General features: G+C 44.4%; 2 protein-coding genes, 1 long non-coding RNA gene and 1 other non-coding gene across 9 annotated transcripts; 3 read left to right on the forward strand and 1 right to left on the reverse strand.

Moving 5' to 3' along the window:
* The first annotated feature begins 11,104 nt into the window (after positions 1–11,104).
* Positions 11,105–49,565, forward strand: USPL1 (ubiquitin specific peptidase like 1). 4 transcript variants are annotated; one of them, XM_012474126.2, is made up of 9 exons: positions 11,105–11,234; positions 14,584–14,751; positions 15,275–15,403; positions 23,564–24,203; positions 30,204–30,317; positions 32,074–32,203; positions 36,369–36,494; positions 42,443–42,600; positions 47,502–49,565. In XM_012474126.2, the coding sequence occupies exons 2-9, from the start codon at positions 14,653–14,655 to the stop codon at positions 49,379–49,381; spliced, it is 3,276 nt and encodes a 1,091-aa protein (XP_012329549.2). In that variant the 5' UTR covers positions 11,105–11,234; positions 14,584–14,652; the 3' UTR covers positions 49,382–49,565. The 4 variants fall into 4 exon arrangements, with proteins under 4 accessions (XP_012329549.2, XP_064217799.1, XP_064217800.1 ...); XM_064361729.1 differs by having other exon boundaries at positions 11,105–14,751; XM_064361730.1 differs by having other exon boundaries at positions 11,105–14,715.
* Positions 49,566–53,115: 3,550 nt separating this feature from the next.
* Positions 53,116–91,291, forward strand: LOC105732107 (uncharacterized). 2 transcript variants are annotated; one of them, XR_010337141.1, is made up of 3 exons: positions 53,116–53,359; positions 59,028–59,128; positions 91,163–91,291. It is a non-coding gene; the product is annotated as an uncharacterized LOC105732107 (long non-coding RNA). The 2 variants fall into 2 exon arrangements; XR_001110892.3 differs by lacking the exon at positions 91,163–91,291 and adding an exon at positions 75,842–76,058.
* Positions 60,533–60,606, reverse strand: TRNAN-GUU (transfer RNA asparagine (anticodon GUU)). The gene has a single exon. It is a non-coding gene; the product is annotated as a tRNA-Asn (tRNA).
* A 7,356-nt stretch (positions 91,292–98,647) lies between the features above and the next one.
* ALOX5AP (arachidonate 5-lipoxygenase activating protein) lies at positions 98,648–149,025 on the forward strand. 2 transcript variants are annotated; one of them, XM_012474143.2, is made up of 6 exons: positions 98,648–99,020; positions 118,973–119,097; positions 127,174–127,273; positions 134,417–134,487; positions 140,472–140,553; positions 148,543–149,025. In XM_012474143.2, exons 2-6 carry the CDS (start codon positions 119,028–119,030, stop codon positions 148,703–148,705), a joined length of 486 nt encoding a protein of 161 aa, XP_012329566.1. In that variant the 5' UTR covers positions 98,648–99,020; positions 118,973–119,027; the 3' UTR covers positions 148,706–149,025. The 2 variants fall into 2 exon arrangements, with proteins under 2 accessions (XP_012329566.1, XP_064217802.1); XM_064361732.1 differs by lacking the exon at positions 98,648–99,020 and having other exon boundaries at positions 118,954–119,097.
* The last annotated feature ends 139,333 nt before the right edge of the window (positions 149,026–288,358 follow it).

Genomic DNA, 288,358 nt, shown 5'->3' on the forward strand with positions numbered 1-288,358 from the left:
ATTTTATTGTTCATGACAAATTACATTTGGAAAGTAAAATGAATTTCCTAAAATTTCTTCCCCGATTAGCAAAATAGTGCCTCTTAACACTTGAGGGTGAAAGTTGATGTTAAATATGCCTACATGACTAGAAATTATGACATCCAAATGAGTTCACTGGGTCTGGTAATACTATGCTCTACACACTTATGTTTATGTAATAAACAGCTTACACCTGGATGAGAAAATTGATTATACAAATATTTGGGCTTCCACAACTGGTCATTCATCTATAAGCACTTAAAGTAATGTAAAATACAAACTGACCTAACAATGCTTATGGTTAGAATTCCAAGACCATTTAGGCATTGTCAGGCTATGTTAAAACATCTTCTGCCACAATCTTCAAGTTATTACCTTTTCTATTGTGTTGAATAGCTATAGAGGACAAATGAATTGTGCACTCCTGAATTCAATGACATTTCAAGTTTCCACACTTACACTGCAATATTTTTTGCTATTTTACAAAACCTAAGATTTAGCATATTTTAATAAATTATATTCTTAATCATTTTATTTCACTTATTGAACTTCTTTTAAGCTTTGGCATCAGAATTTTAATCAAAGCACTGCTACTTGCTTACCGTGATGCTTTTCAGCTCTTTTGGGCCTATGGACTATTTCAATGACCTTCATTAGCCATTGAGTCTACCTTATTCTAATTATTACCGCTGCAAAAATAAACTCTCACTTGAATAAATCAGTAGATGGAAATCAGACTTCATGATGCACCTTCCAGGGACCAGAAGTAAACTTTTAACTCATACTAAAATCAAAATTGTAGCTATTATCACTGATATGGTTTGGATTTGTATCCCCACCCAAATCTCAACTTGAATTGTCTTGAATTGTAATCCCCACATGTCAAAGGAGAAGCCTGGTGGGAAGGGACTGGATTATGGGGGCAGCCTTCCCCCTTGCTGTCCTTGTGACAGACTTCTCACAAGATATGATGGTTTAAAAGTGTGGCACTTCCTCCTTCTTGCTCTCTCTCTCCTGCTACCATGTAAGATGTGCCTTGCTTCCCCTTCACCTTCTGTCATGGTTGTTACTTCCAGAGGCCTCCCCAACCATGCAGAACTGTGAGTCAATTAAACCATTTTTCTTTGTAAATCACCCAGTCTCAGGTAGTTCTTTATGGCAGTGTGAAAACAGACTAATACAATCACCTTATGGTAAGTCTGTCTATAGATCACCTGAACTTTCAGACTATCTGGAAGAACGTGCAGAGTAGTCCTTGATCATAGCATGTAAATTACTGATTCAGAAACAGAACTAGACAGGAAGGGGCTAGTAGTAGAGAATCATCCTCTGGACATATTCTTACAGCCTAATTTCTAGCTACGAAATTTTATAATATATAAAATACAATTATTTCACAAAATTACCATTAAACAATTTTATTGGGATATTAGACATTATTGAATTACTTGTTTTGTGAGGTATAAAGTGAAACTAACATGTTATAAAATTGTGGTAGTCAGCCTCCAAGATGGCCTCCAATGAATCCTATCTCTTCGTATTCATACCCTTGTGTAGGTAGGTCTGTGTAACCCATAGAATACAGCACAGTAACAGCTCACTTCTGAGGTTAGGTTATAAAAGACACTGTGGTTTCTGCCTCTCTCTCTCAGACCACGTGTTCTTGGGGAAAAGCCAGGTGCCATGTTGTGAAGACACGCAAGCAGCCTTTAGATGACTGCAAACACGTAAGAGGCTCTGAACTGGAGCCACTCAGCTAAACCACTCCCAGATCCCTGACCATGTATGAAAAGACAAATGTCTGCTGTTTAAGCTGTTTGGGGAGTGATTTGTTACATAACAAAATATAACTAATATAATAATATATACTGATTTTAAGTTGTAACTTTATAACTTCTTATTTAGGTACTAAAAATCAGAGCATCCTGATACAAGGTATTAAAAAAATCTATTAATAAATACCATTGAGTACTGTTGAGGGCATGATGAAAACTCTTTCATTCTCTACGTAAAACTTCCTTACTGTAATATTCACCTCTATTCTCTTAACTCCTTTCTAGGATAGGAGGGGCTAACTGATCTGATAGCAAGTTTGGGAGAAAAAATTCTGAGGCTCAGCCAACTTCCTCTCTCCTTTCCATTTGGGATTTAGCTGACTGAAGAGGGTCATTTGTTTTGGCCTGCTCTGTCACACAGTAAATGTAGTGGGACAAGCTCTATTCTTATAATAGAAAAACTCGAATTTTAAATCTGCCTAATTCTGGAAAGCGGTACTTACCAGAACTCTAGAAGCTTGTTGCTGCAAATCTCAGCTACCTTTTTCAAACAACTTTTTCAGTAATTAAACTTACATTTCAATCTTCAGCTACCTTGATTTAACTGGATCCAAATAAATGCAGATAAAAAAGGTGGGGCGTTACTTATCAACCTCTAAACTAAGTTTAATTGTGTACCCTCATGGAGTTTATAGTTTAAAACACCTGAATGGTTTTAAATATAAACTATAAAAAACACACAATAAACAAATAGGTGAAAAACCATGACCACTGGTAAGCATAAGAAAATCTGAGGGAAAAAAACACATAGACGCCCAGGCCCCATGCCAAATTCATGGAATCATGCATGGGACCCAAGCAACTGCAGTTTTAACAAGTTCCCAATATACAGCTGACCCTTGAACAACACAGGTTTAAACTGCATGGGTCCACTTATAAATGGATTTTTTTTTCAATAAAAGTTACACTAGGTGTGCCTGCCTCTCCTCGCTCCCTTCCCAGAACAACCTGTCCTCTTTATTTCAGTAGTTTCAGGGGGTGCAGGTGGTTTTTGGCTACATGGGTAAGTTCTTTAGCGGTGATTTCTGAGATTTTAGTGCAACTGTCACCTAAGCAGTGTACACTATACCCGACATGTAGTCTTTTAAACCTCAGCCCCCTTTCAACCTTCCTCCTCAACCCGAATCCCCAAAGTCCATTGTATGATTCTTATGCCTCTGGGTTTTCATAGGTTAGCTCCCACTTTTAAGTGAGAACATACCATTTTTGGTTTCCCATTCCTAAGTTACTTCACTTAGAACAATGGCCTCCAGCTCCATCCAATTGCTGCAAAAGACATTATTCCATTTGTTTGTATGGCTGAATAGTACTCCACGGCGTACATAAACATTTTCTTTATCCACTCGGCTCCTCTTCTTCACTCTACTCAATGTGAAGGTGACAAGGATGAAGGTCTTTATGATGATCCACTTGCACTTAATGATTAGTAAATATATTTACTTTTCCTTATGATTTTCTTAGTTAACATTCTTTCTCTTACTTTATTGTAAGAATACAGTATATAACACATGACATATAAAATATGTGTTAATCAACAACATATGCTATCAGTAAGCTTCCAGTCATCAGTGGGCTATTAACAGCTAAGTTTTTTGGGCAGTCAAAAGTTGTATACAGATTTTCAACAGCATGGGGAAGAAGGAGGTGGTCTCTAACCCCTGTGTTGTTCAAGGGTCAATTCTAATAATACCCATTTAAGAATCCATGGTATATATGGTTAAGTGCAACAACTCTAGAAAAACAGCAGAGTGCTAGGGGCTGGCAAAGGAAAGAAAAAACAGAATTTAAAGCAATCTGTAAGGGACATGCAGGGTTTAGATGCGGTAGAAGGATGAGGGAAAACCAACATCTGCTGTGAGGGCATATTAACTGCCAGATACTGTTCTACATCTTACCTCATTCAAGAGAATTTCATTTCCTATATGGAAAAGCTAAAACTCAGAGGGTTAAATAATTTGCCTGAAGCCACAAAATTAAATGACAGAAGTGGGATCAGTGGATATTTTCATTTTATCAGTGAAAGTGAGCCTCAAGGAGGTTAAATATTTTCTATGAAGTAACAAAACCGGGATTAATATATGGCCAAGTTTAAATCAGATCTGTACATCTAATACCTACACTTAAAAAAAAAAATAAGAGTGGAAAGAAAAGGTCTATGTTGCTTAGCAAAACAGAGGCAGGAAAGCAAAAATAAAGTTGAAAAATCAGATTAGAGCACCAAAAACAATCCACCTTTTAACTTGTTATGTGGTCACAGAAGCATATATTAAAGACCAACAATGGCTTAAAAAATCTCTTTTTAAAAAATGAGTCTGTTTTCATTATTCAATAGTTTTTCTCTTAATTGATACATTTACCAAACAATTACTAGCTCCAATTAGCACTAAGTCACACTTCAATCATTAAATTGAACCTCAACTTAGCTGTCAACCAAGCCAAAACTGTCAAAGTGATTTTACAGTTATCTTCAACTGCAGAAGCATAATGTTTATGGCTGGAGTCATTTTATTTTTAACTAATATTTTGAAAAAGATTGCTTTATGACAATGCATTATTTAAGAGTCCTTTGTGGTCAATATTGCTATTTTAAGGACTTTTTAAAAAGTGAAGCTAAACATTTTTTCATCTCTATTCTCCATCTACAGGGACTTGTGTTCTATTTTTCTCTCAAGACCAAAGTAAAAATTCACCTTTGTGAGGGCCTTCCTATAATTAAAATTAATCATTTTTTCCTCCATAGCTTCTACAAAACATTGCTTGTACAACTTTATTTAGCACTTATTTCATTCTGCCTTGTATGAAAGCTATTTGTTTACAAATGTTTCTACTTCTCTTTAGGGATAAGGACTATGCATTATTCACCGCTGTATTCTCCTTGCATTTATGGCAGTGCCTTGCACATTCAATACAAGCTTTTCGGCCCTGTGCATCTCTTCATCTGGCTGTTCGTCTGTACACTTTAAAACATCCTTTATAAAAAAAACCAGTAAATGTAAAAAAAAAAAAAAGCCATTGATGAATAAGTTAATAGCTTTCTCAATAAGATAAACATATCAATTATGCATACATCTGAACTAACAAATATGAAGGAACTAGGCTGTTTAATATAGTCTGTTCTAAAAGTAGGTTTGGTCAGTCATGTAAATTGAAAATTGGGAGCCACCAAGATAATTCATCAACAAATATACACTATGTACTAGGCACTACATATACGATAGTAAACCAAACAGATGTAGTCCTTACTTTCATAGATCTCACAACCTAGTATGGAGCCAAAAACATGTGTGTTTACACATACACATATACATGTATGTTTATATGTATATATACACTCACATATATACACATGAATATACACATGCATATATATACACACACACATACATATACTATGTGAAAAAAAAAACAGGTGGTAAGGAAGAATTAGAGTCAGGGTAGAGGATAGAGGGCTCCTCAAATAGGGTGGACAAGCTTGACACAAGACACCTGCGCTAAGACTCCAAGGAGAAGAGTCAGTTACGTAAAGAGAAGGGGACTAGCATTGTCGGCAGGCAGCTAAAGTCCTAAAGGGGAGGGTCATGTGCTGCAATGCCAGCTTCAAGCAAATACAGTTACTACAGCATATCCTCCAACCTTCCATGTGAATACAGTTTACTAAAGCATATCCTCCAACTTTCTATTTTCATTTCTTTTTTTTTTTTTTTTTTGAGACAGTCTCACTCTGTTGCCCAAGATAGAGTGCAGTGGCATGATCTTGGCTCACTGCAACTTCCACCTCCTGGGTTCTGCCTCAGCCTCCCTAGTAGCTAGGACTACAGGCACACACCACCATGCCCGGCTAATTTTTGTATTTTTTTTTTTTAAGTAGAGATGGGGTTTCACTATGTTGGCCAGGGTGGTCTTGAACTCCTGACCTCATGATCTGCCCACCTCAGCCTTCCAAAGTGCTGGGATTACAGGCGTGAGTCACTGTATTTTCTCTTTTGCTATTGTTTCTACCACCACTTCTCCTTTTCTGGTGATAATTATTTTAAAATTCCTGGCTAAATTAAATGATGACATGAATCTGGGGAATGTAAGACTACCTATTTACAAATAATCCTAAATTCCTTCCAGTACTTATGACTGATCAATTCATCTTGAAGTGACAACGATATCCCAATTAGGAAAGAGTGTTTCGTTATATGCATTTAATTTTTTGATTTGGAGGCTTCCTGATTGCTAATCAGCATGTTGTATGATTGCTTCAACAAATACTTATAGAACATTATTTTGTCACTGGAAAAACATTCTGCTGCTTTCTTAACTTTAGGTTGCTCTAGAGTCTAGGAAGAGTGAATGTACCTAAAGCAGTTCCTAATTACTGGGCATTCTCAAATCTACTGCTAGATCTCATGTCCAGTTATGAAAATATACTGGAAAAAGCCCTGGATTAGAAAAGAGAGGATGTAGGTTTTAGTACCAGGTCAGCCATCTGGTTAACGCAAATTTGAGTAAATTGTTTACTTCTTTTTTTTTTTTTTTGACAGAGTCTCATCTCTGTGGCCCAGGCCGGAGTTCAGAGGCATGATCTTGTGTCACTGCAGTCTCACCTCCCAAGTTCAAGCCATTTTAGTGCCTCAGCCTCCTGAGTAGCTAGGATTGCAGGCATGTGCCACCATGCCCTCAAACTTCTAACCTCAAGTGATCTGCCCGCCTCAGCCTCCCAAAGTGCTGGGATTACAGGCTTGAGCCACCGTGCCTAGCCTTAGGCCTTGTTTTCTTACTGGTAAAGTGAGAATATCTAGAAGTTGCATGTTACACAAATTCAACCATACATGCTTGGCAAAAAATTTTAAAGGAAAATATCAGCTTAACAGTACTAATTGAGTACATGCCTTGGAATGAGCATGAGCTGGAAAGAACAAACTGTTGTTATATCAATCAGTTGCAGTTCTCATATGCCACTCATTGTAAATCCTGCTCAGTGGCATGATTTTAGTGTTTAAACATTTATTTGTTTGTTTGTTTAGGATAAAATCCCTACACATAATCTACTTGCTTCATCTATACATGCATATGCATACTATGGATATATGTATGCATACATGCATTCTCAAATGCAGAAACGGTCATTCAGGTGATGTGATTTATCTCATATGCTTACTTTAGAGTCAAATAGGTTGTTGACTCCGCAATACCATACTGGCATAACTTTATGCCATAAGTCAAAGTACAGGACCCAGCTGTGCCATTGGCTAGAGCACAAATATATTCACATATGTGGAGACTGATGTACGTAGAAAGTTATTCATTGCACAGTGCTCTTTAATAAAGATCTGAAAAAAAAAAAAAAAGTCTAAATGTTCAAAAGGATAGGGTTGATGAAATAATGGTACATTATAAAATGGAATATTATGCAGTCATAAAAATAAGGAAATACCTTACATAATAACAGAACAACTTTTAAGGCAAGTGAACAAAAAAGGTAATCAATATGCATGATATGTACTATTTATATAGAAGAAGGGAAGAAACATTATATATAGTTATTTATTTGCTCATATATGTGTAAAATTTTTCTGAAAAATATGCCAGAAACTGGTAGTGCTGGTTGCTTCCTAGGCAGAGAATGAGATGGCTGAGGAACAGATGTGGAAGAAGAAACTTGACAGAGTATCCTTTTATACCTTTTGAATTTTGAACCATGTGAATGAATGTGCTACCTACAAACAAAATGACAAGTTTAGATCAGGAAGACAGCAGTTTGAGATGAAATGGGATCGTATCCTTAGTAGGAAAAACTTTTTCAAATAGGTGGTACTCCTAACAGTAAATATCTGCACATGGAATGTTGAAACTGTAAGGAACTTTCCTTAAGAGATCCATCTGAGCCAGGCACGGTGGCTCATGCCTGTAATCCCAGCACTTTGAAAGGCCAAGGTGGGCAGATCAAGAGGTCAGGAGATCCAGACCACCCTGGCCAACATGGTAAAATCCTGTTGATACTAAAAATACAGAAATTAGCTGGGCATAGTGATGCGTGCCTGTAATCCCAGCTACTCGGGAGGCTGAGGCAGGAGAATCACTTGAACCCAGGAGGTGGAGGCTGCAGTGAGCCAAGACACGCCACCGCACTCCAGCCTGGCAACAGAGCTAGACTCCGTCTCCAAAAAAAAAAAAATAAGAGATTCATCTATTCCAAACTTCTCATTTTATAGATCTGTAAACTAAGATCTTAAAAACTCAGTGACTTACATAAGGTCACATAGCAGAAAAAATGGGATCAACTTTATTATCGTATCATCTTCTCATTTTCTACGGGCAAAACAGAGCCAAGTTTGGGCTACATTACAAGTTGTCATGTTTTATCTAAATTTTAGAGCCTAAAGTATAAACTAACCTTAAGCCCTCAAACTACTAACTTCTTGTTTGGATCACTATATGGCTACACTTACAAATAAGCTGTGCATACCTCTGTCATTGCATGTATACAATATGACAGATGCACGATATGACAGACACACAATATGATACATGTATTTTTTCTATCCTAATACATCTGAATTTACTGAAAGAACTAAAATATCTTAAGTTATTTTAATTTTTAAAAATATGCACGTGTGTTGCCAAAAACATTAATACAGGTTTACAATTTCTTAACTAAAACCCAAGGGTTGGATGTGTTTTAGAAATAAGAATTTCATACAGTTTTTAAATGTAACAAGGTATACAAACCATTATATAACACCCCACATACCAGGGGCCAAGGGCAGCACCCCCTAATCAAACATACTAATATAGTTTCAGCAAAACACATGGGATAGAGACTATATACAGTTTCTCAAAAGTTCAGGTCATATTTTGCTATCAAATGACTTTTGTTGCTAAGCTTAAGAAGTTTTAGGTTTTCAGCGCTTTCTGAATGTTAAATTGAGATGTGGGATTACAGACTGTATTCATAAGGGTGCTTCTAGAAAGTAAAATCAGTCACTTCAACTCTCATCTTTTCGATGAGACTAGAAAAAGAAATCATAGCAAGTAGCTTTTATATCCCAGGTTTGGGCCAAAGGCTTGTATACTGGTTAAGGGTGCAAGAGCTGACATCATGAGTGGCCAAAATTAGGGGAAAAAAAGAAAATCCTAATTGTACAGCACTGAACTATTAGAGTTGTTCGTTAGTTATTAATTTAATACAAGTGTCTTCCTTTAAATCATTTGAGTTTTTAACTGGAAATAGGTCAATAAAATTTCTGTCCCACATCGCTGATAAGGGGAGGGAGGCAATGAGCTTTAATCCCTCTGGAAGGTACTGCACTCTCTCTAGGACCAAGGTACGTAGACAAAAGCATTGCAAATATATAGAAATAAGCAGAAATGCATACAGTATTTTCAAGTTGGGACCGTTACTCTATACTATAAACGAAAGGGATTTTCTAGTCGATCTCTGCTGATCTCCCATATCGAAGTTCTTCCTTTATCTTAAAAGTCTTGTACTACCTTTTCCAAGGGGAAAAAGCTCTGGAGACAGAACAAATTAAAATCCCTTCCTTTCTCTTTACAACTCAAGCGCCACCTCCATTTTGTTACTAATAATTTTTTTCTAAAAAAAAAAAAAATTTACACTAAAAGACTAAAATTCAACTTGGCAGACAATGTTTTCGCAACAATGTTTTAAAAATATAATTCAGTTTGGTGATGTTGTTTTGCAGTTTACAATTTTAGCTACGTTTTAACTGAACCAATTGTTTTGTTCAATTTATAAAGTTCATATTTAGCAAGTTGTTTTTTTTTTTTTTTTTTTTTTTTTTACAAATAGTGTATTCCATTCTAAAAATGGAAATAGCAATGGTGAGCAAGAAAACCACCCTCTGAATTCTGGCTATTTTAGGAGGAAATACTACTTTCTCGAATTTTAATCACAATACATTAAAAAAAAAACTAGCTAGATCTTAAATACACAAATACATCAATAATCTGGTAAAACAACAGAAAAAGGTACACAAATTAACCAGCCTATTTTCGTCTGGAGAAAGCCCAACAAACTCTGTTGGATTCCTTGGCCATTTGCATTCAGAAGTACCAAAAACTAAAATCATTTTTACTAAAGAATTTCTTCTACAAGATACTTGTTTCCTCCACACCACCGTATCCAAATTATCAGCATTATTCCAGAACATAATCATTTAGTTTTAGACCACTAAAAACCCCACTGTACAAAATGCCAATTGTGGTTAGTCTGTAAAGAAATAGAAAGTACAAATTGTTATCCTAAGGCACAGAACCAATCGACCAAAAGGACTTCTGGAATATGCTGCCCCCAAGATTTAGAATGCACACGCAGAAATAGCACAAGCGGTCACGATGTCCCTTAAGCCACATGACCTTCCTACGAAAGCAGAGGCTTAAACTTATCAAATGAGAACTCCCCCTTTCTCTGAAGTTAAAACAAGGCAGGGCAGCTGGAATTAGTGCAGCAGGGACAGATCGGCTGCTGACTAGTCAGAACGGGTCGTGGAATGCAAAGTCCCTGTGCTTTCGCTGCTCCCCTTACCGTGAGAAGATCTGGGAGGGAGGAAAGGAGGAGAAACACCCCAGAATCCTGGCAGAAAAGCCCCTGGCTCGAAGGTGGGCTCTAGGGAGACAGGGAGGGGCAGCTCCGTGTGTGATGACCCTTTGTGAACATGCACTCTGTGGCAGCTTTGGCTCCACCGAGGCTTTGGGAGAACGGACTACGGATGCCCAGGGCGGCCGAGCTGTGAAGGCCGCGCTGGCGGAGAGCCTCCATGGCAGCCCCGCCGGCTTCGGAAGCCCTTCCCTCTCCCACCTCCGCGGGTCACGCCAGGGCCCGGCGGTTCCCGACCACGCTCGCGCGGACCAGGAAACAGTAGAGCGTAAACTGGTCTCTTTCTTAGCGTAATCCCTCCGCAGCGGGCCGCGCACTCGTTTTAATCACGCCCCACCCCCGGCCGCTGGCGCCACCTCCGCCACTCCAGCGCTTTCCAGCAGCTTCCAGAAACGTCGCCTCCCCAAACCCAGCCACTCACACATGGCGGGCTCAGCAGTCGCCGGCCCCGCCCCTACTTGTCGCCGCAGTCGCAAGTGCGTCTGCGGCCGCAGGGCAGGCAGCCACGCCTCTGCGGAGAGCGACCGGAAGTGCTCCCGTCTTCACTTCCTCCCCCACCACGCCCCAGTCCTTTCAGGCCCTGCGTGCAGCAGGAAGGGGGACTCTTTTGCCGCGGACTCAAGCCGGAAGCCGCCTTCCTAGTGGAGACGCGAGTGGGGGAGGGGCAGCTCGAGGGGAACGTGGGTTGAACGTTGCAACTAGGTGGTGTGGAGATCAAGCTGGAACAGGAGTTCCGAACGACCCGGTACGAAGAAGGGCAGTGCCCACGGCAGGTACAGGAAAAGAGGGAGAGGTTCCTTTCCGCTCTCGAAATAGGGAAAAGGGACAGGGCTGGGATGACCTATGGGGTAGTCGTAGCGCTGAAAGAATGGGCTGGGCTCGGACGGGGTTCAAGTGGGAAAGGTTGATGATTAAGGTACAGAGTTGGACTTACAGATCCGTTTGGGCGCAGAGAGGTGAACGCTGAAGAGAAACCAGAGTTTGTTTTCGTTTTCCAAGGAGCATGGAGATGAGCAGGGTTAACGGACTGTGCGCCTCCTTAGGCTTCTTAGATTGGGTCGACACTCACCTCTTTTGGTCCTGTTCGTCTCTAATTCAAGACAGTTGAGTTTGGTACCAGACAGGGCTCGGTGCAGAAAGCCGACCCTGTTCCTCGGCTTCCAGGTCGGTTTGGCTTCGCTTTTGACAGTTCACGTGCCGAGCCTACTGGCTCTCTGAGGGCAAGCTCAAATGGGTGGGTATAAGGTCCCCTCTTCTAACAGCTGTTTCCCTGAGTTTCTCCATTTTGCACACAGGAATGTGAATTAAGTTTAATTGCATACCTTTTGCGATTCCCAGGGCCAGCTTGACACGTTCATTGTGATGTAACTGGGTTCATGCTGGGCTAATAATTCACATTAAGGATTCAGGAGTATAAGTGGCTCATAAAAGTATGAAAAGGGGATGTTAGAAGAAAGATGCTGGAGGTGAAGTAGAGTTGAAGATAAAACTGGAAAGCTAGGTTGGTTTCACAGTACGAGTTTAGGTCATAGTACTCCCTTTAGGTTATATTGGGCTGTTTGGACTGACTTTGCTGTAATCAGGCTGGAGTTAATAAATAGAGAATTATAAGCTGATCATTGACAGGCTCAGACTTATCTTATAGGGGCATCATTTTGACAGTAATATGGATGGGAAAGAGGTGGGGATTTGAGACCTTTCCAAACAACTGTCCACAGAGTTTTGTGACTTACTGTGTGAAGAGGGAAATAAAGAATATGGAACAACTCAGACTTTATAGTCTGTGTGTTTGGAAGGATGGAGACGGCCACATTTAAGTGAGATATGGGAAGGAGGAGGAGATTGCTTTTGAATGGAGAAAGAGCAATTACTTGGGGTCAAATTAAGTTGTAAAATCCACCCCAGGATTTTGTATATAAGTCAAAGTGAATTGCATTTGGAAGAAGACCTGGTGAGCTCACCTCTGGTATTTTTTTTATGTCCCCCATATGGACAAATAAACCTCTGGTATTAAATGAATTTTCTTTTAGGGGATTCTATATATTCAGGATTTCAACCACCAACCTATCTGTTTTTCCCTTTGAAATGTTGGGTGATGGAATTCAGAGAGCAGATTTGGAAGCTCTTTATCTTTTATAATTGAGAGAGACAAAGAGAAAACCGTTTGACTCGAAAAAGTTTTCTAAGTTCCCTCAGGTAGATGGAAATTTTCATCAAAAACAGTTTATTCAAGGTACACAGCCTACTAGTTTCCCTTTTGAGGGTACCGCAGAATGATGCAAGTTGTACTGCTTTTTCTCTACGCAGAATGAAGTATAAAATTAGTACCAAATAGTAGGCTTAATTTAATTTTTCAGGTGCTAAGCTTTTTATGTGCTTTATATCATTTAATTCTTAGAAGAAACCAATTTTACAGGTAAGTTTCTGGACCAAGATCCGCAGGTACACAGCTTGCAAAGCAGGAACCATGGAAGTTTGACTCCTACCTAGTTCCCTGTTGTTGTTGTTGCTGTTGTTATTGTTGTTTTTGAGACGGAGTCTTGCTCTGTCACCCAGGCTGGAGTGCAATGGCATGATCTTTACTCACTGCAGTTTCCACCTTCTGGGTTCAAGCAATTCTCCTGCCTCAGCCTCCCAGGTAGCTGGGATTACAGGCGCCTGTCACCATGCCCTGCTAATTTTTTGCATTTTTAGTAGAGGTAAGGTCTCGAACACCTGACCGTGTGATCCACCCACCTCGGCCTCCCAAAGTGCTGGGATTACAGGTGGTCACACCTGCCCTCTAGTTCCCTTTTGTAAGTAAATTATAAATAGAACCAGCCAAAGATAGTAAGTTGTCTATGCCTAAAAACAAAGAATAAAGCACCAGTAGTTCTCACCAGAAGGGATGATTTTGCCTACCAGGGGACATTTGGCAAGTCGGGAAACATTTTTGGCTGTTGGATCTAGAGGGTCAAGGTCAGTGATGCTGCTAAACATCCTTCAGTGCATAGGACAGCCTTCACAGATAATTATTTGGTCAAAAATATCTGTCCTGCTGCAGCTGAGAAACCCTATCTTATGGTTATTTCTTCAGGAATAGGAAGTTAAGATTCACTGATACTGACTTTTTCAAAAAAGCAATTTTATTTTTGAAATTATTCCTTGGCTTGAAATGTTTGTGAAGTTTATATAGCTGAACCAAAATAGCATAATTAGTTTTTAAAGTGAATTGTGAGCCATCGATTCCCAGGAGATGGTTGTCATAGAATCATGGATTCTTGAATTTGGGAAAGACTTATGACTAGAATTATTTTACAACATTTCTGCTAAGTGGTAATTCGCCTCTTCCCTAAAGATCCTCTGTATTTGATTTCCCTATAATTGTAAGCCCACAATTAAACTGCTCTTAATTAATTTTTGCTTACACTGAGCTCCAGTGTCTCATAATTTTGACTATTAAATGTGGTTCTATGACATGGGACTACACTGAAAACAAGCTGGCCACATGTGTAGTGTAATTTGTACTAGGACAGTGTTTATATTTTTGTTTTGATAATAGCAAAATAAGTTAAATGTGGTGTAAATTAGATCATTTAAAATAATTTGTTAGCAGCTTTTAATAAGTAGTATAGTAGTATTTTTTCCAACTAGTGAAGTATTAACGTTCTTGGTAGTTGAAAACAATAGGAATGTATGGAATATATGGTTCATTGGTTCTTTTGTCCCTGTCAAATAATGGCACAATGGATCTGGGGTTTTTTAAGTACTTTCTCAATATGATGTTGACATATTTGTTTCAAATTGTACATAGACTCTAAAAAGTGAGGTTTTCAAATTGTGGTCAATATAGTTTGCTTTAAATAGTAGCTACCTCTACTACAAGTTTTATTTAATTTGTTCACAAATGAGTCTGCTATGAAAACTGGTCCTGTTGCCAGTCACTACCCTCTGTCCACAAACTTGCTAGGTTTATAAATACAGGTATCATTTTCACATCAGGATTATACTTTTAGAATATATTTATTCTAGGACATGTAGCCCTCAAAATCTACTTAACATATATGTCTTATAAAATAGCATGGTTCTTTTTTATAGTAAATAGAATTTTTATTTAATTGTCTATTAACTTTTTTTTTCCAGGGTTCATTGAAAAAAATCCTTAGTGATATTGACATGTTTCAAGTGACATAAATTAGCCAATGACTCGGAATGATGGATTCCCCGAAGATTGGAAATGGTTTGCCAGTGATTGGACCAGGGGCTGATATAGGGGTATCTTCACTCCACATGGTGGGGTATTTGGGAAAAGTTAGTGAACTTATTTTTTGCCTGAGTGCAAAGTTTTTTTTTCCTCTATTTTTGAGACTTAAATTCAGTTTTGATGTTACCAGTTAACTTCTAAAAAATTGTATCTTCCACGGAAATCTTACAGTAATGGCGAAAGATTATTTTAATGTGTTTTATCTCTCTGTCTTTTATTGATATATGAAAGTAGAAATAAAACATAGACCTTATGATTTACTGCTCTTTGAAAATATGGAACGTAAGTTCTCCCTGGCAGTTGATGTTACTTCTTTTCTTGCAAATAAAATTGATGCTGTTCTTAACACTTAAAATTAAATATTTAAAACTATAACATAATTCTTTTTGGAATAATAGCTGTATTTAAAGGCTTATATGCATTTCTTTTATTTGCCATGTTTAAAATATCTTGCCAGGATACTTACAATTGAAAATTATAATTTTTTCTGGTTACCTTTCCATTTAACTTTTAATATTTTGATATGTTCTAAGAATGTCTATGTTTTAATTTGCTTTATTTCTCTTTTAGAATTATGATTCAGCTAAAGTTCCATCAGATGGGTATTGCCCTGCTTGTAGAGAGAAGGGAATGTTAAAAGCCTTAAAGACTTACCGAATTAGTTTTCAAGAATCTATCTTTCTATGTGAGGATCTACAGGTAAAGTATTAATCTTTTATAGTATATAGTTTAGCCTTTTGCTTTTTTCTTGTTTTAAAATTTTACTCATTTTTTATTTTTTAGACTAGATTTTTAATATGTAATCTCAGTTTCTAAGCCTGTCTGGTATACAATTTGAAATGTATGTTATTTTTCCACCTACTTTTCCTTGATTGCATAAAGATGTTTGTTTTTATTGCCATTTGACTTGCGAGAGGAGAAAATACATTTCAAGATTTTTGTTTCTCTTTTTTTTTTTTTTTTACCTTGTGGAGGTCCTTGTTAGCCATTAGCATATAGTCGTTACTGTCATCTCTTTGGTTTGCCTTTGGAACTGATGGGAAAAGTTATGAATCTCTAATGTACCTGGAAGAGTGTTTTGGAAATTGGTTAGTCTAAAACCAGTATATATGCGCTGAACTAAATACAGCATAGAATCTTGTAAATTCTAAAAGATCCTTTTAGAAGCTCTAAATATCTTTTAGAATTATAGTAATTTGTACCCACTGGTACAACTTTTATATAGCAGCTCATTAAATTCTGTGATACTCTACATTTTATTGTATTTGACAGTTTATGAGACTGTCTTATACACATTTAATTCTCAAAACTTTGCAAGATTGGTATTCCTATTTTATGAATAAGAAAATAGATTGATTTCAGAGGGTTTAGGAATACAAGATCCTGTTACAGTGGCAGAGCTGTAGTTGGAATGCAGACTTCTAATTTCGAATCTGTTTATTCCAGCAAAAAACTAGCAGTTCATCAGAATCACCTGGAGTGCTTTTAATAAATTTGAGTATCAGCCCCAGATGCTGATTCAGTAGAGTTGGCCCAGAATTCTGTAACAGTTGAGGACGAGTCTGATGATCAGCCAGGTTTGGAAAATTCTAGACTAAATCACATGGTTGTTAATAGATACTTAGACTGGGTATAATTTGAAGTAAAGTAATCCCAGGCATGTCTACAAATATAAACAAATTTCTTTATGCATACATTCAATAATTTTTTTATGAGTGCCACCATTTGGCACTGTTCCAAATACAATGTTAGGATACAATAATAAAACAAAAATTTCTTGCCCTTAAGGAGGTGATGTTGTAGAGTGGGAAAGGCAACAAACAAGTTGTGTGTTTTTGTATCAGGTAGTAAAAAGTGCTGTGGAGAAAAATAAAGCCATAGGGACTGGAAGGCCAAAGTAGGGGGAGTTTGCAATTCTAAATAGGAGGGTAAGGGGAACACCTCATTGAGATTGGCACAGAAGCCTGTAAGAGGTGAAGAGCAGTCAGCCTTGTAGGCAGGGGGAGCTAGTTCAGGAAGGCCCTGAGAGAATGGAGGCTGCCTATCATGTTTGTGTTACTGCAATGGAACCAGCAGAGTGATAGAAGGTGACAGAAAAATAACAGGGGAGCTGGACTAAGTAGGGTCTTATAGGCCATTGTAAGCTTTCTGCCTTTTATTATGGGTGAAACAGGAGCCATGGCAGAGATGTTGGCAGAGGAGTGACATAAATTGACTTTGTTAAAAGCATTACTGTGTCTGTGCTGTTGAAAATAATATGTAATGGGCAAGACCTAAAGCAGGGAGATTAGTTATGGTATAATATGAATTACATTTGGTCCTTGTCTCTGGTTTCTGTCACAGAGCTAAAACTCTTGGAATTTCCTTAGTAAGAGTGTCTTGTTATTCATAATGAGCCTGTTTGCTAATGCCGGAGTTCATACTAATGTGGTGACATAGGATGGAGCCCTGGATAGCCTCAGATGGGGCAAGTAGCTGGAAAGAACACAAAATTAGAGAATTAATGGGTTAGAACTTTTAGCCCCACCCACAAGCCTCCAGGAAAGGAGTGGAGGGGCTGGAGACCAAGCTGTATAAAAATATCGAGATTTGGCTGGGCATGGTGGCTCTCGCTTGTAATCCCAGGATTTTGGGAGGCCGAGGCAGGCAGATCACCTGAGGTCAGGAGTTTGGGACCAGGCTGGCCAACATGGTGAAACCCCACCTCTACTAAAAATACAAAAGTTAACCAGGCGTGGTGGTGGGTGCCTGTAATCCCAGCTACTTGGAAGACTGAGACAGGAGCTCTGACACTGTCTCTAGGTAGATAGCATCAAATGGAATTGAATTATAGGATACCCATTTGGTGTCCTCTGGAGAATTGCTTGGTGTAGGGAACAACTTTGGTCATGAAAGTGTGCTGGGAGGATAGAATATGTGAAAATTGTCAGAATCAAAATAGAGTCACTTGTGTTTAAAAAAAGAAAAACATGAAAAATCCCCCAACTGGCCAGGCACAGTGGCTGACAACTGTAATCCCAGTACTTTGGGAGGCTGAGGCAGGAGGACTGCTTGATCCCAGGAATTAGAGACTAGCCGGTGCAACATAGTGCGACTCTGTCCCTACCAAAAAAAATTTTTTTAATTAGCTGGGCATGGTGATGTGCATCTGTAGTCGCAGCAATTTGGGAGGGGGACTATAGGCACACATCACCATGCCCAGGAGGTCCAGACTGCAGTGAGCTGTGATTGTGCCACTGTACTCCAGCCTGGATGACAGAGTGTGAGACCCTGTCTGTATTAAAAAAAGAAACAAGAAAAGAAAAGAAAAATAGAGCCAGGAAAGGCTATGAAGAGAGAGTTTTTGTGCATAAATACCAAAATATCTTAAAAGACTCTGCAAAAAACACAACCTTGCACAAAGGTCATCATGACTTACACAGAAAATACTTTTGCAAGGACATCTGCCTAGAAACTGCCTGGTCCACCCTTGGACTGGTGTCATCCTTATTATTGATGCTTGTAGCCAAGGATAATTATCTCAAAACGAGTATGTAATCCTTCTCATTTCCCTTTAAAAACCCTTTGTCTTCCCTTACCTCCCTGAACACACACAGTTTACTATGGCGTGTTTATTCCCATTGCAATACTTTATTCCTGAATAAATACCATTTGCTTTTTAAAAGCTTCTCTCTCTTTCCTTTTTTTTAGATTGATAAGTAGAAAGGGAAAAAAAGCTTTTTTCCCTTTGGACTAGTTGAAGGCAGTTACAGTATTCCAGGGAGAGGGTGGTGGCAGAGGTGTTGGGACATGGTTGAAGTTTATTTATATTTTGAAGGTAAAGCCAATAGGATTTGCTGAAAGATTGGGATATGGGATTGGAAAGAGGAATCAAGGATGATTCCAAGATTTTTGGCTTGAAAAATTAGAAGACTGGAATTGCCGATTACTAAGCTGGGAAGACTTGGAAGAGCAAGGTTTTGAGGGGAAGATTAGGAGGTCAGGGCCAGTCAGGCTTGAGGCTTGCATTTAACATCTGTGGGTAGGTGGAGTAAACAGTAGGATTTATGCAATGCATCAGGCATTAGAGTTTGAGATGAGAGATACAATTTTGGTAGAAATAAATTTTACTGAATCAGGCAAAAGTTACTGTTTTTCTTGTTTTGAACAAGACATAATATTTCAGTAGAGTTCTTCAACCAAGGACCATAAGAATAGAGAAGTCCTTGTCCTCAGGAGATAGATCTTGGCTATTAAAGTTAGATACACTACATGGATTTTTTTTTTGTTTTTGAAGTATTCTTTTTTAAGCGATAAGGCAAAAAATGTATAATCAAGAATTTTAAGTCTATACTTTGGAAATGTTAAAAAGGAACTTCAGTAATTTATTATTATTTTTTAAATTTCTATCTAGTCAGCAATGAGAGCCCAGTGTACTTTATGAAGTAGATTGGTTTACACCAGGGGTGAGCAGATTTTTTGTATGATGCATAAGCAAGGAATGATTTTTATGTTTTTTAAATGGTTAGAAAAATATCAAAAGAAAAATGCCAGAAAAAATCAAAAGAAGAATGCCCTTTCATAATACATGAAAATTAAATGAAACTCAAATTTCAGTGTTCATAAATAAAGTTTTACTGGAACATAGCCATGCTCAATCATTTATGTATTGTTCATGATTTCTTTTGCATACAACAACAGAGTTGGGTAGTTGTGGAAGACTGTAGCTCACAAAATCTAAATATTTATTATCTAGCCTTTTATCAGTAAACTCTGCTGATCCCTGCTCTATAAGACCCCTGAATCAAATTATTTCCAAAGAGTTTTCTTATGAAATTTGGAGTCTGCTGTGCTATAAATTGCAAAGAACCGTTTGGAAAACCCCTTTTCGTCAGGTATTTACATTAAAATGTTCTTTGATTTGTTAAAAAAACACTAATATTCAAGAATGGCCCAAAATTATACCAAATTGAAACTCTCAAGTGTATTTAAACAGTAGGAAGTTTTAACTTTTTTTTTTCTTGGAGTAGTCTGTCATTCATTGTTTACTTTGGAACATTTATTTAGGTTTTTTTTTAAAAAACCATGAAATTTGTAATAAAGTTTTTTAATCATTAGTGTTAAATAATCAAAAAAACCTTTTTTTTGTTTTCTTCATTTGTAAAATGAATACATTGTTATTATAATTTGTCTTTGGCCATACCTTGTTGATAATTACTTAGCCAAGTGTAAGAAGACATGATATGTTTTCCTTATTCCTATTTTACAAGAATAAGTACAGGAATTTACGTAAGCTGCTCCAAAACTCAGTGATAGAGACAGGATTAGGTTTTTTTCAGCATTGGATTTTAAATAATACTAGATGGTTGTGCTGGGCTAAAATACTAATGGTTTGGGTATATTTTTATGAATTTTTTAAAGACAGCTTAAAAGCTTTATTCTAGTTATAAAAATCATACATGTTTATTGTAAATAGAAAGGAGTCAGGTATAAAGAGATAGAGATCTTTAGAACACGTGGAAAGAGGCAACAAAATTTTAAAAAAGAAAAAGATAAAAATCTGAAATCATTAATTTATAAGAGGGAAAAATCAGAGCAAGGACCTCAAACTATATTCCAGATTGGCCCTATGGTGGGAGCACAGATGATATAAAGAAAAGTCAGTGAAGACACTTGCAAAGAGTGTGAGTGGAAACCACTAAGTTTTGCAGCCCCGGGGCCTCTTATGGTTTATTACTGTTTTTTGTTTTTTTAATGTACACTGCTTTGGAACCAAAGGTTTATTACTGTTTTGAATAAAGTAGAGGTGTAAGTATGATGTGTACACCATGATCTTGACTGCTTGAGATTCACCAAGGTTTTTTGTCTCAGGACTTTTTTTTTTCTCTTAAAAAAATTTGTTTTAATTTTAAAATTGTAAAAAAAATTTATCATCTTAACCATTTTTAAATATAAAGTTCAGGAGTATTAAGTACATTCACTTGTGCAACAGGTCTCTAGAACTTTTTTGCATCTTGCAAAACTGAAACTCTGTACTCATTAAACAACTACTTCCCATTTCCCTCTCCCCCAGCTTCTGTCAACCATTCTAGTTTCTGTTTCTGTTCTTTTCTTCTTTTTTTGTCTTTTGAGACAGTCTTGCTCTGTCGCCCAGGCTGGAGTGCAGTGGCACGATCTCGGTTCACTGCAATCTGCCTGAGGGTTCAAGCAATTCTGCTGCCTCAGCCTCCTGAGTAGCTGGAACTACAGGGGTGTCCCACCATTCCTAGCTAATTTTTATTTTGGTATTTTTAGCAGAAACGGGGTTTCACCATGCTGGCCAGGCTGGTCTCGAACTCCTGACCTTGTGATCCACCCGCCCCGGCCTCCCAAAGTGCTGGGATTACAGGCGTGAGCCACCGCACCCGGCCTCTAGTTTCTGTTTCTATGAATCTAAGTACCTCATATAAACAGAATCATACAGTATTTGCCTTTCTTGTGGCTGGCTTATTTCAGTTGGCATAATGTACTCAAGGTTCATTCATGTTGTAGCATGTGATAGGAGTTCCTTACTTTTTTTTTTTTGAAATCTTAATCTCCAGTTTATTTTTGTTTATTTTTTATTATACTTTCAGTTCTGGGATACATGTGTAGAATGTGCAGGTTTGTTACATAGGTATACATGTGCCATTGTGGTTTGCTACACCCATCAACCTGTCATCTACATTAGGTATTTCTCCTAATGCTATCCCTCCCCTAAGCCCCCACCCCACAACAGCCCCAGTGTGTGATATTCCCCTCCCTGTGTCCATGTATTCTCATTGTTCAACTCCCACTTATTAGTAAGAGCATGCAGTGTTTGGTTTTCTGTTCCCGGGCTTTTATCCATTCACCTATCTGCAGATGTTTGAGTTGCTTTCACTTATTGGGTATTGGGAATGATGCTGCAATGAACGTGGGTGTGCAGACATCTCTTCAAGATTCTGCTTTCAGTTTTTTCTGGATGTGTACCTATTTATGCTGCTTCGAATACGTAAATGCTATTTTTAAGGCATTCTCAGTTTTCTGACATATGGTAGGACTTAGGAAGTAATTTCAAAGCATAATGTTGGCAGGTTGTTAGCTGATGATGACTGCAGCTAGTTGGAAAGTCAGAAGAATCTAGAACTTGTCCATTTATGCTAAAGAATTTCATAATAAGTGCAGTATTATGAGTGTACTGTTCAATTGTGTAGAAAAGGCTCTCTGAGGGGATTTAGTGCATTTCAGTTACCTATTGGTGTGAAATGAATCACCTTAAAACTTAGTTGCTCAAATATTTGAATGGTGGCTGGCCATGGTAGCTCACATCTACAACTCCAGCATGTTGAGAGGCCAAGGCCGGCAGATTGCTTGAACCCAGGAGTTTGAGAGTAGCCTGGGTAACACGGTGAAACCTTGTCTCTATAGAAATACCGTGGCAGGTGCCTGTAGTCCCAGCTACTTGGGAGGCTAAGGTTGTAGGATCACTTGAGCCCAGGAGGCGGAGGTTGCAGTGAGCTGTGATTGTGCCACTACACTCCAGCCTGGATGACAGAGCCAGACTCTGTCTCAAAAAAAATTTTAATGGCTTCATTTATTATTTCACAAGATTATGTGAGTCGACAAGGGAATTCGTACACATCACACCATGTCAGCTGGGACAACTGAGACGTCCACATGGCTGGCAGTTGGTACTAGCTGCTGGCTGGCAGTTGAGCTCAAGTAGTCAGCCAAGGGTCTCAGTTGTTTCCCATGAGTTTCTCTCCATGATGCCAGCTGGGACCTGGGACTAAGAAGGGATGTTCCAGAAGAACAGCTTGTCTTCTTGAGCCAGTGCTTATCAGGCCTCTGTGTGTATCATGCGTGCTAATGTTCCAGCAAAGCTAATCATGTGGCCAAGCCAACTCTGTACAGTGCAGGGCCTGGATGCAGGAGGGCGTGAATTACCGAGAGGTGTGGTTCTCTAGTTCACAGGAGGGTCACCAAGATAGTAGTCTTCTATGCTTGTATAAAAGAAGGCATTAATTAGCTAATTTATTATTATCATTATTTTAGAGACTGGGTCTTGCTCTATTGCCCAGGCTGGAGCAATAGAGTGGGGCAATCATAGTTGATGGCAGCCTCCAACTCCTGGACTTAAGCAATCCTCCCACCTCAGCCTCCCAAGTAGCAGGAATACAGGAGTGTACTGCCATGCCCACCGGAAAAAGAAGGCAGGTTTTAAAAGCAAACCTTTAGTGTGAGGGTTCTTGAATTTGTTATTTAAAATATTCTGGTAGTTTTTAAACTTAGGAAAGATCTGGTAATTCTTTTAGTGATTTGTTTGCATTGTTGTTATTTGGCTGAAATTGTGTTAATGCACAGTAAGATTTGATGAAGTCATTAAAATTCAGCCAGTCAGACTTGGAACCCAATAAGGATGTAAAACAGCAGTGCTCTGAGATGCATATTCAGTTTCAAAATATAGGAAACCTAGAAATTGCTCCATGTATTTTTAATTTGAAAATGTGTAGTGCTATGTAGCATCTGTCCAAAAGAGTAACATTCAGTATAGAGTGTTTCTTTACATTGTTGAAAATTTTAAATTCACTTAATATTAGATTTTTATTAAAGCAAAAATATGTTTTCCTTATTAGCTTACCCCTGTGTAACTCAGATTAAACCCTTGGTTGTTCAGATTAACCTGAAAAAAATGATTCTTTTGGAGGCTACATTTTTGATTAAGTAGTTGTCTCTAATTTTTTCAAATTTATGTGTATAAATATAACCTATCTTGAAATTAATGCTAAAATTCCATATATATTTTTTAGATATGAAAATTATAATAAATGAAGTTACTTGAATTTCTGTGGTTTTTACCATTTTATTTTTACTTTCCAGTGCATTTATCCTTTGGGCTCTAAATCACTTAATAACCTAATTTCTCCTGATTCGGAAGAATGTCACACTCCACGTAAGTCTCGAAAAAGGAAGAACTTGGAAAGCAGCTATAAAGATTCACTTCTTTTAGTGAATTCCAAAAAGACTAGAAATTATATTGTTACTGATAATGAACAAATTTTGAACAGCAAACGTAATGGAGAAGTATATGATGAAACCTCATCAAACTTACCTGATAGTAGTGGTCAACAGAATCCGATTAGGACAGCTGATTCCTTGGAGCCGAATGAGATTTTGGAAGCTGATACTGTTGACGTGGCTACTACAAAAGATTCTGCTACAGGGGATGTCTCTAGAACTGGCGGACCTTCCCTTCAAAGCGAAGGATGTACATCTAAACTGGAAATGCCATTGAAAAGGAAACGTACATCATTTCCCCAGACTTTATGTGTCCAGTGGAAAAATGCTTATGCTCTCTGTTGGTTAGACTGTATCCTGTCAGCTTTGGTGCACTTGAAAGAGTTAAAGAACACCGTGACTGGACTGTGTTCGAAGGAGGAATCTGTATTCTGGCAATTGTTTACAAAATATAATCAAGCAAATAGACTTCTGTATACCAATCAATTGAGTGACGTTAAAGGTTGGTACTAAAATTTTATTTTTATTTACTTATTTATTTAGAGACAGAATCTCACTCTGTCACCTAGGCTGGAGTGCAGTGGTGTGATCACATCTCCTTGCAGCCTTGAACTTCCGCAGGCCAAGTGAGCCTCCCACCTCAGTCTCCTGGGTAGCTGGAACTACAGGCACACACCACCATACCCAGCTAAGATGGTAAGATGGGGCCTCACTGTCTTGCCCAGGCTGGACTCAATTTCCTGGGCTCAAGCCCCCTTCCTACCTCGACCTCCCAAAGTGCTGGAATTACAGGCATAAGCCACCATTGCAGCCTATTTGTCTTTAATTCTTAAAAATATTAATGTTTTGTCTCCCAGTATGTGGGAAAGATGTCATCCATTGCTTCTGTTTCTGGAGGCCTGGGAGCAAGGAGCCCAGGAACAGTATCACGAAGCTTGAGATAATACCAGTTACATTATCCTCACTGCCCAAAAGGCAGTCTTTTTCAAAACTGAAACTGTGGTTGTGTCTGTCTTAGCCTGTCAGGGTAATAGAAACTGTGGTTGTGTCTGTCTTAGCCTGTCAGGGTAATAATGGTTAGTTTTAAGTGTTTAAACTACTGAAAAGCAGATGAAGAAGTGAATAAAAATCATCCATAATCCCACAACCTCCTAAGAGCTCTTGTCACAATAAGGGATATCTTTTTCATTTTATTTTCTGTAAAGTAGGATACTTATGAACCCACCTCCCAACATACGGAGAATTAAAACACTCCCAATAACTTACATTTACCTATGTGTTCCTCCCATCCCATCCTCTACCTCCTCCCATAAGTAATCATTATCTGAAATGTGTTTTTTCATTCTATCTTTATTCTTAGTTTTTCTTACATGTGTATATCTAAACACTATATAGTAAGTAGTCCCCCCTTACCACAGTTTTACTTTTCTTGGTTTCATTTAACCCGAGGTCTAACAGTAGGTAATTATAGTACAGTAATATATTTTGAGAGAGGAAGAGACCACATTTACATAACTTTCATTACAGCATATTATTATAATTGTTCTATTTTATTATTAGTTGTTGTTAATTTTACTATGCCTGTATATAAAACTCGATCATAGGTATATAGATATAGGAAAAAAACATAATATGTAAAGTGTTTAGTTACCATCCAAGGTTTTAGGCATCCACTGGTCTTGGAAGTTATCCCTCTCAGATAATGGGTGATGGATAGTACTGAACCCTGTATATACTATGCTTTTCCCCATATATACATAATTATGGTCAAGTTTAATTCAGAGTAAATTGAATGCGGGCCAGGTGCAGTGACTCACACCTGTAATCCCAGCACTTTAGGAAGCTGAAGCAGGTGGATTTCCTGAGGTCAGGAGTTCAAGACCAGCCTGGCCAACATGGTGAAACCCCATCTCTACTAAAAAATACAAAAATTAACTGGGTGTGGTGGCACACGCCTATAGTCCCAGCTAGTTTGGAAGGCTGAGGCAGGAGAATTGCTTGAAACTGGGAGGTGGAGGTTGCATAATCATTTGAACCTGGGATCACGCCACTGCACTCCAGCCTGCCTGGGTGACAGAGTGAGACTCTATCTCAAAAAAAAAAAGTAAATTAAATGTGGCTCAACATGTTGCTGTCAGTTGGAACATTTGTTTCTGATCATGTTTTCCACCCACAAATTCAGTGCTTTTTCCATCTTAAAACTTATCAGGTACTGTGGCCATAACTTTAGCAGTTGAGATGCAACAGCAAAATTAGCACAAATTTCTTTTTCCTTCTTCACAGTTTCATGTATAAGAGATTTGTTCTTAGATCTCAGCAATCTCAGCATACGATTTTTTTCTTTTAAGTTGAGAACTTTGACTTTTCACTTAAAGAAGCATTTTACAGCTTCTCTTTGGCATATCTGAATTGTCAGCACCACTACTCTTGTGCTTTGGGGCCATTATTAAGTCACATAAGGGTTCCTTGAACACAAGCATTGCAATACCATGGCAATAGATCTCATCATCAAGATGGCTACTAAGTGAACTGTGGACGGGGAGTGTAGACAGCATGGATACACTGGATGAAGGGAAGAGTCACATTGCCAGTGGAACACAGCATGACTAAAAGAGTTCATGATGCTACTCAGAATGGCATGAAATTTAAAGCTGATAAATTGTTTCTGTAATTTTCCATTTAATATTTTCAGACCATGGTTAACTTCAGGTAACTGAAACCACAGGAAGCAAAACCACAGATGAGGAGGGACCACTGTATTGCCTAATTTAGTTTGTTTTGAACTTTAAACAAGGGGGTTGTACAGTAGGTCTTCTGGGACCTTTTTTTCTCTTTGTAAAAATTTATGAGGCTGTTTGTAGTTGTGGCTCATTGATTTTCATTGCTATATAATACTTCCATTTTGTAAATATAACAGTATATTTATCTACCTGTCAGTGGACAGTTTTTTCCATTATAAATGCTTCTGCTCTGACCTTTTGGGGAATAGTATAAGAGTTTCCCTTCTGTATACCAAAGGAATGGAAAATCATGGACTCAACTTCCTAGACTCAAGCACCCTTCCCTTCTCGGCCTCCCAAGGTGTTGGGATTACAGACATGAACCAGCATTGTACCCTGTGTGTCTTTAATTCTTAAAAATATTGATGTTGAGTTTTTGTCTCCCAGACTCTGGGTCCAAATTTACAAGGTAATGACAGTTGTTTTCCAAAGTGGTGTTACCAATTAATTCTCCCATTAACAGTATATGTAAGAGCTCTTCCTGATCCATATATTCTCCTTGGCTTATTTTCACACTTTGAGATTTTTGCTATTTGAGTGGTATAAAATGGTCTGTGATCTTGATTTGCCATTTTCACATTTTGAAGAGGTTGTCGGCTCTATGTGTATATATTGGTCATATTTATTCCCTCTTCTGTAAAATAGCTTTTTTTGTCTTAGCCCTATTTGTTCTGTTGTCACGTTTTAATCGATTTGTATGAGTTTGTTCCTTGTATCCTTGTTGCTAGAGTTATGTCAGATGTATTGCTGAATCTGCTCCCAATTTGCACCTTGTGTTTTTACTTTTTAAAAGCTATCTTGATTTATAGGGAAGTCTTTATCGTTCCATTTGGAGCTAGTAATGTGTGTGGCTTTTTAAAGAAATTACTGCTATTCTCAAGGTCAGAAAATCATTTACCTATATTTTCACAGAAAAGTTTCACAGTTTTGCTTTTGACATTGAAATTCCTCACTCAGTTGGAATTCATATTTATGATTTATGTATGGTATGGGGTAAGGATCCATCTTTTTTTCCATTTGCGTAGCCAATTTCTGTAGCTCCACTTTATTTTCTCAGTTGATCTACCATGCTACCAGCATATCAACATTTCATTTATGTGTGTAGCCATTCCTTAACTCTCAGTTTTTTTCTCTTGGTTACTTTGTCTAACTCAGCACCCATACTTCTTAAATTATTATGGCTTTTTAAGCCTTGCTACCTTGTAGGGCAAGAATCCTCACTTTTATTCAACTTCATTTGAAGTGTCTTGATACATCTTTTTTCTGATCTTCCTGGCATATATATTTTTTGGACAGATGTGACATAATACCAAGCTTTCTTCACTTGACATTGTAGGTATTTTCCTATTCATTAATGTACTAAGAATTGTGAGTTTGGTCATATAATCTTTTGTATGCATCTTATACATTGTTTCCCTATTGTTAATCATTCAGGCTGTTACTAGTTTTTGCTGTTACGAATTAACACCAGGATAAATATCCATTTGTCTTTTGAGGTTATTACCTACTAGAATCCTAGGAGAGATATTAAAATGTGAATATTAAAGGTCTTTGCTGAATATAGTTATCCAGAATGGTTGTGCCAATATATAACTCCATTTTCATTATGTAGAAAAAAATACCTCAGAGCTTTCTAACCACCTCTTTGGAACATTCAAGAAGTTATGGTTTTGTTAAGTAAGAAATATTTTGTTGCAATGTAGGTTTCTCTGAGACTGAATTTTTTTTAATGTCAGTTACAGTTTTTTGAAATTTTTAAAGTTCAGTTTCTCACAAGCATTTTTGCCTCTGACTCTTCTTCTATTTCTGCTTTCTCTAATTACAGAACCCCAGTGTTAAATAGGTTACAGTTCATTGTTTGTTACAGAAGAGCAGCAGTTCAATATTAGAATTAACTTTATGTTTGTATCTGTTACTAATTTTTTACAGAATAATTTCAGTTTTTATAATCTGGTTGTTAATTATATTTGTTTGAGCTGCATTACTTTGCAATGTAAGTTTTCTTTTTTGGCATGGTCAAATAACAAAAATTCTGGTTAATGCTTATTTCATATTACAGGAGAATCTAGATATTTTCATTAGGGAGACATATAAGCAGAGTGTGATCAGGCTGTATGAATTATTTATAAGAGATGTGAGTGAAAAGATCTGTTGGTAGCTTAAGAGTAAGTAGAGTCCGATGCATGTGGAATCTTTTCTTCAAAATAATTTTCTTATTAACTTGGATAGTTTCTTGTCACAGTAATTCCATTTTGAAGATGATTTTTACCATAAAGAAGTGATCAAAACATAGATATGTGCCCAAAGGTGTTTATCACAATAGTATTTATAATAGTGAAAAAAGAAACAAATGTCTAGCAATAGGAGAATGATTACTAAAGCAATGTTTCAGCTGAATATAGTGGCATGCGCCTGTAAGCCCCACTACTCAGGATGTTGAGGCTGCAAGATTGCTTGAGCCTAGGAGTTCATGACCGGCCCAGGCAACATAGTAAGACCCTGTCTCCAAACACGCATGCACATACACACATGTACACGTGTAAAAGTGCTGTTTCAGTCACTGTATAATAATAATAACTGGCCAGGTTTTTTTTTTTGTTTGTTTTGTTTTTTATTTGTTTGAGAGAGGATCTCACTTGCCCAGGCTGGAGTACAATAGCACGATCACGGCTCACTACAGTTTGGAGAACCCTAACCCTCCTGGGCTCAAACGATCCTCCTACCTCCTGAGTAGCTGGGACTGCAGGAGTATACCACCATACTCAGCTTTTTTTTTTTTTTTTTTTTTAAAGAGATGGGGTTTCACTGTGTTGCCCAGGCTGGTCAGTTTTCAATGAAGCAAATTTGTGTGGACAGAGCAGGATATGGAACTGAATAAACACTATGATGCCACTGAAGACCCCTTCATACCCCTCAAAAATGACACAGAAGGGAAATATACGAGATATTAGTTTGGGAAATAATTGGAACTTTATTAAGACCCCTTATAAATTTATCTGTCCCTGGCCGGGCATGGTGGCTCACATCTATAATCCCAGCACTTTGGGAGGCCGAGGCGGGCTGATCACCTGAGGTCAGGAGTTTGAGACTAGCCTGGCCAACATGGCGAAACCCCATCTCTACTAAAAATACAAAAATTAGCCAGGCGTGATGGTGGGCGACTCTGGTCCTAGCTACTCGGGAGGCTGAGGCAGGAGAATTGCTTGAAGCCAGGAGGTGGAGGTTGCAGTGAGTCAAGATCACGCCATTGCACTCCAGCCTGGGGGACAGAGCAAGACTCTGTCTCAAAAAAAAAATATATTATCTGTTCCTATGATCCAGCTAAGTTCAATAAAAGTTACACAGAATGCAATAAATGACTAGACATCATTTGTAGTATAAGTGATAATTGCACATAAAGAGGTAACTTCTTTAGCTATTTTATAGATAAACATATATCTGAAAGGTTAGTTATTTTGCTATGGCCTGTAATTATTTGGGCGAGAAACACTTTGATTGAGATTTTACCCATTCAGTAAGTACTAATGATATTGTGCTGATAACATACATTAAGGGAATATGTAGTGTAGTACAGAGAAATTATTAAGGAAATGTTGTGTTTTGCTTTTTGTCTCTTGTTTGCAAAACTTACTGACTCAGCTTTCATTCTTGGGAATGTCTCAGTTTTCAGTGGGAAGATATACATTGATGAGGTATTGACAATGTTCTCTGTATTTTCTTAGATGGAGATTGTAAAAAACCTACCTCAGAAATATTTGCAGAGATAGAGACCTGTCTGAATGAAGTTAGAGATGAAATTTTTGTTAGACTTCAGCCCCAGCTTAGATGCACATTAGGTAAGTAATTGGTGTAACTTACTTGTATTATACTCATCTACCATGTAGAAATATTCACATCATAAGGAAATATAATACCATTTTATTACCTTGGATGATCATATTCTTGGGAGAGAGAATCTGAGTAGTTTGACTTAGGAATCTACCACTGGGTGAGTTATTGTTGGGCAGAGCTGTTCCATATAAATATGTAGGCTAGTGTTTTGCCTCTTGAGGGTGGGTGCAGCTCTCAGAAAGAACCAGAATATTTTGGGGGCATATCGTTAGTACTTCTCTAGTACTTTTCCCCATAGACAAATCTAGCATTTTTAACCTCAATTGTGCATTAAAAAGCACCAACGGAATTTAAAAGTAAATGTCAATGCTAGGGGCATTTAAATTATAATCTCAGGGGTTGGGGCGGGGGGTGGGGGTGCTCAGGTAATCAGTAATTTTTAGAAACCCCACATTGACAATAGGTGTTATTGCTTAGGCAGTAACACCTACTGTCTGCCTTGTGGTCCTGCCAAGGTAACTGTTCCTGGCCATGTTCCAGGCAACTGTAGTTCCAGGCTCAGGGGAAAACTGGACCATGGAAGTGAGGCTCTGTCCAGGGTAAGGGAAGGTATGGAAGGATTCAGACTCTTGGGCCAAATCAGTAAGGCAGCATCTAAGCTCCTCTGAGAATAGGAAGGAGAGAAGCCAATTGGAGAAAGAATGTAAGAGAAGCATGTAGATTCTCCTCCTTAACTTACTTCCCAGTCTCAAAGTTGGAAGCCAGCATTCAGTGTTCAGTTTTTATTTTCAATGACAATGAAATTCAGATCTTCTTCAGTCAGAAAGTTGTTAAAGGAAAGGATTAGACTGAAAAGTTGAGAAGAGTGGTAGATGAAGAGTCCAAAGAGTCGAGGCTGGTCATTTAACCATTGTGTGGCCACGCCCTCCACAGGTGAAACAAGATGATCAGAATAGAAATGGCCAATTCTGACGTGTTTCTACAGTGTTTCACTGGTTACGTTTTTTTTTTAACATCTGCAGCAAACCATTTCCATATTTTTTTTTTTTTTTTTTTTTTAGTGAAGGGGTCTTGCTCTATCACCCAGGCTGGTATGCAGCGGCATGATCATAGCTAACTGCAGCCTCAAATTCCTGGGCTCAAATGAGCCTCCTGCCTTAGCCTCCTGAGTAGCTTAGACTACAGGTGTGTAGCACTGCTCCCAGCTAATTTATTTCATTTTATTTTTTGTAGAGACAGTGCCTCACTATACTGGTGAGGCTGGTCGTGAACATCATAGAAATTGATTTTAGGTTCCTAGAGGCTGGTAGCAATTGTCAGAGGTAGCACAAGCAATCCTCCTGCCTTGGCCTCCCAGTATGCTGGGATTACAAGGTATTAGCCACTACACCTCACCAATTTTTGTTTTAATATACTCTAAGGCTATTATAGCTCTGATGTGTTTTTTTTTTTTTTTCCTGAGAAAAGCTAGAAAGGTAGAAAATAATAGGGTCTTTTGTAGTTTTTCTGTCTTAAGACATCTTCGTAAATGTCTGCTAAGGAAAAGGAAAGAGATTGAGGTGGTAATTAAATCTTTAGGCTGGACATTTTCAGAAAAATGCTTTATGTACTTTCTCTCTCCCAACTCTGACTTACTCTGTCATACAGTATTAACACATACTCATGCAGTAAATATAGTAAGAAAAGACAATAGTTCACAAATCTGGTTTAATTTTTGCTGTTATTAATTATGAGCAGTAATTTTTCCTTTTCTTTTTGAAGGTGATATGGAAAGTCCTGTGTTTGCATTTCCCCTGCTCTTAAAACTAGAACCCCATATTGAAAAGCTCTTCCTATCTTCTTTTTCTTGGGACTTCAAATGTTCACAGTGTGGACACCAATATCAAAACAGGTTAGTTTCTTTTGTTTTTTAAAATGGGTTCTTGTAGTTTCTCCACCACTAAGGTTAAGAGAACAGTTTGAGCACCAGACACTGCAGTTTTCTTGCTTCTTTAAACTGGAATGATCGAAACCTCATGGTTTGTTAGACTGCCAGTAGAAGTTTTCTTAAGGAGTTCTTCAGTTGGAAATAGGGACCATGAGAGGATTGGTACACCTCCTTTTCTCCAGAGTCCTTGCTGAGTAAGAATACCTCTCAGAATGCCGTGAAACTGTAGACGTTTTGTTTATTCTATTAGAGAGGAGGGGTTTTGCTTGTTTACTTTAGGTTTCTAACATCATAGACACTGGTTTTAGGCCCTTGGAGGCTAGCAGCAGTTCTCAGAGGTAATGCAAGCTTCCCCATTTCTTCCCTTAGTCCTGTGAAAGACCAGCCACCTTCAGAAGCGTCCTACGCATGAGCTGAGCCATACTTTCTACTTTCCTAATGCCTCTCGGCAGTGTATTAGAAAGGCCATGATTGATGTACCTGTTACCTTCAGGCTTTACATAAGATGATAAGATATCCAAGATATCTCTTTATCTTGGAGATGCTTCTGATCCCATACATTTCAGATAAGAGATATTCAATCTATACCTACCACGCAAGGAGAGGAATAGGTTTTAGAAGAGGAGTCAGGGAAGCGAGGTATTACCAGAGGGATACCCTCACTTGGTCCATACCTAAGAAAATTGCTGGCTGGCAGTTAGGAAATGACCAAACTGGCTCTGTTGGTCATTTATTCGAATTATTACAATAGAAATATTTTCCACTTTTTTTTTTGAGATGGAGTCTCGCTTCCATCATGCAGGCTGGAGTGCAGTCGCGCGATCTCGGCTCACTGCAACCTCCACCTCCCAGGTTTAAGCTATTCTCCTTCCTCAGACCCCCAAGTAGCTGGGATTACAGGCTTGTACCACCACACCTGGCTAATTTTTTTAATTTTTAGTAGAGATGGAGTTTTGCCACGTTGACCAGCCTGGTGTCGAGCTCCTGACCTCAAGTGATCACCCGCCTCGGCCTCTCAAAGTACTAGGATTATAGGTGTGAGCTACCACACGGCCACACTTTTCTTTAACTTACCTGCTTAAGTTAGAAAACTTGAAGTCTCTCAAAGTTACTAAAGTAAAATGTGAGATAAAAATATTACATAGAAGGCCCTGCGTCGTGGCTCACACCTGTAATCCCAGCACTTTGGGAGGCTGCGGTTGGTGGATCACGAGGTCAGAATTTTGAGACCAGCCTGCCAACATGGTGAAACCCCCGTCTCTGTTAAAAATACAAAGATTAGCCAGGCATGGTGGTGGGCACCTGTAATCCCAGCTACTCAGGAGGCTGAGGCAGGAGAATCGCTTGAACCTCAGAGGCAGTGGTTGCAGTGAGCCAAGATTGCGCCACTGCACTCCAGCCTAGGCAACAAGAGTGAAACTCCATCTCAAATAAAATACATAATAAATATATATATATGTATATATTACTTAGGTACTCATTATCTAAATATGAAATCCTTTTTAGGAATTTAAGGAACAGTCAAGGAGAGTTCAGTCTGGGAGGATGCTTCAGGGAATGCAAGCAACAAAGTAATTTTGTGTTTTTTAACCAGATAACTCAGATCTACTAGAACAGGGTAAAGGAAGCCACAGAGTAGACACCGTGAGCAAAGCTAACCCTCCTGAGTTGAAAAAAATTATAGACAAGAAGTTATCATTGAAATTAACTGTTGGCAGACATATCCAAGGAATATCGCAAGGGTTTGGTCCCTTTATGAATTTTGAGATAGATGAATGGGGAGTTGGCAGCTGGTGGGCAACAGAGCGATACTGGCATGGTGGTGTTACAGGGAAATAGTTTCATTGTGTTAGAAGCCATGAAACAAAGATACATAATGGCTGCTCTGAGGAGAAATCCATGTCCCCTCTCCAAAGGGCCTGTTTTACTCTGATAAAATTGGGTCAGATACATTTTCATATTAAACTTTTTGTTAAGTAAACTTTTGTAACAGTCACCAAAACCCCACTAGAACAGGGTGAGAATTAACATTTTATTCATACCTAGGACTTAAATAATTTAGTGTAAACAAGTAAATATGAGAACACATCTGTTTCCAAGTCTTCTATCATTGATTTATATAAATTATCTGGTTTTCTCCTCACAGTAACTTAATGAGGAAGATCCTAGTGTCCTCATTTGGCACTTAGGAATATGACAGCTTGAAGGGGGTTAGATTGATTCCCAAGATGATACACTGTCAGTGGCAGAGTCAGGAAACACACTTAGGCTTTTCTGGCTTCTAAGACTTCCTTGCTCACTGTGGTATACTCCTTAATCACTACCTGGGTTTGAAATAACATAAATAAGCTTGTTTATTAAAATCAGCTTAATTGTAACTTTTCTAGAATCCATATTTTAGTTGTTTGACAGTTTTTAGTTGAGTATGTTCTGTGTGCCAGGAACTCAGGCACAGGAAATAGTCTCTATCCTTGCCAAATTCACTATTTAGGTAGTGAGGTAATACATGAACTGCTAAATAGAGGGCCAGTGACTTTGTAATTAATCTGATCTTTGGACTGCTTTACGTTAGCTTTGAATGCAAGATGATAAATGTGTTTTAGAGATGTATAGCACAAACTATGAGAGCTCAAGAGAAAGAAGCCACCAGCTGCTTTGGTATGCTTTTTTGTTTTTTAAAAACAACCTTCCTTTGTCCTAAAAATGAAAGTAGTTATGGAGGAAAGCTAAAATGAAGTGTTTTAATATGTCATAACTTAAGACTTATTTCCACTTAATCTAAAGGAGAACTATCCAGCAAATTCATTTGTTTTTATGAAGCTATTTTTAGTGCCAGTATAGGGTCTTTTTACTCAACTTGGAAAGTGTAACCTGGAGGCAGTTAAAAACACAGTCTTCAGAGGCAGATCTCAGGTCTGTTATTTATCACTGCACTCTATGTGTCACTTTCCCCATCTGTAAAATGGGATGAGAAGAGCACCTGCCTCTGAGAGTTGTTGAAAGATGAGTATCCAGTGCTGTGCTCTCCTTGCACATAGTAAGTGCTCAGAAACATCAGATGGCATACGGAGAATTAACACTTCCTTGCTGAGACAGTCTCCTTTTTATAAACTAAAAAATAGGAGCCTTTACTTAACAATTATCTTTGAAAATTTAAGAATTTAGCAGAAATACAGTCAGTGCATTTGTTGAGACCTTTATGTTGCTTTGCTTTTAAAATATTAACTTCCCGCACTTTGGAGGCCAAGGCAGGCGGATCACCTGAGGTCGGGAGTTCAAGACCAGCCTGACCAACATGGTGAAACCCTGTCTTAAAAAATAATAATAAATAAATAAATAAACAAAAACAACAACAAAAAAGTTAACTTCCAGAGTAGTGATCTAACAGATGGTGCTTTCTCACAGGATTTGTCAGTATTTGCGGTTATTTAGAAGAGAAACTTGTATTTCTTAAGTAATATGTAACTGCTCTTTTAATTAAAAACATTTTTATTAAAGTGGATATGGTTGAGGTTTAGTGTACATCTTTAAAGATCATTCTTTTAGATGGCTGTTGCTCTCAAGTATTCAGATGAAAGTGCAGATTTAGAACTTGTGTAACTTGCGAAAACAAAATTTGTTCACAATTAATGCCGTATATTTTTAAGGATTAAAAAAAGTTGTTATTCCTGATTATATTATTTGGAAACACCCTTTTTCATTTTTCGTTGTCTGTAACGGCTAGCCAGTTTAAGTTATTTGAGTAAGGGGTGAGCTTTTAATAAATTTGACAACCTTAGAATGGTGGCTTTTACTAGAGGCTATTTTGTCTCCCTCGGGACATTTGGCAACGTCTGTAGACATCTGCATGCTGTTATGGCGTCTGGTGAGTAGAGGCCAGGAATGATGCTTAACATCAGTGGTGTTGTTGAGGAACCCTGTCTTTTTCTCTTGCTTCATGTCATAGTTGAAAGCTATGGGTAATTAACGTGGAACATCTTCACAGAGCTTCTTTACTAGGGGTAGGGGAGAATATTGCCATAGGGGAAATAAGAAAGTATGAATTACCAAAAATTTAAATCAGACATTGATTTAAATTAATGTAAATGCATTTAACATTAATGAATTTATTATGTCATTTTTTTAATAGGTGTATGAAGAGTCTGATCACCTTTACAAATGTCATCCCTGAGTGGCACCCACTTAATGCTGCCCATTTTGGTCCATGTAACAATTGCAACAGTAAATCACAAATAAGAAAAATGATATTGGAAAAGTGAGTTAAAATTGTCTTACAATTTTTAGTATAAAATGAAGGTGGACTTACATTTTTCTTAATGTGTAGAATTGAAAATGGTGACAACAACCTACCTTTCTGAAATTTGAGTTAACATATATTTCTGAGTTGCCAGCTGCCTCACTCTATCTGGCCAGTCAGCCCACTGTCCCAGGTGAAGCCACTGAAGAGCCAACTTAGGCTGACTCTCTGGCCCTACTCTCCTGGTGTCTTTCCTTCTTTTTGCCTTTTTTCTTCTTTAAAGGTATCAGGCTTCAGTTTTTCTCTCCTCTGCCAAGTACCTGGAGTTTCTAGAATTCTGGAATTTCCTTAATCAGATTTTAAGAACTAAGATGATTCAAAGATGAGCCACAGGCTCATCTGTCTGAATTTCCATCTTCTCCTAAGCATGCTAATTCGTCGTCATCTTGTAAGCTATATGGTGCCCTTGAGCAGATGTGTTTTCATTCTATTTTGCCAGCTTTTCTGTTTGTCCTCAGTGGGAGGTTGGTCAGCATCACCTTTTCCAGTGTTACCAGAGCCCCATCTTTCTCAACTCACAGGTCACTTCCATCTCAGGCAGTTTGTCTCTCTCTCTCGTTAATGCACTCACACATGTACACATCCTCTTTACTCTTCATTGTCAGTCTAATTGTACATTAAGTAAATGTTTTGAGGTCTAATTTGATGTAATAAAGAACCAGGAACATTAACCTTTATGCCCTTGAATGTGCCAGAAACCCCTCAGAATCTTTCCTAAAGATTTATTCTATTGAAGTAATAAATTCTCAGTTCATCAGTGCTCACAAGCTTAAAGGAACAAAGGGCAGTAGTCCCCTGTCCTCTCCTCCAGGTATCTACTTTAAATCTTCAAACTAAGATTGTATTTACTTTGACATTTCAAATTGATGTGCTTATTCTACCGTAATGCAGTCTGTTCTTTTATAGCGGTTGAGACTGGGGCTCTCACACCAACACCTGGGCCTCATCTCGGTTTAGCCTTTCCCTGTTCTGCCAATGCAATTGCATATTTGGCTAAATCATTACTGGGTATTTGCATTGTTATTAACATACGTATGTTATTCCCTCTTCAGCCAAGTACTATACATAGTTAGGTTTCACTTACAATTCTTTATTTTCCTGGAATTGTTATTTGCCTTGTTTTCATTTGTTTCACTATGTACTGTGAGTTTTTGCCAAATATTTTAAACACTTATTAATACATTTCCAATACTCAGATGCTTCACAGTTTTTTACTCATTCCCCGCCCCTTTTTTTCCTGGGAACACTTTCCTGGCACTTTGCACTCTTTGCTGCAGTCTGTGCTGGTTCCTCTCTGGGCCTAGAGCATAGGGTGCGCTTTTTTATGTACACACTTTGAGTCACCATCCTAGTTTTTAGCCCAAGGCCTCATCCCCACATTCTACCACATCTGTGGCCGTAAATATCCACACTTTTAACGGTTCTCTGGGAGAAATAAGCTCTTCTTTGTCATCAGCACACGCATTCCACAGCACTTAGTCTTCACTTTGTCCATTCTGTTGGGTAAGGTGCCACCTCTCTGTTTGCTTTCTGTCCTCTAAATATTTATCGACTCCTTGTTTGCTTATTTCTCTTTCTTTGTCCTTTTGGACTCGCATCTTTTTTGCCCTTCACTATTATTTGATAGCATTTGTGTAGGAGGGCAAAATGGGAAGGAAGAAGAGGTGTCTGATCTGTCTGAAGATTACTGAAGTCTGTAATCTATCTTGGCTGCCATGTGTCAGTTTTGAGATGTAAGTGTTGATGATGAGGTGAGGAGAAAAGCAGCAGAACATGGGGTCTGCCATCCTGCCCTGGACCATGTACCTACTTTAGGCTGCTTGGTGTATATGATTTCATCTAGCTGTTCATACCTGCTTTTTCCTATGCCCCAGCAGTGAACATAGAGTTGTACCATTGTTTTGTTTAAACTGTTAATTGGTTGCACTGGAGCATATATATTTTTTAACTGTATGAATAAGTTGCTTACCTTAAAGATTCATGTGCTGATCTGGAAATGGATCCATTAGGTAAAACAGCCTTTTAATGGAAAATGTGTTTTGAGTTCCAGTGGGCTAATTTATGAGCAGAATTTATAATGTGGGCATTTCCTGTATTCTTCAAAAGTAAATTGAATTAAGTGTATGAAGTTTCACTTAAATTTTAAATAACAAAGTCTAAGTCCTTTGTGTTTTTATTATTTTGAAATTCGTATAACTTGATTTGTTTGTGTCTATGGAATTTAGAAACAAATTTAATATAGTTCTTAGGGATAACCTAAAAGTAATTGGGTTCATCATGTATCATATGTAATTAAGACATACAGCATTCTAAAAACTCATTAAGTTCTTTGGACACCTTGTCTCAACCCACATCTCTAATGTCTCCCCATTGGAAAAGAGTTCATAGATATTCAGGTGAATTATGCCTAGTGGACCCAAATATGCTATTTTTTTTTTTTTTTTTTTTTTAAGACAGAGTCTTGCTCTGTTGCCAGGCTGGAGTGCAGTGATGCAATCTCAGCTCACTGCAAACTCCACCAGCCAGGTTCAAGCGATTCTCCTGCCTCAGCCTCCTGAGTAGCTGGGACTAACAGGCACGCGCCACCATGCCCAGCTAATTTTTGTATTTTGGGTAGAGACAGGGTTTCACCATGTTGGCCAGGATGGTCTTGATCTCTTGACCTCATGATCTGCTCTCACTGGCCTCCCAAAGGTCTGGGATTACAGGCATGAGGCACTGCGCCCAGCCCAGATCTGCTACTTTTATTTAAGTAAGTTGTTTAGGAGTTACATACAGAGCATGGTGACATGGAGCACCAAGAACTTAGAATCCGATTTCATTTTACTTCATAAACTCTTGAAAGGTTACTGCCACAATCTCTTTGAGTGCAAGGCTATGAGTATGCTTTGTGGGACAGGGACACAAAATTTCTCTGCTATCTTTGGGTAGCAGAGGTTAACACAGTTCCCTTGTGCTTTCTTTCTCTCTTTTCTATTTTCTTTTCTTTTCCTAAGGGTAGATTTTTAAATAAGAGGAGATTAACCTCATGTTAGATTAATGCAAATAGGTCTTAGCTTGAAATCTCTTGTTCACTCTTGGTTCCAATTTGGTTAATTCCTTTCATCCAATTTTCCAGTGGTTGAGGGAGAACCTAACTTGGTCTCCTTAGCTCTGAGCATCATCCTTCACTGACACTTCAGGCATTGTGGGTAGGAAGAAGTCTGAGAATAAAACCTAGGGATAAAGTTCTACCCTCACCCGAGAGGCTGGAAATAAGACACACTGAATTGTAGGTAGGACACTAGAGTCTAGGGTAATCAAAGAGGAACAGAAAAAGGAAGGGGAAGCATATTATTTGATTGACTCCAAGATGCTACTATTTATAAGTTGCACCATTTTAAAAATATGCCATTAAGAAAGAAATGCTGGCCAGGCATGGTGGTTCACGCCTGTAGTCCCAGCATGTTCGGAGGCCAAGGCGGGCAAATTACCTGAGGCTAGGAGTTTGAGACCATTCTGGCCAACGTGGTAAAACTCCATCTCTACTAAAAATACAAAAATTAGCCTGGTGTGGTGGCACATGCCTGTAGTCCCAGCTACTCAGGAGGCTGATACATATGAGTATTGCTTGAACCGGGGAGGCAGAGGTTGCAGTGAGCCAAGATTGCACCACTGCACTCCAGCCTGGGCAGCAGAGCGAGACTGTCTCAGAAAAAAGGAAAGAAAAGAAAAGAAAAAGAAATGCTGCCTATTTAACTGTGTTCCATCAATGATAATGTGTATCCCAACTTCAGAGATGAGAGATGTTAACATACAGGAAAAAAATTGGAATTCATTTGGCATTTGGGACTTAAAAAGTTTCATAGTTATAGAAAGTAGTATGGAGGACATAGTGAGATTTTTGACATGGTAGTAAAACTCTATGTTATGGCTCTGTTCTACATCATTTCACTCCACATCAGGTCCTGGATAGCTTTGGTATACTGGTTGATCTGAAAGGCCAGTGTAATTAAGAGAATATTTTAAAACTTAACATATAATTGCTCCAATTGTTGTCTCTTTTTTTGATGGTTGAGAAAATCAAATTTCTATCTGAATCTCATAGCAGCCTTTGGAGGTTTCTGACAAGTCATTTCTTATTACCTAGGGGAATGTGCTTGTACTCAGCTGGCATCTGAGTATCTTCTACATCCAGGGAATTGGGCTGAGTGTGGATTTTGGTTTTGGCAGTTTTTACTTTTATTAATTTGCAAAAGAATAGAAGATTTGGAATGTACAAAAATCATAAAAATGTGTCAGGTGGTTTTACATGCATTATCACGTTAATATGTCTTAAAACATTTTCCATGTCTAAGCTCATGTAAAAGCAGGAAACTAGTGAGATTTCATAGTCTAGGGATCAAGAGATTTTTTAGTAACTAGCCTTAGAAAGTATATTGAAAGGTAGTATATAAGGTCAAGGAACTAAATATTAGTAATTAAAGAGTCGGGCTGGGTATTGGTGACTCATGCCTGTAATTCCAGCACTTTAGGAGGCCGAGGCATGTAAGGTCAGGAGTTTGAGACCAACCTAGCCAACGTGGTGAAACCCTGTCTCTACTAAAAATACAAAAATTAGCTGGGCATGGTGGCGTGCACCTGTAGTCCAGCTACTCTGGAGCCTGTGGTGGGAGAGTCTTGAACCCAGGAAGTAGAGATTACAGTAAGCTGAGATGGCACCACTGCACTCCAACCTGGGCAACAGAGCTAAGAGTCCATCTCAAATAATAAAAAAAGTCAGGTGCCTAAAGCCTACATATCCCACTGTGAGAATACATCTCAAGTTTTACTGTGGATCATTGATTCAGACATACAGTTCACATTTTAACCTGTCTGAAATGGAAATACATGAAATTGATGTCATGATATAGTTTAATTGCAGCATGTTTTCATACTGGCACATTTTATAATCAGTGAAATTTTAGGTTTGATGAAATAGGTACGATTTTTTAAAGTGGGAAAGAGTTTAGTGTTATAGACAGTTTGCAGGACTTGACTTATTATTTTGTAGGTACTTAAATTTTGAGGACTTGATTATTGTCTAACGAAATGATTGATAAAGATTAATTTATAAATTATCCCTTGTCAGTCTGAATAATCTGCAATTTGGACATTGATTCAAGTTCATTTGGGCTGAATAAATTTTGATAAAGTAAGTTTTGACAGCTGTTTAAATATTGGGAAAAGGGATATTCAACATTTTTCTTACATCCTGAGAGCTTTGTTAAATTTAGTTATTTGAGACCCATTGGGCTCTATTTTCTGGTTCAGCATGTTGCTGTAATGGTAAAATATATTTTTGAAATTATAGTTGTCTTGAAGTTAATAATAAATTGACCAATGTATTGTATTTTGTATCTACTTAGTTAACAAATTGCACTTTTCCTAAGTAGAACTTTTAATTTGACAGACCCCTCTGCTTCCTAAGATAACTGAAATAGGCCAAATTAATGCTTATTTTGAATATCTTAGGTTTGTTGCTTTCTTTCACATATTACCTACCCCACTTAGCAAAAGCAATTAATCTGAGCACTTGATGCCAAATTTTTTCTTTAGGTTTTACAAAGTAGCTGCCATGAGATCTTTAAGCCAAAGCTGCATTGCTGCTTACAGAGCAATTTTTGTTTAATGGTCTATGTTAGAGTCTTGCTGCATGATGACTTCCAACTGTCTGGGATGCCATTCTGAAAAGGGTTTAGTGTTACATACTTCTTAGAGAGAGTTCTCTATTTCTAATTAAGGCACACATCTGGAGGCCCTCTAGAACAATTCGTGCAGTTAGCCTTGAAAGTGTTATGTGTGGCTAGTTCACTTCAGACATCTTTTGTATAACCAGACACATGGCATTAAATTTGTTTAACTTCTTTTGCTTTTCTCTCCCACAGAGTATCTCCCATATTCATGTTGCACTTTGTAGAAGGCTTACCACAGAATGACTTGAAGCACTATGCATTTCATTTTGAAGGCTTTCTTTACCAAATAACTTGTGTAATTCAGTATCAAGCAAATAATCATTTTATAACATGGATTTTAGATGTTGATGGTAAGTGTTTAGAGGTTTCCTTTTAAGATAATTGGCATGAAAACTAAACTCTAGTGTGTGGGGACTTTCTGGTTTTTGTTTTTTTAAAAAAGGCAAACTTTGCCCTGACTCTTTCTCTCTGCATTCTCGCCTTTGCCTTCTACCCCTCCTTGCACCTATTAAAAATGGTGGTTTTAGTATCCTTCCTAATTTCTTTCTTTCCTTATATCATGTATTTTGGGTAAACACAGGTGCATGGGTGTATTTCTTTTTTAGACCAAGAATGAGATTACATACTACTATTTGCTTACAGTTTTTTTTCCTACTTAAAATCTTTGCTTTTATTTTTTAGACATATATTTCTAAGACTATTACACATTAGACTTATGTAGCCCTTCTGTCATTGTGAAATACATAGTTTGCTAACAGCTACTATCAAGATAAAGTCTTTATTTAAATAATTAAACTTCTTAATAGAAAACTAAGTAAGCACAGTTCATGGATTTGGGGAATTTTTGCCTTCTGTTCATCTGATGTAGTGTAATACTGAGTTTGTTTTTTTCATAATGTGCACTTTGTCTTAGACAAGGTAACTCAATCTCCTTAAAGGGTTGTATCAGGCCATTGATAAGGGCTCACTTCGATACAACCATTTTCTGTTATTTGGACACTCCTTCACACTTGCTATTTTATACCTCCTGGGGATGGTTTGAATGGATGACACAATACTGTATTATAAAAGTATTTTATAAACTGTAACTTATATTATAAATGTAATTATTACCTTAAGGTTTTACCCTCTTTCAGATTTGAGAGGAAGTAGTTTTTCACAATATGAACCAACTTATTTTAACTTTTTTTTGCATTTCAAAGATTGATCAATCCACTTCAAGTTCAGCATGGTTCCTAACGCTGACAGCATATAAGAATCATTAGGCTAGCTTCTAAACATTTCCAGGTTGTACCCTAGAACACTCTTGGTGATTAGGCCCAAATATCAATATTGGGTGTTTTTGGTATTGGTTTTTGGCCGGCCTTCCTTCCTTCCTTCCTTCCTTCCTTCCTTCCTTCCTTCCTTCCTTCCTTCCTTCCTGCCAGCCTGCCTCCCTCCTTCCTTCCTCTCTCCCTCCTTTACTTTTTCTCACTTTCTCTTTCTCTCTCTTTCTTTCCTTCTCTCCTTTTGTCTTTCTTTTTGAGACCAAGGTCTCACTATGTTGCCCAGGCTGTTGTCAAACTCCTGGGCTCAAATGACCTCCTGCCTCAGCCTCCTGACTAGCTGGGACTACAGGCACATGCTATGGCAACACTACTTTAAACGTTGTTTTAAAAGCTTCCCAGGTGATTCCAGAGTGGGTCATGTGGTAGAGAAGCACTGACACAGGCAAACAGAAGATACATAAAGTTTTCTATTTAATGAGAAATAGCAGGTTCAGGTAGTAGGTAAGGGTGTAGCCACATTAACCACATGCTTAATGAACAGTTTTGTTTTGTGTGTATGTGGGAGATTAGCAGATCTCTGACCATACTTTGTTTTCCCTTTTGAAACTTACCAGAATTCATGTCTATTATGTGACTTATGTTCTCGGTTTACTTTTTTTGTATCAGATCTTATATTTTAATAAATATTTTAATTTGGTCTTTAGCTTTTTCCTTTTGGGGAATGTGTAAGGAAAGGTCTCCTTTTCCTTTTTTAATCTTTGCATTCCTCAAGATTAGTTCTTTTTTTTTTTTTTTTTTTTTTTTTTTGAGACAGAGTCTCACTTGTTGCCCAAGCTGGGTGCAATGGCACAATCTCAGCTCACTGCAACCTCTGCCTCCCAGATTCAGGCGATTGTCCTGCCTCAGCCTCCCAAGTAGCTGGAATCACATGCCACCACACCAGGCTAATTTTTGTATTTTTAGTAGAGACGGGGTTTCACCATGTTGGTCAGGTTGGTCTCAAACTCCCGACCTCATGATCCGCCTGCCTCGGCCTCCCAAAGTATTGGGATTACAGGCATGAGCCACTGTGCCCGGCCTCAAGATTAGTTCTTTACAGGACGCCTTTGAAGCCTGGTGGCGAGTACTTTTTTTCTCTCATAATCTTAAGATATGGTCTTTCTCAGCATGAAAAACTGACTATGGTAGATGTGTCAAATGAGTTTTCTTTTTTTTGAGACAGAGTCTCACTGTGTTGCTAGGCTAGAGTACAGTGGAGTGATCTCAGCTCACCACAACCTCTGACTCCCTGGTTCAAGCGATTTTTCTGATTCAGCCTCCCATGTAGCTGGGATTACCGGTATGTGCCACCATGCCCAGCTAATTTTTGTTATCTTTAGTAGAAACGGGGTTCCACCATGTTGATCAAGATGGTCTCGACCTCCTGACCTCGTGATCTGCCTGCTTCGCCTCCCAAAGTGTTGGATTACGGGCGTGAGCCACAACACCTGGAAATCAAATGAGTTTTCTATGTGTGCTCTTAGAAATCTTTCTTCAAAAATGAATAGATGCACATGAACAAGGAAAAGAAACTGAGCACACTGTAAATATTTAAGATTAAGTGTCTCTAAACATGTTTTGCAACAAAAAATGATGACCACTATGTTGGTCACTTCTCTACTGCTAAAACAATGTTTTCTAAAATTAATATACTTCTTAGGAGAAATATAGTGCTTTGGGTGCTCACTATTATAATCCAAGGAATAGGAAATGTTTTGTAGTAAGTATGATGGTGTTTGACATCATGATTTATTAATTTATTACATTTGGTTTCGGGAGGCAGAGGCGGGAGGATAGCTTGAGGCCAGGAGTTCGAGACCTGCCTGGGCAATATAGCGAGACCCCGTTCTCCACAAAAAGGAAAAAAAAAAAAGACAAAAAAAGAAATAGAGTAAGCCACATATTTGCTGTGCCACAATTACCATGACATTATGCTTTTTGTATTGATTTTTCTGTTGCATAGATGTGTAGTTATTGATTATATAGTGGAATGTGGATTGTTCTGATAAATCTCTAATAAAAGTACAGATATTTGTTGATTATTTATTAAGAAAGGTTGTTACTCATCTAAGCCTGTGGTTAGCTTTTTTCAAATTATCATGTAGTAGTAAGTAAAATGTAGAGAAATATACCTTCCCTTGGCTAGGCACGGTGGCTCATGCCTGTAATCCCAGCACTCTGGGAGGCCGAGGTGGGCGGATCACCTGAAGTCAGGAGTTCAAGACCAGCCTAGCCAACATGGTGAAACCCAGTCTCTACTAAAAATACACAAATCAGCTGGGTGTGGTGGCACACACCTATAATCCCAGCTACTCGGGAGGCTGAGGCAGGAGATTCCTCCAACCTAGGGGGCGGAGGTGGCAGTGAACCACGATTGCGCCACTGCACTCCAGCCTGGGTGACAGAGTGAAATTCTGTCAGAAAAAGGAAAGAAAGAAAGATACCTTCCCTTAACCCCACACCACCTGTTAGCACCTAGCCACCTTTCTTTACTTCTCAGCTGTACTTTTTATACTTTTTTCTTGTAGTGGTAAAATATATATAACATAAAATTTACCATTGTAACATTTGTAAGTGTACAATTCATTGGCATTGAATACATTCACAATGCTGTGCAACCACCATCACCATCAGAACTTTTTCATCAAGCCAAACAGAAACTCTACTCATTGAACAATAACTCCGCATTCTCCCACCCCAAACCCCTGGTAACCACTATCCTACTTTCTGTCTCTGTGACTCTGTCTATTATAGATACCTTATAGAAGTGAAATCATACATTATTTGTCCTTTTGTGTCTGGCTTATTTCACTCAGCACATTTTCAAGATTCATTTGTGTTGTGGCACATCGCAGAATGTCATTCCTTTCTAAGGCTGAGTAGTAGTGTATGTGTTATCCATTTATCTCTGATGGACATTTGGCTATTGTGAATAATGCTGCTCTGAACATTGGTGGACAAGGAACTGAAAGTCCCTGCTTTTCGTTCTTTTTGGTGTATACCTACAAGTGGAATTGCTGGGTCTCAGTGGTAATTCTGTGTTTAACTTTTGGATGAACTGCCAGACCGTTTTCACAGCAGTTGTACCATTTCACATTCCCACTAGCATTACACAAGGATTCCAATTTCTCCACATTTTTGCCAACATTTGCTATTTTCTATTTTTTTAAATAATATCCATCCTAATGGGTGTCTTTTTTTTTTTTTTAAGGAATGGTTTAAACAGGTTACCTTCTCACTCTTCATTCATGCTTTAGTTGACTACATAAGGGCCCCTGTCACTACTGCACCACTGAAATTGTGAAGGCAAAAGTAACTGCCAGCGACCACACTGCTATAAGTAATGGACTTTTCCCAAGTTTTGTATTAATATTTCAGTATTTGGCAGTGCATCCTTCTTATTTTTCAACTCTTCTCTTGTCATCCATCATCTCATTCTCTCTTGACAAATGTGAAAATGCAAGGTCAGAAATAAAACAAGAATTCAAATGAATATTCATCCTTCAGGTAACAAGCTTCATTTATCATGAAAATTTATATATATGAAACTTCTGTTTTCTGATGTTATTGGATAAATTAGGTGATAACCAAATTCTAAATTCCAAAAGTTAAATATACTCTGTCTAAGGACTTTAACATGGCAGATGATGGTGACAAGGTCAAGACCATGTTGTTGTTGTTGTTGTTTTATTTTTTTTAAAGATGAGGTTTCACCATGATGGCCAGGCTGGTCTTGAACTCCTGACCTCAGGTGATCCACCCACCTTGGCCTCCCAAAGTGTTAGGATTACAGGCGTGAGCCACCACGCCCAGCCAAGACCATGTTTTAGAGTCTTCTCCTTTGGTGAGTATCCAATGATAGAACAGTTGAAAAGGCCAGAAGAAAGTTAACCTAGGGTGGTGATTTTTTCACATCTAACTTTCACTTCTTTTCCCTCCTCCAGGAAGTTGGCTGGAATGTGATGACTTAAAAGGCCCATGTTCTGAAAGGCACAAGAAATTTGAAGTGCCTGCTTCAGAGATACATATTGTTATTTGGGAAAGAAAAACATCCCAAGTGACAGATAAAGAAGGTGCCTGCCTTCCACTTAGAGAGATTAATGACCAACACACTGTCGGTAATGAGAAACCAGTATCTTCAATGTCCTGTTCTGTGGGTGATGCTGCCTCAGCTGAAACAGCCTCAGTAACTCACCCTAAAGATACATCAGTTGCCCATCATACTCTTTCACAGGACTCAGCTGTAACTCATGGAGATCACTTACTTTCAGGTTCAAAAGGTTTGGTTGACAATATTTTACCTTTGATACTTGAAGAAACTACCCAGAAAACAGCCTCAGTTTCACAGTTAAATTCTGAAGCTTTCCTGTTAGAAAATAAACTTGTAGCAGAAAATACAGGAATTCTCAAAACAAGTACTTTACAATCACAAGAATCACTAATGGCTTCTTCAGTATCAGCTCCATTGAAAGAAAAGCTTATCCAGGACCAATTTATGAGCATAAGTTTTCCATCTCAAGTTGTAAATACCAACATGCAGTCAGTACAGCTGAATACAGAAGGTACTGTAAATACTAAATTTGTGAATAACACTCATGCTACTGGTCTTATACAGGGAGTGAAGTCAGTAGAAATTGAGAGGGATGCTCAGTTAAAAGAGTTCCTTACACCAAAAACTGAACAATTAAAACCAGAACATGTCACATCTCAGGTATCTAATTTGAAGAAAAAAGAAACTACAGCAGATTCTCTAACCACATCTAAATCACTACAGAATCAGTCCCTGAAAGAAAATCAGAAGAAGCCATTTGTGGGCAGTTGGGTTAAAGGCTTAATAAGCAGAGGTGCTTCTTTTATGCCATTCTGTGTTTCAGCTCGTAATAGAAACACTATAACTGATTTACAACCTTCAGTTAAAGGGGTAAATAATTTTGGTGGCTTTAAAACTAAAGGTATAAATCAGAAGGCCAGCCATATATCCAAGAAAGCTCGTAGGAGTGTGACTAAGCCTCCTCCCATCAGTAAGCCACCACCAGTTCCTCCATCGCCTGATGGCACAGCTGCCCCCCTACATGCTCATGCTGCTTCAGAAGTTTTGGAAAAGTCTGGAAGCACCTCATGTAGTGCTCAACTCAACCACATTTCTCATGGAAATGGTGTTTCTTCATCAAACCATGAAGACTTGGTAGAAGTTCAGATTCATAAACTCCGTCTACAACTTCGCAAAAAACTGAAGGCACAAAAGAAGAAATTAGCTGCTCTAATGTCTTCCCCACAAAGTGGAACAGCTCCAAGTGAAAATCTAGAACAGGTGCCTCAGGGTGGGTCTCCAAATGATTGTGAATCAATAGAGGACTTGTTAAATGAGCTACCATATCAAATTGATATTGCCAGTGAGTCTGCATGCACCACTGTTCCTGGTGTTTCCCTGTATGATAGTCAAACTCATGAAGAAATTTTAGCAGAATTATTGTCTCCTACAACTGCTGTTTCAGCAGAGCTGTCAGAAAATGGGGAAGGTGACTTTAGGTATTTGGGAATGGGAGATAGTGATATCCCATCACCAGTACCGAGTGAATTAAATGATATTTCCCAGAACACACATCTGAGACAGGACCATAATTATTGTAGCCCCACCAAGAAAAATCCATGTGAAGTTCAGCCAGATTCTCTGATGAATAATACCTGCGTTAGAACATTAAACTTGGAGAGTCCCATGAAGAATGGTATTTTTGATGAGTTTTTTCCACCCTCATCATTAAATGCTTTAGCAAGTGACCCATTGGATCTACCTCATTTTGATGAATATCTGTTTGAATATTGAATAAATGCTTGTTAACTTTTCATATAATATTTATTATTAGAACTTACTATGTGTTCAGGTAGTGTTTATACACTGGACTTGTGTAATTACTTGTGTAATAACCATGAACAAAATGGAAGGGTTTACCTTTGGTTCTGCCCATGAAGCATGTAGTCTGTCACACAAATTAAAATCATCAAATATGTTCTTTTTGGTCTTATTTTGTTCTTGTAAGAGTCCGAGGATTTCACAGTGTTAAAGATGAAAAGTGGTGTCTAGTTTTTGGCAGTTTGTACAATTGAGTGCATTAAATTTTTAGATTTGAAATTTTGGTTATGTTAGTGTTACGGGTGATCTTTGGGGTGGGTGGTTTTCTTCTCCCAGATGCCTGTTGCTGGTGGTGCCCAAGTTCTTGTCCTGCATCCAGGTATGCAGACAAATGAAGGGTGAACAAGATGAAGTGGAGCTTTATTTAGGTTAGAACAGCTCAGAAGGAGACCCAAACAGGTTGTCCCTGTTCTGCTCTCAGCAGAGAAAAGGCCCCGGAGAGGGTGACTCCTCTCAGCAAAGAGGAGGCCCTGGAGAAGGTAGCTTCTCTTTGCAGGCAGGTCGTCCAGAGGTCTGCTGCTCTCAGGAAAGAGGAGGCCGTGGAGAGGATAGCTTCTCTCCATAGGCAGGTTCTGCTGTGTCTGTAGCTCTCTGAAGCTCTTAGCAGAGAGGGTAACTTCTCCCTTCTGTTGGTCATCCCTCCCTCTGGTCAGCTCTGGCTGAGACTGGGGCTTTTTATGGGCCTCGGAGGGGAGGAAGTGCATGCTGATTGGCCCATGGGTGGCCACAGACGGGCTTGTGGAAAAGACACCAGTTCCCACTCCTATAGGTGGGACTGGTAGCCTGTCCCCCAGCCTTCAGGCCCTCCCTGTTCATGCCTTCTAGGTTCCCCCCGCTTTGATCCGAAAACCTGTGCCAACAGCAGGGAGAAGCCAGGAAGTGGGGGCAGGCCCCCAAAAGTGCAGGGATGCCTGAGTCTGCAGCCAAGATGATAGCAGAGTGGCTGGATCACGTGCCACCATCATTAGTTCAAGAGTTTATACAAATTTACGTGGTATATGGTATATGAATGTATGACAGTTTTCCTTTGTGTGGCCTTATATTAAGAGCCTACACCTGTTTGTTACACCAGTAGAGTACTATGGCATGTAAACTTTCCCTATATCATTTATCACCTTTATATCTCCATACAGAGGATGGCAGGAAACCTTATTACTTGAACTTTAGTAATGTTAAGTGATCAATAAATCTGTAAATAAATCGGTAACAGAAGAAAGTTACCTATTTTTGTGATGATGTACAAAGTTTCATGTTATCACAAATTCTCTCTTCCCAGGACATTCACTTCTATAACCAAAGTGGGACACCATCTAACAGTTCTGTTTTGAGAGAGAATAATAACCCATGCTTATAAGGCTTGTTATATGTTGGTTGTTATATATGAGATAGATGTTATTTCATTTAGACTTCAACATTCCTGTGAGTGAGATACTTCCATCACACTTTACAGATAAGGAGACTGTACTGCTATTAAGTTGTAGAGCTGAGATTAAGTAGAGTGGCTACCATAGCAGTTGAGTGCTGAGCTTATCAATATATGTTCCACTTCTCAGGCTTCATTTAAAGTAGGATGCCCAAACAGCACCACTGCCGTGGAGATTTGAGTTAACAACACTGCTTACTGAGGTTTAAGGCTGGCAGCCAGTGTCCTTGAGGTAAAATTCTCTGCTAGGGACTCAGTACTTCATAATTTATTTGTCAAATGTACTCCTAAACTTCCGTTTGTTTATTTTCCCCTGACAAAAGTAGTGCATATTGTCAAGGAAAAACTGGGAAAATATAAAAAACAAAGATTTTTGACCATGCATTTTAATACTTAGTGATAATGACTACAAACATTTTCCTATTTTATGCATATAGACTTTAAATAAAAGTGAGATCCGGCTGGGTGCAGTGGCTCAAGCCTGTAATCCCAGGACTTTGGAAGGCCAAGGCAGGGGGATCACAAGTTTAGGAGTTCGAGACCAGCCTGGCTAACGTGGTGAAACCCTGCTTCTACTAAAAATACAATAATTAGCCAGGCATGGTGGTGAGAACCTGTAGTCCCAGCTACTTGGGAGGCTGAGGTAGGAGAATTGCTTGAACCCAGGAGGTGGAGATTGCAGTGAGCTGAGATCAGGGCACTGCACTCCAGCCTGGGCAACGGAGCGAGACACCATCTCGGAAAAAAAAAAAAAAAAAAAAAAAGTGAGATTCTATTGTATCTATTTTTATGTATAACCATTGTTTCACTAATCTTTTAAGAGTGAGGTGATTTGTACTGTCTTGCCATTGTCAGTTGTGCTGCAGCAGTTATCCTTGTTGACAAATTTTTGCAGGGATCCAAGTTTTGTTTTCCAGGAGTGGAGTTGGTTGGTCAAAGGATATGCACATTTAAAGTTTTTTGATGATTGCATGACTGACTTCCCTGGGCCCTCACCAACACTACATAGTAATTTGGGGAGGAACAGGGAGCCAGCCCTGGCTCCTCCATGATCACTGGTGAGCTTGAACATTTTCTATATTGTCTACTTGAGTTTTTTTGGTGGGCAGGAGAAGGGGTTAAGAATTGCCCATTCTGGCTGTGTGAGGTGGCTCACACCTATAATCCCAGCACTTTGGGAGGCCGAGGCTGGCAGATCACTTGAGGTCAGGAGTTCGAGACCAACCTAACCAACATAGAGAAACCCTGTCTCTACTAAGAATATATAATTAGCCATGTGTGGTGGTGGGCACCTATAATCCCAGCTACTCGGGAGGCTGAGGTAGGAGAATTGCTTGAACCTGGGAGGTGGAGCTTGCAGTAAGCCAAGATTGCACCATTACACTCCAGCTTGGGCAATAAGAGTGAAACTACGTGTTTAAAAAAAAAAGAATTACCCATTCTTCACTTGCACTAATTATCTTCTCAACAAATATTTCTAGATTGTTGCTGAAAGGACCAAGCACTGTTATAAGCCTGAGATAAGGCAGTACAATAGAAGGAAATCCTTGCTCCTTTTGAGTTTGCCTTCTCAACAGGAAACATATAATGTTAGGTAGTAATAGGAGATACATACAGTTGATTCACGGCATTTTTTTATTGCATTTTAGGTTTTGGGGTACATGTGAAGGACATGCAAGATTGTTGCATAGGTACACACATGGCAATGTGATTTGCTGCCTTCCTCCCCTTCACCTGTATCTGGCATTTCTCCCCATGCTCTCTCTCCCCAGATTCACGTCATTTTTAATAGTTATGGTCAATAAAGTTGTCATGAACACTGAATTAGCATAAACTGAAATATTGTTCCTGGGGAAATAGGTTCCTGCTAGCCTGTCATGACATTTTTGTCAAATAATCACTATATAACCTTTTTTGTTCCTGTTTAAAGACATGTTATTTGATCTTTAGAGTTGATTCTTTACATTAACATGGTCAGCAGCACTGTAACTCAGCCTGAACGAAGCTTATCTAATACAGGAGTTTCTCCATAAGGCACATCATAGCCTTCTGTTCTTAGAGGAACACTAGACTGCACTTGAGGACGTTGTAAACAGTGAAATCAACAAAAAGCACAAAAAAATGCTCCCCCCTCCCCGCCACCAAATATACTTGTTTACAGTGTGAACTCAAAGAGGAAGGTGCAGTATTGACTTGTTTGACCTCAGCTGGGAATGTGCATGCACGTCAGGTGACTCAAATTTTTCTCTGCTCTGTGCATGTCCACGAATGACCACAGGAAGCACTGAACACATTGATTTTGGAGGTTACAAATTAATTTTAGCAAGTGGGTGAATTCACAAATACAGAATCTGTGAGTAATGAGGATTGACTCTGTCATGTCAGGTGGCACTAAATACTATGGAGAAGAGGAGTGGATGAGAGGGAGAAGTATTTTAGACTAGGAAGACTTGGAAGGCTTCTTGGAGGTGGGTGACGTTTGTGAAGAGAATTCAATAGGCCTGTCGCGGTGGCTCACGCCTGTAATCCCAGCACTTTGGGAGGCCGAGGCGGGTGGATCACGAGGTGAAAAGATCGAGACCATCCTGGCCAGCATGGTGAAACCCCGTCTCTACTAAAAATGCAAAAAGTGGCCGGGTATGGTGGCACGTGCCTGTAGTCCCAGCTACTCGGGAGGCTGAGGCGGAGGGATCGCTTGGACCCGGGAGGCGGAGGTTGCAGTGAGCCGAGATTGCGCCACTGCACCCCAGCCTGGCGACAGAGCAAGACTCCGTCTCAAAAAAAAAAAAAAAAGAAAAGAAAAAGAAAAAAAGAAAAAGGAAAGAGAATTCAATAAAGTTAGGAAGTTTGCCATGTGATTTCCAGAAGAGCGTTCCAGGAGAGCAAAAGTCATGAAGAGTGAGTGCTAGGCATGTGTCTGGTCTGTTTGGGCTGCTGTAACAAAATGTCTTAGACTGGGTAAAATGTATAAATAATAGAAGTGTATTGCTTATAGTTCGGAAAGCTGGGAAGTTCAAGATCAAGGTATCAGCACATTCTGTCTGATGAAATCAGCTCTGCTTCATGGGTGGTTCCTCTCACTGCATCCTCACATGCGTTAAGAGGGGCATAGAGTCCTCAACCTAACCGTCTCCCCAGTGGCCCTATCTCTTAGTACTGTCGGATTGGGGATTTAGGCTTCAACACTAATTTTGGGGGGGACACACACATTGAGACCACAGCAGCATGACTGAGGACAGGGAGGAGGCCAGTGTGGTTGAGCAGAATGATAAGGAAAGGCGAGTTATAAGTAAAGAGGCTGGCAGACACCAGATCTCATATGGCTTTGTAGGCCACAGTGAGGACTTTGTCTAAGCTGAGAATAATAGAAAGCCTCGAAGGTTTCAGGCAAGAGGGTAAGGTGATCTGGTCTGGGTTTTAAAAGGATCAATGAAGTGGGGAGGCTGTCTACAGATGGTCTGAGTAGGAGTCCTAGTCTATTACAATCTCCTTGGAGTTTAGGGTGGTAACTGGAGGTATTCAAGAGTAGCTGGATTACTGTTGCATTTCAAAAGCAGAGCCAACACAATGTGTGCACTGGCTGTGTGAGGCAGAAGAGGAGTCAAAGATGAACTCCAGGTTTTATTGACTGAGCAAATGTGCTGTTTACTGAGATGGGTCAGACTTGGGAAGGAAAGAATTTAAAGGGGATAATTCCATTTGGAGTGTGTTAAGTGTGAGATTCCCATAGACTTCCAAGTGGAGATGATTTAGTAGGAAGATAGGTCCGCAACACTGGAGCTTAGCGGAGAGGCACACACTGGAGATACTCATTTGGAATTAGGAATGTGTGGATCATGATGTAGAATGGGATTATTTAGGGACTTAAAGCAGCTCCGGAGAACAAAATGGTGCCTTGATCTTGGACTTCCTGGTTTATAAAACTGTGAGCATTTTTTTTTTTTTTTTTTTTGGAGACAGAGTCTTGCTCTCTCACCCAGGCTGGAGTGCAGTGGCATGATCTCGGCTCACTGCAACCTCCATCTCCATGGCTCAAGCAATTCTTGTGCCTAAGCCTTCCGAGTGGCTGGGACTACAGGCATATGACACCATGCCAGACTAATTTTTGTATTTTTTGTAGAGACAGGGTTTTGCCATGTCGGCCAGTCTGGTTTCAAACTCCTGACCTCAAGTGATCTGCCCACCTTGGCCTCCCAAAGTGCTGGGATTATAGGCATGAGCCACCATGCCCAGCCTAAATTTCTAATATTTATAAATTATCCAGTCTAAGAGACTTTGTGATAGCAGCCCAAGCAAAGACAAAGGCCAGGCACACTTGCTCCTCCTGACCTTTGCTCTTCCTGCAATGTTCTTCTTTTAGTCACATGATTGCCTGCCTAGCTTCATTCAGTAGGAGTATGGTGCCCTGAAAATACAAGGAAGAATGCTTTTCTGTTTTTTTAAAGGAGGGGATGATAATCTGTCAGATGCTGCTAAAAAGGAGTAACAGGAGGACTGAGAATCGGCCACTGGCTCTGGCAATGGGGAAGTCCCTGCTACCTCCACATGAACGGTTTCACATGAACAAGTGTGAGTGGGCTCAAGAGAAGGGATGGTGAGAAAGTGGAGCTATGCACTCACTCTTTTTTTTTTTTTTTTTAAGACAGAGTCTGGCTCTATCGCCAGGCTGGAGTGCAGTGGCATGATCCTGGCTCACTGAAACTTCCGTTTTCCAGTTTCAAGCAATTCTCCTGCCTCAGCCTCCCGAGTGGCTGGAGCTACAGGCACGCACCACCACACCCAGCTAATTTTTTGTATTTTTAGTAGAGACGGGGTTTCACCATGTTGGCCAGGATGGTCTCGATCTCTTGACCTCGTGATCCACCTACCTTGGCCTCCCAAAGTGCTGGGATTATAGGCATGAGCCACCGCGCCCGGTACACCCACTCTTAAAACATTTTCTGGTGCCTTGTGGGGCAACGCGAGGTCAAGGTTTTTGTTACTATTCTGAAGATGGGAGAGGCTGACACACGGATGTTGTAGGTGAGAGAAGGGCACTTGTGGGAGCAAACTTCTCAGGGATGGGATCCAGTGTCTAAGAGGAGGTGGTGTGATCTTAAGAGCTAGAAAACCCATTTTAATACTAGGAAAGACAAAGTACGTAGGTTCAGATGCTAGGAGATTAGGTGATAAAAGAATGTGAAAGGTCTCTTCTGATTATTTCCTTGGGGAAATAAATAGATCATCAGCTGAGGGTGTGAGGGGAGGAGGAGTTGAACACAGAGGAAGACAGGTGTGAAATATGGGTCTCAGAGACTAGAGAGCTAATTGAATAGGGGCATGGAGTGGGCTTGCTAAGCTGTGGCAAGAGCCCATGGGGAGATTACAGTCATCAATTTAATAGAGACCAGCTAAGATGGTGGTTGATTTTTCTCCAGTCATATTTAACTGCTCAGGTACGGGACAGAGGGAGTAAGCGTGAAGTTAGTTTCAGCCAACGTAGAGGAATTGTCAGGCACATGGGACAAGGAGAAAGAGGAGAAAAGGAATTAAGGCTCCCTGCAAGGGTAACAATTGTAGGGATGGATAAGTAAAGGACACAAGAAGTGGCTGTATGCTGAGTGGTGGCACAGCTCAGTGGATTGGAGCAAGTTTCAAAGAATGGCAGAGAGGCACTCGTGGAGGAGGTAAGCTGGCTAGAAAGTGTGCTTGAATTTAAGCTTCCAGAGATAGCAAGGTTACAGGTGATGACAAAGTCTGAAGTATGACAAGGGAACTTTAGGGCCAGAGTTGGCAAGAATCCTTGAAAAATGAGGAGAAATAGGCACCAAGAGGCCCGTGGCACATGGATTGTCTCCGTGGAAGGCAAAGTCATCTAAATGGCAGCAGGGGCTGTAACAGAAAGAAATATATAGTGAGCCAGAGCAAAAATCCTCAAGGACAGGCAGAATGCCATGAAAACGGCAGATGACAGCCAAAGGAGCAGGGGCAGGAGTTCAGTCCAAAGTGCTTCAGAGGCACTGGAGGGTTGAGCAGGCAGGGGAGGGAGTGGCTGAAATGGCAACAGCTACTCGGGTGGCTGAGGCAGGAGAATCGCTTGAACCCGGGAGGCAGAGATTGCACTGATTGCACTCCAGCCTGGGAGGGAGGAGCGAAACTCCGTCTCAAAAACAAACAAACAAACAAAAATCTTCAGTTGTATATTGGCTCTTATTTATGGCAGATTTTCACCTATGTGATATTTATTACAGTGAATTCCAATGAACAGACCTATACTCAAGTATAAGTGAATATCTCATTCAATTAAGTATAAATAAACCATCATCATGCTCATATTCACACATATGATAATGCATTCAGTTTATTGCTAAGGTAATTCAGACTCTCCTTATTTCGAAGTGTGCATTTGATATACCTATTTGGGAATAACTAGTTTGTCATCTTTGACAGACAATAATTTTCATTGTTTTGTTTTTACTAAAAAAAAGTGGTGAAAAGGGGCTTCATTTCTATGAAAGGCATCTAAAACATGGCAATTTGCTGGGTGTCATTAAAGTAACTCACAAGGAAAACAAATGCAAATTGCTGTCTACTGATGGAGTAAATCTCCGCAGAAGTGACCCTGAAAGGATCAATATATTAAAGCCCTTCCCATCCGGGCATTCCAGATTGTAACAATAAAGCATTAAGTGTTAAAACCTAGAGGCAGCTTTTTTTTTGGCTCAAGTCCTTTATTATTAATTTTATAGACCTACTTTATTACTAAGCAAAAAAAAAAATCAAACTTGTTTCTCTTTGTGACTTGTCAATAGTGTAAACTATTCTGGTTTGTTATTTTTGTGTTACCTTAAAGTCTCCAGTTTAGTAATTTTTCTGTACCTAAACACTTCAGATTTGACATGCTTTGTGGCCTTTATCAGTAGTAAGAATGTAAATCCAGTAAATAAAGTAAAAGCCAGGTCTTCAAAACCTGGGGGCTGAGACTCTGCTTTAGAGGGCTTGTGACTCTCTTGGACTTTGTGAACAAAATCCCATCTGTGAATACGTTTATTTTAGGGATAGAGTCTTTAGGTTGTTATTTGGATTTTCACAGGGCTCCATCAACCTATAAGGTAGTCTCTTGGGAAGTCTGACTTCCATAAATGAAGTTTAACTCAAACCTAAAATGAAATTTAACTGAAAGACAAAAACCATTGGAAGATGCTTTCTTTTGCATTCAAAAAAAAAAAAACAAAAAAAAAAAACCCAAAGCAAAGGTTATTTCTGAAATTAAGTTCTAGTTTCAAGAGCAACTCCATGGTAGAGAATCAGCCACATGTAAGGTAAGCTAAGAGTTTGGACAATTTGTAATGTTTATTCCTAGGTTTCTTCAAAACTCTTTCAGATTTTGAATTCCTATTAGTAGAGTCAGCCAGGCTTTGCATATAGACATCACCATAGACACGGCCCTCCTGTTGTAGTTCCCAAGACTTGCCCAATTTTCCCTTGAATTGCACCCATGCTGCCTTCTCTAGACCCATTTGAGCCCAGAGCCTCATTGTACCTCCTTTGAAATACAATTTCCTCCTAACTAGTCTCCGATCTATTATTCCCCCTACACTGTTGCCACATCAATTACCTAAAATAGATCTTATTTTATCCTGAAACAGAAACCTCTAATAACTGACTCCCTTCTTTTACAGGGTAAAGTTAGCCGCATCCTAGGTATTCAAGGGCCCTCCAGGAGCTAAGAACATTTCCCCCGCAGCTTCCTGAAGTACACTTAACCTATGTACTGGTTATGTTCATTTCTTACCCCCACTCTAATTTTGTCTTGAATTTTCCCTGGCCTTAAATGCCTCTCACCTGCCTGTCCATTTCTCTCAGGGTTGTTTCAAATCCTCCATGATGACTCACAACCCCAGTCTAGGTTGGCCGCTTACTTCGTGGCCTGGGAACATGTTTCTGGGGCAGTCTTGCTGACACTCCATCAGATGCATTTTTATCTGACTGTCCACCTGTGAACCATACCCCGAGAAGGCAGGGAGCGCTTCTGCACTGAGCACGTGCTAGGGGACAGGTCTGTGCTGGAGGGGCAAGCACTGTGAATGAAGAAGTGGTCCCTACTCTCAAGGAGTTCATATCTCTGTGGAGGTGACAAGCAATTCAATGTTTCAGGGGGCTGTGGTGACTGCCTGGAAAAGAGGTGTCTACATCCGATTGAAGCAGCATCAGGGGAGTTTCCCTGAGAAGGTGACGCCTCAGCCAATGTCTCCCAGGTAAGTGGGGCGGAGGTGGACAAGGGCAGAGCAGGGAGAGGCATCTAGGTGGGGCATGGAAGGCTGCATAGGTCATTCAGGGAACCCTTTTTTTTTTTGAGATGGAGTCTTGCTCTGTTGCCCAGGCTGGAGTGCAGTGGCATGATCTCGGCTCACTGCAACCTCTGCCTCCTGGGAACGATTCTCCTGCCTCAGCCTCCTGAGTAGCTGGGACTACAGGTGTATGCCACCATGCCCACCTAATTTTTGTGTTTTTAGTAGAGATGGGGTTTCACGATGTTGGCCAGGCTGGTCTTCAACTCATGGCCTCATGATCCGCCTGCCTTGGCCTTCCAAAGTGCTGGGATTACAGGCGTGAGCCACCACGCCCAGCCTCTAAGAACATTTTTGAGAGCTACCTGTTCTGTTGTCTGGAATTCCATCATAAGTTCAACGTTGTGTCTCCTTCTCCAGGGCTACTAACTAAACAGCAGAGGGTATTGTGTTATCAACAATTATTTGATTGAAAACTATCTGCGAACATTTGCCAAGGCATTCATTCCCTTAAAGACAGCCTAGTGACTCTGTTAACTGTATTCCTTCTTCCAGGCCTCTAAGTTCTGTCAGAGGCAAGTAGATCCCAGAGACAAGGCGCCTACTGCATGACCTGAATCTTGGTAGAAATAAATTATATCATCATGTTATCATATTATCATCTGTTTTTCTATCTTTACTTAAATCTTATGTGATTATTCTACTTGAAAAATATGTGTCCTCTGTTAAACCAGAATTGAAAATATGTCATTCAAGAGCTGGTAACAGGAACCTGTACAATTTCCGCAGGAGTTTAATTTCAGGGTTAATTCTGTCCACAATCTAAGGTAAACATTAACGTTTTCCCTAGATTCAAGTCCGTTGTCCAAAAGCTGTAACAGAGCTTAACTGAACAGTTTCTCAAGATGGTAAGCTTCCATATGCTTTTAAATGACTCCTCTACACGTTTTCATCTGGAAGGCTGCTCATGCTTTTGGAAGGAAATAAGGCAATCTTAAATAACTACATTTGCTTTTCGGTGGTGCCAGATTTTTCTGAGACACCAATGGAATTTATAAATTCACCGGTCATTGGGCAATCGAGTTGCTGTTTTGCTATTACAATGCCTGCCGTTTGTGAGCATTGTTGGGAAGGTCTCCTGAAGCACACGTTCAAGTTTCCCTTGGTTAAGACGTAGGAACAGAATTGCCAAACCATGGCTTCCAGTGTAGATGCAGCCTCTCCCTTGGGCCCAGCCACGTTAGGCACTACACATTAAGAGGATATTGTCTGTCCCTGTCCTAAAAACGTGGTAGCGTCGTGCTCCTATTCGATTAAAAAGCTAATTATTGTAGTTTTAAAACGAACCGTCTCGGGAAAAGAAGCACTGGTCGTCCCTGGGTGGGCTCGAACCACCAACCTTTCGGTTAACAGCCGAACGCGCTAACCGATTGCGCCACAGAGACCCAGTTACTCAGGTCGCGCTGCGCTGTGTACAGATTTCCGCGGCGTCGGCGGCGGCTCTCGCCACCCTGGGCGTCGCCACCCCAGGCACGGGCGGAGGAGCCGCAAGGCGCGCGGAGGAGGCGGCGAAAGTGGCCGAGGTGCCCGGCGGCCTCCGGGGGCGGGGTGAGAGGGAGAGGCCCAGCCCCGGCGCGCGGGAGGGGGCGGGCGGGGCCGCGTGACCCCGGGCTTCTCTGGGGACGAAGAGCGCCCCTCGTGGCGGCAATGGCCAGTGGTCTGCAGCCGGCGGGGACTCGGAGTAGGAAAGATCCTTCCGGCAATGGCTGCGCGCCGCGCCTGCTCTGCGGCAGGGACCGTGCCGGCCGGGCGCGCCACCGGCAGCCGGGGACCCAGGGGAGAACCTGCCAACGGGAGCAGGTCGCACGGACAGAATACGGCACGCTTGGAGGGAAGAACCACGTGCGGTACAGGTTTAAAAGATGGAGAGTCACGTCCGCGTAGGCCCCAAACTTCAGGGGCCTAACCCTCTTTCTGGGTTGCTGCGATTGCCCCTTCTCCTTAGTTTTTTCTCTCATCCCCTCCCACACCATAAAATGCAACGAACACAGATAGGCAGTGTATCAGTGTATACTGTATGTATATCTGTGCTTCGTACATAAAACGAGTAAGATTTTTGCCACCTCTTAAGAACATTTCTGCATCCCTTTTTGGGGGATATGGCCTCCGTTGAGAATGGATGGTTTAGGGGACATCAAAAAAGACGGAGTGGCAATTAAGATAGCCTTTCCGTTTGAAATCGTCATTGAAGGCTTCTCCCTTTCCCTGACTTCCGCATTTTTTAAAACTTATTTTTATCTTATTATTTGATATGGAGTACCGCCCTGTAGCCCAAGCTGTAGTGCAATGGCGTGATCCCGGCTGACTGCAACCTCCGCCTGCCAGGTTCAAGTGATTCTCCTGCCTCAGCCTCCCAAGTAGCTGGGACTACAGGCACCCGCCACCACTCCCAGCTAATTTTTGTATTTTTAGTAGTGACTGGGTTTCACCATGTTGGTCAGGCTGGTCTCGAACTCCTGACCACATGATCCACCCGCCTTGACCTACCAAAGTGTTGGTATTACCGGCGTGAGCCACCATGCCTGGCCCGACTTCTAAATTTAAGCCGCTGAAATCTAGAAGGAGGGTAGGGGACTTTAGCATTGTCCTGCACTTTTAAGAAGATGAAACTGTCTCCTTGATAGCCCAGTCACAGGAGCTCATTCGGGTGTCTCCCGTCTTCTTACCTCACAGAGTGAGTGAATTCATTCTAGTTTTCCACGGTAAATCCAGTCCTCTGTGCCCCGATGTTCCTATTGCATTTGATCTGTGAAGGACTCTTCTTTTTCTTCTTCTCTTCCTTCTCCTCCTCTTCCTCCTCTCTCCATCTCTTCCTTCCCCCATTCTTCTATTTTCACTATTTTCACTATTTTTTTTTAAGGCACATAGTTTAGTGACACTAAGTACGTTCGCATTGTTTTTGTTTTTGTTTTGAAATGGAGTCTCGCTCTGTCTCCCAGGCTGGAGTGAGTGGCGTCTCGGCTCACTGCAACCTCTGCCTCCTGGGTTCAAGCGATTCTCCTGTCTCAGCCGCCCAGACTAGCTGGGACTACAGGTGCAAGCCACCACGCCCTGCTAATTTTTGTATTTTTAGTAGAAATGGGATTTCGCCATGTTGGCCAGGTTAGCCTCGAACTTCTCACCCCAGGTGATCCGCCCGCCTCGGCCTCCCAAAGGGCTGGAATTACAGGCCGTGAGCCACCGCGCCCTGCCATAAGTACACTCACATTGTTATGTAACTATCATCGCCTTCCATTTCCAGAACCTTTTCATCTCCAGAAACAGAAACTCCCTACCCACTAAACAGTAACTCACCATTCCTCTAGTTCCTGTAGTCAGAACAATCACCATTCTACTTTCCGTCCCTGTGAAGTTGACTGCTCTTAGAGACCTCATGTAAACTAAGATACATACAGTGTTTGCCCGTGGCTGGCTTATTTCACTTACCATATGTCTTCAAGGTCCATCCATGTTGTAGCATGTGTCAGGATTTCCTTCCTTGTTAAGGCTGAATAAACTGCATTGTATGCAGCAGGTACCGCATTTTGCTTTTTCATTCATCCCTCCATGAACCTTCGGTTGCTTCCACGGGCTGCTATGAACATGGGTGTACGAATAAGTGAGTTCCCACTTTTAATTATTTTGGTAATATACCCAGAGGTGGAATAGCTGGATCACATGGTTTTCCATTGGCTGCACCGTTTTACATTCCCTCCAACAATGTGCAAGAGTCCCTATTTCTCATCTTTTTGTTTTGTTTATAATAGGCATCCTAATGGGTATGAAGAATCATCTCATTGTGGTTTTGCTCTGCGTTTCTCTTAACGATTAGTGATATTGGGCATCTTTTCCAGACGCCAGTAATCTGGATTCTACGGCCTTTCCTTTACTCCCTCCCTCCCAGCAAGAGCCAGCTCTGCTTCAGCGAGGAGAAAACTGTGACTGATGGGGGGAAAAGGCCCAGGGAGCTTGCAGAGTGGGGCCTGTGCCATGCAAGGAGAGGAGAAGGCGGCGGGATCTTTGAGTAGGACTGGAGATCCTGGTTTCACAAGGTCCTTGCTTGTGTGCTGGGCAACTTTTGGAGCTAGTTATCTTTATCTTAGCTCTTAGGGATATTTATGCATGTGGTGCTTGTAAGCGGCCAATCCATGACAAAGGAATTGATGGCCTCTACCTTGGAAATATTGGAACAGATGATGCCGTCCAAATTGATAGTTTTAGAAGTTAACTTAAAATTATGCTAATTTAATGGAATTTTGGGTGCATTTTCAGTTCTTCTTAAGAACTGCTGGAATTTCTTATGTAAGTGTTTAGGTGATGATCTCTTTTTTGTGATTCCTTTTTTTTTTTTTTTTTGAGATGGAGTCTCACTCTGCCGCTGGGGCTGGAGTGCAGTGGTGCTATCTCGGCTCACTGCAATCTCCGCCTCTCTGGTTCAAGCTATTCTCCTGCCTCAGACTCCTGAGTAGCTGAGATTACAGACGCCCACCACTATGCCCAGCTGATTTTTTGTATTTTTATTAGAGACGGGGTTTCACCATGTTGATCAAGCTGGTCTCGAACTCCTGACCTCGTGATTCGCCCACCTTGGCCTCCCAAAGTGCGGCATGAGGCACTGCACTTGACCTTGTGATTTTTTTTTTAAACAACAACAACAAAACATTTCAAATATATAAGAAATAGACCTCGATTTTTCTGCACCTCCACAAAATTTCTATTTTGATTCCCTCTTCTTTTGCTACTCAGTCAATTCAAGATCCTGTTTGTGCCCTTCCCTGGAGTCGTTTCCAGTGCTAAGGCTTTGGTCCTTGAGTCGCATGTGCACACTCATGGCTGTAGAGGGAGTTTTGCTCCCAGTGAAGGTCTTGGTGGCTCTCCTATGCCTCCACTGAGAGAAAGGAATCTCGTGTGAAATTAACTTTGTTGTATCAGATATTCCGTAAAGCCATTTCTGGGACAGTCCCCTCTGTTTATCGGATCCCAATCTTCTCTGTCCTCATCAAACCCACCTTTATGCCTTCGTTTCTCCAGACTTCATGTCCAGACTGGAATGAGCAATTGGTTATAAGGTTTTAGAGGCATCTGTAGGACTAGATGAAAGGAAAAGAAGGAAATAACCTTTAAGCATGCTCTTGATTCTGTAAGTCCCATCTGAAAGTCTTAAGGATGTCTTTTCAGTCATACTTATTTGATAGCATTGTCTAATTTTCTCTATTAGCCCAAGCTCTGGGGTTTTTCTTCTTCCATATTCACGTGGGTGCAATGGTTTTCTGAAGGGAAGGTGGCATTACTAGTCCAATAACATTTAGGTAATCACAGGTACTTATCAAACTACAAAACAGGCATTCCAGGAACTGGGTGGTTCTGTCCGTAAAATTACACTCTCCTGTCCATGTTCCCACTAAAACGTAAGTTCTCTGAGGATGGAGGTTTTGACCTCTTTGCTCCTGCTGTAACCCCAACACTGCACCAGGGCCTGGCACATAGCAGTCATGCAGGGACTATGTGCTGAATCAATGAGCACATGAAAACCAGGACCGTGAAGTAAAATGGACAAAATAAAATGTGATAGAAAAGCTAAATTCCTAATACATAAGGAGCACTTATCAACTGTTACTTACTAAGTCTTTTACAATTCAACTAAAGACAACATGAAACAAATAAAAATGGGACAGGAACAGAAAATTCCTCCAAAGAAAAAAAATATATACATGGCACAGCTGTGGTGGAAAGCAGTATGGAGTTCTCAAAAATACTAAAATAGCACCATGATATAATCCAGCAATCTCACCCCTGGGTATATATCTAAAGGAAATGAAATCAGTATGTCAAAGAGATGTCTGCACGCTCATGTTTATTGCAGCGTCAGTCACAATAGCCAAGATATGGAATCAACCCATCAGCAAATTAAAGAATAAAGGAAATGTGACACATATACACAATGGAGTAGTATTCAGACTTAAAAAAGAAGAAAATCCTGTCATGTGCAACAACATGGATGAGCCTAGAGAACATACTCAATGAAATAAGCCAGGCATAGAAAGACAGAATCTGCATGCTCTCACTTATGTGTGGAATCTTAAAAAGTCAAATTAAAAAAAAAAAAGTCAAACAGAAAATGGAATGGTGGTTACCAGGGACTCTGGGAAGTAGTAGGGGTGGGGGCTGGAGGGGAGAAGTTGGTCAAAAGGTGCAAAGTTGCAGGTAGACAGGTGTGAGTTCTGGAAAGTCTATTGTAGAGCATGGTGACTGTCATCAAAACTGTATTGTGTACTTAAAAATTGCTCACCAAAAATGTTCTCACTAAAGAAATGATGATTGGATATGTTAACAGTTTGATTTAATCATTTTGATGTGTGTGTGTGTGTGTATGTGTGTGTGTACGTCAAAACATCGCATTATATACCATATACAATTAATATATACAATTTTTGTCAAAGAAACAAATGCACCTGACCAATATAATCATAACATTTTAGTCTCACTAGTAATAAAAATAAAAATAAAATGAAATAAATTCTCTTTTGCCAAATGGCAAAGGAAAAAAACAGGTAATACTAAAAGGCAGCCAGGGTGTAGTGAGAGGGCCACTCTCACACCGGACCGATGAGAATAAAATTGGAGAGCAATGAGGTAATATACATATTAAACGATGTGTATGCCTTCTTGTTTTAGAAATCCTATGTTAGAAATCCATCCTAAGAAAATAACCAGGGATATGATCAAAGTTTTAAATACAGCATCACAGTATTATCTATAATAGTTATAAGTAGGAAACAACCTGAATGTCCGTCAACAGGCAAAAATGATCCATAAATTGTGGCCTATTTGAGCTGGGCGTGGTGGCTCACACCTGTAATCCCAGCACTCTGGGAAGCTGAGGCAGGAGGATCCCTTGAGGCCAGGAGTTTAAAACCAGTCTGGGCAACATAGCAAGATCCAGTCTCTACAAAATATTTTTAAAAATTAGGCTGGGCGTGGTGGCTCATGCTTGTAATCCCAAGGAGACCGAGGTGGGTGGATCACGTGAGGTCAGGAGTTCAAAACCAGCCTGGCTTTTGTAACTCCATCTCTACAAAAAATACAAAAATTAGCCAGGGTAGGTGGTGCGTGCCTGTAGTCCTAGCAACTGGTGAGATTGAGGCCGGAGAGTCACTTGAACCCAGGAGATGGAGGTTGATGTGAGGCGGTATCGTGCCACTGCACTCCAGCCTGGGTGAGACTCTGTCTCAAAAAAAAAAAAATGTTGGATGTGGTGCTATATGCCTGTAGTCCCAGCTATTCCAGAGGCTGAAGTGGGAAGATCTCTTGAGCCCAGGAATTTAAGGCTGCAGTGAGCTATGGTTTTGTCCCTGCACTCCAGCCTGAGTGAGAGAGCAAGACCCTGTCTCTTAAAAAAAAGTGGTATATTTTAAAAATAGGATATATTACTTATATAGACATCAAAAACAATATATTCAAGGGATTTTAAAAACATAGGATCATGATAAAATGTGAAGTTCAAAGGTAAGATGGAGAATGGAGAACTGTGGGGAACTGTATAATCTGACAATTCGTAGTTGTATACTCCTTTCTGTGTGCTGGTGCTGTTAGAACACTTTGTACACATCACCTCATTTAAGCTCAGCATCCCTAGGTGGCAGACGCTATTATTATATCCCAGTTTTGTCTCACGTTGTATATTCGGTGTGAGCCCCAATATGGGATGTGTGTGTGCACATGTGCAATATTTGGAAAGTTCTCTCAAATATTATTAGTGGTTATCTCTGGGTGGTGATTTTTATTCCCTTTCCAGTATGCTCTCAAGCGTTTGCTGCAAGCAGTTCTTTGCTGGGGCCAGGGTTGAGAGGCAGCAGCAGTTTCCCTAAATTACAGATAGAGGGTGGTAGGTGGTTATGCTTGGCCAGATCACTGTCTAGGGGTAAAGGAGCGCCTGTGTGTAGGTAGGGACACTGGGGGCTTTGCTAAACACAGTGGAGCTGTCATACTGGTCTCTTCTCAACTCTTTCATTTGCCTGAGAAAAGGGTGTCTATGGACCATGCACACTCCTGTGGGGAATTTTACATGGTGTGAATCTTCAGTGATGAAGATGCGTTCATTTAAAAAGAATTGGCGTACTTGAGATTAGAGTTAACTTCTACCCTTTAAAACATTAAAGCAAAATCTCTTTGCACTGATTTTTTTTTTTCTTTTTACGAGTTGTTTTCATTTGAGTAGGATAACTCAACCTGCAGGAGAATATTAAGACTTTTTTTAATTAAAAAAAATATACTTTCGACCAGGCTCGACAGCTCACACCTGTAATCCCAGCACTTTAGGAGGCTGAGGCAGGCGGACCACCTGAGGTCAGGAGTTCGAGACCAGCCTGACCAACATAGAGAAACCCCGTCTCTACTAAAAATACAAAGTTAGCCAGGCATGGTGGCACATGCCTGTAATCCCAGGTACTCGGGAGGCTGAGGCAGGAGAATAGCTTGAACCCAGGAGGTGGAGGTTGTGGTGAGCTGAGATTGTGCCATTGTACTTCAGCCTGGATAACAAGAGCGAAACTCCATCTCAAAAACAAAACAAAACAAAGTGCACATTGTTTTGTTTTTGAGATATATATATACACACACACTTTCAAATACTTAATACATCTTGTGTTAAATGACAGCCAGCAGATATTGATTGAATTGGGCTGGATGCTTCAGGGATCTTCTCCCTTCCATTTAAGACTCTCCAAGAGGCCATTTCTGCCTGCAGGTCACTGTATTATTATTCTTTTTTTTTTGAGATGGAGTCTTGCTCTGTCCCCAGGCTGGAGTGCAGTGGCACAATCTTGGCTCACTGCAACCTCCACCTCCTGGGTTCAAGCAATTCTTCCACCTCAGCCTCCCGAGTAGCTAGGACCGCAGGTGCAGGCCACCACGCCTGGCTAATTTTTGTATTTTTAGTACAGATGGGGTTTCACCATGTTGGCCAGGATGGTCTCGATCTCTTGACCTACTGATTCACCCACCTCGGCCTCCCGAAGTGCTAGGATTACAGACGTGAGCCACTGCACCTGGCCATTGTATTTTTTTAAAATTTTTACTGATTTATTTATTTTTGACAGAGTCTTGCTCTATTGCCCAGGCTGGAGTGCAGTGGCACGATCTCAGCTCACTGCAACCTTCACCTCCTGGGCTTAAGCTATTCTCTTGCCTCAGCTTCCCGAGTTACTGGGATTATAGGTGCAGGCCACTACACTCTGTTAATTTTTGTATATTTAGTGGAGAGAGGGGTTCACCATGTTGGCCGGGCTGGTCTCAAACTCCCGGCCTTCAAATGATCCTTCCGCCTTGGCTTCCCAAAATGCTGGGATTACAGGCCTGAGTCACCCCACCCGGCCTACTTTATTAATCCATTTGGGGAGACAGGATATACATAAAAATGTTTCAAGGCAGTAAGTGCCATTGCATAGCACCGATGGTAAATGTTTCACAAATTTGAGTCAGGAACCATCACGGAACAGTCAGTGCAGAGGCATGGAATAAGCAGGTCTTGGGCTGACACTGGAGAGGATCTTTGTTTTTTTCCTTTTTCTTTTTTTAGAGTCAGGGTCTTGGTCTTTTACCCAGACTGGAGTACAGTAATGTCATCATAGCTCACTGCATCTTCAAACTCCTGGGCTCAAGCGATCCTCCTGCCTCAGCATTCCAATTAGCGGGGACCACAAGTGAGAGGATCCTTGAATGATGTCGAGAAGAAGGAATAGCAGCATGGATGTGTGGGCACAGGTGAAGGACGCAGCAAAAGCAGAGGATTACAAAGGGTGGAGGCTGATGTAAAGAAACCCAATCGGTGACACAGCATGGAGACTCTTGAATACCAGGCTGGAAACTGCATTAGGAACAGTATTGCTCATAATTGCAGAAAATTTTACATGGCCTAGATACTCATCAAAGGATGATGTATAAATAACTATGGCATATTTATACAATGTGTGGACAGGATGTACTGAACATTTTGAACAACAGAAAGACTTGATAATGGCAAGGTTTTGAGGAGGTTAATCAGGATGCAAGAAAAAAAAAGCAAATAAGGAATAAAGCTGATTGATGACAAACACTATCAAAAGGCACCCAGTAGAAAAGCTACTGATTACCTCCGGGGAGCTGGTGAGGGAGGCAGGGTGGGAGGATCCACCCCTGTGCATTCTGAGTGCACCTCCAGTGCGGCCCTCAGAAAGCAGGGGCTTCCAGGCTAGAACCGGATCTCAACATCCCTGTTAATTCCACCAATTCCACACCAAGTCCAATTTATGACTCACTTAATTTGCAATTTGGTTTTAAAAAGCAAATTTCAGGGATGCTAGCCTAGCACAGCTTATCTTAGACATTGTCCTCTACCGTATACAGAATGCCGCCTGTTCCTTTGGTACCCTAATCAAGAAACCCCATCGGATCTGCTCCTTCCTGCGGGGAAGCGAGTGCCACGAAGGCTTACTATCTCACACAGAGAGCTGGTCATTGGTCCAGCAGAACTTTAAAATGGAAAGTGAGGAAAGCCATGTGATTAACCACTGCCAGACTGTTTGGGTTACAAACAATAGTTTCTTAGGCATTGCCTGGGACATGCGATAATTTCTGTTACACAATTCGTGGTAGTTAAAATGGTGCATGATGAAAGCTATCTGATTTGGATTCATTATTAGGTGAGCCATCTAGTCTGCAATTTGATTCTACCATTTTCATTTCACAAATGTAAAAAAGGTTATTAATCTCTTACAAAGTTATACTGGGCAAATATGCAAAAGTCCAGATCACCTACCAGAGGCACTAATCCAGCTTCCTCTCTGGGCACCCTGTTGTTTTGGGCTGGGCAGTTTCCTGTGTAACCATCTAGGGCTACATAGGTCATTCCGCACACCTGGGCACTCTTCCTTGCTCCTAAATGGGACAATCACAAAGCGTCCTTCTGTTTCCAAACACTCTTTAAAGTAGCTGTTCTCAAAACATGGTCCAGCAACCCCTGATTATCCCTGAGACCTTTGAGGGGATCTTCAAGGTTAAAACCAATATCATAAAAAATGATGAGTTCGTGTCCTTTGTAGGGACATGGATGAACCTGGAAACCATCATTCTCAGCAAACTGACACAAGAACAGAAAATCAAACACCGCATGTTCTCACTCATAGGTGGGTGTTGAACAATGAGAACACATGGACACAGGGAGGGGAGCATCACACACTGAGGTCTGTAGGGGGGAACTACAGGAGGGATGGGGGGGATAGGGAGGTTGGGGAGGGATAACATTGGGAGAAATGCCAGATACAGGTGACCGGGGGATGGAGGCAGCAAACCGCATTGCCATGTATGTACCTATGCAACAATCCTGCATGATCTGTACATGTACCCCAGAACCTAAAGTACAATAAAATATATATATATATATATATATAAAACCAATGTCATAATAGTACTAAGATGTTATCTGCCTTTTTCCACTCTCACTTTCTCACACATGAACAGTGGCGTTTTCCAGGGGACAGTGTGTGATAACGAAACTAACTGCATGCAGAAGCAAACAGGAGAACCTAGTTTTTTCAATTAAACCAGACATCAAAGAGATTTGCAAAAATGTAAAACAATGCTATCCTCCTCACCGTATTTTTTTGTTTTAGAAAATAGTTATTTTTTCTAGAAATGTTTTTGAAGTTATCAGTAATAAGTTTATTAATATAATTTAAAAATGAAATATACATAAATATTTTTTAAAGTCCTCAGTTTTAATTTCTAATACAGTAAGTATCGATAGGTGTGCCTCACATGAATAAAAGCTCTTGGGAACCTCAGTACTTTTTAAGAGTTGCCAAGGGGTCCTGAGACCAAAAATATGAGAGCCACTGCCCTCGAAGGATAGCCCCAGCCCGGGTCAGGAACAGCTGGGACAGAACCTACCTGCTCCTAGTGGATTGCAATATGGTAGGATTTAACCTTCAAGGTTTCAACTCTTGGCAAGAGTCCAGGAGGGGCCATGGTTTGCCCTGAGCATTGCTCTCTGGTAACAGGAGCAAGTTCCTTAGGCTGGCGGGCCAAGCTAGCCTGAACTGGCCATGGACATCTTAGTGGGTTGCTTGTTCTAGTGTGGGTTTGCATTTTATGGGAAACATAATCTGCTATACGGCTCTTTTCATTTAGGGAAATCACAAGTTCTCAGAATGTTTGTCTCGCTTAGTTGGGGCCTCTATAATTAAATTATAAAACTGAGACAATGGTTAAGTAATACGAGATTTGATGGAAACCACAGAGGATTGAGGGTTTAATTTGAGTAAGGCGAAGGGGGAATGAGAGGAGTAGGTCTGGAGAAAAGAAAAAGATTGGATGAGGCTGGGCACAGTGGCTCACTCCTGTAATCGCAGTACTTTGGGAGGCCAAGATGGGCGGATCACTTGAGGCCAGGAATCCGAGACCAGCCTGGCTAACATGGTGAAACCCTGTCTCTACTAAAAATATAGGTTGGGCCACAGAGTGAGACTCTATCGATGGAGTCTTGCTCTGTCACCCAGGCTGGAGTGCAGTGGTGAGATCTTGGCTTACTACAATCTCTGCCTCTCAGGTTCAAGTGATTCTCCTGCCTCAGCCTCCTGAGTAGCTGGGATTACAGGCCTATGCCACCACGCCTGGCTAATTTTTATATTTTTAGTAGAGATGGGGTTTGACCATATTGGTCAGGCTGGTCTCAAATTTCTGACTTTGTGATCCACCTGCCTCAGCCTCCCAAAGTGCTGAGATTACAGGCCTGAGCCACCGCACCTGGCCAAGACTCTGTCTTTTAAAAAAGAGAGAGAGAGAGAGAGAGAAAGATTGGTTGAAACAACAGAGTGGGGAGGACGTGTGAGCTTGAGCTTGGTAGCTTGGTGGAGGTAGGGCTTTATTAGGGCCTTAGAGGGGTCCAATAAAGGTTCCCAATCATGGTAGTGACCTAGAGAAAGTAGCATTTTAACATCTTTCATTTCATAATAGACAGTCACAGTTTACAAGGCCCTTTCCGTACATTCCTTATGACATCCATACTACAGCCCAGAGGCAAGTTGTGTGCTCTCTCCTCTCACAGATTAAAAAACCCTCAGCCTCCAGAGGCCGGCGACCCGCTCAGGGTAATATAAAACTCAGGGATGAGAGAGTGGAGACTCCCAGCCCAATGCTTATCCCTCAGGGGCACGCTGCCTCTCAGGGTGCAGCATAAAACTTTGTATAAGAAATCAAGTTGCAGAAGTCAGTGGGATTCCCCAAATTATCACGTTGTAGATGGTGTATCCTGTGGGGCAGAGCAAGGGCTGCTGTTTCTTGGGCAAAACAATAAGGCCCACCCCCCAAAAAAGAAAGAATGCCAATGATGTGACTTTAACTATAATTACAGAATGTAGGACTCACCTCCCACTATTGTTACGGTCCAATATTCTCTCAGATAATGTTTGGGGCACTAGCTTACAGGCAACATCGCCCAGTGGTTAAGGTTATAGCTTTGCAGGCAGACTGACCGTGTTAAAATTCGATCACAGCACGTGCGAAGCCTGTGCACTTGGGCACGCTTCTTTACTTCTCCGCTTTAGTTTCCTCCTCTGTAAAACACGGATGATACTATAAATACGCCCAAGTCCTAGAGTTGTCATACAAATTGGAAAAGCTAGGCAAATACAACCCTCAGAAGAGAGCGTGGCATCCAGTCGGCACCACTAAGTGTTTGCTCTTAGTGTGCAGTGACTCTGAGTGCTTCTGTCTCCGGTTGTGTCTGACCAGGTGGCCCTGTCTCCTAGGAACTTACCAATCCTGTTGAGTCTTAATAAGCACGTCTTTGATGCCTACGGTGAGACTGACTTTCCAGGCCTCATTACTGGAGACACAATCATCCTATTTGCTTTTTTCCATTTGTTTTTAATAAAGTAGTACATGTGTATGGCACCAGATCAAACAGTACAGAGCAGGTTACAATGGAAGAGAACGGCCTCCCAGCTCTCTTGAAATCCCCAACTCAGAGACAACCATTTTTGCTTTTTTCTAACAGTTTCTTTCTACAGCCTTTTGTGGTTATCTTCCTAACTCTAGACTAAATATTCTTACCTCTGTTTATTCACTTAGAAACTTTAGATGTTACCTTTCAACTCCTCAGTGTGAAACTTTAGTTTATGGTACACCAGGCTATCACCCTCTTTCCAGGACTTACTGCTTATACTGGTGGTAGGTGGAGTTTTAAAATTCATCAGCACTCTCTTGTGATTCTCTGCATGTTCCAGTTTTATAGCAACTCCTACTTGTTGTAAGAGTGCAAGAGAACTGGGGGGCTCATAACTCAGCCTGCAGGACTTTCACTTAAAGCCTGGCCCTCAGGGTGATGTCACTCACCTCACTGTGCCTGGCTCAGGAGTTGAGTCCCTCGGTTGCCTGGTTGTATAGTTTGGATGTTTGTCCTCTCTAAATCTCATGTTGAAATGTGATCTCCAATGTTGGAGGTGGGGCCTGCTAGGAGGTGTTTGAGTCATTGGGGTGGGTCCCTCTTGAATGGCTCGGTGCCATCCCCATGGTAACAAGTAAGTTCTCAATCTGGCAGTTCACGCAAGAGCTGGTGTTTAAAGGAGCCTGGCACCTCCCACTCTTTCTCTCGCTCCTTCTCTTCCCTTCCTTTGTGACTAAAAGCTTCCTGAGGCCTCACCAGAAGCCGTGCAGATGCCGGTGCCATGCTTGGACCTCCTGTAGAATTGTGAGCCAAATAAACTCTTTCCTATAAATTACCCAGTTTCAGCTATTCCTTTATAGCAATGCAAAACAGACTCACATCTGGCAAGCCCCAATTGTCTGCTTCTAGGTAAGACGGGAGGAGTGGAGAGCTGGTGAGGGTTTCCACTGCGTCGTCTCTTTTCGGGCAAGCTGTCTCCACTGAGTAGGCTTCACATTCAGAGCTCTGGGTAAGGTGGGCAGGAAAAGGGTTGCAGGCTGACCAAAGAAGAAGGCTGAATCCTTCAGTGCCAACCTGTGAACCAGAGTCTTAGCTCTCTTTGAATATTCTGTTCAGTATCTTTGGGTTTTGTTTTATTTTGTCTAGGGGTAAATGCTGACTGCCTGCTCTCTGGACAGGAATGGGGAAGATGGTGCCAGCAGCATTGCTGTTCATATGCAGACGTTCATGCAATCACTCTCTTGTCAGCACGCTTCTTACTTCTACCCTGGGTTCAGTTGCTGACTCTGATCCCAGAAATCTTCTAGGGTTCTGTTAGGTAGATTGGCTTCTACCATTTTTATAACAACCACAGAAAATTCTAGACTGTTTTCTCTTCGGGATTCATTAGTCAACTTGCTTCTGTCTGTCTTGCATCTTCTAAATATTTATAGAGCTCTCTCTTTTGTTGGAGTGGCAGAAAATGCTAGTTGACCACCCAATATTCAAATTATCGTGCCTCCTTAGTAACAAAACAGAATACCGTTGGATGTGGTGGGTAAATAATGTACCCCAACTTTCCTTGCAGAGAGGGGTGGCCAATGAGATGGAAATGAAAGTCATTGGGAAAGAGTGCCAACATATTTCTTTAAGCAAGACAGACTGAAGCAAGTTGACTAATGAAGCCCAAAGCTAGCAGTTGTTTTTGTTTATCTTTGCCTCTTTCTTCCTGTGGGGACAAAGGGCAGTGATGTCTGGAGCTGCAGCAGCCATTTTGGCACAATGTCGGAAAAGCCGAGACTCAGAGACCTCAGCTCCAGCATTTTTTATTATTCCAAATATCTGCTCCTCTGCAGGAGGATGAGATGTTCCTGCTTGTTGCCTTGTGACTGTGGGAGGACTGTACTTCCCTGCCTTGTTGTCTCGTTTCACCACGTGCCCTGCTTTGGCCCATAAAACGTGAGTGGGAGAAGCTTGGTGAACCATTGCATGTCTCCACCAGCTTTTTCACCCTCTTCCCTTTGGCATTAGAAAGTCATGTCCAGGATGGAGCTGTTCCTTCAGCCTAGACTGGGATGAGAAGCCAGCTGGGGGAGTCCATAACATATAAAGCGAGTTAGAAATAAAACCTTGTTATTATAAGCTACAGATATTTTGAGTTTGGTTACCACAGTATTATCTAGTGGAAGTTGACTTATACAGTATGTAATAGGATAAATACATGTGTGTAACAGAATATTAAGTGTTCCTATTTCAGAGCTGAGGGGAAAAGGTTAAAAGTGCTCACACATTCTAAAAAGAGATTAGCTAAAACTGCTTCATTAACCACACTTTGGGGAAACCAGTTCTGAGAGTCTTCTCCGTTACTCTGACAGGTTGGACCCTCTGGGGAGCAGACCTCAACATGAAGTTATGAGTGCAAGAGGTGTGCTGGGAAGGGATGGTTGTAAAAGAATCCTGCAGTAGCACCAGGCTCATGTCTGTCCTGGGAGAGGAGGACTCTTACTGTCTACCACCGTCTCTCCTAAGTCTCCTTCTGATACAGGAGAGAGGCAGGGAAGTGCTGGGAAGGGAAGGTCATGGTCCCGGGCTAAGGCTCCACCCCCGGGGCCTGTGCCCTCGGACCTAGGCGAGGACAGGCACTCCTGCCTTCCTGCCTAAATGTTGCATTTCCCAAGACCACCCTGGCCTGCCACGCCCACATCTGCCTATTAAACTCCCCCACCTTTCCCAAACCCTAGCAGGCAGACACACATCGGTGGAAGAAGACAGGAGCGGCTGGACATTGAGAGGACACCGAGGGGAGCACACCAGCAAACCATCCACCAGCGGAACGAAGCGGAGTGTGGCCGGGGCAGTAGGAGGCAAGCCTGGGCCGCTGACTCCAAGGGAAAACCATCCCTTCTGGCTCTCCTCTCTGCCAGACCTTGGACTCATTCTCCAAGCCCACGTGTGATCCGATTCTTCCGGTACACCAAGGCAAGAGCCCGGGATACAGAAAGCCCTCTGTCATTGCAACAAGGCAGAGGGTCTAACTGAGCTGGTTAACACAAGCCGCCTGTGGACGGCAAGACTAAAAGCACACAGTAGCACACGCCCACTGGGGCTTCAGAAGCTGTAAACATCCATCCCTAGACGTCGCGGGGTTGGAGCCCCACGGCCTGCCCCTTTACTCCCCTAGAGGTTTAGCTGCGGGTCACTGGAGGAGCGAGCCACGCCCCCATCGCCCGCCCTGCAGGGGGACTAGGGAACTTTTCCCTTTTCGCTTCCACTAGGCTTGAGCTGGCACGGAAGCACCCTGTTCCCTTCTCACTGAGGGAGGAGAGGGGAAAAGCGGTAGAACTAACAGGCTAACAATGCTCCTCCGAAAATATATCCTCTTTTTGGATCCCTAGAGATAGGTGATCATGGCAGCCGCGGAGTGCACTCGGGTCTCCTTTCAAGAAAGAACTTGCTGCTCAGCGTTGAGGAATGCAGTTGGCCAACAGCCTCCCACTGCTCTGCCTTCAGCGTCTACCAGGGCATGTGAGCTGAGGTCATGTTCTTCCTGGGAGGTCCCCAGCAGAGGGATCACGTGGAAGCTCCACAAGCTCCACAGATGTGCCGGGAGAGAAATAGGCAGCATCTGGATGACATATCCTGCCATAATAGAGGGCATTTGCTAGCAGAGACGACAAACAGCAAGAGCCAAGTAAACAAACACACAAGCACAAAGCACTTTCTCCGGGTTCCCCTCATTGATCCTGTCCGGGTAGAAGTTGGAGAGGAATTAAAATAGGGTGAGGCAGGGTGGGGCTGTGGGGGCGTAGACTTCTTCCTTCCCCTGCAGGTCCTGCCCTCCCGGCCAGGCTTGAACTAGGGGAATGGGAAAAGCTGTGAAGTGAATGAGAATTAGGAGTTTTTATTTAGACTGGACTTGAATTTTTTATTTTTTATTTTTTTGAGATGAAGTCTTGCTCTGTCACCCAGGCTAGAGTCCAGTAGCACTATCTCAGCTCACTGCAGTCTCTACCTCCCAGGTTAAGCAATCCTCCTGTCTCAGTCTCCCGAGTAGCCAGGATTACAGGTACCTGCCACCACGCTCAGCTATTTTTTTTTTTTTTTTTTTTTTTTTGTATTTTTAGTAGAGACAGGGTGTCACCATGTTGGCCAGGCTGGTCTCGAACTCCTGACCTCAAGTGATCTTCCTGCCTCAGCCTCCCAAAGTGCTAGGATTACAGATGTGAGCCACCATGCCTGGCCTGGAGTTGAATTTTTAATTCCTACAAATGAACTGTAAGTTAATATTTAAAAATGACCAAAAAACTACAGGTTATGCTGATGTTTTGCCTCGGGGATAAGGAAAAGATATCTAGTTGAGTGGAGTTGAAAACAGAGTAGGGAGGGAAAAGCTCATTCCTTGCTCACACTTTTGAGTCCCACTATCTCAATAACCTGGTGCTATATATCACACACACACACACACACGGAGGAATACTGGAAGACTCCACATCAAGGTGATGAGGAAGGTGATCAGTGGGTGACAGGATTACAGATGTGTGTTTATTTATTTATATTATTTTTTTTTTAGAGACAGGGTATCTTTCTGTCATCCAGGCTGGAGTGCAGTGGTGTGGTCATGGCTCACTGCAGTCTTGCACTCCGGGGCTCAGACAATCCTCCTGCCTCAGTCTCCTGAGTAGCTGGGACTACGTGCATGTGCCAGCATGCCCAACTAATTTATTTTATTTTCTTTTTTATTTTTTGTTGAGATGGAGTCTCACTTTATTGCCTAAGCTGATCTTGAACTCCTGGTTTCAAGCAATCCTCCTACCTCAGCCTCTCAAAGTGCTGGGATTACAAGTGTGAGCCACTGCATTTGACCCTATTTTATATTTTTACAGTTTCAATAGCTTTAGGGGTACAAGTGGTTTTGGCTACATAGATGAATTGTATAGTGATGAAGTCTGGGCTTTTAGTGTACCCATCACCCAAATAGTGTACATTGTACCCAATTTTTCATTCCTCACCCCCACACTGTCCCCACTTCTGAGTCTCCTGATGTCCATTACACTACCCTGCCTTTGTGCACTTATAGCTTACCTCCCACTTAGAAGTGAGAACATGTGATAGTTAGTTTTCCCTTCCTGAATTACTTCACTTAGGTCAGCGGCCTCCGGTTCCATCTGAGTTGCTGCAAGTAACATAATTTCATTCTTTGGCTGAGTAGTATTCCATGACACCGCTTCCCCCCACCCCTAACCACCCCCCACCACACACACCCACACATATTCTTTATCCCCTCATCAGTTGATGGGTGCTTAGGTTTGTTCCATACCTTTGCAATTGTGAATTGTGCTCCAATAAACATACATGTGCAAGTGTCTTTTCTTCTCTCCTTTATTGTTTTCTTCCCTATGCATCCACATGTACTGAGGAAGAGTCTTTTTTATATAATTATTTCTTTTTCTTTGGGAAGATACCTAGTAGTTGGGTGCCTGGATCCAATGGTAGATCTAGTTTTAGTTCTTTGAGAAATCTCCATATTATCTCCATATTGTTTTCCATGGCGATTGTACTAATTTACATTCGCACCAACAATGCATGTGTTCCCTTTTCACTGCATCAGCACCAATAACGGTTGTTTTTTGACTTTTTAATAAAGGCCATTCTGGCTGGAATAAGGTGGTATCTCATTGTGGTTTTAACTTGTATTTCCCTGATGATTAGTAATGTTGAGCATTTAAAAAATGTTTGTTGGCCATTTGTATATCCTCTTTTAAAAATATCTGTTCAAGTCATTTGCCCACTTTTTTTTTTGAGACATAGTCCTGCTCTGTTGCCCAGGCTGGAGTGCAGTGGCGTGATCTCTGCTCACTGCAACCTCCACCTCCCAAATTCAAGCAATTCTCCTGCCTCAGTCTCCCGGGTAGCTGGAAGTACAGGCACATGCCACCACTCCTGCCTAATTTTTTTTTGTATTTTTAGTAGAGATGGGGCTTCACTGTGTTAGCCAGGATGGTCTTGATCTCCTGACCTTGTGATCCACCCACGTTGGCCTCCCAAAGTGCTGGGATTACAGGCGTGAGCCACCGCCCCCAGCCTATTTGCCTACTTTTTAATGAGATTTTTTTTTCTTGCTGACTTGTTTGCATTTCCTGCTGTCCTTTGTCATAGGTATAGTTTGAAAAATATTTTCTCCCATTCTGTAGGTTGTCTCTTTACTGCTGATTATTTCTTTTGCTATACAGAAGGTTTTTAGATTAATTAGGTCCCATTTACTTATTTCTGTTATTTTGTTGCATTTGTTTTTGGGGTGTTAGTCATAAATTCTTTACATAGGGCCATGTCCAGAATTTTTCCTAGGTTTTCTTCTAGAATTTTTATGGTTTTAATCAATCTTGAGTTAATTTTTGTATATGGCGATAGAAATCCAATTTCATTCTTTTACACTACATGTGCTATCCAATTTTCCCAGCACTATTTATTGAATAGGGTGTCCTTTCCCCAGTGTATGTTTTTGTCTGTTTGGTTGAAGATCAGTTGGTTGTAGGTATTTGGTTTTATTTCTGGGTTCCCTATTCTATTCTACTTTTATAACTGTTCCATGCTGTTTTGATTACAATAGCCTCATAGTGTAATTTGAAGTTGGGTAGTGTGATGCCTCCAGATTTTCTCTTTTTTGCTTGACTATTTGGAGTCTTTCTTGGTCTCATATGAATATTAGGATTGGTTTTGCTAATTGAGTGAAAAATGACATTGATATTTGATAAGAGTTCCGTTGAATCTGTAGATTGCTTTGGGTAGTATAATCATTCTTACAATATTGATTCTTCTTATCCATGATCATGATATGTCTTTCCGTTTGCTTGTGTCATCTATAATTTCTTTCATGAGTGTTTTGTAATTCGCCTTGTAGAGATTGCTTACCTCCTTGGTTAAGTATATTCCTAAGTGTTTTATTTTTATTTTTTCAGCTATTGTAAATGGGATTGAGTTCTTGATTTGATTCTCAGCTTGGCCATCACTGGTGTATAGCAGTGCTAGTGATTTGTGTACATTGATTTTGTTACCTGATGCTACTAAATTCTCTTATCAAAACTAGGAGTTTTTTTGAGGATTCCTCAGAATTTTCTAGGTATAAGATCATTTCATTGGTAGAGGTAGTTTGAGTTTCTCTTTTCCTGTTTGGATGCCCTTTATTTCTTGCTCTAGCCTGATTGCTCTGACTAGGGCTTCCAGTACCATGTTGAATAGAAATGGTGAAAAGTGGGCATCCTTAACTTGTTCCAATTCTTAGTGGGAAATGCTTTCAGCTTTTCCTCATTCATTGTGATGTTGGCTGTGAGTTTGTCATAGATGACTCTTACTATTTGGAGATATATTCACTTGATGCCTAGTTTGTTGAGGGATTTTTATCATAAAGGGATGCTGGATTTCATTGAATGCTTTTTCTGCGTCTATTAAAATTATTACATTTTTCATTTTTCATTCTGTTTATGTAGTGAATCACATTTATTGACTTATGCTTATGTGTTGCTTACATCTACTTTCTGATTTTACTATAATAAACATGTATAATTTTGTTATCAGAAAAGTAAACATAAAAGTGAGTTTTAATTTAAAACCTTGGGCCTAGGTCTTCCTGCTTCCCAAGCCCATTCTCTTCCTGATAGCTGGGACTTCCCTCCTCAAGCCCGCTCTGCAGGATAAAGGGATACAGTCCACACACCAGCTGCTGGTCTGGCCCACGGGACCCTCCATGGGCAATGTCTGAGCTTCTGCTACTGAGTTTTGCTCCACAGACTCCTGGCAAGGAAGGGATGGCCAACGTGGCTTGGATGTGGGTTGCTGATAATTGGTGATGTCTCATGACTGGTTCTGCCTGGAGGGTTTGCTGTAAGTCTCTGATAGGAGGAACATGGTCCTGCACAAGAACAGAACTTACCTGACACTGGAAAGGACACATCAAGAACAGATGATCAAAGTCTAGCTCAGGGAGAAATCTACTTTACAGCAGAATGAAGAGGATGATGCAGCTGAACTTAGACACAGCAGAAGGAAATTCACAGAAAAGGGAGACCGTGAAGGCACAGGCAAGGAAAGGGGCTGTGAGAGCATTAGTGGGGGCAGTCAGGGGCAGTGGTCAGGATGCTAGGATGCCAGAGTGAACAAGCACATCAGGATTAAGCACCATGAGGATCATTAAACTTCCTGTCATATGTCTCCAGGTGGTGCTCAAATATCCTAAACCAGATGACAGCATCCCTCCACCCTATGCTGTATAGGCACAGCTGCTCTCCTATAATCATTCCCACATAGCAATTTATCATTTTTATAGATTTTTCTTCATTTAATACACGTGTAAGTGTGTCTTTTATTTTTAAAAATTTGCATTCCTTTAATTGCTTTGTAGGGTGTGCATTTTTCTCTCTGTTGATTTACACTGCCAATAAACATGTAATCCTACCGTAAGCATGTTTTACTTCTGTAATCAACCAAAATAAAACATGACTATGAATTAGACATGTAGATAGGCACCAGGGTTGCAGACATGGCCCACGTTCTTGCGCTAACTTGCACTGTGCAGTAACTTGCACTGTGGTTGGTGGCATTGGATGGGTACATTAAAAAGATTAAAGCAATCTAAGGCAGCATTTATTAAATGTTGAGTAAGCGCTACAGAACACAAGTGCTGAGGGAATATCATGCAGGGAGAGATCGAGAGTAACACAGAGGAGAAGAATAGATGAATTTAGCACATTCATTTAAAAATTCACCCTTTGCATAGGGGGATGTGTCTTTCCTCGGGGAGAGTGGAGTTCTGATTGGCAGTTTGTTATCAGGGAGCTTGAAGAAGAGATCTTGGAGAGGAGAGGCAGAGAGAACAAATGAAGAAACTGTCAAAATGGAAGGAGTTGGGCTGGCTGAGCATACCTGAGGTAGCTTAGGTGGAGCCTACACTTTTACAAGTGTTTTCAACCGGCGTGTTTGGTCTGGGTTCTCTAGGAGGTACTGTAGGAGAATGAAGGCAGGGAGGAAGCTTCCAGCACCAAAATCCAAAGGGAGATGTATTGTACATGCATAGTATTGTTTTACTGTCTTTCCGTTTGGAGCATATCTTAAAAACTCCTTTCTCTGACAATGGTTCTAAAAGGGGGAAACGTCCTTTGCAACAGAATCATTCATTCTCTCATTCATCAACCAACGATTGTGTACTAAGTGTCAGACCTGATCTCCATCCTGCCTGGAATGACACTCGCTTCTCTTTTTTTTTTTTTTTTTTTGAGGCGTAGTTTCACACTTGTTGCCCAGTCTGGAGTGCAATGGCATGATCTCGGCTCACTACAACCTCTGCCTCCCAGGTTCAAGTGATTCTCCTGCCTCAGCCTCCTGAATAGCTGGAATTACATGTACCTGCAACTACACCTGGCTAATTTTTGTATTTTTTTTTTTTCAGTAAAGACAGAGTTTCACCGTGTTGGTCAGGCTGGCCTCGAACTCCCAACCTCAGGTGATCTGCCTATCTTGGCCTCCCAAAGTGCTGGGATTACAGGGATGAGCCACCGCACCCGGCAACACTTGCTTCTCTCTTGAGACAAGCATGATGATAAACTGTGACCAAAAAAAAGGGCAGTTTTGTAAACACCAGTCTGCCAGGCTTTCAGCAATTCTAAATTTCCTTTTGCAAGTCAGGCTAGGGTTAATGGCTCTTTCGTGCAGCGGCGGAGATGACAGGGCTCTCCCACAGTGCTGACCAGGCAGTTTGAAAGCCCTGCTTCCTGTCTCTGCATGGGCAAGTGTCCACTGGAAGCCACTGAGAGGAAGGAGGGAAACCTCAGAAACCGGCCCCAAAGTCACAGCGGCACTGGCGATCCTGCCTAGCTACTTCACCCTAGAAAGCCCAGGCAGAGGAGAGAAAGGTGAAGTGCTGAAAAGGAATAAATAGGAGGGGAATATGAAAAAGAACAAGAGCAAGAGGCAGGGAAGGGAAGGGAGGGGAGGGAGAGCACGAGAAAGAGCCAATGTCAGGGAGAAGAAAGGACCGCTGGTGGAACGGAGCTTCCAGGTATTGGGACACAGTCCTGTCTTGTTGCAAGAGAAGGAAAACCTGAAGGAGAACAGGAAGGAAAAAGAAAACAACAGGTCTGTCCGAGCGGGCAGCATCCACTTTCTCATTCTACAGATGAGGAAACGGAGGCACAGAGAGAAAGTGACTTGCCCAAGTGGGCAGATTCTTGAAAGGACCATCTGTACTCTCTCCCCTAACCATTCTTACCTCCTCTTTCCTCATGAGTCAGTCCTGAAGTTCCACACAGATGGGCCTGGGCAAGCATCAAACACCCTGGGGGCCTAGGTGTGGTTTGCTTTTAAATATCAGGTCAGGGAAAGGGAGATATTTAAGTTGTCAGCTCTAAGCTTGGTAATCCCCCTCAGAGCTATGCTGCAGTATCTGGGGTAGCAGTTGCATCTCTGGGCTAATACCCTGGAGAATGCAACACTGGTTGTCTGAGCTGGGGACAGAGTGACAGCATACTTGCATGCAGAGCCAGGGGCTCCGGCAGGTGTACAGGTAGGTGTTGAAATTCTCCACCAACCCGTCTCTTTGCCCCCAGCACCATGAAGATAGCCCTCATTGAAGATATGCAAGTCTGTTCTCCAAACTTTCTAACATTCTCATGTGAGCCTTAATAGATTCAGCTCAATTACTGCCTCCTCCAGGAAGTCCTCCTTGTCTGACCACCATGCTTGCTCACCCATAGTTTTAACTCTGTATATTTCTTTCTTTTTTTTGTCAGGGGGTGCTGGAGTATCACACTGTCGCCAGGTTGGAGTGCAATGGCGCCATCTTGGTTCACTGCGACCTCCGACTCCCTGGTTCAAGCCATTCTCCTGCCTCAGCCTCCCGAGTAGCTGAGATTACAGGCATGCGCCACCATGCCCGGCTAATTTTTATATTTTTAGTAGAGATGGGGTTTCACCATGTTGGCCAAGATGGTCTTGATTTCCTGACCTGGTGATCCGTCCACCCTGGCATCCCAAAGTGCTGAGATTACAGGTGTGAGCCACTGCACCCAGCCACTCTGTTTCTTTCTAATATGCTTTAGCTCACTCTGTCAGGAGTCAGCTTCCTTCTCCTAGACTAGGATTTGCCTGAGGCCAGGAGGACCAGTCTTGTTCATATCTGTACCCTGTAAACCTCTCAATGCCCAGACCTGTTCAATGCCTTGGAGTGTGGAACCAGCCAAAGGTAGAGAGAGGAAGGATTGGTGCCGGAAGTGGAAGGTTATTCTAATAATGGGTGTGGCAGAAAACACAATTATAGCTCAGGGAGTGGAGTGTCCAGGAGTGGGAGGAGAGGAACTGGGAGAAAGAGCAGGGAGTGAGAGTCAGAGCAAGCATGAAGAAAGGGGAAGAGTCGGGGATCCACCAAAGTGCATGCTCCCTTTTCAGCCCCGCCAGGACGTGCAGGGTGGCTGCTGTGGACGCGTCAAGGCTCAGCCTCAAACACGTCTTGTTCCTTGACTTTCGTCTCTCATTTGAAAGCTAGGTCATTTAAAAAGTACTTTTGTTTTCTTTCCACTGATACTCTGATTTCTGACATTTGCCAAAAAGAGGCCAAGACCCTGGCATACTGCCCTACCAAGATTAAAATAAATATTATCCATTGAAATTGTTATTTTTTCCTTAACAGTTATGTGTAGAATTAAAAAGTCTCATGATCGCTCTGGCTCTAACATCATTTTTGGCTCTTTTGAGATAAAATTTGCAATTTGATGCAAAAATAGCTGTGACGCATATGTGTCTGTATGTGTGGTAAGGAGGTTTTTTTTATCATCACATCTTCTTTTGCCCTGCCTTTCTGCCTTTCTGTCCTTTTCATTTGTGGGCTTATGGTGACCACAGCACAGATCTGGTGCCTAGGAGTTTCTTTTGTAGGATCAAACCGCTGGCTTCTCTTGGACCTGTGATAGGACCCTGGGCTAGCTTATTGGGAAAATGTTGCTGTAATCCCTGCCTAGACGTGCCCGTGACATAAGCTGCCATCTCCTCTTCCCTCGGCTTCACCCCCACCTAGAAACCTGAACGGACATTTTCCTTGACATTTCATAAAGTGTCAGTGATCCTCATTTAGCAAAACGTATCCCAGGGAAGTTTAAAAGTAAAAAAAGGCCATCACCTCTTCTTCTCAGGGACCTACAGAAAGTACGTGGTGTCTCAGCAGCCTGACACCATCCAGACCAGTAATCTGGCCCAAGCAGCTCTGCCATCCCACCTAGGAACAGAAGAAAAACTCACTGCAACCCCCTATGATTCCATCTCCAACCTGACCAACCAGCACTCCCCACTTCCCGAGCCCCTATTCACAAAATTATCTGTAAAAACTCTGATCCCCGAATGCTCGGGGGACTGATTTGAAAAATAATAAAACTCTCGGGCCGGGCGCGTTGGCTCACGCCTATAATCCCAGCACTTTGGGAGGCCGAGGCGGGTGGATCACGAGGTCAAGAGATCGAGACTATCCTGGTCAACATGGTGAAACCTCATCTCTACTAAAAATACAAAAATAAGCTGGGCATGGTGGCGCATGCCTGTAGTCCCAGCTACTCGGGAGGCTGAGGCAGGAGAATTGCTTGAACCCACGAGGCGGAGGTTGCGGTGAGCCGAGATCGCACCATTGCACTCCAGCCTGGGTAACAAGAGCGAAACTCCGTCTCGAACAAAGAAAAAATAATAATAAAACTCTCGTCTTCTGCACAGCTGACTGCATGAATTACTCCTTTTCCATTGCAATTCTCTTGTCTTGATAATTCGGTTCTGTCTAGGCAGTGGGCAAGGTGAACCCATTGGGCGGTTACAAACTCATCCTCTGTGGAAGAGCAGGAGTTCATGGAGAAATTGGTTTCAGATTAGAAAATTTTATTGTACGGTCAACTTGTCCCAGTGTCTGTCTGTGCAATGAAGGGCCTCCGCATGGTGGAGCGATTACTAGTTGAGGCTCTAGAGTCAGCTTGCCTAGGTTTCCATCCCAGCTCAGTCACTGATTATCTGTGTGTTCTTGAGCAAGCTCCTTAATCAACTGAGGCCTTACCCTTCTGTTTATAAAACGAAGAGAATAATGACCTTCACGAAAACCTCATCATAAGGTTGCTGTAAAGATGGATCAGATAATACATATGTAGAGTGCTTATAACAGTGCCTAGCACATAAAAATGCTCAAAAATATTAAGCGTTATTAATAATAAACTGACATATATTTCTTGAGCCGGTAGTGGGTAAATGGGTGTTCTCTTTATTAAGCTTTAAACTGTGCATAGATCATATACGTTCTTTTTATGCATATGATATATTGCACACGCATGAAATACATGCATTAAAAATAAATGAGCATTTATGAGATTTAGTTTAGCAGTCACATGTCCCAGGATTGCAAGCCAGCAATGAAGTAAAATATTCCAACCCCTTATCGGATCCATGTACCAAACAATGGAAGTACCCACAGGTTCTGATTCTTGGTTAAAAAATGTGATTATTATGGGAATAATACTGATTCCCAAGAATTAATATCTGAACGTGTTTCTTTTCTTTTCTGTATTCTTGGAAGATCAGCAGTCTCTAGATTCAACGGAATCACTAGGATTGAGCCACCGGTATTTGCCAGTCCTCTCCAGGATGGCCACCTGGTGGTGGGCACTAGGGCAGTCTCAGATGAGGACTGATTGACTTTTGAGTGAACTCACACTGCCAAAGTCCCTCCCTCACCTTGCAAACTTCAAAGCACAGCTTTCAAAGCACCCCTTTCTTTCTTGGCTCTCAATTCTCTGCCTAGAAAGAAGGAGGCATTGGCAAGGATATTTGTTTAGTTCTGAGCATCAGTCAATGGTACCCAGATCTTACTGAACAGAAAAGACACAGCTTTGTTTTTCTGATGCAGTTGGTAGTGCTTATTGCTTATTGCTCTCAGGGGCTTCTGCAGCAGCAGTAGGGCCCTTCCCCCACCCTGCCGCACGGAGGGGAGCATCCTCAGAGTCGTGGTTGGAATCTGCTGTTATGCTAGTCCTCGTCCTTGTGTTAGCTATTGCATTGCAGTGATAAGTGTACCTGTTTATCTTCTCCACTAGCCTCTAAGAAGCCAAGTTTCTTTCTTTTTTTTTTTTTCAAGATGGAGTTTCACTCTTGTTGCCCAGGCTGGAGTGCAGTGGTGCAATCTTGGCTCACCGCAACCTCCGCCTCCTGGGTTCAAGGGATTCTCCTGTCTCGGCCTCCCGAGTAGCTGGGATTATAGGCATGCGCCACCACGCTTGGCTAATTTTATATTTTTAGTAGAGATGGGTTTCTCCATGTTGGTCAGGCTGGTCTTGAACTCCCGACCTCAGGTGATCTGTCCACCTCGACCTCCCATAGTGCTGGGATTACAGGTGTGAGCCACCATGCCTGGCCGAAGTCAGGTTTCTTTAAGGAAAAAAATCTGATCTTGTTTATCTCGGAGTCCCCACAGTGACATTGCTCAGTGCTTGCTGAGTGTATGAATGAATAAACGGGAGCCATCACGGAAAAGTCAAAAGGAAAGTAGAAAGATTGGCTCATAAAATCTTCTAAGTAAGCAGTTTTTTCCTCTTACACTCCATTTCAAAATAGGTAAACTATTTTTAAAAATCCTATCAGGATATTCTGACGCACTGAATTGACAGAATAGAGATTTTTAAATGTGGTGTCATTTGGCCAGTCATTTGTGAGAATTTATAAATGTTTCAGTAGGTTGAAAACACTATAAAAGCAAGGACTGTGTTCATACCCAACAGCTCGCACTTAGTATGAACGCCAAATGAAACATTCTCTTCTCTTTCAAGAGTCAGTCCAACCAGTGACCCTGACAAGAAGGAAGGCACATTTAACTCAATTTAATGAACTCTTATAGAGTATCTCCTTCTCCAAGTGCTTTGCCAAGGATGGGGTAAAAACGTGAATAAGTCTTGGGTTCTGTCCTTCAGGAGTTTTCAATCTTTGGAGGCAGATACATTTGCACCCAACTATTATCCAAGGCAGGGTGTGGTGAGTACAATAATAGCAGTAAAAGCGCTAAGTGAGCCAGGGGAGGAGGAGCTCATTAAAGCTTACAGGGCCTGGGAGGCCTTTGGCAGAGTGAACTCCCGGGGGACAGCTAGGCTTCTGGCTGCTGGAATTGGGAGGAGGATCACTTTAAGCGGCTACAACTCTAGGTGCGCAGGACGAGAGGGTGAGGGCCAAGATGGGAAATGGTGGCAGCCATCCTCCACACTGGTGCCCACCCGCCCTTGCCTGGTATTCCCATTATTGTGTAGCGTCCCCAACATTGTATCAGGGCTGGTCTGTGTGACCAATTGCATATGGTAGGAATGATGGTGTGTGACTTCTAAGATGAGTTCATAGAAGATGTAGTCACTTCCTTACTGTCTTTTTTTGGGGGGCGCAGGGAGAACGGAATTTTGCCTTTGTTGCTCAGGCTGGAGTGCAATGGTGCCAGCTCTGCTCACTACAACCTCTGCCTCCCAGGTTCAAGTGATTCTCCTGCTTCAGCCTCCCAAGTAGCTGTGATTACAGGCGTGCACCACCACGCCTGGCTAATTTTGTATTTATAGTAGAGACAGGGTTTCTCACCATGTTGGCTAGGCTGGTTTCGAACTCCTGACCTCAGATGATCCACACGCCTCAGCCTCCCAAAGTGCCAGGATTGCAGGTATGAGCCGCCACGCCTGGCCCTTACTGTCTTTTGGATCAGCTGCTCTAGCGGAAGCCAGCTGCCTTGTCCTGAATACACAGGCAGCCTAGGGAGAGACCCACGTGGGAGAGGAACTCAGGTCTCCTGCAGCAGCCAGCGCCAGTGTGCTGTCCATGTGGACGAGCCATCTTGAGGGTGAATTTTCCAGCACTAGGTCAATCCTTCATGTGACTGCAGCCCCAGCCAACCTCTGGACTGAAACCCATGAGACACCTTGAGCCAAAAAGTCCAGCTAAGACCTTCCTGCATTTCTGACCCACAGAAATTGAGAAAAGAAATGTTTTGTTGCTTTAAGCCACTAACTTCTGGGGTAATTTGTTTGGCAGAACTAGATAACTGATACAGAAAAGCAGGCTGGTGGGACAGGGTGAGAAACACTGATTTTTAGGGGGGTGTACTTTGTTTACAGGCAGTGGGGCACTGTTTTTAGAAAGAGACAAAATTAAACACGATAATACTGGTGATGTGCATAATATGGGTTGTCAAGAGGAGTGACTGAGGCGGGGATAATTTAAGAGGCCTCTGTAGGAGTGTGGCAAGAGGCGATGAGGGAACTGAACTTGGTGGGAATGGGTGAGATCAGCGAGGCAGTCAACATGGGCAGCGAGTGTGAAGGATGATTCTTTGGTTTTGAGCTTAGGCACAGGGGAGAGCCAAGATCTCATTTATCCAAAGAGGAAACACAGAAGTGAGCCCCTGTTTGGGGACAAGGCCAAGTAGGAGGAAAAGAGTGGAGACGTCTATCTCCCCAGGGAGAGAGCCCAGTGGGCGGCAGGGCACTCGGCTCATTCATAGACTGGGCTGATTGAGAAACCCTTCCCTGGAGGGCAGGGCTGCTCCGTTTCACAGCCCATCTGCCTCACTGCCAAGTGTTCCTCAAGTGACAGTCTCTGGCATCAATATTTTTAGCACGTGGCCTTTCAGAGACTAAAGAGTGGCATCCATCTCCTGAGACTCCTTCTCCAGCTGACAGCTGGTGACCTGTGGAGGAGGTAGTTTCAGGGGGCGTGATGGGCGAGAGTCTGTTCCAATGCCAATCCATTGGAGGAGGCGAGAGTCAGACCTGGGTTTGATAGACAGCCGCCTTCCTCCCTTGTATCCAGCTGCGGAGACCTACCAACGTCAGTGCAGATCGGAAGCTAACACCCAGTTCATAAATCCCAAGTGGAAGGAAGCTTCTCATGGAATTGCCTTATATGACAGAACATAAGGCTGAAGGTGATACCTGGCCAGGTCATGTTAGAAAAGCACTGGAACATAAGCATCACTTCTATAGATCCTAGGATAGGCCTGAGCAAAAACTCTCTGGGATGCATAACATGCTTTGTTGCAGTCTGATAGAGGGAGTGAGATCCACTCCAAATGGAGTCTGATTTGGGACAAAGCAAGACAGTATGGAAGGAGACTTGAGAGAGGGGGACAGCTTCTCAAGTGGAGTCTGCAGTCCCTGGCCAGGCTGGGGCTGGAGAAGAGACATGACTGCAGTGGCAGAGTGGTGAGAATTTGCTGCAAGAATTTTTAAGTTGTGTGTTTTCATTTTTATGGTAATGTAAACTGAGAGAAGCATATTTTCTGCTATCCCAATGAGCCCCTTTTCTAGGAGGACTATCTTGCCACCTTATCCATGAACGTGTTTATAAATTATTTTGATGCCAGCTGGTAGTTTTTAAAAAGTGGTTGTGGACTCACACAAAAAAAGCTAAGATGGGTTTAGTACATAACAAAGCATTTGTGTCAAGTGAAGCCCAGGTGACATCTTAGCGCCCTGTGTGAGAGGCGGTGTCGCGGCAGTTCAAACAAGAATGCCACTGAAGCTGCCTAGCACGGCCAAGGCCACATTGGTGTTTGAGGGGAATTAGAGTTTAGCCAAAAAAATAGCACCTACCTCTCAGAACTAATGTGGTTACCTGGAATTTTGGGGTTTTGAAGCTTTGCATTTAATTTGCAGCTTACGACCTGGCAGAAAAGGCAGGTGAAATGCATATTCTGGAATGAGTTAGCTGGAGGAGAGGGCTGGGAAGGGGCTGAGCTGCACACGCTCAGTTCTTCTCCCAGGCTTATTGACTGGGTGAGTCAAGTCTTCTTTCAAAGAGGTAGAATGTGAGAGAGAGCAGGGAACAGAAACCAGAGTCTCTGTTAAATTTCTCGGTACATTTCTGTTGGAGAATGGAAGTTTCTCTGCTGAAGGAGACCTTGAGAGCCTAAGATAGAAATCACCCTTTTATCATGTGTTTTCTCCCAGAAACAGCATGGCCACTGTCCCTGCTAAGCTGGAATATGGTGAGCACAATTTCTCTTACTTTCTAAACCCACGCTTTTCTAGGAGATCTGTGGCTCCACCAAAAAAAAGGAGGGAGAAAGAAGCAGCACTACTTTGTGGAATACAATCGTCACCATTGGCACCATCAGCACCACCATCATCAAAAGCATTCACCTGGTGTCTGCCTTACAAGCTGCAGTAGGTATTTTTTTTTGTTTGTTTGTTTTTGAGACAGGGTTTTGTTCTTGTTGTACAGGTTGGAGTACAGTGGTGCGATCTCAGCTCACTGCAACCTCTGCCTCCTGGGTTCAAGCATTTCTCTGCCTCAACCTCCTGAGTAGCTGGGATTACAGGTGTGCGCCACCACGCCCAAATAATTTTTTCTATTTTTAGTAGAGACGGGGGTTTCACCATGTTGGTCCAGCTAGTCTCGAACTCCTGACCTCATGATCTGCCCGCCTTGGCCTTCCAAATTGCTGGGATTACAGGCGTGAGCCACTGACCCTGGCTGTGTGGTAGGTATTTGTAACAGTGTTTGGTTCCTTTCCCCCTCGGGATCTGCAGAAAAGCTGGAGAATGTTTTGGTATCAACACACAAGGTTCCTTGCTAATAATATGATGGCCCCATGAGTCTCTGTTGGCTGGTGTAGTTCAGGTGGACGCCTGCAGGATTTTGTTCTTGGAGGCTCAGTTCCGGTTGGGCCTGGGTATAAAAGGTTTGGGAGAACATCGGGAGCCAGATGACAAGACTATCTGATGGGTAGAATAATGGGTTCATCCAGAAGATCACCGGGATGGTTATTAAATAGTACAAAGGAGGAATTTACTGGTAGTATCAGTTTGCAAACAGAGAAGAGAAGGTCTCCAGTGTGGATTGAAAGTGCTCTCTCTTTGAAGGGGGGAAGGACAGGTTGGGCTTTATGCCTCACAGGGCTGGTACCATACATATTCAGCAGGTTTCGGGGGAAGCTATACATATTTATGAGATGAGCTGATGCCGGCATGATAGATAAACGTATATGTAACATACTTTTCATATTCAGGTGGGGGCTGGGTTTCAGCACTAAAATTGGTGGAATTTGGCTCTTTACATTAAAAGGTGAACTAGAGGACACAAAGACGGTTCGTGTACCCCCTCTATAAACTGGTTGAAACTGGCTTAAGCTCTGCAACTGCTTATCCAAAAAGAATGTTTGTAAGGCCAAGCCTCTGTCCAATCAGAGTTATAGTGGTCCAGGTTGTAAATCAGTTTATAGCTCCTTTTGTTAGAGAGTTCAGCTGTGGGAATTTAGAAATTTGCCATGCCTGCCAGGCCCTGAACCTTTGACCCATAGGCAACTTTATTTCCTTACCCTTAGAGTCAGTCTTAGTTGATACGGGGCATCTATTTGGGTATCTCAGATCCCACGGTCAAGAGGAAAGATCTTCCACAAGAGGGTCGTATGTGGCTGCAACAAAAACTGCTCTGAGCTAAATGCACTCAAAACCACTGCAGGACATCACTACTAGAAAGTAGGGCAGTGATAGCGATTCCCTTCCCATGCTGCCTGAAAATGCCTGATAGCTTACCCTCTCCCCACCCTCTCCCTGCCCTGAGGCCCCCTTGGAATAGGCACATGCAGTCCCATCTCCACCCAACACGGCTTGTCCTAGAGCCCAGTTTCTTCTGTAGTTTTCCCACCCACTTGCACCAGAAAATTTAATACCATCATGTGATTAATACAATTCATTCTACCATGCTTCTGAAGATTTAAGGACTTATAGATGGAGGGGGTCACATTGTATTCCACACTACCAACCTTCTGACGATTCTTTATTTCACCTTTATCTTTTTTTGTTTGTTTTTGAGACAGGGTCTCTCTCACCCAGGCTGCAGCGCAGCGGGGCAATCACAGCTCACTTGCAACCTCTGCCTTCTGTGCTCAAGCAATCCTCCCACCCCCGCCTCACAAGTAGCTGGGATCACAGGTGCACATCACCAAGCCTGGCTAATCTTTTGTAGTTTTGGTAGAGACAGGGTTTTACCATGTTGCCCAGGCTGGTCTTGAACTCCTGAGCTCAAGCAATCTGCCCGCCACAGCCTCCCAAAGTGCTGGAATTACACACGTGAGCCACTTCGCCCAGTCCCTTTCACCTTTGTCATCTTTGTCTTTAACTCTAGTGCTTCCTCCCCGAATCAGTTGGGATTGCATTTCGCTGCATTAACAGAGACCTGACTGCAGAAGCTTAACCAAATAGGGCAATTTTTTTAAGAGATATTGTTTACATCATGCAAATTGCACAAATTTTAAGTGCATAGTTCAATGAGTTTTGACAAATGTAGAATAACATAGGTATATAAAACCATTCCATCAAAAAAATATTATCACCATAGGAAATTATGTCCTGTCCCTTTCTTGTTAATCCCAGCTCCTCCCCGCAGACAACCGTGGTTCTGATTTCTCTTTCTATATGTTAGTTTTACCTGTTTCTATAATAGAACGTCATATAAATGGAATAATACAGAATGCAATCTTTGTATGAAGCTTCCGTTGGCTCAATGTAATGTTGATGAGATTCATCCATGTTATTGAACGTATCGGTAGTGTTTTCCTTTATATTTCCTAGTGTTCTATTGAATAAATATCCTACAATTTGTTTATCCATTTATTTGTTGGTGAACATTTGGACTGCTGGCAATTTTTGCCTATTATGTGTAAAACTGTTAAAAAACATTCATGTACAAGTCTTTCACATGTTTTTCTTTTTCTGGGGTAAATAACTACAAGTAGAATGTTGGATAATGAATAGCTACCCATCTAATATTATAAGAAACTGCACAACAGTTTTTCAAAGTGGTTGTCCTGTTTCACTCTCTCAATGGCAACATGTGTGTTCCAGCTACTCCACGTGCTCACAGGCATTTCCTGTTGCCAGTTTAAACATTTCGGCCATTCCAGTCGATGTGATATCTCTCTGGTTGTAATAATTGTACTTCTCTGATGACTAATTATGTAGAGCCCCTTTTCAAATGCTTGTCAGCCACTTCTATACTTTCCTCTCTGACATGTCCATTCAACTCTTTGTGCTGATTCTTTAAAAACATTGGGTTGTTTGTATATTTCTTGGTTTGTCTTTTGGTTTTCATTTATAGAAGTGCATATCTTTGGAATAAAAGCCCTTTGTCAGATAAATGTATTGTGAATAATTCTCTTCTAGTTGTGGTTTGCCTTTTCATGTTCTTAATGTCTTTTGATGAGTGGAAACGTTAACTTTCGAGTTAAGTTCAGTAGATCAACTTGGTTGTGGTTTCTTAATTTTTTTGACCCGGCGTCTCACTTGTTGTCCAGGCTGGGGTGTACTGGTGCAATCATGGCTTATTATAACCTCTGCCTCCTGGGCTCAAGGGATCCTCCTGCCTCAGCCTCTTAAGTAACTGGGACCACAGGTGTACACCACTACGCTTGGCTAATTTTTTTGTATTTTTGGTTTACACGGGATTTTGCCATGTTGCTCAGGCTCGTCTGGAGCTCCTGAGCTCAAGTGATTGATCCACCTCGGCCTACCCAAGTGCTGGGATTACAGGCCCGAGCCACTACGTCTGGCAGAGCAGATCGAGTTTTAATTTTACGGCCAGTAGAGGTCTATTTCAAGGCTCTCTGTTTTGTGCTCTCTCTCTATTTGTCTACCTTTATGCCAATTTTCTTCTCTTTTGATTCAGATAGGGTTATAATAATTATTATTTTTTCAGGGTAGATGGACCAGGACTGGTGAAGCTGTTCAAGGGAGTCATCAAGACCCTGGCTCCTTCCATCCTTCTATTCCATCTCCTCTGGTTTTGTGGATTTTGTTTCCCAGGTGGCAAGATGGTGCCTCCACCTTTGGTATCCTATTTTAGCTCCTTGCAGAAAGAAAGAAACAGGCTAATGGCCCTGATGAGTCTACCCGCTTTTAACAGGAGAAAACGTAAAAAACAAAAACAAAAACCATGAAACCCTTTCCAAGAGGCAACAACCAGAATTCCATTTATCTTTCATTGACCAGAACAGACGACACGGTCACTGGTGGTGATGAATATTTTTAAGGGGGCACATTCCAGAAGAACACAGTGCACTGATTGCATTAATGAACCCATTACTGTGCCAAGGGGTGGGGTTTTACCTATTAGCCTGGGCAAATTAGAACCCACTCTTGGAGCTGCGGGTGAGCCAATCCTACCTAAACAGTGTGGATGCTACAAGACGGATGAGTAGATTGATTCTATTCCACACCCTAACTCTCTCTAAGATGTATTATTAAAGTAGAAGAGGGACGACAGACGAAAACATGTAGAATATATTTTTATTGTCTTTTACTTCTTCAGCTCACTTTAGATCAGTGCTTCTCAGTCTGGCAAGGGGCATGCAGGACGGTGTGAGTTGTATCAGGGAAAATGACACAACCCCCCATCCACAATGCCACCCCCACTCCTGGGGACCTTCTTTAAGAGAGACTCACTATTACAGATGGAGTTGATACCATCTTAAGAGAGGCCGTATATTATTTGTTTTCTGTCTTGAAAAACTTGTGTATTGTGCTACTGCCAAAGAGAATAGAACTCTGACTGAGGTGTCGATGTTTATGTAACAGATTTCATATACTTTCTGTAGTTCTGCCATTTCTGACAGTTACAAATTTCATGTGTGTGTGAAGTTGGGGAGAATGTCCTCCTCCCTCTGCTCTCAGACCACACATTAGTACATCAAAATGCTGTGTTCTTTGTACGATTATGCGGCATGTGGTGATGTAGCCTCACAGTGAAAGGCTTTTCTTGGGCCACTAGAAATGTAACATTTCCTTCAATCAGATGGTGCCATTAAGGATTGCATTATGGCCGTCACATCCTGTGACAGCTCTAAACGTGCAGTATTAGAGACTAAGTGTAGCTCTGCAGGTACAGTTGCCAGGTTTCACAAATAAAAATGACATGCTGGTCGGGGCGGTGACTCACCCCTGTAATCCCAGCACTTTGGGAGGCCGAGGCGGGTGGATCACCTGAGATCAGGACCTTGAAACCAGCCTGGCCAACGTGGTGAAACCCCGTCTCTACTAAAAATACAAAAATTAGCCAGGCATCGTGGCAGGCAGCTGTAATCCCAGCTACACAGGAGGCTGAGGCAGGAGAATCAGTCACTTGAACCCGGGAAGTAGAGGTTGCAGTGAGCCGAGATCGTGCCATTGCACTCCAGCCTAGGTGACAGAGTGAGACTCTGTCTCAAAAAAAAAAAAATAATAATCTGAATTTGGGGCATACTGATACAAAAAAATCATTTATTGTTTGTCTGAAATTAAAATTTAAATTGGGGGCCCTGTATTTTACTGGGCAACCCATCTACAACATCAGCAACAGTCGCTTATTCAGTCCACTGATTAAATCTGCATAATTTGAATCTCTGAACAGTACGTATGTCCTTAATGCCTTAAATTAATCAATGTCTTAGACACTCAAAGCAGGAGGAAGCATTATGACAGATGTTTGGGCCCCAGAGATGTCCATGAACATAGCATAGAGCTCAGAGCCTTTTCTGTTATTTGCTTCATGACAGAGCAACGGACTGCAGCAGGTTGACTGATGTAAAAGTCTTACCATGTTTCACAGCAGGCCTTTGCTCAAGTTTCCAGTAAGGATATTGTATCATTTCTTGCCTGCAGTACTTGTAAAGCCATTTACACTGCCTGCTGTTGAGTTGTTTGTTTTGTCTTGAGTAGCACGTCATCCTTGTTTCTAGAAGACAGTGAGTTGAGTGACAGTAGCCAAGCAAGAGCATAGCAGCCTCAACCAAAATGATTTTCCATTTTGGTGGCATGAAGCGAAACACAAGCACCTTCTACCCAGGGGAGAATCAGTCTGAGCTGTGCCACCATATTGGGTGCTGTATTAGTTTTCTAGAGTTGCCGCAACTAAGTCTCGTAAGCTGGGAGGCTTCACATAGCAGACGTGTATTGTCTCATAGTTCTGGATGCTAGAAGTCTGGAATCAGGGCGTCAGCAGGGCTGTGTTCCTGCTGAAGGCTCCAGGGGAGAAGCTGCTCCATGGTTTTCTCTTAGCTTCTGGTGTCGCCAGCAATTCTCAGTGTCCCTTGGCTCTTGTCACGTGGCATTTTCCCAGTGTGCTTGTCTCTGTGTTTCTTCTCATAAGAACATCAGTTATAATGGGTTACAGGCCCACACAACTCCATTATGACCTCATCTTAACTAATTACATCTGCAGTGTCCCTGTTTGCAAATAATGTCACATTCTGAGGTTCCAGGAGTTAGAACATAGACATACCTTCTGGGGACAAAATTCAGGTGATAATAGTTTCAAAGACAGCCTAGTCCTGGAGTTTGTAAGGTGAGCCAGGACCAAGGTGCCAGGATTATCATTTTGTAAGGTCCAGGAACAAAGTGATGTTAACAGAAAGAGTATGTTTTGGTTTTTGTTGTCATTGCTGTTTGTTTGTTTTTGAGACAGAGTCTCACTCCATCACCCAGGCTGGAGTGCAGTGGTGCAATCTCGGCTCACTGCCACCGCCACCTCCCAGGTTCAAGCAATTCTCCTGCCTCAGCCTCCTAAGTAGCTAGGTTTACAGGCATGTGCCACCATGCCCGACTAATTTTTGTACTTTTTTTTTAGAGACTGGGTTTCACCATGTTGCCCAGGCTGGTCTTGAACTCCCGGCCTCAAGTGATCCACCTGCCTCGGCCTCCCCAAGTGCTGGGACTACAGGTGCAAACCACCACGTCCAGCCAGAAGGGATATGTTTCCTTCAAGTCTCACTAGACTGGTGCTTCTCTAGATAACAACAGAGGATGTCTGTTGCAGTTCTCATTGCTGGGGAGTCTGAACTGGAATAAAACACCCACTACCTCCATCAGGCTTGCACTAGAACCCAGCTCTAGCTGGAGAGAAAGAAGCCCACCCACACAGACACAGGACTGTAGGCAGGGAGCGTCCGGGGGTATTTGGGTCCTGGCTCTGATGTGCCTAAAGCCAACTTCTCTCTGGCCATGCTGGTGTGCATGAGCTCATTAATCTTCCTTTTTGCCATCCATTTTCTCCAATCCTGACTTAGCAAAGGCTGGGCAAAAGAGACTCTGTGTGAGTTTGAACAGAGCCTGAAATGCTGGATTTTCCAAGATATAAGAAGCAACATCTTCCGGGGCTGGGGGCTGGGTGAACTGGGAGTAGAGGAGGGAAGGATTAATTTCCCAAGGAGAGGAATGGGCCAGGACATCAGGCCCCGGGGACTTGGAAGAAGGGGTCGTGGGTAGGAGGTTAGGTCAAAGTGGAGTGACACAAAGGTCAGGAAAGAGGAAGTGTCCACACAGTCCTTCGACAGACTTGAGTCTACGGGACTTCTGCCCTGCATGGTACAAGGAAATGAGTAAGTGTGATAATGTTGTAACTTCTGGCCCTCTGACATTGCACTGCCCCAGTGTCACAGCTGGAAACCGTACCTGCTCCCATCCTTGTCTGGGGTGTGTTTGGTCTGGGGAGGGCTGGTGAGGCAAGAGGTACTCAGAAAAAGGACAGAAATTGCTTCCATTATCTGGGCATATAGAGGTGAAGGGGTCACAGCTCTGGCAAACAAGGGGCTGAAAGGGCCTGGGCTCCAGTGAGGGGTAGCTCTTCGTGGCCTGATTCCTGCACTCCGCCTCTGCCCCCTCATATGTCCTCTCACCTCCTGTTCCAGAGCTCTCTGAAAAGGAGGACCCTGCCACATCTGGACAACCCTGCAAGAACTCTGTAGAGCTGAATTCACTGTGAGTCGGGCGTTGTACAACTCAAGTCAACAGAAACAAAAACGCTCACATGTAACTGTAATGCTCCCTGGCGTACACGGAAGGCTCTGAAAACTTCTGAATTTGGGAAATCCTTAGGCACCTTGGGGCACGTTGGGAACATAAGCCATCAGTGCTGGTGTGTGTGTGTGTGTGTGTGTGTGTGTGTGTGTGTGTGTCTACTACCATGCCTCCAACAGATTTGACCTGGGCCCAGGGCCATGTTCAGTGGTTTATAAGAACCAAGGCTCCCAGAAGCAGTGTTGGGAAGCTAGAGTGGCCCCAGGATCTACATCAAGCTCTACCTGGTTCTGAACCAAATTTGTTCTAGAATTTTGTTCCATAAATCTGAATTCTGGGGTCAGACTCCTAGCAACCATTAGAGGAACTCTCTGCCTTGCATAAAGGAACTGTGATCTCTCTGAAAGAGTCCCCCTGGAGGTAACTCCTAGCCTTGGCTCTTTGGAGAACAGATGCTGAATAAGCATTAGGGGATGTGGTGGATGTGCTAACCTTCAAAGAAAAGGCCTGAGTGGAGTGCTCAGATTCACAGAAAGCTGAGAGCATCTCTCTGTGCCTTTGGAGGAAGAAGCTGGGTGATGCTTTCTACTCTCTCCTGAGAAAGGCACTTGGGCAGGAAAAAGCTGTATCTCCATCCTCACCGAGGGGATTTCCAAGTCCGAGGGTGAAGGACCAGGAGCAGGAGACCTGAAGTGTCGATGTGAGGTGTCATCCATTTGAGAGGGAACCAGAGGGATCCCATCATTGCTCAGAGCAGACGCTCCATTTTTGGAGACATCATTCCTTCTTCCCTGCTCTCCTTGCCTTCCCCTAGCTCCTGCTCAGGAGAGGTAGCCATTGGCGAGAGAACTTGGTGGAAGTGGGAGGTGGGAGCCGGAGTGTGAGGGGTTCATGGGCCAGGACCCAGCGCCTTATCTCCAGCCCGCTGATGGCTCTCTTGGATGCTTCAAAGGGGAGAAGAAGATCCCAGACGTGGGAAACATTGGTAGGCCGTTCTGCAGGGGCTTCTGCATCCTCTGAGAAGCCTACCAGTCTCCCCTAAGCTTGCACCGTCATACCCTGGGCACTTGTGAATGCCTTTACTTAGCTTACAGCCTCTGGTTCCTGTTAAGAAACTTAGGGCTTGCCACAGAGTTCATTTCCCTCTGTGGGCAACTCCATTCCTGCCACTTATCCTACTACTCACTGAAGCGTAGCACTGCGCTTCCCGCTTTGAGCTGTGTCAAGGTTCTAAGATCCATCCCTTGGCTTGGGAGGGGTCATCTCTGCGGCCAGGTCATTTCCTAATGGGTCCTGGGGCACCACAACACATAGGAGGCCTGTCCTCTCCCTGGAGTTTACTGCCTTGCTCCTTCTCGAGGTCACTATGTGACCTTGGACAGGTTGCTTGAGTGCCCTGGACATTCAGAGAACAATTGGGTCTTCCCGGCCTTGGGGTCTGGCAGCCCAGCTTTAAGAACCAGGCTTTAACTTGCCACGTAACTATGGCCAAGTTCCAGGGCTCTCCAAACTTTGCTGCGTCTGTAAAAAGGGCAATAATAATAATACCTGTTTTACTGGGTTTTGTCCATGTTAGATGAGACATTGGTACAAAGCACTTGGTACCGTGCCTGGCACATTTACTGCACTTAATGTATGTTAATTTTCTTCTTATTATAATGAACAGTACGGCTTTGGGAGTACAGTTCTGCCACATCGTAATGGCCAGAGTGAAGGTGGTGAGTGCCTCTGGGGCCCTGGGAGCCAAGGTTATCTGCATGCCCACTGTTGCTTGCTCCTCAGCCTGGCTGCCTGTATGTCCACACCATGCAGAGGCAGCAGGTAGTTTGAACCTTGGAGGCCCACAGGTGGAATGGGGACGCAGGGAATCACTTATGGGGAGGGAAGTGGACCAGGCCATTCCCAGGCGATGGGAAGTGGCCCCTTTCCCAGGAGATGTCCCCAGCTGCCTTTTCCATGGCTCCTCTTGAACCCCTGAGGAGGCCACATTAGTGCTGGGGAGGTCTTTCCCGCGAGGATGTGCTCAGATGCCTAGGCATTTTGAAAAGCCCTCCGTAGAGTTTCCTTTCGTAAGACATGAGTGTCCCCTTGGGCTTCTGGGTTTTTTTTTTTCAGGACCTTATTTTTAGGCAAGTGGCCCTTTGACCTCTAAGGTGGTCCCTTCCTAGCTACCGAATCCAGCATTCAAAGTGATTAAAAAAATACAGTCATAGTAAAATATCAGCACTTAATGGCCTGAAAAGAACATCACTGCAATGCTGAGTCTGGGCAAACATTTGCCTACTCCCGCCATTGAGCCCGGGCTCCAGAGCTGAGTTGCTGCAAGGGATCTAAGTAACTAGGGCTGTGGCAGACTGGTGATGATAGCCACAGCATGCTAAGGAAGAGCTCCCCAAGGACAAGGAGAATCCCACGCGGAGCTACTTGCTCCTTTGTCAGGCTTGTTTTTCTGTATTTCCCAACCTTCTTCTTTTTTTGAGACAGGATCTCACCCTGTTGCCCAGGCTGGAGTGCAATGGTGTGATCTTGGCTCATTGCAACCTCCGCCTCCTGGGTTCAGGCAATTCTCCTGCCTCAGCCTCCTGAGTAGCTGGGATTACAGGCACACGCCGCCGTGCCTGGCTAACTTTTTGTATCTTTAGTAGAGATGGGTTGTCACCATGTTGACCAGACTAGTCTGGAACTCCAGACCTCGTGATCTGCCCACCTCAGCCTCCGAAAGTGCTGGGATTACAGGCGTCAACCATCACACCTGGCCCCTCCCAATCTTCTTAAGCAACCTCTCAACCTCTATTGTTAGCCTGCGTTTTTCAATCACGAGCACAGCTTTACCTGGTCCCACGCTTTGATTGACTATACCTGCCAACATTGCAACAACAAGGAAAGGGACACCTGGCCTCTTACACTAAACGGTGTGCAGCCTGGGCATGAGGGTAATTAAAGCCTCCCTAGGGGATTTTAATATGCAACACAGTTTGGAAACCACTTATGTAAGTAAGACCTTGTTACTCAACATGTGCTCCAAGGAGCAGTTGCATCAGCTTATCAGAAATGCAGATCAGGCCACGCTTGGACCTGTAGATTCAGAATCTGCATTTTATCAGATCCCATGTTATTTGTATGAGCATTAGCATTTGACAAATGTTGTTTTAAGAGACTAAGGGGGTCCATCTACCTCGATTTGCAGCTCTGTGTTCCTTAGTCATTGTCTAAAGTATCAGCCCCGACCCCCGCCCCAGCGATGAGCCATCTTCCCTCGTACAGTCAGTCAGTGATGGCCTGTGAACCTTTAGCCAACTGGCAGTGGGAGGGGACACAGTCCCCAAAGCACTACCCTGACTTCTGACACCAACTACAAGTTCAAGGGGTTCCCCAACCCACCCTGAGCTGTGATAATTCGCTGGGAGATCTCACAGAACTCACCGAAAGTTGTGATCTCTTATAGGGAGGGAATACAGATTAAAATCATCAGCCAAGGAAGAAGCACACAGCACAGAGTCCAGGAAAGCTCCTGACACGGAGCTCCCACGGTCCTCTCTCGTGGAGTCACGGACAGCACCACTTCCCTGGCACTGATGTGTGACGACACACAGGGAGTGTTCCCCACCAGGGAAGCCTTGGTGTCCAGGGTCTTTGCTGTGGCTCTGTTACATGAGCACAGCTGACTGCCCACGTGGCTGTTCTGTTCCCAGACCCTCCACTGCTACGCATCACTCACAGTCCCTGCTCTAAATCACACACCATGACCCAATGTCCCCAGGCAAACGAAGACACCTCTGGCAGGCAAGACATTCCAAAGCCTTAGAGATCACCTCCCAGAAGCCGAGGGCAGAAGCCAGACCTCTTTTGGGTCTGCGTTAAATTCTTTATTACTGTTTTCAAAAAAACTCCCAAATTGAGTTTTTTCCCTTCACTTACAGCTACATAGCAACAATCATCAATACAGAAGACTTCTGTGAGCAAGGGTGTTGGGGGAGAACCCCAAGCAGTGGACACCAACTGGTGTCCTCCAATTTGATTCTGATGCTGTCTACTGGGAGACAGTGTCAGATCCTCAAGACTGAACCCTCCTTCTGCCAGTCGGAATGCTGGCCTCTGGAACTTTTAACCAATCCACTTCAAGTGAGGTTCCCACCACCTCCCTCTTTGGGTTTGATTGATTTGCTAGAGTGACTCACAGAACTCAGGGAAACACAGCTATCAGTTTATTGTGAAAGATATTTTAAAGGATAAAAATAGACAGGCAGATGAAGAGATGCATAGGACGAGGTCTGGAAAGGTCCCTAGCACAGGAGCTTCCATCCCTGTGGAGCTGGGGTGCGCCACCCTCTCAGTACATGAGTGAGTTCTCCTTCACTTGCCTGTCAGCCTCCACATGTTCAGCTCCCCAACCAGTCCTCTTGGGTTTGTATGGAAGCTTTAAGATGTCTGCATTCTTTCCCCAGGGTATAGGGCAAGACCTTCCCTGGGGAGAATCCTAAGACCCACAGTCAAAAAGTGGGGTGGGGGCAAGATTAGAGTCCTGCCTAGAGCGGCAAGTGTAAGGGGTAGGGGGAGTAGGTCAGAGAGACTCTGTTTTTGAGGCCTGCCTCTGAATTCTAACACACTCAACATCATAACGAAAAACTGTAGCGATGGCTATGGGAGTTTTGAGCCAGGAACTGTGGATGGAAACCTATTACAGATACGCATATATATGCATATCTATTATTATTATTATATATGCAAATATATCAACTACACACTGCCTTATTGCTCAGTTCTTCTCCCCATGTCTCTGACCCACCCTTGCCCCCTTCCTCCAGCCTTTTCTCCATTGCAAACCCATCCACTGTGCCCTTTGAAATGCTCACCCATGAACTGCAAACTCTCGTGCGGCTTCAGCCTCTTCTCTGAAAGTTCCTCTCACCTACTGATTTCTCTGGAACCTGCCATCCCGGCCAACTTCTCAAATAAGGCCATTTATTCTCTCCATTCCACAAAGCTCGGCATCAAAACATGGGGTTTACACTGGAAGCTGAGGTCCCATCAGGAGCTGGGATCAGGGTAGCCCTAGCTGCCCAATCGAGCTTCCAGACCTCCTATAAAACCCTGACCTTGGAGGTTATGACAGCCCTCTCCCACTATGCTCATGGCTGGCCACTGACCACCTGGACATTCCCTCCCCCAAGTTCATGGAGAACGTGGGTACATTTCTCACAATCTTCCCTTGATCCAAACTGCTGCCTTCATCTTGAGTGACAGCAGCATCTTTCGGATGTCTTGGCCTCCTAGCTTTATTTTTGTGTTCTGCCATCAAGTTGCCACTTCCGTTGCCATAGTGCCTGCTTCCAGAGATCTCATTTTCCTGTCAGTGCAGTGCAGGCTGTGGTGAAATCCCATGAGCTCAGGCATCATATTGACCAGGTCTGAGTCCTGTCTCAGTTGTCAGCTAGTTGTGCAATGGTGGGAAAGGGACTTACACTTTCCAAGCCTCAATTCACTCATCTATGGCATGGTGACAATAATGGAGGTTGATTTAAAGTTCTTCATAAGAATTAAGGGTTATAATAAATGTAAAGTGCTGTATCTGGTATACCTAGAAAACATGCCATAAAAGTTAGTAATTGTTGTTTATATGATGATGACTCTAGGCTAGGATTTCAGCTTCATTGCATGCACATGGTGTACTCACATAGTGTGACCTCTCTCTGTCTCAGTATCCTCATCTGAGGATGGGATAATTATACCTCTTCATAGGGATGTCATAAAGACTAAATAATGTGTTTAAGGCTGCTTGCATTTAGCTGCATTCAACCAATATTTCTGTATACTTCTCCTCATGTCTCTTTACTTTCTTGCTTATTATCTGCTCTAAGTATAGACTTCAGAGAGCTAAGCTTGTTAACAATCCTTCATAAAATGACCAGGCTGTTTAGGGCATTTCCAAGAGTCAATACTGTTTAGCAACTATTCTCTGTTTAATCTATTTTGATTGCCCAAGGTCATCTTTTGCTATGTAGGAGGTCGTTGGCTGCTTCTAGAGAAGTGAGACTATGGACGTGCTCCAGGTGAGAGAGGCGACGGGTCGGGATGTTTTGCTAAGAAACTCATGTCAGTTTGAATTCGTGAGTGTGATTCAAACACAGCCTAAGAAAAGTATGACTGTGGTTCAAATGCTCTGTTGCCTTTTTTTTTCCCAGATGATAATTTTTTTTTTTAATTGAGATTGCACACCAGGCTGGTGTGCAGTGGTATGACTTCGGCTCACTGCAACCTCCACCTCCTGAGTTCAAACAATTCTTCTGCCTCAGCCTCCTGAGTAGCTGGGACTACAGGCGCATGCCACCACACCCAGCTAATTTGTATATTTTTAGTAGAAATGGGGTTTCACCATGTTAGCCAGAGTGGTCTTGATCTCTTGACCTTGTGATCCACCAGCCTCGGCCTCCCAAAGTGCTGGGATTATAGGTGTGAACCACCGCCTCCAGCTTCCAGAGGATAATTTTTAAATGTGCTTTTGCATTTGGAAAGTGTGATTGGCATTTTTTTCTAATTTTCTAATACAATACGCTGTCGGATGCTATAGATTGCTTAAACCCTCTGGCCACCTAGAAAGATCTTTAAGTGGTTCTCAACAAGCTTCATACACAATGTAAATTGTATTATCATTCAGGATGTGTGAGAACATCTGTTTTTCTTCTAATGCAGTAAACATATAAGGGTCTCTTGGGATATCTTTTAAATAGACTTAATACAACATTCAGGAATGATAACAAAATATAATCACAGTCATAAGGGAATGTGAGCATTTCATATTAATAACATTAGAAGCTTATGTTTAATGCAGTGTTAAAAGTTGACAATTAAACAAGTAGGAGTCAGAAAATTCAATTAAAATTATCACAGTAATATGAATTAAGCCACATCCTGTGTTAGTTATGAAATCCATTTAATACCACAAACAACAATATTTTTAGCCAGTTTATTCAAAAGGAAAACAGGAACTAAACCACTTTCATGCAATATATGCTCTGTTAATGTGGTCAGGCTAATTTTGCTGGGGGAAGGAATGTAACTTTTGAATATTTGAATGCCTAGTCATTTAATCTGAGTATCCTATTTCCTTGCTTGTTGCAAAATTTCTGTCAATAAAAAGAAACAGAAAAAGAAACCTCTTCTTCCTATTCATGCTAAGAGAAAGGGTTGTCCATATCCTGAGAGCATTTTCTGGGAGCCACAAACACTTTTCTAATTTTTCTCCCCACTTCTCTGTGGGCACAGAGGCTCTTTGATTGAAAGGGCTGTAATTCAGTCCCAAGATGAGGTCTGGATACTGCATCCCTAAGCTAAATCTGGGGACCCCATGGCTACACACACGGGGGAAATGAAGCTTGTCATTCAGTTCTCCAGTCATTGCACAGGGTTCATGGACTCTTCATCGATTCCGCCCCATGCTCCTTCTCTCTGCTAGCCAAACACGTTTCTCTCTTCTCTATCAGGAGGCCATAGGACATGGGCATTCATTTTTAATACACATACATCTATATCAGATTAATTTTGCCATGTCTCAATCCAACTGCCAAATGGGTTGTTTGGGGGCTACGGTGTTTATCAAACATTTACTCAAGAATAGCCTAAATCAGCCAGGCACAGAGAGCTTCAGCTACATTCCCAAATACCGCAACCAAGTACTGTAAGAATGAGGATAGCCAAAGGGTCTTGAGAAGGACTTCTCAGGCAGTGGCCCCGACATTCATCTGGTTGTTTAAGTCAGAAATCTGGGCACTATTCTTGACTCGTCTTCCCTACCCCACAACCCTCGCTAAGCCTTGTAGCTACTGTTAAGTAAACAGACCCTTAATGCACAAACTTCTGAGGCCACGGCCACCCCTCTAGTCTAATCCACCGTCTCTTCTCCTCTGGAACAGACCTCACGAACAGACCCCAACTGCTCTCCCTGTCTCCCTGCTGGTCTCTCCAGTCTGTGCTCCACACTGTAGCCAGAGTGCTCTACAATGCAAACGCATTTGTGAGACGCCTCCTTTTAAAATCCTCAAGTGGCTTCTCTTTGCCCCCAGGATCGTTTCAAAACTCCTTAATGGAACCGGCAAGGCCCTTTGTGATGTGGTTCCCCAACCCCTCCCACATCATCTTTTCAATCAGATTTCCAGCTAAATGGAAATTTTTTCGGTTCCTCAACTTTATGGTGACTTTCTCTTGCTCAGGATCTTTGAACATATTGTTTCTTCTTCCCTTTTGTATTTGCCAAGACATCACTTCCTCTGGTAAGATTTCCCTGATATCCTCTATAAAAAAAGATTGAGATAGTTGACTACCCAATATGTTTCCCATTCATTCCAAGGTCTATTCAAGGCAGTAAAGTGCCTGGCGGACCGACTACATTCCTCATCTTTTCTGAAGCTAGCAATGGCCATGCAACAGCATTCTGGCCAATAAGAAAGAGTGGAAATTGAAGGATGGGGTTTCCAAGAAAGCTAGTTGAAGAAAGAACTGTTTTATTATGTTCATAGATTCTGTGTGTTGGGAATTCAAACAAAATACAGCTTGGAGATTTGTCTCTGCTTCACAATGTCTGGGGTATCACCTGAAAAGGCTCAATGTCTGGGGAATAGAATTATCTGGAGTCTTCATTCACATATCCAGGGAGTCAGATTTCTTACAAGTGGTTCAATACTACAAGACTAAACATTTCAACAGTACTGGACAGAAACACATGCCCCTTTGTGAATTAGACTCTGAGGACACATGGCATCATTTTAACCATGTAACCATCACCAAAAATAAAGATATGGGACATTTCCATCACCCCAAAAAGTCCCTCTCCAGTCAAAATCCAGCCCTAGCCCCAGCTCCAGGCAACCACTGACTGCTTTCTGATGCTGTAAATTATACTTACCTTTTCTAGTGTTTCACGCAAATGGAATCATTTTGTGTCTGTCTTCTTTTGCTCAGTGTAATGTTTTTGGGATTCATCTATGTTGTGTGCATCAGTACTTTGTTCTTTTTATTGCTGGATAATTCCATTGTAAGAATATATCACAATTTGTTTATCCATTTACTGCCTGATGGACATTTGGTTGTTTCCAGCTTTGAACGATTTTGAAATCTAAAAGGCTGCCAGTTTTGAATGAGACCCCAGAACAAAGATTGTTGGCTCTGCATACAAGTTCAGTCTGCTGTGCAAGCTGCTCTGCCACTCAGGCCTTAAGGCCCAACTGACATGATGGTGTTTAAAGTGGCTGCGGTGGAAAAGGGGGCTGTTTGGAGCCTTTGGCAGGCCTTTATAGGTGAACCCCAGTATAGCACGTAATGATTTGGAGCAAAGTTGTGTCATTCTCTGAAGATAACTATTCTCCTTTTGAAAAACATCTAGCTACTATCAATAACAAACACAAAACATGTCACCATGGGCCACCGTGTTGTCTATTGACCTGAGTTGTCCATCGTGAACAAGAGTCATGGGACCCAAGGCAGAAAGTTGGGTGCACATAGCAGTTTTCCATCATCAAATGGAATATGAGATTGGGCCCAAGTAGGTCCTGCAGGCATAAATAAGTTGCATGAGCAAGTAGTGCAGGCCCTTGGCCTGGCCAGTGCTGTTGCCAAGTTGACTGCTCACTCTCAGTCTGCATCTGTGGCTTCACGGGGAGTTTCCTGTGACTACTCGATGGAGGAAAAAGTAAATTGGAGCATAGTTTATAGTGCTGCTACTGCCCAAAGTGGCTAGCTGAAGTACTACTGCTCTACTCTTGGGTGCCCCTGAAGGACGGTGCCAAAGGAAAACCCTCTCAGTGGGCAGAACTTGGAGCAATACAAGTGGCTGTTCATTTGGCCTAGAAGAGAAGATGCCTATAAGTTACAGATTTACACAAAATCACAGACAGTGGTTAATGATTTAGCCTGATGATCAGGAGTTTCCAAGAGACATGATTGGAAAACTAGTGACGAGGAGTCCTGGGAAAGAGGTATACGGATAGAATTCTCTGAATACACACAAAATGTGGGAATATGTATCTTGTATGAATGTTAACCAAAGAGCAGCCACAGCAGAGGAGGATGTTAGTAATCAGCTGAATAAGACGATCCATTCTGATAGCATCAGCTAGTCTCTTTCCCCAGCCACTGTTGCCCAATGGGTTCACATACATCATGGCCATGGGGGCAGGGCTATATGGACAGAGCAACATGAATTTCCACTCATCAAGGCCAATTTGGCTCTGGCCATTGCTGAGTGCTCATCCTGCCAAGATAGAAATCTATGCCAATATGGCACCATTCCCTGGGCTAGAAAGCCAACTGGTGGAAGGTTGATTACATTGGACCATTTCCATCATGGAAGGGGCAGCGCTTTGTCTTCCCTGCAATAGACGTTTACTCTGGATATGGGTTTGCCTTCCCTAACTACGATGCTCCGGCAAACCCACCATCCATGGACTTAATTCTATTTGTTATAAAATTTCATCCACCATTGCTTCTGACCAAGGAAGTAATCTTATAGCAAAGGAAGTACAGATGTGAGCTTCTGATCATCGGCTTCACTGGCCCCACAGTGAAGCAGGTGGCCTGATTAGAACAATGGAATGGATTTTAAAGGCTCACTTATAGCACCAGCTGGGCAGCAACATCTTGCTGGCCTGGGGTTATGTCCTCCAGGATGCTTTAAGTCAGTGACCAATATATGATGCTATTTCTCCCACTGTCAGGATTCATGGGTCCAAGAATCACGGGGTAAAAATGGGAGTGGTTTTTCTCGCTATCACCCCTGGTGTTCCAGTAGTGAATTTTTCCTTCTCATTCCTGTAATTTTGGGCTCTGCTATTGCAGAAATCTTAGTTCCTATGGGGGGAATGCTTCCATTAAGGAGTACAATAGTGGCTCCACTAAACTGACAGCTGAGTTTACCATCTCCTCATGCCAGTGAACACACAAGCAAGGAAGGGGGTTCCTTTCCCACCTGGGGTGACTGATCCTAATTACCAAGGAGAAATTGGGCTGCCCCTTCACAATGACGGTGAGGAGTACGTACTCTGTGTCTGTGACTAATGTCAATGGAAAGTGACACTAACCTAGTACACAGAGGACTGATCATGATCCAGTCCCTTCAGGAATGAAGATTTGAGTCACCAGGCAAGGAAATTGGACTCGCTGAGGTGGGCATATTTCAAGGAGAATATTCTATCTACATCTATCTATATTCCATCTATATCCATCTGTATTCCTCTCAAGGGGAATATAGAATGAGCAATGGAAGGTAGTTATAAATATCAGTCAAAACCCACACAACCAGTTTGAGAAATAAAGATGGTAATAGCTTTGAATAGTTCTTTATCTTGACATAAATGTATCTGTGCATATATTAACCAGTTTATTTATTTATTATTATTTTTTGAGATGAGCTCTGCTATGTTGCCCAGGCTGGTCTTGAACTCCTGGGCTCAACTGATTCTACTGTTTAGTCCTCCAAGTATCTGGGACTACAGGCATGCACTACCACACCCAGCTAACCAGTGCTTTTTCTATTGCTCTATTCAATTTCTCTACTATACAACATAGTATGTGCTAATGGTAGTTAACTTTATATCTCACTATTTAAGTTATAAGATACGAAAAAGGGAATGTGACTTAGTCACAAGCAGAATTAATGTCACCCAAAGATGTACAAAGAGAAGAGGGTTAGTGCATTTTCTATTGGATGAGAGAAATTTCATTCATTAGGTGGAAGCATGATTTTACCATTTTTTTTTTTTTTTTTCCAATCTCACTCTGTGGCTCAGGCTGGAGTGCAGTGGTGTGATCTTGGCTCACTGCAACCTCTGCCTCCTGGGTTCAAGTGATTCTCCTGCTTCAGCTTCCAGAGTAGCTGGGAGGACAGGTGCACCAGGCTAAGTTTTGTAGTTTTAGCAGAGAAGGGGTTTCTCCATGTTGGCCAGGCTGGTCTTGAACTCCTGGCCTCAAGTGATCTGCCTACTTTGACCTCCCAAAATGCTGTGATTACAGGTGTGAGCCACTGTGCCCAATCACCATGGTCTTTTTGGAAGGCAGCTTCAGCATGGTTAAGAGGTGCATATGGATGCTAAGCTAACACCAGGTAAGCCCTGGTAGGTTTGTATTTTGTCAATGTGCCTACGCTGGCGCCATGTTTCCCCAAATTCACTTTCCTACATACCTCTGGATTAGCGTGGGCCACTGGAGACATTTTACATGAGATGAGGAAGGTGGGAGTGAAGGACCAGCATCTTTTTATGCTAAGCAGGTGAGCAAGAGCATGTGGCTCTGTCTCACATTGTTGGGAATCTGCCTATCATCTGGTTGGCTTCGGTCAGTGGCTGAGCTCACAGCTGTTCCAACTGGAAACTCCTTTAGTACAGCTGGAAACTCCTTTAGTACCTCTGACTGCTCTGTGATGAGGGCATCACATTCTTTTGCAGAAAGCTCCCAGAGTTGAAATTGTGGCTTCATGTTGTTGAGTGACAGATACGGATTCCAGCCCATCCTGTGGTTTCTTGCAAATTTCAGTGTCAGCTCAGTCTTGTGGATTTTGGGTTGTCCTTTCTTCTCACACTTCATGCCCTTCTTCCCTTCCTGAGTCTGCCCTTTAGAGTTTAGGATTCAGCACCAGCCACAGAAACAGCAACCTCCCTGTTAAGGGTTGAACTGTGTCTCCCTAAAAGGTAGGTTGAGGCCCTACCTGCCAGAACTTGAGAATGTAACCTTTTTTTGGGAATAGCATCATTGTAAATATAATTAATTAAGATGAGGGCATACTGGCTTAGGATGGGCTCCTAATTCAATACCGCTAGTGTCCTTATAAGACGGCCACAGGAAGACAGAGACGCGGGGGAAAACACTATGTGCGGATGGAGGTGGTGGTGGGGGCAGCCAAGGATTATAACCAGAAGCCAGGAAAAGGCAAGAAAGCATCCTCCCTTAGAGATTTTAGAGGGAGCATGGCCCTGCCGACGCCTTGATTTTGGACTTTATTCCCTAAAACTGTGAAACAATACACTTCGGCTGTTTTAAGCCAGTCAGTTTGTGCTACTTTGTTACAGAAACCACAGAAAACAAAAACACACTCAGACTGTTTAATTGGCTCCCATAACTGCATAAGGTCGAATCCCTATAATGAATCCCTTAAAAATGTATGTATATATATATTTAAAAATATAAAATATCTTCTAGTGGTTCTGCATCTCTGGTCAATCTCTGACTGATACAGGATATGTATTTTAATTTCTAATGATGAAATGCCTGGGTGAAATTTCTAGGACAGATGGGAAGTGTATGTTTAGCTTTTTAAGAAACTGCCAACTTGGGGGAATTGCTTGAGGCCAGGAGTTGAAACAGCCTGGGCAACATAGTGATACCCTGTCTCTACAAAATAAAAAATATTAGCAGTGTGTGGTGGTGTGTGTCTGTAGTCTCAGCTACTCAGGAGGCTGAGGTGGGAGATTCGCCTAAGCCCAGGACTTTGAAGTTATAATGAGCTATGATCACACCACTGCACTCTAGCCTGGGTGACAGAATGAAAGCTGGTCTCTAAAAAACAAACTAACTAACAAAAAAGAACCTGTCAAACTCTTCCCAACATGTTGCCATTTTTACCTTTACCATTTTACATTCTTACCAGCAATGAATGATAGTTCCAGTTGCTCCATACCCTTGCTAACCATGCCAATAGGTGTGTGGTGTTATCTCATTGTAGTTTTCATTTGTATTTCCCTAATGACTAATGAAGTTTAACATCTTTTCATGCTCTTACTGGCTATATGTAGAGCTTCTTTAGCAAAATATCTGCTGTTTTTTGAAGAGCAGTTTTACATTTTGATGAAGTCTAATTCATAGATTTTTTTTTCTTAGATGGCTCATGCTTTTTGTGTTATCTAAAAAATACTCACCTTCTTCATGGTCACAAAGACTTTCTCCTATGTTTTCTTTTGGAAGCTTTATATTTTTAGTTTTTGTGTTTGTGTTTAAGATCCATTTCTAGTTATATTCTGTGTGATTTTTTGGAAGGGTCAAGGTTCATTTTCTTTCCCATAAGAACATATAGTTGTTCTAGCACCCTTGTTAAAAAGACTTTCCTTTCCCCATTAAATTACTTTGTCAAAACTCAATTGAGCATATATGAATATCACAAATTTTAATCCTATTAGAACTGAATGTTCCCAAGGCAGGTCATGCCCATGACTGACCTCCTTTCCTTGGCCAGCCTACAAGGCAGATAAAGCCAAGTCTAGAGCAAAGAAATCCATGTCTAAACTTATTTATTTATTTATTTTTGAGATGGGTCTCTCTCTGTCACCCAGGCTGGAGTGCAGTGGCACCATCTGGCTCAGTGCAATCTCTGCTTCCTGGATTCAAGCGATTCTCATGCCTCAACCTCCTGAGTAGCTGGGATTGCAGGCGTGCACCAATATGCCCATCTAATTTTTGTATTTTTAGTAGAGACAAGGTTTTGCCATTTTGACCAGGTTGGTCTTGAACTCCTAACCTCAGGTGATCTGCCCCCCTCGGTCTCCCACAGTGTTGGGATTACAGGTGGGAGACACCTCACCCGGCCTTAACCTTTGTTTTCTTACACAACACACTGCATGATGTTTTCCATATGAATGGGTCATTTGCTTCATTTTCCTACAAACTCATAAGCAATACACTGTGTGGTGTTGAGTTTGTGATGGGAAAAGGAAGAGGTTTTGCGGATAAGACATTGGCTTCCTGCTGTCTGTCTGTGTGAATGGCTATGGATTTTGTCTTCTATTTGTTTGCTTTGCACTGATACGCTCAGCTTGCAACTTAAGATTCTAGAGAAAGACGGTCATATCTGTAAAGCACTCCAAGCATGTGTGGAGTTTAATCAATAGCATGTGAGGTTACAGCAATTCACTAACTTTGTTGTTTCATCTATAGAATGGCATGAGGATTCATCTCAATTTCATTCAATTCTGTTCAGAAGCATGAGCTAGCTGTTCATGGAAGGAAAGACCACCTGATTGTGGCCAGGGGAGGAGAAATGACACTTTAACCAGGTTGATTTGGTTCTCACAGACACCATTGGCATGTGACATCTGGAGCAGACCATGCCTGGTCTCTCTGTTCATATCACTTATCCTTTAGATCGATATCGGTCTGAATATTCTTTAAACTAACTGAAATGAAAAGGAACTGTTGTTTAACCATCCATAATTTGAGCCCGTAGGCCTGGGCTGTACCTCTACTCCCTGCCTGGCACTGACCCCACCTCCTGCCTCCTCTCCCTCACCACCAGTCAATCCTCATCCTAATGAACGCGGAGGGCAACCCTGAATGGGGAGTGGGGAGAAGAGATGTCATGAGATGCCAACGTGCACCCTGAGGTGAGGATGAAGGCCACGTGAATGTTGTAGCCTGACAACCGGGCAGAGTGGCCCCCTGTTGCCATGGCGATGGAGGCGTGTTGACGCGAAGTGTCTGCACAGCTCCTAGGATTTTTAACAGCAGCTGGGCAGAGCCTCGGTGTCCCTGAATTGCTGCCCCCCTGAGTCGCTGCTTGGCCCCAGCTGTCCTGATCTCTGTTGACAAATGGTTGTCCTTCACAGTCAAACTACTAACAGTACTCTAATTAATGAATGTGCTAATTATTCTTGCCTACTCCCTGCACATTTGTCTAACTAACCTGTCACGCACAGATCAGTGCAGCATATGCATAATTACGGAGGGCGCGGGGAGCAGGGGACGGGCGGGAGAGGGGTGGGCTCACAGCCCTTTTGATGTGGGATATTTCTTGTTAAATTACCTTTGTTAACGGTCAGATGTGGTGGGGATATGTTATTTCCCGTGAAGTGTATATGTCTTCCTTTCTTTCCTTTCTAAAAATCTCTCTTCTGGGCTGAGGAGCCATTGCTCAGAGCTTTAGCCTGTGAGGGGACTGCCAGGCACAAATGCGGAAGGACCAGGGAGCCCCAGGTTCTGAAGACAACTCCAGTGGCAGCACGTAGGGTGGTTTAAACCCCAGGCTTTAAAGTCAGACCGGCCTGGGCTTAAACCCTTGTCCTGCTCCTTGCTTTGTGGGTCTTTGCTTTGAACACTTTTTTTTTTTTTTTTTAAGACAGGCTCTCCCTCTGTTGCCCAGGCTGGAGTGCAGTGTGGAGATCATAGCTCACTGAAGCCTCCATCTCCCCAGCCTCAAGCGATCCTCCTGCCTTGGCCCCGAGTAGCTGGGACTACTGGTCTGTGTCACCAGGCCCGGCTGATTTATATTTTATAGAGACGGAGGTCTTGCTATGTTGCCCAGACTGGTCTCCAACTCCTGGACGCAAGCCATCCTCTAGACTCAGCTTCCCAAAGTGCTGGCGTGAGCCACCGCGCCAGGCCCTTCACCACATTTTCGACCCCTCTGAACCTCAGTTTCAATTTCTGGGCAATGGTAGGGGACTAATTTGTCCCTCAGAAGGTTGCACTGAGGAGCAAATGTGAGGCTCTGGGTACAGTGCCCAGCACAGACTAGGTCCCCTCTACACAGCCCTCTGGATGCGGGAATCCGGGCAGGCAGGGTGGGCCGCGCTCCCCTCCCAGGCTCTCCCGGCGCCCCTCGTCTTTTTGTTCTGTCTCAGCAGCTCTCTATTGAGATGAATGGCGTTTCCAGAGGCTTCACCTCTGATAAGTGTTCCTCTGCAGCTGCAGCCAGTATCTTAATGTGCGCGCTGTAATTTAATGGCCGTCTGGGCTATTAACACGCTCTCTCCGAGTGAAGGGGACTCGCTCCACCCCGGGGCCTCTGCACGTGGTGTGCGCGCCAGCTGGGGGTGACTCCAAGGAGCTCAGGGCGGGGTGCCCAGCACCTCTCGCCAGGCGCCTTTGGATCTTCTAAAGCGCCAATGACTGGACATTTCTCCCGTGTGTGGGGCCCCCGAAGGCGTGGGTCCCTGGGTCCCACGGAGCCTGGAAGGTTTCCAGTGGTGGTGGGAGCTGACCAAGTTGGTCCCTGTGGGTGCTGTTTTCCGTGTGCCGTCAGATTGGGACGAGTTTTAAAGACAGAAGCGTGTAGGACAGAGAAACTTCTTTACAAACTGAAAAATTTAATCTGTCCAATAAGTATTGGACAGTCGAAGTGCAGCAGTAAATTTACCTCTCCCTCCCTCCTCCCAGATTTTCTTTGTGGGATTAGTCCCCCTCTGCCATATGATAATCGTGAAAACCACCAGGGTCTTCCTTCTCCTGCCATCTGGTTGACTTCTCCAAGAGTGGACACCCGGCCAGCCTGGGCCAGTGAGGCAGTCGTGAGAGATGAGATGAGTGAAGTCAGTCTTTGACAGGTGATGGAAGCTGTAAAATATAGAACTCCGGAGTTGGTGAAGATGTCTCCAGAAAACAGGTCTGCAGAGAGAATACATTTGACATGCTAAGAGAAGCTGAGAGAGAGCAAGAGGAGAGATTAGAAGAAAGACAGAGACAGAGGTAGAGAGAAGGGGAAGAGAGAGAAAGGGACGAGAGAGAACAAAGAGGGAAGGGTGGGAGGGGGGCGGGGAGAGAGAATTCCATTTAAGAGTGCTACATTTAAGAGCGAGAGAGGCTGGGCCTGGTGGTTTGCGCTTGTAATCCCAGCACTTTGGGAGGCCAAGGTGTGCAGATCATGAAGTCAAGAGATCGAGACCATCCTGGTTAACATGGTGAAACCCCATCTCTACTAAAAAATTAGCTGGGCCTGGTGGCACGTGCCTGTGATCCCAGCTACTTGGGAGGCTGAGGTAGGAGAATTGCTTGAAACTGGAAGTCAGAGGTTGCAGCGAGTGGAGATTGTGCCACTGCACTCCAGCCTGGCAATAGAGCGAGACTCTGTCTCAAAAAAAAAAAGAGAGAGAGAAAACTCTCTAGCTCCAAGGCCTAACCACATCTCTGCTCTTTTCAACTTCGGTTGTCAAATTTTTAGACTCTGAGTGAATACATTCTCCTTTTTCCTAAGCTAGTTTGAGCTAAGTTTCTATGGCTTGCAACTGGACTGCTTTGGTAGGAGGACTGCCTTCATTTCTGGTGCATTGTCACTAAGATGTGGTAAATGTTAGAAAGGCTAATTCTTTATGGGGTTCGAACTCCCTGGCTACCAAAATCTAAACATCCCCTGAAACTTATCAAACTACTCTTGCAAGCGCTGAGCCCTAACCAATCTTGTAATAACTCTGTGGTAGTTAATTTTATGTCACACTGATTGAGCTAAAAAATGCCTAGGTAGCTGGTAAAATGTTATTTCTGGGTGTTTTGGTGAGGGTGTTTTTGAAAGAGATCAGCACTGGACTCAGTGGACTGAGTAAAGAAGATTCACCCTCACCAATGTGGTGGGTGTCATCAATCCACCGAGGGCCTGAATAGAACAAAAAGTGGGCAGAAGGCCAAATTCCCTCTTCTTCTTGAGCTGGACCATCCATCTTCTCCTGCCTTTAGACACTGGAGCCCCTGGTTCTCCAGCTTTTAGATTCAGACGGGGTCTTGCACTATTGCCCTCCTGGATTATCAGGCCTTTGAATGCAGACTGGTCTCCACCAACTGCTTCACTGAGTCCCCAGCTTGCAGATGGCAACCATGAAACTTCAGGGTCTCCATGATCATGTGAACCAATTTATTACAGATCTGCAGTATGTATGTATATATATGAGAAGATTTATTTATATACTGGTTCGGTTTCTCTGGAGAGCTTTAGCTAATATAAAGTGTACACTCTACAAAGCGCCCGAGGTACTCAGGGAGTACCGAAGTGTGTCATGACCAGCCAGACTGCCCTGGCTGCTGGCTTCCCCACATGTAACTCAGCACACTGCCTTCATCAGCCTTTCTCTTTCATTTGAACCGAGGACACTCAAGCTGGCCTCTGGCACTGTATTTATGAGGGCGCGAGCTCTTCCCCCACACTGACCTCTTCCATGCCGAGATGTAGCCCTCCCTGCTGCCAGCAGTTACAGCGGTCCATGTTCTCATTCAAAGTGAAGTTTTGATAAAAGCACCTCTTAACCAATGCCAAATAGCTGAGTCTGGGACAAAGATTGCAGATATTTTGCATTTTCCATGTGACCTCAGAGGGATTGCCATTCACACTGAGCTGAGCTGCAGAAGACCAGGCAGCCACCTCGCCTACCCAGCAGGTCCACTCTTACACTTTCTCAGAAAGCAGAGCCTCTCTACTCTGATTAAGTTGAAAAGAATTTCAAGGAAGGTGTTTCTGCAATTGCCTCAGAAACCCACTTGCAGTGTTTGACAATCCTTTGGAAATTTCCCTTAGGGATGATCTGTAACTCCATTTCTGCCTTTTACTAAATTCTTTGGTTTGAATTCTTTGGTTTAATTCATTAATTCCTTTTATTACTTTTCTCTGAAGAAATGGAGATATCAGCTGTCCCTTCCCACTGCCATTTAATTCTTCCTTCATTCAAACCTTATGCGGCTGCTATTGAGGGCCCTACTATGTGTTAAGTGTTCACTTTCCTTTTTCTTGGAATTCAAGGAAAGAAGGACAGTACTTGGGGCACAGATCTTTTGGTGTTCTATACATTTTTGTTAAAGTTTCATTTTACTTTTGTGTGTATGTGTGTGTGAGAGACAGAATCTTGCTCTGTTGCCCGGGCTGGAGTGCAGTGCCACGGTCATTGGCTCCCTGCAGCCTCAAAGTCCTGGGCCCAAGTGATCTTCCCACCCCAGCCACCCAAAGTGCTAGGATTACAGGCTTATGCCACTCTGTCTGCCTGGCCTGGAAGTTTTGGTTTTTCTTTCCCTTCTTTCTCTTTGCTGAAGTCAGAGATGATGGCAGCTTCCAGATTCTCTGGTGCCTGTGCTGGGTCCATGCTGGTCATGGTCTTGGGTCCGAGATTCATTCTGGAGGCTCTCAGGGAGGTTTCCCATGACAAGGAAGTGTGCTGGCTTTGTCTGCTCCTCTGCCAAGCCCTGCGTCTCCTGGTAGATCCCACTGAACCACAGCCAGGGCACTGTGGTGGCTAGTTTAAAAAAAAAAAAGAAGGAAGAATAGGCACTGTGTAATTGTGCTGGGAAGCTTCGGAAATTCTAATGATGAAAGAGTGCAGCCTCTCACTTCCCCTTCCTGTACAGGGCAGGTTGTGGAGCTGGAGCCAGAGCAGTCCTCTCCGGAGAGCCTGAAGCAAACATGGATCAAGAAACTGTAGGCAATGTTGTCCTGTTGGCCATTGTCACCCTCATCAGCGTGGTCCAGAACGGTAAGGAAAGCCCTTCACTCAGGGAAGAACAGAAAGGGAGATTTTGTTTGATGGTTGTTTGGAAGTCAGGCTTAAGCAATTGTGTCTGTGTGTGCCTGCACACACACTTGCACCTTATCTCTTTTTGCTTCTTTTTATTTGAATATGTAGGGCTGTGTATATTTCTGTGTAAATTTGGGGTTTTTCTCCTCTCGGTCTTTCACTTTCGCGGTGATGACTAGTCCCATTTTTAGAGCCAAGGCTGCAACTTGAAGGCTTTTGCTAAAACCCTTACCGAAGTGTCTATGATCAGCATTTTAACTACTAATTAATGTGGTCAGGCAAGGGGTGGAAGGCAAGCAGACTGGAAAGGGAACATGGTATACACTATTACTCAGACACTGGGCTTCTCTAACATCTGCAGTGCAATTGAAGTTACCAGTCATCTGCATACTAAAAAGAAAGTGATTTCGAAAGGCGTGTAGGAAAAATCATCTTACTATTTTTCCTCTATATTACTTTTTTTTTCTTTTGAAGAAACATGGTTTTTTTTGGTGATACCTTCTTCTTCTCTAGCAACATATAATTTTGGAAGCTTTTTAAATATACATTGCATACTTCAGAAAGAGAGAGAGAGAGAGAGGAAAATTGTCCTGTTTGGGGTTTGCATTTCCATTAATTCTGCTATCAGTTAAAAAAAAAAAAAAACAAGCAGGATATCTAGATGTGAAAAGGCAGGACTGTGTGAGCTGCCCCCCTAAAGTTCTGAGTTAGGACTGCCTCCGACCACTTTCGTAAGTATCTTCAGTGGCTTTGTGTGTTTTAGATTTATTAAGATAGTGAAAAAAGGAGAGTAATTACTAAGGGCAGCTGCTGTAGCTTTGTGGTGATTACTGAACATCGACACGCTGTTACACTTTGGAACTTCTAGTATTTAATCACTTTGGGATATTCTGCTATTTTCTCCCATCTGAAGTGTGGACAGATGCTGGCAATGTAGACTTCTGGGCAAGGCTCCCCATCGGCCTCCACACCAGAGAGGCCCAACTTTGCACATTCCAAGTATGTTTTCTATAAGAACTACACTTTGTGGCTTTCTGACCCAAACATTTTTATACTAAATTACACACAACAGAGTTATAGGTCAGAGAGGGAAGAAATGGCTTATTTAGGCCCCCATTTCCTTGAGCCTTTGTGATTTCACACAGGGCTCCCTTGGCCCTGTAAATTGACAACTATTCCTTTATTCAACCTGCATACATGTACAGAGACCCTGCTCTGGGCCAGACAGTATTCTGGGTACAGGGAGACAGAGCAGGAACAAAGCAGCTACAGTGATGAACAGGTCAGCCTGCAGCCACCCCTCCATCGCTGTGAAGGTAGCTGTATGGGTGGGCAGGTGGGCAGCACTTATTCAGCTCTGGGAGGACCTCCCCTCTGGCCCTTCTCCTGACCCCCCCCAATAAAGCTGACAGGCATCGGTGGACAACGGAGCTTGTGCCCCACCACCTGCCTGTGCAGTTGGGGCTGAACCCAGCTACGAAGTTGGAGTTCACTCTCTCCAACTCCCTCTTGATTCGGAGATGAGCTGGGGGAAGCTTCAGAGCTCTCTGTTTCGAGGACAGGGTCTCCTCACCTCTCCTAATGGAGGTGCACCAGGGAACTGCCCCTGCTCTGCCCACAGCTTTGTCCTGGCCTTTGCCATCGTGGTCTAGCAAACCCTGCTCAGACTGAGGTGGGTGGTGAGATTTCTAATTCTGTTTGATGCAGAGGATTAAGTCTTCTTCTCTGGGACAAGTGGGAGGTAAAGGTAAGATTAAAGATGGCCACATGTCTGAGTCCTGACAGCTACAATATGGAGATCTAGACTTTTCGGAGACCACAGGGCACAGTGGCCCACAAACAGAGTTCTAGGAAGTGATGGGTTTGCTGGGGGTTTCCTGGCTGGGGAGATACTAGCATGGACTAGCAGGGAGCTCATTTTTGGGGCTGGAGTGTTATGGCCTGCACGTCACTGCCTCTGTTTCTCCATTGTCACAGTTGCCCTCCTGGGAGCCAGTTGGGGCAATGTGTGGTCAGAGTGACTTTGCAGTTATCCTGCCCCTGCTCAGGAAGGGAGTTTCTGTGGACACTTTGAAACCACAGAAGGGCCCCTTGTATACCTCTCAATGGAGGGGGCAAAACATTCAAATGATTCAGGAGATAACACCACTATTTGTTTTTAACTGTAAATTTTTAGGCAATCACAAAGATCCAGATGTATGTTCAAACTTCTCTTTGCAATTCTGATTAACCTCAATGTTGCAACCATAGACCAACCTTACAGAGTTCAAAAAAATATGCAAAAACCCTGCCTTTCTTCTTCCTCATACCCCAAAATGCCATTCTGAACACTTCCTGTTAGTTAAAAAGATTTCCATGTTGTTACCAGGCACCATACACAGTCTGTGTCCAGGACAATGCAGCACAGTTCCACACGCGCCCGTGGCCCGGTTGGGCTCGGCATGCTCTCTACACGTTGAGAGTCTGATTTTCTGTGATTGGGCATAGCTGGCCCACCTGGTGCAATGTCTTCCTCCACCTTCCAAACGTTCTTTAGTCATCAGAATCTTCGAACTTGTAACCCTTTCCAAGTTGATCCAGCAGAAAGCAGATTTGGAAAAACAGAACACGTTTAAAATACATCGTTCTAAGAAACATTTAGTTCCAGAACTATCAAAGCCTGCTTCCCCAGAGAATACAGATGTTACTGAGCAAATGGGCTCGTCGGCCAATACTACGGCACTGACTTTTGAGAAAAGAAAGGCTTTATTGCAAAGCTGGCCAGCAAGGAGACAGGAGCTGGGCTCAAATCTGTCTCCCCAGTTTGGGGCTTAGGGCAAGTTTTAATTAGATAGAGGCATTTCTTGTGAGCAGCAGGCAGAGAGCCTCCAACTTTTCCTGCCTAGCTGCCAGCAGCTTGGACATGATGCAGACCTGGGAAGCACATACTGTATTTGGAAAAAGTGATTGGGAAGAAATGTGAGCTGAGGGGAGGGGCTCAGTGCCCCTGAGCTACGCTTAGTGACGGCAGAGGAAGGATGTCCTCCTGAAGGAGCGCAGTTCCGCGTGTGCTCCGGTTGTAAGGGAGCTGGCAGGCATTCGCAGTGTCCTCTTTCCCCCAGGAGAGGCAGCCTCCTCTAAGTTTTGGAGACATTATGGCCCTGCAGTCATAAGGGTTTGTGAGCACGGTGCTAAGGAGGGAAATGGAGCTGCTGTTACTACTATTTCCACCCCAACACACACACACTCACAAGAAACCTCACAAGCACCATATTGGAAGACTTTGCCATCCAACCTGGGGTTTGATAGGCTCAAGAAACAGAATCATAGACTCATGAAGTTCCCCCAAAGCCGGAATCTTCCTTGCAGTACCCACCCCGCCACCTGCTTCTTCCTGAACACGGCAGTGATCGGGAAACTCACAACCTTCCAAGCTTGCCTTTCCTATTGTTGCCTGGATTGAAAGCTTGCATTGTGTGAAGAATGGTGCTTCCTGCTGTGCTTGGTATTATCTCATGTAATCTTTGCACCATTTAATCCTTGCAGTCACCCACTCATGCCACTACCTTCGCGGAAACTGGAGATGTCACTGTAGGCTGACCTGTCCTTCACTGTGCCTGTTTTGTTCCCTGAATTATCCTCCTGCACCCAGGACACTGCTGGGTGCAAAGACAGGTCTCTATGAGTGTTTGCAAGTAGATAATGAAATATATACTATTCTTCTTCTTCTTATTGAGACAGACTTCCACTCTGTCCCCCAGGCTGGAGTTAAGTAGTGTGATCTCGGCTGACTGCAACTTCTGCCTCCTGGGCTCAAGTGATTCTCATGTTCCAGCCTCATGGGTAGCTGGGACTACAGGCATGTGCCACCACGTCCAGGTAATTTTTGTGTTTTTAGTAGAGACAGGGTTTTGCCATGTTGGTCAGGTTGGCCTTGAACTCCTGACCTCAAGTGATCCTCCTGCCTCAGCCTCCCAAAGTGCTGGGATTATAGGCATGAGCCCGGCCTAGAAATATATACTATTATTTATTCCTGTTTTACAGATAAGCAAAGTGAGTCATGGAGAATTTGGACCACTGGTTGAGAGTCTCAAGGTCAGGAGTCGTGAAGCTGGGATTAAAACTTAATCATCTGACTTTAGAGAGTAGACACTTGCACCTGGCATATTGCCTCCAATTCATTCAGTCAAGCACTCACTGTTCAAGAAGTTCTTATGTTGAGCTGAAACCTGCAGCCCTATGCCTTTTATCCAGCAGTCCTGGTACTGTTCCCTAAAATCCCTCAGACTGTGCCTGCTCTTTCTGTGTTTACAGTGTCAACTGTAGTGTCCCCTCTTCAGCCTATTGTTTCTGGAGTCCCTTGCCATTGGGTGACCTCTCCTCTTCCTGTGTTCTTTCTAAGAACACCTAGGCAGATAGGTGTCTTCTGTACAGGGAAGCCGTTCCTGAGATCCAGACACCAACTCTGTTAGAATAATCTATGTATGAGTTGTTTTTTTGAGAACTGTGTATCATTACTGACTCATATTAACTCTGGGGTTAACTAAAATCTCCAGATCTTTTTATGTCTGTTGAGAAACATATTTGACTTCCGAGGCCCCCAGTTTCCTTCACTGAGCAGTGGAGTGATTGATAACCTCACACGTGGTTGCTAAAGGTTTTGCACGAGATGACACAGTTAAAGTAGTTCGCAGTGCGCAGGTGCAGAAGGTCCCTCACAACGGTTTGCAGCCATCTCTCTATCTGTGACTTTGTCTCTCTCTTACACTGGTTTTGGCTTACTGTTAGCAGCTAGCTAAGATAGGTATGTTAATGGTCTTTGCACGCATTATTTCTGTAACATACTGGAGGATTACAAGAGGTTGGGGAGTGAGGGGGTGGTGAGGAGTAGACAAAGGCAGCCACCTCTTCCAAGTTTACCTTAGAAGGAAGGAGAGGTAGACCTTTGTGGAATGTTGGACTGAGGTGGGTTTGCTTCTGTTTTGTTTAAAGGGTAGGGAAGATCTGTGGGTGTTTCCAGGATAAAGAAAAGGAGAGAATATGATATTAAGGACTCTGAAAGTGGGAGAAGGAGCAACGAAATACAGACTGAAGACAGTGCATGGACAGGGTCAAGATCACAGGTAGAGAGCACAGCCTTAGAGAAAAGGGAGGGGCTTCGTTCTCCGAGCAAGGAGGGAAAGAAGAGAGGCAGATGCAGAGAAATACAGCCACATTGTGCTGCTGATTGCAGAAATAACCTTTTTTTTTTTTTTTGAGACAGAGTCTTGCTCTGTCACCCAGACTGGAGTGAAATGGCACCATCTCTGCTCACTGCAACCTCCACCTCCTGGGTTCAAGCAATTCTCCTGCCTCAGCCCCCCAAGTAGCTGGGATTACAGGTGTGCACCACCACACCTGACTGATTTTTTGTATTTTTTGTAGAGATGGGGTTTCACTGTGTTGGCCAGGCTGATCTAGAACTCCTGACCTCATGATTTGCCTGCCTTGGCCTCCCAAAGTGCTGGAATTACAGGCATGAGCCACCGCACCTGGCCACCTCTGACTTTTAATACAGTCATCCCTTGGTATCCTGGGGGGTTGGTTCCAGGATCTTCCTCAGATGCCAAAATTCATGGATGCTCAAGTCCCTGATATAAAATGGCATAATATTTGCATTTAACCTACACACATCCTCCATATACTTTAAATAATCTCTAGACTGCTTGTTTTGTCTTTTTTTTTTTTTGAAATGGAGTTTCACTCTTGTCGCCCAGGCTGGAGTGCAATGGTGCAATCTCAGCTCACTGCAACGTCCGCCTTCTGGGTTCAAGCAATTCTCCTGCCTCAGCCTCTCAAGTAGCTAGGATTACAGGCACCACCTCCCACCCCACCACACCTGACTAATTTTTGTATTTTTAGTAGAGAAGGGGTGTCACCATGTTGGCCAGGCTGGTCTTGAACTCCTGACCTCAGGTGATTCGCCTGCTTCCACCTCCCAAAGTGCTGGGATTACAGATGTGAGCCACAGGGTATGACATAGATTTCTTATAATACCTAATAGAATATAAATGCTATGTAAACAGTTGTTATACTATATAGTTAAAAAATAGTAACAAGAAAAAAATGTATACATGTTCAGTATAGACAAAATTTTTTTTTTAATGTTTTTGGTCAGTGGTTGGTTGACTTTAGGAATGCAGAGCCTGCAGATACAGAAGGTTGAATACATTAGCCCTGTTTATGTGTTCAGAGGTGGGGAGCACTGTATTGGGTTCTGGAAAGAAAATGATCAGCATTTTCTGTCATACTCTGGTAAGAACAGATCTTTTGAATGGACAAGCGTATTAAACCCTGTGCAGCTGGTGGAATCCTGCAGGGAGCTTCACGGTGACAGCAATAGGGGAAACACATCCCCATGTGCCCCATGGGTTTGAAGTTCCGGCTGCACTGCTCCCCAGCGGCGAGGTGACTCTGGGAAAGTCGCAGCGTTCCTGCCTACAGAGTGGGGACAATACTACCCATTGCACAAAGTGGGTGCAAAACTCAGTGACGGAATACGTGGCAAGTGCCCACCACGGTGCCTGGGATGAGGTGGGCCCTTCCTTTATGCAAGAGAGTCCTACAGATACATCCAAAGTGGCCACATTCCTACAGAAGGAGTGTTATTTGTGTCGAAAAGGAAAACACGAAAGGCTTTTATTCCTATACACAATTGAAAAGCACCCTTTTAATGTCTTTTTGAGGAGCCTAATACAAAATTGACGAGAAGGAACCCTGTGATTGGATCCCTGACCATCACATGTATCCCTTTTTTCACTCTTGAAAAGGAGTAAAGGAATAAAATAGAAGAGGAGAAGGGAGAGAGAGACCTTCACCCCCCATCATCCAATCTATAGTCAAATCCTCCAGACGGTGTCTCCTTGGCATCTCTGACGCCCCCGCAGCCACCACCCCAGTTGACTCCTATCATGTCCCCCGATCCTGGATCTGACCCTGCTACATGCCTGCTACACTAAAGACAGGGTGGCTTTCTGATGACGACATTCCTCTGCTTAAACCTGTCAGTAATTCCTTGTTGCTCTCAGACGGAACTAAGTTCTGAATTTCTTCACACGACTCTCAGCAAGGTCACACTTACTCTGCTCAGCCCCAGGGGCGAGTCTCAATGGTCACCTTCTTGAAGCCCTGGCTCAGTTACTACTTTCTCATTGAGGCTCATGGCGCCCACCGTCTTGCATGCATCAAACAGCCTCTTACCATGCCCTTCTTTGGCCCATAGCTGAGCACACAGTATCGTTTCTGTTTATGTACTTTGCTTACCGTGGATGATCTGTCTCCTCCTCTGCTGCCCTCGCCAGAGCATCAGTTTCTTGAACCAAGGCTCTTTGTCTGTTCTGTTCTTGGATGCAGGCTAAATGTCTGGCACATCGTGGCAAGTGGTCACGGTTACATGTCATTGAAAGAACGGTTCATCACCTCCCTCTTTGGCCTTGTCTGTGGTTCTACTGAATCACACTCCTTCCCCAGCGCCCTCCATTCCCTCTCGTTGGCTGGACATTCTGAACCACAGACAGTTTTTTCCCCTGGACCTTTGCATATTCCGTTCTACTAGAGTAGAGCGGCCCCTCTCCCTCTCTCTGCTTGGCTAATTTCTACGTGCTCTTCAGATTTTATCTTAGGTGTCGTTCCCCCTAGGAATCCTTCTGTGACCCGACATGGAATTAAGTTGCCTCCTTTGACCCTGAAAGTGCTGTGGACTCACTCAATCTCATCTTGGCATGACTGGCTTTGCCGTGCGGAACGTCTGCTTTCCTTGTTTGTCTATTCCTTTAGACTGGACGATCCTGGAAAGTGGGGGCCGTGCCTTGCTCGTGACTGCATTTCCAACACCAAACAGTGTTCAGTAGAGAGCAGCTGCTGAGTACATTTCTGCTAAATGACAGTTGATGGAGGACATTTAGGGCTGTCTGGAGGTCAAGTCAAGGAGGCATTTAACATTCTAGTAAAACAAGGAAGTAACAGGCTCCTGAACATGCCCGCGGTGAATCAAATGCAAACCTTTTCCCTTGGCAGGATTCTTTGCCCATAAGGTGGAGCACGAAAGCAGGACCCAGAATGGGAGGAGCTTCCAGAGGACGGGAACACTGGCCTTTGAGCGGGTCTACACTGCCAAGTGAGTCCAAATCCTGATTTTGCTAACAGGTGGGGGCATGGGCAGGGGGACCTCCTTCCAGGAGTGATGACCACCTTTAAGACCACATGTCTGTGTGAGCCAACTTTCTGAGCGTCAGGGAGGTGAGGAAGGTTGGACTTCACTGAAGAGGCTCTGTGGACACCCTTCGTCGTCTTAGTGAGTGCTAGCATTAAGAGAAAGGGAGTGGGGATGTGGGGCACGTTGGTGGAGGGAGGTGTGATCTCTGCAGTTTCAGAAAGATCTGAGACAGTCATTTGGTTAGAGAAGTTGACCTATTTCCTGTGGGGTTAGACCAGAGGTGCTACCCTGAACACCAGCCATGACTCACCAGTCTCCTTTAGAAGCCACACAGGCAGGACACGCTGGCGACAGCCTTCAACTCACCCGCCCCTCGCTTTCCTGCGGGTGGAAGTCTGGAGGTGACACCAGTGCATTTCTAACACAGGGCCTCCTTGAGCAACTAGAACAAGGACGGAAAGAATGGGGACATTTTGCAGGTGCTTTCCCCCTCTCTCATTCGTTTCTTTGAATAAAAAGTCTGTTTGAAAACGCCTGAGTGGCTCCTAAAGATGGGTGCAATCTAATTGGGATGCAAATCCAAATGAATGTTATTCAAATGTTCATCTCTCCTTTAGGCGGAGTGTATTTCAAGGCTCAGCCAGTGGCAGGCGTGTTGGGGACTGTGGACTACGGACTAGGGGCCTGCCACAGAGGAAGGCCTCATGCTAGGGAACTAAGGGAGGAGCTGGCCTTCAGTCCCCGCCCAGGGGCAACTTTGATGCCGCCAGAGATCCTTCCAAAGGAGGAGTCATGGTCACCCAAGAAAAATTCATTCAGAATGCCAAGAATGGCACAAACTCAGGACAAAGATTCGCACTGCAGGGTCAGAGTCCCTGGACCCATTGCTGGCACCATGGGAGCAGCTGGGAGGGAGGGTCCCCTTCAGGGGCACCATTGGTTTTTTGTGAATTAAACTGATTTCAAGGGATCTTGGTGAACAGACCTACATCACACTCACCGATATATTTTCTCTTCAGTCCTTCCCCTCATCTAGTTTTTTTTTTTCGAGACGGAGTCTCGCTCTGTTGCCCAGGTTGGAGTGAAGTGGCGTGATCTTGGCTTACTGCAACCTCCGCTTCCTGGGTTCAAGCAATTCTCCTGTCTCATCCTCCCTAGTAGCTGGGATTACAGGTACACACCACCGCGCCTGGCTAATTTGTATTTTTCACCGTAGAGACAGGGTTTCACCATGTTGGTCACGCTGGTCTCGAACTCCTGACCTTGTGATCTGCCCACTTCAACTTCCCAAAGTGCTGGGATGACAGGCGTGAGCCACTGTGCCTGGCCTTATCTAGGTACTCTTAATTTTTTCAGTGAGGGGTAGGCATGGGGAAATTGGAGGGGACAGCTCCTTCGTTGCAGTTTTTCATTGGCTGCTTTGTTCCCTCAGCTCCTAAATTGCTGGGCCACTCTTGAACACATTGGTACGGTTGTCACAGTCTGAGTGCCCGGCCCCTTGCCCTCTTTGGGCATTTTCCCTTTCAGATAGCCCCTGAGCGCTCACAGTGCTGCTTCTGCAGGCCACCTCCATCTCCCTCTTTCTCCATGTGCCCACCTGCTTTGGGCTCCACTCCCTTCTGCCAAGTCTTTCTGTCCAGGGGGATTGCAGCAGTCTGGGCTCAAGGAAATCTTTTGCTAAACTGATTACAGAAAAGTTTCTATTTTAACATCTAGGCCTTCCATGTATTAATTCTCAGAATCAATTTAAGATGTTTAAAGGTGATTTAAGACATTTTAAAACCATTTGAAGGAGAGTACAGAAATTACGTCGGTTGCCGTCAGCCTCTTTGCACCATTGGAGAGAGAGATACTAGAGCCCCACCTCGGACACATCCACATGCAAGAGGTGCAAAGAAGGTGTCTTTGATGAGGCAAGGTCAGAACTTCTCCCCAGATGCAATCCAAAGAAAGCATTCCTACTATACTATACCAGTTTGGAAAGAGAAACTTCTGCCCGGTGATTGCATTCTCATTGGTCACATTGTGTTCCTATGGGCTCCTCAGCTCAACCGATTTGGAGAAGTTACAGTGCAATTTCACCATATCTGGTTAGAAGATAAGTTTCCACTTTGCTGGCAATGAAGAAGAAATGGAGCAGGCCAGGCTGTGTAGTTTCTGCCACGTCCCTCCAGGATTGAGTAGCTCTGTTTCTAAGAAGCCATGGTGCTTAAACCTGGCCTTGCTAGTTGCCAGCCTCCAAATTGCGGAAGTGCCCTTCGGCTGGTGTCTGTGCTGTGTTGTTTGGGAAGGTGGTCTGGAAGTTCTGCAGCCATTGTGGGACTCCAGAGATAAAACGCATAAGAGGAGAGCGGAAGGCGATTGTTGCTACTTGGACATCCCCACTGTAGGTGTTGCAGCCCAGCTCTCAAAGCCCACGGGTCTGCAAACTCAGTCTCCATGAGAGGGGAGGAGAAGGATGACGGAGGGGAGAGACAGCTGTGGAGAGGTAGGAACTAAGCGGGCAGGGTGGAGTGTTTTCTTTAAGATAAAAATTATCTGGACATTGCTGTGGTTCTTTTACAAAGACCACTTCCTCCCTGGGCCAGCAACGTATCTGTGTGCCTTTCTGCGTTGTAAAAAGGGCCAGAGATCAATGCAGCAGGCAGCTACATGCTGCCAAAAGCCAGAGGCAGCTGGTCTGTCTGCCTGTGCCAGGAAACCACTAGGAACAGGGTTGTGTGTTATTCTAGGAGAAAGTCGTCCCTGCACTAACTTCTCCAGGGGCATCTGAGAGCAGCAAAAAGGGTTGCAAGATGACCCGTGAGTCTGCAGGAAGAAAAGAACATGCATTGAATCTTGCTATCTGAAAAGTAAGAAATGACGCTTTACTCATTTTTTATATATACATGGACAGTAGTTTGTGTATGTAGTTTATACGCGAATATACCTGTTATAAGGTTGCATACCCAAAACTTTTGGTTGATGGGATGTGGGATCATAAATGTTTAGTGACCATAGCTACCAAGGAAAAATGACATGAAGGATAAATGATACTGATGGGTTAAAAGGCTGGATGCATGTATTTTTAGCATGAAATATGACTGTTGACTGATACAGATAGCTTAAGATTCTGGGGTAGCTGATGAACAGATACCCCAGCCAGTGTGGCTCATCAGCTCAGACTTGGCCTTGATTAATGGGCTGTTCTTCCATCATTTCTCAATCATTTCTTCTTCCACCTGATTCTCAGGATAGAGCTGAGTCAGGGTTTGAGAGCTAAAAGGAATTGGACCTGGACTCTGTTCACGTGTATATTTTAATATTTATTTATTTATTTATTTATTTATTTGAGAGACAGAGTCACACTCTGTTGCCCAGGCTGGAGTGCAGTGGCACAATCTTGGCTCACTGCAATCTCCGCCTTCCAGGTTCAAGCGATTCTCCTGCCTCAGCCTCCCATGTAGCTGGGATTACAGGCACCCGTCACCATGCCTGGCTAATTTTTGTATTTTTAGTAGAGATAGGGTTTTGCCATGTTGGCCAGGCTGATCTCGAGCTCCTGATCTCAGGTGATCCACCACCTCAGCCTCCCCAAATGCTGGAATCATAGGTGTGAGCCACTGCACCAGGACTGTTCATGTGTATAAAACACAGTTTAATGCCCTATTCCCAGCCGATGAGCACGGCTAGAGCAGCCTTGGTCAAAGTTCGGTTTTTGGAGAAAACTCCTAGTTAGCTGACCTAAGGTTCCTCTTTGTGAGTGTGAAGTAAGCACAGGCTACACAGAGAAGAGTCTCTGAAGAGGTGTGATTTCCTAAATGGATTACAAATTCATGGACTTTTAACAGGTGTTACGGGGATAACAAGTTCTTTTTAGACAGACTTTTGAGGACGTTTAAAGGCACTCTGATTCTTGGTTTTCTAAGAGGAGAATGTGTTATTTAACTGCGGACACCCCCACCCCCCGCTTTTTACAAAGTGTATCAAAACATGTTTTGGGAATACCACCCTTACGTCGCTTCTCCCTACATCTCTCCATGTCTATTCTAGACTCACTGTCTTTCTTTTTTTTTTTTTTTTTTTTTTTTAATTGAGATGGAATCTCGCTCTATCACCCAGGCTGGAGTGCAGTGGCGTGATCTTGACTCACTGCAACCTCTGCCTCCCAGGCTCAAGCAATTCTCATGCCTCAGCCTCCCGAGTAGCTGGGATTACAGGCATATACCATCATGTCTGGATAACTTTTGTAACTTTAGTAGAGACAGGGTTTCACTATGTCGGCCAGGCTGGTCTGGAACTCCTGACTTCAGGTGATCTGCCCACCTCAGCCTCCCAAAGTGCTGGGATTACAGGCGTGGGCCACTGGTGCCCGGCCTAGGCTCACTTTCAAGTAGCATAGACTTGTAAAAGTATTTAAAGGTGAGAGGTCTACAATGATCCCGTTAATTAGTATTGCTACTATTATTAATAAACTGTTATTAATTATATTTACTTACTTTAAATTAATCCAAGCTAATCAACAGAACACTAAAGAGTTTCTAAGTTTTATTCCCAGAGGTGGAGAAAAATGAAAGGGAATATAGCAACGAGTTCTTTCCTCCATAAAAACATGAATAGTGCAGTGTGTCAAGTTGAACATAGCACAGCAAACTGCTGCAAGATCTGCTGGGGGATTACAGGCATGAGCCACTGTACCTGGCCAATATTAATAGGTTTTCAAGCAATAAGAGCACCAGATATTTTATCCTATCAGACACAGAATGTTATTCGACTAACCAAAAAAGGAATTTTTTTCTCTAATTCTCTTGAACCGGAAAATGAATCACATTTTGTCAGTCCTGAGGCTGCAATTTTGTGCCTCTAGTAATATATAAGAATAGATGTGTTGCCAGTGCCCAGTAGCTGCTGTAACTGTAACTTTGGGACCTGCTTCTTCACTAAGCACTTCACCCCAATGGTAAATTCGTAGGGGCCTCCTGCCCTTTGGAGCTCCTACTGTGTCCACTACATCAGTGGAAATTCTGGGATTCAGAGCCCTTTGCAAGCTCAGCAGGGGTCTGCTCCTTCTATCCTATTCCTGGTTTTTGATTGTGCCTGGATTCCAGGGTATGTTACACAGGTTTCTCATCTATTGCCTTCATAGACTTCTCCAGAAAAGGATCTTTTGACCATTAGAGGAGCATGAAGATTCCAGTGGCCAGGCACAGATAGCTTGATCTTTCTGGGTTCTCTGCAGGGTACAGATAAAGGACTGGCCATTTCTGAGTTTTCAGTGGTACCAGCTGAGGCATGAGACTCTAACAGTTTGCACAAGCTGTTTGAAATTGTGTCTTCGTTTTTACTTACATAAGCACATGAAACCAGTAGTGCTCACACGGCAGCATGCATACGGAGGGCTTGTTAAAGCAGACTTCTGGGCCCCAACCCAGAGTTTTTAATTCTGCTGGCCTGAGGTGGGCATGAACATTTGCGTTTCTAACAAGTTCTCAGTGCTGCTGCCACCACTGGTCCCGAGAGCACGCCTGGAGAACTGCCACCTTCGACCACTGACTGTGAGAGTTCACCTGGACCTCAGAATTATGATCTGTCTCTCAGTTTCACAGATAAGGAAACTAAGTCCAGAGAGATTGTTTTGCCAATGATGAACGACAGGTTAAAGTCAGGATGGAGACTTTAATCCTAATCAAGTGTCCTTTCCAACGTATTTATTTCCCTCTCTTTTTATGCCTCTCAAGTCTAGTTATGCTGTTTTTCACGGATGGGCATATTTATTGTCTTGATCTGGACTGCAAACTTCTCAGGAGGACACCTATGATTTAATTTAGTGTAGTTGAAGAGTTAACAGAAATGGCTTTGGAGACAGAGTGATAATGTTGTGAATCCTGGCTTTGCCACTCCCTAGATGGATGACCCTGGGCAAGTTATTCAGCTTCTGCAAGCCTCAGTTCCTTATTGGAAACGCGAGAGCAATTGTGGTAGGCAGAATAATGGCCCCCTCCGCAATCATGCCCACATTCTAATCCCAGGAACCTGTGAATATGTTATATTAGTTACATGGCAAGGGGAACTTTAGGCAGCTAACCAGTTGACCTTAAAATAAAGAGATTATCCTGGATGATCTGAGTAGGACCTGATGTAACCGCAAGGGTCTTTTTAATGTGGAATAAGGAGGCAGAAGAGTAGATGTCAGAGTGATTCAAAATAAGAAAAATTTGATGGGCCATCCCTGACTTTCGGGTTGGAAGGAGGTTCTGGGCCAAGGAATATAGGTGACCTCTAGAAGCTGGAGAAGGTAAGGAAATGGTTTCTCCCCTAGAAGATCCAGAAGGAGTACAACCCTGCTAATATTTTGACTTTATAGCCCATTGAGTTTTATTTTGGATTTCTGGCCTCCTGAACCTTAATAAAGGCATGTTGTTTTAAGCCACTCAAGTTTGTGGCCACTTGTTACAGCAGCAAGAGGAAACTCATACAATCGTCATGTGTACTCACAGAAATACGGTGAGTTAAAAAGAGAGGATGGGTGGAAAACACCCATGGGAGAGTGAGAACTCTCCAGGGAGTGAGGACTATGCCCAGCACACTGTGATCACCCTATCAGCAAGCTCACTTTCTGAGCACTAGCTTTTTTCAATTGATCTTGGCATCTTTAATGCTTGAAGATGACCTTTCTTTGCTCAGCCTGGCTTGCAGACCTGGTCTGATTTGTGTATCTGATAGAGAAGTTTCCTTAGTTGAACTCTCCTCCCCCACCATCCCCATGCCAAAGTGGCCACATCTTCTGTCTGCACTGCTCACTCTTTAATTCCAAGAAGCTCAGGGGCACCGCCAGGAACAGGAATGCTGCCAAAGCGAATACATCAAGAAACCAAGTCTCCCTGACGCGTCACCGTAGGAACAGAGTTAGTGGATTATGAACATGTGTTTGCTTTATACCATTGTTTGTTTCCCAGGTGGCAACTGGCTGCCCCATCTTATTGGGTAGATGCAAGTGGAATTATGAATGGGATTTATGCTTCAGGCACGACGGTGATTATTAACTTCAATGTTCGGGTAATTTTCAGACCACATTGCAGTAACCTGTTCTCTGATTGTTTTCCTCCTTGTTTATTTTTTCTGCAGCCAGAACTGTGTAGATGCGTACCCCACTTTCCTTGCTGTGCTCTGGACTGCGGGGCTACTCTGCAGCCAAGGTAACTCAGACTTCCCTTTGTTCGTTCTTCTTCTATAAAGTGCATCTCAAGGAGGTTCAAAGGGCAGGCTTTTTGTTGAGAGGACTTTGCCTGACCTCTGGCTCCCAGGCGTGAAGCCCTGGAGAGGTGAGAGCCCTCGGGAGGCTGTGTTTCAGGCGTACTCTGCGCCCATGCAGAGCGGGTGTGATAATGCATTGCTAATGCTTGCTCCCCGGTGACTGGTTGAGAGCTGCTGTGCTGACAAGGGTGGTTTAAGGCTAAATGTGACTCAGAATCCTTAAGCAGTGTTAGCTCAGATACAAGGGCATTATAAATGAGAGTGCCTGCAGGATCTATTCTGGGACTGCTGTCACTTGGCTCTTCTGCTAATAAGCTTTCAGTGTGGTGGCCCTCCTTCAGGCATGTTTCCACTAAGCCGTGGGCTGGATGCCACATCCCTGGCCTTCCCAGGGTTATCAGCAGCCCACAGTCTTGACTGGAGCAAGTTGGAAATACAGATCAACCTCCAGAGTTGATTTAACATTGAGTGGAAATCAGTCAGACTTTCTGATCCCCTTTCGGGGCCACGCCTGGCACTGTGCCTGGTGGTGGCTCGGCATGAACTGGCCAGCTTCTGTGGCCTGCAGGATACAGGCAGAAAGGCCACACTCAGTCCCATGATGAACTGTTTAAGTCTTATTATTGTCTCCCTGCTTTATAAAGTAGATAGAGTAGATCTTATTTCCCTTACTACCTTTCAGGATACTTTGATTCAGGGAGATGAAGTAACTTGCTTACAGCTACTCAGCTGGTGTATAACACAGGCAGAATCAGTGCCTGCGTCTTGTGGCTTAAAATTCTGGATTTTTCACAAATATCCTCCTACTTTGTTTATTTACATAATAAATATATATTGAAGAGCTACTATGTGCCAAGCCCTGTGCCTGGATATACAGTGATAAATAAAAGAGATGGTGGTGAAGCACAGGCCAGCTGGTAAGATGGACCACAGAAGTCAGTGAATGGAGACATTGCCAGGAGTGAGAAGGGCCGTGGGGGCAAAGAATTAAGTTGATGAGAGAGATCCAAGATGGCTGATGATTAGCAGCTCGGGCACGTACCTCCCAGTGAAAGCGCAGGGAACGAGAGGACGCCACACTTTCAGACGAATATTAGTTGCTCACGGACCAGGAGATTCCCAGTGGAGGAGCTCCACGGGTCGCCAGGGCGACTCTTGTGGCCGGCGTGGCGGTTTTGCTGGTGCCTTAGCATGCCAGTTCTTGGTGCAGAGTCCGGAGATTCCCGGGAAGAAAAGCACCATCAATCTTAACACTGCTGTTTTGGCCGGCTCAGTGGATTGCTCGGATTTCGGCGCAGGGAATCAACAAGTTGGACGTCAGAGACCCAGTTAGAAAGTCGGTAATTATAAAGACAACAGACGGACAAATATATAATGAAGGGAAGAAACCAGCGTAAAAAGGTAGAGAATACTCAAAATCAGAATGCCTCTCCCTCTACAGGGGATTGCAATTCCTCATCAGTAACGGAACAAGGCTTAATAGATTACACGTGTGTTCCAATAACAGAAGCAGGTTTCAAAACGTGGGTGATAAGAAACTTCTGTGAATTAAAAGAACTTGTTCTAACCCAATGCAAAGAAACTAAGAACCTTGACAAAAGGTTTGACGAAATGTTAACGAGAATGGACAATTTAGAGAAGAATATAAGTGAATTGATGGAGCTGAAAAACACAACACGAGAACTTCGCGAAGCATGCACAAGTTTAAACAGTCGAATTGATCAAGCAGAAGGAAGGATATCAGAAGTCGAGGACCAGCTCAGTGAAATGAAACGAGAAGACAAGATTGGAGAAAAAAGGATGAAAAGGAATGAGCAAAGTCTCCAGGAAATATGGGACTATGTGAAAAGACCTAATTTACGTTTGATAGGTGTACCTGAATGTGATGAAGAGAATGAATCCAAGTTGGAAAATACTCTTCAGGATATCATTCAGGAAAATTTTCCCAACCTGGCAAGGCAGGGTAATATTCAACTCCAGGTAATACAGAGAACACCACAAAGATATTCTTCAAGACCAACCCCAAGGCACATAATCTCCAGATTTATTAGGGTTGAAATGAAGGAGAAAATGCTAAGGGCAGCCAGAGAGAAAGGTCAGGTTACCCATAAAGGGAAACCTATCAGACTTACAGCAGATCTCTCAGCAGAAACCCTACAAGCCAGAAAAGAGTGGGGACCAATATTTAACATCCTTAAAGAAAAGAACTTTCAACCCAGAATTTCCTATCCAGCCAAACTAAGCTTTATGAGCGAAGGAAAAATTAAATCTTTTGCGAACAAACAAGTACTTAGAGAGTTCACCACCACCAGGCCTGCTTTACAAGAGCTTCTGAAAGAAGCACTATACATATAAAGGAACAACCAATATCAGCCTTTCCAAAAATATATCAAAAAGCAAAGAACTTTAACATAATAAAAAATTTACATCAACTAATGGGCAAAACAGCCAGCTAGCATCAAACGCCGGTATTAAACTTATATATATTTTAATTGGATAAAAAGCCAAAACCCATCGGTATGCTGCATCCGGGCCCATCTTACATGCAACAATACACAAAGACTCAGAGAGAAGGAGGAAGATTTACCAATCTAACAGAGAGTAAAAATAAACTAATAAACAAAAAGCAGGAGATGCAATTCTCGCCTCTGATAAAGTAGACTTTAAAGCAACAAAGATCAAAAGAGGCGAGGAATGACATTACATAATGGCAAAAGGATCAATGCAACAAGAAGAGCTAACGATTCTATAGATCAATGAGATAGAAAATTAACAAGGATATTCAGAACTTGAACTCAGACCCGGAACAAGTAAACTTAATAAACATTTATAGAACTCTCCACTTCAAATACACAAAACATACATTACCACCTCACACCTATTCCAAAGGTGACTATATAATTGGAAGTAAATCACTCCTCAGTAATCGCATAGCATTTCATAGGTTTAAATTAAATATTGGTTGGCTGTTTGTTTGTTATCTTCTTCCCTTATTCCTTCCTGACTACATCATTAAGTATAATTATCAGTATAAAAGAGGTTTTCAATACCCATTACTGAATTGCATTCTAGCCTGGGCAAGAAAGCAATACTCCCATTCTCTCTCCCTCTTTCTTTTCCTTCTCCCTCCTCCCCATTCTCTCTCTCTCTTTCTCTTCCTTTTTCCTCCTTCCTATTCTCTCTCTCTCTTTCTCTTTAAAAAAAAAAAAAAAAAAAAAGAATTAAGTTGAGTGATAGAGAGCAGAGGTGAGGCACGGCAGCAGAAACCACTCAAGGGACACCACGTGGCCTCCTTCTGTGCTTAGAAGCCTGTCAGTAAGCTCACCATGTATTTCCTGTTTTCTATCCTGAGTTAAATAGGAAACATGTCTTGCATTTACTTGAAAAATCAAGTCAAACTATACCCTTGCTAGGAGTTATGGTTCCTTTTATGTCTTAGATGATACTTGATCTAGATGAATGTGGACTTGCTCTAGCTAGATAAATACAAAGGGAGTTTGAAGATGTTTCGTAGCCCTGGAAATATGTATTTCCTGTCAAAACAAGCTTTGTCATTGCCAGCAGACAAAAGCATCAGTAAGCCTTGGTTGATAATAATTTCTTATGACTATAGTAGATTGTAGAACTTTTTTTTTTTTTTTTAGCAGATAATTCTAGTCCAAATCCCCCACTTTCTAGAGCAGGAGCTCAAGTCCCAGAGGAACAAGTGGCTTGCACAAACCTCAGAATTTTAAGCCTGGATTGTACCCTCTTGGTGTTCCCAGCAGCCCACTTCCCTGAAGGAGGCGCTCACCTTCCTTGCAGAGTGGTATGAGTGTGGTCATTTTCCACCCATAATCTCTGTTAGCTCATGTTCAGTTGAGTTAAGTTGAAAGAAAAATGGACCAGGAAGTTGGAGCAGAGTCATTCAGATGGTTCAACATAGGAAAAACTTTGTCTAAGGCAAATCATGACTGTGACAGTTTTGTGACTTTTAGAGAATAGGATGAAGCTCAAAGTTTCTCTTCTGCTTTGATTTTCTGATCTACCAGATAACAATAGTATTTTGGAAGGCGTTGTGGAGGAGTTGTGGAAAGAAATGGGTTTTGGGGAGTGGCTGATTGGAGGCAAATCCAAGGACGCTCATTGCTGGTGTATGACTCCAGGCTGTTACTCAGCTTTTCCAAGCCTCAGTTTCCTCACTGTAAAACAGGACCGTGGTCTAGCTAGTAGCATTCCTACAGTGAGTGAAATTATATGTATAAAGCTCCTGACACAGTGCTTGGCAGATATCAGACTGAGTCATGTAAAACTGCCAATATCTGGCTATTTATGACCTACAACAATAGCATTTCATATGATTCTGCCTAACAAGTGAAGCTCAATAAATGTTATTGTTGATAATGCTGGTGGTAGTGATAAAGTTTTGAAATCAGAAAGACCTGGTTTCGAATTCCACCCCTTTACTGGCCTGACTTACTTTCAATCATCTGACAAATATTATTTTGAAAACCCCTATGTGCCAAGCACTGTGGCAGGCTCAGAGATGATTAGGAAAAAGACAAACGTCCTCATGGACCTTTTGGCCTGAGCCTAAATTTCCTCATCTGTCAAATGATGACAGTAACACACTCCTTACCAGCCAGCTGGGAGGGTTGGAGACCCAAGTTCCCAAAACGCCAGGAGCACTGGGGCAGGTGAAGTGGAGTTTTTAAACTGCTTTTATATCTGTGACTCCAGATAACACTAGTTGCAGCAGAGTTAACACCCAGCTCCAAGCCTTCAGGACTTCATAGAGTCATCAGGGCACTGCTCCTGACAGTTTCCCAAAAGGCTAGAACGCAGGGAAATCTCCTTTCCTAGAGCTCTTTTCTAAACAGTAGCTATTGGTTCAGGAAAGGTTAAACATTGTCTTGCAGGGAGGCTCAGGGCTGAAGAGTGTGCTTTTAAGAGAACCAGCTTCAGAGCTGGGTTCCGGGTTTAAGTCCTACCCTCTGCCCCTCTTTACCAGCTGATAGCCTTATGCAAGCCTGGTTGACTGCCTGAACCCACGTTTCCACATCTGGAAATAGAAATGTGGGTACTAGTTATGTTGAAAGGATTCACGTTAGATGATGGATATGCAAATATCTTGTAAACTAGGGGTGTCCAATCTTTTGGCTTCCCCAGGCCACATTGGAAGAAGAGTTGTCTTGGACCGTACATAAAATATACTTACAGTAACAACAGCTGATGAGCTAAAGAAAAAAGTCACAAAAAATATCTCATAATATTTTGGTGGTTGTGGTGGTGGGTGGGTTTTGTTTTGGTTTGTTTTCTTCTCTTATTTTTTTATTTTTATTTTTTTGAGATGGAGTCTTGCTGTGTTGCCCAGGTTTGAGTGCAGGGGCGAGATCTTGACTTACTGAAACCTCCATCTCCTGGGTTCAAGAGATTCTCCTTCCTCAGCCTCCCGAGTAGCTGGGACTAGAGGCTCCCACCACCACGCCTGGCTAATTTTTGTATTTTTAGTAGAGAAGAGGTTTCACCACGTTGGTCAGGCTGGTCTCAAACTACTGACCTTGTGATCCACACTCCTCGACCTCCCAAAGTGCTGGGATTACAGGCGTGAGCCCTCACGCCCTGCCAAAATCTCATCACGTTTTTAAGAAAGTTTATGAATTTGTGTTGGGCTGCATTCAAAGCCGCCCTGGGCCATGTGTGACCCGAGAGCCGCAGGTTGGACAAGTTTGCTGTAAACAATGCCATGATGCCGGCCTCAGGTAATGTCAATATTAGGAAGGGTCTCAGTTTTCCTCTAGCTTTTAGACTCTTTTTCTGAAGTGCGTGTGTCCTCTGCTAGATTTTGTGACCAATGTTGATTCCCTAACGACTATGCTAAAATTGTGCTAACAGCATGTTTTGGTGGCTGCGAAACTGACACAAGTGTTTTCATTTCTCCACTTAGTTCCCGCTGCCTTTGCTGGACTGATGTACTTGTTTGTGAGGCAAAAGTACTTTGTCGGTTACCTAGGAGAGAGAACGCAGAGGTAGGTAACTGGGCCTACTAAAGAACTGTGGAGCGATTCCTGATTTTCGAGCAGGAAGAGTGATAATTCAAAACAATATTTGACTAGATTCATGGCTCTGTAGCATCCCCTTGGGTGGGAGTGAGAAGGCTGATGAGGACCCCTGATCCTTCTCTCCCTAAACTTTGAAGGCTCTGAAAATACAGCTGGGGGACTTTTCCAGTTCTCTTATTAAACAATTCTTCTGCATGGTGTTGACTTTTCAAAGCGTGCTTCAGTGCTGTTCGCTGCACGTGCCTTGCAACCCCACACCCTGCACTCCCACCCTGCAGAGTCTGGTGCTGGAATGATGTTTTATGTCTGGGCTCCCAGGCCTCCAGGGAGTGAAACGTCTCATTGTTTGTCTAGAGAAATGAAAACTAAAGCTTGCACCTTGTGGTAAGTTGTCCTGAGGAGCAGCGCTTCTAGGGACCAGCAGAAAGAATGTTGGGAAAATAAGATACAGAAAGATGCAGACATGATATGATGGCCGGGTGTGGTGGCTCACACCTGTAATCCCCGCACTTCGAGAAGCTGAGGTGGGTGGATCACCTGAAGTCAGGAGTTCAAGACCAGCCTGGCCAACATGGTGAAACCCATCTCTACTAAAAAATATACAAATAATTAACCAGGCATGGTGGCATGTCCTGTAATCCCAGGAGGCTGAGGAGGAGAATCACTTGAACTCAGGAGGCAGAGGTTTCAGTGAGCCAAGATTGTGCCATTGCACTCCAGCATGGACAACGTGAGCAAAACTCCGTTTCAAAAAAAAAAAGAAAAAGATGCAGGACGCAGACATGAGACTGTGAAACTGACGAGAGTCACCGTTGCATTGTTTATAGATGTTGCCAGACAGAAAGCCTCAAAGCAGCACAGTACCTTCCTGACACCTGGACTGGGAAATCTACATTTTAGTAAAATAAATGCTGACACAGAAGAAATGCTGGAGTTAGAGTATGCCATCAGTTCCTTAAAGATTGTAATTCCTAATGCACTAGTAGGGATCCGGGTGCCAGGAATGTGTTCTGCGAGGCTGCTGCCCCAGGTGCCGACCCCGGCCTTCCACACCATTTTCCTTCCTTCTCTCTGTTCACAGCTGCTCTGTCTTTCACAATAACACCCTTCTGTAGTGGCTAATGGGCTCTATGATTAGATAGCATCCTTTAGCAGTGACAAAGGCAGTGACATCCTGGGGAGGTCAGCGGGTGAAAGTGCTATATCTGGAAAACCTGAGAGCCTGTGAAGCTCAAGGACTTGACGGGGGTTAGACGGCGAGCCGGGCTACAGCTGGGAAAAGAGTGACTGTTCTTCCGGCAGGTCCTTCCCTGTGCCATCTCTTTCTTCATTCCTTTCTAGTGGCATTCTTATTTATCCTCTAAATCCACAATTCCATTATCTCTCCTATTCTTATCAACACTGCCCTAAATGATATTCTTTATTCTCTTTTGCCCTGGAAAACCTCTATCATGCCTTTCCCCGGGTGATTACCTCTTGTTAAGAATGGGGGTGGAATGTCTAGCAATGAAATAAGAGAGAGTCTTCTCTTCTGCCTGGCTCCCTGTGCAGCCCTATCTTATCCCCCCCTGCCCCCCGCAAAGTCCCAGGGATGTGGCTCAGTCACCGCTCCTCTCTTCATCTGTTACCACTTGCTTTAGATCCTACAGCTGCTTTAAATCCGAGACAATCTGCAGAGCATGACAAAATGTGTCTACCTACCCACATGTCCTTTTAACTTTAAAGGTTTTACTGATTCCTATTAGGGAACCAACAGGTGGCAAAAATAAACAATAAGGCCAGGCGTGGTGGCTCATGCCTGTAATCCCAGCACTTTGGGAGGCCGAGGCAGGCAGATCACCTGAGGTCAGGAGTTCGAGACCAGCCTGGCCAACATGGTGAAACTCCATATCTACTAAGAACACAAAAATTCGCCAGGCATGGTGGTGAATGCCTGTAATCCCAGCTATTTGAGAAGCTGAGGCAGAAGAATAGCTTGAACTCGGGAGGCAGAGGTTGCAGTGAGCTGAGATGGTGCCACTGCACTCTAGCCTGGAGGACAAGAGGAAGACTGTGTCTCGGAAAAAAAGAAGATTGATTTACAAGAAATCTTTAGAATAGTAGATTTCTTTGGACCTCATTGAAATATAAATGGCCTGACTTATGTCCCTCCCTGGTCTCCCTCTTTAGATGATAAGAAGAGGATCCTCCCAGCTCCATAACCCACCGTCTGCGTGGATTCTAGAACCCCTTCTCCTCTCCTGTCACTGTGATAGGCATTATTGATGAATCACGGTGCTCTTTCTTGCAGAGACCAAACCTGGCCTCAGAATCCTTCTTAACACAGGCACTGCTTAACACAACCTCTCTGAGCGACTGTCATCAGTAGAAATAATAGATGCTGTAAGAATTGTCTAAACCTAATCTAGACCAAAATATGCCCTGACATAGATGCAAGCCAGTGGGGCTCTATGGTTGGATGCAAGAAGATTTTCAATCCTGCTTCTAGAAGCTACTTGCTGAGATCCTCTTCGATTGGGCCTACCTCCTCCCCAGGTCCTCTTCCTGTTCCTGGGCTATTTCACACTTGGACTCCACAGACCTAATGCCCTTGGGACTGGCTTTAGTTCTTGACCTCATCAACCAAGGAGACATTGCTTGATGAGATCCTTCTCCTGGAATTTCTCTCTTGGACGCCAGATGATCCCTTGCCCCTTTCCAGAAGTTGCTTCAGCCCTGTCTGCTTCAGAAGTTCAGTGTCATCCTTGGTCCAGTGGGTAGGGAAGACATTCCATAATATATGCCCCAGTCTGAGCTTCTTCCTTCAGGCTTCAGGCTGCCCTGTGAGGATTTTGCAGCTTCCCTTTTTGTGCCCTCTAGAAGTTTTTGGCTCTATTTTCAGCCCTTCATCCTACTCTCTGACCCCTTCCTCTATCCTGTTTAGTTCACCTGTAGCAGTTACTACCCAGCAGTTAAGGATGAATCTTGGTTTTGTTTCTTTTTTCTTTTCCTTTCTTTCCTTTCTTTTCTTTTTCCTCTTCTCTTTTCCCCTCCCCTCCCTTCCCCTTCCCGTGCCTTACCTTACCTTACCTTACCTTACTGAGTCTCGCTCTGTTGCCCAGGCTGGAGTGCAGTGGCCTGATCTTGGCACCCTGCAACCTCCACCTCTTCCCAGGTTCAAGTGATTATTGTACCTCAGCCTCCTGAGTAGCTGAGATTACAGGCGTACACCACCACGTCGAGCTAATTGTTTGTATTTTTAGTAGAGATGGGGTTTCGATGTTGGCCAGGCTGGTCTTGAACCCTTGAACTCAAACAATCTGCCAGCCTTGGCCTCTCAAAGTGCTGGGATTATAGATATGAGCCACCCACAACACCCAGCCCGAATCTTGGTTTCTTCCCTGTTCATTTAAGCTATTACCTGGGCCCAAACTCAAGGGTACCGGGCACCATCTGGCAACTGACTCTTGGCCTTTTATCACCTACCTTCCCCAGTGGACACTGGGTTGCTCCCTCTTTCTGTCTCTCAGAGTCCTGGCCCCTGTTGGGGCTCCCACTGATCCTCTGGACAATTTGAAGTTCTCAGCTCAATGGTGAGTGGGCAGTGACTGCCAACTCTCAAGGCCACTCAGGTTACCCCACTCCTCCTTCTCCTTAGTTGCTCACTCACTCCTCATTCACTCAACATTCATTCAGTAGATATTTGCTACCTGCTCTGCGCCAGGTACCAGGTCAGTTGCTGAAGGAATAACAGTGAACACGACGGAGGCTTTGCCCCCAGGAGACCCAGGAACACATTGCAAGACCAACAAGACTCAACTTGCCGAAATAATCATAGACCTAGTTCTCAACAGGCAAGAAGACTGATTCCTCCTTGTCATTTCTCCTCCTCGCATCTATGTTTTAGAGTCTGTGGGTTCCTCCAAGTGTAGACTGTGGTGTTACTTTGCCAGAGTTTGAGAAGAAACATTCTCCTCTTGGAAAGCCAGGAAGCACAGATGGATATCAAGGCTGCTGTTTCTAAAAGCAAACCCCACCAGACAACAGTATTAGAATCATCTGTGGTGCTTATTAAAGATACAGATTCCCGGGCCCCATCCCAGACTTATGAATCGGAATCTCTGCCAGAGGAGGCCTGAGAATTTGCGTTTTCAGATGATTCTGCATTCTCAGATAACATGTTCTTCAGGTGGGCCTGAGAATTTGCGTTTTCAGATGATTCTGCATTCTCAGATAACACGTTCTTCAGGTGTTTCTTACTCACACTGGAGCTTGGGAATCGCTGAAGTCTGTTCACGTGTCTTTGAGAAATGATTCATTCATTTCAGAAATATTTGCAGAGGTCCTGATTTACTGGAGATTTGTGGGTGTGCAGGGGAGAAATATCTTGCCCTCACAAAGCTTACAATTTTTATTTCCTTTTAGAAGTCACCAGGTTTAAAGTGACACTTCCCTAAATTCTGAAAAGAACAGAATTTTAAAACCAGAAGGGACCATAATGTTTTCTGTTCCTACCGGGTATTTTGTGCACATTAAGAACCTGGGGTGGGAAGTGGGGGAGGGGTGGTGACTGGCTGGGGCCACAGAGAGCTGAGCTGGGGCTGGGACTCAGGGCGCTGGGTGCACGGGTGCCCCCATCTCCCACACTATGGCACCTCATCCTAGAAGCGGTCAGCACCTTTGAGATGGGAATTGTTTAGCAGGATGCTTTTGTGTTTTCACATAAGTTTTATATTGCCTGTGGAGGGCACAGTTGTTTTAAAACTAATAACCAAAGCCTGGTCTCTGAAGTCTGAAGGCATTCTTAGGAAGTCACTGCAGTGCAAAGCACAGGACTCCGGCCCCGCACAGGCAGGTCTGAACTCCTACGTTGCTTTTTGCTGGCTGGGGGACCTAAGGTAAATCGTGCACTTCTCCGCTCTGTTTGCCTAGGTGGAAGATAGGTTCACCCCCACAGAATGACTGTGAGAATTAAAGGAAGTCATGGGTATACATTACCCAGACCCAATGGATGCTTAATAATTTAATTCTGACCTTTTCACTCATTTAGAATTATGTATCAATTTTTAGAAACAATGAAAGATGAGTGAGTTGGTTGGTATATAAAAAAAAAATAGAAATCATGAAAGAGTTGTCTTGCTTGTTCAAGGGCTAATGCCCTGGTGCGCCCTGTCCAGGCCCCCAAGCTCTTCCTTCCCGGCTTACAGCATTTCAGGTTCTCCACAGCTTTGCCTGAGCCTGGGGCTTTGCCTGAGCCATCTCCAAACTTGAGAGACTTAAAGGTGCAGCTAATGGCGTGCCCAGCCTGGGGCCACATTCTCCCTGAGCCCTGCAGGCGAGGGAGCAGGAGGCTGAGCTCTTATCTTCCACACCCTGTGCATGGCCTGGGAAGAGTTAAAGCACCCTATTCCTATTCTGCGGGGGCCACGTGCCCCGAACCTTGGAAAAATCCTACCTGAATTTAACAGCACCATTATTTCATCAGGAGGCGCTGCCATTTCATTTTTCACTTTGGTTTTATCTTGAGAGTAAAACAGCTTCGCAAATCACTTTTTCTTGTTTCTGTAATGAGCATATGGTGGCCTCATCCTTGTGATAAATCTGAGCCACTACGATATTTGACTTTTCACAATTTAATTTATCTGAACCCTCTATTCTCTGGCTAAAAAATATCCCTTACTTGGACTTCTTTATTTTATTTTCACTTCCCTTACCAGTACTAGCAGGGGACTCTGTACTCATCTACCGGGGCTGCCATAGCAAAGTACTGCAGCCTGGGGGCTCAAACTACAGAATTTATTCTCTCACAGTCCCAGAGGCTGGAAGTTCAAGATCAAGGTATGGGCAGGGTTGGTTTCTCCTTCAGCCTCTCTCCTTGGTTTGTAGAGGGCTAGCTTCTCCCTGTGTCTTCACATCATCGTCCCACTGAGCGTATCTGTGTCCAAATGTCCTCTTCTTGTAAGACCCAGTCATACTGGATGAGGGTAAACCCATATGACTTCATTTTACCTTAATTATCTCTTTACACGCCCTGTCTCCAAATATAGCCTTTCTGAGGAACTGAAGGTTAGAAGTCAACATACGAGTTTTGGAAGGAACCCAGTTCAGCCCACAACACCCTCTTTTGGGATGTTTATTTCCCCCGTCAGCCTGACAGCTAACTTCACACTGCTGAGTGCCATTTCCTGCCATAATCAGAGAGAGCAGCATTTGGCATCCACAGGTTTAATATTAGAAATCTTATCAATTTGAAAGCCAACCCATATGCTCATAATGTTATTAGTAATTTTTCTTTTTCTTTTCTTCTTCTTCTTTTTTTTTTTTTTTTTTTTGAGATCCAGTCTCGCTCTGTCACCCAGGCTGGAGTGCAGTGGTGCGATCTCGGCTCACTGCAACCTCTGCCTCCTGGGTTCAAATGATTCTCCTGCCTCAGCCTCCTGAGTAGCTGGGATTACAAGCACCTGCCAACACACCTGGCTAATTTTTGTATTTTTAGTAGAGACAGGGTTTCACCATGTTGGCCAGGCTGCTTTCGAACTCCTGACCTCAGGTGAACTGCCCGCCTCAGCCTCCCAAAGTGCTGGGATTACAGGCGAGAGCCACTGCACCTGGCCAACTCATAATTTTTCTACAGCAGGAGTCTGAAAGTCACTCAGCCATTACATTCCTTGCTACTCAAAGTATGGTCCATGGACCGGCAGCATCAGTGCCCACTGAAAGCTTCTCAGAAATGGAAAATCTCAGGTCCCTCTGGAACCTAATGAATCAGAATCTGCATTTTAACAAGCTCCCTGTGGGACACACTCACATCTGAAAAGTGCTGCCAGATGACACCACCCCTATTCCTTGGCCAGCTTCATTCTCTCCCTGGTTTCCTGTTCACAGTCATGTTCGTGAGATAAGACATTCTAACTAGCTCCTTACGCTGGCTCATCTCGTTGTGCAGTCCTGATTGCCTAAAGGTGCCTTTCCGGGATCCTTACTAACAACTATCCTGAGTCATTTGGACTTTCCCAACCTGTTGGCACCACTCAGATGGGCCAGCCACTGCGGCAGTCAGAGGAGGGCTCTGCAGAGGGAGGGCAGAAGCAGGGTGGCCTCTGCATGCCATTAGGAGGTCACATCACTAGGGGATGCCTCCCCACCCCACCTATGATCTGCCGAAGCAGTTTGGGATTTAGTGCCTTGGCGGGAAGGATAGAATGTTAAAACATGCCTTGGCCGTGCAGGGTGGCTTACGCCTGTAATCCCAGCACTTTGGGAGGCTGAGGCGTAAGAATCACTGAGCCTGGAAGGTGGAGGTTGCAGTGAGCGGAGATTGCACCACTGCACTCCAGCTTGGGCTACAGAGTGAGACTCTGTCTCAAAAACAAACAACAACAAAAACGTCTCTCCCTCCATCCAAAAATGCAAGGGCCTGTCTCCTATTGCTGGGTGCCCAGCTCTCATGAATGTGAATGTGAATTATTCCAGGCAGCCTCAGGTGAATAGAATGAACCTTCAGATGCTGCACCTTTCAGATTCATCGGTTTTATCGGCTCATTTAAACTTCACTTCTGACACAGCCCTGCCTGACACACATGTCTATCCTTAGGCACAGCTGCAGAGAGGGTCTGAATGGTCCTAACACTCATTGAGAATGCCCGATGATCAACAGAATCTGCCACCTTCAGGCCGTCAAGGAGCTCTGGAGTTAAGGAAATCATGAGAGCACAGAGAGGCGGGTACAGCAGAGCCTCACGCTGATGGGTTTTGAGGTCTAGGCTCTCCTCGCTTGGGTTTGAAATAAGTTCAATGACTAATAATAGCTGAGACACGTCCATCCTTCATATGAAGTAAGTGGGCAAATGGAGCATTTGTTGAGTGCAAGGAGCTATAATTTAAACCCCATGTATCTAAAAGGGGTAACGTTTTTGTGTGTGTGAAATTGGTGTCATTTGTGCTGCACCTACAGTTTTCTTTTTCCTTCTCTTCCAGCACCCCTGGCTACATATTTGGGAAGCGCATCATACTCTTCCTGTTCCTCATGTCCCTCGCTGGCATATTCAACTATTACCTCATCTTCTTTTTCGGAAGTGACTTTGAAAACTACATAAAGACGATCACCACCACCATCTCCCCTCTACTTCTCATTCCCTAACTCTCTGCTGAATACGGGGCTGGTGTTCTCATCTAATCAATACCTACAAGTCATCATAACTCAACTCTTGAAACGATTCTGCTCCTCTTTAGGTGGCTGTAAATCTTTTGGCCATCTGGGCTTCACAGCTTGAGTTAACCTTGCTTTTCCGAGAACAAAATGATTTCACGTCAGCTCCGCCCCTTGAACGTGACTGTGGCCCCAGATTTGCTACGCCCATCCATTCTGTTTGTTTCTTCACTCACCCCGTTCTCTGAAGATGTTTTGTTACCAGATTTATGTTTTCTTAAAATAAAATGCAGAGATATGTTTTAAGCTGATGGTTGAGAGTTTTTAATTTTTTTAATGGCTTTTGGGGGATGTATCTTTATACCCACAAACAACTAATTTGTTTTCCTTAAACTATATGATAATATTAAAAATATACATCCTGGCCAGGTGTGGTGGCTCACACTTGTAATCCCAGCACTTTGGGAGGCTGAGGCGGGTAGATCACTTGAGGTCAGGAATTCAAGATCAGCCTGGCCAACATGGTGAAACCTTGTCTGTACTAAAAATACAAAAATTAGCCAGGTGTGGTGGTGGGCGCCTGTAATCCCAGCTACTTGGGAGGCTGAGGCAGGAGAACTGCTTGAACCTGAGAGGTGGAGGTTGCAGCGAGCCAAGATCATGCCACTGTACTCCAGCTTGGGCAACAGAGTGAGACTCCATCTCAAATTTTAAAAATGCACATCTGGCTTCTGAAAAAAATCCTTGAGGATTTTTGATGACATTCACCCCTCTTCACTCATGCATGTGGATTAGTTTGGCATCTTCCCATGCTAGCTTCATGCCCAGCACTTTCATGTTATACAGTTCCAAATGTTCTGTAATTCCCTGTGGGAGCCAAACATAAAGCCAGGCCCATCATAGGTGCCCCCAAATGTTGGTGAACCAATGAATAAGTGAATGAATGAGTTTATGAATCTCTGGCTGGCTGTATTTAATGATGTATGTGTGTTGAACCATTTCCCATAGTGTGGACAGATTTGTCCCATAGCGTGGACAGATTTGTCCCACAATATGGGCCTCTTCCCAAAGGCCCTACCTCCTCTTTTTTTTTTTTTTTTTGAGACGGAGTATTGCTCTGTCGCCAGGCTGGAGTGCAGTGGTGAGATCTTGGCTCACTGTAATCTCTGCCTCCTAGGTTCAGGCGATTCTCCTGCCTTAGCCTCCCGAGTAGCTGGGACTAAAGGCATGCGCCACCACGCCCAGCTAATTTTTTGTACTTTTAGTAGAGATGTGTTAGCCAGGATGGTCTCAATCTCTTGACATCATGATCTGCCTGCCTCAGCCTCCCAAAGTGCTGGGATTACAGGCATGAGCCACTGTGCCCAGCTCATGGCCCAACTTCTTAATGCCATCACACAGGGGATTCAACTTCAACATGTGAATTTTGGGAGAGTGCAAACACTCAGACCATAGCACCATCTCAGTAAATGTCCCACCGGTCACTCAGTTCATAGTGACGGTGATCCAGCTACTGTCATGCCAGATGCCACTTGGCAGAAAGAGCACAACTTAGAAGATGACAAGGTGTCATCAAGATTCCAGAACCCCCAATAGAGAAGCCAACTCTTATAGGGGAGCCATTCATCAGGATTGAACTCTCAATCGAGGTGGACAGCAATAGATGGGGCCCCGTTAGTCTCCAGCTGAGTATCATGGCGGTCACAATCCTAGGAAAGACATGAAGCCTCCCCCAGCTCTCCCCAGGTTGCCTGCCTGGGCAGCAGAGATGATGGAACGTAGAGCCTGGCGTGGTCTGAGGTCTGAATCCATGTGCCTCGTGTTGACGCTCAGGCAAGAGGGTCTCTCAATTCAAGGGAGAGGGCCTGAATGGGCTTTGCTTCTCAGGCCTGTCTGATGGGTCCAGGCTGAAGCCCCTCCTGGCTTGCGCTGCAAACCTCATCCAGCAGGAGCTCCTTGGTATCCAGCAGGGACTCCTTGACTGCTTCAGGAGAGTTGCTTCTGCTCTGAGCTCTCTCTAGAGAGCAGGTCTCTATTATCCAAGCTGGACTTTTCTTTTCTTCTTGGTGACAGGGAAGGCATGGCACGTTGCAGGATGGAAGTGGCCCCCAGGCCTCCTCATGCCTGGGCTTGGTTTGGAGCGGGGTCAGGTGATCAATAATTCTGATTTGCCTGGCACTGAGGGACTTCCTGTGATGTGGGTCTTTCAGTTTTTTAAAAATTATTTTTATTGATGCACATATTTGTAGGTATTTATGGGGTGCATGTGATATTTTGTTACATGTGTGGATTGCGTATTGACGAAGTCATAGTATTCAGAGTCTTCATCACCTTGCTCATTTAACATTTCTAGGTGTTGGGAACATTTCAAGGTCTTGGCTCCAGCTATTTTGAAATAGACAGTCTATTGTTGTTAGCTATAGTCACCCGACCCTGCAGTCAGACATTGGAACTTATTTGTACCATGTATTTGTATCCACTCACCAAACTCTCTCTGGGCTTTCAGTTTTGCAACTGGGATGATCCTGGAAAAACAGTCACCCCACGTGCGAGCTAGGTTATAATATGCCCAGGGGATACTGGGGACCTTTCAGCTTCCAGAGGTCATGCTATCCAAACTGACCATGGGGCTTCCGGAGGGTGGGGAGAGGAAATGATGCAATGGCCCATCAGAGGCACTGCTTGGTGGGGCCTGGGGCCACGTGTCTGAGGGATTAAGGGGAGAGGAGAGCAGCCTTCATAATTATGAAGAGGAGTCTCAGGTGCACAGCTCCTGATGAGGGGCCCCTCCTCCAATTGAAGGCAGCATTGTGTAATGCTCAAACTCCTTGTCTTCGGAGTCCCTGCTGTGTCCTACCCTCCATTCTGTGACTTCTCCCTAAGCCTCATTTTTGCATGTGTTACATGGGATAATAATAGTACCAAACTCATGGGGTTGTTGTAAGGAATAATGAGGTAAAGCAATTAAAAACGTTTAGCACAAAATAAGTGCTCAATAAAAGCCATTATTTTATTATACTAGTTTTCAATTCTTGCAGAGCAAATTTTTGCAAATGTAGGGACTCAAAACAATATAAATTTATTATCTGACAGTTTTTCTGGGTCAGAGGTCTTACCAGGCTGTAATCGGGGGCAACCAAAGCTGTGCTCTTAGCTGAGACTAAGGAGTCTTTCCCAAGCTCCCTGGTGTTGGCAGAATTCAGTTCTCTGCAGTTGGAAGACTAAAGCCTACAGTCTTCAGTTCCTGGAAGCCTTTTCTCCGGCACAGGTTTCTCTACAACATGGCCATTTATGTATTTTAGGCCAATAGGAGAGCATGATTAGCATGTGTGTGTGTTTTTTTTAAAGTGACCCTTAGACCCTTTTTTAAAGGCTTATCTGATTAGACCAGGCCCAAGTGGGGTTAAAGTCAACTGATTAGAGACCTTAATTACATCTGCAAAGTCCCTTTGTGTTTATCATATAACATAACTTAGTGAAAGGAGTGAAATCACATTCCCGTTCTGTCTGCACTCCAGGGGAGGGGATTCTGCAGGAGTGTGGGTCACGGGGGGTTTATTTTGGGATTCTGCCTACCTCACTGATCTTCCAGTCTCTGTGGAGTCAAAAGGAGCTGAATGGATGTGATGCTGAGGTTCCCGGGTAGACTGTGGGTGTGTGAGTGAATTCATACTTGTGACCACCTGGGAAGAAAGGAGGCTGTGGTTTCTTCCACCTCCTGGCAGGCAGAGAAATTTCTTAACCGTTTTCTTTTTTTTTTTTTTTTTTTTTGAGACAGGGTCTTGCTCTGTTACTCAGGCTGGAGTTCCGTGGCTTGAGCTCGGCTCACTGGCTCACTGCAGCCTCTGCTTCCTGGGTTCAAGCAATTCCTGTGCCTCAACTACCCAAGTAGCTGGGATTACAGACACACACCACCATGCCCAGCTAAGTTTTGTATTTTTAGGAGAGACAGGGTTTCATCATGTTGACCAGGCTGGTCTTGATCTCCTGCTCTCAAGTGATCCACCCACCTCAGCCTCCCAAAGTGCTGGGATTACAGGCATGAGCCACCGTTAACCATTTTTCTATCCCCTGTGGGAAAGAGCACAGTGAAAGAACAGATGAAACTGAGACACGTAAGAAAACTCCGCCCTCCTTTCCATTTAAACTAAAATAGGATTATTCACACTGAGAATATCCCTGGTTGCAAAGAGATAATCTGTACAACTGGGTTTTTACATTTATCCCCTACCCTGTACCTTCCTCCTCTGTCTTCCTCATAGTCAGCTCAGGCTGCTGTAACAAAACACCATAACTAGGTGGCTTTTAAACAACCAAACTTTACTTCTCACAGTTCTAGAGGCTGGGAATCCAAGATCAAGTTTCTGGCAGATTCAGTGTCTGGCAGATTCAGTGTCTGATGAGGGCCTGCTTTCCAGTTTATAGACGGTGCCTTATTGCTGCTGCCTTATGTGGTGGAAGGAGACAAGGAGCTCCCGGGACTTTTTTTTTTTTTTTTTAAATAAGGGCACTGTCTTCATCCATGTTGTGTTGCTAAAAGGAACATCTGAGTTTGAGCAATTTATTTTATTTTAAAAAGTGGCCAGGCACGGAGGCTCATGTCTGCAACCCTAATGCTTTAGGAGGCCAAAACAGCAGGAATGCTTGAGGCCAGGAGTTCAAGACCAGCCTAGGCAAGATAGTAAGACCCCATCTCTACTAAAATTTTTAAAAAATTAGCTGTGTACTGTGAAGTGTGCTTGTAGTCCCAGCTACTCGGGAGGCTGAGGTGGGAGAATCACTTGAGCCCAGGAGTTCAAGACTGCAGTGAGCTATGATACTCCAACCTGGGTAACAGAGCAAGACCTTATCTCTATTAAAAAAAAATTTTATGTGGCTCATTATTCTGGGTGACTGGAAAGTTCCAGATTGGGCATCTGCATCTGGTGACAGCCTCATGTCACTTCTAGGCATGGTGGAAGACAAAGGGGAGCTGGTGCGTGCAGAGATCATACGGTGAGGGCGGAAGCAAGAGAGAGAGGAGAGGTGCCGGGCTCTTTTCATCAAACAGCTCTGGGGAAACTAATAGACTGAGAACTCACTCACCCCGGAGGGAGGACATCAATCTATCCATGAGCGACCAGCCTCCAAGACCCAAACACCTCCAAGGAGACCCCACCTCCAACACTGCCACACTAGGGATTAACTTTCAATATGAGATTTAGAGGAGGCAAACTTACGAACTATCGCAGGCACTAATACCACTGATGAGGGCTTCACCTTCATGACCTAATCACTTCTCAAGGACCTTATCTCTTAATCAGATCACACTGGGGATTCGATTTCAACTTCAATTTTGGGAGGACACCAACATTCAGGCGATAGCACCATTTAACTCTCCCCATTGGTGGTCTCTCAGGCCCCAAACAAAGAAACCCTCCGTCATTCCCTTCCGTCCCCCCACCCACAGTCATCCCCAGGCTCCATCAGCTCCACCTTTAGCGGCCAACTCACCTCTGCCACATCTCACCATCTCTGCTGCTGTCCCTGTCACCTGGGCCCACCGTTCTCTCTCCTGGACAGTCTCCTTAGCCACCTCTGTCAGATTTTTTATTTTTTAATTTTTTTTTTGAGACAGGGTTCTGCTCTGTTGCCCAGGCTGGAGTGCAGTGGCATGATCACAGCTCACTGCAGCCTCGATCACCTGGGCTCAAGCCATCCTCCCATCTCAGCCTCCCCAGTAGCTGGGATTATAGGCATGCACCACCATACCTGGCTAATTTTTTTATTTATTGTACTTTAGGTTCTGGGGTACATGTGCAGATCACGCAGGATTGTTGCATATGTACACACATGGCAATGCAGTTTGCTGCCTCCATCCCCCTATCACCTACATCTGGCATTTCTCCCCATGTTATCTCTCCCAGACCTCCCCACCCACCTGCTGTCCCTCCCTTGGCCCCCTCAACAGACTCCAGTGTGTGATGCTCCCCTCCCTGTGTCCATGTGTTCTCATTGTTCAACACCTGCCTATGAGTGAGAACACGTGGTGTTTGATTTTCTGTTCTTGTGTCAGTTTGCTAAGAATGATGGTTTCCAGATTTATCCCTGTCCCTACAAAGTACACAAACTCATCATTTTTTGTGGCTGCATAGTATCCCATGGTGTATATGTGCCACATTTTCCTAGTCCAGTCTATTGTTGATGGACATTTGGGTTGGTTCCAGATCTTTGCTATTGTAAACAGTGCAGCTATGAACATACATGTGTATGTGTCTTTATAACAGAATGATTTATAATCCTTTGGATATATACCCAGTAATGGGATTGCTGGGTCAAATAGAATTTCTATTTCTAGGTCCTTGAGGAAATGCCACACTGTCTTCAACAATGGTTGAACTAATATACACTCCCACCAACAGTGTAAAAGTGTTCCTATTTCTCCACATCCTCTCCAGCATCTGTTGTCTCCAGATTTTGTAATGATCGCCATTCTAACTGGCATGAGGTGGTATCTCAATGTGGTTTTGATTTGCATTTCTCTAATGACCAGTGACGATGAGCATTTTTTCATATGTTTGTTGGCCTCATATATGTCATCTTCTGAACAGTGTCTGTTCATATCCTTTGCCCACTTTTGGATGGGTTTGTTTGTTTTTTTTTTCTTGTAAATCTGTTTTAGTTCTTTGTAGATTCTGGATATTAGCCTTTTGTCAGATGGGTAAGCTGCAAAAATTTTTTCCCATTCAGTTGGTTGCCAGTTCACTCTAATGATTGTTTCTTTTGCTGTACAGAAGCTCTGGAGTTTAATTAGATCCCATTTGTCTGTTTTGGCTTTTGTTGCCAATGCTTTTGGTGTTTTAGTCATGAAGTCCTTGCCTATGCCTATGTCCTGAATGATTTTGCCTAGGTTTTCTTCTAGGGTTTTTATGGTGTTAGGTCTTATGTTTAAGTCTTTAATCCATCTGGAGTTAATTTTAGTGTAAGGTGTCAGGAAGGGGTCCGGTTTCTGCTTTCTTCACATGGCTAGCCAGTTATCCAAACACCATTTATTAAACAGGGAATCCTTTCCCCATTGCTTGTTTTTGTCAGGTTTGTCAAAGATCAGATGGTTGTAGGTGTGTGGCATTGCCTCCGAGGCCTCTGTTCTGTTCCATTGGTCTATATCTCTGTTTTGGTACCAGTACCATGCTGTTTTGATTACTGTAGCCTTGTAGTATAGTTTGAAATCAGGTAGCGTGATGCCTCTGGCTTTATTCTTTTTGCTTAGGATTGTCTTGGCTATGCAGGCTCTCTTTATTTATTTATTTATTTTTAGTACAGATAAAGCTTCACTATGTTTCCCAGGCTGCACTGGAACTCCCAGACTCAAGTGATCCTCTGGCCTTGGCCTCCCAAAGTTCTGGGATTACAGGCATGAGCCACCATGCCCAGCCAATCAGATGTTAATTCTACATGTACTTGCTTAAAATCCTCTGGGGAATTCTCACTGCTCTTGGAATAAGCCCCACACACCTTGGTGTGGCTGTACAGGTGCTGTGTCATCAGATCTGTCCCTGCCCCTCTCTCCGAACTCCTCCTTTTGCTTGCTTTTTCACTCAGTTCCAGCCACACTGCCCTGGGAGCTGCTCCCACCACCAGGCTTCCTAATGGTCTCTCTCATGCAGTGGGGGCCTCTCCCTCCTTTTACTCAGTGTCTACCAGCACCCAGCTCCTCCAGAGCCCTCCCTGACCACCACGCCTACACCCAGGCCTTCCCTCTTCCACGTTCCCTCTTCAACCCCAGTCTCCTACCCATGTGTTACTTCTTCATATTTGCCACTACCTGAAATTGGATCATTTATTTATCACTTTACTTGTTCAGTCTGCCTCGTCCACTAGAACGTAAGCTTCCAAAGGGCAGGGACTTTGCCTATATTGTTAGGCTGAGCATACAATGACCACTCAAAAAATATCTGACGAACGTATGAAAGAACCAACCGGGTTATGTAATCGTGCCTACTTACCTACATGACCGTGTGGTGGGCCTTGCGGTGGGTGTGGTGATGATGACTATAGGTCTACAAGCAAATTTGGGACAGGGAGTCTAAGAAATGTTCTCAAATTTTAGTAAGCAAAGCATCCTCTACAAAACCTGTCTTAAAACATTTCAGTTCCTTAGTGCTATCCCCTGAGGTACGATTTGGTAGGTCAAGGATAGGGCCTGGAAATTTACATTCGTATTAAGATTTTCTTGATGCAGAATTTGTAGACCACCTTTTCAGAAGATTTTGCTCTATAGCTGTACCACCCATGCAGTAGTTCCTAGCCATCATGGCTCCAGAGTCCTTGAAGTGCAGCTCCTCTGAACTGAGATGTGCTGTAAATGTAAAATGCACTCTGGATTTTGAAGGGTTAATACAAAGAAAAAGGAATGCAAAATATCTCATTAATAATGATTTACACTGATTACATATTGAAATGGTAATCTTGTGGATATAGTGTATTAAATCAAATACATGGTTAGACTTAATTTCACATCTTTCTTTATACTTTTAATGTGGCTACTAGAAAAATTTAAATAACATATGCAGCTTACATTATACTTCTATTGAACAGAGCTGATCTATAAGTTTCATGGAAGCTGGCAAGTCTTCGCAGCTGAAATAAAGCCTGGATCTCATTCTAAGGGTTCATCTTTAGCTGTGATTTCTTGCAGAAGATATTGAAAAATGTGGCAATGAAAGTTACCACAAGCATCAAACCAGTCCTGCCTTAATCTGGAAAACAGTTATCTGAGGCTTGTTACCATATGATCGTGAGAGCGTTTCACCACGTATTTCTGATCACAGATGTGGCATATTATTAAAATATCACTTTTACAGTCACCCTAGAGGCTAAGGGTTATCTGAATATGGAGAAAGAAACAGCTTGTGGAGCTGTTGTATAAATGAAATTACTAGAAAGTAATGCACTCAATTGCATATTGGCTCGGGGGTTTATTCTTATTAAAATGTTTAGAGAGGAGTTTCCGTTCATTTCTGCAGAATTGCTCTTCAAATTAAAAATTTGGCTTGACACACTAATAGACCACAGTCCCAAGAGAAGTTTATCCTTTTATCTTCTTATCCTTGCTAAGCACTTAGATGCTGTGCTGACAGGTAGCACATATTGTCTGTATGAAGCTTATGCGTTAAAATTGACTGCGGTTCTGCAAGTCGGCACACTCTCGCTTGGCCTAAAAGAAATCAGGACAGGCTTTAAGAAAATCAGATGGGCCGGGCACGGTGGCTCACGCCTGTAATCCCAGCACTTTGGGAGGCCGAGGTGGGTGGATCATGAGGTCAAGAGATCGAGACCATCCTGGTCAACATGATGAAACTCCGTCTCTACTAAAAATACAAAAATTAGCTGGGCATGGTGGCGCGCGCCTGTAGTCCCAGCTACTCGGGGGGCTGAGGCAGGAGAATTGCTTGAACCCAGGAGGCAGAGGTTGCCATGAGCCGAGATCACGCCATTGCACTCCAGCCTGGGTAACAAGAGCGAAGTTCCATCTTAAAAAAAAAAAGAAAAGAAAAGAAATCAGATGGTTAACCTAAAGGAACACAACTCTGTCTCTCTTTTGACAATTTTTGTAAACGAATTTTAATGGAAATTTGCCTTAATTGTTGAAGAAGTTGCTGCTGAAACGGACTTGCTATTAATGGACCGGAACCCATTGCATAAACAGAATGAATATAAGCCTTCTCAGGATTCACACGTATAAAAAGCCATTCAGTCAGTCAACAAGAGGGCAAAAGAACAAACATTTTCTGCGTAATTACTTAGTTTAGTGCATATGCATTTGGGTTCTCAATGTCAGCACTATGGCAACCAGAACATGGCCACGACAACTGTCTGGAAATGTCTATTCTTACCAGGACCGAGCAGGCCATGCCCTGCTGATTATATAATCTCCCTCTCTCCTTGTTATGGTCTGAATGCTTGCATGCCTCAAAATTTCATGTGTTGAAATCCTAACCGCCAAGATGATGATATTAGGAGGTCATTGGCCTTTTAAGAGGTAATTAGGTCATGAAGGCAGCATCCTCATGAATGGGATTAGTGTCCTTATAAAATAGGCCCAAGGGAGATCATTCACTCTGTCCACCACGTGAGAACACAGCGAGAGGGCACCATCTATGCACCAGGAAATGGGCCTTTGCCAGACGATCTGTCAGTGCCTTGGCCTTGACTTCACAGCCTCTAGAACTGAGAGAAATAAATTTCTGTTGTTTATAATCCACCCAATTAATGGTATTTTGTTATAGCAACCTTAATGGACTAAAATACTCCCTAATTACATTTAACTTATCAGAGCACTGGGAACTAACGTACTAGAAGAATGCTGGCCAACGTAATTGACACCATAAGACTGGATGATTCTTGTAATTTCCAGCCTCAGAAAAAGGCTCGGGAGAGGAGTTGGGAAAGGAGGTGGGGTGTGTGTGTGTGTGTGTGTGTGTGTGTGTGTTGCAGTAGATACCTGTTGAGAGAGAAAGAGCTACAATAACATTCTGTGATTCAGCTGACACATCCTTTCCGCATCCCCTTCAATCACCTGGGTTAACGGGGACCTCGCTAATGCCTGAACCTCATCTCATTTTAACCTTTTGTCTCAAAGCCTCTCTTTTCCTGACTTCCCTGCCTTCGTTCTTCCCATATGGTGGGGTTGTTATTAAGACATTAAATGAGTGTGGACAGGCAGGGAAAGGAAGTGGGTTGCAGGGGAGTTGAACGTTGCTTGGGTACTTTTCTAGAACGTTCCACTTCACACCAGTGAAAGAGTCTCAATTTATATTATCAGGAAACAAAGCAAATGAAATGCTGAGCACAGGGCCCGGTCTTGATGAAATGCTGAAAGAAAAGAAAGGAAAAAGAAAGTAGCTGTTATTTTTACCCTTCCTCCCACCCCCATGTTTACTGCTCTTATTTCTCTTTTGTATTTATTGTTTTGTTGGAAGCACAGCATCAGAAAAGCTCCCAGTATTGAGAGATAACTCAGTGTTTAGTTCACTTAAACCTAAGAAAGGAGAAGAGAATGCTACTGTGAGGGCCAGGACACAAAGAGGAAAAATCAGACAAGAAATCAATATGAAATGAAAATGGGAAAGAGGCACTTTCAAGCAGTTGAGTGATACAGATTACAATGTTGAGAGCTGTTTGTGTCCAGAGCTGCGTGCTGCACCTGGTGGGATAAACACTGATGCAACAGAGGATCCTTGTTTCAAGGAGGCTACCTTTTATTTGGGGTAACACAATTGTTTTTGAAGGATGGCCAGTGGTTCAAGCAGACTAGCATGGCGGATGAGCAGAATGGACTCCAGGACCTCAGAGGAGGCAGTGACTGCTGCCAGAAATAGGGGCAGAAAGGAAGGACTTCACTGGGGCCCGGGAGAAAAGATCTGGGAGGGACTGAGAGAAGTGATGGGGAGTACAAGGGGGTGTCTGGGGGAAATGCACCCCATTGTGAGAGCTAGAGGGTCCACAAAACCATGGACTTAACTCAGCACATCTCTCTCACCCTGGAGATTTGGCCCGTCCAATCTAACTGGATGGCAATAATTTAAAATGTTTAGGTGTTATGAAAAACATGGATATAGTAGGTGATAGTCATGCAAAATGCATATGGCTTCTTGATATAAAACATAAGGCTTGAAAGCAGCATCTTCGGCTGTGCGCTGCAGCCACCCTCCCCTGTCACTGAGGGGCTTTGGTGGAAAGGGTTGGGAGCCTCTAGACTGCGAACAAAAGTAGGCACATAAGAACAGTTGGAGATAATAAGTAAACCATTCTGACAGGAGTGAAGGATTCTTGAAAGGAAGGTCCCTGAGTTAGGTTGTTGGAGGCTTTCAGTAGAGAGTTGTTGAACGGGGTGTGTGTGCATACAGTACATGTGTATGTGTGTCTGTGTGTGTGTGTGAGAGAGAGAGAGAGAGATGGACAGACAGAGAGAAAGATGACTTGTGCAAAACAGGGTTTTAACAGAAATAATTTGGCAGTTTCCTAGAGAATAGTTTGATGGTAAAAACCAGCCAGGCCAGAAACAGGAAACCAGCTGCAAACAATTGGTAGGGCCAATTTCAACGGTCTAAATGCATGATGGCACTTGGACAAAGATGGCGACTGACAGGATGGGAATTAAAATGGAAGGTGTAACGTTATGAATGAACAGTAAACAGGAAGCAGGATTGATCGGCAGGGAGAGGAGAGAGAGAATAAAAGAGAATGCTTGGTTTTGAGCCTGGGTGCTGAAGAGACTCACAGCACAAATAAGTCCCAATTGCACTCCTACCATACACCAGGCATATGGATGGGCGCTGGGCATCGGTGATGCTGAGAGAGACAAGGTCCTTGTCTTTGCAGAACGCTCACTGTGCTGGAGGACAGGAAGCACTCAGATAGGCAGCAGAAGCACCGGAGCAAAGTAGGTCACAGAAACCCAAGAGTGAACAGTTTCGATTTGTAGTTCTACATAAATCATCATGGAAAATGAAAGTCAGAGGACACTGGAAAGCCATTTAGAATAAGAAAGAAGAATACCTAAATGCATAATAATAACCATAACCATCCATTTGTTACTTTCTTACTGTATGCTGGGAAATGCACTGTGTGCTTTGTACACTGTATTAGTCAGGGTTCTTTGGAGAAACAGCACCAATAGAACTGATTGATTGCTTGATTAATTAGTTATGAGAATTGGCTCACACATGTATGGAGGCTGAGAATGCTCAAGATCTGCTGGCTGCAAGCTGGAGAACCGAGAAAGTGGTAGCGTCGATCTGTCTAAGTCTGAAGGCCTGAGAATCTGTGTGGGAGGGGACGGCGGCATAAGTACCAGATGGGGTTTGGAGGCCCAAGAACTGGGAGTGCTGATGTCCAAAGGCAAGAGAAGATGGACGTTCCCGATCACACAGAGACAGAGAGAACTTACCTTTTTTCTTCTTTTTTTTTCCTCAACGGATTGGAGGATGCCTGTCCACATTGGTGACGGCAGAGCATCTATACTCAGTCTATTGATTAAAATGCTGAAATCTGAAAACACCCTCATAAGCACATAAAGAAGCAATATTTTACCATCTGTTTGGGTATCCCTTAGCCCTGTCAGGTTGACCCATAAAATCAACCATCACATATACCTTATCTTATTTAATTCTCTAATAACCCAATTATGTAGGTAATATCAACTTCCTTGTTTTGCTGGTGAAGATATTTGCCCAAGGTCAAAGAGCTAGGAAGTAGCATGTCTGGGATCCAAATTTAGTCTATCTTATCTTATAGCTGTTGTGAGCTGACTTTAGCAAATAGTCGGCGCACAACTCTTTCATTCTTTTGGGTATATGATGGCACTGAGATGTTTAAATGAATGAGAGTTAGATATGTCCTTGACCTTCTATCAGGAAAGCAATTCTCAGAAGAAATTCTGCCAAATACAGATTGTTTTTGAAATAAACATTCCTTTAAAAAGCAGGCCCAGTCTGGGCGTGGTGGCTCATGCAGGTAATCACAGCACTTTGGGAGGCAGAGGTGGGCAGATCACAAGGTCAAGACATTGAGACCAGGCTGGCCAACATGGTGAAACCCCATCTCTACTAAAAAAAAAATACAAAAATTAGCTGGGTGTGGTGGCGCATGCCTGTAGTCCCAGCTATTCGGGATGCTGAGGCAGGAGAATCGCTTGAACCCAGGAGGCAGAGGTTATAGTGAGCAGAGATCACACCACTGCACTCCAGTCTGGTGACAGAGCAAGACTCTGTCTCAAAAAAAAAAAAGCCCAGGAAAGTTCATGAAACTATGAGCTTGATGCTTGATGGATTTTACCTCCTGATGCAAGTTCCCTTGAAGCAGAAGCAACAATATTCCAGAGGTAGGACTCTGATACCTCTGGAGTCAGCATTAGGCAACCAGAAATCCTCCTAACCAGTATCTGATGGCAGAACTGTCTGTGGATGGATCCCCAGTGCAAATCCTATGGGCAGAACCTTACTAGGTTCCTACTGCCCGTTCAGCACAGGTGCGGAGCACTCTGACAATATTTTATACAGTAACCCAGACTTAAAGACCTTGAATTTTACCATTCAGAGCCTATTTCTGGTATTCATCATACTGACTAGCAAGTCTCTTACATCACTAATCAAAATCCATCTGTGACGCTCTCTGTGATAATTTTCAAAGCCTCAAGTAATGAGTGAGATCTGAAGAGCTGAAGTCTTTCTGATGGAACACGAGCTGGCCACCCATGAGGTGAAGTTTCCATTACAGCAGCTTCCTGCCTCCAGAGTTGAGGCTCTACTAATCCAAACTCATGATTCAATTCTCAGTGTCCAACTATTTTAAAGTAAATTATGGACATTGTAAAGTAAATCTATACTTTTAATGGTTACTCCATAAAACCTGTAATAGAGATTGTCCCTTTTAATTGATACAGATAAACTCTAAAATACCATATTATTCTTTTTGACCAGGGAATCTTAAACTCATGGCACAAGCAGGAAAATAATGGCTCAGAATGACCAACCTTCATTATGGGCAAGGTATGCTGCCAAGCGTTTAGATACATCTGTTCATTTAATCTTCAAAACAAACCCATAAGCCGGGCACCACTATCTCATGCTCATTTTAAAGAGAAGGAAAGTGATCGTTTAGAGAGAGCAGGTAATTCACTACAGATCATATAGACAGGAACTGATAAATAAGGGATTGAGGTATGGACGTCAAGGGTGCAGAGGCTTGAAACCCTGAAATTACCCACACAATGGTGTATACATGGGAGTTTATGCTGTTCGTGTTGTTTTGGCTGGGTGGTTGTGTAAGATTCCTACAACTTCCATCAGATTCTTGAGCGCTTTCAGCATCACTGTCTAAATAGGTTCCGTCAGAATCCAGACGCCTTGCCTGACAGCTGCCTGTCATAAGTCATGCTTATAATGGGGGCCCAAAGCAGGACGTTTCATTTCCTCTTCTGCAGACAGACATATTGAACTGGGTCTTTCCATCGAAAAACATAGCAACATTGTCCTAAATTATGGAAAACATGTCAGGTAAGAAAAATCATGATAAATCAATTGATCCTGTGCATTTGTCATTTATTTTTCAATTTAGAACAGGGCCCAAAGAGAACGGGATGACTCCACACTGTGAAAAATAAAAGTAAAGGTCCTGTTCGTTTGTTTAAAAAACATAACTTTAAGGCATTTTCCTGATAACTCTCTTACAAGCCTTCAAGACTGGCAGGTGGTTTCTAACTCTATGGTCCTTTGCTATTTGAAAAAATAAACTACCCCCAGATTGTCAGCACCAAAGCAAAAATGACCCTGTTTCCTTTGTCTCTGGCATGGTTTTGACAGAAAAGATAACTGTATCTTACTGGTGCTAAAGCAATCTGACTTAAAAAAGAAGATAAGGTGAGTACAGAAAGTGGACATTTAAAAAAAATACTTTGCCCTTCTATCTTCCTTCTGAGGTATCTTGAGTGTGAATGGAATGGTTTTCTTTTTGTATTCTTGATACAAAGAGAGTAGTTATTCTCGGGTATAACTACAAAATATATTTTTCTCTTATCCCTTCTCTACTCAAGTGATACACATTTATCTTAAAAATTGCCTGAAATTTCTATAGGAAATGGTATCTAAATTTTGCAATATGTTGAAACATGTTTCACCTACACATGCCCAGAAATCCACCACTTTGGTGTCTGGCTCACACTTTAACAATTAGGCTAAAACAAGCAGGTGCCTGAGTGCCCTTTGAGACACATCTGCCCCTTATGTAAACAGTTCCTGTGAGTACCGAGGCTTTGCTCAATATAATGTGAGGATTTGGTTCTATTATGCAGAAATTCATGCAATTCCTACTATAATGTGTGGGTATGCAGAGTTGTGAAGTTTTTGGGGGGTAACTTTATCAGAACTGAGGGAGAAATCGGTGTGGAAATTGATTTTTCCAAAGCCTCGACATTTCAAATGCAAAACTTCTTTCACCTGGTTACTTCTGGGGAAATAACAGTTGGGAGCTAATGAATGGGAAGAGATATCAAGAAACACAAGCTCCATGTTGGTCTGCATTCTACTTCCAGTAGCAGTCCTGGTGGATGCTTAATCATGAAGCTGAGCGTCTTGGAAGAGCCTCCTTTTAGTGTCACGGGTTGCCAGTGTGCTACGGGGTCCCTTCCTTGGAGGTTGTCATGGTCATACACTGATTTATTCCCAACTGCTTGCCTGATCCCTGAATCCCCAGAACCCGTGTGTGAACTGCAGCAAAGTGAGGGAATTCAGGCCAGAGATCAGTTAACAGGCACCGTGGCATGAATTGCCCTCTCTTTCTTCAAACACCTAGTGCATTTACGCTCCGTACTATGACTGCCCGTCTTTATTTCTTTTCTAGTCCCCCCAACAAAACTGCAAACTCCGTGAGAGGACGGAGTTTGTCTTGCATTTCTCTTGTATATTTTTGGCAACAAGGAGAGTGCTGTGTATAGATGAACAATGAATATCAATGGATTAACACCTTCTTTTGATGTTGCAGAAGCTTCTGTGGATGATGCATTTTCCGCCCCCAGTAGACAGAAAGCTTTATGAAGATAGGAGCTAGGTATTAATCACTTCTGCATCTTGCATGACATTTTGTTTCATGTATTGCGCAGAGTAGATGTTTAGTGATTGTCTCTAAAGAAACTGGATTACCTCCTGGACAGACTGAATTATCCTTGGCGATAATTCAATGGATTATCTATGAGTGGACCAAGTTCTGTGATAGCCTCACTAGAACAATTTATAATATTAGAAGACGGGGATAGTGTGGTATTTAGATCTTCTTTTTGGCATGGGAGAAGAATTACCCAGCATAGTTTGATGACTTGCTCATCTCTGGAACACTTTCTTCACTTGGCTTCTTGCTATGCCATCCTCTGGTGCTAACCCCTTCCTGGTATGAGGTTAGTCCCACTAAAACTCATGGTGGAATGTGATCCCTCATGTGGCGATGTTGGGAAGTGGCTGGTGAAAGGCGTGTGGGGCATGGGATGGCTCCCTCATGAGTATCTTGGTGCCATTCACTTGTTCACTCTGTAACGAATGAGTTCTCACTCTCAGAAAATGTCATGAGTTTTCATGAGAATCGGGTGCTAAAAAGTGAGGACAGACACTCTTGCGTTCCGTCACACGTTTGCTTCTCTTTTGACCTTCTGCCACGCTGTGACACAGCATGAAAGTCCTCACCAGAAACTGAGCCGGTGCTGGCACCAAGCTTCTTGTGCTTTCCAGCCTATAGAACTGTGAGCTAAACACGCCCCTTTTCTTTACAAGTTATCCAGCCTCCGGTATTCTGTTACAGCGACACAAAAGAGACTAAGGCAGAAAATTGGTACCAAGGAGTAGGAAGTTGCTATGCAGATATCTGAAAATGTGGAAGTGGCTTTGCAACTGGGTCAGGGGCAGAGGCTGGAAGAGTTTGAAGGGGCAGCTGGAAAAAGACTGTATTGCCATGAATGAAGCATCAGGAATGATTCTGGCAAGGGCTCAGAAAAAGACAAAAAGATGAAGGAAAGTTTGGAAATTCTTAGAGATTTGTTAAGAGGTGGTAGCCAGAATGCTAATGGAAATATGGATAGTAAAGGTCACTCTTATGATAACCCTTAGACGGAAATGAGGAACTTGTTGGGAGCTGGAGTAAAAGTCATCCTTCTTACGCCATAGCAAAAAACTTGGCTACACTGAGTCCATGCCCTAGGGCTCTGTGGAAAGCAAACTTAAGAGGAATAGCAAATCTGGTGGAAGAAATTTCTAAGCGGCAAAGTGCACGGGCTGCTGAGTGCTTGCTTCTAACTGCTTATAGTGAATTACTGGAAAAAGAGAAACAGAGCAGAAAAATTTGGAAAATTCACAGCCTGGCCATCTGGTAGAAAATGAAAGAGCCCAAGGGTAAGGTGAGGCAGAGAATCTCCTTGCTAGAGAGATTAGCGTGGATAAACGGAAGCCAGGTGCTAAAAGAACAATGGGAAAAAGTGGGAATAAAGGTCCCCAAGACATTTCAGAGATCTTTAAGGTCAGCTCTCCCATCACAGACTCAGAGGTCTAAGTCTAGGAGGACAGGTTTGTTTAGGGGAACAAACCCAGGATGCCACGTCTCTGTGCTGCCTGGGGACACTGCTCCCCCATCCTGGCTGCTGCAGCCTTGGCTCCAGTGGCCCTAGATTTGACTCATGCCACTGCACTGCAGAGTGCAAGCCCTGAGCCTTAGCAGCTTCCATATGGTACTAATTCTGTAGACACACAGTAGGCAAGAGCAGAGGAGGCGTGGCAGCTTCCACTTAGATTTCAGAGGATGTATTGGAAAGCCTGGGAGCCCAGGCAGAAAACTGACACGGGGCAGAGCCACCACAGGGAGTCCCTACCAAGGCTGGTGGAGTCACAGAGGTAGGGCTGCCCTTAAGACTCCAGAATTGTAGAGCTGCTAGCAGCATGTAGTGCCTGCCTGGGAAAGCTACAGGTGCCTGACTTCAATCCCTGGAGCAGCCACGTGGGCTCTGCCCAGCAGAACCAAGGAGACGGGGCTGCTCAGGGTCTTGGACGCCTACCCCTTGCACCAGTGTGCCCAAGAGGCAGCACCTGGAGCTGTAAGATTTAATGTTTGGTCTACTGGCCTTTGAACTTGTGTGGGACCTGTCATTCTTTCAGTTTGGCGAATTTTTCCCTTTTGGAATGAGAATGTTTATCTTGGAAGTAAAAAATCTTGCTTTTGTTTTTACAGGCTCTCAGTTGGAAGGAGCTCACCTTGAGTCTTAGATGAGACTTCGGACTTTGGACATTTGAGTTGATGCTGGAACAAGTTAAGACTTTCGGAGACTATTAGAAAGGGATGATTGTATTTTACAGTGTGAGGGGGACTTGAGTTTTGTGTTGAAATCTCACGTGGAAATTTGATCTCCACCGTGGCTGTGTTGGGAGGTGGGGTCTGGTGGGAGGTGTTTGGGTCGTGGGGGTGGATCCCTCATGAATGGTTTGGTACTGTTCTCAATGTAGTGATCGAATTCCCACTCTTGGATTCGTTCTCTTGGGAATAGATTGTTTCCCTTGAGGGTGGGTTGTTACAAAGTGAGGACACCTCTAAGTTTTGCCCCTTTCCTTTGACTTTCCACTATTTTGTGAGGAGCAGATGTTGGTGCCATGCTTCTTGAACCTCCCAGCCTGTGGATCCATAAGCTAAATCAACCTCTTTTTAAAATAAATCTATAAACAGAATACCCAGCTTCAGGAATTCTGTTATGACCCTCTAACCTCCTGATAATTACGGAGAGCTCAGGCTTGCTGCACATCTCCAGACACCTGGGTGATCTTCTTCACGTTTGATAATTTCTTTCTTTCTTTTTCTTTTTTTTTTTTTTGAGACAGAGTCTCACTTTGTCGCCAGGTGCCACGCTGGAGTGCAGTGGCGCGATCTTGGCTCACTGCAACCTCCGCCTTCCGGGTTCAAGCAATTCTCCTGCCTCAGCCTCCTGAGTAGCTGAGACTACAGGTGCACGCCACCACCCCCAGCTAATTTTTGTATTTTTTAGCAGAGATGGGATTTCACCATGTTGGCCAGGATGGTCTTGCTCTCTTGACCTAGTGCTCCACCTGCCTCGGCCTCCCAAAGTGCTGGGATTACAGGTGTGAGCCACCACACTCGGTCTCATTTGATAATTTCTAAAATTTGTCTCCTCCAAAGAAGATCCCTTTTTTAACCTCCCAACTAAAATACCACATTGCCCTCATCCCTACTTTATGTGTCCAAACAGTACCTCTGATTCTTCATCCACACCATCCCTTTCTCCCTTAGTGGGCCCATCTCAGTGAACGGTCACTCTGTTCCAATTGCTCAGGGTGAAACCCTGGTTGGCAGTGACTCCTATTCTCTCACACTGCACATTCCATTCTTAGCAAATCCTGTCAGTTTTACCTTCAAAAAGTATTTTTAAGACCATTCTTAGCACCCCCACTGCCCCAGCACCATTCTAGCTTCCACCATCACTGCAGCATGAACTCCATGAGGGCAGAGGGCTTTGTTTTGCTCATTGCTGTGTCCTCAGCTCTCAGCACACAGTAGGTGCTCAGTTGCTATTTAGGGAGTAACCTCTCGCCTACGTTGCTGCAGTAATCCCCTAGCTCGGGGTTTCTTGGCCTGGGCACAATTGACATTTGGGGCCAGATAATCCTTCATTGCGGTGGGCTGTCCTGTGCATGCTAAGCTGTTCAGCAGCGTCACTGGGCTCTCCTCACTACATGCCAGGAGCCTCCTCCACTCCTGAGTTGCAACAACCAAAAATGTCCCCAGACATTGACAAATGTCCACTAAGGGGCAGAACCAGGGCCATAGCTGATCTACTTTCCACACTCATGCTCGCACTGTCTCTGCCCTGTTGTGGAGCAAGGCTCTACACATGTAAGTCAATCTGTGCCTCGTCATCGACACAGAGTAAACTCCTTACAGTGTCACAAGGATGTCTCTGGCTTCTGGGTGGGACCAGGACTGCAGACAGGCAAGCATAAAAATAAAGCTGCCTGGCTGGGCACCGTGGCTCACAGCTGTAATCCCAGAGCTTTGGGAGGCCGAGGCAGGTGGATCACTTGAGATCAAGAGTTCGAGACTGGCCTGGCCAACATGGTGAAACCCCATCTCTACTAAAAATATAAAAATCAGCTGGGTGTGCTGGGGGGCATCTGTAATCTCAGCTCCTGGGGAGATTGAGGCAGGAGAATCTTGTGAACCTAGGAAGTGGAGGTTGCAGTGAGCCGAGATTGTGCCACTGCACTCCAGCCTGGGTGACAAGACCGAAACTCCATCTCAAAAAAAAAAAAAAAAATAGGGCCGCTAGTGGGAGACAATGACAAGTAACCCCGTGAGAATGGGGGTGATTGTAGCAGAGATTCTGCCACAATGTGCGGGTTGGGTACAGCTCTCTCAGTCTCATTATGAATGTGGGCGTCACAGCACCAGCCGGGGTGAGGGGCCGGGTGACCAGCCTGTCCTCCCAACCCAGCAAGGGGTTGGCTAATCCCTTTAGCATCCTTGCCTTTTTCCTCATATGAAGGTTTTTGTATAAATTCGTGATGTGATTAGTGCGGGAGGAAAAGGTGAGGCGAGATCCCCTTAACTTCTAGAATTTCCTCCTATGACTCCTAGAACCATCAAGAAAATAAGCAAAAATCGTGTTGAATCTGAAGAAAAAAGAGCAGAGTCTGTACAAAGCCTGACCGAGCATCCGTGCTGACCACCACTGTGTGTCAGCTTTTTGACAGTGATAGGAACTGCATGTGAATGATGTTTGTTTTAAGACTCTTGAACAAAAGCACAGAGTTTTTTTCTAGGGTGAGAAAAGAAAGGTCCCCTGTGCTCCCATTCTGTAACTCCTATTATGAATAAAATGGTGTGTTTCACATTTAATAAATCATTGCTGGGTTGGATGGATTTCATGTTTGTATCCAGTGGACTGAAGGTCAGAGGTATATTTTTGTTTTTGTTTTTTTTTCTGCTCTTATTTATACCTCTACTTCCATGCTTAGTACACTTCCCATGATGCAGGAAAGAGGCCAGATGAAGCGGCTAGTGGTCTCCTGCCTCCTGGACATTCAGAAGAGGCAAACTGTCCCTGCCAGGAGGACTTGAGTCCCTGAAACAGCGGCCTTTAGCCAGCCCATGCTGCTGTCTCCCCCTTTCGTCCATACACGGTCGATTGCTGGACAGCCTGGCTTAGGGTTGTCAGATCAAACACGAGACACCCAGTTAATCTGAATTTCACGTACAAGATAAGTAATTTTTTAGTATAAAAATGTCCTCGATATTGCATGGGTAGATGCTTGCGTTTATCTGAAATTTGAGTTTAACTGAGCACCCTGTATTTTTATTTGCTAAGATGACAATGATGCCCTGGCTGGGGGTAGGGGAGAGGCATTCCCAGCAGCAGGGGCCACTTACACCACACGTTTGCTGTCTCCCAGGCCTGCCCATGTCTGGTCTCCTGCTCTTCTCTAGCAAGTGGGGTTTACCGACACATAGCAAGAGGGGGTTGTCACTGGAGTGAGCAGCCCTCTCTCCTTGCCTACTCTTTTAGTGTTTCAACGAGACTCCCATGTCCATGTTAGGACATTCTCTCCTTCCCCTGCCTTAGAGTAGAAGCCATCCAGACAGCCACCATCCACCTCCCTGTCTACCCATCTACCCACCCACCCATTCATCCACTCACCCATCTATCCACTCACCCATCCATCCACCCACCCATCCATCCACCCACTCATCCTTCCACTCACCCATCCATCCATATACCCATCCATCCATCCATCCATCCATCCATCCATCCATCCATCCATTATCCATCCATCCATCCATCCATATTCACAGAACACCTTTCAAGTACCAGACACCATGCAGCAAATCCATAATCTCCCTGAGAACATGTCATATGAAAGATTCTGTCTTGGAGCTGATTTCTTGGAAGCCCTCCAGACCACAGGAAGCATCTGTCATGATGAACAGAGGAGCTCTGATCCAGCATCTCTGGATCAGCCCAACATTAGCCAAGATACCTCACATTCCATCAGTTGCCCAGCAACCAGGCTGACCTCTGAAATGTGGTACAGGGAAGCTGAAGCTGGACAGAACAGTCCTCACGTATCAGTTAGGGAAGGCTAATTGTGGAAACAAGTGCACCTCAACAACATGTATAATCACAGTGGCAGTTTCCTCTTGTTCAGATCACAGTCCTGGCAGAGGAAGAGGTTGGTGGGGCAGTCCTCCTCAGCACAGCCACCCACAGACTCAGACTGGTGGAGGTTCTGCTGTCTTCGTCAGGTCACTTCCAAGGTCACCCCAGGGTCATCACCAGAAGAAGATAAGAGCTTGGTGGCATGCATGGGGGACTTTGAAGGACAGGACCGGAAGTGGTGTGCATCCCTTCGTCACTGGCTGTGCTGCATTGGCTGGCCACATGGCCACTACTAGCTGCAAGGAAGATCAGACAGTGCAGGCTCAGGAAGAAGGTAGGGATGTGGATTTGTTTAACTTCTCTGAGCTTCAGTTTCCTCATCTGTGAAATACCCCAATGATTGCCTCTCCAAACCAACTGGTAAAATCTCTGCCCGAACCCACTCCTGGCAAGTCTGACAAAGTCCGCAAGTGTCCCTTTCCCAGAATCGGATCTTCCCTCGAACCCGGCACACACTCTCAGGATAAAGGAAAGCGGATTCCTCTTCCATTTTCCCATCTGGCCTGCTTCTTGGTTCTTGCCCTTCTCACACTGGCTGCTGAGAACAAAGCCACTTCCTTTCCTGGATGTAGTTCATTTACTGGCTGGTCGCTTTCCAACTTGGGTGCATTTCTCCATGAAAGCAACTGTAAGCAGGGTGGCTTCATCCCCCAGAAGTAAGTCCAGCCCCCATCTTGTGGCCCCAGGCACCCTCAAGGATGGGCTGGAGGGAGGTGCTGGCCCCTGGGCAGTTCCCACAGCAGCCTGTGAGCAGGCTCCAGCAGCAGGGAGTAAAGGCGGAGCTCAGGGGCCCCAGCGAAGGGTGCTCTGTGAGTGGCTGGTTCCCATGGCAGCTGAGCGGCAGCCTCTACAACAGCTAGGAACCCAGTCGCCCCAGCTAGAAGCTGTCAGGAAACTCAACATCTGGAAGCCTGGAGTCACCTGTGGGTGCAGCCTGGAGCTGAACATCTTTCAAGCTGGGATATTTCCATTACCAGCATGCCTTAAATAGCTCTATTTCCATTTTCTCAAAACAAACATTTCTTGAGCATCTGCATGCCAAACTCTGTCGTGGCTACTGGGACTTCGGCAATAACAGTCACTGGCCCTCTCCCGGCAGGGCTCCCAGCCTAGACTGTGAGCTAAGCGCGCATCTACGACACAGAGCGAGAAAGCCTACCTCACCCCGACAGGGAAGCGGTGAGCAGGAAGGCTGTGAGTGGGTGGTCCAGCAGCCACCGTGGGGACCAGGACAATGATGATGAGTAGGGAGTGAGGGTAGGGGGAGGTTTGGGCCAGGCAGTGGCCACAGCACATGCAGAGGCATAGGAGAAACTGCAAAACACTTTTGTGGTGGGGCGATCACCCTAAGGACTTCAGGTTATGTTTTGGGGGAGGTGGGCCCCGAAGCCTCAGAGAGAAGCATTGGAGGAATACAAGTCCAAAGGAGCTGTGAATATTTTTTAAAAATTTAGCTAGCTTTAAATTTCTTGGATTCAAAAAAAAAAAAAGAAGAAAAACTCAGGACGATTTCTCTCATACTTGACAAACCCAGCCCACTAGCAAGTCCTGTCTACACAGTGCAAAAGATCAGGGCTGTGCTCTGGCCTGGAGGCTAAAGCTGGGATCCGCTGAAAAGGGGGGATCTCGATATTTATTCTCAAAGTGTACGACAAAGGACAGTCCCTTCTTCACCCCCTTGTACTGTCCATCCTTCCCTGGGGCAGGAATCCCCGTCCTACAGCTGTCCTGGTCTACAAGGTGTGTTCTTCCTCCTTCCTCCATGCAGCCTGGCACCCACATTTTAAGCCTCAGGCCTGCCTTAACGTCCAGGTGTCCCTGTTCCCGTGAGGAGTGACATGCTGCTCTTGTTTTAACACTGGGAGTCTCATGTCCTGGGGCAAAACCTCAGGACACAGAGGAAAGACTCAGCCTGGAATCACAGGCTGCCAGGACGCTGAGTAACAGGGCAAACCGGGAAGACAAGGTCAGCTTTGGAACCAGGCCTGCCCAGCCAAAGCTTGATTTCTCTACTAGGCTGTGGCACCTTGATGTTAACTTACATTTTTTGAGCCTCTTCTTTACCTGTTGCAGGGGACAAGGAACGGCTATCTCATGGGATTGTAAATAATGTATGTTGAACACTTTCACATAGGAAGTGCTCGATAAATGATAGTTATTACTTTCTAGGGAAGGGGCTTCCAACTGTTGCAATGTCATGTAATAAAAGCTGTATCAAGTTTTACATCGAATGCCAAGGGTCCAGAGGAGGAGCATATATCTGCCTTGGGTGACCAGGGAGGCCTGACGTTGCCACTAATTGCTTACAACACTCCCAGGTGTGCCTCTCACACATCCACTTGGACTGTATTGATAATTGGAGAAAAGGAGGTACGGGACAGAAAATTCTGAGCAGCAGGAGAATTTGGGCATTGACGTTAACAGAGACACCCAGTCTGGGGAAAGTACACCTCATCTCTGAACTCCAGTGCAGTTCATGTGGGGGAAGAACCTGTAGGTGGGGGATTCTGAAACCTGCAAGAGTGCTGCAGCAGAAAGCTGGGTTTCCCAGTAGGAGGGTACAGGCATTCTAGAATTCCCAGAAAGTTCTGGAACATTCTAGTCTATTCTGGAATGCACTCCCTGTGGGTGAAGCCAGAAGGTAGAAAGAAATGCACAGGAATTCTGTTTGTGACGACGGGATTAGGGCCGCTGACCTGTTTGTGAGGTGCCCCTCTGAGGAGGACCATAGCAGCTTTGGAATTAAGTCTGGAGAGATCTATCCCTCTAAGGAGACCAGGACTTCAGACAGTGGAGCAAACTTCCTCTAAGAGAGCAGCCAGGCCTCATCTCTACTGCGATGCTTTGCTGGAAAGTCTGAGGAATATTAAATGTGGAAAATCAATACCTTCTTCTCATCCCCCTCTGTAGCTGATGTCTCCCTTGGGTGCGCTGAAGCTGTGGAAGGTGCATTTCTTTCTTGTTCAGGAATCGCAGCTCCTTGATGCCCTAGTTGCGTCAAGGCCCCCAAGAAGCAAGCCCTGCACTGAGAGCATTCCCATTTGACAGTGATGAGCAGAGGTGTGATGAGCAGGTGTCCTCCGCTCAAGAACACTCCATCCCTCAGTAGTGATGCCTGTGATAATGGTGCTGGGGGACACAGCTGGAAAATACAGTTGTGCATTCAGGGAGCAGCTGGGTCTGGTGCCATTGTCACATCTACCAACTCAACATGGTGGAGAATTAAATAGCAGTCACATTTCCCTTCCCAGAGGCATGTGAGGAGGCAGCTTGTCAACAAGGGTAGGTCTGAGTCTGCTGTCCCCTGGAGAGTAGAACAAATGTTCTGTCTTCATTTCTCAATTGTAGTCATAAATATGCTTTTCTTGTCAACCAAGAACCTGAAATGTGCCCTCTGATGATTACCGGCAGAATTGACACTCCAGAGCATGGGAGCCAGGCCCACACTCTGAATATGGTGTGGGTGGCCATGGAGCCATTTTCTAGCCCCCATCTTCACAAGCAGCTGATATCATCACCTGGGCCACATGTGCCCTCTTTCACTACCGCTCTATGCTTTGGGAACTGCCAGTTAGTGACAAGGACCTGCCAGCATTCAAAATCTGAGCTCCTTAAGGCTGAAATCTCCTTAGCAGCAGCATCTCATCAGTGCTTCATCTCGCCAACACGGCCCTGGCTGCAGGGGGAGAGTGGCCGTGCATGCTTTGTATATTTCTATGCACACTTCAAGGTCTTAGCAAATACAATAACCTCTTAAGTAGGACCTCAAAAATTCAGGCTCAAAAAGGTGTAGGCTTGTGTTACAATGAGGTGGATGGAATGACCAGGTAAATCTGCTGCAGAGGGCACCAATCTCCCTTATTTATACCCGTCTGATCTGACATTATTGTAGCTGTGTTATCACTGGGCTTTATTACATTTCAAAAAAAAAAAAAAAGATGTCATTTCTACCAAGTGCAAAAACAGCAAAGTGTATCTGCATTTTGCAGATGCAGTTAGTGTGGTGATGAGAGAGAGAGGAGATTTGGATGCAGGCAGGTCATGGTTTGAGCCAGGGAGGAGGCCCTGGGAAAAGCTCTGTCTGTTCAGATGCTCCGACCCCTCTACCATACCCCTTTTCCCTCATCCAACCGAAACATCCACGTACAGGGGACCAGGCTGACTGTGGTGCATATGTGTAGAGCCCTGGGGTCAGGTGGGCGGGGTGCCAAGCCTCCAAGTAGGGCGGGGAGCCCTTGGGAACTGTGCTGGATGCCCTCGCTCCCAAGGGCTGCTGGGGAGCCGGTAGGCTTCTGGATCTCATTAAGGCACAGCTGCCCCGCAGCCTGGACACCATATGCAGAGCATGAGCCTGGTTCCCTTCACTTGAGTGTGGACTCTGCTCATAATCATCAGAGGGCACATTCCAGGCTTGCAGTTTGAGAGAAAAGTGTATTTTTGTCCTCAGTTGAGGAGCCATTCTGTTCAAAGGATTTAAATGGTTTCCGAGGCTTAGCCCTGTTCCTCCTGTCTGCATCTGACCGTGCAGCTTTGATTTTCAAGGTAGGCCAGCAGGATTCTTGGAAGGAACACTCCACCCCCCAACCTCCATCTGAATCTGCCTGAGAGCTAACAAGTGCCAGTGTGGCCAGATGAATGTGTGCTGTGCTATTTGTGAGGGAGGTCCCCAGAGAGCCTTTGCGCTCTAGATCTTTATAGGAAACACCCAATAAATACTGGACTCAGGCTTCCCATTGTTTTAGTGCAGAGTCTAAATGCAGTCCTCTTCAGGCTGTCAAGGTACCTTTTACTTTCATGGAGAAATGCACCCAAGTTGGAAAGCGACCAGCCAATAAATGAACTACATCCAGGAAAGGAAGTGGCTTCGTTCTCAGCAGCCAGTGTGAGAAGGGCAAGGGAATGCAGCTTGCATTCCCACACGAAGTGTGGCTTCCCAGAACCTCAGCTTACTCCAAAAGAGCCGGCTGGGACCAGAGAGGGTTCTAGTTTGCTCTTTGTGTGCACAGCTGATTTCGCAAAGCGCTAACTCACTTTTCTCTATACATAAAGATGACACTGGGGACACCTGTCATCAGGAATGGGGGCATCAGCTGCGCCCAGCCAGACACACACTCACCCATGCAAGACTTTCAAAACCAGCTCACTAAGGCTTGGGAGGTACCCCCAGGGCAAAAGGGCAGCTTGTCATTGAGTGAAGTGAACGCCTTCCACATTTTTATAGGTTATAGCTAGCCTAGGCAGTAGTAACCAGCTATTTGATAACCAAGGGGGTGACCAGATTTCTTACTGGCCAGATAACCAGAAAACTAACGCTTCTGCATTACGTGGCTTCCTAAGAGAAATATGCCTTTTAGCTACAGGGAGGCTCTGTTGTTGCTGAAAACTGGAGGAGGCCCCTCCCCTCAACTGGCCATGGGCTTGACTGGCCTTGGGCTAGGCTGACTCACAGTCAGAGGGTAGCCTTTGTGGCTGAGCTCAGCAGAACTCAGTGGACACCCAGGGCCAGCGATAAACAAGTCAGGGCTACTCCTGGCGCTCAGGAATTTGGGGTCAATTAGGGATCAATGGTGCCAGAGGATTTTAAACAATTGCAACCAGCCAGGCAGGCTCAGGCTGTATCAACAGTGGAATGCAGAATGTGCAGATACAATTGTACTATCCCTAAATGAAATCAACATTCTATCCCTCGACAAGGCCTTTTTCTTAATAAGTCGGATTGCTCCTGGCCAAGCTTTAACCACTAGGGATGGCAATGACCGATGACCTAATTGATCACTTACCTTGGCTGAGGACATCAAAATCCTAGTCATTAGGGGACACATCTGTGAACTTCTGATGAACGATTGAATCAAACCTAATCTGATTTCACCCACACCTTGCATTTTTAAGGTGGAGATTTCCACGGTTCTTCAAGTGACAAGAATGTGAGGTCTATTTGATAACCAAGGGCATGAGAGGAGTTCTGCTGGCCAGATAACCAGAAAACTAAGGCTTCTGTATTACATAGCTTCAGCAGAGAAAATATGCATTTTAGCTCATCATTTCCTCTCATCATGTCTCGTTGTGCCTGCCTGGAACAATGTTAACTCTGGTTGATTTTTTAAAAATGTTTGTGGATACATACTAGGTGTATATTGGGTTATGTGAGATATTTTGACACAGGCATGCCATAACATAACAATCACAGCAGGGTACATACGGGATCCGTCACTGCAAGCATTTATCCTTTGTGTTTCGAACAATCCAATTATACTCTTTAAATTATTTTAAAACGTACAATTAAATTATTTTTTACTGTAGCCATCCTGTTGTGCTAGCAAATGCTGGGTCTTATTTATTCTTTCTCTGTACCCATGAAAGGTTGAATTTTTAACTGCAGGCATCGGTGACTGCTGAAGACTCAGCAGAGAGGGGAGTTTGACTCAAAGAGATGAAAAAAAAAAAAAGTGGGATGTTTTGATCATCAGGAATCAGAAGTAGCTGGAGGAAGGGACCTGGAAATCCAGGCCGGGCCACTCAGGAGAATGACAGAACGCTTTCAGGCCTCCATTCAGTACAAGCTGGTATGTGCACCCTTCACTTGGCTTCCTGGGTCAGAAGGAGTGCTTTGCGTCCTTCTACCTTCTTTGACAGAACTACCTTTGGTCCCCGTGCTCCAGCAATGTGGTCCAAATGGGGGTTGTCTTCCCTTTCTGTGTCTCCACTTCCCTGGCCACAGTCCCCTTGAGGGAGGACACAGACCTGAGATTTATTTGTGCTGCTGCTGGTGGGGAAGAAATGTTTCTTTTTTGGCGGTGTGCAGTGGCTCATGCCTGTAATCCCAACAATTTGGGAGGTCGAAGCGGGAGGATCACATGAGGTTAGGAATTCGAGACCAGACTGACCAACATGGCGAAACCCCCATCTCTACTAAATACAAAAAAATTAGCCAGACATGGTGGCACATGCCTGTAATCCCAGCTACTTGGGAGGCTGAGGCAGGAGAATTGCTTTTGTGCCATTGCACTCCAGCCTGAGCAACAAGAGCGAAAGAAACTCCATCTCGAAAGAAAGAAAGAGAAAGAAAGAAGAAAGAAAGAAAGACAGAAAAAGAAAGGAAAGAAAGAAAGCAAAAAGAAAGGAAGAAAGAAAACAAAAGAAATGTTCCTTTTTGGGGAAGAAAGAAGAATCTCAAAGCTGCCAGTGGTCAGACTGTGTGCCTGCTGGGAAAAAGGTTCAACAACCCTGTGATGAGAATGAAGCCAAAGTGCGGAGAGAAGCATATGGCAGACAGGCTGGAAAGTTCGGTCCAAACTTGAGTTCCTGCTCCAGTGGTTCCCAAGGCTAGCGTGCCCCCACCATCAGGAACCAATGAACCAATGCACTTGCTTCTTTTCTTGTTCAAGTTTATGCAGCATTTCTTGATATTACACTTGCTAACTATTTCTTAGCATTCTATATGTCACGTTACTATTATTTCTGCTGCACAGTTTTGGGTACATTTTGGCAGCTAGGTATTCATTCAGTTCAGCAGCTCTCCACACGTGGAGTTGGCTTGGGAAGCAAGCTGGGAAGACCAGAACTAAGGGTAGTCATAGACTTATGACTATAAGGCTTTGCTTCTTACCATCAGAATTACCATCACAGGGCTTTGCTTCTTACCATCAGAATTACCATCACAGGGCTTTGCTTCTTACCATCAGAATGACCATCACAGGGCTTTGCTTCTTACCATCAGAATGACCATCACAGGGCTTTGCTTCTTACCATCAGAATGACCATCACAGGGCTTTGCTTCTTACCATCAGAATGACCATCACAGGGCTTTGCTTCTTACCATCAGAATGACCATCACAGGGCTTTGCTTCTTACCATCAGAATGACCATCACAGGGCTTTGCTTCTTACCATCAGAATTCTGCACTGACTCATTTATAAACCAGGAGCAAAAGAAGTGTTATTTTGATTTGCACTTGTTGAAACGTTTATCATTTACCAGGAAAGGTTATAGGCAGTGAAGAAAGATTCAACCTGAGATGACTTCATACCTTTGTGACTACTGGGGTTTGTTGTCTTTTGAGGGTTTGGCAACCATTAACTTCCCATTCCAATCAAGAGTGGGCAAATAGGATTTACACCAGATCAAATATCCCTGTTCTTTCCTATCTATCTACAAACCAAAATTCGGTTCAACACATACGTAACGCCTGAGCATGCACCATGCTGGAGGCCTAAAGGCAGGTCCCGGTCTTACAGACAGACCCACTGGTATTTCTAGTTGATTTCATCCTATTATTCGAAAACCCTTCAGCAGACCCCACGAGTGCACCCAGAATACAGTTGTCATAGAAGTAGCTCTCGAGGCCCTATGTGATCTTCTGCACTGCCTGATCGCCCTCACCTCCCCTGGTGCCCAGCGGGACCTCTGTGTCCTCTCCGTTCCTACACTCTCGTCCTCTGTGAGCACAGGCACACACCCAGAAGCTTCTTTCCTCAGTCCCATCCCACCTATCTGTACCCTAGTCCCCCGTGAGGGTCACTCCAGTCCCTCTTTCTTAAAACCTTCCCCAAATCCAGCTTTTATTCATCCTTCTGGCAGAATTTCCATAACATTTGTTTTTGAACTCTCTCAGAAACACACTTCTGTGATTATTTTAAACTGTAACCTCACTGGGCACGATGTCTACTCCTGTAACCCCAACTCTTTGGAAGGCTGAAATGGGTGGATCGCTTGAAGCCAGGAGTTGGAGATCAGCCTGAGCAACAAAGCAAAACCCCATCTCTACAAAGAATAATAATAGATTAGCTGGTCTTGATGGTGTATGCCTATAGTCACAGCTATGTGGGAGGCTGAGGCAAGAGGATTACTTGAGCCCAGGACTCTGAGGTTGCAGTGAGTGAGTTAGGATTGAGCTGATTGTGTCACTACACTCCAGCCTGGGTGACAGAGTGGGGCCCTGCCCCTAAAATAAATAAATAAGATAAAATAAAATAAAATAAAATGTAAAACAACACTGTAGACTCATCATGTATCAGGTTGTTCCTATTCAGACTCCTCGAGCCTGGCAGTGGCCGTGTCATGTGTGGGGTGTCCCCCAGGTGGCAGGAAGGGCTGTTCAGGGAGGAGGGGGTGAATGCTGAGGATGGCAGGGGCAGAGAGGAAGGGAGGTGGCCTCCATCTCTGCTGTAATCAGCCTCCTGGGTTCTGTTTACTGCAGGCAGCACAGCCCCCTCATCCTGCATCACTCTACTTTCTTTTTTCTCTGCTGTCTTTCCATTCCCCTGGGTTTTAATAAATCAATACCTTGAGATATGGCAGAATCTATTTCCCCAGAAGGCATCTATGAGGCATCAGGACGTGGTTTAGCATCTGACCTCGTGGTGGAAGCCGAAGACATTCCCTGCAAACACCAGCCTCCTTCTTGGTCTCAAGGATCTCAATCTCTGAGCAACATTGCTGACAGGCACCAGGGTTTTAAACTGGTGATATCAACTCTCTTTTACCATAGTTAAAATGTGGGTGTTTTTCCCAACTCTGGCTTCATTCCCTAGTTCTGACACCGAGTAGCTGTAGAACTCTGAGCAGACCATTTAACCTCTCTGAGCCATTGTTTCTTGGTGGTGACAATAACAGTCTCTTCTCTGGCTGTTAACAGGATTGAAAGCTTCAGTGTATGTAAAGTTCCCAGCCTGGTGCCTGGAGCTTAACGGGCACACAAAAAAATGTGCCAACTGCCTGCACAGGGAAACTCTGCCCAAGGGAAGCTTTAATTACAGTTGCTTTCTCTTTCTCCCAATTCAAGAATTTGCTTCCAAGACAATTAACAGACCACAGAATTCTGCTACCTATCAGCCGCTAGTCGCCAACAGACTCCCAGTGTTGGCACAAACACCGTCTCTTGAAGCCGGGACACTTAGACAGGTGCCAGCTTGTGGCTCTATGGCTCCCGGTGCATCCGGATCTGTGACAGTTACACAAGACGTGTGCTTAAATATTTACCATGCTCAGAGCCACCCCAGCATGGTGGGGCGCAGAAGAAAATCCAAGAAGCAAGGCAGCTCTGGCATCATCCGCTCCTAGCTTGGTGGAGCATATGTCTTGATGGGAGGTATCATCAACAGACTGGGCGGCCTGTTGCTTTAAAAGACGAACAATAACGATCTCCGCTCAGACTCAGGAACAAATACCAGGCATATCAGATCGCTTGCCACACTTAGGCAATTAGAATGGTTCATTGATGCCATTCCCCTGAGGATCCAGGAACGTCCCTAAGTTCCCAGTGTGGGTGCACAGTGTGAAATGCTGGAGGAGGGGAGAAGGAACAGACATGTTTCAACACCAGCTATAGAGAGGGAAACTGGTTCAGAGAAGGTGAGTAATGGACCCAAGCTCACACAGCTGTGACCAGCAGGGCCAGAATTTGGCTCTAGCTGCTTGCCTCTAACAGCATGGGCATGGCCCAGCAGAAAGACTAACATAAGATGAACGTCCCAGCATCCTTCCAAAAGGCTCTCCAAGGAGACAGGTCCTGCCAAGGTGCTACAGTCTTCAAGATGCCCTGATCTCACTGGACGGCCAGAGGTTGGGAATTCTTTCCCATAAATTAGCCCTGATCCTGGTGCCCCCTGTACATTTATCCCACTGACAACCACTCAGGGAGGTTCCTCGCAGGGACGTGAACAGGACAAGGTCAGGCCCCAAGTGCCAAGCAGGTAGCCAAGGGAGACAGAGCCCCTGTCTAGGTACCTGAAACAGTACGGCGGGGTCAGTGGAGAGGCTGCTCCCACTTGGATCTTACGCAGGAGCAAGGAGGTAAGAACGGGGACCACACACACTAGATTCCAGAGTCAGGAAGGACTGAAACCTCTGACCTGCTGACCGGCTTCACCAGTAGGGGTGCCCCGGAGGTCCCAGGCAGCTGCTGGCAACATCCCCCTTGTGGAACCCAGGGTTCCTACACCTGAAAGGGGAGTCTTCTGGCACCACCCCCGGAGCCTGGGAGGGCTGCACTTGTTGGGGGCCCAGAGACAGGTGAAGAAACCCTTCAAGTCTCTTTCCTGGAGTGAAGACCGACCTCCCTCACTCCCCAGCATTAGAAATTCTGGTTCTGCAGGAGCTGCTGATGGTGGCTGTAGTGGGGGCAGACTCTACATTTCAAATGAGCTTCCGTTCCTGGTGGTCTTGGTGCAGGTCTGTCAGTGTATTTTGGAAAACTGCTGCTTTCCCGCCGACACAGCTTCCCTGGCTGTCTCAGGGCATTCTCTGGAAGATGAGGCTACACCGAAGTCAACAGGTGTCTTTGCTGGGCCACCACTGAGCCACCGAGGGTCTGTAAGGTCCCAGAGGAGGCCGTTCCTCGGACTCTGTGCAGGGAACCTTCTCTCTACTAGGAATACACCTGTCTCCTCTGCCCAAAGCCCAGTGCCTGGGCTTGCAAAGAGATGAACAGACTCAGGGTAGGATGGCTCCCAGCAGCTCTGTGGCCCCGAAGGGGTTAAGGGACTCCCTGGAGGCCTGAGTAATTTGAGCACTGGGAAAGCAGCGTCCTCTTTTTCCAGCTTTCCCATCCAGAGCACCCCAGGGCTGTGTGCCTGGCCTTGTGGGCGCCGTGACCCTGACCCTGGCTCTCCCTAAGGTGATCGCTCACCCTAGAAACACCCTAGAAAGTCACCCTAGAAGATTTGCTACACAGCAACAGTTTAGCAAATCTTCACGTGTTTGAAGGCACATCAGTCCCATGTGGGGCCTCAGGTCAGAGAACTGCCACAAACAGGCCCAATGAATTCATTAATTCTTCCCCAGCCTCTCGGTTTGGCTGCATGAGTTCATATATTCATTCAACACACAGCACGAAGCACCTACGGTGTTCGGATTTTGGGGGGATCTTTGGGTAGCTTCAGCTACGAGGACAAAGAAAACCGTCCCCTGAGAGACATACCTGGAGGATGAATCCGTGTGCGTCTGCACAGCATTTCTGAACGTTCTGAGAAGGAAAAAGAATAAACAAATGCGATTAAGAGATGCACAGTATTTCCCTTTAAAACAGGAGAAGTCTAACAGCTAAAGAGGAGAAACGCCTTTGCTGTCCCCCCACCCCCCCGCCCCGCCCCGCTCCCACTTCAATTTAGCCTCCTGATTGCGTTCTTGATCTTTCAGGGTTATAACCGCGATCTCAATGACTAATAGAAAACTCCATTAGGCTCCTTCTTTATGAAGAGAATTAATGACTTTGTAAATTTAGTGCTTCGTAAACATAGGAGGGGAAGCATGTCCCTCAGGCTTGATGATTCGCTGGCAGGGAGGGAGGCTGGAGAGGGAAGGAAACGTTTCCAGCCTGCTGAGAGGCCTCGTCACCCAAGCATTCTCTGCTGCTGCTTAGAAAGCCAGGCCCCACGAGGCTTGGGTGGTCCAAGATCCCGAAACAGAAGTCAACGCAAAGGCACGAGAGCCGGGAGCCAGGGAGAAAGAGATGTGTCTGCCAAGTTGAAAAGAAACACCAACTGGTGAAATTTTCAAATAGAAAGGCATATTTTAATTACAAATGTGTGTCCTCGGCAAGTCCAGCTTTTGTCCTGGATTAGAGAAATCTGTTGTTTAGACAGGCCAAACCCACAGATGAATTATTTTCTTTGTTCTTTTAAGCGTTTTAGGCCTGGCCGATGACATAAAATCTTTCATGGGGAAAACACCAAACTCTCAGGACACACATTCGGCAGGTGGCAGAGGGAGGGAAAGGCTATAGGACCGGGGTCTTGGGTTTCCTTGCTGGAATGAATGAAGCAAGTTATTTCTACTTGAAGGGGGGCGGGTTGGTGGAAGAGGAAAGGGAAGGGCCCATTTTATAGAATAATGGCATTTCCAGGGACTTCTGAAGAGAAATTTTGCTGGTCCACTGATGCTTTCTGCTTCAAAACTGCCCTTCTCCAGAGACCAGCCATGTCTGCTCAGCCCCTCTCTCCTTGAGAATACCACAGCAGCAGTTTAGCAAATCTTCAAAGACTGATGTCTTTGAAAGTATATCAGTCCCATTTGGGGGCTCAGGTAATAGAATTGCCATGAACAGACCCAATGAATTAATTAATTCCTCCCCAGCTTCTTGGTTTGGCTTCATTAATAAACGTATTCATTCAACAGATAGCACTGAGCACCTACTGTGCCTGGATTTTGGGAGGAATCTTTGAGTTTCAGAAATTTTGAGGCCGTTGAGAAGTCTCTTAATACTTGTAACAGCAAGAGCAGCCACATATATTACTTAAGGGATAGATGAGGAGCCTTCCTCCCCTCCTCCCTCCTCCCTCCTCCCCTCCTCCCTCCTCCCTCCTCCCCTCCTCCCTCCTCCCTCCTCCCTCCTCCCCTCCTCCCTCCTCCCTCCTCCCCTCCTCCCCTCATCCCTCCTCCCCTCCTCTTTTTCTCTCTTTCTCCCTTTCTTCTTTTCTTCCTTTCCTTCCTTCTTCCTTTCCTTTCTTTCGAGACAGGGTCTTGCTCTGTTGTCCAGGCTGGAGTTCAGTGGCACAATTTCGGCTCACTGCAACCTCCACCTTCCAGGCTCAAGCAATTCTCCTGACTCAACCTCTAGAGTAGCTGCAACTACAGGTGTGCACCACCATGCCTCGCTAATTTTTGTATTTTTGGTAGAGATGGGGTTTCGCCATGCTGGCCAAGCTAGTCTGGAACTCCTGAGCTCAAGTGATCAGCTCCTCTCAGCCCCGCAAAGTACTGGGATTACAGGCATGAGCCACCATGCCTGGTGATGGATGAATTTTTGACTGACTCTGCCATGACTTTCTCCTGTTCCTTGATAGGTTTTGAAAGCACCAGCCAGACTACTGAAATTCTATTGCTGGTTTGCAATACTCTTGATGGAAAAAAGTTTAAATTTGTACTCCCCTCCTTTTTTTTCAATCAGCTACCTAAGTTCTCTGAGAAATTAAAATATACTTTCTGAAATTAGAAAATCAAAAAAAGAAGGCTTTGTGTATTACATGCAAAAGAGAAAAGTCTAGAAGATACTAGTCAGAGGTGTCCAAGTCAAAGGTTAACCAAAATGAAAGGAAATAGGAAATGAGTAGTCCAGGAAAATGTCACCACTTGGAAGCCTGGCAGAGAATTTTAAAATCCTCTTTTCCTACAAAAGATTACAAGTAACAACCATTCATGAACCCTTTGACCCAATGCAAAGCCACACAGAGAATGTATCTGACACCTATTTTATTTTGTGTTCTGCTCTGTTCCAAAAAGGATTTAAGGTGGTCTTCAGAGGAGACATAAAATAAAAGTTAAATATGTACTAAAAGCCCGAGCAAAAAAGAAAGGAAAGAAAAGCGTGGCAACATACAGTGGAGTCGGGAACAAGGTGAGGAAAATTAAAAGTACACTGTGCAGGTTTACATGGTTCCTTCCTGGGGGCCATGAGTTTGGCTCTAGGAGTTAACTGGGAAAGGGAAACAGATGAATGTTTAACATAAAAGCAGATCCATTGCTTAGGAGACCACTATTTTTGGAATCCAGGAAAGGTAGGGCTTTCTCCTACAGGCCTTTCCCCACCATCTGTATAACGTACCAAGCCACAGCCTTAACAGCATAATAGCATCCTGTATCTGACGTGTCCTCCAGCAGTTCAGAATTTGGAACAATGGATCTGCTCGGGACTTCGGTTTCCTTTTTTCCTTGTTTTATAGTCTCTTCCCAAATACCTGATATCTGGGCATGTTCTTATTTGAGTCAGCTCTGCTGTGGTCCAGGTCTTTAAGACTCTGCCCTGCACACAGACAGTACAGAAATATCATCAGTGACCATGTTATTTATCCTCCACATTATAAACCATGTCCTCACAAGGGTGAGTGTTCAAGTGGTACTGATAAGAAAAGTTAGTAAGAGGCAAGGTCACCTTCGGCGTCTGGGGTAACAGACACCACATCTCTGAAAGCCCCAGCTTTCAGCCTGCCAGGCAGAGGGGCAGACTCCATCTGATATCAGAATATTTGAGAACCGGACAGGCACGGTTTCTCGTGCCTGTAATCCAGGCACTTGGGAAGGCCAAGGCTGGAGGATCACTTGAGGTCAGGTGTTCGAGACTGGCCTGGCCAACATGGCGAAACCCCGTCTCTACTAAATATACAAAAATTAGCCGGGCATGGGGGCACGCGCCTATAGTCCCAGCTACTTGGGAGGCTGAGGCAGGAGAATCGCTTGAATCCTGGAAGTGGAGGTTGAAGTGAGCCGAGACCATGCCACTGCACTCCAGCCTGGGTGACAGACTCCATCTTAAAAAAAAAAAAATTTGAGAACCGTTCCAGGACCCATCTACCGTTGACTAGTTGACTGTTGACTCTTGACTAATGCAGGCTTTAGGGGTGTCAATCCACACACAGTTAAAAAAATCTATGTACAACTTTTGACTCCCCGAAACTGATCTACTAACAGCCTACTGTTGACTGGAAGTCTTACTGTTAACATAAACAGTCGATTCACACATATTTTGCATGTTAATGTATTATATACTATATTCTTACAATAAAGTAAGCGAAAAGAAAATGTTATTAAGAAAATCATAAGGAAGAGAAAATATGTTTACTACTCATTAAGCGGACGTGGATCACCACCATAACGGTCTTCAGCCTTGTCTCTTCTTGAGTAGGCCGAGGAGGAGGAGGAGCTGGTCCCACTGTCTCGGGGTGGCAGAGGCAGAAGAAGGTCCACCTATAAGTGGACACACACGGTTCAAAACCGTGTTGTTCAAGGTCAACTGTACACGCCACGCAGACCAGAATGGGTGATTTGATATTTGTAGGGCAACAACTCAATATTCTACCCTTTAGATGTTTTCTCACTCAGGTCACATTTAATGTGTTTAATTGATGCTGTGTGGAAACTTCTTCACGTTAGAGGATAAATAAGCCATTCCCTTTGATAGGAGCCTGGGGCTTTCCCTGCGAGGATGGCACTTTGGGAACAGCCTTCTCATTAGAGGGCAATTAGTCGGGCTCCTGCACCCAGTGCCCTGCGCGGGGCTCCTGAGTAGGCAGGGCGGACACGCCATCTAGTGGCCGCTCTCAGGACGTCCACGAGCCTGCTCCTGCGGGCTCCTGCGCCCTGGGGTGGCGGGCACCGGTATGCTAGAGGTTAACCAAGAGGTTCCCTCCTTCCAGCCTGGATGAGCCTTCCTGCAAGGGTGACTGGAAAGGCGCCTGGGCTGGTGACGGTGCCAAGTGTAGGCGAGAAATCCGGCTGATCAAGAGGCTACTTGACCTCCCTGGCACAAGACTGAGTCCCTTCGCGGCAGAGACCCTCCCTACCGTAGACCCGACTCAGAACCTTGCCCCTTGCGATGTCTTTCTAATCCTAGGCCACATGGAAGCCCTGGGACACCCTTTCAGCCTGGTTCTCTCCTGTGGTGCTGGCGTGTTTCTCCTGTCTGATGGGGGTCAGCCGCGTCCAGCCTTGGCTACTGCAGGATTGCCTGGGCAACCCAGAGGAGTTGGGTGGGCGTGGAGGTCCTCCCTGGACGACCCTTCCTACCATTTCAACATCATTAGGAATTTAACAGGCTTTTGCAAGAAGGCCCGGGAACCCATCCCCCATTTATAGTAGGATTTCCAGGACAAAATGTATTCCACTCTCTAAACAACAAATAACACGTATACAACCCGTTCATAAGGTAAAGATTCTCTCCCTTCACCTAGCTTCTCCTGCCCAAGCATGGCCCTGTCCTTCTCTTCCCCAGGCCAAGTTCAGGACCTAGCAGCTGGGAAAGGGCATTTTCTCTCTTTCTTTCTTTCTTTAATTCTTTTCTTTCTTCTTTCTTTCTTTCTTTCTCTCTTTCTTTTTTCTTTCTTTCTTTCTTTCTTTTTCTTTCTTCTTTTCTTCTTGTGAGATGGAGTTTCACACTGTCTCCAGGCTGGAGTGCAGTGGTGCGATCTCGGCTTATTGCAGCCTCCAACTCACTGGTTCAAGCTATTCTCCTGCCTCAGCCTCCCGAGGAGCTGGGATTACAGGCACACACCACCACGTCCAGCTAATTTATATATTTTTAGTAGAGGCGGGGTTTCACCATGTTGGTCAAGATGGTCTCAATCTCCTGACTTCGTGATCCGCCCACCTCAGCCTCCCAAAGTACTGGGATTACAGGCATGAGCCACTGCTCCCGGCCTAGAAGAGGGCATTTTCTAAGTTAAGGATGGAAGAGTCCCAGCTTGGCTTAGATGGGGCCATGTATAGGATTCAGATTTGCCTTGGCAGGTCTGATGGACCTTGGTGAGGGTCCATCAGAGCTGTGCACAGCGGCTGCCCAGGGCTGTGCAACAGGCTCATGCTCCCCTTCCAGGAAGGACTCCAGGCCCAGCTACAGGGACCATGGCTGCTGATGGCCGCGCCCTCACAGCCCGTCAGACTAAGCCTCAGCTTTCAAAAAGGACAGTGCTCTCCTTGGGATAGCCCAGGCCCACATCAGGGCAAGGTGGTGGCCCAAAGGCCTGGCATTTCTGCCCACCACGGGATTCCTCTCCTGGGTGGTCTGTGCTCTAGAGCTCTCCGTGGAGCTGGCTCACGTCTCCCCTGGCCCCTCCATGGGAGTTACTCGGCCTCTGCACACATAACTCTATCTGGGAGCCTTTGCTGGAGGACCTAACCTAACAGGTTGGCTCATCCTATGGAAGACAGTGTCCCTGACGTTTTCAGGTCATGAACCTCTTTTGAGAGGATGCTGGTAACTCTGAGCATCTTCCCAGGATTTGCACATGCCTGGTGTTAGAGTGTAGGCCCCCCCAGGCCATCCCACCGGCCTTTGCAGGGAATAGGGCTCATTCTAGAACATCTAACTGAAGGAGGTGGGGAGGAGACAGAGTCAGGGAATGAGGATGATGGGGCTGGGGGATGATAACAGGGCTTCGGGTGCTGGAGAGGAGGGTTAATTCTCATTTCTGACCCACAGCGCAGCCTCCCATGGGTTCAGAGATCCTGTGGGAAAAACCAGAAGCCAATTCCCTTAAATGCTATGTCAGGCCCTGCAGGCAGGTGGCTGGCTATGGCCCCATATGGTTCCGGCACAATGAGGGTTTCAGAGAGCAGAGCCACCTCTGCCTGGAGAGTGCCAGTGGCATCAGCAGCAAGGGTGGTGCCCAGTCACCCATCTGGCAGAGGCTGGGTGGGCACCATCTCCTCTGGATAACTTGGTACCCACCCGGTCCTGGAAGAAAGGCCTCCCAGCACTTTTGCAAGAAGCAGATATCACTTAGCAATGTCCAGCTGGACAGGAAGAAGACACAGCCACTGGAAAGTGGCATCTGCTGACCTCCTCCAGAAAGACTCTCTTTCCAAAATAATTGGCAAGGGTTTCAGGGGTTAACAAAACAAGATTGTGCAGGAATGAGAAGTCATATTTAGGATGTATGACAGCAGACACACAGCACTTATATATATACCAGGGGTTGTTTTCAGCACTCACGTATATTAACTGATTTAATCCACACAGCCTCATGCGCTAGCTCCTATTATTATCTCATTTTACTCTCAAAGAAACTGATGCACAGAGAGGTTTCGCAACCTGCTAAAGTCACGTGGCTGAAAAGTGGCAGAGCTGGGATTTGAACCAGGCAGCAAGGCACAGGGTCTGTGCTCTTCATCTCCTTCTGTGCTGGCTCTATGCTTGCTAGTGGCCATGAACGTGGACCTTGGGATAGGAAGGCTCTGGGTTCATTCCCAACCCTCCTTCTTACTGGTTGTGTGATTTCAGGTAGGTTTCATCTCTCTCTTTGACTCAGTTTCCTCAACTGAGAGTAAAATAATAATAACCCTGCCTCATAAAGATGTGAGGCTTAAATAAGCTAATTATGTAAAGGGATTTTGCCAGCACACAGAAAAATGCTCAGTCTGACATTGAATATATATGAAATTTTTGGATCTGTGCCACCCACAGAACTGAGTAGCTTCTTTAAAGAAACTTCTGCTCCAGACTCCCAGGCCAGCCCAGGCCAGCCCAGCCACTGAAGGCACCCAGACAGGATCACTGTGTCCAGTCCAGCCCTGAGGCTCAGGAAGCCAGGCCAGAGCATTTCCCAGTGGATTCCTGGCTGGGCCCAGCCTGGGGCCTCTCAGTGCTCCTGGTAGCCTTGCACTTTCTATCTTCAAGGGAAGCTCGAGTGCTGGAAGCCTGCCGGCCCCTGCGCATTCCTACCAACGCCTGAATCAACGACGCCCTTGTTCTGCTTGGAGGCACTGGATGTGTGGGAGAAGGTTAAGGGCACACTGTCATCCTGCCAAGCTGTCTGGAAAGCCAGAGGGAGCATGAACAGCCGGGGAGCACCCACTCCTGCATAGGTACCGCCTGCTTCAGATCATCCAGATCCAGGGACTCGCACAGCGGCTTCGATGTGAGGAACACTGTGAGAGGATGCCCTTCTAGTGGGTTTCAAAGCACCTGATTAATTAATGTAATCAACACAAAGCTTTTCTACTACATGTTCCTTGTGTAAAGCCATGTACACTCACATTCAGAAATACTAAAGATCAGGTCTAGAAAAATATTCCTAAAGGCAGAAGGAAGAGAGAGTCTCAGTTATAAACACAGGGAAGGGTTGAAGAAGCGCAGTGGGTGAGGGAGAGCCCCTGTGGGTGAGAGAGGATGAGGGCACAGGTGGACATGGTTTTAAAACACAGTAGAGGCAAATCGGAAGCACAGTGTTATTTCACTTAACGATTTACCTTCCATCAGACAGGATCCCCAAATACTCAAAGGCATTCAATGGAGGTTTTTCTTTAATGATCTCAAATTTTTAACTTTTGCCAGGCGTGGTGACTCACGCCTGTTATCCCAGCACTTTGGGAGACTGAGGTGTGCGGATTACCTGAGGCCAGCAGTTCGAGACCACCCTGGCCAACATGGGGAAACCTTGCCTCTACCTAAAATACAAAAACCAGCTGGGCGTGGTGGCTCGTGCTTGTAATTCCAACTACTCGGGAGGCTGAGGCAGGAGAATCGCTTGAATCCGGGAGATGGAGGTTCCAGATCGCATCATTGCACTCCAGCCTGGGATGCAGAGGGAGACTCAATCTCAAAAAAAAAAAAATTTTTTTTTTAACTTTTACTTCTCATTTCAGAACTCATGCATCTTGTCTTCTGAATGTTTTTCTGTCATGGTACGGTATTAAGAGTTTGTCTTCAGAGTATGGTCTCATCATCCTAATCAACCTATAAACCACAGATTCCTCCATTCACATCTTAGCTGGAGGCATGGGTACTTTTAAGGACTAGAAACAGTCACGTTGTCCAGACTTCCTTTCCCTGTTGGCAGAATCAGAGCCTGAGTCATGTATGATCTCTCACGGGAGAACATGCCTTTGCACCATCAGTGGTTTTTTCCTCTCAAAAAATAAATTCGTATGCATATATTTTTTCTAACAAATGCTATTATAAATGCACCAGGAAAATTTATTTTCAAAAACTGCCCTGAAGCTAACACTTTAAAATTGTATTCTTTTTTGTTTCTACTCAATAAATATTAAGTGCGTATCATATGCCAGGCACTAGTCTAGTTGCTTTTCTGGACCTTTGATTTTAGAACAAGCACTTATTTTTTTCTTTTCCTGAGAGCTGAGGTCTCACTATGTTGTCCAGGCTGGACTTGAACTCCTGGGCTCAGGTGATGCTCCTGCCTCAGCCTCCCCAGAAGCTGGGACCACAGGTGCACACCTGTCTAGAACAAACATAGATTTTAAAGGAGCAAACCAGTTTCAGAGTGTTAAGGTGGAAAGTGGCTGCTTAGAGGAGTGGGGCTGGGGGGATTTCCAGAGACAGACTTACTGGGAAGGGCTTTTAGAGTAGATCAGAGTTGAGCCGCAAAAGCCCAAGCAGGGCCAGACACGTAAAGGTAGAGTAGTGAGTAGTTTAGGCAGCAGTACAGCAAGTGCAAAGGCACTGGGGTAGGGATACAATAAGTGAGCCCGAGGAATCGAGGGTGGCTGTGGCTGGGACAGAGTAAGGAAATACCATTTAAGAGATTAGCAGGCAAGGCAGGCGGGGCTCTGAGTGCCAGGGTGAGCTGAAAGGCTCATTGTAAATGCCTTGCAGAGATTTTAAAGGTTTTTAAGCTAGGAAGTAACTTGCTCTGGTTTGCAGTTTATAGAGCTCCTCTGCTGCCAAGGATTTGCGGAAAACGGAAAAGTGAGGAGGGGTGTAGCTGAAACAAGACTGCCCGTGAGTTGATAAGTATCAAAGCTGGGTATGTTTTGTGTATGCTTGAAATTTCTTATAATAAATGTTTCAAAAGAACTTTTTTTTTTTTTAAGACCGAGTCTTGCTCTATCGCCCAGGCTGGAGTGCAGTGGTGAGATCTTAGCTCACTACAATCTCTGCCTCCTGGGTTCAAGCAATTCTCCTACCTCAGCCTCCCAAGTAGGTGGGATTACAGGCACATGCCACCATGCCTGCCTGGCTTTTTTTTTTTTTTTTTTTTTTTTGTATTTTTAGTAGAGACAGGATTTCGCTGTGTTGGCCAGGCTGGTTTTGAACTCCTGACCAAGCGATCCTCCTTCCTCAGCCTCCCAAAATACTGAGATTACAGGTGTGATCCTCCATGCCCGGCTTCAAATGAACTCTATACTGCAAATAAACAAATGGAAACAGAACTGTTCAAACTGCACACAAACGGAATAAAATAACAGTCAAACACTCTCTTTGGCTTCTCTGTGGAGAACAGATCATGGAAGGATGGGTGGGAGGAGGACATTCAGCTGGAGGGATTTTGCAGTAGTTCAGGCAACAGGGAGCTTGGTCCGGGGGCCCCAGAGTCCATGAAGTAGGTCTGGGATGGTTTGGAGATGAAGCCAGTTGGACTTGCTGAGGGACTGGATGTTGGGGTGATGGAGCCGGGGGGTGGGAGAGGGGATTGGCACAAGTGATATCATCTCCAGATGTGCCTTTTGCTGCTAGATAGGACTGTCATCTACTGAACGGCATTAACTAGCTTGATTAGTTGGAGAAAAGATATTAATCATGGTTTTCATATTTTGATGCTTTGACATCTTGGGTGTCGAAGATGGAAATGTCACACGATGGGAGGCCCTTGAGTCAGCCCTCCAAGGACAACTGCATGACCTCAAACATTCATACTCAACTTGGCATGAGTGAGAAATAAACTTTCAGTGGCTTAATTTAAGCTTCTGAGGTGTGGGGGTTATAGGTTCCAGCAATTGGCCTATTCTGACTGATATAACTGTCTGCTCCAAGCGGGCAGAAATCTCATGGCTAATTAAAATAATAAGTAATGCCTAAATGATAGTTTAGCCAGTTAATGAGAAGCAAATTACTCCTTCTGCCCACTCTCTGATAAGGGTTGTTAATGAATATCAAAATGACCAGAAGACTGAGAACAAAAGGAGGGAGGAGAAAAGAAGAGCCTTGAAAAATGTGTATGCTGACCAGCAAGCCCTGAGAACACACTTAGCCAATCTACAGAGGGAGCTGAGGGTAAGAAAATGAAGTTTAACATAGTGAGCCCTGAATCGGTTATTCATTTTCTTTCTTTCTTCTTTTCTTTTTCTTTGAGACAGAGTCTTGCTCTGTCGCCCAGGCTGGAGTGCAGTGGCGTGATCGCCGTTCACTGCAACCTCTGACTCCTGGGTTCAAGTGATTCTTTTGCCTCAACCTCCCTAGTAGCTGGGATTACAGGCATGAGCCACCACGCCCATCTAATTTTTGTATTTTTCGTAGAGAAGGGATTTCACCACGTTGGCCAGTCTGGTCTCAAAACTCCCAACCTCAGGTGATCCACTCACCTCAGCCTCTCAAAGTGTTGGGATTACAGGCATGAGCCACTGCGCCCAGCCTCATTCATTCAATAAACATGTAGTGAACAACTACTGTGTTCCAGGCACTGTACTAGATGTGGGACATACTGTGGGAAATAAATTTTACCTGTCCTGAAAGAAATTATAACCCAGTTGTGAGAGAGAGAAAGACAAAAATGAATGAATAAAACAGGAAGTTTAACAACTGTAAGTGGATCAGGGGCTATCAAGTCAGACTAAGGCTTGAGATAGCACAACCAAGGGAGATTGACTTTAATGGGGAGCAGGGGACTAAAGGAAGAGAAAGTGCAGGCTGCAGGCAGAGGCAGGGTAGAGACTGGGACTGGGAGAGGGAGTGGAATGTGGAGAAGGGAGCATGAGGCATTCTGGGCAGCGGTACAGCATGTGCAAAGGCCCTGAGGCTCAAAGGCTGTACACATTTGAGCTGCTGATTAAAGACCAGAAGGACAGAAGGAGGAGAGGAGGGAAAGTAGCATGAAATTAGGTGGAGAAAAAGACAGAGGCGGATCACACAGGGCGGGGGGGCACAGTGAGAATGTTGATTTTTATTCTCACTTCAGCCTCCCTGCTTCCCGGCCTTTCTATTTAAAAGGACACATCTCTACCTTCTCCCAGAGGTTCTGGAAGTTTTACAGAGAGCTTCTTTCTAGCCTCGCCCTGAGTCTCTTTCCAATCATTTGCGCGAGGCTGAACAAAGCCCAGAGTTTCATTCCCTTCACCACCTCCGACTCCCAGCGGAGGAATGGGGAGGGAGGCTGGCCCCAGACACAGGACACAGCTTCCTGACCCTGCAGGCAGGACCCTGGCTTGTTGGTGAGTGGGCCTCCTCATTGCTGCTGGAGTTTTCCATCCTCGTTCCCCAACCAGCCAAGTCAGCAAGTTGCTGCCCGGAACCTTCACACCTTGTGCGTTTGGGATCTGAGCGGAAACACACGCACGCTGGTATCACCCTCACCGAGCCCTGGCATGAAGCCAGCATCGGCGGAGGGCGATCTACTGAGGAAAATGATGGAGTAATTCCTCAGGCACACTTCAGGCCTGGTGCCAGGTAACAAGCCCTGCCAGGGGCGACAGAGGCGGTACCATGGCATGTCGGGGCCTGCCCCAAGACACCAGCTGGCAGCAGCCACACTCTGTCTTTAGCAGCAATTGCAGCAGTCCAGCACTTTAGTTGTCACGCAAGACACGCTGATTCTGACAGGCCACCGTGGCCGGGTGACATGGGCAGATGTAGAGGGCACTGTCCCGCGGCACTTTTTTGAAAGCATGCCATTTTTCTTCCCTACCCAATTAACTTTCCAGAGACCCATCCCGAAAGACCGGATTCATCACTAGAACCAACAAGACGAGGATTTGTGGAGCTGGCTGCTGCACCACCGAGGCTCCTGGTGGGTCATTTGCGAGGCTTACCTGACCTCAGCAGAAATCCACAGCGCATGGCCCAGAGCTGTGCGAGCACCTGCAATTGAAGAATTCAAAGTCACCAGTCATGGGTCTAAATTGGCAGGCTTTCAAGAAAGTCCCACCAATCTTCAAGTATACGGCCGCCAAGGGCCACGTGAAATGTTTGTAGCTTTAATATACAGTTTCATTTGCCTGAATATCAGCTTGGGTGCAGATAATCAAAGAATGGCTCAGGGTGGAGAATTTAATATGAGAATTCAGCCAGGGCTGCCAAGCCATATATGTGCTAATGTTGCAATTTCAACCTTGGACTTAAGGTCAAGATTAATTTAGTGAAAAATACGATTTCACAATGTAACAGACGCCTTCTGAGTTGGAGAGCTGAGGAATTGAGGAGGCTGGATGAGGATGAGGCATAGGTGTGTAGAGCCCCCGTGGCAAAAGGGGCTCCATTGCCCCCTCAAATGTTAGTTAATATTTGGGCACATTTGAGAGTTAACAACATAGGGAGATTTTTCTTTAACTTTTTATTATGGAAAATCAAACATATGCTATATTAGAGAGAACAGTGTAGGAACTGGAAAACGTTTTCTCTCCAGGGTCAGATAGTAAATATTTTCGGCTTCCCAGGCTGTATGTTCCCTGCTTCAACTATACATCTCTACTGTCCCACAAAAGCAGCTATAGAGAGTATGTAAACGAATGAATAGTGATGTCTTCTAATAAAACTGTTTGTGGATGCTGACATCTGAATTTCACATAAATTTTACATGTTATTAATAGTCTTGTTTTTTACTGATTTTTTTTTTTACCATTTAAACATATAAAAAGCTTTTTAAATTCTCAATCCTTGCAAAACAGCTGGTGGGCTAGATTTGGCCTGCAGGTCAGTCTACCCAGCCCTGAAATAAGTAGACGGACCCCCTATCCCCAACAGCCTGTTTTGTTTGTTTGTTTTTTGAGATGGAGTCTTGCTCTGTCGCCAGGCTGGGGTGCAGTGGTGTGGTTTCAGCTCTTCCTCCCAGGTTCAAGCGATTCTCCTGCCTCAGCCTCCTGAGTAGCTGGGACTACAGGCACGCATCACCATGCCTGGCTAATTTTTGTATTTTTAGTAGAGGCGGGGTTCCACCATGTTGGTTGGGTTGGTCTCAAACCCATGACCTCGTGATTCACCCACCTCAGCCTCCCAAAGTGCTGGGATTACAGGCATGAGCCACTGCACTTGGCCAGCCACTGTGCCCGGCCACCCTGTTTCAACAAAAATCAGTTCATGGCCAATCTTGTTTCATCTATTCTCCTGTCCTCTTTTCCACTCCTTGAATTCTTTGAGGCAAACCCTCATCAACAAATTATTTCATTCATATTCATATTTCAGTACTTATCTCTAAAAGAGGATTCAAATTTTAAGCATAAAGCTACAATATCATGATTACTCTAAAAATATTAATAATTCCATAATATCATCAAATATCCAATCAGTATTCAGTTTTTCCAGTTGTCTTATAAATGCTTATTATTATGTGTTTTGGATTTTTCCCTCATTCTATTCATTTGTTTGAATCAAGATCTAAATAAGATCAGCATATTGCATATATATTGCAATTGCTTGATAGATCTTTTAAGCCTTGTTGTTGTTGTTGTTGTGGTTGCTGTTGAGACAAGGTCTCACTCCGTCCCTAAGACTGGAGTGCAGGGGCCAGGTCATGGAGACTGACCTCCTTGGGCTCAGGTGATCCTCCCACCTCAGCCTCCCAAGCAGCCTAGATTACAGGCGTGGACCACCATGCTTGGCTAAATTTGCGTTTTTTTGTAGAAATGGGATTTTGCCATGTTGCTTAGACTGGTTTTGAACTCCCAGGCTTAAGCTATGAGACTGTCTTGGTCTCCCAAAGCGCTGGGATTTCAGGCATGAGCCACCGTGTCCAGCTTCCTAAGTCTCTTTTAATCTTTGAGTTTCCTTTCCCACCTCCGCCTCTTTTGTACACATTATTTGTAGAAGAAATTGTGTGGTTTGTTCTGTAGGACTTCCTGGAGTCTGAGTTTTGCTGATTGCATCTCTGTGCTGTTATTGGATCTGTTGCTTTGTCCTCTGTGTTTTCTACAATACAACAGGATTTTCTGCCAGTTGGAAGTTAGAGCTAAATGTTTGATGACATTCAGGTCTTATTGTTGTCTTGTTTTTTGGTAAGATAACTTTACAGGTGGCATTGTGTTCTCCCATCAGAAAGCACACATGTGGCTGCTTCTCTTTTTCTGATGCTAGCAGCCATTAATAATTATTGCCTAAATTCATTACTTAAAAAAATTAATAGACTTATTTTTAAAGCAGTTTCAGATTTATAAAAAAGTGAGCAGACACACCTGTAATCCTAGCACTTTGGGAGGCCGAGGCTGGTGGATCACCTGAGGTCAGGAGTTCGAGACCAGCCTGACCAACAATGACAAAACCCCATCTCTATAAAAATAAATTAAATAAATAAAAATAATTTTTAAAAAAGTGAGCAGATAGTACAGTTTCAATATACCCCCTTTCATATGCAGTTTCATCTATAGTTAACATTTTGCATTAGTGTGGTACATTTGTTGCAGTTGATAAATGAATATTGATAACATTCCTATAACTAAAGTCCATAGTTTACATTAGGGTTCGCTGTTTTGTGCGGTTCTATAGGTTTTGACAAACGCATAGTGACATGTTTCTACTACAAAAGTATCATACGTAATAGTTTCACTGCCCTAAGAATCTCCTGTGCTCCACTTATCCTTGCACCCTAAACCCCTGGCAGCCATGGAACTTTTTACTACATCTGTAATTTTACATTTTGCAGAACGTCATATGGTTGAATCCTACTGTAAGCAGCCTTGTCAGATTTATTTCTTTCACTTAGCAATATGCGTTTACGATTCCTCCATGTCCTTTTGCATCTTGACAGCCCACAGTTCTTTTTAGCTTTGAAAAAGATTTCATTGTATGGATGTGCCACAGTGTATCAGTTCACTGAGTGAAGAACATCTTGGTTAGTTCCAGTTTTTGGCAACTATGAATAAAACCTCTATAAACATTTATATGCAGATTTCTATGTGGAAATAAGTTTTCAACTTAAAAAGGTAAATATTAAGGAGCATCATTGTTGGATTGTTTGATTAGAATACGTTTAGCTTTTTAGAAACCACCGAAGTATTTTTCAAAGTGGCTGTGCCATTTTGCATTCCTACCAGCAAAGAATAAGAATTTCTGCTATCCCACATCCTTGACCACCTTTGGTACTATCCGTTTTTTTGATTTTGGCCACTCTAATAGATTTATAATGATATGCCATTGTTGTTTTAATTTGCATTTACTTCACGACATAAGATATCAATGGAATGTCTTTTTATATGCTTATTTGCTATCTATGTGTTTTCTTTAGTGAGGTTCCTGTTTAGATGAAATTGAGTTTTTTCATTGTTGAGTTCTAAAACTTCTTTGTATATTTTAGATATAAGTTCTTTGTTAAATATGCGCTTGACAATATTTTCTCCCAGTCTGTAGCTTTGTCTGTTCATTCTCTTAATAGTGCATTTTACAGACCAGAAGTTTTTAATTTTAATAAAGTCCAACTTCCTAAATTTTCCTCTCATGGATTATACATTTGATTTTGTATTTAAAACATTATCACCCAATGCAAAGGGACCCATATTTTCTCTTGCATTATCTTCTAAGAGTTTTATAATTCTGCATTTTACAGTTTGGCCTATAATCCATTTTGAGTTAGCTTTTGTGGAAGGTGTAATGTCTGTATCTAGATTTGTTCTTTCACGTGTAGATGTCTAGTTGTTCCTGCAATATTTGTTGAAAAGCTTATCCTTTCTCCATTGAATTGCCTTCGTTTCCTTGTCAAAGATCAATTGACTATGTTTGTGTCACTCTATTTGTTCTGTTCCACTGATCTATTTATCTGTTCTCTCATCAATATCATACTGTCCTGATTACTGTAGCTTTCTGGTAAGTATTGAAGTCAGATAATGTCAGTCCTCTGACTATGTTCTTTTTCAATATTTCGTTGGCTTTTTTGGGTCTTTCACCTTTCCATAAAAACTTTAAAATTCAGCTTTTCAGTAGCCACAAAAAAACTTGTTGGAATTTTAATTGGGATTGTATTGACTTTATAGATGAAGCTTGGGAAAATTGGCATCTCAATAATATTGAGTTTCTTATCCATGAACATGGGATATCTCTCCATTTGTTTAGATCTTTGATTAATTTCAACAGAGTTTTAAGTTTTCCTCATATAGATTCTGTACATGTTTTATTTGATTTACATCTAAGTATTTCATTTTTTGGTGTTAATGTAAATGGTATTATATTTTTTAATTTAAAATTCCAATTGCTCATTGCTGGTTTAGATCCATTCACTTTTTAGGACTTGCATAATGGTGATACTTTAATTCTCTTCTTCCTTCTCCATGTATTAGCTGATATATTTTATTTAAAAATTCCTCTCATCAACTCTTTAGTTATCCAGAGATAGGGATCATTTAGGAAAGAAAGGAAAAATGCTTGATTATTTTCCTTGATTTACCAGTTCTTTGAAAGTATTGAACTGGTTCTTCAACATCTCCAAAGTTGACCAATAAGTTTGTCATTTTTTTAGTATCTTTATAAAAAAATTAGATACATTTCAATCTCTTGCATTTAGGATTTTGTTGGTGCTCAAACTGACCCTTTGGTGGTGGGAGCCTTTTCAATTGACATCTGACATGACTTTGATAGTTTCTTTATTTCCTTAAGTTCATGCTTGTCTTGTACATGTTCTTCTCCAGACCTGATACCAGCCATTTCTCTAAGGAGCTAACATTTCCTTTAGTAGGAAATGTTGTTCAGAAGCCACTGAGGTATACATTTCTGTATTTTTAGTGGTCAAAGATAAGAATTAAAATCCATCTTATTTGTTTAAGATAAATTATATCATGAGTTTACAGTGATAAGTCACTTTAGAAGTGCGGGGCAGTCTCATTAATTTTGTAAGTTTTTTTCTTTCTTTCATGCTGAAATTGCTTTATCCCATAATACACATATAACCAATGTTACTACCAACAATATCTTTACTAAAAACAGTTTAGATTTTAAAAACTTTTTGTCTAGTCTTCATCCTTAAAGTATATTCCTCAAGAAACATACAATGGAATAATAGAATAATTGTGTTTTAAATTTACCTGGCATAGTTCTGTCTGTGTGGTTATAGCATCCAGAAGATATGGAGCTAATTTTATTTGTTTCAATTGGTTTTGATTTTAGGAACTGCTTTTTTTTTTTTTTTTTTAATTTAGGCTTTTAAAAATGATTCACACATTTGTTACATACTTTTCATATTTTTGCCAGTTTATCTTTGGAATGAATTCCTGGAAGTGGGATTGCTGCTTCAAAGGGCAAATGTGTATGTAATCTTGCTGGATACTGCCAAATTTCCCTCTGCTGCAGTTGTACCATTTCACCTTTTACCGGCAGCGCCTGACGTCCCATTCTGAAGGTTTGTCCCTTATGTTTGTAGAGTGTGTTAGGGGCTCATTAAGAGTTTTCTTAAAACATATCTCACTTTATCCTGGCAACAGTCCTAGGAATTAGGTAATGTTCTCACCCTGACTTTATAGATAGAGAAATTGAGGGGCTCAAAAGACCTGACGTGTCCTGCACAGAATAGGAAACAAGCTGATTATAGCCTCACTTAGCCACAGAGGAGCCTTAGGCAAGACACAGAGTCCTGTGTCTTCCTCTGGCATGGCTCTCTGCTTTCCAGTTTTGTTTTCATTTTTCCAGCTGGATTTGCCTCTCCCACAGACTCTGAGATGGGGGATCCTTTGGCTATTTGATTCTTATTTAACACATGGCACTAGGCGGGAGGCATATGGCAGTGAGGATGATGTTTGCACAGTCCTGGCTGAGCTGATCTGGAGCGTGGTCTAGAGAGGGCTTCAGTACTTAGACGTTTGCAATGAGGTCTAGTGTCAGGGTCGGGGGTGGAGGTGCTGGGAAAACAACGGTGGGGGAAACTTGAAAGAGGAAGAGAGGTCAGAAGAGGTTTCCTGGAAGAAGTGACAGCTAAGCTGAGTCCTGAGTCCTGAAGGGTGAGTAAGATTTAGACACAACAAGAGGGAGGACAGGGGAAAAGAAGAACCTGGACAGAAACAGCCTCGACAATCAAGAGGCAAAAGATGGGGCATGGGGCGTTGAAGAAATTGAAGGAATCTCTGAAGGACGATCGATTTTACTCTGTGTGATTGTAGCAAACCGAACGAATTGCACGTGGGTTCCCTAGAAGTTCGACACCAGTCTCTGGGAGCACCAGCTTCCGGAAATCAAAACCTGTGATGTGATGATGAATCTTAGATCCTGCCGCTTCTTGTGCATGGGGTTATATGCCAGAATATCTCTGACATATGGCAGAAATGGCCTTTTCCTCACATCTTGTCATCTCCCAGCCTGGTGCAACACGCTGTGGACCAACATTTACAAGTGGCTGTTGCACCAGGAAATTCTGAATGCTTGCTTACCACATAAAAATATGCAGATTAGTGATTTGATTATTGGAAACTAAACTTAGGGCCTGTATCTGAAAAGAGAGAGGAAGAAAGAAATGCGCTCAAGAATCTGAATTTGCATTTGTTTACTACAACAAAAAGTGGGCTGATGAGTTCATGGACTGATAATTACACTGCACCTTGATCAACATGTTCTCAGGGCAACAACAGCAATAAATAAAGATCTTTGTCCTAAGATCCCGTATATATCCTGGGCCTGGCTGCTTGGGACTAATAAAATTAGTGAGCAAGATATATGAGCAGAGAGACCTGAGTGAGCATCTTTGATTTTGTATAAGTGAACCATGAAAAGAAAACTTCTGGGACCCATTCCGTCTTAATCTCATCAGGAACGGAGCCTGTCCCTCAGGGCTGTCTCAGCCTGACGGTGCCAATTGGTCCACAGAGGAGTGTGCGTAGTTAGACACATGCAAGCAGACTTGACTCAAAGTTTGTGATAAACGACTTTCTAAACAGTGAAACCCTGTGTTATTTGGTGGTCTGCCCTACCGAAGGCTTTTTCCTAAGGATTCTCATTGTACAGCAAAGCCTTTTTATTTTTAGCTGTTACGGTCATAGAGGGTTTGCACAGCAGTGAGTGGGTTTGGACCTGAAATGCAGGAGCTTGATTTGAACTTTTATGACTCACATCAGCTCCACGTTCCAGAATCATTTTCCAGGAAGCCGAGATTCATCCTGTTCTCTCCCTTGGCTCATCCTTCATGCCTAGGACATCGGCAACCATCTAGAGGGTGATGAATTCCAGGTTCATGTCTCCAGCCAGTGAATCTGCTCTGCATATCTCCAAAGGTCTACTCAGCCTCACCTCTCGGATAGTTCACCACATCCGCCCCTCCAGCCTGGCCCACTCCTGGTGAACGGCACGGCACTCATCAAGTTATGCAAGTCGGATGTGTTGGAGTCCTCATTGACGCACCCTCTCCCTCATCCTCAGAAATCGCTCCTCTCTCAAGTGCCTGTTTCACCTCCTCTGTAATTCTTGCTTCCAGCCCTTATTTCCAGCTGTTCCTGCACTCTGTTTCCTGGTGTCAGACCCAGCCTCTCGTGCCTAAGCTGGCTTCCTACCTGGTCCTCCTCTATACAATCTATTCACCTCAACACTTTTCTATTTGTAAATATGATTATGTCTTGTTAAAACCTATGAGTCCAAGTCTCCTTTAAGATAAAGACTGCATTCCTAAGGGTGCTCCCAAGGCTCCCCCAGGTCTCTGTCTGCATCTATCCTGGCTCCTCGTGCTCAGGTGCCCTTGTCCTCCAGCTCCTGTCCCCACCCCCCAGCCGCTCCCTGTGCCATCCCTGACCTCGCTCCTCCTTCCTGTCCCAGGCATCTTCTTCCTCTCTTGGTCACAGCTGCCCTGGCCCTCAGCCTAGGCCGGGTGTCTGGCCGCCTGCTCTTGGAGAGCGACTTCTTCCATGCTAACCCTCAGCCCCACTTGGGATTATTTATTTGTTGGTGTCATTACTCAGTCTTCTTGCATCTCCCTGACTAGACTGGGCCTTCATGTGACCAGGGGCTGTCTGGTTTTGCCACTGTTGTACTCCCAGTCACATCCACGGTGCCTGGCATGACATGCGTGCATAATATGTACTCAGTAAGTGAATAAACCAACTGCCTCACCTACAGAAAGAATCTTTGAAGTCTCTCCCAACTCATCAGAATAACCTAAAATAGTCAGCTTTGAAGGAAAAAGGAGTATTTATTTGATGCCACAAAGAATTCTAACAGAAAAGAATGCTCTGAATCTTCGAAGTCGCCTATTATAGGAAGGCGGGGTCTGCAGTGAATAGCTTGTCGAGTTAATGATCAGTTCGGTGTTTCTTTTCCTGTAGGATTATGACAAATGTAACGGGACTGTAGATGTGATTAGCCCTGGTGCTTTGGCCTTACATTTTACACTTACAAGTTTTCATGGAAGTAAATCTTGAGTCCTACAGCTGTCATCAAAGTGGATGCAGAAAGTGCAGTGACATCACAGCAATAATGATGTGGAGTATTTATGACAGAGCTTTTTGGTGTACGTGCTTGTAATGTATCTTCTGTTTAGTGTTACCAGAACGCCATCATCATTATTGGGCTGGTTTTTTGTTGAAATGATTTAGACAAAAATTTTAGGAGAGAATTAGGTGCCATCGAATGATAATCTGCCCTTAGCAGAGGATGATGAATAAATACATGAAGATTTGCTCCCTGTGATTCAGAACTAATACTGAACAAGTAATAAACTGGGTTTTCAATTATGCCTGCAGAAAATAAGTGCGTCCTCTGAGCCATTCAGACCTCTGAAACCAGTACCAAAACCATTCAGACTTCTGAAACCAAACTAGTTAATTTCCACACACCGTGATCACCTCAGGGAAAGCTCAGTCAAATTTTAGAAATATCACAAAGAAAGTGAACCCTGGTGTCCTGGATTAAACAAGAATCAAGATCACAGTGAGAAGAGAAGAAGCCTGTGTATGCTTTTGTGTGTGTGTGTGTGTGTGTGTGTATGCGTGTGTGTGTTGGCCAAGGAAGAATTTGCAGGTGTATTTTAAGCCTTCAGTTTGAGCGTATAACTTTCATTGACAATAATAGGAATTGAATATGTAGCCAAAGAGAGAAAATGCAAACCAGTCCCCAGGACAGAGTATAAATTAGATTTGTAAAAGAAAATGGAACTAGGTGAGTCTAAGAGGAGGAAGACATCTTGAAACATTAGGAAGCGTGTCTATTAAAGTCTAGAGGGAACTGAGAAATAGAGCATGGTGCACACGGACCCATAATCAACCTCTCAACCCTCTTAATGCTGACGGATGGAGCATTATTCTCTAAGCAGTTCATGTGACCAAAGAAATAAATAGGCTGTTCTTGACTGGTTTTGTTGGTTTATTTATTTTCATTTTTGAGACGGAGTCTTGCTGTGTTGAACAGGCTGGAGTGCAGTGGTGAGATCATGGCTCACTGCAGTCTTGACTTCCTGGGCTGAAGCAGTCCTCCTGCCTCAGCCTCCAGTATAGTTGGGACCACTCACTACCATACCTGGCTAATTTTTCAAATATTTTTGTAGAGTTCTAGTCTCACTACGTTGCGTAGGCTGGTTTTGAACTCATGACCTCAGGCAATCCTCTTGCCTTGGCCTCCCAAAGTGCTGGGATTCCAGGTGTGAAACATCAGACCCAGCCTGTTCCTAGTTTTTATACTTGGAACATCTTATATACAAATGGACTTTTTTACCTCCTTGAATCAGAGACACAAACTGAGCTAAATAAGGCAAGAGAGTACATTAGTTAATTCCAACTCACTAACAGCTTCAGCTTTTTAACATCTTAAATAAAGAGATAATCTCTCCCTTCATTTTCATTTATCAGGCAGTGCCCATTCCATAATGGTAAATTTTAATTCATTTTGGCCAAACTTTGATCATTTTGATTCATTTAGAAGGTCAAGGAAGTGGAGTGTGTAAGGTTGATTTCTTTCCCCAATAAATTCTCCAGGTTGTCTGTTAGAGGGATTTATGGACACCAGTCGTATCTACTTCTGTAGTTACTACATGCCTATACCTCTTATCCTGATTTTGGAGAGGGGACGTCTTTGACATAAATCTAAAAGAATAGCTCCCAAAGCAAGATGATTAAGAAAATCACTTGGGGAGCTTCAAAAATTGTAATACAGATTCTTGGATTTCATTCCATATTTACTGAATCAGTGATTCTAGTGGTGGGGCCAAGGAGAAAAGATCCCCAAGAGATTCTGATGCAGTCCCTCTGGGCCAGCAATTAGAACAAGACCCCAACTTCCCTCCCAAGGCAGTGGCCTGAAGGAAATCATGGCAAGTTCATGTTCTAGCATGTTAGAGGAAGGAAAATTAGACTTGTGAAGAAACTAAGTACCTCCAAGTCCGATTCAAATATTCAAATTCTTGTAAGTCACCAGAGGATATCAAGTTCTTTATCTGGGAGCAATTCAGGTCCAGCATGTAACTGGGTATGTAAGGCTTCAATTTTCCTTGAGTGGTTTCAGGTATCTGCTTCCCTGTAGGAACATTCTACTCTACCCACTCTGCTCTGCATCCCAAATCTAGGGAATCTTCGAAGGCTCAGCCAAAGATCACCTCTTCCATGAAAACAGCAATGACTACATGAGCTTTCTCTCCCTCTGAGAATCCCCTGGGCTAGTCAGAGGTGTATAAGTTAACACTTAATTGTTTTCTAATTGCTTCTGATCTGTTCTGTTCTCTCACCTTATTATAAGCAGCTCAAGGGTGGAGACCACGGTTCTCAGCGTCTTTAACCAGGCTGGTCGCCTGCCTGGCTCACCACTGTGGCCCCAGAGGCCTGGGCTGGCATGAAATTGGCTCTCCATGAATATTTGTTGAATTAATGAATTTACTGATGGAATGAGTGTTGGAACCTTCAGTCGGAAAATCATGGCCTGAAAACAAATCACCTCATAACATGCCCCATTCTATTCCATTCGACCAACATTGAATACATAGGTATGGGGGCTCCCCTGCGCTAGCCACTGACTGTCCTAGGTGACAGAGATAGAGCAAAAATGTCCTTGATTGGTGCACTTAATGTGAACTTGGAAGGGAGGGTAAATTAAAAGCTTTTGAAAATGTAATTGCTCTTCCAAGTCCCGGAAACTATGAAAAACAGGTGAGAGATCATTTCAATAGCAACCACAGCTCAGAAAACATAGGATGATAGTCCAGTGCCAGTAATTGAGTGTCGTAAGATTGCAGTTCCAAGTAGCCCAAAGTACAAGACAGAACCACAATGAGAACTGGTTTTCTTCCCTTCCAGAGCCTTCCTCACCACGTATTCAGACTGACAGAGGCCTCTACAAACTGGGCATTGTTGCTTGTTTTTACTCTGAGTGTATTTTACGTTGCGAGTTTAGCTCTTTGGTAGCATGAACTGGACAGGCATTGCCCACGGGCCCTTGGTGTGCTTTGACATTTTCCCACTTTATGACAGAATTCTAGAGTCAAGATGTGAAGACCTCACACTAAGCAAGTTGATTTGAAACCACTCAGACTTGGCGATTTGGACTAAAGAAATAATAATATTAGTTTTGCAGAAAAGAATTCTCCTTTTCTACTCACAGTGATTTTGGTTTTTAAAATGTGGTGGGTCCGTCTGTCCTTCCTCCTCCATATTTTACCTGCCGGCATTGTCTTTCTGTGCACAGGCCGAAGTCAGGAGTAGACATTTCAGCCTAACCCAGCACCACCCTTTTCCTCAGCTCATGGCTTCAGCTCTGGCTCCTGGTAATGACCTAAAGAACTGATTGCAGGGAGAAGCACCCCGCTGAGATTTCTACTGCCAAGTAATTAGGGCCAGAGAAGTTCCACAGACCATTAGTGTCACTTTGGGGAACAGGATTTTACAAACACCGTGGCAGGCACTTGCTGAAGTCCTGTGTCTTTCTAAGGAGGAATGAACCTCAGGAAAAGAGAGAAAAGAGGTGAGATGCAAATGAGAAACAGATGGAGAGAAACTAATCCAAAAAGGGATCTGGAGGAAAGGCAGAAAGAAACAGAGAGATCCTTAGGTTTGGGTAGTTTTCTGTTTACCAAAGGAGATGGCCAGTGTATTCATTTAGAGGATTAGGTTTTTGACCCTGTGTCTGTCCCTGAATAAAGGGGTGCCCGTCACAGAGGAAGGGAAGTTTTGCTAGGCAAATTGCTAACCACGTGACAACCCCAATTTGTTTCACATTGCTTTCCCTGGATTGGGAGCCCTTTAACGCGGTCCAGGAGTCCCTGGCATGCGACACCATGTAATGGAGGCTTCTGATGCTTCAGTCATCTCCAGCGGTCCAAGTCATTCTTCCTAGCAAAGGGCGGCTTGGTGAAGTTTCAGTAATTTTTTTGAGGCGTTAATAAAATGCATTCGGTGTCAACAAATGGTCTATCCTATGATGTAGGGGTGAGATGGGACTAAGAGATGCAGACAAATGATTTGTTTCCTGTTATCATGCTCTCTCTCTCTCTCTCTATATATATATATATACATGCACATATCACTTTTCTGGTTACCTTGAATAGAGGCATCACCGCAATGCACCAAGGCAAAGGTCAGAAGTGTCTCTGTGTAAAGGCCAGCGTGGATTTCTGACCACCTGTACCCCTGAGATTTTCAGATTTAATGTCATTAATATTTTCAATTAATGACATCAAATCAGATGATTTAATGACAAAACAAGTAATATTATATGACAAAACAAATAAGACTTCATTATTATACCTTTTTAAGACCTGAAGATGAAGCAAATCAGAAAAATAAAATGATAGTCTGTGCCGAGATTTTTGTTTTAGAAACTGGGTCATTCTCAGGGACCTCAGAAATCTTAGGCTAGGTACCTCCAGATTGGCTCTCTCTCTCTGTCTCTCTCTTGTCTATCTGACATCAACCAGCATCATCATCCTCTATCATCTCTGAATATCAAATCTACGTATCGTCGTCTATTTATTTGCGTATTTCCGTGTAATGTGTTTCCTCACAGTCAGCTGTCTCCCTGGGTTCTGGGAACTGTGCTTAACGTCCTTGCTTCTCGTGGCAGAGTCCGGCAGTGGTTTGTGACCCCTAACATTGTTCCTGGGGGAGCAGCCTTGCTCCCTGGTTTTAGACCTGAAAAGTCTGAAAGTTGAGGCCCAGCCAATCAACACCTCAGCGGGGGTTGTGCTAGAATTGCCTCCGTTTGATTTGTTCAATATAACTTGTCTCGGAATCAACCTGTTAGTTCCCCAGCTTGAAAACAATTCTACTTGCCAAGTTCCTGCTGGCAGGCTGTGCTCCCGCGCCTCACCAGTGGCAGCTGGTGATTCGCCTCCCGGGGTCAGGAGGTGGCTCTGTACCGGGTGAGACTCCGGGATCGCAAGAAGTCAGAGGTGGGGCCGGGCACTGCATGTGCCAATGGATTTATACTCCAGCTTCACCTCGGTGCTGCTACCGGTCTCCCAAGCGTTGACGCCCCCTCACCGTTACTGTAGAGCGGCCCTGTGGGCACTTTGTACCTGCTTCCCCAATTGAACCAGCTTTGAAACCATTTGTTGACATGACCGTCACCGACTAGACCATGGGGTCCCCAGGAGGGAGGCCGTGCCTGATTCATCCTTGTTTTTAACAACGAGTTTGACACTCAGGTCTTGACTGTGTAGCTTCTATTTAGTGTTTGTTGTGTGAAAAAAGTGAAGATATAAACGGAAGGAGAGGGGTGGGGTGATGGCATAGGACTTCACCCTGACAGTCATTACGTCTGGTTCTAAGATCTCCTCTTTCTGCTCCCACCTCTGACCATCTTCTATGGGGTACATTGAGCCTTCATGTCTTTTTCCTAATCCTTCTTAGTCCCAGAGAAGTGACAGGGCCAGGCGAGAGGACAAATGACCCACTCCTGTCTTTGTTAGGATGGGCTAGGTTATGTTGTGGTAACAAATAACTACCTAAATCTTAGCATCTAAAAGAGAAAAGCTGCCGGGCATGGGGGCTCATGCCTGCAATCCCAACACTCTGGGAGGCCAAGGCTGGCAGGTCACCTGAGGTCAGGAGTTCGAGACCAGCCTGGCCAACATGGCAAAACCCCATCTCTACTAAAAGTACAAAAAATTAGCCGGGCATGGAGGTCGGTGCCTATATTCCCAGCTACTCGGGAGGCTGAGGCTGGAGAATTGCTTGAACCTGGGAGGTGGAGGTTGCAGTGAGCTGAGATCACGCCTCTGCACTCCAGCCTGGTCGACAAGAGTGAAACTCTGTCTCCATAAAAAAAAAGAAAAGAAAAGAAAAGAAACAAGAGAAAAGAAAAAGAAAAGAAATAAGAAAAAAGAAAAGAAAAGAGCACTTAAAAATGTATTTGTTAATTAGATTGCTTACTGTAAATGTTTATCACAAACTGGCTGGTTCTCTGCTCCATGTCATTTTCTTTCTAGGGCCCCAGCGTTGGAGAAACTTTCATCTGAGTTGTTATTGATCGATAGCACAGAGGACAAAATACCGCAGTGAATCACTCTTGTTTCTGATACTCTCTCACAGAGGTGACGCCATCTCTGTTTACATTCCCATTGCCGAGACCAAGCTGCACAGTCACACATAATCTGTGAGCTAGAAAAAGCACCTGTGCCGTGTGCCTAGGAGGAGGAATGAAAATGTTTGGTGCAAGGCGTCAACAAGTACACAGCTCGAAAGATGAGATCTATCGGTCTATACCTAGGGCTAACTCTCTCTCTCTGTCTATTGAATGAGACTTTATTTTATTTATTTATTTATTTTTGAGTTGGAGTCTTGCTCTGTTGCTCAGGCTGGAGTGCAGTGGCGTGATCTCAGCTCGCCGCAACCTCCACCTCCCAGGTTCAAGCAATTCTCCTGCCTCAGCCTCCTGAGTAGTTGGGACTACAGGCAGTGCCACCACTCCCAGCTAATTTTTGCTATTTTTAGTAGAGACACAGCTTCACCATGTTAGCCAGGATGGTGTCAATCTCTTGACCTCACGATCCGCCCACCTCAGCCTCCCAAAGTGCTGGGATTGCAGGCGTGAGCCACCGCGCCCTGCCCCTCAGCCACGCTTTCCATTTTGCCGAATCCCATCTTACCACACTATCATCTGTCTATAGCTAATCTATCATTTGTCTATTTATTTCCTCACTGCAAGCTGTCTCCCCGGGTTCTGAGGAATTCTGCTAATGTCCTCACCTCCCAAGGCAGGGTCCAGCACAGGCTTGTGATACTTAACGCACCAATTAAGTGTTAGGTGGGGGCTTCTTTTCTCCAGGTTTACTATCCCCTTTAAGACCTCTTGCTACAAAAAACAAAAAACAACAACAAAAAAATTAACGCGACTGTCCAGGCGCGGTGGCTCACAGGGGAGAACCTGTCTCCGAGGGTCTCCCGGATTTGGAATCTTACCACTCGTTCTCTTTAGACTTACCTCGTAGGCTTCGGCCCTGACTTGATACCCCTGTCCCATTCCAAGGACAGCTCCAAGGGAGTGTCTTGGGGGACTTTAATCCTCTCCCTGATAATCTCCATCTGCTTTATTCCCCCACCCCCACCATTCCTCTCTAAATAAAATACCATCTAAGCTGTGTATCTGCTGAGAAGTCAACACTTTCAGACAGGCTTTCAAGACCCTCATTCCAACCAGGCTATCACTCTTAAGCCCCCTTCTGTAAGTAAATTGTGGGTCACATGTACACTGGGACTCGGTTACTCGACACTTTGGCCTGATGGTTCTGACAAAAAGCTGTGCTGTGACCCCATCCACCCGGCAAGGATAGGTCTGCAAAGGCCCAGGTCCCTGATAGACATAGCTGTGAAGGGTCTGTGGAAGCCTCTTGTCTTGTTGGAGAGGTCTCGAGAAGCAAACGTGATGAGACCACTCTTTCCTGCTAGGTGATGAGTTGAAGGGGGAGGAGAGCATATCTCTGAAAGCAGAGATTCTCAAAGTGAGATTCCTGAACCGGCAGCATGGTGGCCACCTGAGAACTTGTTGAACATACAGATTCTTGGGCCCATCTAGAGATCCTGAAAAAACTCGAGACCAGGGGCAGCCCTCTGTGCTTTAGGAGACTCTGATGCTGCCGGCGTCTGAGAACCACTGGCTTTGGCTTCAGGTGGTCTTTGGGCCTCCTGAACACACATGGGGCATCTGTTATAACTCACACTCTGAGGCCAACCTCAGACCTACTAGATCAGAACCTCCAAGATTCCCCCAGGAGTTTTTGCTTTAGTAAATGCCCCTGGGGACTTTATTGTCCCCTTGTAGAAAACACTGGTGAAAGAGACCAAGTGGTCCAGGGTCTGGAAGGGTGGGAGTTCTGGGTTTAGAAGGCTTAGGAAAGTCAGGGAGTTGCTCTAACTACAGGAGACCAAGAAAGAGAAAAATCTGGAAGTGTTGGACAACTGGCTAAATTAACGTAGTCAGCTTGTGATGATCCAGGTGGAGGACGTATAGGCCCTTTGACCACCTGGTTCCATTTAACCCAGTTAGGATAGCGACACTCCCACAGCTCTCCGGCCGCACAGTGGCACCGCTCTGACCTTTCCCTCTGCTCTTCCTGAGAGCTGCCTGCTGCTTCCTCCATGTGCTGGGGAGATGCCCCAAGGCTGCTGCGCTGCCTGCTCATCCTACCTCCAGCTCCACCCCAGCGGAGGTCCCCGTGGGACCCCTGTTGGATGGCTGCTGTCCTTCTCCTTGGCCACAGAGTTGGGAGGACATTGCTCTCCTCAGGTGCATAAAACAGGGCCTCACCACCCTTCCACAGAGCAGGGACCAGGCTGAGATTTCAATCAAGGCTCTAGGGAAGGTTCAGGGAACCGCGAAAGGAAGTGCAACTCCAGAATGCAATCCTTGCTTTTCAGCCCCAGACTCACCGAGCGTCTGCTACTGGGCAGGCCTCCTGCTTTCTTCTTCTTCTTCTTTTCCTCCTCCTCCTCCTTCTCCTCCTCCTTCTCCTCCTCCTTCTCCTCCTCCTCCCTCTCCTCCTCCTTCTCCTTCTTCTTCTAATTCTACCTTTTCTTCCTTCTTCTCCTCCTTCTCCTCTTCCTCCTCCTCCTTCTCCGTTTTATTCTTTTTTGATGGAGTTTCTGCTCTTGTTGCCCAGGCTGGAGTGCAATGCCAATGGCACGATCTTGGCTCACTGCAACCTCTCCCTCCCACGTTCAAGCAATCCTCCTGCCTCAGCCTCCCAAGTAGCTGTGATTACAGGTGCCCGCCACCATGCCTGGCTAATTTTTGTATTTTTATTAGAGATGGGTTTTCACCGGGTTGGCCAGGCTGGTCTCAAACTCCTGACTTTTTGATCTGCCCACCTCAGCTTCCCAAAGTGCTGGGATTACAGCGTGAGCCACCGCACCCGACCGCCTCCTGCTTTCTTCTAATCCTGCCTCCGTGACCATTGTAAATGTTCCCCAAACTTCTGTGCCACAGAAGTTTGCAGATTCTTGGGCCCATCTAGAGGTCCTGAAAAAACTCTGGGGCCAGGGGGAATCCCTCTGTGCTTTAGGAGACTCTGATGCTGCTGGCATCTGAGAATCACTGGCTTTGGCTTCAGGTGATCTTTGGGCCTCCTGCATAAACATGAGGCATCTGTTAACGACTCATGCTCTGAGGCCAACCTCAGACCTACTAGGTCAGAACCTCCAAGACTCCCCCAGGAGTTTTCACTTTAATAAACACCCCTGGGCCCAGAATCAGTGTCACAGTGGACCTCTGGCTTCTAGGAGGGTGCTCCCTTCACCCTCCAGGGGCTGGCTGCTTCTTGGCATGACTCACTGTGGGCAAGACAGTTCCTTTTAAAGGAAGATCCGCTTTCACCCTGGTCAGTTCAGGTCTCCTGGGAGGCAGATACCAGGGCAGGATGAGACATGCAGGAGAAATATGTGTGGAGCATGAAAGGGGCTTAGTCTTAGTCATTGGCTGGAAGCATCTTGGAGGAAGTGGGGCCTCGGCGCAAAGGCCGTGGAGGATCCAAAGTCTCGGCTGCAGGCTCTTCGGAAGGGGAGCTGAGTACCCTTCACAGGCCACCCCTTGTGCTGGGCTGATCTATTCTCCAAGCAGGTTTGGGGAATGCGGTTCCTGTGAGCCTTTCTTCTTAAGGGGAAACTTAGGAGAGGAGGTGAGTGGGAAGAGCTGCTACCTTTATCACTGCAGTTGGTCCTGCAATACCATGGCTAGTATTCATTACCCTTTTTCTTTACTCCGTAGTTTGAATTTCTCCCCTGGTATCACCTTGACAGGTCCTGGTGGTGTTCCTGGTGGTGTGGTCCATACCCTCATTCAGGAGGGTTTGAGCTCTTGGTGACTTTAGCCTTCTTAGACCAGGGATGTTGCAAGTGTTCATTCACAATGCAACTGAACAAGGGGACACCAAGAGACACCCCAGGAATCTCCTGGGTTCCACACATCTTCCTGCCTGCCTTCATGGAATACAAGCAGCCCCATTTTCCCCTGCTGATTCGGGTCCATCACCCTCGCCAAGATGGGGATTCCTCTTCTGCCCACGGGGTTGATGGACATGAGGTATCTAGTGCCCTGGTGGTAGCTGTAATGTATACTTCACTAGGGCCTTTACAATATCCCCTGGAATCCTCTTTGGAAACTGGGATCTCTAACCTGGCAGAGCCAGTAGTTGTAGGGACAGGAAACACAAAGTCTCCAAGTAGGTTACCAGGAATCATGGTGAGTGGGTTTCTATTTGCCATAACAAATTATTCTCACACATTTATTATCTCAGAGTTCTTTAAATTAGATACCAACATGGGCCTCACTGGGCTAAGATCAAGATGTTGACAGGGCTGCATACCCTCCTGGAGGCTCAAGGCAAGAATCTGTGTTTCGTTTCTGTTGTTTGTTTGTTTTGCATTTTGCAACTTCTAAAGGCTACCTGCATTCTTTGGCTCATGGCCTGCTTCCTCTGTCTTTAAAGCCAGCAGCCCTGCATCTCTCAGATCATTCTTGCACAGTCACCTCTGCCCGTGACCAAAGCCAGAAATGGATATCCAATTGTAAGGACCCATGTGATTAGATTGGGCCCACCCGGATAAGCCAGGATCATCTTCCCATCTCAGGACACTTAACCACATCTGCCAAATCCCTTGTGCTATTTCAGGTATCATTTCACAGCTTCCTGGATTTGGGGCCCAGACATCTTTGAGGAGCCCTTATCCTTCCTATCAGGGTGAGGCAGGTGAGAGGCTTCAGTAAACATCTTGTCATTTGAGGGAGGTGGTAGCTCTTACCACGGAAGGGTGAACCAGCTCTGTAAGCTCTGAGCATTCGGGGGGGCTGCAGCGCCCAAATCTTAGAGGACATCCACCCAGACACCCTCATCTCAAGTTTCAAGATCCCAGATTTTCTCAACAATGGCCCTGACCTTACAGAGCATTTACGTGTCTCTGGAGGCCTGTCCCAGCACTTTGGGAGGCCCAGGCAGGAGGATCACTTGAAGCCAAGAGTTTGAGACCAGCTGGGGCCACATAGCTAGACCCAATCTCTACAAAAGAGAAAAGAATTAGCTAGGTGTGGTGGCATGTAGTCTCAGCTATTCAAGAGGCTGAGACAGTAGGATTGCTTGAACCCAGAAATTAAAGGTCACAGTGAACCACTGTAATAATAATTGCAAAAATTGGAGTGTACCGCTGCACTCCAGCCTGAGCAACAGCCTACCTCTAATGGTCTTTTTGTAAACCATGAAAGAACCCCCTGGTTCTCACGCTTGGTCTTTGGTTGTTCACTGTCTTCCATGTCTCATCACCTGTCTGCAGGGTGCGAGAACAAGTGAGTAATCATCAGCCAATTCCCCTGTCCTTGCAGGCATTATTCCCTTGTCTATGCCAATGTCCAGCCCTGGCAAGGGTGTCCCTCCCTGCCTAGACATTTTCACAGGTTGCAGCCTAGGAAATCTTCAGCACTTGGGCTATCACTCTGAGTCTGGGACTGTCCAGTCCCCACTTTCCATTCCAGGAGGAGTTTGACTTGGCAGCTGGTCAGCAAGTGAGCCAGTCTTCAATATCATCTTATCATCACTTTCCTCACGCCACGCCTGGTACCCACTGTGAGTTCTCTGAGAGGTCAACGCCAGTGACATGAGAAAAACAAGAGATTTACTGGGGCAAATGCCGTGAATGAGAAAAAAAGGAGAGCAGGATCAGATTGGGAGAGATGTCAGACTGAGAAGCTGAACTGGCACCTGAGAAGGGAGAGCGGGAAGGAAAGATTAGACCAGAGGAGCCTCAGGCTGTAGCATGTTCTGAGAAAGTCTTGGCCAGGCCAGTTGGGTGACGGTGACCCAAGCAAAGTGCATCCATGGGAAGAACCTCGTACTGGGCAGCAATGGCCTGGCTCTGGGACCCCAGCTGTGCTCATCTTGTGCTGGGAGCAGCCCAGGGGAAGTGTGGCTTGCCATGAAGGCCATGGGGGTATCCAAAGGTGCAGCAGCTATAGGCTGCTAGTCATTCATGTTCCCTGCAGCAGACTCTCTCTTGAAGAGGGAGCCAAATGGTGCATTTTTATGGCCGCCACATACCCAGAGAGTTTTGGTCTGCAGCCTGTTAGCCCAAGAAGACATTTGCACAGCCGTGTCCTTTCCCAGCCACTGTCCCAGTCCTGGGTATTGAGCCATCAGTGTTTTCCTGTGGCACAGCAGCAGCCTCCCAGGCTCAGTGCAATTCTTTCTCAGCCTCTCCTCATCAAAAGCTCAGCTATGCTTAGGATCCACTCCCATGCGGAGATTTCTTGCTTCCCAATAAGTAACTGCATGGAAAGGTACTAGGAATCAATTTCAGTTTTTTATAGCTGGAAGATACATCGGAGAATTTTGTTTTAGTCCCTTCCCCAATTAGTTATGGCCCCAACAGGAAACAAATGGCATGCTCAATTAGGATAATTCGTGGAGGGCTTATTTACAAAGGTGTGGGCAGGATGCAGGAAGGCCACAATGGGTAGCACAGTGCTCTGGGTCAGTGACAGCTAAGTTCTCACCATCCCGAGGTCCTGGACGGGGCAGGAAGACAGAGTCACACATAGTAGACCATCTTGAGAAGAGCAGTGACCTCTGGAAACGGGACACAGAGTCTGAGGCAGCCGCCCTGGGAGGGAGCCTGAGGAGAAGGAGTCACCCTCATTCCATTTCCTCCCTGCATTGGCACCCCCAACCAGAGACCAGAGGGGAAGGAAGTCCCTGATGTGGGCCGGACAAGTGAGCTTCCCAGAGCCGAGAGCAGGTGCTGAGTGGACTGGCGGGGGAGGGGAACAAGAGCATACCCTCTAATCATAGAAGTGAGGTGCAGTCCAAGGTCACACAAATGGTTGAATAAAGGAGATGCGTGACAGTTGGTCTTTCATTCGTCTACTCAGCGAATGTATTTTCAAGTCAGCACAGTGTTAGGTGCTGGAAATACAAAGATGAACAAATAGTAACTTTGTTCCCTGCTGAGCATCCTGAGGCCTTAAGGACATTAAGCGACATAAGGTTTGGAAGCTGTGGCAGTTCTATTTTTCTTAATGGCGTGGTCTCCTATTGCTGATGTAGAATTGAGATATAAGCTACAGTTATTATTTTGAGTAAGAATCTGCTGTATCAATGATTGAGAGAGGCTGGGAGGGGTCTGCTCACCCGCTGAAGCCTGAATCCCATCATTTGGATTCAGAATTGGGTCACAAAGGATGAGAATTCCCTATGATAATGCACCCTCCAGCCCCTACCCCAGGATGGTTAAGTCCTTCCATCCTCAGCTCTCAATGCTGGCTGTTCTTGAGAAGCGCCAGGAGAGCCTTTAAGAATATAGATACAGGCAGGGTGGGGTGGGTCACGCCTGTAATTCCAGCACTTTGGGAGGCTGAGGCAGGAGGATACCTTGAGGCAAGGAGTTCAAGACCAGCCTGAGCAACACAGTAAGACCCTGTTTCTACAAAAGCATAAAGAAATTAGCTGGGCATGGTGGTGCATGCCTACAGTCCCAGCTACTTGGGAGGCTGAGGTGGGAGGATATCTTGAGCCTAGGAGTTCAAGGCTGCAGCAGTGAGCTATGATTGCGCTTCAACCTGGGTGACAGAGCAAGATCCAGTCACTAAACAAACAAAACAAAAACCAAAACACAGACACCTGGGCCCACTCCCAGAAATTCTGTTTAACTGGCCGGTGGGACCCAGCATGCCACATGTTTAGATTCTCATGTATAGCCAGGGCTGAGTGCCAGGGAACCACTATCTGAAACCTTCGCTGAGAGTCAGTTATGAGTGGAACTGGTGCCAGGGGTAGAGGCAGAGATTAGCACTGAGAGGGGAAACAGGGAGACCAAAGATCTTTACAGTTGTGCTCAGCGCAGGCCACACTGGGTTGGGGGACATTTGTGACTCTGCAGCAGGACTCACTATAATCCAGCTGGCATGGGTGGCAGGCTCAGGGAATCCTGCCTGTTGGAACAAAGATGATTTGGAGGCTGTACATAGTGGGCACACGTGGACTGCTTAGGAGTGAGCTGCCCTTGAGGGCAGGGGCCAGCTGGGGTGAGGTGAGGGAGGATTCTCTGGGTTCTGTCTTATTTACAATTTGGATATTTTATCCTTCAGGGATATTTTGCATTAATTTCAATTTGCATTAAAATATCATTTATAGTGATCACTGAGTTCTCCGGTGGTCCTTTTAATTTTTTTGCCAGAGCTGGTGAGACTCAGCTCACCTGGTCCCAGTCCTACTCTGGGGCAAGGGACGTGGCATTTACTGCAGTGCTGTCGGCTGCAGCTTATGATTACGGGAACAGGCTTCGTCTGCAATGGGACAGACTTGGATTTGAACCTCAGCCTCAACGGTGTGACCTTGGGCTCGTCACTCACCTCTCTGAGCCTCAGTTTCATTCACTATAATCTCTTGGGGCTAATAGAAATCCCTAGGCTAGGTGATAGGGCTGCCAGGGTGAAATTCACGAATCGGAGGTACCTGCAGTGCCGTGGCAGGACCTGCACAGAGTGGGCCACCAGAGTAAGTTTTGTCAAAGCTGCTGGGTGGCGATGCGTGGCACTGAGCCTGAGCAGGACATGCTTGTTATCCCCCTTCCCCCAGCCTCGCCCCCACCTCCCTGCGGGCCCGCCTCCCTGGCTCAGCAGCAGATGGTTCTGTGCCTCTTCTTTTCAGGTGGAGAGAGTCTGGGCAGCTTCAGGTTCTCCCTTTCATCTGCCAGCCCCCTGCCTCCTCCTGCCCTGACTGCCTCCCCAGGCTCCCAACACCATCGTCCGCCCCCGTGGCGTCCCTGTCCCCGCCGCTGCGCACAGAGGCCCCTTTGTCTCTGGCCCACACCTGACTGCGGCACAGCGAGGCGGTGACAGCATTGCTGGCGCGCAGCCAGGCACTTTCGGCAATAACAACATCAGTCATGCCTCTTCCAGAAAGGCCTCGTAAACCTGCAAGGGTCTGGGTGGCCCTGGGCGGGTGTTTTTCATTTCCTTTCCCTGTTGATTTTTAAATGCGGCTGCTTTTGGGGGCCAAATGGAGACGCCCTGGGCCAGCCTTGGGCCTACTCCCTGGTGCTCTGGCTGGAGGGGATCCTCACCACCTCAGCCCCTGCAGAGCTGAACACCGAGCCCTGTGAGCGCTAGCAATGAGGGCTTCAGACACACAGGCGAATCTCTGGGTTTCCCCTGGATGGTTAGGAGAATCCCTTGAGGCAGCTCCTTCCTTTCTTCCTTCCCAGAGCACCATGTTGCCCGTCACCCAGCACTTGCTACCCCCGAGGTGCTGGCCACTCCTTACTATGGGTTTTCTTTTCCTTTTCTTTCTTTCTTTTTTTTTTTTTTGAGACGGTGTTTAGCTTTTGTCACCCAGGCTGGAGTGCAATGGCATGATTTCTGCTCATTGCAAACTCCACCTCCCCGGTTCAAGCGATTCTCCTGCCTCAGCCTCCCGAGTAGTTGAGATTACAGGTGTGCACCACCATGCCCGGCTAATTTTGTATTTTTAGTTTCACCATGCTGGTCTCGAACTCCTGAACTCAAGTGATCCACGCGCTTTGCCTCCCAAAGTGCTGGGATTATGGGTTTTCTTAATCCTCCCCTGGAGACATCCAGATGGAGGTGGGGATATGACTGCTAAGGAGTGAAGCCACCTGCCCAGTGTGTCAGGACAAGGCAGCCCTGCACGCGGCGGCTTCCTTCTCCAGAAATGCTGGAGCACAAGGTGGAGTGGGAGGGCTGGCTTCGGGGAGGCTCTGGCACTGGAGCGTCCGCATTGCGAGGGCCTGGTGCTGAGAAGGCCTCCCTGTCAGTGGGGGCTCCTGCCATTGACGAGGCCCAGACACTGGGGAATCCCTGGCGGTTAGAAGCCAGGCTGTTGGTACAACTGAAACTCAGAGCAGACTGTGGTGGTCTTCAGGGCTGCCTACAAAGATCTGTGTGTTTCTCTCCCCCAGGCATGTGATAGGATTGCTTTTTCTCGTCTTCTTGAACACGGGCATTTTTTGAGTGGAAATGACTGTGCTGCTTTTGAGTGAGCATTTGAAGAGCCTGTGCTTTGCTTTGCAACATTTTTTCCCTCTGCCATGGTAACTGGCAATGTCCTACATAGTGGCCTCCCCCTCCCGTCCCCCCACCCTCATCCACCTGGGGCCTGGAGTGAGGACAATGAGCCGCTGACCCTGGGGGTGGTTTGCCCCTCGCTATAACCTGGCCCATCATGCCTGCTGCATTGACCGGCCCTCCCAGCTTGATGCAGGCCACGGGGACAGACCAGAAAATTACAGTTTCCTGACCCCTATAAACCTGCAGAGTTTTCTTGGTGAGCTGGGAGACTCTGTAGCAGGTCAGAGGAGCACCCTAAGTGCGTGGCACCCATGACTCATCATCTGCTCTGCCTTGCCAGTCTTTAAAAAGGTGGATGAAATATTATTTACACCATGAAGCCTTCTATAAATAGGGTGGACAGTCTTACCACGTAAAAACCCAGGACATACAGTTGAATTTGAATTTCAGATAGACGATGCTACACAATGTATAATTTTTTTTAGTATAAGCAATGTTTGTGACATACTAAAAATTATGCATTGTTTATCTGAAATTCAAATTCGACTGGGTGCCTTGTATTTTACCAGGCAGTCCTATCTATAAACCTTTCCTTCCTCTAAACCAATATAGCATTTTTAACTCTATTTATGACCTTCTGCTAGGGCCGTACTAATGGTGTCCCCATTTTATCTGTCCTGTTGGACTTTGGGCTTCTTGAGGCTGCATCCATAGATCTCAGATATCTGGCCCAACACCCAACCCTGACCCCTCACTTAGTACAGGCATTAACTCCATGAAAACGTTGGTTGTGATGTGGCAGAAGGCTTTTAGAGGTGCTCAAAAAGAAAACAAATGAAAGCACAAAGTATCAGACATTCGTATTTTTCTCCGTTTTGCTGCTTCCTTCCAAACAACAGCAGTCTAGCATTTTGCATCTTGCAGTGGTCATGGTCCTGGCAGCTGGAATGAGATCCTGACTTCTTTTATAGGTTGTTACCATCTTTTGCCAGCAGACTCTATGCTGGACACTCAGCTAATGCTTCCAGGGCCCCTGTGCCTCTCTGGGAAGGTGCTCTGCAAACTCTTGCATCCTGGCGGGTATGAGGTGCCGGGAGGCACTGTCCTGGAAAGGGAACATGTCACAGAGAGTCAGTGCGCCGGGCTTTCCTGTGCTCCAGCACATAGGTAGATGGACTCCTGTGGTTCTTCCACAGCATCAGTTCTACTAAGGAACCCTGGGAACAAAGCAGTAGGAGACTGCAATGGGAGCTCCTGGGGTGCGTGTTCTTGGATGTGGCACACGCCACGCTTTTGACCTCACAAGTCAGCGTTGGGAGCATCAAGGAAATGTCAACCTCCCGAGAGCAGATGTTCCTTACTCCTCACTGCGGAGACACTACTTAATGTTTATCTCACTTTCCCTTAGTCTGGGCTCAGAGTAAGGAAGTTTCTATTCATCCTCCAATCACAGAAGGCAGCACTGGGTTTTCCTCCCCACGATGTGCTAGGCGGCCGTGTTCTCCCTGAGGTCCTAGATTATTGGAGGAGGCAGAAACAACCCCAGTTTTCAGAACCTTAGGAAACTTCAGACGACTACTACTGCCAGTGGTAGACAAGGTACCTCTAACTCAACTCAAACGAGGAAACTTTCACAAACGTTTATGCAGCTGGTAAACTTCTCTGCATCGCAGTGTTTTCCGCAGATTCATCCCAGTCCAGCTTCTCTCCCGTCTCCATCACCACCTGCGTCTCAGAATAAGCAGAGAGAGCTATGATCACCAGAAGTGGACTTAACGGGCATGTGCTTAGTGTTTCTTTGTGGGGGTTTCTTATCTTCTAGTAGAGGCTTCAGGTATGAAACCTGCATTTAGTCCCCAAAAGGGACCCAAATGGGTCTGTTGGCTCCCAGTGTTCTTGACACTTAGGTCCACGTGAATGTCTTCTAGCAGCAACATCCACGCATCACGCCTGCACAAGGCAAGCTCGGGAGCACAAGGAACTTGCAAAGAGAACAGAAGGAAGGAAACTGAGCTTGGATTATCCACTTACGCACTAACTTCCCCTCTCTCTTCCTTTTTCTGGTACATGCCCTACACAATTGTGAAGGATAAAAAGCAGTGACAATGTCATGCTATCTCATGGAATTAGCACACAATCATATCCCACAAGAACCAAAGGGTTTATTTAAAGGACCCAAGTGAGTCTGGGGTGGTAGCCAATTCTCCTCCACACAAGGCTCAGGGGAAGGTGCTCACTGACTCACAGCACTACATACAGGGAGAGACGCTGGATCATAAGGTGCAACAGGCCAAGGATGGCGGCTGCTTTTAGTGTCCATGGTCTCCTCAGCCCTAACACAGTGCCGGGCATGCAGCACATGCCTGATGAATGAATGGGTGAGTGAATGCTGAAGAGATGAATGATGTGCACTTTACCTTATGCTCGTTTTCTTCCTTAGAGTCACCTTTCCCTGGCAGGGAACAGGAATGATTTTGGATGTTGAAAGTAGGATGCGAGTCTGGGAAAGGTATCAAGAACGGCCATGACCCAATTTAGCAACCCAGATCTCACCCTGACTCCTGCTCCGTTTCTTTTGAATTCTTATTTTCCTTTCTGCATCTGCAGATGTTCCTTTATCTCTGCCCATGGTCAACCCAAGTATAGGATAGACCCCCTTGGCTTCCTGCGGCACCTTCCCCGCCCACTCCCCATTACCACATATGTTAGGAATTTCTGTTGGAAATTGAAGGAAAAAGGCAAATTCGCCACATCCTGAGCTTTCCCTGCTCCTAAGTCTTTCTCAGCTTCTCCCACCCTCGACCCCTGTTCACCTGAAGCTGTGACCAGGATGAGCTTCTGGATCCTGGCCATGCTCTGCATCTTGACCTTGGTGATGATTCCATGTGCATTTGCTTTACAATTATTTTTAAAACTGAACATATATGACTTACTCTTCTATATGTGCAATGTGTCTTTAAAGAGAAGAAGGAAAGATTTCCTGTTCATTTCGCATGTGGTGTGGCTCAGCTGTCTCCTGTTTATTTCCTTCCACTTCCTTGGAGGCTTATCTGCTATTTCAAAGCAGTTTATCTAGGCATTTTGCTAAACATGGGCGGTCCTCCGGTCAAGAGGAATGTCTTAACATAAGATAAGATAAGATTGCAAAGTAGGATGAACACCACACAGTTTTGAGAACTGCTAGGGTCCAGTATGGCCAGAACGTAGGGTGTAAGGGGCAGGGCCAGATGAAGATGGCAAGGTTAAGTGGGCCTGCTCTGGAGGGCCTGGCAGCCCAGGCCAAGGCATGTGCACCTTATCTTAGAGGCAGAGGAGCCATGGATCTAAGGAGAGGTATGCACCATCAGATTGGATTAGAGGTTCCCAGAAGGTGAGTTTAGAGCCTGGGAGACCGGGTAGGAGGGAATATCATGAGTTCAGTCAGAAGAGTGGGCATGAGAAGGGGCGGTGTGGTGGAGAGGAAGGGGGACATAAGGTGTGCCTCAGGATAGACAGGACTCCCTGGCTGCTTAGATGTGACGTGGAAGGGAGAGGAGAGACTGAGATACTGTTGCATTTCTAGCTTGAGCAATGTGTGACTGTCCTGCTGCTCTCGGAGATGGAGCAGTGGGAGGAAGCAGGCCCTGGTGAGTGTCCACATGTGGAATGCAGAGCAAACAGAGGCCAAGGCAAATGACAGACAGAATTCTAGGTTTCAGGGGCCAACAGTCTACCCCTGTCTAGTTAAAAACAGTGACTAGCCAATCCCAACCCTTGGTCTCACGGCCAGGGTGAGCAAACTTCTTAGCTGTGAGCGTCACCATCTCAGGCAGGGACAAGAGTGGAAAGAAGGAAAGGAAGGGAAGAGAAAAGAAAGGGGATCAGGAGAGTAAAGGCAGAAGAGGCCAGGAATAGCAGGCGGAGCGGGAGAGGAAGCTAGGAGAGGGTGGATGTGAGGATGATGAGATGAAAGGCCAATGGCTGTGGTTTCTGTTTTAGTCCATTTTTATGCCACTATAAAGAAATCCCTGAGGCCGGGAGCAGGGTCAGAGGGCAGGTGCCACCCTCTTTTGAACAACTAGAACTCTTGTGAACTCAGAGTGTGAACTCACTCATTACTACACAGACACCTCCCACTGGGCCCCACCTCCTGCATTCAGGATTACATTGCAATGTGAGATTAGGAAAGGACAAACCATATCAGTTGCTACAGGGAACAACCCTTTCTTCAGAGTGTATGTGCATTCACTTATTCGCTCACTCTTTCATTCATTCAAGAAGAGCTGAAGTGACTATTAGGTGCAGGCTTTGTGCACAGGCTTAGTGAAAGTTCCCTGGTAAACAAATCTGAGGTGGTTCCTGCCCAGGTGAAATTTGCAATCTGGTAGGTGAGGCAAATAATGAACAAATAAAAACAGAATAAATGTGTAATTACAAAGTGTGGTAAGGACTGTGGAGGAAGAATGAAGAAGGCTAAGAGAGAATAACAAGGGGGACTTGCCAGGCACAATGGCACCTGCCTGTAGTCCCAGCTACTCCCGAGGCTGAAGTGGGAGGATCACTTGAGCCCAGGAGTTCTGGGCTGTAGTGCACTACGCTGATTGGGTGTCCGCACTAAGTTCGGCATCAATATGGTGAACTCCCAGGAGCAGCGGACCACCAGGTTGTCTAAGGAGTAGTGAACAGCCCAGGTCAGAAACAGAGCAGGTCAAAACTCTCGTGCTGATCAGTAGTGGGATCGGGCCTGTGAATAGCCACTGCACTCCAGCCTGGGCAACATAGCAAGACCCTGTCTCTAAAATAAATAACAAATAAATAAAAAATGAAAAAACAAGGGGGACTAGATTTAGGAATGTATCCATGGTTGCGTTTGCCTGCTGTTGTATGTGTGGTTGTGTGTGTGTTTGAGATTCTGTAAGGCAAGGTCAGGGAAAGCTTCTTTATGGAAGGATGAAAATCTGAAGGATGAAAAGCCAAGGTGTGCCCGTCAGAATAGGTAGTAACAACCAACCTCCAAGGCTCAGTGGCTTAACATAATAAAATCTTACTCTTCATTTACGTTAGTCAGCAGAGAAGCTGGGCAGCTCTTGAGAGCAGCTGCCTTCCAGATGTGGCTCAGTGCTCCAGGAGGCTCTGATCTTCCAGCACCTCTGTGTTAACGTGTCTTCCAACAGCATCAGAGCAGGGAACAGAGCATGGAGGAATGCACTCTGATGCCGAAATTCCTCTGCTGGGAAGTGACATGCATCCCATCCAATGACATCTCACTGGCCTCAGCAAATCCCATGTCATGCCTAATTTCAAGGGGACTTGAGCCTGAAAGGAGAGAGAGCCAGAAATCTTGGGCAGTGCTAGTAATGTCGACCACATGGGCCAAGCGTGGGGATGGGGCATTCTAGGCAGTAAAAGAGTTCAGGAAATGGGGGTTGGGGAGTGGCTGGAGTAGAGCGAGCAAAGGTAAAACAGTCAGTTATTATTATTATTATTATTTTGAGACCGAGTCTCGCTCTGTCTTGCCCAGGGTGGAGTGCAGTGGTGCTATCTCGGCACACTATAGCCTCTGCCTCCCAGGTTCAAGTGATTCTCCTGTCTCAGCCTCCCGAGTAGCTGGGACTATAGGTGTGTGCCACCACACCTGGCTATTTTTGTATTTTAAGTAGAAATGGTGTTTCACCACATTGGCCAGGCTGGTCATAAACTCCTGACCTCAGGTGATCCGCCCACCTCCGCCTCCCTGAGCCACTGCACCCGGCCAGAGCTGATTGAAGAGGTGTTCAGGGGTTAGATACTTAATATACAGGAAGGATTATGAATTCTATTCTAACTACAGCCTAAGGTTTAAACACAAGGGAGTCAGGGTGCATGATTTATAGTTTAAAAAGGTGGTTTGCGTTGTATGGAGAAAGAGATGAGGTGCCTATGGAAGCCATGAGGCTGGAAGTGATACTGGCTTGGGCCTGGAGCAGTAGCAATGGAAAGAAAAGTATAATTGAGACATATGTTGGTGGTAGAGTTGATAGGGTTGAGTGATGGATTGGAATGAGGAATAAGAAGGGTCAAGAATGATAGATAATTTTCTGGGTTAAGTAACTTGATGGTGATGCTGTGTATGGAGGCAGGGAGGAACAGAGAGAGTGTGTGTATGTGGTGTGTATATGATATGTATGTGGTATGTGTGTGTATGTGTATGTGGTGTGTGTGTATGTGGTGTGTATATATGTATGTGGTATGCATGTGGTGTGCGTGTGTATGTGTGTGGTATGTATGTGGTGTGTGTGTATGTGGTATGTATGTGGTATGTGTGTGTATGTGTATGTGGTGTGTATATATGTATGTGGTATGCATGTGGTGTGCGTGTGTATGTGTGTGTGGTATGTATGTGGTGTGTGTGTATGTGTACGTGGTGTGTGTGTATGTGGTATGTGTGTATGTGGTGTGTGTGTGTATGTGTATGTGGTATGTATGTGGTATGTGTGTGTGTGTATGTGTGTGTGTGTATGTGGTGTGTGTATGTGGTGTGTATATATGTATGTGGTGTGTATGTGGTGTGTGTGTATGTGTGTGGTATGTATGTGGTATGTGTGTGTATGTGTATGTGATGTGTGTGTATGTGGTGTGTGTGTATATGTATGTGGTATGTATGTGGTGTGTGTGTATGTGGTATGTATGTGGTGTGTGTATGTGTATGTGGTATGTATGTGGCATGTGTGTGTATGTGTATGTGGTGTGTGTGTGTATGTGTATGTGGTATGTATGTGGTGTGTGTGTATGTGTGTGTGGTATGTATGTGGTATGTGTGTGTATGTGTATGTGGTGTGTGTGTATGTGGTGTGTGTGTGTATGTGGTGTGTGTGTATGTGGTGTGTGTGTGTATGTGGTGTGTGTGTATATGTGGTATGTGTGTGTATGTGTATGTGGTATGTATGTGGTATGTGTGTGTATGTGTATGTGGTGTGTGTGTATGTGGTGTATATATGTATGTGGTATGTATGTGGTGTGCGTGTCTATGTGCATGTGGTATGTATGTGGTGTGTGTGTATGTGTATGTGGTGTATATATGTATGTGGTATGTATGTGGTGTGTGTGTATGTGTATGTGGTATGTATGTGGCATGTGTGTGTATGTGTATGTGGTGTGTGTATGTGGTGTATATATGTATGTGGTATGTATGTGGTGTGCGTGTCTATGTGTATGTGGTGTGTATACATGTATGTGGTATGTGTGGTGTGTGTGTATGTGTATGTGGTGTGTGTGTATGTGGTGTGTATATATGTATGTGGTATGTGTGGTGTGTGTGGTGTGTGTGTATGTGTGTGTGGTGTGTGTGTATGTGTATGTGGTGTGTATGTGGTGTGTGTGTATGTGTGTGTGGTGTGTGTGTATGTGTATGTGGTGTGTATGTGGTGTGTGTGTGTGTGTGTGTGTGTGTGCTGAGGGGGAGAGCTCTAGGGTTCAGTTTTGTACAGTGCAGTGAGAGACCCCTATGAAGCACCCCAGTGGGAATGTCAGGGGGCAGCTGAGTGTGATGCCTGACTCTTAGGGGTATTAACATTAGATGAACAAACGCCCCACTGTTGCACTGACAGAGAGGGAGACTCTAATGCGACACCTTGGGCTCTCTCCCCGCTCACCCACAGGCCTTTCTCTGAGTACAAATGGTACTGCCTATTTTAAAATATAGCATATTAACAAGAAATTAGAGCCACAATAAAGCCAACAGATCAGATGATGACTGCTATTGAAAAGATAGCTGTGGCCATGCTCAGTGGCTTGCGCCTGTAATTCCAGCACTTTGGGAGGCTGAGGCAGGAGGATTTCTTGAGGCCAAGAGTTCGAGATCAGCCTGGGCAACATAGGGAGACACTGTCTTTACAAAAAATTTTTAATAAAAAAATTAGCCAGTCATGATAGTGCATGCCTATACTTGCAGCTACTCCAGAGGCTGAGGTGGGAGGATCACTGGGGCCCAGGAGTTCAAGGCTGCAGTGAGCTATGGTTGTGACACTGCACTCCAGCCTGGGTGACAGAGCAAGATCTTGTCTCTAAATAAATAAAGAAAGAAAGAAAAGAAAAGAAAAGATAGTTTGTTACTCACAGTTTAAGAGAAGGCACACCCTGCATGGGGTGCCACGTGGGGAAGGACTGGGTTGGGGGCAGAGGCAGAGGGAGAGTGAGGCAGGGTGGACAGGGCTGGGATTGGCTAGTTTGAACACTTTCAGTGGGCTCTGGGGCGTAGAGACTGTCCCTAGCTGACTGGTCTCTGGCCCTGTGGTCATTAGAGGAGGTGACCTCAAGTGACCCTCCTGCCTCAGCCTCCCAGAGTGCTGGGATTATAGGCGTGACTACCATGTCTGGCCTTAATGACATTACTTATTTATTTAGTTTGAGCTGAAGTCTTGCACTGTCCCCTGGGCTGGAGTGCAATGGTGCAGTCTTGGCTCAATACAACCTCTGCTTCCTGAGTTCAAGCGATTCTCCTGCCTCAGCCTTCTGAGTAGCGGGAATTACAGGCACTCGCCACCATGCCCAGCTAATTTTTTGCTATTTTTAGTAGAGATGGGGTTTCACTATGTTGGTCAGGTTGGTCTCAAACTCCCGACCTTGTGATCCTCCCGCCTCGGCCTCTCAAAGTGCTGGGATTACAGGTGTGAGCCACCGTGCCTGGCCCTTAATTACATTTTTAAAAGCATTTGTAAATGATGTTGTTGAGAGCTATTCCAACACACTTACTGCATAACACATTTGTTAGTCACCTGCTCTTAGAGATACATAGAACAATACGCTGTATCTATTTCTTCTTTCCCACCTCCTGACACCACTACCAAATACCTTTCTTGGCCTCATGACTCTAAATGAACTCAGCTTAAACCAAACACATGAGAAGGATGAAAAACTGAAGGTTTATATTTAATTCTAATTTGCCCAGCTGAGAAACATTGTATTTTCATGAGAGGCATGGGTATGATTATCAGGCCAGATTTTCAGCTGTCTACAAAGTAACATGGACATTACAAAAAAAGTTCTCATGCAGTTGAATGATTAGGGAAAGGACCACCTGGATGGATGAAGATATTGGTCTCAGCTGTGTACTCTTGCTGCCAGATTGCAGAGCTTACCTATCTCCTGATACTGAGCAGTTTCCAAGCTAGTCACACAGATACTTAAGTAGGTCAGGTGCTCACAGCATGACTACTAAGTAGCTGCTCACTCCACAGGAGGAGGGGGAAGAGCTTGTCTGTTGCTTGCTGTAATGTTTGCTGCTCCCTCAAAAAGTGCTGGGCCCTTGACCCTGGATTCCTTTGCTGCGAGGCATCCCACTGAGTGTGTAGCACTCATCTGGGCCTGTTGTGCCATGGGACTAGGCCAGGACACCTGCTGCAAAGATGCTAGCACTCTGTGAAGTGAGAGTGCTGTGAGTAATAACATCTTTTGTCTCTGATCCAGGAGTGTCATGTCTTCTGTCAGAATCCATGAAACTTGTTAGCTCACAGCTGGGGTAAAACCTTCAACCCTCCATAGATCTTGACATAAGAATCCAGCTATTGTATTCAAATATAAGTCATATATATTACAAAGCAGCTGTCAGTCCATGGAACAGAGAGACCCTGTGCTTAGGCAAGAGAGACACCTGGCAATGAACACCTAAGGCTGTTTTAACAAAGAAGACAGGCTTCTACTTCATTTGGATCTTAGGCAGTAGGGCATTCGCATAAGATGATTGCTGGTTTGAAGGAAGGAGACAAAAAAAAAGAACCTTTTTGCATTTCTTGTGATTATAATGTTCCCAGCAAATTGATGATTTGTTTGAAGAATGAAAACTCCTGGAAGGGGTCACTGGAAAGAAAAAACTTAAAATGGTGATGATCTCTAGGGTGATTTTCCTAAGAGAAAAGCATACTTTTCTGTAATGGCTATCTTCCCAGTGAATTCATTTTGAAGCCAAAGTGGACACTTCCCAGCAGCCAGCCTCCACCCCAGGGGACCTGTCCCCCATTCATCCAGACGGCAGTGCTGATGGGTGGATGATGGGGCAGCCCAGAGCTGAGTCCTTCCCTCACCCTTCGTGCCTGAAGTCGCCATCCTTCCATCAGCAGGGAGTGTAATCAACTCGTTAACCACCGAGCAGGACAATGCATGACTCCTTATTTCCTATCTCTTTCAAGCACAGCTCCATTGCGCCTGTGTTCAATTTTAGCCTCAGTGTCTGCCCTTAGCCACAAGTTCCCAGCATCTCTGTGGGAATTCATGATTGTGAGAGGAAGACAAGCCCTGTGTGAAGGGATGATTCACCCTCTCCCTTGAGAGTTTCAGGCTCAAAGCTGCCAGCGAATGGGTCTTGATGGCGATAAGTAGGAGACTGAGTATTTGGGCAGATGTCATCATTTTAAATCTTTGCTGGAAGAAAAAAAAAAAAGCCTCGAACAAAATCAAAACAAAAGCCCTGTCAAACTATAACCCTTCTTTATGTAATTGCTAGGAGGTCAGAGTTAAAAAATGCAAAGAGAAGTATTCTTGTTCTACCTGGGCTTTTAGGACAGGAAAAAAAAGCCATACAAAACAGGGAAGTCGTTGTTAAGGCTGGAAATGCTAACGTTTCCTTGGTAGGCGTCTGCCCTCTGTGCGGTTTGCGCCATGGGCTCTGTGGTCCCTCTCCTCATCTTCCCGCCAGCTGCGTCCCCATCCTTCGTCTCCCCCTTGCTCTTTTGCTCAGGGGTGGCCTTCTCTACTTCATAGTCACTTTCCCATTTCTGTGCCTTCATTTCTGCCATTTTATCCTTTCTCTTTTGATAGACCATGATCTGGTTTGAGTTCTTTGTGCACCTACATATGTGTGTGAGATATATTTTTTAAAAATTAATACAATGTAGTGCAAAAAGCCCTAGGGTAGCTTGGAAGCAGACAACAGCCTCTCCTTACTGCTTTGGATTCAGTATCTTGCCTCATCCTGCAAAAATTCTATGGAGCATTAATAGATCCATTTAACAGATGAGGAACTGAAGCCCACGGAGGTTGAGTAGCTTGCCCCGGGTCACACAGGTCACCTACTGTGGAACCACGGCTGCTCTGCTGCTCACTCTCCTCATTTCAGAGGGCGTCTAGCTAAGGGTGCTGTAAGGGAAGTGAGCCTTGAGCAGTGGGGTAGCTTGGACTTTGGAAGCAGCACACTTAGGTTCGTAACTTGGTTTGTTCACGGACGAGCTCTGTGATTTAGCCTTTCTGGGATTAATAATAGTGGAACTCAGCAGGTCATTGTAAGGATTAAATGAGGTGATAGAGGAAAAGGTACTGTGTCTGGTACATAGTAAATGCTTCGTTAATGTAGCTAGATCTGAAACCTAAGAGTCATCCTGGAATCCTTCCTTTTTCTCACAGCCCACATCCAATCCATCAGCAAGTCCTGTCAGCTCTATCTTCCGTATATCCAAACCAGGTCACTTCTCACCTCTGCCTCTTAACCTCTGTCCTCATCATCTCTTACCAGGTGACTGAAACTTCTACGTGGCTCCGGATTTCCACTCTTGTCCCCTTCGGCCAGGGCTATCCTGTTAAAATGTAAGTCAGATTACATTCTTCCAATGTTTGGAACCCTCTGAAGATACCCGATGCACAAAGTAAATAGCTGAGGCCCGACAGTGGGATGCTCAGGCCCGACAGCGGCACTTTACAAACTGTAACGTGCACATGAGCTACTGAGGATGCTGTGAAAGTGCAGCTCTGACTCTGAGTCCGGGGTAGAAGATTCTGCATTTCTATCAAGCACTCGGCTGCTGCTGCTGCTGCTGGTCCAAGACCCCGGTATTGAATAGCCAGATGCCACATTATCTGCACTCCACCTCATCTCCTCTGTTATCCCCTTGCTAAACCCGCCCACCTTCGTTGGCCTTCTGGTTTTGCCTCAGTGCACCACGCAGGTTCTCCCTGAGGGCCTTTGCACGTCCTGTTTCTCTCTGTCTGGGAAATTCTATCTCCAGACAGGTGATTGGCTCAGTCCCTCACTTCCTTTCGGTAGGGACCCCAATGTCACCCTCTCAGCAAAGGGTTGCCTGACATCTGTTCTTAAAATTGCATAACCCACCCCCAGCAACACTATGGGTTTTCATTCTCTTTTCTTTTGTTCAGAGACTACAAGTTTCCAGCATCATACATATCACACTTTGGTTTTTGTCGATCTTTCCCAGCTCAAAAGTAAGTCTTTTTTTTAAAAAGGTGAATTTATCTTCATTGATTTATTTTTAAATTTTTGAAATGTTAGATGCAGGAGGTACATGTGCGGGTTTGTTATACACTGGTATATCGCATGATGCTGAGGTTTGGGCTTCTAATGGTCCTGTCACCCAAGTAGTGAACATAATACCCAATACGTGGTTTTTCAACCCCTTACTAACTCTTCCCCGCTCTTGGGATCTCCCATATTTATTGTTCCCATCTTTGTGTCCCTGTGTACTCAATATTTAGCACCTACTTATAAGTGAAAACAGGCGGTATTTGGTTTCCTGTTTCTGCACTAATTTGCTGAGGATAATGGTCTCCAGCTGCATCCATGTTGCCACAAAGGACATGATTTTATTCTTTTTTATGGCTGTGTAGTATTCCATGGTGTATATGAACCACATTTTCTTTATCTAGTCCACCAGTGGTGGGCACCTGGGTTGATTCCATGTTTTTGCTACTGTGAACAGTAGTGTGATGAATATATAAGTCCAAATGTCTTTTTGGTAGAAGGATTTATTTTCTTTTGAGTATATAACCAGTCAAGGGATTGCTGGGTTGAATGATAGTTCTCTTTTTAACTCTTTGAGAAATCTCCAAACTGCTTTCCACAGGGGCTGAAATGTTACATTCCCACCAGCAGTGAATAAGTTATTCCCTTAACAACATCACCAACATCTGTTTCTTTGTTTGTTTGTTTGTTTTTTCTTTTCAACAATAGCCATTCTGACCGGTGCGAGGTAGTATATCATTGTGGTTTTGATTTGCAGCTCTCTGATGATTAGTGACGCTGAGCATTTTTTCTTATGTTTGTTGGTCGCATGTGTGTCTTCTTTTGAGAATTATCTTTTTATGTCCTTCGCCCACTTTATAACCGAGTTAGCTTACTGATTTGTTTAAGTTTCTTATAGATTCTGGGTACTAATCTTTTGTTGGATGCATAATTTGCAAATATTTTCTCCCATTCTGCAGTTTATCTGTTTATTCTGTTGATAGCTTCTTTTGCTGTGCAGAGGCTCTTGGAAAGCAAGCTTGATGAGGTCACACCGCCTTGTCTCTTTGTTCAATGCTGTATATCCTCAGCTCCAAGAAGAGTGTCAGGTATATCAAAGACACTCAAGAAATACATGTCAATCACATGACGATGATGATGATTTTATTCCTGCTGTCCAGATAGCACTGGAACAAGCCCCTCAAAACAAAACATAACAAAAATGAAAAATAATAACAAGAAACCCTGTCTTGGTCCATTCAGGCTACTATAACAAAATATCTTCAGCTGGGTAACTTACAAACAGCAGAAATTGTTTTCCACAGTTCTGGAGGCCGAGAAGCTCAAGATCAAGGCACCAGAAGATCCACGTATAACGAGGAGGGTTCCTCATAGTTGGTGCCTCCTGTGCGTCCTCACAGGGTGGAAGGGACAAAAGGGGCAAATAGGCTCTCTCAAGCTGTGAATAGGGGCATTGATCCTCACGACCTAATCACCTCCCAGAGACCTCACCTCTTAATACTATCACAATGGGGATTAAGTTTCAACATCAATTTGGGGGGGAAAACATGCATTCAGATCATAGCATGCCCTCCCTTTCCCCCTAGAAAAAACAATTGACAGGTCCTCTGCCATCCCACAAGGCATTCAGTGATTTCTCTGTAAATTGAGTTTCTGTACTTTCATTTAAAAGCAAAAGCTTGCTTCTCGCTGATATATTTCTACAGTGTGTGCTGGGTCAGTTGTTGAGGCAGAATGTAAAATCCTGAGCAGAGACTGTGTGGGAAGACAAATTACAAGGTGCAGCTGGATGGCCAGGCTCAGTTGCCTCAGTCTTGCATACAGAGCATGTTTTAATGTTGCCTCCGGTTTTATTTCTTTGTTCTACTCTTGGGTGTATTTCCCAGACCAAGCCTGAGTGCCTGATTGCTCCGCAGGGCTGCCTGGGTCAGGGGGAGCCTTAGACCCGTCTGGTTGCTCCAGGTCTTGCTCCTGAGTTAGGACCACCTTAGACCCATACAGTTTCTCCAGATTTTAGAGTCCTGAGTTAGGACCAAACTCATGTCAGGCAGCCCTTTGGCTTCCCGAGAGAGAATGTTCTCGAGCTCCCACTCACAGGCATACCTCCAACTTAACACCTTTCTTAGATTCTTTCTATCCGCTTGGTGGTGACTTGCTTTCAAGCATTCCTTGCTGCATGTTCTAAAATTCTCTAATTAATGATGACAAGGCTTCCTGGCTACAATCAGATCATGTTCATTTTTTATTTCGCTTCCTTAGTGAATCAGCTTCCTCGTGTCTTTTTCTCCATGTCCTATCTGAAACAGACACATATATTTAGGTAGTATTTTGGGATCAGTTTCTCTGTAGAATATGCATAGGGTTTTCCCTGTCTTTTCTTCTGTCATGAGTCATCTCCCACAATGTTCTAGACATAGTGTCCAATGAAAAGGGCTGTCTTTTTCTATGTATTTATTTGTGACAAGAGCGCCTGCCACGAGAGCTATCCTCTTAACAATTTTAAGTGCACCATACAGTATTGTTGACCGTGGACACAGTGCTGTACAGCATATCTCCAGAACTTATTCATCTCGAATAGCTGACACTTCATACCCATTGAAAATCAACTCTTCCTTTCTCCCTCCCCCCAGCTCTTGATAACTACTGTTCTACTCTCTATTGCCATGAGTTTGACTATTTTAGATGTCTCATATAAATGGAATCATGCAAAGGACTTGAACAGACATTTCTCCAAAGAAGACATACAAATGGCCAACAGTTGTATGAAAAAATAATCAACACCACTAACCATCAGGGAAATGCAAGTCAAAGCCACAATGAGCTCTCACCTCACACTTGTTAGAATAGCTATGATTTTAAAAAAAAACACAGAGATAAAGTGTGGAAAGATTGGAACCCTAGTGCACTGTTGGTAGGAATGCAAAATGCTGCAGCCATTATGGAAATGGTATGGCAGTATGTAAAAAAATTAAAAGCAAAATTACCATATGATCAAGCAAACAACTTCTGGACATACATCTGAAAGTATTGATATCAGGATCTTGAAAAGGTATTTGCGCACTTGTGTTCATAGCAGCATTTACCACAGCTAAGTTATAGAAACGACCTATGTGTCCACTGACAGATGAATGGATAAAGAAAATGTGATATATGCCTACAGCAGAATATTATTCACCCTGGAAAAAGAAGGAAATTCTGCCACATGTGACAACATGGAGGATCCTGGAGGCTATTACGTGAAGGGGCTGTCTTTTCCAAGAGCTCCTGTAGTGAATTGTTCTATGTTCTTCCCCATGAGAAGCCCCTCCCTGCTGGGGGAGTATGCACTTTCACCCCGTTGAGCTCAGGCATGGCTATGCGACTTGCTCTGGCCAATGACATGAGAGCAAAAAGGACAGATGACACTTTTTGAGCATCAGCTTTATGCAGCAGTGAGTGGCCCACCTTCCCCTCTCTCCCCTTTGCTCTGGTGGTGGGAGCTGCGCCTTTAGTCTGAGCCTCCAGGGACCAACCAGGGAAAGCAGTGCTACAGCTGGACCGTGATGAACATGGCACATGAGAGAGAGAAACGACTTTAGTGTCACCATGGAGAACAAGACATAAAGTTAGAGGTGTCTGCAGCCATACCGACATGAACTTGCCCATCTTGTCTGATCTCGGAAGCTAAGCAGGGTCGGGCCGGGTTAGTGCTTGGATGGGGGAAAGTTAGAGGCGAAAGAGGATGAGAACATGCTGGGCACCCCCAAGGGATAGTTCTAGCCCTCGAGGCTCCTGGAATAGCTCCAGCACAGGCCTTCCAAAAGGCTAATTCCTTGACTCTATAAAATAACACATTGTTTTTCTAGTAAGTTTCCATTTTCTTTAAGTTTGCTTGAGTTGGGTTCTACCACTTACAATATTAATGATACCAATAATTTAATTAAACTAAGTGCTTAATATGTGCCAAGTACTTCATATTTAGATCACTTTCGATCCTAGATAATCCACTGTACAGATAAAGAAATGGAAGCATGAAAGAGAGGTTAAGTAACTTGCCCAAGTCGCTTGGCAGTAAGCAGCAGAGGCAGGATTTGAATTTGCAGTCTGACGCCAAGCCCTGCACCCTTAACCACAGTGATGTAAACCCTCTCCCGAAAGGATCATGGCATCTCTCCTGCGGGCAGCCTCTCAGCATCTCTCCTTTAGGACAAATTCTCACAGGTGTAACTGACCTTAACCTTACAGGAAAAATATGGAATAAGGGCAGGTATCATTTGTTCCCCAAGAATATCTTTGGATTCTAGATGAAAACACAGAGAAGGAAAGAAACTCCATGAACAGACTTGTGCCACCATTATTATACACATTGTTTCAGATGCATATCTTTTAAAATGATAGAACACTAGCCTGCCTCAAAGTCCTATTAAAGGCAAATCCATAAGTAAAATAGCTTTGGTTATTTTATTTTATTTGGTTTATTTATTTTATTTGGTCCCTACCCCTCTCCTCCATCAGCCAGAAGTTTTTGTAACATGGAAAATACCAGGGAAAAAAAGAATTTCACTAGACAGGAAGAGAAAGGCATCAGCTGTCATTTAAGGGAATTGAAGAATTATGTCCCATGAGAATGCTGTTAAAGTCTTGGTTAAAAAATAATAAAAAAATTTATCTTGGTTCTAACAGAGGAATGGGCCTGAACTCACCTAAGTATCTGAATAAAGATGAGCATTTTCTGGGCAGGAGACACAGAATTCTTTATTGATAGTTATCTGTGGCAGCAAAGTTTGTGATGGAGAGATACCCTCCAGCCAGCCCAGAGAGAGGGCTTTTGGAGACACAAATGGTCAGGGGCTGGCTCAGAGGGGACTGGGCACTGAGACGAAGGCGTAAGCTAGGTAGGATGGGAGTGTATATCAATCTTGCTCACAGTCAGTGAGCAATTAGATGTACTTCAGCCAATCACAGCAGATACTCAAATTTTTTTCCCCTTTTTCAGAGATGAGGTCTTGCTATGTTGCCCAGGCTGGCTTCAAACTCCTGGCCTCAAACAATCCTTCCCCCACTCTCCTGAGGAGCTAGAATTACAGATGCCACCTCGTCTGGCCCTCAAATATTTTTGAATACATTAAAAATAAAAATCGCTTCAATGTATTGAGCACTCTCTATGACAAGACTGGGCTGAGTGTTTTGCATATTATCTAAATGCCTCTCCCAAAAGGAGATGTGCCTATCAGCCTTCTGCAATGGTCAGTTTGACATGTCCACTTGGCTAGGCTATTATTACCCAGTTATGGAATCAAATATTAATCTAGACGCTGCTGTGAAAATGTGGTTTGTAGATGTGTTAACATCTACCATCAGTTGATTTTAAGTAAATGGGATTAAAAGGGTGGGCCTCAGCCATCAGTTGAAAAGGCCTTATGTGCAAAACTCAGTGTTTTGCATAGGAGAAGAAACTCCCCCTCAAGGCTATGGTGTCAACTCCTGCCTGAGTTTCTAGCCTGCTGGCCTGCCCTATGGACTGCAGACTTGGGGGGCCCCATCATCTTTTTTTTTTTTTTTGAGATAAAGTTCTGCTCTTGTTGTGCAGGCTCACTGCAACCTCTGCTTACCAGGTTTAAGTGATTCTCCTGCCTCAGCCTCCCAAGTAGCTAGGATTACAGGCATGTACCACCATGCCCAGCTAATTTTGGATTTTTGGTAGAGACAGGGTTTCACCATGGCAGTCAGGCTTGTCTCGAACTCCTGGCCTCAGGTGATCCACCTGCCTTGGCCTCCCAAAGTGCTGGGATTACAGGCATGAGCCATCACATCCCGCCTTAGGCACCATAATCTTCTGAGCCAATTCCTTAAAATCAATTTCTTAATATATACAAAACACACACACACACACACACACACACACACACACACACTCTCCTATTGGCTCTGTTTTTCTGGAGAACCCTGACTGATACATCTTCTAAGAATCCTATGATTATCCTCATTTTGCAATTGAGGAATTTGAGCCTCAGAGATGTGAGGAGACTTGTTCACAGTCACCCAGCTAGTAAAAGGTAGGGCTATGCCTGTTTCAAGATCTGTGCTTTTAATGCCGCAAAACGTGACCTCACCAGGATAGCTGAAGTCAAAGAAGCCCAGCCAGGGTGTTCTGGAGAAATGCGTGCTGGAGTACATGTCACCTCTGCAGTCATCTGCAGAAAAGTTCCCAGGAGGCTGGGTTGAAGTACAACTCCTGATTCTCAGAGAACCAGCTTCTTCACAACCTTGACATCACTAACAACCCATTGCTGGCCTGCTGCTATGCTGGCACCCTCAAATTTTCTCACTCAAGTTAATTGCGTGTGGATCCTGGCTGCCTAGGCCACCTGCTCCTTTGTGAGTACCTGGGCCGCCATGCCGACTGTGCTTCATGGCTGCTGGATGCCTCAGTGTAAGAATTGCCTAGTCTGCCTCCTGCATTTCAGTCTAGAGGGCAAGGCCATGTGTAATCTTGCTCAGCAGCGAATTCCAAGCGTGCAGCTCAGAGCTAGCCACACAGTCTACTTCATCAACCTGTGCAGAAGGAAGTCATGAATGGCTGCTGTGACATTTCCACTCTGCAGGTTGATTTGAACTTGTCTCCATCCTACATTTTTTCAAAGGTGCTTAAAAGAGGCCAATAGCCCCATGACCTGAAGTCATTACAAATCTAGAGCTTGGATCTCAGCTGCAGGATTAGCTGCCAATGAATGAATGGCCAGCCTGCTGCCTGTTATCAGCGAAGTGCCCGGTGCCTTTCTGTGCTAGCCAGGAAGACACAGCTTGAGAATATCACTGTCACTCCTGGGTGGTCTCCTCACAGGAAGTCCACGCTCACACCATGCCCCTTGGAAGACGCTGTCAGAATCAATAAGCTAGCGATGAATTTGCAAAGACCTGTCATTTCACCTGTAACAAGAGCAAACCTTTAGAAAATGAGCATTCCTTTAGACTCAGTAAACATCCTCAGGACAGGCAGAAACTGGCATTTAGGATAAAGAGAGCTAGGCTAGAAAGGGGTGGGGAGAGCTGGATGTTTATCAAGTGTATGTTAGGCTGTCACCCCCAGACAGCTGAGGAATTCTCACTGAGCTGAGTGATTTGGTGTAACATGTAAAATCATGGTAGAAATAAAAAGAATCCTGGCTTGGGATTAGATGATCTAGACAAGTCCTGAAACCTTCCAGGCCTTCATTTCATTATCAAGGTAATCAGTCATCAGGGACATCCCTGGATTTTTAAGATAGGATTGCCTCGAATCTCTGCTTCTACAGCTTCAATGTCTAAAGTCCTTGCTGCATTTGTGTGAAGCCCTAGAAGCTTCACTCTTGGCTCCCTCCGTCTCTCACTTCTTGTGGGTGCTGCCTCCCTTTCACTGGCACCAAACCAGACCCAAAACTCAGCACCTTTGTTTGTTTCCCCTCATGGAATCCATCCACTCTTGCAAAGATCTGCAAAACACATGATGAGTATCCCAGCAAGGCAAAGACGGCTTCATTGTGTCTGAGCGGTGAGTGTAGGGGAACCACAGCTGGCCTCCAGGCACTGCCGCCGTGTCTTTGAGTGCCACAGCCTCACATGGATGCCACCTCCACCTCCACCAATTTCCAGCATCACATCTGAGACCCTTGAACCCCTGATGTGCCTGAAACTGGTGAAGGTCCTCACCACTCTCTTGTCTTTCACCCTGCATGGGGCACCAGGACCCCCTCTTTGTGTGCTCACATCTCTCAGAGGGTTTGGCTAAACAATCAGGGCCCTGAGATGCTGGCCTGGGGACAGACATGGGACTGCCAGGCCATGTGGAGGAGCTCGCCTGCCTCTGACCACAGAGCCACGCAGGACCTGTCTGGCTTCTTCCTCTCCTGTGGGGGCTTTTCTCCTCAAGAGCTTCTTTAGTGGCTCGGTGAATGCAGTTATGGTTATGGTCCGGTTCTTCAGACACAGTGGATGAGTCGGGAACGGATGTAGGGATCTCCACTGTGAAGGAACAAGTGAGTTCTGCACGCTCAGGCATCAGGAAGTCTGATTCATGTGCGTTCCAGAACACACCAGCCGGGTGACCTCAGGCAAGTTACTCACTTTGCTGAGCCTGTTTCTACTTAAAATGGCCGTGAGTTCAGGAGTTCAAGACCAGTGTGGCCAACATGGTGAAACCCTGTCTCTACTAAAAATATTAAAAAATAGTCAGGCATGGTGGTGTGTGCCTGTAATTCCAGCTATTCGGGAGGCTGAGGTAGTAGAATTGCTTGAACTAGGGAGGTGGAGATTGCAGTGAGCCGAGTTCGTGCCATTGCACTCCAACCTGGGTGACAGAGTAAGACCCTGTCTCAAAAAAAAAATATGGCCATGAGGGCATGTTTTCTATTTATTTCACAGGTTGCATGAAGCACAAATGAGCTCGCATATGTGAAAGAATGTAATTGACTTTGCACGCAGTCTCCATATAAGGTGTTACAAAAACACAGAGCAGATTTGAGATTCTACCCCGATGTCTGCCTGGAACAAAGTTATGTTGGGATGAGCTCTAATTTTGCCACTTTTATTGAGGGAGAGTCGCAATAAAATTCCAAACTTGCTCACATAAGCAGGAGTCTGAAAGCATTCCTTAATACAGTCCGTGCTCAGTCAGATTCTCATCTAAGGAGTGTTTAAGCAGCATGACTGAGCTTTAGACGATTTTCTAAGGTTGAGATGACATGCACCCGATGTTGAGTTTCTGCACCTTTTTGTCACGACGGCAGTGTCCTTCCTCGCTGAGCCGAGGCTGTGTCTGGGGAACAGTGTTGTGCAGGCAGCCTCACAGTTTACCACTTCAGCCAACCCACGTAAAGTAGCCGGACGAGCAACAGGAGGATTGGCTGAGCTTCCCTCTGAGTTTGGGTATCCCCCTGGCTTCCATCGGCCTGTCGTTGTTCCTGACTCCCCACACGCGCTGACTCCTTCCCAGGCTTCTCAGCCGGGTCCACCTCCTGAGCCCTTGCAGTTCCCTCGGCACCGGGAGCACAGTGGTTCTACCCAGTCTCCATTTATCTTTGGTATGTTCTGTTCCCTCAATTCTTAGGATAGGAAATCAAGATGTGGGTTGGCAGTGTTAAGTATGAGATGTTCTTTAGACATCCAAGCCAAGCAGGCAGTTAGATATAGTGTTATGATTTATTACTGTGCAACAAATTATTCCTGAACTCCGTGGCTTAAAACAACCAATAGTATCTTACAGCTTCTGTGGGGAAGGCTTCTGGGTGTGGCTTAGCCGGGTCTTACCTTTAGGTCCATTTCCCAGACGGAGCCAGCACCGACGGCTCAGCTTATCTGCTTAGGAGGAAGCTGCAACCTGTTTGGTTCAGGGTATCTCACAGACTGAACTGAGGAGCTGTGGTCTTATCTGAAGGTTCTTCTGGAGCGAGTCTGTTTCTGAGCTTATGCATGTGGCCGTTGGCAGGAGTGGGTTCCTCCTAGGCTGTTGGAGTGAGGTCCTCAGGCCCCCACTAGCTGTTGGCTGGAGGCTGTCCCCGGTTCCTTGGCACATGGGCCTCTCCCCAGAGTGGCTCACAACACAGTAGCCGATCTCCATCAGAGTGAGCAAGCAGGAGAGCAAGAGAGGGCCAGCAAGACAGAGGCCTAATCTCAAAAGCAATCCAGCCCGCCCTCAGGAAGCGGTGTGAACACCAGGCAGTGGGGAAGACGGGAGTCCTCTCAGGGGCTGCCTAGCACAGCACGCAAGCCTGGCATTCTGGGGAGGTGGCTGGGCTCCAAACAGACATTGGCAAGCTGTCAGGCCGCCTAGAGATGCAATAACAGGAGTGAATGTCCAAAGAAAAGAGGTCCTTGGCCTGAGTCCTGGACCCTCCAGCCTTTAGGAGTAGGAATCCCGGAAGGAGCAAACAATGGAATGAGAGAAGGAGAGCCAGGGGGGTCTGACAAGTGGGACAGGCTGAGGCTAATGAGAAATTTGACTAAGAAATGGAAATGGAAGTGAAGGGATCGGGAACTGGTACCGCAATTCTTAAAGAGGTTGCTTACTAAAAAGAGAAGCCCTTTCCCAATCCTCAGAGCTCAGCACACCTCTCCTCTTCCCTCCTCCACCCTGGCACATTAAACAGTCAACCTATCAGGTGGTCATCCTGTCCTCCTGGGTCTCCGTTTAACTTAAGGCTGGCAGGGGAGTCCTAAACTCCTGGGAAATGGGGAAGAACATTGAAGGAGGTCGGGCAGTGCAAATAAGGAAGCATCTGCAGGAGACAGAAAGGTTAGCAGCTCCTGCACATCATTTCCCCAGGACTTTGATCAGCGTGTTTAGGCCCCAGCAGGCAGAGCTGGCTGGCTGAGTCAGCACCAGCACACTGTGGTACAAACAGCCTGACTTTTCTCTGAGATCCCCCACAGCTGAATTGCAGGCCAGGCAGTAAATGAGAAAAGGTGCAATTAAGCAAATAGAAACAAAGAAGAGGAGAAATAACAGGCAGGCTAGTGAGTTAGTGGAGGTGTGGGTGGTCTGTTTCCTGTCTTCCAAGACATTCCCTGGGCTTAGTATACCAGGTGTGTTCACTCGCTCATTCGTTCAGTAAATTTACTCACTGAGCATCTGTGTGCCTCAAGTCCAGTGTAGGTGCTGAAAGAGCGTGGTAAGCAGAAGCCAACAATGGCCTTGTCCTCAAGGAACTTACAGTCTAGAAAGGGAGACAGCTGTGAATCCATGGTCACATGGATACATAAAAATTAGATTAGTGGGCAGGGCACAGTGACTCACGCCTATAATCCCAGCACTTTGGGAGGCCAAGGTGGGTGGATCACCTGAGGTCAGGAGTTCAAGACCAGCCTGAACAACAGGGTAAAATCCTGTCTCTACTAAAAATACAAAATTAACCCAGCTTGGTGGTGCATGCCTGTAATCCCAGCTATTCGGGAGGCTGAGGCAGGAGAACCTCCTGAATCCAGGAGACGGTTGCAGTGAGCCAAGATCACACCATTGCACTCTAGCCTGGGCAGCAAAAGCAAAACTCTGTCTCAAAAATAAATAAATAAATAAATAAGACTAGTGGTAACTGACAAAGGCTCTTTCCTTGACCAAGCTGGTCAGGTTCCTCTCAGCACTCTTCTCAACTAGGCCTGAGCTTTAAGCTTGGCCCCTGTTCTGTACTTGTGCCTACATCACCCAGTCTTTGCAAAAATCAGTTTAGCAAGAATAAGTCAGTTTAGCAAGAATGCCCCTATCTTTGATATCTGATCACGCTCCCTATCTGATCAAATTTCTCATTCCCCACCCTCAATTTTGATCACCCTGCCCTGCCTTCAGCAAGAATCCTAAGTCAGTTTAGCAAGAATCCCCCTCCCTGTGATGTCTTGGTCTTAGTCATTTTCTGTCCACCGACCCCTCATTCTGCTCCTTGGCTATAAATCCCCACTTGTTCTTATCGTATTAGGAGCTGAGCTCTGTCTCCCTTTCCTGTTGCAATAATCTTGACACCTATTGCAATCGTTCTGAAAAAAGTCTTTCTTACAGTTTTAACATTGTCAGAATAATTTTTAATGTAACTGCCAAGAAGAGGAGGCCAAGAAAGGCTGGTTTAAGGAAATGATGATGCTTTGCATTGAAATCCAACATCTCAAGGCAGGATGTAAGTTAGAAATTATCCCAAACTTAGAAATAAAGCAATATGGACTTTCAGCGTCATATTGAACATGGTCTGAGAGGCTTACGCAAGGATCTCCCAGCTCTCTAGGCAGGTACACCTGGTTTGACCTACTATTAACTATTGATTAGGGCCCAAACTGTGTGAAGTTAGAGGTTAACCTGTAGAAGACTGTTAAATTGCAAATGATTTTTTTTTTTTTGGTCTGGTGGAGATGCAAACGTTTCTATCCAGTGGAGAAGATAACGTAAAGGGTTGTCGTTATATTGCCCTGTAGGGCATTAACCTGCTTTGTCTCTAACTTAGCAAACCTATTTCCACATTCCTTTCCTGAGAGGGCATATAAATGTCTGTTCCACAAATGCTCTTCGAGCAGTTTTACTTCCCTGTCGGTTCCCTCATTCGGGAGTGAAATGTCTTTATCAGGTGCTCACTATATATTTGTATAAGAGTCTTGCTTCTAATTATATAAAACTCCTATTTGGGCAGAGGCGGGCAGGAGACATGAAGGAAGTATGGTCGGCACCTATTTACTCTGGACCCAACACCTGAACTTCATTTTTTTTAATTTTTAATTTTTGTGGGTACATAGTAGGTGTATTTATTTATTTATTTATTTATTGAGACAGTCTTGCTCTGTCACACAAGCTGGAATGCAATGGCACAATCTCAGCTCATTGCAACCTCCACCTCCTGGGTTCAAGTGATTCTCTCGTCTCAGCCTCCTGAGTAGCTGGGATTACAGGTGCCCACCACCACGCCTGGCTAATTTTTGTGTGTTTTTTTAGTAGAGGCGGGATTTCATTGTGTTGGTCAGGCTGGTCTTGAACTCCTGATCTCGTGATCCGTCGGCCTCGGCCTCCCAAAGTGCTGAGATTACAGGCACCAGCCACCTTGCCTGGCCAGTGGGTATATCTATTTATAGAGGACCTGAGATATTTTGATACAGACATGAAATGCATTATAATCACATCAGGGTAATGGAGTATTCATCACCTCAAGCATGTATCCTTTGTGTTACAAGCAATCCAGTTACACTCTTCTAGTTACTTTTAAATGTACAATTAAATTATTATTAACTCTAGTCACCTTATTGTGCTATAAAGTACTAGGTCTTATTCATTCATTGTTTTGTTTTGAGATGGAGTCTCACTCTGTCACCCAGGTTGGAGTCCAGTGGCACAACCTTGGCTCACTGCAGCCTCCACCTCCTGGGCTCAAGCGATCCTCTCACCTCAGGCTCCCAAGAAGCTGGGACCATAGGCACATGCCAGCATGCCCGGCTCATTTCTTTTTGTATTTTTGGTAGAGACAGGGTTTTGCCATTTTGCCCAGCCTGGTCTTGAACTCCTGAGCTCAAGCGATCCACCTGCCTCGGCCTCCCAGTGTGCTGGGATTACAGGCATGAGCCATCGCATCCCACCTTATTCATTCTTTCCAACTACTTTTGTACCCATTAACCATCCTCACTCCCCACCCCCACCCCCCTCCCCATCCCAACCTCTTGTAATCATCCTTCTACTGTCTATCTCCATGAGTTCAATTCAAGACCAAGACTTTAGGCTCTGAGAAAACTTGGGAAAACCTAAATGTGGTCGTTGTGCTCATGGATCTACTGGACTCGTGAGTAAAAAAAGTAAGAGTAAATAAATTGTCTACTCAGCAAGGTGTCTCATTGCTACGGACACACTGTTTCCCACTCAGCAGCAGTTGGCGGCTGTCGGTGTTCATCTCCCGATACAAGTTTATGTATCTAAAAAGAATCCCCCTCATAGCTGCTCTTTTTGCATACTTTGCTGTCGTCAGAGTCAGTGAGGCGTCTTCCCTCCACCCACCAGGCTTCAGTTTCAATGTGTCTTTAGGTTCCTCTTCCTCTCCTTCCTCGGTCAGTTGCTCACTAAGTTCTGTCAACGCTTTCTTCAGCCGCTCTTTGGGAACCGCCTCTTCCTCTCTGGCCCGTGGTCCCCACCCACTCCCGGTGCTGGGATCCGCAGCATCCTCTTCCCTCTCCAGTGCGCCCCACATGTCATTGTCAGATTAATCTTCCTCATAAAAACAATGCTTTTTATGAGGTGCCTGCCTCGTCACCACCCTGGTTAAATCCTTGGCGCTTCTGCAGCTGTAACCCAGACTTATTTCCAGGCCTCCAAAAGCTTTCTACGGGAAAAGCCTAGTGAGGCGTTCGTCATAGTTTCTCGTTCTCGGAATCCTCAGCATGTCTCTCTCCACGCAGGCCTCCCGCCCGCGGGGCGGGCACTGAGGATAGCTTGCCAAACCTAGAGACCCACTAGCAAATTGATTAGGCCACGAGTGGGTGTTTGATTCATGGGCCGCCGGCACACGCAGTCTGACATAAACAGCTGCCCAACAGGCGTAATCAGGCCCTGCTTGAAGCCACGGAGCCAATCTGATCCTCTCCTGGGAATCTAGCTCCAGACAGGAGACGCACAGGAGAGTCAGCAGGGGGCTGAGGACTGGCCACCCAATCCGGAGTGCTGGTGGCAGCCACCGACGAGGGCCCGACCAGAGCCACTTCGTGTTCTGAATGCTTTCTTGATGCAGTAATTGCGTCTTTTACTTTCTATGTTCTGATGCGTTGACATCTGGGCCTTGCTAGCCCTGGAGACCCTGCCCTCCCAGGATCACCGATCATTCCAAAGGCAGAAAACAACTTGCCACCCTCCACCATATGCTTTTCAATGCAACCAACCCCTCCACAGACCCACCCCAACCACCTGTTGTATTGGGCTCTCACTCAGGGCTCCCCTCCACCTGCCCTAATCACTCCTCCCCCAGGGCCAAGTCCCTAACTAAGGGCAGCCCATATACCCCAAAGCCCAGTGAAACCAGCCCACCCTGAGCCTGTCTGCTCTGCCTTGCCCACACCTTTCAGCAAGCACCACAGTAAGGGGTTCCGTCCACAGGTCCAGCCTCCCGACTACTCTGGGATTTCCCTGTGTGCCCTCTCCCCACGAGGCATAGCACGCCCTCTCCTCTTGGAAAACTGTGAGTAATAAGCTATCTTTTCACTGGCAATTGTCTCCTGATCTGTTTGCCTTACGATACCTCAAATTTTTAATTAATTCCTGAAGTTGTAAAATGCTCAGTCCCCACGCTGCGTTCCCATCTCTCTGGAGTGTGACAACGTGGCTGCCCCTGTTTTTTTAGAGGCAGGGCTGTGTGCTCTTCCTGCCTCATCCCTACATCTCAGAGTCCATCCCCTTCACTTAAGGTACATCCAGTGTCTCTGTTCCTCGCAATCTAAAAAAAGCTAACTTCAGGGATTCCCCATCTCACCGGGATCTGCTGCCACCTTTTCTTCTGCTATGCTTCTCAGACTCTCCGCCTCAACCACGTGAGCCATCTTTTCATTCTTCTGTGTTCCTGTTCTCTGTATCTTACTAATATAAGGTCTTCAAGGAAACCTCTCCCTCCTTTCCTCCGCCAGCGGAGTCCACTCTTCCTTCAAGACTTGACTTGTGCTTCATCTCTCCTGTGGTGGCTTCCATGACTCTGCTTCCCCGGGTGTCTTCTCTGTGCCCATCTCTCCACACCTGCATTGCCTACCGCCAGGGACATGGACAGGCAGCATACGCCACCTTACATTATTCAGTACTCACTCCTCAATATTCAGGAACTGTCTTTCCCTATGGCTTTAGGTTTCCTTGGTTCAGGGACCAAAGTTTTGATTTTGTGGGATGACAGGATGCATTTGATATCAAATATATCCTCTACATCTTTTCCTTCTCACTGAATTGCTGTATAAAATTCCCAGTTGCCAGAACAGATGTAGCCTATGGACCCAGGGCCTGGCTAGAGGGGAAGCCAAGTTCTCTGCTCACCTTTAGTCTAGGTTTCTCCCATTTGCGAGGTGAGATTGGCTCGCCCCCAGCTTTGCTGAACGGAGAGCGTACATTCATTTCTTAATCTGTCGAGATTCTTGGGAAGATTTCCTTTGTTTTAGTTTGCTGTCAGGCCTGGAAGGGAAGCTGAAGTGCAATTGAAAGGAATGGGGGAATCAGCGAGGAGGGGGCTGGACCACCTGGTGGGATGTTGGGAACTATTTTCTGTGTGGAGCCTGAGGCTGGCGCTGGGGCTGGGGGTGGGGCACATGGAAATCAAATGCGTACTTCACAGTTTGGTCAGGGGCTGACCTGTTTGTAATAAAAACATTTGGTTTGACTTCCACAGACTCCAACCCATGATGTCAATGTTGATGCACTTCAGGCCACATTCCTTTTAGTCTCCGGAGAAGTTCTTTACAAAAAGCATGAGAGGGGGTATCAAATACTTCCTTGGATCATCTCCAGTCTGAGACATCACATTTGCACTTTAAGCAAATAATTCAGACACTAAAATTCCAGTCCTAAATATACCTTTTCAACTACAAACGAATTATTTGTGTCTGAATCAATGGATGGTGTCTCTTTAAATGTTCCCTTCATTCCTCATGCATGCTATAATCAGCAGATGGCCCTACCTTCCCCCACCACCCCCTTTTAAACAGACCCTTCTAATAGCTAATATCCTGCAGTGACCAAAGCCATTAGAAGGATTAGGCCATTACTATCCTGTCCAGCAAACACACAATGCTCATGGGGATTGCCTTTCTTTCTTTCTTTTTTTTTTTTTGGTTGTTGTTTTTATGGATGAATCAGGGCCCAATGGTGTATTGAAAAATCAAAACAGGGAGAGCAAAGGGTTATAATCATTCTTTTCAAGGACACCTCCCAAATAGCCTTAGGATTTGAGATTCCTTTGTTAGAATGACAGCAGATGTCAGCTCTGCAGCTAGTGCAAGCTCAGAAAGGACACAGTACACAGACCTCTGTCCCTCGCTTCCTTAATATCTAATACTCATCCTTTCCAGAGCACCACTGCAGCTCTCTCTTTGCTCTGCCTGTTCACACAGGCCTGTTTGTGCTGTAACCGACATGCAACCAGCAGCCCAGCCCAAAGCCACATTGCAGGGCTCAGGACTGCTCTGAGACACTGCCACCCAGCGGCACCTCTGAAGTATAACAGCACACAGAGAGGGAGCAGGAAACCCAGTTTTATAAGCCAAAGGACAGAGAGGGCAGCGGGTGCAAAAGCTGGCCTAGAATCGTGAGGCTAAGTCGCAGAAAAGCATGCTCCATGGCACGGAGGCAGGGGGCTAACTTGGAGATGGCTAAATAGGGCAGGTGAGAAAAACAGGAAGAAAGGCAGCTGGAATATAAAGAGAGGAATAAAGAAATGTAATGACATGGAAAGCATGAGCAACCTCTTTTCTAAATGGAAGACATACGCACTTTCTCTAAGTGAGGGCTGGAGCGAGATGACCGAAAGATGAGTCAATGGAGCTCTTTTTTGGAGTCGGCCTCAGTTCAGATTACTCAGTATCTCACGTGTCTGGGTTCTTAAGGATCCTTGGACTTTGTGACTTTGGGGAAGTCATTGTGCCTCCGTTTTGTGACATGAAGGGGCTGAGCTGAACCTCTAAACAGCTTCTCTGAGCCCTAACATTGAGTATGTTATTAAATACCTGAGATGTTGAGTGAACAAGAAGCGAACAGAAAATGTAAGCTGTGAGCAATCCTTACATCTTGTGTTTGACTTCAAAGGGCTGTAAGGGAGAACCTGAAAAATACATCCACTACACCTTTGGTGGTTCAGGACTTGCCAGGAGAGTGCATGGAAGGGACCCCCATCCCACAGGGTGTGGGTGACTCTACCTGCCATCTAACCTCCCTGAATCTCGGCAGCGAAGGCCAGTGCACTGAGACCAGTACTTTCAGTGTGGAGGGGAGGAGTTTAGAAGGAATCAGCCTTCTCTAAAATCGAAGCTAAATCAGAAGCTAATGGGTTAGTAATTTAACAAGTCTCTCTTTTCGGCAATATTTTCATTTTAAAAAGAAAACTTCTGTTAGAGGGCGAGTAATTCCAAAGAAAGATTTTGCTGGTTGAAATGTAAGAATCCAGGCAGGAGGCGAGGGAAATTTGTTTCCCGGCTTCTCCAATCTTACCTGATAATTCCCGTCTTGCCTCATCATTAATATTTCTTGGGAAAAAGCATGGGTGATCATTCTTTTAAAAACTGTTAGAATCGCTTTCCTATCCAAGGTCTGAAAGAAGATTTGGGCTCAGGCTCCATTTGAAGAAATCCAGGTTGTATTTCCCCCAGCACTTAGGGTTTGATGGTTTCTGCTTATCTAAAGTGCTCACATTGCAAATATGAGCAGCAGGGCTGGGGATTTAAATTCTGTCTTGATGGGAATTTGAACTGAAATACTCTGCCCACTGCCACTTTATAAGCTGGGAATCATCAAGCTAGCTACAAATACCTCGAGGGGTCCTTGCAGTTGCTCAACATAAATCAGCAAAATGACAGGCAATTGACTTTGAAGACAGCGCTCACATGGCTGAGTGGCTGGAGCTGCTGGAAGCAGATGAGGGCATTTTCCTGTAAACATGATTGTGATTAGCACCAGAGTAAATAGCGAATCGGGCTCTAACTGTCAGACTCAGCTGATCTGGATTTTTCATTAGGTAGAAATCAACATGTGACTCAGTGCAGCAAAGTTGGCAATTCTAAGAAACAAGTTTCTATTTCAACACCTGGTGAATACTTCTGATTTTCCTAGAAGGTAAGCAAGAAGGAAACTTGATTTTGCCATGTTTTCACTTAGGGGTAAAATAGGAGTGTGGGAATCAGTCCTTTCACTGCAAGAGCAATTCAGCTTGTAGTCCATGCTCTGAGGCTATCTAACAAAATGTCTGGCATAGCTCAGATTTTGGCTAAGTGGAAAGGTGCACATTTGAAAGGTTGACCCTACCAATGTCATCTGAGGTCACTAATTCATATACCTAAAGAGCCCAGGAAGGTAACATCAGTAGCTAAGCTGGCCGGAGGGGCTGAGGCCAAGTGGCGTGTGCCGGCCCTGTCCAAGGAGGCAGGCTGACCCTGCTCCAGCACGGACTGCTGCCAACTAGGGCAGAAAGGCTTGGGTTGTCATATCAACTGGTTTTTCAAAAGAAGCCAGAAATGGGGATCTTCATGTAAAACACCAAGTGTGCCAAATCCAACATGTCTACAAACCCCAAAGCATCTAGCCTGTCTGTGACCTAGTATTGGGCTACCTTCATGTTGGAGTTCTCCAGACTCATTCTAGCTACACCAGGTCTCTAAGCCATTTTAAAGGATTTCCAGAGAGAGTTTGCATAGACTCTCTTAGCAAGGAAGTGAAAAATCTATCAGCTCTCCAGATCTAGAAGGTTTTTTTTTTTTTAAATTTCTAATTTAGATCTTTCATGGTGCAGCACAAACCATTTCTTTTTATTCTCAATCAATGGAAATGAATCAACGGAAATGATAATCACAACTCATATGGGAATTTTAACTCAACTGGCACTGAGCAGAAGGAAACCTGTTAAATGCTCTGGAGCGCTGTTCTCTCAAAGGTAGCTTGTGTTATAGAGGAATGAGAACAGTCATAGCTCTGGTGGGCCTAGGTCAGGCCACCTCCTGCTTTGAACCTCAGTGTTCTCCTTTATAAAATGGGTTTTCTCTAACTCGTGGGACCTGTACTGTGAAGAGTGGTTACTGGCTGACTGCAGGAAGATGTTTGTCTCCTCTGGGGTCAGCTCATTTGGCTGTGAATCTCAACACCACCACTTACTCCGTGTGTGACTTCTGGCAAATTTCTTACCCTTTCTAAACCCGGGCATCCTCATTTCATTTTTTTTTTTCTAACACAGGGTCTCTTTCTGTCACTCAGGCTGGAGTGCAGTGCTATGATCACAGCTCACCTCAGTCTTGAGCTCTTGGGCTCAAGTGATCCTCACACCTCAGCCTCACAAGTAGCTGGGAACACAGATGCATGCCACCATGCCTGGCTAATTTTAGAATGTTTTAGGCCATGTAGCCCAAGCTGGTCTTGAACTTCTGGGCTCAAGTGATCCTCTCCCCTTGGCCTCCCGAAGTGCTGGGATTACAGGTGTGAGTCACTGTGCCCAGCCTGGGTGTCTTTGTGGGAGGGGTGCGGGGGCAGGGTTTCACTCTGTTGCCCAGATTGGAGTGCAATAGTGTGATCTCTGCTTACTGCAACCTTTGCCTCCTGGGTTCAGGTGATTGTCCTGCTTCAGCCTCCAGAGTAGCTGGGATTACAGGTATGCACCATCATGCCCGGCTAATTTTTGTATTTTTGGTAGAGATGGGGTTTCACCATGTTGACCAGGCTGGTCTCAAACTCCTGACCTCAAATGATCTGCCTGCCTCAGTCTCCCAAAGTGCTGAGATTATAGGTGTGAGCCATTGTGCCCAGGCTGGGTGGCTTCACTTTTAAGACAGAGGTAAAAGAGTGCTTTCTCCATAGCATTGTGGAGAGAAGTAAATGGAAAGCTCTAAGTCAAAAGCTTGGCTCAGGCCCTGGCCCTCAGAGGAGCTGCAAGGACTGGGCACAGTGATAATAATGAGGAGGGAGGAGTCTAGGATGATGCCAGGTTTCTGGGTGACTGGGTGGATGAGGGAGCATTAATCAAGACAGATGATACCAGTGAAAGAACTGGACTGGGAGACAGGTGATTTCTTCAGTTCAGGACATACTGAGTTGAAGTCGTCTCAGAACTTTTCAGGAGGAAAGGCCCAGTTGGAAGTTGAGAAGTGGCTTTGAATACTTGGCTGGAAACAGTCTCAGTTGTAAGCATCAGCAGCAACTGTGCATGCGTGAGGATCCCTGGAGAGAGTGTAGCTTGAGAGGAGAAGAAATGCTAAGAGGACCAAGACTCCAAGCTGGGTGTTAAATGCTGCGGCAAGCCAGGAAAGACAGATTGTGCATCCTGAGAGGTCAGAGGAAGACCTGCAGAAAGGAGCTTCACGGAAGCCAACAAGAGAAATAGAGGGTACGTTTCCGTCTTGGACAGCTTTACAATCTGATGCAGGGGCCAAAACAGAAATACAGCAACCAAAGGACTTCCTCAAGACAAAATACCAACGAGGACCAGTTAAAGCAGCCCCAAATAGTGTGGACATGCCAGGGGGACTTCAGTGAGGAGACACGGAGGGAGGCAGGCAAGGTTCCCCACGGGCTGTGGAGAAGACGTACTTGAGCTGGTTTTGCAGGAAGGAATGAATCTAGGCTGGCCAGAGGCTGGGAAGGGGCATCCAGGTCACAGCTGGGCTGGAGACCAAGGTTCTGCGGGGTGGAGTCAAGATTCTGTAGGGTGGAGCAACCCCTGTTCAGAAATATAGATGGTTTCAGGCAGAAATGTCGAGGCATTTTGCTCTGATGGAGCAAATATTTTCTTCTAAATAGGGACTTTCTTCTCTCGTGTCAATTTTCTTTTTAAAAATTTCCTTTATTATTGGGTTCCATTCTTCAGCTCCTGTCGGTCTAGAAGCTTGTTTCCTCCTACCTCTTCCCTTTGGGTGATAGGCACATTTGAATGTCCCCAGTCAGAGGCAGACACTTTCCAGGCTGGTTTTAATTTCTCTGGGAGCCTGAAAGGTTGGAAAGAGCATGGAATCTGAGCCCAGGGCCCTGGGTGGAGCTGCTGCCAGTCACAAGCTGTGAAACTGTAAGCAAATCATGGCATTCCACTGCGGTTACCTCTGGAATGGAGAGGATGCTACTCTGCTCCTTCAGTTTGTGAGGCATGCTATGTGAGGTCATCTAAGGGAAGCCATTTGGGAGCAACGAAACAGTGACAGCACAGGGGTAAGGAGCTCATATAACTCCTTGGCCCACACGGGATTGAGCTTCAGGGGCCACTGTGGGGTCGAAGTCAGAAGTTCTGTGGGGTGTCTGTGGGGTGGAGTCAGGAGCTCTGTGGGTGGAGTCAGGGGCTCTGTGGGTGGAGTCAGGACTCTTCTATGGGTGGAGTCAGGGGCTGGGTTGGGTGGAGTCAGGGCTCTGTGGGTGGAGTCAGCTTTGTGGGTGGAGTCAGAACTCTGTGGGTGGGGTCAAGGGCTCTGTTGGGTCATTCAGGGCTCTGTGGGTGGAGTCAGAGCTTTGTGGGTGGAGTCAGGGCTCTGTGGGTGGAGTCAGAACTTGGTGAAGTCAGGGCTCTGTGGGTGGAGTCAGAACTTTGTGGGTGGGGTCAGGGGTTCTGTTGGGTGGAGTCAGGGCTCTGTGAGGTAGAGTCAGGAGAACTGAGCTTCTTATCCAAGGCTCACTGGAGGGAGTCCCTGGCTCTGGCAGGGTGATGGTTGTGGGGTACTGAAGCTGCCACTAGGGGCTGGTGCCTGCTTGCTGACTGATGGGCATTCTGGGAACTGATGTGGGGAGCAAAGACCAACCTCTCTCTCTACCTGTTTAACGCCCACAGCATGGCTACAGAGTGGAGAAGGTGCGGAAGCCGACCCACGTCCTGAGAGGATGGCGGGGACCTGGGCATGTCAGCACGGTGCTCTTGAATCTCAGGAGAAAAGGCCTAGGACGCCGAGGAATGGCGGATGCTGGGCCCTGGCAGATGGATGGAGGGACGCCGAGACGGGCGGAAATTCCTGGAAAATGAAGAGAACACTATTTCAGAGGGGAACATCCCTGCGTTAGAGGAGGCAGCTGCTGAATGTTGCTGAAAGGGAAAGGAACCTGCAGGACAGTGATGGTGGCAGCAGTGCGGCCGCGGAAGCCGGGCAAGCGTGTGCTCCGCGGCCCTGAGCCTGCACCGGCCCTGTCCTTTCCTTGGGGTGAGGGGACCAACCTGGCCTCCCTGCAGGGGCCTGCGCATGGGGCCTGGGGCACGGGACAGAGCTGCACAGAGGGGACCTGCCTGCGCCAGGCAGCTGGGCCCACCAAGGCCGCCAGACAGCCCAAACCCTTCCCAGGCTGCAGGGAGGCCCCAGCTGGTGTGGCCTCAAACCCGGCATCTGTTTCTTCACTCCTGGGGCTCCCTTTGAACTTGAACCTTGCAAAGCCCAAGTAACAATAAAAAAGCCAAGGAACAGGTGCTGCGGCAGAGGACGGGGGACAGGCCGTCTGGGAGCCTCGGGGGTGCCGCCTTTGTTTCAGTGCCTGCAGTCTCCCGCTCCCGCATGAAACTGCTCGGGACCCACGTCAGCGCCAAGTTCCAACGTGGAAAATATAGCAGCGCACAATATGTTGTTTTGGCAGAAAGCTATGAATTTTAGTATGGAATGTCTGTCACAGGGCCCATCCAATTAACTCACTTGTCGAGAAATCAGAATAAATAGTTGAGGCGACTGCAGCTTTGCTCAGACCTTTATTTCTTATTTGTTTTCATGGTTAAGCAGGTCTGCAGTCACCAGGATGTATATTTAGGGCAGGGAAGGAGAGAATACGCATCTTCACTGTGGTTCTCCCCTTGGAGGGAAAGAAGGATACTTTCTATAATTTTTGGAGGAGGGAATTCTGATGAGCTTCTGTTTTAGAAAAGTGTTATGGAGGCAAGCCTGGCAAAACTCCCTTGAGTTTTAGACTCAGTACTGTTGAGTCTGAGACAAGGACTGGGCTCCACCAGAGAAGTTTCTTTTCTTCCTTAGGTTTTGACTGTGCGGGGTGAGTCAGGGTCTCTGTTAGGTGGAGTCAGGGCTCTGTGAGTAGGTAGGCAGCCCAACCTGACCTGACATCTGAGCCTGGGCCAAGCTTCCGGACATCAGGTGCTCTGGGTTAGCAATGGCAGCTGGCACTTGGGGTGCTGGCATGGCCCCCAGAGTGCCTGCCATGCCCAGAAACTTTGGCATCTGTGTGGAGTCCCTGCAAGAAGCCCTCCTGCATCGTTGAGGCCCTCGGGAAAGAAGCACCTCAGATATTCAGCAAGGAGGCTTCTTTAGGAGGGCACCGGCCATGCCCATGTTCGTTCTGTGTGAATTCTCAGGGGCAGAAGCTCACTGCAGCCCCAGGCAGAGTGCTCTCCCTGTACCCACAAATTGCCAATTATGATTTAGAGACATTCAGCAGATAAAACTCTGGGCAGAGAATGACTCTTTTCTTTGAAGAATCTTCTTGTGGCTCGCTGAATTTAGAGCCTTACTTGCTACAGCAGAGATGAAACCCAAAGCCAGTGTATACCCAGCCTGCACTCTGAGTTTTGAAGGAAACTACCGTGAGCCAGTTTTATGTAGCCAGAGGGACAGCCAGGGGAATACATTTCAGCTGTCCAAGAAAAAACTTGGCCCGTAGCTCCCACACACCTTTTTCCAGCCCAGTGCTTCTGAAAACCACGCTCTCTCTAATCCCAAGGGCCCCTGGCCTGCCTCCCCTTTTAAGTATTCACGCTCTGGTGGGGGTTGTGGGGGTTCACATCAATATTTCTCCAATAGTGGGGCAAAAGCCCAATCTGAGGTAAAAACATTTTTTGACCTTTGCTATCCTGAGCAAAGTGCCCCCAAGTAATGAGGACCTGGAAGAAGGGAAGGGCACCTTCTCTGTAGCCTGCCATCCACATCCCAGGCTGTCAGTCAGGAGGCAAAGGCACAGTCTTCAAGGGCTGCAGACTAAGTTGGTCTTTGTGCTCCGGTGCTGCTTCCATTTCAAAGGCTTCACCAGCGAATCCCGTGAGTCATTCCTGGATCCTTCAGGAGTCTCCATGGTGACGGGTTGAGTGGGCCTGGGGGAAGCCAGCATTCACTCCATTTCCAAGTTCCTCTCTTTTAATTTTTTTTTTCTTTTTTTTTCAATAGAGACTGAGGCTGAGGCTTGAGCCTTTTTGTTTTTTAAACAAATCACAAAATAAGAACTCCCTAAGCCTTTTTCCCCCATTTTATTTGAAACTCACTCTAGATAAATATATAATCTATTCTTACTTGCCTCTATGGAGACCATATAAAACAACAAAACACAACAAAAACTGCGCATTTGCTTTTGTTTTTTCTTTTCCTGCAAGTGTTTTAAGAAGAGATCTGGTTTTCTTGTTTTCCTCAGTGAAAAGATGAAAAGGCTCTGGGTAAATGGTTGTAGTCTGAAGCACAGATGCCTGCAGCACCAACCCCAGAGGAAGGCAGGCCTCTCTAGCCTACCACTGCCCTGTGGAGGTCTACCAGGAGTCTGAAAATGTTACCCAGTCATGGTTGGTACAATGTTCTTCATACGCACAGACCTCTCCTTCATTCGGTAATGCTCCGGAAAAGCATAGTATCGGGGGTTTGTTAGGGAATGAGCATTAAACGTTACCATTTTAGCTACAGGAAAATGTAACTAAATCTACAGGAATCTATGGGATTTTCCCACATGGCACTAAATATAAAAATCTGAAACCAATTTAATGTAATTTGATGAACATACATAATCTTTTGGGGGTATAACTCCTGTGTAAAATTTCATAATGGTGTGTGGCCCCAAAGTTCCCACGTCAGAGGGTGATAATGAATTTTCAGTAACATTGAAAACTTGAATTCTGCTGACTCTGTTATCCCCTCAGGCTGAAGCAGGACATGCAGCTTCCTGAACTTCTGCCCCCAGATTTCTGGGGGTCTCGGGGGCATCTCACATGTGCTCCACTCTGGAGGGTGCAACTGATCTCTGCTGGTGGCCATTGCAGGCTTAGAGTGCCAAAGACTTGCCCGGGACTTGGGGGAGGTGAACAGCTCTCTCTGCTGTGTTAGTTTCTGTATGGGACCCCACAGCAAGGCTGCTTGGGCCCTCATTGACCAGCCATCCAATTTTTGCCTCCAGTCTTCGCTATCCTCCCTCAGCCCCAGCCTTGCCCCCAGGGGATAGCTCCAGGAACACACCCGGTAAAAGCCACATCTTTGTATTTGAAACCCTATTTTACTCTGACAGCTGAGATTTTTCTAACAGGTCAAACTCACCGAATCTCACTCTGGGTTCTTAGAACATGGTTTCTTAAGCCATGAAGACTTTTCCAAAGATGATAAAAGCCCCAGAAATTCTCTCAGAAAAGTGAACATGTAGGTAACATTTCACAGACAAGCTCAGGAGTTTCTGGGCCTTCAGGAGAGAATCCTTCCTCACAGGAATTTTCCTCTTGAGAACTTTCTCAGCCCCCTGCTGTGGATGTCAGTCCAGCCTGGCTCACTACTGAGCCCGATACACTCAGTCACAGCAGAAGCCTCACTGTGGGTGTGTCCCAGGCCATACGGAGGCTGCCACAACACGCACAGTGGTTTTCAAAGCACATGGTCCACATGTGCTGTAAACACATAAGCGTGTAAAAAATATGACTTTCTACTCAAGCCTGTTCTTCAAGACCTCTCAAAAAGCTCTGACTGGAAAAATAGAATATCAAGGCCCGATTTCAAATCCTAGAGAGCCCAGGAGTCCAGCACCTGGAGTTGGAGATTCAAAATGGAGTGGCCTTGGAAAAAGATTTGTGTGGGAGTCCTAATCTAACTCAGATTTTCAAAAATTCACACAAATTTTTCTGCCTATGTTTTGCTTGAAGTGAAGTCGCTTTTGCTCTGTTGCCAGGCTGGAGTGCAGTGGTGCCATCACAGCTCACTGCAGACTCAATTCCTGGGCCCCAGTGATCCTCCCACCGCAGCCTCCTGAGTATCTAGGAGTATAGGCTCATGTCACCGTGCCAGGCTAATTTTTTTGTTTTTATTTTTTGTAGAGACAAGGTCTTATTCTGCTGCCCAGGCTGATCTTGGACTCCTGGATTCAAGCAATCTGCTTGCCTTGGCCTCCCAAGGTGCTGGGATGACAGGCAAGAGTTTCAATAAGTAACTTATCTCTAACTTGTCCTCCTCTGCATATTGTCCTTCAGCTCCTGAATATCGGGATGCTATTTGTGTCAGTTTCCCAGGGCTCCTGTAACAACATGCCACAAACTTGGTGACTTAAAACAACCAAAATGTATTCTCCCACAGTTCTGGAGGCCAGATGTTTGAAATAAATGTGTTGGCTGGTGTTCCTCTGAAGGTTCTAGCAGGGCCCCTTCCTGGCCTCGTCCAGCTTGTGTGGCTCTAGTTATTTGGTGGCTACGGCCACATCACCAGCCCGTGCCTCCATCCTCGCACGCCTTCTCCTCCTCCCTGTGTGTGTCTCCTCCGTTTGTCTCATAGAACACTAGTCACTGCATTTAGGGTTCACCTGGCTGATTTAGGATGATTTCATCTAAAAATCCTTAGCTTACTTATATCCACAAAGACCTTTTCCAAAGAAGGTCACATTCCCAGATTCCAGGGATCAGGGTATGGGCATATTTTTCAGGGGCCACCATTTAACCCACCACAGTGTTGCTCATTTATAACTCCAGCATCTGATAGTGCCTGCACGCAGACTTCAACAGTCACTCATGTGTTTGTTTCTGATGGTTTAGATTTAAAATATAGATAATTTAAAATATAGATAGATTTAAACCATTGGACCCAGGCACCCTATCTGCTCCATTCCCAGATCTGAATAAAAGGTGGTATGTGTTTGGAATAAAATCAATGTCTTTGGCACTCCTTGACTATGAAAATAGCCACTGGGCTAATTAGGGTAAATAGTTTCTTGCTTCCCTTAGGGATTTCTTTTAGAATATTTTATGCTATCAACTTATCATGTGTGAAGTATGCAGAAATCCCATACACATAAGGCAATATGTTTGAAGGTCTTTTATAAAAAAAATCAGATTTTATTTATGAGATAACCTTTCACTTATGTATTTAATAATATTTATGAGGATACAAAAATAAGTATTTACAGGAATATAATTACATATTTATATGTAGATGATTTTATTTTCATCATGTGGCATTTCATTGACACCTGATACTGACTTCCAAGTGTTCATTTAGACGACATGCATACAAAGGAAGTGACATGCTTTTTCTTCCTTTAAAAATATAGCTGAAGGCCGGGCACAGTGACTCACGCCTGTAATCCCAGCACTTTGGGAGGCTGTGGCGGGCAGATCACATGAGGTCAGGAGTTCAAGACCAGCCGGACCAACATGGGAAACCTTGTCTCTACTAATAATACAAAATTAGCCGGGCATCGTGGCGCATGCTACTTGGGAGTAATCCCAGCTACTTGGGAGGCTGAGGCAGGAGAATCACTTGAATCTGAGAGGCAGAGGTTGTGGTAAGCTGAGATCGCACCATTACACTTCAGCCTGGACAAGAATGAAACTCTGTCTCAAAAAAAAAAATACACACACACACACACACACACGTATATATATCACATATATAGCTGGGTGTGAGGCCCCTAATAGAGAATAAATGAATATAATCAAGTTTACCCTACTCTGGAGTACAAATTTTAAGCTTTTATATTAAAACCTACTTATGCCTAGTGTTCCATTATTGGAACACCTAGCATGTGGGAGTTATTTACATCCTACTGCTCCAGGTCATCGCCAAGGTCTGATTTTTCACACTCAAAAACTTGCAACCTCAGGCACAAATGGGTTAAAATGTGCTATGATGGATCTCCAACTTCATTCTGGAATGGTTTTATCTTACAGGGTTAAAAGTGGCAATGAGCATAAGTCTGACTTTGCCGAAGGAAATTTTAAAAGCAACCTCTTTCTATGTATGTAACTTACATGGTATGTACCTTGCAATTCATGCAGCTGGTCATATTTTATTTATGAAATGTTTAGAATCTGGAATCCCAAATCAGGGAAGGTGCATATTCTTTGTTCCTCATTCATAGTGGAAATTAATTCAAGTTGCTTTATTTTTAGTGTTGCCATTACACATTATTTTAAAGATAAGGCTTTTGGGGTGACACTGTATTATTATTTTTATTATTGTTTATTCATTTTTCCAATAAACAAGAAACAGAAAAATCAGAAGAAAGCCAGAGAAAAAGTAAGTTTCCTGTCTGCAATGCTCAAAGCATACCACACACATTAGGAAATGGCAGAAATGCACAAGCTAGACATCCAGCCAATCAAAACACGTTGCCCAGAACAGTCAAGTTTAAATGGGAGCATGCATTCCAAGTCTTGAAGTTTAAGATGCATTAACATCAAGCCTTTCAACTTCACATGTAATACAATCCAGCAACAGCACAGCATCAATCAACGAAATCAGACTTCACTAAAAGAAAGAGGTTGTGCTTCCCCCAAGGGAGCCCTGTAGACAGATTGCACCTCAAAGTTGAAAGGACAGTTAGAACTGCCTCCTCCTTGTTGCTTTCTCTGTTCTGGGATCACTTTGCAATTTTCCTTCTTTCCTGAATGTATTTTATCTCAGATACAAATCAGTTGGCTCTTCTGCAAAAGACGAGCCAACTAGTCTACCACAGAGTTAGTAAGTCTCATTGTTTCAAAGAAATGTGTGTTTTATTTTTAAACTCATGGACAACTCTATGTGTTTTTAATTAGCTTCTCTGACTTCAGTTGTTTGAAATCCAAAAGTGGCCTTGGATAAAAATTAGCTTTATCAGTTTATGTCAGTGTGTGTTTTAACCAGATTTTTTCTTCACTATACATTGCAGATAGATGGGGATTATTGTTCACCAAAGGGCTGGATTTTCCTGCATATCTCTGTGGCAGATACTGGTTGGGTTACGTTGTGCAAAACATCCCACACCAAATAGCGTTGTGGGGAAGAACTGACCCCGGCTTCCCAAACCAACTATGGTTGCAATTGTATTCAAGTGTAGAAGAGCCCGCATTCTTTATAAAGCTTAGCTAGGCATTGAGATGCAGGCTTTTAAAACCTGACTTCTTTGTGGGTTTGTTTGGTTTTGAGACAGGTTCTGGCACGGCTCACTCTAGCCTCAACCTCTTGGGCTGAAGTGATACTCCCACTTCAGCCTCCTGAGTAGCTAGGACTACAGTTGTGCACGACCACACTCAGCTAATTTTGTTTTGTTTTTTTGTTTTTGTAGAGATAGTGTTTGGCCATGTTGCCCAGATTATTCTGGAATTCCTGGGCTCAAGTGATCCTCCTGTTTCAGCCTCCCACAGTGTTAGGATTCCAAGTGTCAGCCACCACTCCCGGCCATAACATGACTTCTTAAATACCTTTAATACACCAAAGTATTGGGTCCTATCTTTCAATTTTCCAGATACAGAGTGGCCATGTGATTTATCATCCATGCAAGGACCTTCTTGAGAATGGTCAGGGTTGCTAACCAGATGTGTTGCCAGGACATCTGGTATAAACCTGGACATCCATATATATGAGACTCTTCTGTCCCATGCGCCCACTCCCAAGTGTTTTTGAAGGCCATGTGTATGCTGAAAATACTGCTAAATTTCACCTGCTAATTATTCTGATGAATCTATGCATTTTTTTTCATCCTGGAATCATCCATGACTTCCTCCTTGATCTGTCAGATCTTAGTAGTTCACTATATCTGGACCCAGGACACTTTTCCACTATGAAGTTCTTTTCCTGCTTAGAGTGCTCCTGTCTGTATTTCCCGTCTCTGTTGGTGGAGATCGCAGTGATTCACTGGGACCTAACTCAGCAGCGTCTCTTCCACCACCTTAGCTTCCACAGGGCTGTATTTGTGTCCTCCTTAGGGCACTCACCTCTTTTTGTTATATTTTTATGTGTAGCATCATTTTCATTACTGAACTCAGAGAAGGAACTAACCACAAAGCTGAAACTCTGTGCATTGAATGTGAGCCCCTTGTCTTAGCTACTTCTTATGTGTCTTATTTTAATTCTGATCTTCTTGGTGAATTGTTTCTGAAAATGTGATAGGAAATAAACATTCAAGAAGGTAGAAAGCCTTGTTGTATTTAGCAAGGAACAGCCCTATGCTACTGCTGGATTTGAGTGCCAGCTTCTCCAATTAAGAGCTGTGCAATCTTGTGCAAGTTACTTAACCTCTTGGTGTCTGTAAAATGGGGATAATAATAGTACCTACCTCCTAAGATACTGAGTATTTAATGTTGCCAGGCACTGTCCTCACAGAACAGTGCTTGGCAAACAGTGCCTGGCAAAATTAAATAGTCAATATCTTAGCTATTTTTATTGTTCAGACTTCATTTCCCTATTTTTTGAGCCTATATTCATATATCTGAATTGTATTGAAAATAAAAGAAAACCAAGAGCTATCAGCATGTGTAATGGAGGGAGGCCTAATGCCACCTACGTCAGGCACACCAGCGATATCCACTGGACAGCCAATGCCTTGATGGCCCAAAGGACACTTGATGGGACAGAATGAAAAGTCTTCTTGACTTGAAGAGCCAACCAGGGCAACCCCAACCTCTCAACTTGAGATCAGACAGTTGAGGTGCTGGTTCTCTGCACATCTGTAGAATAGGGACCTTAATCGTACCAACCTCATGAGGTCACAGTAGAGATGAAATGAGATCATCCGTGTAAAGCACTGAGCGTAGTTTCTAGTCCATAAAAAGTACCTACTCTACATTTACTATTGTTCACAGCATCTGTCCTGGAAGATGAATTGGTTATTGAGAGAGGTGTGGCAGGTGTTCCGGGGAAGGTATCCTCAGATTTCCTCCAGCCATCAGGAACCTCATGGCTAGCTCCACCAGGAGAAGCTCAGCAAGGCAGTGAGAATGCAAGGCTCTCATTTTTTATTAGAAACGGTGATGAGGAGAGCGCCTTCCCCTCTCTGCGAGCATCCAGTGCAGAAAGGCCAACATCTACAGCTGCAAGAATGATCCAGCCGATGCTGAGGCAAGAGTGGTGATTAGCAACAGGAGTGGCAAATTAAGGCCGCTGACGGGCAGACTGGGAAGAGCCAAGAAATCTGTAGTAATCACCAAGAACAGAACATGAGCTCTTTGAGACCCTGAAGGGAGAAAAGAGGCTGAAAGTACCCAGGGTTCTTCTGGAAGGGGGTTCAGAACCAGTGAGTTTTCATTAGCCGGTCTGAGTTTTCACCCAGACTGTAGTAGCCTAAAGATCTCAGGGTTACACATGGCACAGGGTCACTGTCCCAGGGAAAGAAGTTTGTTTGCTTCCAGGTTACTCTGTACCTAATTGTTGCCGTCCTATTCCCAGGGTTGCCAAAGAAAAGAATTCTGCCAACTTTTCTTGTCATTCTCCGTCAATAATTAGCCATTTTTCTTTATGTTTATCCTCATTAATGCCTATTCCTGTTCAGCTCTGCTCATGGAAAGATAGCCAGCGTGGTTTGCACTCTCCCAAGCAAGCACATCTCAGAGTCCAAATGGCACAGTTGCCTTCAGTTAATTTTCACTTAGATCTTAACCTTCTCAGTTTATTTCCACTTGAACTCTGGATATTAAAGTCGAAATAATGCTTTGTGACCTTTAAGCAGAACACCAGCTGCTTCTCCACCCTTTCCCCTGTGGTTTAGTGACCCACACAGTCCAGTTCTGCAATAGCCTTTTTCTGGAGTTCTAACCTCCTTCCCAGCAGGCAATGACTAATGCTTAGAGCCAAGCATTACACCAAGGTTTACCAGGCAGAGCAAATAAATGGTCATCTGAGACATGCTTTCAAACAGACATCTCTGTTCTTGGCACGAAGGTTAAGGTTAGTGAAAAAGAGTCCCACCTCTTCCCCCTTTCTGTTCAATTTCGCCCCTCTGTCTTCCCAAGGAAAGATTTTAGCAGTGATCACAGTGGTTTATCTTCATGACATGGGCAGAGTTCCATGAGTCCTGTGACTCAGTAACACTCTGGGGACCCATGACTGTGAGGCGAACTTGCAACAAACTCATTGTTGGCAGAAGCTGTCCACTGCCCCCATTCTTTGCTCTGGCAAAAACAGATATTAATGGTAGCTTAGGAAGGAGCCACAGTGGGGAAGAGGCTGTTGTAAGAGAACCTTCTCTCACATTCTCCAAATCTTCCAATCCAAGCTTTGCTCCAGGCGACCACTTCACCCAGAAGTCCCGGCCGGAGCTCAGGCTTTGACACTGTCACGGCTCCCAGCTTGATGGATGGGAGGGGGCGGGGAGCTGGGTTTCCGGCTAGGAAGGAAAGGAACTCTACGCTCCTGCAGTCCCTTGTACTTACTGGGATGGTGTTCACGGCCTCTGCCCACTGAGCCCGCCAAAACATTCTCTCATAGCCAAGCCCAATCGCTCCCCAGTCCCTGCTTCAAAAGAGAAGAAACCTCGCTGCAGCTACATAGACACTTGGTCAAGCTGCAATAATAATAAATGGAGGCAGTGAGGAGAGGGAAAGAAGAGAGGCTGGGGGCTGGTGATGGGACAAGTTGAGTTTGGAGCTGTAGAGTGGGAAACTATGGGATGGGCTGGAAATACACAGGGGAGGTGGCCTCCTTGAAGTAGGCTTCAGACTGTGTATATGGATCCCCTTTGGGTTTTAGGATCGTTAGTGAAAGATCGGAGTTATCTTGAAATTCCTTTTGTTTGTAGGACTGCGTGGTTGGCTGCTCGGTGGGGGTCCAGGCTGTGTGAAGGTCACACGTGTAAGTGGATTATGGGCTCATTCATCTCTACAGGGCAAGCCTGGAGAAGTTTTTTCTTGACTTACTAGAAAGAGAAGCAAAAGGCTGAGGAAGGCATCGGGCGGTGGGTGTCTCACATGGGCGATGGTGAACAGTGGAGGCGTCTGTGTTTGATACTGACTTTCTGTTTCCTCGGCCAGGGAGCCAGTATGCGGGTTGCCTGTTGCCCGGCAGCGGGGCGGGAACTTCATCTCACTGTGTCTCACAGTCCTCTCTGCTGTTGGCAACCGGGTGTGGGAGGAACAGTGAAGAGACTACTAAAGTTTAATGTCCTTTTTATGACCAACTTTTGTTGCTGGCACCTTCCTCTTGGAAAAAGACACTGATTTATGACTGAACAATCCCTACACACGGAAATCAAATCATTCTTTCTGTGTCTTGGCTTATTTCTGTTTAGAGGAGCGGATGGCTTCCATAGGCTGTTCAGAAAATGGCTGCGACACATCGGAGTAAAAAAACTTAAAGTTTTTATTTCTGTCTCTTTCTCCCCACAGAGGAGTTTGAAATTCTTGCTTCAGGCCATATGGAGTGGATATTCCTTCCAGAAGGAAATTATAGACTGCTCTCTGTTTCTACTCAACTGCTTTTCACTTACTAAGTGGACTCTTTGAAGCAGCCTTTTATTTACCTCAGATTCTGACATGAATAATTGTTTAATTGCCTTTCAGCCTACACAAGATAAGGAACCATGTCTCAAAAATTGTATAATTCTCTTAACTAAACAATAGCCCAGCCATCCGGAGTAGTTTTCAAAGAAAGAAAGGAATTCCTCACATATGTTAAGCATTTTATTCCCTTCAAAGTGCATTGCTCTGTATTATTTTGCTAAATTGGATAATGTATACAAAAGTATTGTGTAAATTACATCACGTAATAAAAAAGTGAAATGTTGTAACAATGATCGATTTGATCTTCCGTTTGGGAAACTGAGGCATCATGGGGGTAAGTTACAACCCCAGATTGCAGGACTTGAACGGAGCCCAGATGGTGGTCCGGCTTCTGCCTCTGGATGTGCTGTCTCCTCTGCAGAGGATGCTTCACCTCCTGGGGCCTTCCCCAGCAGAGGCCCAGGGTCACCTGTTAAAGGCTTCCTCAAGGGTGGGGCCGGAAGCAGGGCTGCAGGTGTGTGCCTTGAACCTTCCATGGGCCCGGCTGGCTCCTTTCAGAGGCTTTGGGCATAGCAACTTGCCTTTCCATCTTGTTCAGTCGTCACCAATCAGCCGTCTGCAGACTTTTCTCCTTCACGTTGTGGCAGAGGAACTGTACATTCTTTGGATTTTAAAAATATATAGGTTACTTTTTCTTCAAAAAAAAGTCTCTGAAATAAGCTCCCAATCCATTTGCATATTTTTAAAACATGTTAGCAAATTCTCATAATGGGATTTGTGTTTGTTAGAAGAGGTCCTAGGGCAGAAATCACAGAGGATGAAGCACCTGCCACTCCCCCACCCTTCAGGGGATGGAGCCCACCCAGGGAGGCAGCAGGATACAAGGTCGAGGAGGACCCCCAATACCGAAGACCCCATGTGAAGGGCAGAGCAGCCTGAGAGCAGGGGCAGGATACAGGAGGGGAGGGCACAGGAGGGTTTCAAATGCATCAAAGGACACAATCAAGAGTGAAGAGGCGACCCACGGAGAATCAAAGAAAATATTTTCAAATTATGTATCTGATAAGGGATTGATATCCAGAATATATAAGGAACTCCTGGCCAAGCGTGGTGGCTCATGCTTATAATCCCAACACTTTGGGAGGCAGAGATGGAAGGATTGCTTGAAGCAAGGAGTTCAAGACTAGCCTGGGAAACGAAGCAGGACTCCATCTCTACAAGAAGAAAAAAATAATTAGCTGGATGTGATAGTGCACACCTGTAATCCTAGCTACTTGGGAGGCTGAGGCAAGGAGAATCGCTTGAGCCCAGGAGTTTGGAGGTTGTAATAAGCTCTGATCTCACCACTGCACTCCAGCTGAGGTGATACAGTGAGACCTCCTCTCTTACAAAAAAAAAAAAAAGAAAAATTTTTTAGAAAATAAGAACTCCTGTAACTCAACAACAAAAATCAGTCCAAATAAAAAGTGAGCAAAGGACCTGAACAGACATTTATCCAAAGATGATATGTATACAAACGGTCAACAAGTACATGAAAAGATGCTCAGCATCACTAATCCATCATTAGGAACATGCAAATCAAAACCACAATGAGACACCACTTCACACTCATTAGGAAGGCTATTAATGAAAAAAAATAGAAAATAACAAGTGTTGGATATGGAGAAACCGGAAGCCGGATGCATTGGGAATGGGCGGAACGTAAAATGGTGCAGCCACTGTGGACAACAATATGGTGGTGCCTCAAAAAATCAAACATAGAATTACCACGTTTCAGCAATTCTGAAGCAACATCGTTCTCTGGGGTAAATACCTGAGGTTCGTCCTCTCATGCCAAGGAAATTGAGTATGCAGACACACCGGAAGTGGGTTTAGGAGCAGAGGTTTAATAGGCAAAAGAAAGAGAAAGGAAAACAGCTCTCTCCTCTGTGAGAGGGGCACCCGAGTGGGAGTTCCGGCAGGACACAGAGTGCTCAGGGTTTCATAGACAGGCTTGAGGAGGTGGGGTTTGATTTACACAGGGCCCAAAGATTGGCTAGAGGAAAGCTGGCTGCCCCAGCCTAATCTTATTATGCAAATGAGCTATTTGCCTGGCTAGCCATGTCGTCTGCTCACTACTGCACACGTGGCTGGGAAGGAAAAGGGAAGATGGAGCTGCTATTTTGAACATACCTAGTTCCCAGGTAGCCCCTTTCCTACTGGCACAACTGCCAGCATTCACCTGCGCAAGCTTCTGACCTGCCTTTCTATGTCTGCAGCTTGATTTTATCGGTTGCTCTTTGTTAGAAAAGAAAATAGACAGGTTCGAGGAGGTGCTTTTTGGGGGCTGCTTTTCATTAAAAGGAAAACCTCACTGAGGACTCCCTTACCCTCACTATCAGCAGAAATAATTTCTTTTTAACACCTGTATTATTTCCACTCCTGGGTATATACCCAAAAAAGTGAAAGTGATGACTCAGACAGTTGCACACCCATGTTCACAGCACCATTATTCACAGTAGCCAAAAGGCAGAAGCAACACAAGTGCCAATCAACAGATAAATGGGTAAGTAAAATGGGGTCTATATAATGGAAAATATTCTGCTTTAAAACAGAAGGAAATTCTGACACATCTGATCACATGATTAACCTTGAAGACATATACTAAGTGAAATAAACCAGACACAAAGGAACAAATATTGTACTGTAGACCAAAAATAAAATTCTAAGGCCCCCCGGTTATCCGAAAGGACCCCTCCTCTCGGCCAAGGGCGCTCCGAAGTTAACCTGAAGCACTCGTGGTTTCAGGCCATCACAGGAAGGGAGGGGGACATGCCTCATTATACCCTTCTCCCTCTCGGAATTCAGAAACAGCTAGCCAACATTAACATCACACAGACCTTGAGTCTGATAAGAAACATTTACAACCTATTCTCTCTGGAGCCTGCTACTTGGAGGCTTTATCTGTATGATAAAACCTTGGTCTCCACGAGGACATTTATCCAGACATTCCTTCTTTTTTTTTTTTTTTTTGAGATGAAGTCTTGCTCTGTCACCCAGGCTGGAGTGCAATGGCACTATCTTGGCTCACTGCCGCTTCTGCCTCCCACGTTCAAGTGATCCTCCTGCCTCAGCCTCCCAAATAGCTGGGATTCCAAGCATGCACTACCACACCTGGCTAATTTTTGTATTTTTAGTAGAGATGGAGTTTCACCATGTTGGCCAGGCTGGTCGTAAACTCCTGGCCTCAAGTGATCCACTCACCTCCACTTCCCAAAGTGTGCTGGGTTTATAGGCTTGAGCCACCGCGCCTCACCAGACATTCCTTTTTATGATAATAACTCTTTCAACCAATTGCCAATCAACAAATCTTTAAATCTACCTATGACTTAGAGGCCCCCCCGCCCCCTTACCTTCCTTTCCCATCTTGCTTTGACTTGTCCTGCCCTTCTAGATGGAACCAGTGTAAATTTTACATATATTGATTGATGTATTGTGTCTTCCAAAAATGTATAAAAGCAAGCCGTATCTCCACCACCTAGGGTACATGCCATCAGGACTTCCTGAGGCTGTGTTGTGGGCATGTCTTCAAATAATTTTTTTTTTTTTGAGACAGAGTCTTGCTCTGTCACTCAGGATAGATTCAGTTGTGCGATCTCGGCTCACTACAACCTCCACCTCCCAGGTTCAAGTGATTCTTCTGCCTCAGTTTCCTGAGTAGCTGGGATTACAGGCGCATGCCACCACACCCGGCTAATTTTTTGTATTTTTAATAGAGACGGGGGTTTCATCATGTTGGCCAGGCTGGTCTCAAACTCCTGGCCTCAGGTGATCCACCCGCCTTGGCATCCCAAAGTGCTGGGATTACAGGTGTGAGCCACCACATCCGGCCAACCTTGGCAAAATAAGCTTTCTAAATTGATTGAGACCTGTCTCAGATACTTTGGGGTTCATGGTGTGATTGCACTTGTCTGTGGTGGAATATAATCATAAACTCCACTAGCTAGAGTAATTAAACTTATAGAGACAGAAAGCGGAAGGGTGGATGCAGGGAGCTGGAGGAAAAGGAGTGAGGAGTTATTGGTTAGTGAAGACAGAGCTTCAGGGAAAACGGAAGCGTTCTGGAGATGGACCATGGTGATGGTGCATAACAATGTGAATGTGCCTAATACCACTGAACTGTTTGCTTCAAAATGGTTACATTGGCAAATTTTACGTTATGTATATTTTACATGTTTATTTATTTGCTTGTCTTCATTTTATTTCAGATGGGGTCTTGTTTTTAATTTTTTGTTTTTTTGAGTTGGAGTCTCACTCTGTCACCCAGGCTGGAGTGCAGTGGTGCGATCTTTGCTCACTGTAACCTCTGTCTCCCAGGTTCAGGGGATTCTCCTGCCTCAGCCTCCTGAGTAGCTGGGATTACAGGTGTGCACCCAGCTAATTTTTTGTATTTTTGGTAGAGACAGAGTTTCACAATGTTGGCCAGACTGGTCTCGAACTCCTGACCTCAAGTGATCCACCTACCTCAGCTTCCCAAAGTGCTGGAATTACAGGCATGAGCCACGATGCCCAGCCAGAGACAGGGTCTTGTTCTGTCACTCAGACTGGAGTACAGTGGTGTCATCACAGCTCACTGCAGTCTTAGTCAGGCTCAAGCACTCCTGAGTAACCGAAACCACAGGTTACAGCTAATTTTTTTTTTTTTTTTGGTAGAGACGAGGTCTTTCTATGTTGCCTAGGCTGTTCTCAGACTCAAAAGAGATCCTCTTGCATTGGCCTCCCAAAGTGCTGGGATTACAGGTGTGAACCACCACACCCAGCCTTTCTCTGTGTGTGTGTGTGTGTGTGTGTGTGTGTGTGAGACAATGTCTCACTCTGCAGCCATAGCTCACTGCAGCCATGAACACCTAGGTTCAAGGGATTCTCCTGCCCTCCTGCCTCGGCCTTCTGAGTAGCTGGATTATAGGCACCCATCACCATGCCTAGCTAATTATTTTTTAAAAGTTTTAGAGACGGAGTCTCCCTATGTTGCGCAGGCTGGTCTTGAACTCCTGGCCTCAAGCAATTCTCCTGCTTTGGCATCCCAAAATACTGAGATTACAGGCATAAGCCAGCTTTCTTTCTCTCTCTTTCTTTCTTTTTCTTTCTTTCTCTTCTTTTCTTTCTTTCTTTCTTTTTCTTTCTTCTTTCTTTCTCTTTCTTCTTTCCTTCTCTCTCTCTTTCTTTCTCTTTTGAGATGGGGTCTCATTCGGTTGGCTAGGCTGGCGTGCAGTGGTGCAATCATAGCTCATAAATCACCCAGACTCAAGTGATCCTCTTGCTTCAGCCTCCCAAAGCACAGGATTACAGGCATGAGCCACTTCACCCAGCCCTACCGCGCCTGGCCCTACCCTACCACAGTTTTTTTAAACTTAAAGAAATAAAAGAAAACGAGAGAACTTCCCCAAAAATGTGAAGGTCTGAGAAGAGAGGGAGGCATTGCGGTCTTCTCCAGGGAGGACACCTTCTGGAGGCTGCTCCACCGAGGACGACGCCGCTTAGAAGAGCAACCTACGCCTCTCCTCATCTCTGCAGGGTGTGAAGATCTCTCAAAGACCCTTTCCCAGTGGGAACGTGGCCTTGGAAGGATGAAGGAGGAGGTGTCCAGCTCCTCCCCCAAGGTCATCTATCTGAGAGTTCATCTCTTCTGTCCCAGCCAGATGGTGCAGAGGACAGACTGTGCCCATTGGGGACCATAAAGGAAATTCCCCTGATTCACTTCACTCCTCCAAAGAGTAAGAGAAGACACACCCTGTGTATACAGAGGTAATACAGCGGGTGACATATGACAGAAGTTGTCCTCATCCCTTTATCCATTGGTTTGTAACCTTTTTTTAAAGCCAACACAAGTGGTTTTTTTAAGCCCCCCACAACACACACACACACACACACACACACACACACACACATGTTTTATACTCAATAGTTATTAAGGCCAACTATAAATTATGCTAATTTCTTTGCTTCTTGCTGGACTACACCTTCCAATAATTCTTCCAGGAGAATCGATGGGTGGGGCACTTTCTCAGGTCTTATATGTCCAAAAATATCTAATTTTACCCCTCACCCTCAAATGGTGGTTTGAATAGGTAGAGAATTCGAGAGTGACTACTCCCCTGTCTTCTTGCACTGGGTGCTGCTGGTGAAGCGTGGTGTTAGACTGTTCACATGCCGTAGCAGGCGACCTGCTTTTTCTCTCTCAAAGGTTTTAGGAGTTTTTCTTTATCCTTGATATTCTGACCTCTTCCTCTAATCTACAGGGGAGATTTGTTTCATTGTTTAAAAAAATGTATCCCGCTTTATCCTCCAGGGAACTTTCAATCTGAGAACTTCAGTTTTAGGAAATTCTTCTCTGTAATTTCTTTGTTCTGCTCCCTCTTCTCAATTTGTTTCCTACAGGAACCACTAAAAGAGGGCTTTTTGACCTCCTGTGTCTGGAGTCCCTATTTCCTACTTTTCGTTCTTCCATTCTATTTCTTTATCCCTGCATGCTGCTTTCTGGGAGATTCCCCTTCATGCACTTGGACTCATTTGGATATTTGGCCATCTTGCTTAGGTGGCTTTATTCTTTATATTTATTTATTGTGACAGAGTCTCACTCTTGCCACCCAGGCCGGAGTACAGAGGCGCCATCTCATCTCACTGCAACCTCCACCTCTCAGGTTCAAGGGATTCTTCTGCCTCAGCCTCCCAAATAGCTGGGATTACAGGTGCCCGCCACCACACTTGGCTAATTTTTTTCATCTTTAGTACAGACAGGGTTTCACCATGTTGGCCAGGCTAGTCTGGAACTCCTGACCTCAGGTGATCTGTCTGCCTCAGTCTCCCAAAGTGCTGGGATTATAGGCGTGAGTCACTGCGCCCAGCCAGGTTTCTTTATTAACAGTGACATAGACTAATTCAATTTGCACTGACTACTGATAGGAGAGGTGGATGCAGCCACTTCATTCTGTGCTCCACTCTATTCACAGTGACACCAGGGGGAACGAGTCCACAAGGGAGGCTCTGTCCTTCCCTTCCCAAATCAGCACCCTGCCTCTTTTACCTAAGCCACCCAGCTCCTCGATTCCAACCACCAGGTGGGACAAATGTTTGGTGGCACTGTCCCTTCTGCTGCAGGACTCTCTTACACACACCTCACCCTATGTTTTTTCTTTCTTCCTCTGATTGTTTTGGTCTTTTAGGGATTTTCAGTTTCTGAAAACCCACTTCCCAAAAATCTCTCTTCTAGTTTTCTGAGTATTGTTACTTTTGTTTGTTTTTTTTTTTGAGACTCACTCTGTTGCCCAGTCTGGAGTGCAGTGGTGCGACCTTGGCTCACTGCAACCTCTGTCAATTGGGTTCAGCGATTCTCCTGCCTCAGCCTCCCAGGTAACTGGAATTACAGCTGCGTGCCACCATGCCTGGCTTATTTTTGTATTTTCAGTAGGGATGGGGCTTCACTATGTTAGCCAGGCTGGTCTTGAACTCCTAACCTCAAATGATCCACCCACCTTGGCCACCCAAAGTCCTGGGATTACAGGCATGAGCCACCGCACCTGGCCTGTTACACGTTTTTTCTACTGTGTCTGAAAACCTAGTGCTGAGGGGAAGGCAGTAGTATGTGTCTGGGCCACCATTTTGGAAAAGGAAAGCTTCAGATAAAAATCTTAGAAGTTTAAGGTGTAAACGAGAGACAGCGTAGCACTTTAGCTGAAGCAGAGGTGGAGACCCCAGAGGTCTGCTTCCCTTCTCCCTCCCAGTGGCCTGTGAGGAGGCTGCAAGGAACACCCAAGACTCTGTGGAGCCTTGCACGAAAACCACTCACCCACATTATCACTGTGGCTTCATGTCAGCAGCACAATAGATTTGATAGTTGGCACCAGCATCCTAATAGCCCGATCCCTCCAATAGTGACAGACCACTTCTTTAAATTTAGAAATTTGGGACTCTTTTAGGACTTTCCTTGAAATTTCAATGTTTTGGTCTGAGAGTTCACTTGCAAAGGACTGTCATAAGAAGGAGGCCATTGGCTTGAGGCTGTGCAGGTACTTTGAGTTCTTGTGCAATGAACTGCAACCTAACTTGGGATATAAACAAATGAGAACCTAACCTACGAGTGTATTTTTTGTAACAGCCGGTCTCAGCCAATCACAAGCAGCCAAGCTTCAGCCAGTCACAGGCAGTCAGCTGATCAGATCATGTCCAAATAAGACAAATGCCTAGCATAAGCAGTCAAGTTACGTCTGCACTTTACCTCTGCATTCAGCCTATAAAAGCCACAGCTCATGCTGCTAACTTGGAGCTCTGTGAACCTCTTGTGGTTCTGAGTGCTGCCTGATTCATGAATCATTTTTTGCTCAAGTCAATTCTGTTAAATTTGCTTTCTGTAAAGTTTTTCTTTTAACGGAACTGACATTCTCTGAGCTCAATAAATTATCATGCCATTGCTGGCTCTGTTTATCAAATCTGATTATTTTCCCAGGTGCTGTCTGATGACTTAGTAAGGTGGATCTTCATACCATCCCAAACCATAATCTTTCAGTATGTAGTGAATATACTGGCTGTGAGTTCCACCTATGTAAGAGGTGTTTTTTAAATACTTTATATGGAACTCTCCAGCCGTTGATATGAGGTAAGAAACCCACTTGTCTTATACACAGTGAGGGATGGTTAAGTGCAAAGGATTGTTGATGTTTTGCTGTGTGCTCCTCTGTGTAAGACCTTTCTCAGGGCCATTGAGATAACTTCAGTGATTTATATCATCTCAAAACTTTTAAGAATTTAGACTTTCTTCTCTCTTGGATGTATTCCTGTGTAAGGCTGGCCTATGCATGACCCAACCTTATTCAGATAACTTATTCAGAGGTAGAAGATTATTTCTTTAGAGAAATAGGAAATCACCATACCAGACTAGTGATTTGAATAAGAGATTTAAACATAATTTTTTTTTTTTAATTCTTGAAAGTATTTCTTGTTGGACAGGGAAAATTTTTATGTGTCAAAACTTTATTTAAACTATGTGGCCATTATCTGAAATAGAATAATAGATTATGTCAATTATTTTGTTAATTATTTTACATTTCAGAGTCCCATGTACATACACAACTTCCATATATACCGTAGAAAGTCTACTCAAACCTCCAATTTTTCCAAATATTTAGTTGATCTTCGTTAGCTGTGATCATAAAATGGATTTTAGGCAGTATTATTTGGCTGACTCTTGCTTCAAATCCAGCAAATCAAGCAGTTTGTTGGCTTGTCACATATTCATTATCTATTCTCTTATCTGTGTTCTTTTCCAAGCAGCCCACCACCTTCCACTGGAGGATCCATGAGATTCCAGGGAAGCTGACTTTATCAATGGGAGTGAGGGATGAGGTCTAGGCTAAGGCAATGAGGACCTTCCATTTCTTGGAACACAGATATTGGCTGTAGAGGGGGCACGTGTCTTAAGGGGGTCCAATCAGAATGAATTTTTGGATTTTCCTTGGAAACATTAGGCAGGAATGCTCTCCTGCTTTCATGCTTCCCTTCTGAATTAGAATGAGGAAGTATACAGCCCTGAGAGCTGCTGGAAGCCATAGGGGATCTCAAAGGGAATAAGCCTTCTAATTTGACCCCAAAAAGGACAGCATGAAGAGCTAGAAAGAAATAAGGTTCTTGGTGATGTTGTTGAGCTCCCTGATCAAGCCTTATCCAGAGCCAGTATTACCTGTGGCATTTTCAGTTGCTTGAACCCACAAATTCCCTTAATCTTTTAAACTATTTTTAGTGAAGCTGTCTGTTAGTTGCATTCTAACATATACTTTATAGATGACATATTAGTATACAACTTCACAGTTTAGAAATCATATTATCTTACTTCATTTTCACAACATCTCCACAGAGTTATTTAAAAAAGCTGTTATTCCTCTTGCTTTATATGAAGAAAGGGACTGTGAAAGCATTGCCCTGAGTTAAACAGTAGGTTTAGGAGAGTAGAAGTGGAAGAGGAAAGTTATATGAGGACAGGAAGAATGTGCTTATTTTAAAGTTGTACCCTCAGCATCTTTTACGGTACTTGTCAATTCAGGGTAATAAAAATTTGTTGAACAAATAGATAAATCAAATAATAGAGCTGTAATAGTAAAAAGAATAATGGGCTTAGTTATAATTATTCATTCACTTTTTTCAACAAATATTTACCAAATGCCTATGTAGAGGTATGAAGCTCAGTGTTCAAAATAAATATTAATTTGTCCCAGTATGTCTAGTGAAAAAAGAAAAAGAAAATTGATATTTCTAATCTTCTGATGCGCTTTTCAAAGTTTCAGACAGTTAAACGATTATAGTATTTACCTATCAAGTCCTGCCATGACTTGCTAGGGAGGGTCCTTATGTTTCAAATCCCTTTTATTTCTTTTCTCTTCCTTCCTTTCTTTCTTTCTTTCTTTCTTTTGTGAGACAGAGCCCTGCTTTTGCCATCCAGGCTGGAGAGCAGTGGTGCAATCTTGGTACACTGCAACCTCCACCTCCCGGGTTCAAGCGATTCTCCTGCCTCGGCCTCCCAAGTAGCTGGGATTACAGGTGCCTACGACCACACCTGGCTAATTTTTGTATTTTTAGTAGAGATGGGGTTTCACCATGTTGGCCAGGCTGATCTCAAACTCCTGACCTCAGGTGATCCGCCTGCCTTGGCATCCCAAAGTTCTGGGATTACAGGCCTGAGCCACCACCCCTGGCTGTTTCAAATCCCTTTTCTATTACATATATCCAGTTTCTGCTGTGTTCACCTTGAGAATGGGGACTTCTCAGGTAGAAAGCCACGCCAGTTGTTTCATGTTGTAAGTACTTGGTACCATTGGAATACATCACAAATATTGAATTATATTCTTCTCAATGTCTAAGACTCCCTTTGCCAGTATGTCAGAATACTCTTTAATTCAATTCTCTTGGGGACCATTGAGAGTTGAATTTTACTATTTTAGCACGTATTATAGTAGATCAAAAATCTAGACTTCATGGTGAGGCAGTATATAGATTTGAGATTCTGTCAGATGGCAGAGTAACAAGAAAGTAGAAGGAAGATTACCCTGTGGGAATGAGACACCAGCTAACCAAGCAGGCAGGGAAATAGCCTGAATTGTAGTTCCCTAGGGATGGAATGAAAGAAGACACAACCAAGAAATTTGGCTCCTTATATCTAATAGAAACCTCAAAGAATTAGATTCCAAGAATCAATCGTTGAAAATTGTTTCAGGATTTAAAAACTCAGCAAGGTTCCATTTCCTCTTGAGTATTGGAAAGAGCAAAAGCTTTTGAGTGAGACAGAGCAGGGTTCAAATCCTAACTCCAACAATTTAGGCAAGTAACTTGCTCTCTCTGAGAGTCATTTTCCTTATCTAGAAAATGGGTAATATTTACCTTAATGGGGCCAGGCATATAGAAAATGATAGGTGTTATTTTGTACTTTTTATATAAGTAGGACAAACTTAGAGTCATGAAAAAATATGTTGTCACACTTATTTTTTGCTTTTCTTGGGAGAAAAAAAGGCCGTATCTTCGAAGTGTTCAATAGCACAGAAAGAAGAAAATGAAGGGCACATTTTGTAGAATCAAGATTTTTCCCTCAAATTCAATCAGTCCCATAATGAATTAATGAGGGTGGAACGCTGCTCTCTTGTATCTCTCATTGCTGCATTTTCTAGCTTTCATCTGAGAGAATGAGGGAAGCTTTAGTTCATGTACTTCAATACTGAGAATCTCCTTCAGGACCCTGAGCAAACTAACTATAAAAGAGGTGAATGATTGTAGATTATTCAGCAGATTCTTGGTATCCTTTCAGATGCTTTGAGGACAGCTTCTTAACCCTTCACTCATAAACGTGGTGCTGTTCCCCTTGGGTGATTTCTCTCACCTTTGAAGTTGAGTCCCTTCAGGTGTCAATGGCATGATTTACTCATGTTAAGGGCCAATGGAAGAAGCACAAGGGTGGGAGGCTGTTAGCTCTCACCAGCGTCCCCTCTGGTCACTCTGGCCAAGGCCGCCAAGTGACAGCGCACTGAATTCCGGGGCAAGGAAGGCTCTGGTGTGGGTGGAGGTGGCTCTGAGCAGAGCCCAGAATGTTGGAACAAGAGTGAGGTGGTCTGGCTTGCTGCTTCTGACCCATCTCATCTGCACTACTCTAATGAGAGAAAAAAATGGGGGAAACCTTGCAAATATTGTGCAATAGAGGTAGTAGTTTTACATAACTCTACCAAATTTGGCATGACATTCATGGAGACTCAGAGCATCCTAAGGAATGCAATTTTTTTTTTTTTTTTCAAAAATACCTGATAACTTCTTTTTACTTTTTAATTTATTAAACTTGAATCTTGGTGGGTCTTTTTTTTTTTTCTGACAGTATTAAGTCAATTCTGTGATATATATAAAGTATCACTGACATGCTCAGACAATACCTTTGTCCTGCACAACCCCCAATGGCTCCCAAGTACGTGACTTAGGAACCTCCGTGAGCTCATCAGTCATTCAAATCAAGAAAATTTATAGCCGAGTACTCTCCCTTCTTGGGAGAACTCAAAACGTTGCACTTCTGTGTCTCACTTCTTTCTCATTCTGAAGTTGAATTTAGTCATAATCGTTATACTGCTATAGCATTAGACACTTTTCAAAACATATTTATTCACAACATTACAAGCAGAGATTTCACTGTTTTTGCTTTTTAGAGGAGAAAATTGTTCAAAGAAATTGACAAATTTTTGTTGAATCCATCCATTACAGTCTTGGATACTGATCAATTTATAGAATCACTGAGCCTAGAGAAGAAACCACACATATCAGCTTTAAGTTTCAAGTTAAGTTTGAGATAAATTCAGTTTTTAAAAATGAAATTATAAGTGCATTGGAAGAAAATTTTTAAAAATATTGTTATGATTTGGGGGAAGGTAGAGAAAAACTGTAACTGGGGATCCCAGGATAAAAGTCATAGTGGAAAAATATTTCTAGACTTAAGGGCTTCAAACACACATACACATACACACACATTCAGAATTTCTGAATGGCAAAAAATATATTCTGATATATTTTGGAATTTATCAACCAAAAAGGCAAATGATACAATTTTGAAAAGGTAACATGTTTAATATAAAAAGAGTTCTTGCAAACCAATAAGGAAAAGGTGTCTCCACATATTAACAACAGATCTAAACAGCAAATTCACAGTAGAAAAAATAAAGATGGACAATAAACATAAAAAGTTTTAACCTTCCTGGTAACAAAATTTAAAATACTAAAACAATAAAATTCTCCAACCTGGTGGGGAAAAAATAAAATAGGATAATAATATACAGTTTTGGCAAAGACTTTGGGAAATAGGTAACTTCATGGAGAGCAGTTTGGCGTTATGTATCAAAATCCTTGAAAAAGAGCGTAACATCTGATCCAGGTTAGGGATGAATTATCAGCCAGTAATTGGACAAGTTGCCAAAGATACAAATGCAAAAATGTAAATGGCAGTATTTTTATTTGTGACCATGAAAAATGAGCAACAATTTAAAATATTGGTAATATGGGGTCATAGATGTTATCATTAAGCCATAAAAAGAAAGGCTACCAAATACAGTACCATGAATACTTTGATGTAATTTATTTAAGAAAAATGCACACATATTAATAAATACACACATTAAATATATATCATAGTGTACATATAAATAATATATTTTAGTATGTGTGCATATGTATGTGTGTATATCTCTGGAGAGAGAAAGAAACAGTACCAGTCTTGGTTCTCAGTGCTTTACATATAATAATTCATTTAATTCTCTCTACAACCCCAAGAAGTTAGTGCTATAATAAACTCCATTTCACAAATAAGGAAACTGAGGCAGAAAGAGGGAAGCACTTGCCTATAGTCACACAGCTAATGAGGCAAAGCCAGGATTGAAATCCAGATAGTGAGGCTCCTAAGTCTCTCGTCCTAAGCACCAACCCGGCCACCCTGGGTGACATAGTAAGCTCTATGCCCTCTGCTCCTCACAGATAGACAAAGGCTTGGGGACACACACTAACTGGTGTTCAGTGCTTACCTCTGGGTGGTAAGATGATAGAGGGGGCTTCTGTTTATTATTTGAAAAAATTAAATGAATACTTTCTGATTTTTCTGCACTTCCAAATCACTTAGTGGTAAAGCGAAACAAGTTTTTTTTTTTTATTATGGAATTTAGAAAACATGGATTTTTGCCCTTGTTCCACTGCTTTGGTAACTTACAGGCCAAAATCGGATTAAGGGAGGGCTGGCTCAGCTTTCCCCACTCCATCTCTCTGCTAAGCCCTTGATTGTGAAGCCTCACAAAGACACAAAATGTGTGTAGGGGGTTTGCTTTTTTGTTTTCATTTTATTTCTTTCTGAACATTCTGTGCCTGTCAGTTTTTCTACTAAAGGAATTATTGCATTAGGCCTAGCATTCCAGAGCCCTGACGTGCAGGCCGGGAGTTCAGGCCACTCATGTGAGAGGCCTCCCTCTCTGGCTGTTGTCAGCAAGGCATTGCCAAGTTTCTTGTTATTTCTGCTCAGTGTTTTTTTCAAAATTGTGGAGGATCTTAATGTGAGGAAAATTCTTATTTTTTTTTTCTGAAAAATCATTTGGCTCTTGTGATTTAACAAATACCAAGGGGACTAGAAATAGTACAGTGTTTCCTGGTATTAAAGAAATAGAAGTTTCAAAAGAGAACACAGATTTCTGAAATCTGTGTCAGCTTGGTCGACTCTGAGGTGGACCTGTTTAGACTCTTCAATACCATGGTGGTGGTGATGGTCATGACAACAGCTGTCACAATTTTCTGGGGGCTGGCCCTGTGCTCTGCCTTGTGCAAAGTGCTTCCCACACATTGTTTTTATTGACTGCTCCTAGCTTGCATGGGAAGGTGGTAAGGGTATCCCCACTTTTTGCAGGGCCCAGTGGTTTTCTGGCTGCCATGGAGTCACAGATCTCTGAAGTGGAAGTGCTGGGGTCTTAACTCAGGTCTGTCCAAGTTCAAAGTGTGTGCCTGACCATGCAGTTCCGGTCTAAGACCAGAGGTAACTACTGACTATGGAGAGTGAGTGTCCACTTCCCACTCCCTCATCCACCCTGGAAACCACCAGGGCCAAAGGGCTCAATCAGCGTTTGTGGAATGAATGAATGAATGGGTGAATGAATGCATGAACACAGCCCCCACCAACATGCCAAAGGGTGTGAATAATAGAGAAGAGGCTATTGTGTAAAGTTCCTTTTTAAAAATTTAAGACAAGGACTTGAGGGAGGAGGAGTCTGGGTTTGGGGTGACTTTATTTTCTTTTGGTCTGGATTCTTTTAAATGGGGAGGGGGATACTTTAAGTTCTGGAGAGAGAGGGGGCTGCTGAGGGTTGCCTAGAGAAGAGAGAATAACTTACTTTAAACTCCAGTGTGGCTTCTAGAGCAAGGAGTGGCAAACTTTCTTTGGAAAAGGCTAGGCGTAAATATTTTGGGCTTTAAGGTCCATAGAGTCTCTGTTGCAACTATTCAGCCTTGCTTTTTGTAGCATGGAAGCAGCCACATGTAAACAAATGGATGTGGCTCTGTTTCAATAAAACTTTATTTAAAGACTTTGAAATGTGAGCTTACTTTGTATTATTTTTGCATGTCACAAAATTATTACTTTTTTGTTTTTGCTTTTCCAACTATTTAACAATACTACCCAAAATGAACTACAGATTCAATGCAACCTCTAAAAATGTAAAAAACGTTCTTAATCATGGTCATACAAAAATAGACAGCAGGCTGGGTTTGGCTAGTGGACCGTGCTTTTCCCACCACTGTTCTGCAGTCGACAGATGTGAAGAGTGAAGCTTTTCATCTTTTCCATCTTGTCAGCTCAGCTGCCTTGGGGTAGGAAGGGGTTCATCAAAAGTGCTTCTTCATTGCACCAGCTGTATGGCTGGGCAAGTTACAAATTACTGGCATTCTGTGTGCCTCTATTTCCCCTTCTATAAAATGAGAATATAAATAGTTCCTAGTTTGGAGGAGTACATGGAATCATCCATTGAAGGCACCGAGACCAGTGTCTGACATGCGAAATCCTCACTAAATATCAGCCATTCTCGTGGTGGTGGTTGTGGTTGATGCTGTCTGTCAATGGGGCGCAGAAAGACTTGAAATCCTGAGGACAATTTGGCCCTTTGTTCCAGGAGCAGCAGTGATTTTGACAGTATTATAGGATTCCCTGGCTTCATCCCTTGCCTTCCCCAATCTGCCCATTTTAGGGTAATAAATCTTTAGAGTTAGAAGGGCTCTCAGAGGTCTTCTAGTGCAACCCCCCTTCTAAAGCAAGAATCTTATCTGTACACACCATTACTAAGAGCCATCCCTCTATTTTTTTTATTCTTTTATGAGATAGTCAGGTGTAGCCACGGAGGAGATGCAGGAGAGGCTCAGGAAGAAATGAAGCTGATTATACTTACAGGTCCTAGGGGCAAGGGGCACACATGCCACGCTGGTCCATATGGGAAAGACACCAGGGTGGAGGTGCAGAAGACAGGATGAGGGGGAGGTTTAAGCCATAACCTTTGTTGGGGTTTCCAGGGAAAGGCAAGGCAGGGCAGGGTGAATGGTTTTGGATGGGCTAGTCTGAATAATTCTGGCAGGCTTTGGGCTACAAAGAGGGGTCTCTGTTGCCTGGCACCTGGTCCTGGGATGATGTAGGCAGAGGAATACTGCCTCCTGGGGTGCACTGGCCAGATACAGGAGGTCTGGCACTGCATTGGTTAGTTTGCATATCAAAGGCATGCTTCAGTCTAAGTTCTTTATCTAAGAATTGGCTGAATCCAGGAGGGTCTGTCTCTCCCCAGCCAGCAAGGTTTTATAAGATGCCAAAACATCACAATATACAGAAAATGTTAAAGTCTTTACAACATACTCTTTCAAATGTGATTTCTACTGCATCCAACCTCTTTAAAAGTTCCAGATGAGCCCTCAGTTGTGTCCTGTACCTAACCAACACTCTTGTTCTTAGGCTTAGAGACCCTCCATCCTGACTTTCTCCTACATAGCTGGCTGTGCTCGTGTCTCCCTCCTAGGTCCTCCTTCTTCTCCTCCAACACTTGTGGACCACTTGTAGCTGGCTTGGCTTTGAGGCCCCTGGAGACAGGAAACAGGTCTTAGGCATCTTGGAGTCCCACACTCCTAGCCCATGCCAACATTCCATCAGTGTTTGTGGAATCGAATGGTACCCTGGTTTCCACACGTGTTCACATCAATAGACTCCCTCTTCTCCAAAGTCACTTACACCTCCTCCACACTCTCCATGTACCAGATGCTCCTAGCTGCTGCAATGTCCTAACCTACAATTGCCCCAGTGCCCCACAGCACTAAGCACCCCACCAGCAATTAAAGAGGTTTAACCAAAGTGCCAAAGCACATACGTATCCAGGATCAACTGACCGCCCTGGGAAGGTTTCCGCGTGAACCCTGCAACCAATAGTGAGTGTTTACTTGGGCAGACAGGAAGCAGTGAACTCAGAGAATAACATAGTCAGAGCCCAGTGAGGTAAGCAGAGGGAAGGAAGTAAAATTTTCCATTCTAGTTTAGCCATGACTAAAGTTGTCAGGAATCAGTGCAATAACTTCGAATTCGAACTATTTGCATGAGTGGATCTCTTTGCAAATCTGGGCTTTTATTTTCCCATATGTTCCTACTTTAGCTTTCACAAGACTTTTTACAGTTACAATTGCAGAAAAAATGATCTGAGACATGTTCAGATCTATTTTGTTCATTTATTTAACAAACACTCAATAGTGCTTATTTATGCCAGGCACTGTTCTCAGAACTTTATATATAACCATGACTCAATGCTGCTTTTCATTCATTTATTCATTCATTCAATAAAAATAACTCTGATATCTTCTGTGAAACCACATTGTACCAGGAATAAAAAGGCATAAGATGCCGTTTTCTTTTCTCATGGGCTTAGTGGGTGAGACAGACAAGTAAATCAATAACACAACGCTTATAGTACCTGATGTGATAAGGGGACACACAGCATGTATCATTTGTCCTATGAGACAAGCAGGAAGAACACCAAAATTAGTCTTGTGTAGGTGATGTTGAAACTGTGTCTTAAAAGATGATTGAGGGGCTGTGAAGACGGGCGGAAGCTGTGTAGCAGGAACAGCCTGTCCACAGCATCAAAGCCAGCTGCACCCTCAGGGAGCCGCAAGCTGTATTCCACAAGGCTTAAGCAAAGGCTGTGTATCTGAGCGTGAGGAAGGGGCTTAGACAGCTTGGGCGGCTATCACGAAGTGTCACCAACTTTGTGTCTTAGTCTGTTTCTGCTGCGATAACAGAATACCACCAACTGGGTAACTTACAATGAACAGAAATGTATTTGTCTGACAGTTCCAGAGGCTGGGAAGTCCAAGATCAAGTTGCCAGCATCTGGGAGAGGCTTCTTGCATGTCATCCCGTGGCAAAAGGTGAAAGGATTAGAGAGAACCAGACTGGCTTTTATAACAAACCCACTCTCTCCATAACACACCGGCTCCCGAGATAACAACATTCATCCACGCATGAGGCAGTGCCCCCAGGACCTAATCACCTCTCTTTAGACCTCATCTCTCAACACTGTTGCACTGGGGATTGAGTCTCAGTCCATGAACTTTGCTTTGGATTCGTTTGACACATTCAAACCAGAGCAAGATGCAAGTTCAGTTTCTGCTGAAGGCTCTTTCCCTGGTTTGTAGACAGCTGCCTCCTGCTGTATCCTCATACGGTCTTTCCTCTGTAAGCCCACAAACTCTGGAGCCTTTCTCTTCTTATATGGACACCAGTCCTATGGGATTAGAGTCCCGCCCTTATGACTGCATTTGACCTGAATGAGTTCTCTAAACTATCTCCAAATACAGTCACATCCTGTGGCACTGGGTGTTAGAACTTCAACATGTGAATTGCTGGGGGGCACGCAGGGAGGAGAGATTGGGAGAGGGGAGACTGGTATGAAGGCTACTGAGATGGTCCTGAGCAAAAGCGGTGGAAGGCTAAGCAAAATCAATGGCAGTGGGAGTGGGACGGAACCAAGACATTCCTGAGATTCGTAGAAGGCAGAGTCAGCGGGTGAAGGCAGCCAGTTGGCTAGAAGGATTGAGGTGGAGGAACAGCAGAGGAGGGTAGGGGTGGAGGGAGGAAGTGAGAGGGTGCAGTCTAGGATGCCCTCATAGCACTGGATGGAGGGATGGTGATGCCTCCCTGGGATGAGAAACACAGGACAAAGAGTACATTGGACAGGAGGAAGATGATGAGTTGTAGGTGTCGGGGAGAAATCACGTGGAGAGGTTAGCAGGAAGCTGTGTAGCTTGGTCAGAGAGTCTGACAAGAAATCTGGCCTGGAGCTAGAGATTCAGACATCATCAGTTTATAAGTGGGCATCAGAGCCAAAGATTTGGAGAAAGTCACCCAGGGAAAGGGAAGGTGGACAAGGACAGAACTCTGCTGCTCAGGAAAATGAGTGGCCTGAAAAGAGGGACAAAGACCGGGAGAAGACAGGGAGCCGGCACTATTCCTCAAAGGCCAGACACTGAGCTAGATGCTGTCTGTGTATGGGCAGTCACCTCACTGTACTCTTACAGAAGTCCCCTGATGCAGGCATCAAGCAAGCACTTACATTGCACTTACTCTGTGCCGGACAGTTCTTAGGAGTACTTCATCATAGCGCATCAAATCCTCACAAACATTACTCTTCACAGAAGAGGCAACTGAAGCACATAGGGGTGATGTGTTCAAGACCACAGAGCTAGACTCAAGACTCCAGCCCAGGTGACAAGGCACCAGAGTCTGAGCTCTTAACCGCGTTGCCATCCTGCTTCTCCCTCTATTACCCTAACTGTAGACATGAGAAAATGAAGGACAAGAGCATTTAGGAAATTTGCTCAAGATGACACAGCTAGCAAATGTTAGAGTTAGATTTTAAACTCTAAGCCCTTTGCATCTTTCACTACATTGTGCAAGCTCTTCACAAGCTAAGAAAAGAGAGAATTGAAGGGACAAGCATAGTCTAGTGAAATCAAAACAGAAAGTGTTTATGAGGTTTAGTAACAAGGAGGTCACTGGAGACCTGGTCAGTTTCAGGAGGTGTGATGGGCAGAAGTCAGGGCAGAAGTCTTGAGGAGTAAATGTCAGGCAAGGAATTTAGAGAATTTTTTTCAGGAAGTTTGACCATAGAAGAAGAGAAATGGGAAGGTACTAAAAGGGAAAGTAAGATGTTAAAATGTTTAAAAAGTTATTTTTGTTTAAGACAAAAGAAACCTGTAGATGTTTGTAGGCTGACAGAAAATCTGAAAATGGGGGTGGTGGTGGTGTCTAATTGATTTTTAATCTTTTGTGAATCTAGTGAGGTTGAATCAAAGTTTCTGAACATGAACTTTGGACCTCCAAAGCTGAGAAACTGAGCCTGCAAGCTGGTAATGTCACCAAAACACAGTATACCTTAATGGGAACACGTGAGGATGGCAAAATTATCTTGTCTTCTACCTATGGCCATAGCCACAAACTCACCAAAGAGCGATTGCTTTGCTATGAAGTCTCTAAATTTGAGTGGTAACATTACAGCTAAACTGTTAATCTCACTTGTAGTGTAAATAGCTGTGAGCTACCTTACCCCAACTGCAAAGATTTAAAACCATGAGAAATCACTGCTGGTGAGAAGATAAATTGGTACAAGCCTTTAGGAAAATAATGACACACGTTTCCAGAGCAATACACATTCTCATATCACTTGTCCAAGTAATTCTCTCTCTGAGAGCTTGGATACAGAAAAACAAAATCAAAGTCTGAAGATGTTTATTGCAGCATTGTTTATAAGGAAAAACCAGAAGCAATCCGAGTATTCAAGAGTAAAGAAATGTCTACACAAACATCGAATATACATTTGATGGAAAATAGCATAGTGATTTAAAATACTGTTCACAAAGAAAATGAAATTTTCACAACATAATATACCTCTAGTGTTAAATGCGCAAAGCAGAATAAAAATTCTACAGTATGAACACAACTGTGTAAGCCGACCATCAATGTAAAAACAGACTGAAAAGGTCTTCACCAGGACTGACTGTTTGCCTGGTTGGTACTTGGGTAATGATAAAGACACTAAACATGAAAAGATCTCTCTAGCTCTCCACTGTCTAGCAATGGCTTACATTACATTGAATATTATTTATTTTTCTGTTCACTTTTTCATATCCTTCTCTGGCATTTTGGTAATGCATAAATTGAAATGCAGGTGTTTTGCTGAAAATGCATCAGATGAAACCTCTAGACAACATACCAAGAAACCATCTTTAAAATATTTTTATTATGCTCAACATCATTTTTCTGTATAAAACAATACACATTTATCTGGAAAACTGTAAAATCACAGAGCTGTGTAAAGGTAAAGACAATTTTCATTTAATTCTTCTACTCAGATAAGTTGATATTTTATTGTGAAGGAGACAATTTTTTTCTTTTTTTTTTTTTGAGATGGAGTTTCACTCTTGTCACTCAGGCTGGAGTGCAATGGGCGATCTCAGCTCACTGAAACCTCTACCTCTCAGATTCAAGCAATTCTCCTACCTCGGCCTCCCGAGTAGCTGGGATTGTAGGCATTTACCACCACACCCAGCTAATTTTTGTATTTTTAGTAGAGATGGGGTTTCACTATGTTGGCCAGACTGGTCTTGAACTCCTGACCTCAAGTGATCCACCCACCTTGGCCTCCCAAAGTACTGGGATTACAGGCATGAGCCACTGTGCCAGGGCAGGAAACAGATTTTGGTGGAAGGGACTGCTATGTTTATCTGAAACAAATGCATATAATTCTGATACAAAACCCTGATGTAACATTTTACCCCTCAAGAAAGCCATAGACTGTGTGGTGCAGGTTTAAGGGCAATTAACAGTTGTTAAGCTTGATCTATGTGAAGCTCATAGGGTGAATTGTGGAGTTTAATCTACGTGGAATGGGGAGGGTAGGGGCTGGTGAGGGCTCTGTAGCGGACTTGCCCTCATTGACTTACTAATTGAAAGCAACTTTTGCAGCCATTATTGTTGTTGAGGGTGCATTCCACCAGCAGATTGCAGACGTAGGGAAAAATATAACTAGATTTCAGTCACATGTTTGGACATGGTGCCAGAAGACTAGTTCATGCTAATTCCTGCATTTCTCCCTGTAATTTGAGGACAGGCGCCATCTCTATTCAACTCTGTATCTCCAGTAAAGCACTAAACATAGAAGATGCTCAATTAACATACGTTGAAGTAAACTAAAGGCTTGGGTTCAAATTCCTACTTTATCACGTATTAGCTAGATGCTCCCATCCACTTATTTGGCTTCAACCCATCTTTGATCTAGGGACTTACAAATCTCAATCATTGACCTCGTCTCTCCAAAACTCCAGACCTGGCTGACTC

This window comes from Aotus nancymaae, unplaced genomic scaffold, assembly GCF_030222135.1.
Source record: "Aotus nancymaae isolate 86718 unplaced genomic scaffold, 86718_ANA_hifiasm-v0.15.2.pri h1tg000043l, whole genome shotgun sequence".
NCBI lineage: Eukaryota > Metazoa > Chordata > Mammalia > Primates > Aotidae > Aotus > Aotus nancymaae.

Excerpts from the sequence above, each read along its gene's own strand:
- ALOX5AP (XM_012474143.2), top strand. The coding sequence starts at position 119,028 with ATGGATCAAGAAACTGTAGGCAATGTTGTCCTGTTGGCCATTGTCACC. Across the intron at positions 119,098-127,173 it reads CATCAGCGTGGTCCAGAACG|GATTCTTTGCCCATAAGGTG; the intron begins GTAAGGAAAGCC and ends TTCCCTTGGCAG. Across the intron at positions 140,554-148,542 it reads CTAGGAGAGAGAACGCAGAG|CACCCCTGGCTACATATTTG; the intron begins GTAGGTAACTGG and ends CTTCTCTTCCAG.
- USPL1 (XM_064361729.1), top strand. The coding sequence starts at position 14,653 with ATGATGGATTCCCCGAAGATTGGAAATGGTTTGCCAGTGATTGGACCA. Across the intron at positions 24,204-30,203 it reads TCAATTGAGTGACGTTAAAG|ATGGAGATTGTAAAAAACCT; the intron begins GTTGGTACTAAA and ends GTATTTTCTTAG. Across the intron at positions 32,204-36,368 it reads GGACACCAATATCAAAACAG|GTGTATGAAGAGTCTGATCA; the intron begins GTTAGTTTCTTT and ends TTTTTTTAATAG.